Below are 260,449 nucleotides of genomic sequence, written 5' to 3'. Positions count from 1 at the left end.
TCAGAAAGATATATGAATGGAATAATATTTTTTTGGTGAATAGAGTGCAAAGGGGATCCAAGTAGTAATTCCAACATTCCAAAAAGAAATTTTTCTGTTACAGCTAGGGGATATATCGGGTGTTTTTTTTCGAGGTATATAACTTTAAGTTGGCATTACAATTCAAGATGGCGACCGATTTAACAGCTGTTAAGTGATTTATTCTCAGTTTGGTTTGGCAATTTATAATAAATAGACTGACGCTTGAACAACGTTCGCAAATAGTGCAATTTTATTTCGGAAATAATGGTTCTGTGCGGAGTACGTATCGCGCACTACGTCTATCTTGCGGATAAATAAAATTCATGTCAATCGAATAATCCATCGTTGTTTTATTGCAATTTAAAGTTTTATAGCTATAAAGAAACACCCTTTATATGCGTCACAAGGGGTTAATGACTGAAATTGGGATTACCTGTCACCATTCGAGAGAATATTAGAAAGGATACATGCGCTCAACGAGACTTTTTAGGAGATATTGAGTGATACAGTGCATTGGTGGCCATCGAAAGACTCAATTCAAAAAGCAAGCTATTGACGCTCGAATCTGGTGGAAGATTTGTCGTATTCGATGGATTTCTCGACCAATCGGTTGGAGTGTTACCACAAAGTCCTCTAACTTGCTTCTGTTTGAATGATATTATTCGAAATTTTCGAAAAAATGGGGTGCCTTTGACTGAAAAACTAAAAAAGTTGAAGCTGTTATTGAGTTCGAGCCTGTACGAGGAGTTAGAACAATCTATACCTTTACTGGATCGGGTTTTTTTTCATCAAAATCACTCAATTTCCCCAAACTCCGATTAAAAATTTCCAAATGAACGCACACCAAATCACGCTGCCAATTTCAACAAACAGCTGAGTACACAATAATCGAATCAGAGGAATTCGTTATCGATAATTGAATATGAAACACAGAAAATGCTATTTTGAAACCGGATATTCCGTGTAATTGATGAATTCCACATCGGATTCAAACCAAATGATTAATAATAAACGGATCAACTGTAATTCATTTGGGGGATGATAAACAACGAGGTACAAACAAAAGCTGTTATAAATTCCCGTGTACAATGGAAAAAAGTGGATGAACGGAATGTCATTGGTATTATCTGATTATGGCGTATCCTGTAGATTTGTGTGAAATAACGGTTCAGCTTTGCTCAGAAAACAAACGATACGTTCTCTACGTGACAATAGGAGGACGTAAATTTGTTGAGCTGTAGGTACAAATTCAGGCTGAATTTTTTTTTCGGTGTATTCTTGTTTATTTTGTCACATCTCTCTGTTGGTAAATGGGATTAATGGATTTAAAAGAATAGTCTGGACTCCTAATAGAAATTTTCACAAATCAATAATTATGGAATGTTAAAATATGATAACGATCTACAGAAAAATATAACGGGTGTTTTTTTTCGAGGTATATAACTTTAAGTTGGCATTACTGTTCAAGATGGCAACCAATTTAACAGCTGTCAAGTGATTTATTCTCAGTTTGGTTTGGCAATTCATCATGAATAGACTCACGCCTGAACAACGCTTACAAATAGTGCAATTTAATTTCGAAAATAATGGTTTTGTGAGGAATACGTATCGCGCACTACGTCCATTAGCGATGAAGCGCAATTCTGGTTGGATGGCTACGTCAACAAACAAAACTGCCGCATTTGAATTGAAGCTAATCCTCAAGTGTATGGCGAAACACCGTTACATCCAGAAAAACTGACTGTTTGGTGCGCTTTATGGGCTGGTGGAATCATTGGTCCGTACTTCTTCAAAAAAGATGATGGCCAGAACGTTACAGTCAATGGTGATCGGTATAGAGCCATGATTACTAACTTTTCCATTCCTGAATTGAACAATCATGATGTCCAGGAGTTGTGGTTCCAACAAGACGATTTATTGAAAGACACGATTGGTGACCGCCTAAAATTAATTGGCCTCTAAGATCTTGTGATTTAACACCGCTAGACTACTTTCTGTGGGGCTATGTGAAGTCATTGATCTATGCGGATGAGCCACAAACCCTTGACCATTTGGAAGACAACATTCGCCGTGTTATTGCCGATATACGGCCAAAAATGTTGGAAAAAGTCATCGAAAATTGGTTGTCCAGATTGGACTACATCCGAGCCAGCCGTGGCGGTCATATGCCAGAAATCATATTTAAAATGTAATGCCACAAGATTATCTTGCAGATAAATAAAATTCATGTCAATCGAATAATCCATCGTTGTTTTATTGCCATTTAAAGTTCTATAGCTCTAAAAAAAACACCCTTTCGAATCTCAACCCTATCTTCTGTATGATCACGAAAATATTGTTTTATTCTCACACAAATCAAGGATTTGAAAATTGCAAAAAATGTTCAAATATCATGAACATAATCTTTTCTGAAGATTTTTTTCGATCGGTGAAACATGGTTTACGATAACTAAATCATAAATTATCAACAAAAAAAGCTTAAGGCCCTCGTAGAGCTAATTCAATTAATTATTTCAGTGACATTAGAGAATGATGAAGATTGAGTTATAAAGTTATCAACCCCCACGTTGAAGCTTAATATTATATCTACATCAGAATGTCTATATTCACAAGATGGTGTAATTTGCGAGTTTCAGTAAAGTAAAATTTCAAGATTCCCTTTTAGCAATATTCGCTTCACTAAAGATGGCACTGGCTTTCAAAGTTCTTCCATATAATGAGTCCATCCTTTCAACTGTCGTCTCTTGAGAATAATTCATCATTTTCACGTTACAAAATGAAACTGAATTCTTCAGTGAACATCGCAAAAACAAATGGACAACAAGTTACTTGAAATAATGAACATTTTCTGTAATAACTGAGGAGAAGTTATTCAATATTACAGGGAATAATTAGGGAACAGAATGTCTGAATAATTTCTCCGATATCTCGAAGGTTCTGTAGCTAGAAGCAAACTAAGAAAGAGCGTCTTTCAACTTTTGAATGGACGTGTATATTCAATTACAGCGAAGACTTATGATGGTAGAAATGGGGAGTAATTGGGACTATTTCACTTTGAAGTTAGAACCCTTTTTGTGGCACGGGAATTGGAGTTGTTTATTTTAATTCATTAAAACATTGTCCAATGAGAATTATTAATGAGCAATGACTTTTTCTTCATTAGTAGTAATTTATTCACAAAGACTGTTTTTAGGAATATAGTTAATCAATTTCGTTTATTGTTTCTGATAATTAAACTTCAGGAACGTAGAAGATGAAATAATGTCTAATATTATTTCAGCTTTGACAGTTCTCCAGAAAAACTGTAAAATAATTAAAATACTCAACTTTATTCGATATAGAATTCATATGCGACTAAACAGATTAACAGCTTTGTATGTTTGTGCATACGTGCAACTATTTCATGTTAATATTTTGTGGAAAAATAAAATTTAAGACCTATCATGGAAAGTTTCTTTAAAGAACAAAGAATTACCCAAAAATATTCTAAACGAGTCTAAAACAGAATGCAGATTCTATCTGGGCCTGCATGATGGCCGTGAGAAGAAGACGGGGTGAAAAACGAGATACTCATTATTCTATAAAAAGGCATCATGCTGTTCGAATTATGGTATGGGTGCTTTTGCTAATGGAAGCAGGTCATTTTTGGTGTTCAGCAGAGGTTACAAGTCTGTCGTACGTTATATTCAGCAGGTGGTAGAACGACATGTTCTGCCTTATATACGGACTTTGAAAAATCCTCTTTTCTACCCCCCGATTGGCAAACAAATATCTTCAAGGCAACTTAAACCTTCTGGAAGAATGGTGCAGCAAATAGCTATTCAAAGTGAATTTAGAAAAGTGTGGTGCTCTTCTCCTGTCACTGAGGATGGTAACGTCCAAAAATATGGACGTCATATACCCTGGGCAATACTTGGTCATCCTGGATAAGAAGTTAACATTCAACCAGCAACCAAAAAATGTCTTGGACAGGCTTTTGTGGAGTCAACTCTTTCTTATGGTGCTGAGCTATGGGCAATGGGTTAGATTGTGTTGGCAGTGGAGATAAATTACTTGCGCAAGAATGCTTTGTATATAAAGGGTGTTTTTTAGAGCTATAGAACTTTAAATTGCAATAAAACAACGATGGATTATTCAATTGACATGAATTTTATTTATCCGCAAGATAATCTTGTGGCATTACATATTTAATATGATTTCTGCCATATCACCGCCACAGCTGGCTCGGATGTAGTCCAATCTGGACGTCCAATTTTCGATGACTATTTCCAACATTTGTGGCCGTATATCAGCAATAACACGGCGAATGTTGTCTTCCAAATGGTCAAGGGTTTGTGGCTTATCCGCATAGACCAAGGACTTTACAAAGCCCCACAGAAAGTAGTCTAGCGGTGTTAAATCACAAGATCTTGGAGGACAATTCACATGTCCAAAATGTGAAATTAGGCGGTCACCAAACGTGTCTTTCAATAATTCGATTGTGGCACGAGCTGTGTGACATGTTGCGCCGTCTTGTTGGAACCACAGCTCCTGGACATCATGGTTGTTCAATTCAGGAATGAAAAAGTTAGTAATCATGACTCTAGACCAGACCAAACTGAGAATAAATCACTTGACAACTGTTAAATCGGTTGCCATCTTGATCAGTAATGCCAACTTAAAGTTATATACCTCGAAAAAAAACACCCGTTAGATCTCCTCTTCTCATTCTCTTTTTATTTCTTCTAACGTTTGAATGTTTCTTTATTTTGATTAATTACCAACCTTACTTACATTTGTGCAAAAAATCTAGTAGAAATCTTGTAGAAATCAGATATAACCTCAACTTCAATCCTTCCTATTCCCAAAAAAAAAACATCAATCAGAAACCAAGTACCTAGTTCTTCCTCTTCTACCTCGGCAACAAATTTCAACCGACGTTTCAAACGGGATCCCGAACAAAACGACAAACCCGCCCGATAAACAAAGGAGCATCAAGGGCGGAATTGGACGTCCAGAACCCCCAAGAACCGCCAGATTTATAACAGACTTCAGGTGCATCCTATCTGGAACTGTAATTCAGCCGTCCAATAGTTTCCTAAAAGTGCCATCTAGACCGTAAACTTGCCGGTGTAAGGTGGAACCGTATATTGGGATATTTTTGGACAGACGAATGGCTTGGATAACAATGGAAATGCGATGCCAGTGGCGGCGCTAGACCAAATCCAGACGACCGACGCTGATATCGTGGTTGGGGAGCTTTATTCAAGTGTGAGATGGACATTCATAGTGTTGTCAAACCATTTTAACGCTCTGTATAAATACAGTTTATGTATACAGAATATGTAGTCAGCAATTCTCCATTTCCAGGATCACAAATATAGGTGGAATTTAATAATAATATTTTTTTTTCCAACGGTACGACCCTCAAGAAGTATTTTATTATTTATTTTCTCTGGACTAAAGTAGCAAATATCATTAAATCAGGTGCGTGCATAGAGTCATAAACATAGATAGAGAGAGTATACGCAATTTTACATGTCCCCGTTATGGTTAGATTACAAAATTCACTATACTATATCTTTATGAATGTATATTATATTGTATGAAATTGATTTATTTGAGTGATTCTCGATTGAATATGCAAATTTGAATATTTGAAATCCGATATTTTTCCTAATTGTCGAATTCATAATAAGCAGAATATTTATTATTTTCTGTATCTACCTGCTGAAATCCAAGGTTTGGCAACTTTTGCTCTCCTAGTGTCATCGGTTGTTTCACGTCGTTTAGCGCGCTTGGAGTTCGTTTTCTGAATTTCTGATATATTTAGGTATTTATTTCAATATATTTTAAGTGGATCAACATTTTATATCAACATAAGAAGGGTATTCTTTGTGGAGAAACTCGCGAATTGAGTGAAATATCGTATCACTGATATATTATCATTGCCGCGCCCTTCATTTCAAATTTGATAGTTCATGTTGCGGCCACAACTTGCTTACTGAAAAAGACATATTCTCCCTCTATCAATTTTGATTTCTCTGAGAGTGCATGTCAAACTATGGGAGAGTGTTTCTATGGTGAATTTCTACCTCTATATTCTCCAATTCATGACAATATTTCGAGAACAGAATGTTCATACAGAATGAGAAATCATTGTTCTTTTTTTTATATCGGATGCAACTCTTTGAGAAAAACTAATTTGGAAACTTGTCAACGTCTAAATATTGCCCCAAAATTAAAAATATTGAAGTACGAAAAACTTGTGGTGAAATAAACCCTTAAATTTTGACACACTCAATCTAATGAGTTTTGCTGCATTAATTCCAGAGAATATAAATGAGATCCATCTTAAGATATGACATCCTCGTACTGTCTACGTCGACCGCCGCGTTTCGACGACTCTATCTAACCAACCGCAATTCTAGCAATTGCTTAGCTGGGTGGAGCTAAGTGATTGCTAGAATTGTGATTGGTTAGATGAAATCATCGAAACGCGACGGTCGACAGAGACTCTCCGAGGAAGTTGTACCTTTAAGGGTCTTAACATTAAAAGGCTGTTGCAACATCGACAAATATTTTTCGAAAACAACTTTTATTGTTCGTAGTCAGTGTTGAATTATTGACTACTAATTATTATGATTAAAAATGGAAAAGATAATCAAATATTGGAAATTAGGCGAAGAATACGCGTAGCATGGCAGCCTTCGGCAAAGTGGTTTTCCTCTTTAAGGACAAAAATATTCCTCTACACTTAAAACGCAAAACCTACGACAGCTGTATATTACCTGTGGCAACTTATGCTCTAGAAACTATGGCAATAACGAAAAAAGAGGCAGAACAACTGAGAGTAACTCAAAAGGCCATGGAAAGGATAATGCTGGGTATAAGCTTGAGGGACAGAATTCCGAACACCGAAATACGAAAAAAGACCATACTAACTGATATCATGAGTAGAATAGCGAAACTTAAGTGGCAGTGGGTAGCACATGTTACAAGGCAGAGTGTGAAGAGATGGTCACACAAAGTGATTTTTTGGAGACCTCGAGAGGCGAAAAGAAGCATGGAAAGACCGAGAAAAAGATGGATAGACGACATAGTCGATATAGCCGGCAAGCAATGGATGAGAACAGCAAAGGACAGAGAAGCATGGAAAAAACTGGAAGAGGCCTATGTCCGACACTGGATGAAAGAGGGCTGAAGAAGAAGAAGAAGGAGAATTGTTATGTACGAATAAGTAACTAAACTCTTTTTGCAAGCCCCTTTAGGCGCGTGTCTTTCGATGTTCGCCTAGCGCCGCCACTGGCGTCGGATAACAATGGAAATGCGGTGGCCATGGAAACCATCCCCGAGTCACGGCGTCCTTTGGAAGTAGACGGCGTCCTCCCCCACGTCGCTGGTGGATACAGGGGCTGCCATTTGGGTCCTTCACTTCCATGCAATTGTTGAAGACGGATGTTTGTTGTTTTGGGGTGGACTGTAGTTGTACGGAAAGGATTGCGGTGGTCAGAATGGGGGGAGAGGACGTGGGGGGTGGCTGGGAGATTTGCAGAGATGGATGGAAAGCGAGGGGGTGCATGTTTTCTTGTTTTCAAGAGAAACGTGTTTGTGGGAATTTATGTATGTTTTGGTTAATTGTTATGAGATGTACTTAATCTATTTACAACAAGGGTTAGTCACGGCCAAACTCTAACAGGCTACCGTAGTAAAACACATTTTTTTTTTTGCAAAATTCGATTTTATTATCCAACATAGTTGCCTTCGAGGGCGATACAGCGATTATAGCGATCTTCCAACATTTCGATAACATTTTTGTAGTGCGATTTGTCTTTCGCTTCAAAATAGGCCTCATTTTCGGCGATTACTGCTTCATTGTTGCTAAATTTCTTTCCAGCGAGCATTCTTTTGAAGTCTGAGAACAGGAAAAAGTCGCTGGGGGTCAGATCTGGCGAATACGGTAGAAGCATAAACAATTCGAAGCCCAATTCATGCAATTTTGCCATTGTTTTCATTGATTTGTGATATTGATTTCCGTATTGAAAAAAAACAAACAACCAGAGTTTAAAATCTACAATGTATTTTTATCCATTCACATTTCAAAACTAGGGATTCATCAAGCCAAGTAGCTTGACATTTTAACCAACTAGTTTACTTGAAAATCAGGCTTGTGAAAAATTACATACTTGAGCTTGACTTGACTTGATTCTAGATACTTATTGCTTGACTTGATATCAAGCTACTTGATATTAAAGCTTGATATGCACGCGTCGCACGGTATATATTTTTGCAATCTCGTGCACGCTTAGACCAAATAAGGGGATACCTCGAGCGCCGAGAGACTGAAGCATTCGCCAGTGTGACTTTATTAGTATTTAACTCACATATCCATTAAATCTGTGGATAGATTTTGGTAGTTTCAGTAATATCTTTCCAAACATGCCCAAAATGGCCAAGGATTTTTTATCAACGCCAGCATCTTCAGTTCCTGTTGAAATACAATTTTCCAGAGCAGCTCTTATAGTTACTAAAACCCGCAATAGGTTGGGCGACGAATTTATGAGATGCATCATATGTCTTAGATGCTGGATGGAAAATTATGAAATCAAACAAAGCCTGGAGGTTTCTCAATATTAAGAAACTTTATTTTTTCATTAATTTCTATTTTGTTAGGATTTATAGTGATTTAATTTATGTTTTTATTTCAAAAAAATTGATATTTTCGGTTCTTCTATACAATAAGTTTAATAAATAAAAGAGTTTTTTGCAAGATTCCTTCTCATTTAATAATTTTCTTATTGATGTGACACTACACATAAAACTGCTCAAAATAAAGTAGCTTGAAATAATTCAAATAATTGATAAATAAATACTTGACTTGTCTTGAGCTTGACTTGAAATCAAGTCAAGCTCAAGCCAAGTAGCTTGAAAATCAAGCTAAGTCGTGAATCCCTATTCAAAACGTAAATTGTGAAAATTTCATGTGTGTTGAAGGATTCCAAAGATTCATTATTGAAAATAATGAAGCGCAACGACACAAACGATGAATTCCTCAAAAAGAAGAAAACATTAAATAAGTTTCATTATAAGAAAAAAAGATTAAAGTTTTAGTATTTCTCCGAAATAACAAGCCCTTGAAAATTAAGCAGGCTGCGAGTTTTTTACTGATAAATTCTAATCCATCAATATTTTAATGAATGAAGGAAATGTTCACCTAACAACGAAAATCTGTTGTCATTACAGTCGCGAAAAGTTTCGACTTCAAAGAGGGAAGATCTCATTTACTTCCCAACCCCCATAAGTCTTCGTTCTAAAGAAATAAACACGTTCAATGAAAAGTTAGTAGACGTTCTTCGAAATATTGGGAAAATTATTCAGACATTCTGTTTCCTAATTATTTCCTTGGTAATTGAATAACTTCCCTCAGTTATAACAGAAAGTTTTCATTATTTCAAGGAACTCATCGTTCGAGCTTTTTGAATAGCCAATTCTCGGTATTTTCTTCGATAAAAAATGGATATTCAGGATATGAATATTCACGATTTTTCTCATAGTTTACCAGGCATTCGAAATAATTATTTACTCAAACAACATAAGAAATATCTGTTCGTTAGGGTCATATTATTAACAGCCCATTTAAATAAGGCATTTTCCAGAAAGTTGAAAATAGCAATCTTGAAACTAATACTTGAAAAAAGTGAGCGTACCTCGAATTTAGTAAGTATACACCTTTAAGTACACTGCCAATGTAAAACTTAGTTATCCAGTTTCTGTCTGTGTTTTCCGTCACAGTCACAGAGTACTCCACATTGTTATAAAGGGTGTTTTTTAAGAGCTATAGAACTTTAAATTGCATTAAAACATCGATGGATTATTCGATTGACATGCATTTTATTTGTCCGCAAGATAATCTTGTGGCATTACATTTTAAATATGATTTCTGGCATATGACCGCCACGGCTGGTTCGGATGTAGTCCAATCTGGACGTCCAATTTTCAATGACTTTTACCAACATTTGTGGCCGTATATCGGCAATAACACGGCGAATGTTGTCTTCCAAATGGTCAAGGGTTTGTGGCTTATCCGCATAGACCAATGACTTTACATAGCCCCACAGAAAGTAGTCTAGCGATGTTAAATCACAAGATCTTGGAGGCCAATTCACAGGTCCAAAACGTGAAATTAGGCGGTCACCAAACGTGTCTTTCAATAAATCGATTGTTGCACGAGCTGTGTAACATGTTGCGCCTTCTTGTTGGAACCACAGCTCCTTGACAGCTGTTAAATCGGTCGCCATCTTGAACAGTTATGCCAACTTAAAGTTATATACCTCGAAAATAACACCCGTTATAAATCAACTGGCCAGAGGAGATAAAGTAACTCTTCTATGGGAACTGGGACATTGTGGTATTGAAGGAAACAAAATCAAGGTTGACTCCAGTTGGTCCTGAGCCTTTTTGTGGGCCTGGAAAAGACCAATATGAGGCAGCGGTCAAACAAGGGAGTGGGATGATAGAAATACCTTCAGGAAAAAACTCCGGGTCTTGCTCTGGCAAAGAAATTTGTGGTGTTTTCACCGACCTATAAAAGGAAGCTTAAAGGTTAATGGTGGGACTGCTGACAGGACACTGTCGGTGCAAATACCCTTTGTATGGGTAAGCCAGCATATGAGATCTTCAGGCTCCGTGGAAAAGAGGTAGAAACAGCCGAACTCATAGTGTGCAAATGTCCGGGGCTGGCTGGCTTAAGAACCGCTCATTGGGAAAGTCAGTTCTGGATACTCACAAAGTAATAGCCAAGGCTCTTAAGAATGTTGTCGGTTTCGTTAAACCTATCGATGGCCTCCCTGGGTTTGGATGAATAGGTTGGGTTAAGAACGAAATATCAAATTGGTCGCAGTTCCCAAAAGGCAAACAGAGCCGCAATGACCCTGATTCATTGAAGAAAAATAATAAAAATAATAATTATAGTAGTTATATTGATGAACAATCGTGCCAAAAATACTTCCTGACTTACTTCAGCCCATTCCCTAACTTTCTTTCACAAAACAATCTCATTACATTTCATATAGTGCGGCATATTCGTGTACAACGAAATAACCTCACAAACTGCGTGTTCTAGGACTAATAACAAGAATTATCGCACCCCTCGCATCTTTTTTTGTGGCCTCTCCACATTCACTTCCTCCCATTATCGCCAGCAATCAGGCCCAACCACTCCATCTGGGCCAGGTCCGAATTGAAATCGAGGAAAGCCGAAGTGAATCGTTTCCGAGTTAGTCACAGCCAGTGCCGTGGAAATTAGTGTCGGGAAACGGCGCAAGAAGACGTTCACCTTCCTAATTATGATGCTTGACGATCAATCCGGAGGGAGGTTAAGCCCCGAGAAGCATTATTCCGGGCATAAGATGCCATTACTGGCAAATGCTGCACACTACCCCTGCCTACGGTGCAGAAGGCGCACACCCTCACGTCTAGGCTATTAATTAGGGAGGAGGGGGTGTTTTTGAATTTTCGGGAGAATCGTTGCTTTCACTGTGACTAATCCAATTATCTTTTGAATTTGACGTGATAACTTTTTTGGTTGGCGCATTCGCCATTTCGTTTCGGCTGTTGGGGAATTTTAATTTGTTTGACAATTATTATTTACTCCAATTAATGCCTTTTTTAAGGGGAAAAAAGTGTGAATATTAAAGCAGCTAATTCAGTGATATATATTACTGTCGAAATATTAATACTAAATGAAAAATGAATGCCGTATTACTTCTGAGTATTCTGTTTTGTTTGGTATTCAGTTGGTTGAGTAATAAAAATAAAGTAACGGCTGTTTTTTTTCGAGGTATATAACTTTAAGTTGGCATTTCTGTTCAAGATGGCGACCAATTCAACAGCTGTCAAGTGATTTATTCTCAGTTTAGTTTGGCAATTCATCGTGAATAGACTCACGATCATCAAGTAAGGCGTAGATTCGTCGAATGGGCCCAAAATGAGATTGCCGTTGTTCCCGATTTTCATATGCGAATTTTGTTTAGCGATGAAGCGCACTTCTGGTTGAATGGCTACGTCAACAAACAAAACTGCCGCATTTGGAGTGAAGCTAATCCTCAAGTGTATGTCGAAACACCGTTACATCCAGAAAAACTGACTGTTTGGTGCGCTTTATGGGCTGGTGGAATCATTGGTCCGTACTTCTTCAAAAACGATGATGGCCAGAACGTTACAGTCAATGGTGATCGGTATAGAGCCATGATTACTAACTTTTTCATTCCTGAATTGAACAACCATGATGTCCAGGAGTTGTGGTGCCAACAAGACGGCGCAACATGTCACACAGCTCGTGCCACAATTGATTTATTGAAAGACACATTTGGTGACCCCCTAATTTCACGTTTTGGATCTGTGAATTGGCCTCCAAGATCTTGTGATTTAACACCGCCAGACGTGGCGGTCATATGCCAGAAATCATATTTAAAATGTAATTCCACAAGATTATCTTGCGGATAAATAAAATTCATGTAAATCGAATAATCCATCGTTACTTTATTGCAATTTAAAGTTCTATGGCTCTAAAAAAAAAAACCCTTTAATATTACGGCAGCCCATGTCAATAGAAACCTCTGACTATCAGATTCCAGGCATCTCAACGTGGCCTGGCTGTCCGTGGTGATATAAGTATTCGCCCCTTTGAGGTTTTTTTTAAGACACTCTTTGCTGCAAGTATAGACAGCTAGTGTTTCGGTTTGCAGGATAGGAGGCTCTCTTCCCAGAAATCTAGAGATCAAATGATTAAATTGAACGAAATACACTTCAAATTGTTTGATCATCCAGCTTATCCTCTAGATCTGGCCCCCTAGTGATCACAGCCTTTTGACAAACCTCAAAAAATGCTCCAGGCAAAAAATTAGGCTCTAATGAAAAAGTAATTGTCAAGGTTGATACCTAAATCAAAAGCAAAGACGATTTTTTTTACAGCAAATGTTTTGAAAAGATAGAGGAATATTAACATAAATTCCATGAGATTTAAGTTTAGATGTAAGAAAAAATTCATCTTATTCCGTTGAAGACAAAATCAAACTTGTATGGATTCTTAAAACACAATTCCAAGTAGTTAGTTACTCATAATATTACCAATATTCTGAATTCAATTCGAGCTCTTTCCACGCCGCCATAGGAAAACACTCTGTATAATGTCAAAGTAGCCGAAACTCATCAGTCTCAGCAATGCAAATAGGAAAGCTCTATGGACATTTTCGGTTAATCAGCGACACAGTTGTGTTCGAAGTAGACAGAGAAATGGGTGATCAATCTAAATCAAACGTAATCCCCTTAGGGCCACTTGAAGGTTTATGGTTCACGGTAAATTCTATGCCAAAGTGTTGCAGGTTTTGGCTGGGGATCGTTCATCAAAAGGTCGAACTGTCCAACACAGAATACATTGATATTAAACAATGATGGGAGCTCTTAATATCTGTTGGGTTGTAATCGATTGGGTTTCTGTTTTCAACCCTAACCTGACTCTGTTTGTGGAGCCAAGAGTGAAGATCCTGGGGATTTGAGGATTGTGGGACGTCTTTTGTTGGGGATTACCTTCTTAAGCATGCCTAGGCTTAAATGAATATATTACTGAGAGGTATAGATATTTAAAATATCATGATTTTACAATATGGTTTAGTATATCTCCAAAAAAATTAAGTGTTGCCAAATAGTTAGGTGGAATAGACCCCAGACTATATTTCCTCGTCTAAAAGCCTTATAACTGAATTTTTGGATCAACTTGTATTCAAAAATATTATACAAATGAATTCGTTAACATTGCTGGCAAGTTGGTATCTTAAGATTTAATGTTAATGTGTTAGAAAAAAATCGCAAAATATATAAGAATACGTCAATCTTATTTCCTACAAACTACTAACTCACGCCTACATGTTCTTCCTTCCCTCAATGCGATGTGGAAAAATGATTTTTTCAAATAATTACTATTCATTCATTTAACTTTTGAGATTTCATCCCTGTTTCTGTCAGTGAAAACCTGCAATTGCAAGACCAATCGTTGCCAATACTTTATATCGATTGTGCACTCATAAATAAATGTAGGTATTCAATGAATGTAGATAACAATGTAATCTATATTCCATTTCTAACTCATCCAATCTGTAATTTCATCCCCTAAAGTTCATCTAACTATTTCAAACATATGATAACATTCTCATATCGTTTTCAATGTTATTTTCCCCATACTCGAGATTGCGTACAGGCGAGTTGCCACCAAATGCAGCAGAAAACTAATTTAACATGCTAATTGCGTTTTAATTGTGAAATATTACCGTTGAACGAACTACATGTTCATTACGACGAATAAAGCCATTTAATAATTCAAAAATTATCTCTCGCTGTGTTGCCTTTCTGAGGGAATAACCTATATAATTTTATTTCTATCGAGAAATGTTCATAAAAATTAGGTATCTTGTTTGAGGCAATTCTTTCAACTGCCAATAGATCAAATTTTCAGACCATATTCCATCGAAATTGGAATTTTTTTTCATTTCAAAAGTGAATACAGAGCTTTATCCGGTAGAAAATTTATTCTTAAAAAACTGCATTGCTTGCCACGTAAAATCAGAAGTTCTGGTTTCCTTCACAATACAATACGCACAAAAACAGTGGTAAACAATAGCTAGCTATCAATTTGTGAGGTTTCTTGCTACGTCGAAATCACAATAAACGTTTCACATCAGAAAATACTGTACACACTGATTTTATTGATTGTTCTGTTTAATTGTTCAATTCTCTCAGGTTCTCCATCTAGCTGCAGATTCATTTTAATTTAACCAGTCTGTTTACAATTCCCGTGGGCTATACCGTATAGCACATTCCGAATTAGCATTTTGATTAACATTTTGTTTGGTTTACTGGCCTATTTAACCGTAAGTGAATTTCATACCTCTAGGCAGATTCAGGATATGTGACGTTTGTTCTGGCTTGCTCTGGAGCTTGATAAACATTCATTTTCCTGAATCTTTCGCGATGAATTTTAGCTCATGGTTGCCAGTTGTCAGAAGGGTGAAAAACCATTTAACACGAACAATTATATAGGATGTTTTTTTTCTAGGTATATAACTTTAATTTGGCATTACTGTTCAAAATGGCGACCGATTTAACAGCTGTCAAATGATTTATTCTCAGTTTGGTTTGGCAATTCATCAATTTCATTTCGAAAATAATGGTTCTGTGCAGAATACGTATCGCGCACTACGTCCATTAGCGATGAAGCGCACTTCTGGTTGAATGGCTACGTTAACAAACAAAACTGCCACATTTGGAGTGAAGCTTATCCTCAAGTGTATGTCGAAACACCGTTACATCCAGAAAAACTGCCTGTTTGGTGCGCTTTATGGGCTGGTGGAATCATTGGTCCGTACTTCTTCAAAAACGATGATGGCCATAACGATACAGTCAATGGTGATCGGTATAGAGCCATGATTACTAACTTTTTCATTCCTGAATTGAACAACCTTGATGTCCAGGAGCTGTGGTTCCAACAAGACGGCGCAACATGTCACACAGCTCGTGCCACAATCGATTTATTGAAAGACACGTTTGGTGACCGCCTAATTTCACGTTTTGGACCTGTGAATTGGCCTCCAAGATCTTGTGATTTAACACCGCTAGACTACTTTCTGTGGGGCTATGTAAAGTCATTGGTCTATGCGGATAAGCCACAAACCCTTGACCATTTGGAAGACAACATTCGCCGTGTTATTGCCGATATACGGCCACAAATGTTGGAAAAAGTCATCGAAAATTAGACGTCCAGGTTGGACTACACCCTAGCCAGCCGTGGCGGTCATATGCCAGCAATCATATTCAAAATGTAATGCCACAAGATTATTTTGCGGATAAATAAAATTCATGTCAATGGAATAATCCATGGTTGTTTTATTGGAATTTAAAATTCTATAGCTATAAAAAAAACACCCTTTAATACCCTATATGTTTCTCAAAAATTGGTCATAGCAAAGCCAAAACTATTATAATAGTATACTTGAACTAAAAGTAATGACAAAACATTGGAAAATTCCACGAATTCCATTGAATTTCTTCCGATAGTTTGGAAATCCCATCAGGCGGCAAACTATCCAATATAACTTTGAAGTTTATGATACCCCATTGAATATTTTTCTGCCAATGTTGAATTTTTGTTCCTATATATGTTTCCCAAAAACTCTGTACTCTTATCAGTCCAAAAAGGTAGCCACAGTGCGGCAAAACAATTGCTAACAATTAGATAATCCAGTGGAAATTATTTTGTTTTATTTTATTAATAATTTTTCCGATATTTAATAGTTATTTATGCAACAAGTGCAAAAAGTGAATGTTTATGCGATAAACAATTTTTGCACGAGTTGCATACAACATTTTTTCTACGTTCATGCAAAAAGCAAAAAATGCTTTATTGAGGTGCGGCACTAGGTGTAGGAAAATGAAAAGCTCAACTTGAATACTTTATTATTAATATCGATTTGCATTGAAACAGGAACTAATATTCCTATTGCACTAGTGTAATAAAGAACTTCTTTTTCCACTAAATATAATTCAATAAAGTTTTGCTTTTTGCATGAATGAAGAAAAAGTTTTGAATGACCATTCGAAACGTTGCCATTTGGTCCATCCCATAATTTTCCGAATCGATACATTCAAAGTGCGTTCCTGGATAATTTTGGCGATGGCCGTTCAACCCTGTTTTATTCCTAACGTTTTCTTTCTGCATTGCGCCGTTTCCACCCTTTCCGGGCCGCAGGGGTCGTCGACCTAAACCAGCCCCAGCCCTGGCATTGCCGATCGAAGCCACGCAGTTGTTTGGTTTTCTCCCTGTGTTCATTCTTCCCGGATTATCCTGGAGGTTCCAGGCCACGCATTCATATTCACCTGCGGGAGGAACACAAGGACTGATGATCTGCAAACAGCCATCATCAGTGCGTGCCTAGGATTTTCTAAGGACGTGCAAATGTTGGAACAGACGAGGATGCGAAGATTTATCTTATTTTTTGGTGGGAGAATGAACCGCTTGAGGAAGTTCATGTGGGTTGCTCGACCTTGAGGAAAAATCCAGAAAAAACAAATCTAAATATTCGTTAGTTTTGCTTTTAGTTATAAAGGGTGTTTTTTTAAAGCTATAGAACTTTGAATTGTAATAAAACAACGATGGATTATTCGATTGACATGAACTTTATTTATCCGCAAGATAATCTTGTGGCATTACATTTTAAATATGATTTCTGGCATATGCCTGCCACGGCTGGCTCGGATGTAGTCCAATCTGGACGTCCAATTTTCGATGACTTTTTCCAACATTTGTGGTCGTATATCGGCAATAACACGGCGAATGTTGTCTTTCAAATGGTCGAGGGTTTGTGGCTTATCCGCATAGACCAATGACTTTAAATAACCCCACAGAAAGTAGTCTAGCTGTGTTAAATCACAAGATCTTGGAGGCCAATTCACAGGTCCAAAACGTGAAATTAGGCGGTCACCAAACGTGTCTTTCAATGAATCGATTGTGGCAAGAGCTGTGTGACATGTTGCGCCGTCTTGTTGGAACCACAGCTTCTGGACATCATGGTTGTTCAATTCAGGAATGAAAAAGTTAGTAATCATGGCTCTATACCGATCACCATTGACTGTAACGTTCTGGCAATCATCGTTTTTGAAGAAATACGGACCAATGATTCCAACAGCCCATAAAGCGCACCAAACAGTCAGTTTTTCTGGATGTACCACTTGAGGATTAGCTTCACTCCAAATGCGGCAGTTTTGTTTGTTGGCGTAGCCATTCAACCAGAAGTGCGCTTCATCGTTAAACAAAATAAAATGGTCGTAGTGCGCGATACGTATTCCGCACAGAACCATTATTTTCGAAATGAAATTGCACTATTTGCAAGCGTTGTTCAGGCGTAAGTCTATTCATGATGAATTGCCTAACCAAACTGAGAATAAATCACTTGACAGCTGTTGAATCGGTCGCCATCTTGAACAGTAATGCCAACTTAAAGTTATATACCTCGAAAAAAAAACCCCGTTACTTGACGACCAATATCCTAATGTTTTTCCTGATGGAATGTTAATATTGATGGATTTTAATATTGCTTTCTGGCTCCGATGATACTATTCTTTATGTGTGTATTGTCTATGGCACTGCTCTCACTTCAATTTTAAATTGATTCTTTGAAACTTAATCCAAAATTATATTACAAAACATATCAACTTCTCACGAAATATAATTCCAGTAGTAGTATTAGTGGTATGACTCATATATCGTGCATTGTTCAAAATTACAAGCTCACACAGCGTTGCAAATGAATCGAATCGAAGCAAGTAATTATTATTCACATTTATATCTACCACAATACAACAGCCCCAACGATGATGCCCGTTTTTACTGGGATAAAACACAGATAGAAACCCAGTCTATTGTCCATCTTCAGCGAGGTTGAGATAAGAGCTGTGAAACAACGATTGTTTCTGTCAGGTTTGAGTTATGTCTGTACTAAGCGATCGTCCGATGGTCATCTCCGACAGCTTCAATTGTACACCCTCTGCTGCGAATGTAGGGGTTGGCAAAAGCTACACATTTTGTACAGAACTTCGTTATGATCTCTCACTTCGAATTGGTTCGATATTTTTTCGGTTGATTCAACATGAATGTCTTTCACACTCTTTTGAGATAGAGCAATACAAAAAATCATTAACTTCAAATAACAAAGCATATGTAGATGTGATCTCAGTATTAGCAGATGAAATGTAAACGAGGCTTCATACCTTTCAACGTATGATACAAGAGAACAGATAAAAACCTCAGCAAAAACTCTGTCTCCTCGTATAGGTGCAGTGACAGGTTTGTGTATTTGTTTACAGAATAAGCTGACATATTTATATTGAAGGGCTTCCTCTTACTACAAACAAAATCTTCTCCATTCTTTCGATTCTCTAATGGCTGAGGAATTCATAATTGAATCTGAAAACAAAAAAGAAAATAACCAGAAAGGAGTAATAAATGTTAATTTCCATTGTATTGATTAAAAGTTAGCGACCCCTTCTGAAGAAGAATCTGAAACTGAATGAATAGCTTGGAAATCGCCATGAAATTTATAAATTGGACAAGTATTCACCAAGTGGTCAATGGTTTCTTCTACAACACACTCACATAGTGGTCTTTCAATAGAATGCTATTTGAAGAGTATACTATTGCAACGACCATGACCAGTCCTAAGTCGATATAAAATACATCAATTTTTCCTAGGAAGATTGAAACCTATAACTTTCTCTGAAGAATCCACGATTAGATTTTTGTTCAAGATATTACAAGAAATCCATTCCGAACGCGCCAAATTTCCTTGCCACTTTCATTAGATTGAAGGATGACATTAATCCATAAAGGTTTGGATATAAGATATAATTGGAAATAAGTTCGGGTAGAAATGAAAGTTTTCCAAAGATTTCTTGACTGATACCTACGAATATTAGGCGGAAGTAAAATGTGTTTTTTTAGAGCTATAGAACTTTAAATTGCAATAAAACAACGATGGATTATTCGATTGACATGAATTTTATTTATCCGCAAGATAAACTTATGGCATTACATTTCAAATATGATTTCTGGCATATGACCGCTACGGCTGGCTCGGATGTAGTCCAATCTGGACGTCCAATTTTCGATGACTTTTTCCAACATTTGTGGCCGTATATCGGCAATAACACGGCGGATGTTGTCTTCCAAATGGTCAAGGGTTTGTGGCTTATCCGCATAGACCAATGACTTTACATAGCCCCACAGAAAGTAGTCCAGAGGTGTTAAATCACAAGATCTTGAAGGCCAATTCACAGGTCCAAAAATTAGGCGGTCACCAAACGTGTCTTTCAATAAATCTATTGTGGCACGAGCTGTGTGACATGTTGCGCCGTCTTGTTGGAACCACAGCTCCTGGACATCATGGTTGTTCAATTCAGGAATGAAAAAGTTAGTAATCATGGCTCTATACCGATCACCATTGACTGTTACGTTCTGGCCATCATCGTTTTTGAAGAAGTACAGACCAATGATTCCACCAGCTCATAAAGCGCACCAAACAGTCAGTTTTTCTGGATGTAACGGTGTTTCGACATACATTTGAGGATTAGCTTCACTCCAAATGCGGCAGTTTTGTTTGTTGACGTAGCCATTCAACCAGAAGTGCGCTTCATCGCTAAACAAAATAAAATGGACGTAGTGCGCGATACGTATTCCGCACAGAACCATTATTTTCGAAATAAAATTGCACTATTTGCAAGCGTTGTTCAGGCGTGAGTCTATTCATGATGAATAGCCAAACCAAACTGAGAATAAATCACTTAACAGCTGTTAAATCGGTCACCATCTTGAACAGTAATGCCAACTTAAAATTATATACCTTTTAAAAAACACCCGTTATATGTGATAACACTAGTAACCAATGTACAACTGTAGATCTGATAGTTCCACTGATAGATCTCATAGAAACGTTAAGCTGAGCATCAATTTTATGAACATGAGAACTTTTCAACCAAACAGAACAACAGTATTCAGCAGCATAAAAAAGCAAAGCCAAATCTGCCATACGGAGAGTGTTGGTATCAGCATTCCATGAAGAACCAGTTAATTTTTGAAGGATATTATTCCCCGACGTAATTTTTTCAAGTGGACCTTGAAAATCAAAAAAAAATCAAGGTAAACTTTGGAAGTATATTTATGATTCAAGACAGAATTAGTAAAAGTTAGTTTCAATTTTCTATATTTCTGTTGGTTATTCGAATGAAAATAGGAAACTTTTGTTTTGGTTGGATTAGGTCACAAGCACCACTAAGAAAAATAAAAATAATTTTCCTCCTAAATTTGATGTACAAATAAAAATTACGAATTCCTTAGGGTCATTCAAAGAAAAAAAGTACTATTGTTTACAAGATTTTCCAACAGCTCCTGAATTTCTTCAAGTTTGAGTTTTGGAACGTATATAAATCAAAAATTGAAAATAAACATCGGTTTTCTAGAGACTTTAATATGACTTGCGATAAATTAAATACGTTAAAGCTGGGTAGCAATGTTCGTAAGTAATTGCACAAGTGCATCAAAATTACCGATAATTTTGCATGACAGCGTGTTGTCATAAAAACTGCATGAGTTCATTTTCATTTTTGGAGAAAGAGCCCGACACCGAAGGTGGAGGGTTCTTTCTCCAAAAATGAAAATGACCGAATGCAGTTTTTCAAAGAAAACACGCTGGAATGCGAAATTATCCGCTCATTTTGATGCACGGGTGTAATTCGGGGGAATATTTCCCGAATAAACTGTTACATTACTTGTCAAACTGATTTAGAATGGAATTGCCATAGATTCGAACTGTGTAAGATGCATAGAAACTATGCATCTATGAACAGAACAATTATCGCAGTGCAGTTTCGCTTCCTACAATGCAATTATCGCTGTAATTTTCGATAATTGTTCTCCATATACATAGAATTTTTGACAGGAGGGGGAAATATTCAGTGTTTATCGCATTCCACGCCAAAATCTCCAATCGGAAACACCTTCCACATCCTCATAACAGACTGAATGATAAATCCACTTCCTACCGTCTGCACGTCTGTGGGAAAAACAACCTCTTGTGACCCAGGTTCAAAGCCCAGACCCGTCTGGCTTTTGTTGGCGGGGAATCTGTTCGAATTACCGGTCTGCCCCCCTATTTTTCAATAGAAATAACGCGGTACTATCGTTTTTTGTCCGCTCGAAGCCACTTCGTCATGTGCCTGTGAGATTTTTGCAAGACGTCAAGGGTGTGAGGCAGGACGCAGTCTGGGGACCCTTTTCATCGAGTTCAAGGTGGTCTGGGTCGCTAATTTGTAGGGTCTACGCGCACAGACGTTTGTGATGATTGCGTATTGAATTTCATGACCCTCTGTGTTCTTTTCCTATGTCGCCCGAACAGGTTGACCGAGCTCTGTGCGCAGCGATTATTTCTGGCTCAACAATTTTTGCGCGCCGGCAAACGAGTTCTTTTTGTTTATGGAATGAATGGGCTCGCTCTTGAGAAGGTCAGGGTGAAATCTTGGAATTTTGATTGAGCCATTTCTTTCGCTTTCGGTATTTTAATTCGATATGTATATGGCGATTTTATGGGAGGATTTATGTCTTTAAATGATGGAGAACTGTTCTTTGGGAAGGATTATCATTATGAATATCCGAAGGAAAGATCCGAGGATTTTTTGCCTATATTTCACGGTTTTTTTCTGAATATATTGACTGCAATTTGCGTGAGATTTGTTATAGAATAGGATGATCTAAGATTTTCGAAGGCTCAAAACCGTATTTGAAAAAATTGGATTTGTTTTAATGAGGAAAAACCGCAGTTCCTCACTGTGTGGAGTAGCCTGTGACGCCCAGAAAACACAGAAAGAAACTATCATTCGATGTTCCCATAATAATTTTTGACATTTCAAGAATTGTTATGAATTATTCGTAATTGAAAATCCCAACGAGAAATTTATTATAATTCATGAAATATAACATTTAGTTATCCAAAAATCGAATTTTAGTTTCTTTATGTGTTTTCCGGACGTCACAGACTACTCCAAACAGTGAGGAATACGCTCTATTAGTGATGACGTCACATACCGCCATTTTAGTTCTCCTGTCAGTGTTCGGAATCCAAACAAACAAATTGACATTCAAATTAGTACGTTGTCGTTGAAGAAATTGGCTTATTTTGATAAATAAAATTATTTAAGGAAATATTTTACTATTAATTGATAGACAGAAGGCACGAGATTAATGCCAGTAAGTTCGAACTTGAAGTTCAACTAATAAACACGGCTAGATACAAAATCTGGGGAATGATACAAGATTCAAACTTACTGGTATTAACCTCGTTCCTTCTGTCTATCAATTAATACTGAAATCGTTCCTCAAATACTCTTATTTATGAAAATAAGCCAATTCCTTCAACGACACCGTACTAATTTGAATGACATTTTATTTGTTTGGATTCCGAACACTGACAGGAGAACCAAAAATGGCGGTGTGTGACGTCACACTAATAGCGGTATTGCGGTTTTTCCTCATTTAAGGTTCTTACTTGATAACTCTTGAATTATTCATTTTAGGAATAGGGTTTGCGTGAATAACCCACACTATTTTTGTACGTAGAATGGACAGAAGTAATAAAAAATATAGGTTCTTATTTGAAAATCTTGAGTTTTGATGAATTTGAGTTGTCCAAGTTCATGATCTTCTTATGAACACCCTGTAAGTTTTTGGTCCAAACCGCAAAAAGCCTTATAATACCACATATTTGCAGAATCGAAAGAAAAAAAAATTTTTCGAAAGAACCTTTTTCTGCCGAAAAATTTCAAAAAAATGTGTACCCTCATCGCCACCTTTTTTCTCATTAAAATCCCATTAACTCATGAACCATTGAGTTTTTAACCAAGGTATGGCATATTGCCAAAATTGTCGTCAAAAAAGCTATCTAATGATGCAATAATATACAGGGTATGCTATTTGAAATAACAAAGTGCCTACTACTTTAACGGTATTACCACAGCACTGAAAATATTTTAGATCGATAGAGCAGTTGTTCTTGTCTAAGAAACAACATTTTCTATGAATTCTTACATTCCGTTCTCCGTAATCGTCTAATGTACCATAGACCATGGTACACCCTGTATATTGTGTAATTCTGTTAGATATCCGAGTTTTTTTTTTGGTTCTGATGTTGCGATGAAATTCAATTTTCAACAACCATCATTTTTCGAAAAAACTATCGACAGAACTATTGTTGGGAGCTACCCTGTATATATTCCACAAATCCTTTCAGTTTTCTTCATCCCCATAGAAACAAACATTCCAAACACAAATCCGACTTTGAGCATAAAGACCGATGTTTTATAGTCATCTATTTTTCCTGCTGATAGATTAGTTGATTTCCTCAACTTGAAAAGGGAAAAATCATTCATATTTGATTACATCATGACTAAATATCGATTGCAACACGATAACGTGGGGTAAACCCTGAGACCGGATAATAACCCTATTAAGGTGATCCTATGAACAAGGTTTACTTCGAAATATACGAGTATATTTACTGGCTGTGACCTACAAACAATTCCTATCAGTTTGGGTTGAGAATGAAATGACCTCAATTTTTCTTCAATCAAGTGTCAATTAGTCAAACCATCAAAATCTTCACAAAGACGAATAAATATTTTGGAGAAAAATGAATTTATTAATGGAAATGAAAAAAAATTTCCTTACGGAAAGATAGCAACCTGAAATCAAATCAAAATTAGGAATAAATAAATATGTTATAATCTGTAACTGAATCTTGAAATATAATGAAGAAGATAGTGAAATTCTAACGCAGATTATAATAATACAGATCAACTACGTTTCAAATAACAATTCAACAACAATAACAAACAAACAAGGTAAAAGTAATACCCAAAAAAAATAAATTTCGAAAACAAGGCGTTTGCAGGACTTTTTTCAAATAACCACAGGAATATGTCATTTTCGTTTGAACCTCTAATTTAGAAACACCCTGTATATGTTTTCAATCTCATGCTCGTATTTCACCAACTGTCCATATTATATTATTTTTTAATTTAAATCCTAGATTTTTTGCCTTCAAAATTAATGGATCATACATTTGAGCTAAGATGATTTGTCATGCAAATGGTTTTCGAGACATTTCATTAATTTTTTTAATTATACACATTCTAAAACGTAAAATTCGAAAGTTTCAGAAGTGTAGATATTTTCCTTTAGAAAAATTCATTATTAGAGGGAAGAAAGCAAATTTGAACCGAAAAGATAAAGTCAGTGATCAACATTTAAAATTATCTATTGCCGATAATTGGTTGAGGTCAATTATTGTCAATAGGTTAATTTGAAGGTCATTAAACAAATATTGTGAATTTAAAATTATGACTTTTTCTCATAATATTTTCAATTGCTACCTTTTTTGCCAATATCTTATTATCGACTTTGGTTAATGTTTCCAAGAATTAAATATGAATTTTTTTAATTTCTCCTGAAATTTTCAATTTCAGTTAAGACATCTAACATAAGTATTATTGTGAAAAACATCACAATTGAAACATAGAGTAACTATGTCATTTTAACTTCAATTGTTCATAAAATTATAGTGTTTGTCAATGTAATCAGTAAGTCTTATTCAACTTTTACCTAATGAGTAACTACTGTGTCATTCTATAATTCTCTTATCATTCTTGTAAATATTGAGTTTCTCTCAGATAAGAACTTCAGGACACAGTGTCCCTATTGTCTAGTCTAGTCCATCAAATGGAATCCACAGAATAACCGCCTACAGGGAATAGTAGGAGGCTTTGCAATTTGAACTTAATAACGTTAAAACTAATTCAAGTCCACTTACTTACCTCGTCCCTTAGACCTGGCCTGGTCCCTTTCAATGTTTACAAGCTGAAATTCAGTATTATTCACGCCTTGACTGCGTCTATTCATTCAGGTAAAATTCGGACCCTTTCTGTGATTAGAAAGCCTGACAGAAAGGCCTCGAATCCAGTTTAATGGAATACAGGGAAAGTTATAATTACAGATTAGAAATTCGACTACAGTGTTCTGCTAAGGGATATTTTCAGTTTGTTTTAGATAACGTCAGGGTTGGCGTTAGAGGTGAAACGACCGTTTCAGGTACCTCTATTTGAGGGGCGGAAATTCGGCCCAGTTTACTGGCCACCTTTTAATATTTTATCCTTGATTCTTAAAAACGCGCTCCGTTGTGTTAGTCAACATTCCCTGCAATAAAAATCTCCAAACCGCCTTAACTAAGATTTAATAAATAACACATGGAAGCACTTGGTCTGATTTTATATATCAAAACATTCATCGTCCACAAGAATTCAATTTTTTTTATGTACGATTGCAAAATACTTCACCCAGCGAGGGAAATTGCCCCCCCTTGGGTACGCCCATGCTAAATCGTCGTTATTGATTGAACGAGATGATACGAGATGCACTGAACTTTAAAAAAAATTCCTCAATATTGGATGAAACTACAATTGAATTCCAAAGAATACAGAAACTTTTGTCGAATAGTTTTTTATTATTATTCTGATTCACTGAATTTTCACTCCTTTATGTAACGAAAGTTATATAAATAAAAACGGCATCTGAGAAGTTATTATCCAAAAAAATCAAGCTGGACTTTAAAATTACTGCTAAAATGAACCAAAGGGTTGAAGAGATAATAAACTACAAACTTCGTTGAGATTTAGTTGTTTCACTAATTTTATGTTTTTTTTTTATTTTCGTTTCGTCAATCGAAATAGAATTGTAAATAATATACAGCTTAAACAGAATTTTTAAGCCACTAAATGGATAGTTTTCAATCATTAAAAGTCAGTTTAATTTTAAGAAATTTATTAATAAAGAAAATAACCAAAATATATCGAATCCGAAAAATATAATTTTTTAATTAAAAAATAATAAAATTATATACAGTCATAAGAAAAAAAATAAATGAATATATACATAATAAATATAATTAAACAAGAAGATTCTATAGAAGGAATATTTACAAATAAATTAGCAAAAAATTAAGATAACAATAACAAATACTTATGTAAAAATTCAACGATAAAATGGCTTTACTTAGGAGGGGTATATTTGAATAATTCTGGGAAAAGCACATCCCAAGCCACACACTCCTTTAAATTTTCAGTCAACTGCCAGGTTGACGGTGCAGTTCCATTTTCAATGGCCTCATGTATTGGGTAGAGGTACATGTACTTCATTAATGGTGTGTACACTCTACCAGCAGGAGGTTGATTTGATAGATGCCAGATATTTTTGGCTAAATTTTGGGAGATTAGGTGATGGTTCACCGTTGGAGTTCTTCCACCTCTTTCAACGGACGGATCCACCAAATACACCTCCAACACTTTCCTTTCAGGTGTCATATTACTAATTCGAACTCCTAGCTGCTTTTCTCCTCCAGTAATTGATGAAAATCTCCTAACTGCCTCGCTGCTCCAATTTTCATTATCTACGGGAGCCACATTGGCCAATACACATCTGACTGCTAAGGCAGGAATTGCTCCAAACTGCTCGTGTAATCCATAGAGCTTATTAAAATGCAGTCTCTTTATAATTCCATGATCAATATAGAACACGATAAAATTGGTGGGCTCTCGGAGATCGACCCTCACCACCTTTGCTCTATGGAATCCATCTTGGTCCAATGCGGCGCAATACATGTTAACGTGGATTACATCTGGAGTCAATGCAAAAGAGTTTTTTTTCACCTGATAAAACTCTCGGAGCATATCCTGGAGTCGGCCTACTTCAGCGAACCTCATCCAAAATTTTGAGGGATCGTACACATTGGTGACAAAACCATGGTAAACATCCTTGTTATTCCAATCAACTTTATCGAAGAAGTTGGGAATAATATTATTGCAACCAACGGTCTTCTCGTGGCTTGCCATTGTCAGGAATTTCACTGTACACTTGTAGACGTTAAACGAAACTAAACGACTTCACAGTAGAAAGCACAATGTTCTCTCGAGAGGCAAACAACTAATAGTCTGCCTTAATGAGCTTGTCAGGTACCTTGACTTGAAATAAAACGACTTCATAGAAAGTTTGTTTGTTTTCTTCTTCTTCCTTATGTATCCGTTATTTTTGTGTATTACTCGAAATACATATTCTATATTAATAATTATTTTAATTTAAAATTTTTTAGTTATTTTTATTTCTTTCAGTGAATTTTTTGAAAATTTTATATTTTGTATAATCCCCTATTATAAGTTCAATTTTTTATTGTTCGAAAGTTTAAATAAATGAAGTGGACTATACGCTCTATTAGTGATGACGTCACTCACCGCCATTTTTGGTTCTCGTGTCAGTGTTCGGAATTCAAACAAACAAATTGTCATTCAAATTAGTACGTTGTCGTTGAAGAAATTGGCTTATTTTGATAAATAAGATTATTTAAGGAACAATTCTACTATTGATTGATAGACAGAAGTTCGAACTTGAAGTTCAACTAATAAACACGGCTTTTTACAAAATCTGGGGAATGATACAGGATTCAAACTCATTTGTATTAACCTCGTTCCTTCTGTCTATCAATTAATACTGAAATCGTTCCTCAAATACTCTTATTTATGAAAATAAGCCAATTCCTTCAAAGACACCGTACTAATTTGAATGACAATTTATTTGTTTAGATTCTAAATACTGACAGGAGAACCAAAAATGGCGGTGCGTGACGTCACACTAATAGAGCGTGTTTCAAGTATTTTTTTTAATGAAATTGAGAAAAAAAATTGAAAGCATAAGAATGTAACATTTTGAAATTGAGAATATGTATTGCTCCAACACTACAATTCTTTTTTCTGCAGAACTATTAATTTTTCTAAGTAGGAGGCAATCGGCAAACCAAAGTTTAATGCTCTTGGCAATTTTCTGATTCTGCATGGCGGTGGAACCTTTTCAAATTTCAGTTAGACATCTAACACATAATTAGGGTGAAAAACATCTCAATTGAAACGTTGTGTGACTTTGTTATATCAAAAGCAATTATTCAGAATATTTGGGTATTTCTTGATGTTATCAGTGAGATTTATTCGACTTTTACTTAATGAATGACTCGATTGCCATTTTATAATTTTCCTAACGATCTTGTAAATATTGAGTTCCTATCCATTACTCATTTCTCTCAAATTGTCTAATCTAATCCATCAAATTACCAAATTACCGTCTACAGAGAATCGTAGGAGGCTGTGCAATTTCAACTTAATAACCTTAAAACTTTTCTCCGCTTACTTTTTGATTTACTGAATTCTCTATAATTGTATGTTCGAACCCATTGTTTCTATAGTTTATATTTCCGTTTCGGTGAAAGTTCTAGGAATCATTGATCGAAATTTGATTCGTTGGTAATTTTTTTTTCTTTTTCAGAACTTAATGTTTGCAATCTTTATTTTTTCTGGAATGGTTGATGAAGTCGATAGATATTCCCATAACAAGTCTTACTTTATAAGTGTCATCGGTTTATTTCCTATTACATGAGAGAAAACTTAATTACTTTTGATTTCTATTTATTTTACTGGGAATAAATCATTATTTATTATTAAATGCTGACATTTTGTGTGAATCTGAATTATCCATATGAATAATTTTGGTGATGAAAGAAGTAGCGGTATGTATAGAAATATCCCTGATTACTCGCCTATTCGGTTTGTGGGCATCCTGATGAATTTCGAGCATTGCCAACATTTATCCTAAGGCCTTATTTACACACGCAATCGTTGATTACCAAGCTGTGTAATGCCGAATACATTTTTCAGATTGAAATGCTTTTGATGTTCAATTTTTCAAATGGAAAGCCCTCTGTGTGTGTTTCGATAGATTATTTCTCGTGTATAACTACGCTAAATGCGCCTACAGCGAAATGTTCCCTTTTTGCTATGCGGACTGCAGAGCCACCGTCCCAAGGTTGCCAAGTTGCTTCATTGAAAATACCCTACGCCAAATTTTTCCCCAAAATCGTGATGGTTTTCGGAAAATCACCCAAATTTTCATATATTGATTTGTAAAATTACTGAACGTCAATAATTGTCATAATAATTTATTTTATTAATCATATTATTTCGATAAAAGGGATGAAAATTTTTTCTCGGAGTCTTATAGTTCTTGAAATGCTCTCAGTAAGCATCGAGTTTGAGAGAATAACAATAAATAAACACCATAGAGTAATAAATATAGTTAGAGGAAGAATACGTATTTTTTACATGTCCCCAACATATGGCTAGATTACGTTGTCAGATTGTGATATATTTCAAGTCCACAATTATACTATATCGTTATGAATGTATATTATATTGAATGAAATATATTTATTTAAGTGATTCTCAATTAAATTTGCAAATTTGAATATTTGGAATCCGATATTTTCTTAATTGTCGAATTTATGGTATGCAGAATATTTATTATTTTCTGTATCTACCTGCTGAAATCCAAGGTTTGGCAACTTTTACTTTCCTAGTGTCATCGGTTGTTTCACGTCATCTGGCACGCTTGAAGTTTGTTTCCTGAATTTCTGATATATTTATGTATTCATATCAATATATTTTGAGTTAATATGAAACGTTGATTCACCATGGGACATAAGAAATGCTTTCTTTGTGGAGAAACTCGCGAATTGAGTGATATATCGTATCACTGATATGTTTTAATTTCTGCGCGCTTCATGTCAAATTTGATAGTTTATGTTGGGGACAAAATTTGTTCACTGAAAATGACATATACTATGTTTATTACTCTGAGGTAAACACCAACGTATCTCTTACCTTCACATTATATGAAATTTTTATTGTATACATCTTAGTGACAACTTTTGTAATAACGGTCGCCCTTTTTATATATTAACCTGTGTATCTCAAAAACTGGTCATAGCAAAGCCAATACTGTTCGAAATTATAATAGTGTAGATATTCGAACTAAGAGTAATGACAACGTTTTCAATTACAGGGTGAATTATGAACTAAACGAATTTCCTTTTGAATAATGTTTAACTCCCCCGTATCTAACAATATTTTTTACTAAAAACCAGTCTAAAATTATAACATTATAGGTGAGCAATATTTGTCGTGCGAAAGTGTTCAATTCAAGATGTTTTCCTAAGAGAAACGCTAGTTTAAAAATGTCATTTTTTAAATTCAACACCCTGTATGTCGAAAACTAGTTGGACACCTAGACATTCTTGTTCAAAAAGTCATATTCTACAAAATACGAAAAATTCAAAAAATTAACCGATAACAATTTTTCCATTATGCATCTGCCTGGTCCTTTGGGGAAAAATACCCCAACGTGGCAACCCTGCGGCTTCCCTACAGATCCAGCATCCGAGGGCTGGGTTCGGTGACCTTCATCCCCCCCGAAACGGCTGGATTTCCGCAACTGTGCTGAGAGATATCCCTGGCCGTTTGTTTTGACACCGATGAAAAAGTGTAATGATGGCAGTTTTTATATTAGTTTTGCCCAGATCGATTTGGGTGTATAACGGCCGACATTTTGAATTTCGCCATAATGAATATAAATGGCGGGGGAGTCATTTTTCATCGGGGTGTTATTTCTCGAGATTAATTGCACGATTGTTTTCGGGGCGGCAGCGTTTGAACTTGGAATTTTGAGAAATTTCGTTATTTGAGAGTGGTCGAAAGTTTAAGCCAGAAAGAAACTACCTGAGAATTTTGAAGAAGCTTACAAAGGACTGTTTGGTATTTACGACACCCCTAATGAATATTGCAGGTATTGATGGTCAACAGAATGTAAATGTCAAGTTTTTCAAAACTAGTAATATTTTGATTGTGCCTTCGAAACCATAAAACTGTTTCTAAGAAAATGTGGTCTCCGAGGGTGCAATTGACGTATAAATGACGAGCGCTCAAAAGCTCTGGAACTTCCTTATTTTTGTTTTCAATATTCCGCTTTGAAAACATTCTCAGAGTAATAAACATAGTTATAGGGAGTATACGCAATTTTTACATGTCCCCCAACATGTTAAGATTACGTTGTCGGATTGTGATATTTTCAAATCCACAATTTTACTATATCGTTATGAATGTATATTATATTGAATGAAAAATATTTATTTGAGTGATTCCCGATTAAATATGGAAATTCGAATATTTGGAATCCGATATTTTCCCTAATTGTCGAATTTATAATAAACAGAATATTTATTATTTTCTGTATCTACCTGCTGAAATCCAAGGTTTGGCAACTAACGCTCTCCTAGTGTCATCCGTGGTTTTGCGCGTTTAAAGTTCGTTTTCTGAATTTCTGATATATTTAGGTTTTTATTTCAATCTATTTTGAGTTAATATGAAACGTTGATTCACTATGGGACATAAGAAGTGCGTTCTTTGTGAAGAAACTCGCGAATTGAGTGAAATATCGTATCACTTTCATTTCCGCGCGCTTCATGTTAAATTTGATAACTCATGTTGGGGACTAAATTTGCTTTCTGAAAATGACATAATATGAGTAAAACATAGATGCAAAACTTCATTTCAGCCGGAAATGTTGTTTTTGCGATATTCTGTTTCACGGACGTAGCCAGGGGGGGGTTTTGGGGGTTCAAACCCCCCCCGAAATGTTTAAGATGTCGAAATTCATTAATCTTTTTCTTCTTTTATTCTCATTTATTTCTATGAAAAAAATTCTTATTTCTGCCATTAGCCTTTCTTTTTTTTTAAACCCCTCCCGAAACTGAAACCTGGCTACGCCCGTGTTCTGTTTGCATTTCCTATAGGTGTAATATTATTCTAAAAATTATATATGGGTTTGGGTATTTGAAGACAACCGAATTGCATAGGTAAAAAAGTAGAAAAATCTGGTCAAAATGATCAAATTTTATAATTGTATGATGGCTAATTATTTCATTCGGTATTTAGATTTAAAACTATAAAAATATATACTGCACTAAAAAAAGTTTTGCTCTAACGATTTAAAAGGTTCATTAAAAAAATAAAACATTATGAATTGAGCTATTCTGAAAAGATATTCGAAGAACCCACTGTTTTGTTGCTGAGTCAGCATATTCCCTTGAAAGCCATTACCTCAAAAGGAAACGAATAGGTTCGGCTAAAGTCTGCAAAAGAGGCAACTGAAAGAATAATAATTTCGAAAAAATCCCTAAGTACCAAGATAACTAAAGCCTAAATATTCCAAGTCGTTAAACATTAATGGCCCTGATAAACCTTAGCTATTAACTTTGAAGGGACAATCTTCCCTAAAATTATGGCTATTAATCAAATTCTCATCTTCCCCTTTGATGCCAACTTAAATAGCTATCACTGAAATAAGGTGTTCGTTATAAGGTCTATTTTCGTCATGAATTTCTAGAAAACAAACGAAATAAGAACTTGTCTTTATAAATCCTATTTGAATTGAATGAAAGATTAATAACGTTTTCATTTGAACAGTAGGAATGACGATTGGTTACTATTGATTTAAAATTCAGAAGAGAAATGATAAGTAGCGCCATCTTTGAGATGGTAGAGAACGTAAATATTACAGATTTATCGTAGAATCATTTGAAGTCGAGGATTGCATAAAATACATATTAATGGGTACTTCTGTGATTTAATAATTTTTAGAGAAATATCAAAACAAGATTTTGCAAATATGATATTCAATACTATATCTACAAAATTTACAATGTTTTCCTAAAAGGCTACTTTTTTTTTCTCAACTCGTTCAAAAATATTCAGTAATATTTTATTGACCACGTAATAAATAGATATTTTCAATTAGCATGAATATTTCTTAAAAAAAAGAATATCAATCAAGAATACAATTCAAAAAGATATAAAGAATGGTCTGTAATTGGAGGTATACAAAAATTAAAGATTCCTTGGATAATTTCAAGAAAAAAGTCTTATGGACATAAAATATGAAGCATTCGTGGTATTACCTTTGACAGTTTGGATTTTTTTAAAGATTTCGAGAAAATTGTTCGAATTTTGAAGTATCTCGTGATTCTTAATTCTTTGTCTAATTCCAGTTGAAAGTACAGACGCTATGAGGTTAAAACTTGACGAAAAATCACACCTGAGCACCCTGTATATCGGAAAAAAATTTTGCATGTTTATGGGACATTTTTACCAAATTATCCGAAGAATTTTCATACGAAACCGTTTGTTTTCATTATTGATGTTTTTTCATGAATATCATTTTGATGTAAGGAATAATGTTATTATCATTTAATTGTAGAAAATATCGAAAAGCGCAGCAAATCATTAAACACGAAAATGAAAAGAACACACGTATTTACTTGAAAATGATATCATCGTAAGTTCATTTCTCAATAGGATCGAATCATCATTCAAAATTTCTTCTTATCGGAATTCAACATGTTGATAAAACATTTGAGTAATCATTTGGAAATTGGAAATAGAAATTGTTATTCAAAATTACAGTAAAATGAAGTCTGCCATGGAATTATTTCAAAACACAAAGCCCTAAACATATTCATTATGTTGATTGCAATCAACTTATTATTTCATCTTTAAAATTTGTCATTTACGTAAAAACGAACTGGAAGTTAAGTTTCATTTGCAGATAGAGTATCGTTACCAGTCCATTAAATTAGTAATGGATAAATCCCTAAATGACGACTATGAATTAGAGAAAGTTAGTCTATCCCTCACAAGAAGATTGTTGGACGTAACAAAGTGATTGTTGTAATTCCGATCTATTGTAGTCTACCATCTGCGTCTTATGTGTTTTCAGTCTTAATTAATGAATCTTCAGTAGCACCACCTGATCCCACTCCTGAAGCAGTGATAATGCCAACAACGTAATTAAGTGTACTCTTTTTTCATCATCAGGCTGCTTTTTGTGGAAATGAAGAATTCTAAGTGCTCACAAATGATAAAAAGTTACTTGACGTTAAAAAAAATTATTTCATTCACAGAGAACATTGGAGATTTTTCTTCTCTCCTCTAATTGTTCTCTTTCTTAATCGAATTTTCTAGGTTCTAAAATTAGTGGAGGCTGGAACTTAATGAATTATAAGAAATTTTCACGTTTTTTTTTCTGTGGCAGATGTGAGATTATTTATTTTTTGTTTTGTAACATATGAATGCATATGATAAATCTCATTGTTCAAATTTAATGATTTTATAATTTCTCTCACCTAATGATTTATTATTTTCAATATAAATATTTGAAATCCCTATGATATTAACAAAATTAATTTCGCGCAGAATTGTTCATCTTTTATATTTTCCACGTGTTGAGATATTTTGTTTTGAGGAAATAATTAGTGTTTTTCTGTCGAATTCAATTAGAGAATTGCTGAAAAAATACTTGCTAAATATATGAAAGTATGATTTCGTATTTAAATATGTTTTACCTGCAGTTTTATTGAATTTACATTGGACTTATATGGTTTAAAATCCCTTGCATATATCAAATTCAAAGTCTTTCCTTGAGATCGATCGAAAATGTGAATCAAGGTTCATAAATCTCCAGAATATTAAATATCCGTCAGGAACTTTTTAATAACTTTCAATTTTGAGCATAATCATTCGTGAAATTCAGCCTGAAAGCTTTTTCCCTACTGAATTATTAACCATCGTTCGAGATTAATAATTTTTTTGAATATTTAAAATCTCTTAATTAGGTAATCAAGAGCATCCAAGGTTTTTCCCCTAAAATTTCTTAGTTGAGCTTGTTGTTCGATTCTGTTAATTGTTTACATTAGAATTAATCGAGCTTCAAAACAAATATGTTTACTAGCAGTGGATGGGATGAATTTTATCGAAGATTTTTTCGTACACAAGGTTTTCATTGAATTACGGAGGTTTTATGAAAAAATACTGGGAGATACGGAACCATATTAATTTGCAGATATGAGAAAATTTATTAATTCCATCCTATTATCTTTTGCGAAGTATGTATACAAATTTTAGTTTCAATAAGTGGTCGAAAATTTCAATCGTTTCTTCATCAAAATCACCCGGAGGTCATGATATAATTTGACAAATTTTGAAAGGCGGAATAGAACTGTCAACAAATATATAATAATACCTTTTCTTTTGTTGAAATTTAATGGTCCCTAGTATTTTTTGCTAGACCTTAATGTGGTACATGGCCCAGGTAATTTTGTTCAGAAGAAACAAAGAAATATGGACCGTTCTACGACCTCCACCCATGCCAATATACAAGCTGCAAGCTGGTGAATCTCCAGGTGACCGTTTCTTGTCTTGCACCTGCTGTTTTTATCTCAATTTCCTAACATGATGGTGTTCGGTACAAGGTGAGAAAGAAATACTGGTAGTGTACGGGTAGGTCCTATTGTTGAAAGTTGTGAAATAAATAGTGTTCATTGAAAATACTGGTTGTACAGGGTGTTCCTAAATAACGAAATTCTAGAAGAATTCCGAGGACTTCAAACTCTTAGATAGGTACGGGTTGTTCTCTCTCTATATTTCTGAAACGATAATAGATTTGTTTTTCATATTTATTCGGTAACAAGTGCTCAAAAAACTTCGTGGTCAAAAAAATACTAATTTCTTATTTTAATTTTCGAAAAAAAAAATTGACTTGGTGAGATTTTCAGAACCTTTTGCGCCTTTGAAAACCACGGAACTGTTTAGATATACAATTCGTTTGGAAACTCATTCTTTGAAGGGGTCACGCTAGAAGTCATTTCAGATTAACATTAACATAATTTTTTTCGGTTAGTTTATCAAGATTAGGAATTATTTTTTATAAATAAATATCGTATTGACGATAGTCATCTGTTATTATCACGAAAGAACCTTATGTAAACGAATTATTATATTGCAAATTTTTCAAGATCGAATTCTAAAAAGAAGAGTTGCTAATATTATATTCGCTCCGAAAATTCATAACTTTGAAACCCATCTGAATGAGAAAGCTAGCATGATAATTTATCAAATTGTCTATCTCCTAAATTATCTGAACAGCGATTAAAGCCAATACTCGTAAAACCTTCAAACTACCTGGCAAACATTAAGTGCACTAGAGTAATATACAACATATCGTACTTCATGATGTCATTTTTATACCTAAACACACTCGACGAATTCATGGACATATTTCCTTCCATGTGATCTGTATTTAACTTATTTATCTTATCTACCTACTCTATTAAGTGTTGATAAAATTTTCGCAGTTCCAGCAAATTCGTATCCACAGTAGAAAATTCAGTTTCGGAGGCATAGAATCGCAAGTGAAAAGTGTTTTTGACATGTCACTCAACGCGGTTTACATTTGTCCAACTGATAAGAGTTTACAGTGCTCCTGGCAAGGTTCTTCACAGGATATCCTGGACCATTTCATAAAAGAACACGAGGATCTCTTGTTGCACAGCAGTGAAGTGGATGTGGATTTGAGGATATGTTCAGAAAATCGATTGTTGTTCCTGAACGAAGAAATATACTTGATACAGTTGAAAATAGACAATGACTACCTCAAAATTGGTTTGAGATACTTGGGCCCCCAGAAAATAGCGAATTCAATATTCTATGACATCATACTCAAAGTAGACGAACAAAGTTACTTTCCTGATTACTTTGGAAATGGACCAAGCATCTTCCAAGTTATTGATGGTTTTTGGTTGGTAAACTTAGGATATTTGAGACTCCTCCACGAGAATGTAAACTCGATACAGTGCAATTTCAGTATATCAACTAAATCCGAAGATTCGTTCGAACAAACCGACACTTCAGTTAGCTTTGAAAATGGAACCATAGATGAAGAAGAAGAAGCTGAGCATTCATCCAACGAAAACACTGTGATCGAAGATGATGAAATCGATGAGATATTGAATGGTGACTTGGAGTTACGAGACCCAAAAGGTAGAGCCCAAGAAGAAGATGCCTTAGATAACATGAGCGCGCTCAACTTTAGTTTGCTGGAGAACAACAGACACTGCAGGAGGTACAGCAGTTTTTTAGGAATCCCTGAAGAACTGTTTTCTGAGAAGGTCATAACAGACTTGAGCTGCTCCAACTGTTTCATCAATATGCTACCACCAATTTACCTATGCGAAAACGGCCACAATATATGTGCTGAGTGTAGATATGAATCTTGCAAAGTTTGTTACGGTATAGTCACAGACAATCGCAACAAAGACCTGGAGGACTACAGCAGGAAATGCCTTCATCTATGCCGTTATCACCAAGAAGGGTGTATGGAAAGCTTTATGTACAACGAGATAAGAAACCACGAGATAAAATGTTCTTTTTGTGTGTACCGTTGCATGCAAGACTGCTCTTTTAAGGGTAAATTCGTCGAGTTTCATTCCCACTTCAGAATCAAGCACCCTAGTTGCAAGATCTACAAGGACACGCCAGTGGATTTCCCTAGAAATAGTGATTTTTTTGTTTGTGACAGTCGACTTGGCATATTTCATTGTACGTCTATGCTTTCCAAGAATAGTATCCGATGGGTTGTTGTTTTCTTAGGACCTAAAGATAGGAATTTTTCTTGCGAATTGACGTTCAAAGGAGTTAGAATGAAGAACGTATTGTTCTTGAAGAGGCTGGAGGATCAGTATTCTATTGCTCAGAGTAAGGAGGACTTGAAGAAAATGAAGGTGAAAGACAAGAATGCGGTTCTTACCATAACCGGTTACTTCCAATGAACAATGTGTTAGTTTTTAGTGGTTTATTGTTTGTTTTTATTATTCTCATTCGAACAGTATAGTTTTTTCTTGAAGTGAAATGTTACAACTTTTGAATAAAATGTTTCCATGTTCCTAATGATCAAAGTATTGTTAAATAACAACTTTTGCATACTCTTGAAGACTTGAATTTTATAGAACAACTTTTGTGAACTATTGAAACATTCTGAATATTCACCCTTTTAAATATAATAATATTCAATTTCAAAGTTTTTCAGCAAAGAATGAACGATATCATCTCTCAAAATTAATATTAGTAATGAAGTTGTCAAAATGTTTTTATAACTTCCAAAAATTATATTGTCATCTGCTGTATATTCGCTTTTCAATATTTATAAAAACTTTTGTCAAGTGACAGAATATGATTATCATGATAAATGAAGAAATTTCAAACTCAATGTGCTGATCTTCTGAGAATTATTAAGGAAAAGAATCATTTGAAGATCAACCGTCTGAAATGGTTTTATTACACGTATTCTTTTTCTTGAATGATAAGTTTCTGAGAAGTAGGGTTGACTACATAAACCTACAATGTATTTTACGGGTTCAAATCAATTTTACCCGAAGACTTGAATTCTATACCTTGAAACATAAATGGACATTGTATATAACATCTAGTTTCAATACCTTTGAGAATACCCTACTGTGAAGACAATGAATTCGTTCTGGTAATAACAATATGACAGTTAAGAATGAAAGAGGAAGTGTTATGGTAAATTTAACTACAAAATGAGGGCTTATTCCATGTCGATTTATTGGGAATTTAGGAAATTGAACAACTTCGAATGAAAACTTGTCTCATTATATTTATATTGTAAAATTTTCAATTGTATTCCTTTAAATTTTCATTGGAGAAATGCATCTGTCAACTATACTGTGCTCTACTTGAGATCTAATGGCCTTTTAAGGAAATTTCATATATTTATATATCGCATTGATCTAAATCGAGAACTCGATCCTTAGATTTTAAAGGATAAAATCAACAAGTTTTTCATATCGATAGCTAATCTTCTATATATTTTCTGACATATACAGTGTGGTTAATAAAAAATATTAAATGACTGATAGTACATATTACCTTTGCAATGCTTTTTTTAACCATTCAGAAATAAAACTCGCAAAATGTTGAAGTAATTAAATACAAATATAAAAATGAGTAAATCCCTGAACCGAATCATCTACGCTGGAGAAAACCACGACTTTCGAAACATATAAACGAAAGGCCCAAAACGACATTCGTGTCAATACATAATTTGCTGTTTCATTTTTACGACCCAATCTGGATTTCTCCTCATTTTTATTACACCGTGGAACTGTCAATCAGAAAAGATCGTATATTTTTTTTGAGTCGCAACAACAAAAGCTCCAATGCCGCTCTTTCCACTAGACAATAACCATAACGTATTACAATATTTCATTACAAGAATGACCTATTTTAGGTCTTTGATGTCCATATGGCGCAACTGAAATGTCTGCTGTGCCCAATACAAGGTGTTCAGTAACGGTATGTTTGGGTGCTATTAAAATCAGCAGATGGGATACGCAGGAGGCTTTGTTTGTTTTTTGTGTAAATTGAGAATACTTGGTGGGTGTCAATGTTGAGATTGAAGTGGTGCAGAAAGTCTCCTTAAATTTTGAATCTACCACTTGTTGTTTTGATGCTGAAAAATCTTTGATACTTTTTGTCTTTATATGGAATGAAAACATCCAAAATTTTAATTTTTAGTGTATTATTTCCTCTTTTGACGAAAAATATCTAGTCTCTGAAGAAAAAACAAAAATATCAATTGAAAAAGTTTTCAATGTAACGGGTGTTTTTTTTCGAGGTAAATAACTTTAAGTTGGCATTTCTGTTCGAAATGGCGACCGATTTAACAGCTGTCAGGTCATTTATTCTCAGTTTGGTTTGGCAATTCATCAAGAATAGACTCACGCCTGAACAACGCTTGCAAATAGTGCATCATTTCGAAAATAATGGTTCTGTGCGGAATACGTATCGCGCACTACGTCCATTTTATTTTGTTAAACGATGAAGCGCACTTCTGGTTGAATGGCTACGTCAACAAGCAAAACTGCCGCATTTGGAGTGAAGCTAATCCTCAAGTGTAGGTCGAAACTCCGTTACATCCCCAAAAACTGTCTGTTTGGTGCGCTTTATGGGCTGGTGGAATGATTGGCCCGTACTTCTTCAAAAACGATGATGGCCAGAACGTTACAGTCAATGGTGATCGGTATAGAGCCATGATAACTAACTTTTTCATTCCTGAATAGAACAACCTTGATGTCCAGGAGCTGTGGTTCCAACAAGACGGCGCAACATGTCACACAGCTCGTGCCACAATCGATTTATTGAAAGACACATTTGGTGACCGCCTAATTTCACGTTTTGGACCTGTGAATTGGCCTCCAAGATCTTGTGATTCATCACCGCTAGACTACTTTCTGTGGGGCTATGTAAAGTCATTGGTCTATGCGGAAAAGCCACAAACCCTTGACCATTTGGAAGACAACATTCGCCGTGTTATTGCCGATATACGGCCACAAATGTTGAAAAAAGTCATCGAAAATTGGACGTCCAGATTGGACTACATCCGAGCCAGCCGTGGCGGTCATATGCCAGAAATCATATTTAAAATGTAATGCCACATGATTACCTTGCGGATAAATAAAATTTGAATGTCAATCGAATAATCCATCGTTGTTTTATTGCAATTTAAAGTTCTATAGCTCTGAAAAAATACCCTTTATTTAAGACCATTCAAAAATTGCAAATAAGAGTTAAATTATTTGATGGAAGTGAAAGAATTCCTTGTTATTCCCAAGGTCCCACAGAAAATATACATCGGGGTCAAAAATATAGATTGTGAGATAACATCCGCCAAATATTGTTATTACAGGCAGGTAGTTGAAAACAAGTTAGGACAGCTGACAGTCTGATACTGGTCATCTCACATTATGTAAAGCAGATGGCATGTGTAGAATGAGGGTTCTGAACATTATGATTTTTTCCCACAATATTTCGTAGATGGGATACTTCATCTAAATTGGATCCGGAGTTGTATTTTAATAACTACCAACTGCCAAAGTGTTGGTTGCTTTTTGTTGGTTTGACCGGATATATGCAATTTTGATCGAGGACTAATTGAAATCGATACCTAATTATCTTTTAATTTGCTCATTTTCACGGTTTTTCTATTAACATGTCAAATGAAGTATCGGCAATTAGTCAATGAAAAAATAATGTATATTATTCGTACAAATTTATTGTATAGCCTTCAAAGTAGATCCCTTACGAAATAATATAAAGGGTGTTTTTTTTAGAGCTATAGAACTTCAAATTGCAATAAAATAACGTTGGATTATTCGATTGATATGAATTTTATTTATCCGCAAGATAATCTTGTGGCATTATATTTTAAATATGATTTCTGGCATATGACCGCCACGGCTGGCTCGAATGTAGTCCAATCTGGAAGTCCAATTTTCGATGACTTTTTCCAACATTTGTGGCCGTATATCGGCAATAACACGGCGAATGTTGTCTTCCAAATGGTCAAGGGTTTGTGACTTATCCGCATAGACCAACGACTTTACATAGCCCCACAGAAAGTAGTCTAGCGGTGTTGAATCACAAGATCTTGGGGGCCAATTCACAGGTCCAAAACGTGAAATTAGGCAGTCACCAAACGTGTCTTTCAATAAATCGATTGTGGCACGAGCTGTGTGACATGTTGCGCCGTCTTGTTAGAACCACAGGTCCTGGACATCATCGTTGTTCAATTTAGCAATGAAAAAGTTAGTAATCATGGCTCTTTACCGATCACCATTGACCGTAACGTTTTGGCCATCATCGTTTTTGAAGAAGTACGGACCAATGATTCCACCAGCCCATAAAGCGCACCAAACAGTCAGTTTTTCTGGATGTAACGGTGTTTCGACATACACTTGAGGATAAGCTTCACTCCAAATGCGGCAGTTTTGTTTGTTGACGTAGCCATTCAACCAGAAGTGCGCTTCATCGCCAATGGATGTAGTGCGCGATACGTATTCCGCACAGAACCTCTATTTTCGAAATAAAATTGCACTATTTGCAAGCGTTGTTCAGGCGTGATTCTATTCATGATGAATTGCCAAACCAAACTGAGAATAAAAATAAATCACTTGACAGCTGTTAAATCGGTCGCCATTTTGAACAGTAATGCCAACTTAAGTTATATACCTCGAAAAAAAGTACCCGTTTGAATTGTTAAGAAAAAATGTGTTTTTTCTGGTAGGGCTTCAGTCACATTTCTTGAGTTCATTCTTTTTGAAACTCCCTGCTTAGGTAATCTGACCCAATGCAACCTCTGCATATGACCGAACCAAATAAATTGCATCCATTCAACGACACCTTCTTCTATTCTCATTCATTCTTACTCAACTAAAACTAAAATGCTTCGGTTTACACTCATTACATCCTGTTTGCATAACGAATAGAATGCATTACAGATAACTGCAGCGGGTATTTAACATCATCCAAGTTAGCGAGCAGATATTCTGGCGAATCTACCACATCAGCATGAAACAATTGGCGGTAATTGAAACTACGGCTGCAATTCAACCCTTCATAAGTTATATGAACGGAATCTAATTAGAACGTTCTAATGAAATTCCAATACCGAGCATCCCTAATGAAGAGCTGCTTCTCTCAGAAGACGTAGTCTGCACCTCCTGGAGATACGCGGTGTTGTTGCTGTTTCATGTTTCAATTATGACGATTGTGTAAGGGGAGATTGTAGGGGTGTGAAACTGGCTTAATGGGTTGAAATGATACCCAAAAGGGGTATATTTTTTTCACTTAACTTAGGAAAGAATTACTTCCAAAATAGAAACAATGAATAAGGATTTCTTTCCTGATGATTGAAAGTTGATATTAAAATGAAGCACATCAGAATTTATTACAGGCTTTCAATTTGTCAATTCATATGAAGTGAGTTTTTTAGATTTGAACAATGAATAATAATATCGAAATAACGATTGAATCGATAGAATTTTTTCACCCTAGCGATGAAAATGTATAATTAATTAAAAACACGTGCATGGCCAATTGAAAAGTCCCCGGTCTATCATAGTAAAACACAATTTTTTTGAAAAATTCGATTTTATTATTCAACATAGTTGCCTTCAAAGGGCGATACAGCGATTATAGCGATCTTCCAACTTTTCGATACCATTTTTATAGTACGATTTGTCTTTCGCTTCAAAATTGGCCTCAGTTTCGGCGATTACTTCTTCATTGGTGCTAAATTTCTTTCCAGCAAGCTTCTTTTGAGGTCTGAGAACGAAAAAAAGTCGCTGGGGGCCAGATCTGGCGAATTCGATGGATCCTGAAGCAATTCTAAGCTCAATTCATGCAATTTTGCCATTGTTTTTATTGATTTGTGACACGGCGCATTGTCTTGATGAAACAGCACCTTTTTTTCTTCGAATGGGGCCGTTTTTTAACGATTTCATCCTTTTAACGATCCAATAGTGCTATATAATAAACGATGTTGATGTTTTGGCTCTTTTGGAGGAAATCAATGAATATTATACCTTGCGCATTTCAGAATACTGATGTCATAACCTTGCCAGCTGACTGTTGTGTTTTTCCTCGCTTTGGATTCGGTTCATCGTGTGCAGTCCACTCAGCTGACTGTCGATTGGACTCCGGAGTGAAATGATAGAGTCATGTTTCATCCATTGTTACATTTCGACGCAAAAATTCAGGTTTATTGCACTTAAACATCTTCAAACACTGCTCAGAATCATTAACACGTTTGCTTTTTTTATTTTTTCGTCGGTGACTGCCTCTTTCGGGCGTTCACTGCGTTCGCCGTCTTCGGTGCTCATTTCACCACGTTTAAACTTAGCATACCAATCAATTATGGTTGATTTTCCTGATGCAAACCCCGAAAACTCTTCATCAAGCCAAGATTTTGCTTCAACTGTATTTTTTCCCTTCGAAAAGCAATATTTCATCAGCACACGATATTATTTTTTTTCCATCTTTTTTCGAATAACAAGAGTAGCTACACTCACAACGCAATATCTCACAAACTTATGGTCGGACTGCTGTCAAATTTTGACACGTATCGTTTGAAGGTTGGTACTAACTAAAAATCATAATATGGATTTAATACTAGTACCGCCATCTGTGCATCAGACTGAGGACTTTTCAATTGGCCTAATAATCTTAAATTTGCAATGTGATCAAATTGATCGGTTGGTTTGTCAATTTTCGACAACTGAAGATGTGTGGATCCTCATAATAATTGCGCAATCTTAAGAGAAATTAGCACAGACTCAAAAAATTTTCGCAATCATCCCAATACAAATTACCCTCAAATCCTGCAATTGAAACGAAGTTAAATAATTCAACGAAAGTAAGAATGTACGCCGGGCATGTGCCAAGGCAGGTGCTGCCAACCTTATCAACAGCTGGACTGGTCTCAAGGTGCGAATATGTTTGAACACTGACATCATTATTCTGTTCTTCGTCTTCTTTGGTTTCGCAACGCGCACAAGAAAAAGCTGTGCCACTTATCCAAGCGAATTATACACGAGGTTTTTAATTATCTCGTTGGTCTCATCCGAATCGACGGTTCGGACTGTATTTATTTAACGAATGCAAATTGGTTGGTCATATATTTAATACGTTTGGTAATACAAGGGCATGTTTGGCGTCTGGCTCTACGAAAAGCGGTTCTGGTACTTTCTCGAATGATGTGTTATTTAGATGTTTGGGTTTGAACAATTATGTTGGCTAGTCTGTCATTATTTTGACAATTGGGGGTTGAATTGGAGGGTGCGACAACGTAATATTCATTTACCAAAATTGTAGCAACCACAAAATCTTCATAAGGTAGGTTGAAAAGTTCGTAGGCTCAGGCCTCAGAGTAATGAACATAGATAGAGTCATTTTCAGTGAGCAAATTTTGTCCCCAACATGAACTGTCAAATTGGACATGAAAACATATCAGTGATCCGATATTTCACTCAATTCGCGAGTTTCTCCACAAAGAACGCACTTCTCATGTCCCATAGTGAATCAACGTTTCATATTAACTCAAAATATATTGAAGTAAATACCTAAATATATCAGAAATTCAGAAAACAAACTTCAAGCGCGCCAGACGACGTGAAACAGCCGATGACACTAGGAGAGCGATAGTTGCTAAACTTTGGATTACTGCAGGTAGATACAGAAAATAATAAATATTGTGCTTATTATAAATTCGACAATTAGGAAAAATATCGGATTTAAAATATCCAAATGTGCATATCTAATCAAGAATCACTGAAATAAATAAATTCATTCAATATATTTTACATTCATAACGATATAGTATAATAGTGCATTTGAAAATATATCACAATCCGACAACGTTATCTAACCATGTTCGGGACATGTAAAAATTGCGTATACTCCCTCAATCTATGTTTATTACTCTTGGGAATGAGCACACCTATTTTCTGCCAAAGTTTGTTATAGAGATTGTAGAACACCTTTATATCTACATTTTTGATAATATCATTTTATATAAAAAATAGGTTCAAATTAAAATTTATTACAGTGACAATAAAACACAGTGGTGGCACGAGTGGTCTCGTTTTTGATTTGCAGCTGGTTTCTGAGCCTAAATATGGCGGCTTTTTGTTTACATTCTCTGTTTATATGATTTTTGGTATTTATTCGGAATGTAAGGCCTATTTCATTAAGTCGCTGAAGTAGATATTCTTCAGTTGAAAAAATTTATTCTTCATACAAATTCATCAGGCCGAATAATTTTAATTTTGACGAAGTGTCAGTTCAGTCAATCGATTTTCAAGTCTTTTAGTTAAACCCCGTTATTCGTCATTTTTATGCTCAATACGCTCTATTAGTGATGACGTCACTCACCGCCATTTTAGTTCTTCTGTCAGTGTTCGGTAGCCAAACAAACAAATTGTCATTCAAATTAGTACGTTGTCGTTGAAGAAATTGGCTTATTTTGATAAATAAGATTATTTAAGGAACGATTTTACTATTAATTGATAGACAGAAGGAACGAGATTAATGCCAGTAAGTTCGAACTTGAAGTTCAACTAATAAACACGGCTTTTTACAAAATCTGGGGAATAATGCAGGATTCAAACTTACTGGTATTAACCTCGTTCCTTCTGTCTATCAATTAATACTGAAATCGTTCCTCAAATACTCTTATTTATGAAAATAAGCCAATTCTTTCAACGACACCGTACTAACTTGAATGACAATTTTTTTTTTTGGATTCCGAACACGGACAGGAGAACCAAAAATGGCGGTGTGTGACGTCACACTAATAGAGCGTATTTGAACGAATTTTCGCCACTGTTTTATAAAGTCACTGCATAATTGTTTTTTCATCAGCGCCATCTATGAAGGAATAGCGATATTATCTGAAAATTCATCCGAAGCAACCTCTATCGAGAATTTTAGGAACTACCTAAGGAAGAACAGGGACGGATTGAAGCAGTTTTGTTCGTTATGGTTATTGATTTACTAGTTGGCTAGATAATGGTAGTTTTCTGAAATAACTAACCAGAATTAATTTTCTTTAATGTTTTTAATCTTTAATAAATTTAATGAAGAGGAATTGAAGAATGAATATAAGTAACAGTTCAATGTCCCATTGCTTTATTAAAAAAAGTGGAGGGACCGAATGTTTGACAATTTTAGTTTAGTCAAAAAAAGTGGTTTTCACTGGAGCTGAATGAAGTTCCTAATGACTTCTGTCAATTTAACATAAATAAGGAAGTTAGAAGTAAAATGAAATTTCGTTGGCAAATTATTTCAACTGTGCACAAAATTCTGGTGAATTGTTTAAATCAGGAGAGTTTTGAATTTGTCCAATGCAAAATCAATTAACCCACCATTCGTAATAATCTTTAATGCATTCAAATAATTTCTGTATTTAATGTTAACTCATTTTTGAATACACAAACTAACAAGTTGATCTGTTGATGAAAATTTCGTAGCTTTCGTCAGCGCCATCCCAAAAGACACAATTGTATCGTAAATTCACCCTTTAAATCAAACTGATGTATCTCCAACGGGTTGGGCCAACATAACAGGAAATTCTATAAACCCTCAATTCGGATTCCTCCTTTTTCCCATTCGTACATGTTCCAACTTGATTTATATTTATTGCAGAAAGTAAATTTAGGCTCACCTCCACCACCACATATTTTCCGTTTATGCGAATGGATGCGAAATGGAATATTTCCGCATTATATATCTGATTTATCGCCTGTATCAACACTTGCCCAATTTTGTGGAGATGCAGCCTGAAAGACTCGAGGTCCATCAACTCACCCCATGTCGCCCAGCATCCCCTACTCATCTCCAGGGTGTGATTTTGCCTGGACGTCGTCTGAAAACTGAGGCAATAAAAGCGGCAACCTGCCCTCGTAAAAGTATTACGAAGACGTAATAAATTGGACATTTCTGAGGGAGCTATGTTGGGAAAACTTCTTCCCTTGATTCAGGACAAGATTAGAAAGGTAGATAGTTAAGGTTATTTGGGATGGAAAGGGTGGAAAAGAGTGATTAAGGTGACATATTCTGAATGTCTTCAGAATTACTACACCCAGAAAAAAATTATTTATTTCACTTACAGAGGTGTACAACTTTGCTTACGCAGGCCACTACTTTCTACCATCTTTCAGATTAGTATAGGGTGTTTTTTTTCGAGGTATATAACTTTAAGTTGGCATAACTGTTCAAGATGGCGACCGATTTAACAGTTGCTAAATGATTTATTCTCAGTTTGGTTTGGCAATTCATCATGAAGAGACTTACGCCTGAACAACGCTTGCAAATAGTGCAATTTCATTTCGAAAATAATGGTTCTGTGCGGAATACGTATCGCGCACTACGTCCATTTTATTTTAGCGATGAAGCGCACTTCTGATTGAATGGCTACGTCAACAAACGAAACTGCCGCATTTGGAGTGAAGCTATTCCTCAAGTGTATGTCGAAACACCGTTACATCCAGAAAAACTGACTGTTTGGTGCGCTTTATGGGCTGGTGGAATCATTGGTCCGTACTTCTTCAAAAACGATGATGACCAGAACGTTACAGTCAATGGTGATTGGTATAGAGCCATGATTACTAACTTTTTCATTCCTGAATTGAACAACCATGATGTCCAGGAGCTGTGGTTCCAACAAGACGGCGCAAAATATCACACAGCTCGTGCCACAATCGATTTATTGAAAGACACGTTTGGTGACCGCCTAATTTCACGTTTTGGATCTGTGAATTGGCCTCCAAGATCTTGTGATTTAACACCGCTAGTCTACTTTCTGTGGGGCTATGTAAAGTCATTGGTCTATGCGGATAAACCACAAACCCTTGACCATTTGGAAGACAACATTCGCCGTGTTATTGCCGATATACGGCCACAAATGTTGGAAAAAGTCATCGAAAATTGGACGTCCAGATTGGACTACATCCGAACCAGCCGTGGCGGTCATATGCCAGAAATCATATTCGAAATGTAATGCCACAAGATTATCTTGCGGATAAATAAAATTCATGTCAATCGAATAATCCATCGTTGTTTTATTGCAACTTAAAGTTCTATAGCTCTAAAAAAAACACCCTCCATAATATTCGAGAGATTATAGGTAAAAAAAAATTGATAATATTCTCGAGACTGCAAATTCTCCTGGACGTAAGCTACGCTCTTGAAACCTCAGTTTTAGATCGGGACTTGGTGTTCAAAAAACTTTTTTATTTAAAGGGTCTGTGGCGAATAATTCCGAAAATATAACGATTTTTTGAGGGAAATTCAATTTTTTCCCAAATTTTGAATTCAGATTTCCTCAAAACCGTAAGCTTTACGAAGAATCGGTGATCGGTGCCAGAATTGACGATTCCTGATTTGGCAAATTCCGATCTCACCTGAAAAATTTTCGTAAAATTTTCCATACCAACCCTTAGAAAATTGAAAAAAATGAAAATTCCTTCATGCGAATATTGTATGATTTTATTGATTGATTCGACTATGTAGACCACGAAAAGGCTTGCAGTTGGGTGATCAATACATTATTCCAGGAATTAGAGGTAAAAATCTGAAATTTGCGAGAAAAAAATTGATAATATTCCCTAGGCTGCAACTTCTCCCGGACGTAAGCTACGCCCTTGAAACCTCAGTATGTCTTAGATGGGAACTTGATGTTCATAAACGTTTTTATTTGAGTGGTCTGTGACGAGTAATTCAGGAGATATAACGATTTTTCGAGGCAAATTCAATTTTTTCCCAAATTTCGAGTTCAAATTTCCTCGAAACCGTGAGCTCTACGAAGAATCGGTGAGCGGTGCCAGGATTGATGATCCCTGATTAGCCGAATTTCGATCCCACCTGAAAAAAATGTCGAAAAATTTTCCATACCCAACGCTTAGAAAATTGAAAAAAAAAAAGTTCCTTCATGGGAGTATTGTATAATTTTATTGATTGATTCGACTATGTAGATCACGAAAATTCTTGCAGTTGGGCGATTAGTACGTCATTTGAGAAATTGCATTGTGAAGGATCCAAACCCTGTGAGGCACTCAAGAACAACTGAGAATATGGCAGCTACATCCCACAGTGTTGACGAAAATCCAAGTTTTTCATCTTCTCGTCGATATTGAGAATTAGGCATTCCTCAAACGATATTACACCGTATTTTGCTTAAAGACGGTGCTACTTGCTACACAATCAACGAAACAATCGCAATATTGCAAAAAAAGTTTCCTAGCCGTGTTAGTTCTCGACGAGGGATCACAATTGACAACAAGATCTTGAGATTTAACATCTTTAGACTCTTTTCTTTGTCATGTGTGCCACATGAAAGATAAGGTCTATACAAATGCTCCATAATGGATTCAAGACCTTGAAGATGGAATTCCTGAAGTTATCGAGGACATACAGCCGAAAATGTACGAATTGGTCATGGAAAATTCCATGAAAAGGATTAAGATGCTGGAACAGTTGCTGTGGTGGCCATTTGACTTTTTACTTTTCTCTGTCTGGTTCTTCATAATTAATGTAATAAAGTAAGAATGAATTCATATATCATTTCAGCAGTCTTGTTCTGGTATCAAGGATCATATCATGGCCTTTACATGCCTACATTTAATTGAATACTCTTCTTCCTTTCCCAATTCCATCATTTCTCGTGTATTGCCTAAATTTTCATGAACAATGGTGCCTAAGACTTGGCTTACTCGCTCAATTGTTTCGTTACAAAATACAGCAAACAAAAACAGAATTATTCCATCTCGCAAATTGGAGATTTACTGCCATTCAAATTTCCCATTTCATGAAAATTCCATTACTCCACATTCAGAGTAATGAAGTTTGCTGTTCCCCCTCTCTTCTCATCTCCATACGGGAGAGATAAGAAAATTGGACATCAAATGCCGTTTCAGCTCAAATCCATCACATGAAAAAAATTCATTATCTCCACATCTCCCGTTGCCTAGAAACGTGGGGACGAATTCGAGAGATCCCCCATATGTCTTCTTGTTTTCTTGTTTTCAATATTCCATGACAAAGAAATTCAGATGAATGCGAGATACATCTCTCGGTAGACTGCAGCAGCATCCCTGGTGTTTTTCAGCGTTCTACGGCAACTGGGATGGAAGAAAATGTCATCTCGTACATTTATCATGTCAACCTGGATAACAAAACAGTTTGATTATTTGTTTTATGAGCTAGAGAGTGATGTTTCCTGCATGACATATGCCACGGCTTCTCTACATATGAAATATCACTCTGGATGAAAGTTTACAGTGTTTTGGGTCTTAAATGTTTGAGAAAAATTATTGGATTGACTGTTTCTGCGCAGAAGAGGATGGTACATGACGCAGGAGAGGTCAACAAGAATTTTGTGTCATGGTATTATTTACCAAAGCATTGTGTTTGCGATTACCATGGATATACACCTCTTGTCTGAGTTTACCATTTTCTTCTACGGAAGCTTTCGGAATAAGCTTCAAATCCCCCGAATGGGTTTCTTCCTCTTCATTCCAGTTATTTTCTTCTAAAGGGTGTTTTTTTCAGAGCTATAGAACTTTAAATTGCAATAAAACAACGATGGATTATTCGATTGACATGAATTTTATTTATCCGCAAGATAATCTTGTAGCATTACATTTTAAATATGATTTCCGGCAAATGACCGCCACGGCATGCTCGGATGTAGTCCAATCTGGACGTCCAATTTTCGATGACTTTTTCCAACATTTGTGGCCGTATATCAGCAATAACAAGGCGAATGTTGTCTTCCAAATGATCAAGGGTTTGTGGCTTATCCGCATAGACCAATGACTTTACATAGCCCCACAGAAAGTAGTCTAGCGGTGTTGAATCACAGGCTCTTGGAGGCCAATTCACAGGTCCAAAACGTGAAATTAGGCGGTCACCAAACGTGTCTTTCAATAAATCGATTGTGGCACGAGCTGTGTGACATGTTGTGCCGTCTTGTTGGAACCACAGCTCCTGGACATTATGGCTGTTCAATTCAGGAATGAAAAAGTTAGTAATCATGGCTCTATACCGATCACCATTGACTGTAACGTTCTGGCCATCATCGTTTTTGAAGAAGTACGGACCAATGATTCCACCAGCCGATAAAGCGCACCAAACAGTCAGTTTTTCTGGATGTAACGGTGTTTCGACATACACTTGAGGATTAGCTTCACTCCAAATGCGGCAGTTTTGTTTGTTGACCTAGCCATTCAACCAGATGTGCGCTTCATCGCTAAACGAAATAAAATGGACGTAGTGCGCGATACGTATTCCGCACAGAAGCATTATTTTCGAAATGAAATTGCACTATTTGCAAGCGTTGTTCAGGCGTGAGTCTATTCATGATGAATTGGCAAACCAAACTGAGAATAAAGCACTTGACAGCTGTTAAATCGGTCGCCATCTCGAACAGTAATACCAACCTGAAGTTATATACCTCGAAAAAAAAAAACACCCGTTATATCCTTTTAGATTTCTCAGTGTTCGCATCTCTGTTGTTCTTAGTTGTCTTTTTGTTTGGGAATTTTGGGCTCTTGTTTTATTAGCATATGCCATGGTTGGCCTAACAGTTGTTTTGTATTTTCAGACAATGATATAGATGTGATCAAGTGTTAGTTTCTCCATATTATGTTTAACAGGTATCTGATATCAGGAAAGCTTTTGGTATTTCACTCTGCACCTCTTCTTTCAGATTTCGGCTACTTGTTTGTTCGGCGCCATGGTATGTGCATGATGATACTTGCTCTATACTCATCTACTGATATCATCTGCTAGCTTTCATCTTCTTTGTTCCTTGGATAAAGACTTTGGGTCATGTTGGAATTTTGTCATGTGATGCTAGCTGGAAATGGCCACTGTCTTTATTATTTTAGCTTTATTCAGAGTTAATCCATTCGTCAAGATCGATATTGGGTGAAAACTCCGTGCAATTGTTTCGTTTCCCTCGAATTTGTTATGTATATTATGTCAAACTTTCAAAAAATGTGTTTTTTCAAACCCTGAGATGAAACGAGGGTGTAAGAATAAGAAAAACTGCCCAAACTTCCCCAACAACCCGCTACAATCGTTTATTTAGCAATCACGTTAGACCCCCTTGACAGAATTCCAAAAAACCCAATTCCGTTGAACCCCGGTGGTGAAAATTGAATTCACTTCATCCCCCAATACGAAAATAACCGGAAAATTCCTTTCAGTACATTCCTTTCCCCTTTACGCTACTGCCTCCCAATTATAAAAATAATTTCGAATATTCCTCATCTTTTTTTTCTTCCATCTATCACTTTCACGAAGTTTTCTTTTCGTTTCTTCGGCAGAAACCGCCCCGTTTTTTATGAATATTCAGCGTATTAAGCCCCTTAAGGACGTATTCAATTTACCGGGGGCTGCCTCAATCGAAAGCCGCCAAATACATTTAAGCCGAGCTTAACGACTTCCTGTGTTTCTCCGGGCTCCGGGAGGCAGCGTGCAACCCCCTCTCCTGCTCTCCAGGTCCGACTTCCCTGTCCCGGACAAGGTGAGGGTAGTAACCTTTCGCTACGTGCAACTTTGATTGCATCCCCGGCTCTGAATGATTGCACCTGGGGCTAACAGCCTGTCAGGTCGGGGTTGTTTGATTGATGGGCGTAGAGGGGGTGGAAAAAATAGCCGCAGAAAGTTTTTCGTTTTGGAAAGCCGGCTTGTCAGAGAGGTTGCTGTTATAAGGATATTAATGAAGGAATCATTCCTTCAGCTGGATTTCCTGGCAATGGGGGTGTATAACTTTTAGCATCCCTTAAGTTTCAACCCTTACCGACATAAAAATGGACATGTTTGGCCCTTTGGCAGTTCTCAGGATATTAATGAAGGAATCATTTCTTCATCTTGATTTTCAGGCAATGGAAGTGTATAACTTTTAAAAACCCTTAAATTTCAACCCTTCCAAATAAACTAGACATGTTTTGCCCTCTGGTTTTCGAGCTCTCGTTCTACGTACAGAGCGCTCTATAATTTCGTAACAATGTTGAATTTTGAGCCTGGAACAATCTCAAACAATATAGTTCGACTCGATGATGAAGCCTTCATCCCCAAAGTCGGAAGGGATTTCTGCATCGCATTGTGACTGAAGACGAAAAATTGGTTCATTATGGTAATCCCAAGCGCAGTACCTTGGCATCCCAAGAATGAGAAGCATTACAGTGTGACGGCTTCTCATAAAGCTCCACATAGCAACAATAAACACAGCACTCGGTGGCCTAGAGGTTAAGAGTGTAGACTCACTCACCGAGATGTGACAAGGTGCCGGGTTCGAGTCCCGGTAGCTCCCGATAATAATAAATTCCCCAAGCGTCTGTGACACGGCACACACAAATATACCAAAGTCACACTGATGAGTCCGGTGTGTGTGCAAGGGACGAAACGCATAAGTAGGCATATGTGAAATCCTACATTGGTGACCCCGACGTGATGGGAATGGCCGTCTTAACGATGTGTCCTGGAAAGCAGAAGGTTGATGCCTAGCTCCCATATATCTGCAATTTCCAAGGAAACTCTAGACGCCCATTCCCAAGACGTGCAATACGTGCTCCTTGGTCTGCCGCGGTATAGCGGACCTGAATAGGCGGCATTCATCGTCCGCACGATGCCGCGAGGTGCAGCTCTGATTAGGCGGCAATCACCCGGCTGCACCGATGACCTCGTAACACGCATAAGTTTCGTTCCTCCGTCACTGGGGAGGGAGTCATGTGGCGGCTCATGAAGCTCCACATAACAACAATAAACACAGCACTCGGTGGCCTAGAGGGTAAGAGTGTAGACTCTCCCTCACCGAGATGCGACAAGGTGCCGGGTTCGAGTCCCGGTGGCTCCCGATATAATAAATTCCCCAAGCGTCTGTGACACGGCACACACAAATATACCAAAGTCACACTGACAAGTCCGGTGTGTGTACCAGGGACGAAACGCATAAGTAGGCATATGTGAAATCCTACGACAGAAAATGCTGGACTAACTCCTAAAGTAAGAAGAAGAATACTATTCTTCTTATAAGCCTTCCAATGAAATTCATTTGATCTTACTAAACGAGCTGGCAAAAGCTACTGAAACAAAATCAGTGAGATTTTTATTTGAACTTGGTCACACTCATATCTTCTAATAAGCAAAATGGATTGTATGTTGTATTTACATTTTTCCACAAAACAGTATGAATAATCCGCTGATTAATATGTTGAATCACCTTATACATCTGCTGAATTTAAAACCATAAAGAATCGCCGTCAACGAAAATATCCAATTTTGTTGTAACCCACTGAGCACACACCGGCTGAAAATCTCCTTACACAAAACAACGGCATACTCTAATTAATTCCTGTGCAAACAGAAATTCGCATTGTTGGGCTTCTGTGTGGGCATTGAACATCGTGTTTTTTCCGAGCAATCAGAATCCGGCCGAGAACTCTCTTGCTAAGGGAGAAAACCCGAATTGTTTGCTCGTTTTAATTAAAATTGGGGTGTACGTATGAACCGAGCGAGCATCCAGGCCTTGTACATTGTTTCTTGTGTACATAACGTCAAAAGGTGCCACTCTTTTAGGCTCGCTTTTGAAGGAGAAAACTCTCAATTTGTGGAACGCCTCCCGGGATCTGATTAGTTGTTGAGAAAACGCTCTAGCTTTGGACGTTGATTTATGGGATATTCTGCAAGTCATCTTCTCCAGATACTGCTCTTTTTTATTGCTGATAGTTATTTGAGAAAATTTGGAGTTCCTAGAACTCTATAAACACAAGTTTCCTAATCTGTCTAGCCAAAATTATTTCTCATGTCTTTCCTCTCACTCAAATCAAACCCCCCTTCAGGTCAAAAAATAATTTATGATGAAATGAAAAGAAAATATAGTGGAGAATATCAAAGATGAACAGGATACCTAAACAAGTGATGGAATGGAAACCATGAGGGGAAAGAAGACGTGGAGGACCTAGGAGAAGTTGAATGAAGGAAATAAAGAAGTGAGGACTTGAAGACACAGACGTGGAACATTGTAAAACCGATATTAGAACTTTAGGGTGGCTTAAATTTGTTGCGTTATTTAGCGGTGATTATGTTAGTGTGAACCTCAGAGTAATGAACATAGATAGAGGGAGCTTATGTCATTTTCAGTGAGCAAATTTTGTCCCCAACATGAACTATCAAATTTGACATGAAGCGCGCGGAACTGAAAACATATCAGTGATACGATATTTCACTAAATTCGCGAGTTTCTCCACAAAGAACGCACTTCTTATGTACCATAGTGAATCAATGTTTCATATTAACTCAAAATATATTGAAATAGATACCTAAATATAGCAGAAATTCAGGAAACAAACTTCAAGCGCGCCGACGACACTAAGAGAGCAAAAGTTGCCAAATCTTGGATTTCAGCAGGTAGATACAGAAAATAATTAATATTCTGCTCATTTTAAATTTGACAATGAGGAAAAATATCGGATTCCAAATATTCAAATTTGCATATTTAATCGGAAATCACTCAAATAAATATATTTCATTCAATATAATATACATTCATAACGATATAATAAAATTGTGGATTTGAAAATATATCACAATCCGACAACGTAATCTAACCATGTTGGAGACATGGATATCACTCTATGGATCGCCCCTTATATCACCTTTCGCTTATTCAAATTGGCCATTGACTCTGTTCTTTCCATTATCGGGTAATGAAATTAATTTTCATTCCATTATTCACCCAATCTGGAGTGGAATCAGAATCGATTAATCGAATCGAAAGAGAGATTGCAGAGTCGAAGACGTTTCTCGGCTTTCAGTACACGAATACCGTGATCGGGAACTTCATTATCTAAATTGGACTTCGATTGTATTTGATCAAAAAACGATCAATTAGAACTAGCTACTCAATTCATCAATATTGGTTGGTCGATAGCAAACGGTCTGTTTTCAGTGTAACTCTTTACGTACACAATTGAAATTAAAAAAAAAATTCATTCGAAAACAAATTGAAAATATTATCAAAACTTTGTGCCAAAACCTCCACAATCTGATATATGTATACTTTTTTGTCTTGAAATACAATCCAAACTTTAGAATTCATAATTTAAAGTAATAATTTATTGAGAGAAAAAAGAAGTTTGTACTCACTGTATTTTCATTTTGAAAACTACTCGACTAGTTTCGCCTGCTAGGCAACCTCAGGAGCTCTAGAAGATTATTTACAGTTTTTAATAAAATTCTTACAATAAAACACAAAATATGCTTACTTGTCAATCAAAAAAGTATTCACACTAATATTCAATCGGAAAACAAACAACAAAACGACTGAAAAATTCTCTAGAACTCTCACGAAAGTATTAATTTCAATTTTAGGGTTATGTTCTTAAAAACACGGTCAACCACTGAAAACAAACACTGCGCTATTCAAATCTCACAGAGTAAATCATCTGCCCACATTAAATTAGTGTCTTGGAGTTAAATTAGGTTTTCAAATATGGGCTTCAATGAGAGATTGGTCTCAGTTTGGTTATTCAGACAAAAGGTTGCGTTCTTCTTCAAGTTTTTCTTCATCTCATATATCTCAAGTATATCCAACTAGCTTCCTCTCCCTATGTAATAGTTGTATGTCTTTTTTCTTGTCAAATTTATGTTTAGTTGATTTCAAATGTATCTCGAATGCACTCCTCTGATTATAATTTCTTATATGTTCCTTTATTCTGGTGTCTAATTATTAAAATGATCCTGAATAATGGCTATATTTACGATCAAATTTTAATAATTTATTGATTATAATAATAAATAATTTATTGATCAGTCTACATCAACCAAAAAATAATATTAAAATCTACAAATTTCCGTTGTAAATGTTGATTTGAATTTATATTTCATGGATGAGGGTAAGAGAGAAAATCTATGACTACCTATAAATACTTACCTACTAGAGAAACAATTGAGCTACGATTCCTGCAATTTTTATGAAATAAATCTACAAGTGTTGAGATGATAAATTCAGTAAGTTTCTTAAGTATAAGGCAGAGATGAGGAAAAATTGAACTGAATAAAACAAAAATCCAGAAAAGTACCCCTGTCCTTATGTTAATTCAGTCTCTCAATTTGTTAACCGTCTAAAGAAGTATTCGAGCCCTAGGTAGGTTCGAAAGAATTCCTCGAAAATTCTTCATGTCTCTAACTTGTCCCAACAGAGCTCAAATTTTTTCACAAGATCAACTTTTGCGGACCGAGAAGGTGCTTCACGACAAACTAAAAGTGCTTTAGTTTTGAGAACTGTGACTGCAGTTCTTTCACCATCTTTGTAGTGAATTTTAACAATTTCAGTGCATTTTTGAAGCGGGTATCGTTTCATATTTAGTAATGGCGTAGTTTGTTCTTGCTAAATGCCAAAATATGACAGCATCAAAAATACAGCTGCCAAGATAGCAGGTTCTCCAAAATGTAACCTCGAATTGGAAAATCCTCGACCATGTTTCCATCTGTCAGTTTATCCAAAAAACTCAGTGCTAACAATTTATCAGTCAGATAAGACCAACAACTGTTGGAATCAATACTCAAATACAACCTCAACACCGACAAAGTTGTAAATACGTCGACAACACCGAAATGAAGTAACGATTTTCAATCAGCTCATCGTTTGATTGCATTAGGACGACAAACTCATTTCCCTAGTTGCAAGTTAAGCGGCAGAACGCTCCAAACAGCGTAGACCACTTCACGAATTAAACATATAAATATTTGAGCAGTCCGGCAAGTAGCACGGATGCTGCATTTTCCGATAAGGGCCCATAAAAACAAGGGAGGAAAATGAACCTCGTCCCTCGTTTCTAGACAGGACATAAACCCCGAATCCCCAGGCAATAAAGGCTCTTACTCTATCTGTTAGGAAATGTGTAGTCGGAATAGGCCTATTTGTTCAACTCCAGCAGGGAAAACAAGTTGTGCGAACACGTTAAGATGGGGACAGAGGTTTTTTTCAGGCAAAACACTTTGTGAAATCATTTTGCATGGCGCTTATTTGTGTTTTTAGAGTTTGGGATTCGATTAAATTTTGAGCAATATCTGTATCACATATTTCAGTTTAATAATTTTCAGTGTAGAGTCTTACGGACCAGTGGTGCAATCCTACAAATTTATTATCGATTGATACGTTCTTAATCGGTACCTCACCATAGTTACTATGGTAATATCAATCGATAATAAATTAGTTGGATTATCGAATGATACGTTAATTATCAATCGATAATCCTACTAATTTATTATCGATTGATACTTTATTAATCGGTACTATCAATCGATAATAAATTGGTAGAATTATCGATTGATAATTAACGTATCATTCGATAATCCAACTAATTTATTATCGATTTACAATCGATAATCCTACTAATTCATTATCGATTGATACGTTATTAATCGGTACTATCAATCGATAATAAATTAGTAGGATTATCGATTGATATAGTACTTCTTTGCTTCTTTCTTCCACTCGTCATAGTAACTATGGTGAGGTACCGATTAATCATCCATATATCAATCGATAATATATTAGAAGGATCCCTGCACAGAGCCAATATAGGTCCAGCCTTTGAGAAATTCCGATAGTGTTTTTGATGTGTTAGACAAATTGGGTTATTGATCTAGTAAATTTTAATATTTCGGAATGGATAACCGACGAAATATTCCCTATTCCAGATAGTTGGAGTAATTGATTCCTCCGAGGCTCATTCGATTCTCAAATCAACCACAACTCGCCCAAACAATCAGTTGCGGAAATCCAATCGGTATGAAATTTCCATCAAATTTCGCCACATACCTCAAACTCGTAGAAACCAGACATAACCTCCAATCAGCCTGGCTGTTCATTTACCTGAACGTACAAATCCCTAATGGAATATATCGATCGAGTGCTAAACCCAAAGCCAACTTAATTCTGCACTTCAATCCACATTTTCCATTGACGAATTCGAAGGATTGTCCTTATCCTAATGGAATGACAGGATGCAAGTGCTGCACGTCGTCCATTAAAACAAGGAACGGCCCAGAGTTCGTCAATTCAAAAGGATAATTCCTGGCTGGATGATTTGAAATTCATGTTTCAAAATGGCTTTGATGAAAGCGCTGATTGATGAATTCTGTCGTAGACGGATTTCTCTTGATATCTCCAGGATTATAGAGATGGTTTGATCTCTGAGGTCCTTGCGGACGATTGGGATCCTATAGAAATTGCGCCAGTTGATTTTTCATTCGAACGTTGAGCTCGAAATGTCGAACGGATTGTTTGGACACCGTGTTGCAAAATGGTGAATGCTCCAGTTGTAATTTAGAATTTAATTGCATAACTTCTCTCGTATCTGGGCAGCTGTCATCTTTTGACAAGTAAAATTAAAAATGGAATGATATACGCCTCAACAACGCATTGAAATTGTTAAAATTCAATACAAAAATGGAGAAAATTTTGCAATCATAGTTTCTCGAAACTAAAGCACTTTAGGGTCATCTAATGCTCTCAGATATTTATGATGAGGCCTCTATTATTGATTGAACGTGCTCAGAGTGGTTTCAACGCTTCAAGTTCGAAGATTTTGACGTCGAAGACCAGAATGGCGGTGGAAGAGAGAAGGTTTTCGAAGATTCCGAATTGGGGGCTTTACTTAATCGTCAAACGCAACAAGAATTGGCAAGATCATTGGGAGTGACGCAACAAGCCATCTCAAAACGCCAGAAACCTTGTGGATGATTCAAAAACAAGGATATTGGGTGCCGTACTAGTTGAAGCCGAGAGATGTTGATTGCTTGTGAAGAGCTGCTTGCGAGGCAAAGACAGAAGGGATTTCTGCATCGCATTGTAACTGTAGATGGAAAATGGGTTCATTACGATATTCCCAAGCGCAGAAAATCTTGGGGATATCCCGGCTATGCTTCCACGTCAAGGGCCAAACCGTATATCCACGGTTCCAAGTTAATGCTCAGTATTTGGTGGAACCAGCTCGGCGTAGTGTATTATGAGTTGTTGAATCCGACTGAAACAATCACAGGCAACCGTTATCGAACGAAATTAATGCTTTTGAGCTGAGCATTCAAAGACAAACGGCCGTAATACAACGAGAGACACAGTAAAGTGATTTTACATCATAAAAATGCTCGTTTATCAATTGGAAAATGTTGAAAGGATTTGACGGTCTCAAATATGAAGACCTTGGTGGCCACTGAGTATTTTGATTATAAACACATGGTTGATTTTTTGTGAGAAACTGAAGCTTTTCATGATTTTTATTGTTTGATAAGAAATTTATATATCATGTTATATAGTTTAGAAGAGGGGAAAAAAGGCAATTGTATTTTTTATAGATTTTTTTGAGGTTCACCTTAAAAAAACACAAATTCGTGTTACAACTCCAAAACGAATTGCAACAAAAAACAAATGTTTACTCCAATGGATTCCACTGAAAAAAAATTGCCATTAGAATGTGTTTGTTTCATTTTTATAGCTCCAGTAATAAGAAGTTATGAGAACCCTTCATTTTTGAAAACAGTTGAAGTTATAAGGTTGCTTTTCACCAAATTAATTCTCTCAAAAATCGAGCTCAAAAATGTGCTATTCATTTTTTTCTAGCTCGAACAGATTCTGAGATCCTCCCTCCAAACAACGGACACCCTTAAAGCCTAAAATTTCCCGCCATACCTCCCCAAAAACCCTGCAGCACCACCTGCCACTTTTCCCTAAATCTCCGTAAAAACCGCCAGACCTGGCAACGTCTCTTCCGGGTGCAGTGAGCGCGGGAGCAGGACAGATCGATGCCGCCGGTCGCCGCCCTCCTTCGCCGTCGGTCTGGGTCGACGTCGGTCGTTCACCCGATCTGCAACCCTGAACGCGGCAGCGCCACCGTGCCCTTCCACATTCGAGCCGTATCAACCGGCAACTATGGTTTCATTTCCGCATTTTTCGCCACGTCGCTCTCTCCAGTTTCCTGGTACTGATATGGGTCCTAATTCAATTTTCATCCACGCCGCCTACCGGCAGTGCTTCAAACTGTTATGTTGCAGGTTTATTATTGCCGGATGAATTGACGCCCAGGACGTTACCATGGGCGGTTCGGGGGGACAATTGGGCGTAGGGAATTTGTTGGAATTGCGTTATACGCGCGCTCGGAGATATTATTTGAATCGTGGAGGGAATTAGTCGTTGGATTCCTTGTTTTAACAGGGAAATACGTAAAAGTTGTGTGTTTGTCACAAGTTAACTCAGAAACCACTGGACCAATTTTTGAAAATTTTCAATTTATTCAAAATTCGAACTTCTGTTAAGGTTATAGGGTATAAATAATTCTCACAGTTCACCAGTTGACATTTCGAACAACGTTTATTTTGTAATTGCGTTGCAAAATGGTGAATGCGCCGGTATACTATAGGTTTACTGATTTATGTAACTTTGTATCCTAATATTCATCACAGCTAATGGTAACTAAACAAGAAGTTGTAATTGGTCTACTGCTTAACGCCCAATTAAGTTTAGAACAACAGATGATGCTCGTACTCTGCATTAGAAGAGAGGACAATAGCAACAACTTAGTGATGAAAATTATTTCCATAATCCCTTTGAGATAGTTGAGTTAGTCGAATGCCATGAGTTAACTAGTCTAAACTGAGTCTGTAATAGTCCTCATCGGTATGTTTTGTGTCAATGTTTCTTGAGTAAAATAAAAAACAGAAACAGAGTTTGCTTGCTTAAGGGTACCAGAGAGCTTTCATTCCTCCCAAATATCACTAATTTTAAGCAGAAAATAAAATTAAAATTTTCAGCGTAGGTCCAGATTCCGAATAGCTTGGTTGCTTGGTTCAGTTCGTCAATGGGCTAAATACGTTGATAGTTCCGAAATTTTTCCTTATGAATGTTTGTTTTCTCAATAATTGAAAAACCACCAATCAAATCAAACTGAAATTCAGAAATATGATGCAGAATAGTGAAACGAAAAATCATGCAACATTTCGAGAGGATTGTATCATTGGGACTGCTGATTTTCATACTTTGTATTTCATCGTTCTCTGTTAGATGAATATTTTTGTATAGCTTGCTATCTAGACTGCTGTTACTGTTGGAGATGTCATCTTTTGACATTTGACAAGTAAAAATTACGCCATTACTAAAAGTGGAATGATATAAGCTTCAACAATGCATCGTTGAATTGTTAAAATGCCCACAAAAATTTTGCAGTCACCTTCACAAAACTAAAGCTCTCCATCTACAACATGTCACGGTTTTTGAGCTGGTGATGTGATTGCACCTTAATTATTCAAAAATGAGGCTTGTGCAACTGTTACGGCGAATGGATTGCAATTCCGATCTATGGTTATTTTTTTATGGTAGGAATAGGAAGATATTGATTTAAACGACGTTTATTATCAACAAGACGGTACTACGTGCCGCGAAAGCAACGAAACAGACGCAATTGTGCAAGAAGAGTTTCCTGATCGTGTTATTTCTGGCAGATATGCTCACAATTATGCGAAAAGTAACTTCAACAAGCTCGCGAAGCTCCTGACTTCCCACTATAATTTCAAGTTTACACGCCTCCGCTGAATAGTTCAAAACACATACTTGCCTACGTCAAAACGAAGAAATAACTTTTTTCGGTTGTTTACTTTGACAATCCCCATAATCCCCAAAGTAACAAGCAATTCCATCCAGCAAGTAACTCTCGAGCAGCTCCCATCCCATATTTTCAATTTTCCCAGCGTTACGGTGACTTAGACACTCCAAAGAGATCATTTTGCACAGCCAAAATTTGCATAATTGCCGCACTGACGAGGGTGTATAAGACTTGCGATACAGTACTGATGTAATGACACCCCCGAGATGGAGAAAAGCCAATAAAGAATTTCGAATATGGCGCTCGTCTTGTTGTGTGGAGGAGTCGGAGAAGTATCTGAAGATGGATGGAGAAGTGCTGAATATTTATGATGCTTTAAAGGGCTGCTACCTGATCCATGTGCCGAATAGGCTTGATGGATTATGCCTACGTGTTTCGGTATGTCAAAAAAATATCTTCGGGAGATGGTTTTATCTCTATCGGAGGCTGGTTTTTGAAAATAAGGGTGTATTTACATATATATATCCATAAATGCAAGAATTACTACAAAATAAACGAAAAAATTATGAAACAATTGTTGAAAGCTACCGGGAATAGATTTTTCATACGAATTTTTGAATTGAAAATAAAATGACAGTTATTATATTTCCACTTTTTGATTCTATAAATTTTTGGGCTCAGTAGCAGCATCTTCAGATTTTACATTTTGAAAATAATTATTATTAAAAATCTGAAGGGGCTACAGAGCAGCAACCCAATTCACATTATATAGTGATTTGTTTTTTATGTATGTGAATTGTTTTTTAATAAGGGGGTTTCATTTTTAATAACCTAGGCAGCTGTTACTTTTGAAGCTGTCATCTTTTGACATCCGACATGTGAAAATCAAGCCATCGTTAAAAATGGAAAATACGCGCTTCAACAATAATGTAGTGAAATTTTTAAAATTCAATACAAAATGCTGAAAATTTTGCAATCACAGTTCGCAAAACTGAAGCAGTTTTGGCAATACCGGAAATAGTGAAGCTGGTGGAAAAATTTGAGCTTTCGGGACAACTAGTGATGTGAAAAATCGAAACAGTGTGCTTCATTCAAGAACAACTGAGGGGATATTTCTGCTGTAGCCCGTAGGGTAGACAAAAACCAAGGTTTGTCGATTTCTCGTTGATCTTGGGGATTGGGCATTCCACAAACGACATTACATCTTATTTTGCATAAAGACTTAAGTTAAGACTTTTAAAGTTCAGTTAATACTTGAACTCTAACCGGTTGATCACCAGCAACGCTGATTGGGTCCTTGAAATGAATCAAAATGATCCGGATTCTCATTCATCTTCAATGATGAGGCACATTTTCAGAGGAAACGTTAATGAGCAGAAATTTCGCATTTTTTTAATTTGAATAAGAGAATTCACAGTTTGAATATAATTAATATTTCACCCAGCGTCTTACAACACTCAGAAGGAGCTGAGGGTAAAATAATGAAGAAAAGTTGAACTGAAAGCAATAAAATTCAAAATCTCAGTTGATAACATCAAATTGATATTATCACGAAAGAAATTAAAACAGAACCGCATTTTAAAAAAGTTACATAAAACATGGATCCTTTTATTTGCTACTATTTTAGGAGAGTGTGCCATTCAAAGTGAAAATTGAATTCATTACACTGAATTATGTATTTTTTCAAGGTAATGAAGACATTTCTCTAAAAAGTGTAAAAAATATAGATTTCGATGTTTAAAAGGAAAAAGTCAATAATCTGAGTACTGCTCTGGAAATATTAAAATTGCATAAAAACTTTTTAGGGCTGTATAAATCGGACAAAATTCAAACAAAATCGGGCTGCTGAATTCCAAAATATTGATATCAGAAATGTGGCCTTTCATGAATCACCCTGTATCTCCGAAACTAACAGTCTTAAGATACGCAACAAGCTACTTTTTTAAAAGACCTGTATGACCTGCATTCACCACTAGACCACTGTTGTCACATCCTTTGAAGGCTTGACATTTCATTTCTAATCAATTTAAGATGTGGCGCATTCGCCATTTTGCAGCACGATTAAAAATCATGTTAATGTTGTCGGTTATTTCATCTATATGAGGAATTCTGATGGTTTAATTTTGCTGAATACTCAAGTATACTCGAGGGATGATTCAACATTTACAAACTAAATTTCAACCTAGTCCAACTTGTTGTTACTGAAATATCAGTCTTTTTTTCGATATTTTCATAATTTAACGTTCATTTCTTTTTTTTATTTTTACAGATCTACACACTTCCACACAATATGCGTCGTAACTCATCTTCCAACATAGCATACAGTACCAGCAAACTACGCAGAGTTACTTAAGACGAAAGACGTCAAATTCAATCTCCACCCTCCAAGAAACAACCGCTCTTTGAAGGCATATTCTCACCGCTTTCGAAGCCACTCCATCATCCCGAAGTTCAATTAAGCAGCTTTCTCCGGAGGTTATCCACTCTCCCTCCAAATTACCATTTGATCTTTACAGGCGTTGATGGTTCCATATGGAGAATTCCGAGAATGAAATGTTTCAAATCAGCGAATATCAATACGAAATCCTTGCGTCCCTAGTGTTCCAATCAGGAGCGTAGATCTTTTATTTCTTGAGGGGGGTAATCGAAAAACAGTTTTTTTATGACATTGTTCACTCATATCTATAATGTGAGAAAAACAGGTTTGATAACGAAGTTTGAACCAAAAAACTCGAAATAATATTTTTTTCTCTATTTCAGTATCGTAATGAGTTCATTACAGTTCTAGAAACAGTACTGTAATGAACTCATTGCAGTATCGTTTTCAGTTATATTTTTCGGTTCGTGGTTGTCTATATTGACTTCCAATCCTATCAAATTAGAACAAACGTCAATAATTGTCAATATAATATTGATAAAGTGAAATGATTTGCAACATTATTTGCAATTTCTCTTAATTCTAGTGGTGTTAAATCGATTTCGTCAGACATAACTAACGAATTTAATGCGTAATTATAAATTAATTTCAAAATTCGAAACGTACGATTCATATCCAAATATCGTTATCTGTCAATGTTCGTAACAGTCACACCAACTGCCAAGATACAATACAAATGTCACCAGGATATATAACCTAAGTTTTTCATTAAATTTCGACAATATTTCACAAAACTTGACTGAAATAGAGAAAATATCGTCTAACACTCGTTGCAGAAGGCAATTCCAAGCTCATTCTGCAACTTGTTGTAAAATATACCATTATTACCAATTCGATTGTTCTTATCTTATACTGGGTGTTCCTGAATTGGAGTAACGAAGGAAAATGAGAGATTTCTTGGATAATTTCAAAAATAAAATGGCCCGTAAACATGAGCCCGAAAACGCGTTGTTTTCAAGATACAGGGTGTTTCCTGTAGTTTCACCTTTTTATGATGGTTCACCAGTTTATCGAATCCTTATTAATCTTTGCTACAGAGTTGGTGAATAAGTACCAAAACTTATAATTAATTAATTTATCACAGCTCACAGCTACCTAAGTGGATCTTCATAACAATTTGGATTTTCCTGGGAATTAAAGAGAGCTGTTTGAATTTATTTTCCCGAAATCGACAAAACTTCAGCAATCCAAAAAGTGTGGTACTGCACCAGAGTTTCTTTTCAAATATTTCTAAACTACCAGTGGTTCACAAAAACATAATTTTGATGGAAAGAAGCAGGTACCCTTCCAGAAAAAATTCTCCCTGTAGATTTGCATTCAAAATTAGGATATCACATTATGAAAACTTTAAATTGGAATATATCTATGCCAGTTCAAGTCGAAAATCTTGTGAAGGGAAAGTGCTATTAGAGAAAAACTTGAACTTTAACACCTGTATCTCAAAAACAAAGCATTTGCGGACTTTTTTCTTGAAATGATCCGAGAAATCTGTCATTTTCATTTGTACCTTCAATTTAGGGACACCCACAGATACAGTCAAACTGATGTCTTCACAAATAAATTGCAATTTGAATGAAACAATAAATTGTACAACACAGCCCAGACAATTTTTCGATGCGAATTACTCAGTTCAGTTCTTTGATAACTACAGTATTGAAATTTTGTGACGAGAATGATACAAACAATCGAAAACAACGGGTAAGTGCATACCGATGCAAATAATGCAATAATCACAGAGGGCAAATAAGGGGCGATGCCGAGAAAGCGGATAGATAACGGGAAATAATGAACCTAGGACAAAGACGAGCTCATCTTGAAAGCGATAATAAACTCATAAATCGTGAAGGGGTCCGATTTTTTACTGACGTGTCGATTTCAAAGGAAGGTAAAATGATTATTATTCGTTCATTTTATGGAGAAATTTTCGTTCTTCGTCTTTGCGAGATTCCTGTAATTTTATATTTTGAAATACTTGGGGGGTAATTACCCCCAGTACCCCTCATTTCTACGCCTTTGATGAAATGTTTCAAATAGGCGAATATCAATACAAAATCCTTGCGTCCCTAGTGTTCCATTGATTATTCTACTAATGAGGATGAATGGCAGACGCAAAATGGAGGCATAAAAGCCTTCGGGGATGCTGAATACCGCCGCCACCGCCTTGGAGGCAGGAGGGAGCTATGAATATTCGGTTTGATTTCGGATATTTTGGGATCTGTTGAAAGTTTGACTGTTCCATCTTTGGGATTAATGCGGGAATTAATGTTTGGTGGGGGAATTTGTGGAAAAATTATGCCGTTTAGTCAGGGGGTTCATTCGCGGTATAGCGGTATGTTATTTGGCGGTATTGAAAATATTGTCGTGTTTATTAACGTGTTTATATATATATAGGGTTTTTGGTGGAGGTAAGTTTGAAACTCAGGAGAGTGATTCCTGGATTGGAACTGTGGTCTGTTCCCATAAAAAAAAATCGAATTTGACTGCAATTACACCAATAATGAGAATTATCCACAGGATATGACTGAGAAAGTTACAACTTGAGAGATATAACGATTATTGGATTGAGATTCAATTTTTACTGTTTTTTCCCAATTTCTTCAAAACTGTGAGGTCTACGAAGAATAGGTGAACGGTGACAGAATTGACGATCTCTAATTGGTCGAATTTCGAACTTTCTGTCGAAAAATTTTTGTAAAATATTCTATACCTAAACCTATTGATTGATTCGTCTATAGAGATCACGAAAATCATTGCAGTTGGGTGTTTAGTAAAGAGTGTTTTTTTTTTTAGAGTTATAGAACTTTAAATTGCAATAAAACAACGATGGATTATTCGATAGACATGAATTTTATTTATCCGGAAGATAATCTTGTGGCATTACATTTTTAATATGATTTCTGGTATATAACCGCCACGGCTGGCTCGGATGTAGTCCAATCTGGACGTCCAATTTTCGATTACTTTTTCCAACATTTGTGGCCGTATATCGGCAATAACACGGCGAATGTTGTCTTCCAAATGGTCAAGGGTTTGTGCCTTATCCGCATAGACCAATGACTTTACATAGCCCCACAGAAAGTAGTCTAGTGGTGTTAAATCACAAGATCTTGCAGGCCAATTCACAGGTCCAAAACGTGAAATTAGGCGGTCACCAAACGTGTCTTTCAATAAATCGATTGTGGCACGAGCTGTGTGACATGTTGCGCCGTCTTGTTGGAACCACAGCTCCTGGACATCATGGTTGTTCAATTTAGGAATGAAAAAGTTAGTAATCATGGCTCTATACCGATCACCATTGACTGTAACGATCTGGCCATCATCGTTTTTGAAGGAGTACGGACATATGATTCCAGTCAGTTTTTCTGGATGTAACGGTGTTTCGATATACACTTGAGGATAAGCTTCACTCCAAATGCGGCAGTTTTGTTTGTTGACGTAGCCATTCAACCAGAAGTGCGCTTCTTCGCTAAACAAAATAAAATGGACTTAGTGTGCGATACGTATTCCGCACAGAACCATTATTTTCGAAATAAAATTGCACTGTTTGCAAGCGTTTTTCAGGCGTGAGTCTATTCACGAGGAATTGCCAAACCAAACTGAAAATAAATCACTTAACAGCTGTCAAATCGGTCGCCATCTTGAACAGTAATGCCAACTTAAAGTTATATACCTCGAAAAAATCACCTGTTACATTATTTCAGAAATTATAGGTAAAAATCTGAAATTTTCCCTTGTGGTTTCATAAATCCTGAACCATACAGGACATTTCGATGCAGGTCGAATTTCCCAAATTTCTCATTCTCACCACATATATCCCAGCCAAACGCCAACCGGAATAAAAATCGAATGAGGCATACCCCATACGAAAGGACAAACCCAATTACCTCCATGAAACATGTTGGCCCGACGAATATTGAGTGTTTGTAATTCCAACGGTTACATTCCGGAACAGGCTATTCTAATTAGAAACGAGAGGAGTTCACAAATGGAACAAACCAGGTTGATCAGAGGAACATACAGTTCTAATTAGGGCTGGGACGATGTACATCTGGCTATTTTCAAACGCATCAAGCTTCAATCAAAATCCAAATTTCGGGACGATAATGAATCAGCTAATATGTAAAGGAACTCAAAATATCGGGTTCGAGGGTGCTGTATAGATGGCGCTACTGATAACAGATCACTAGTGGTTTTCTCCTGATCCTGATTTATGGTGGATTTATGCACCAGTCCTAAGCACTAAGACTAAACCTAAGAACTAAAAACTAAGAATTGAACGCTAACAAATCAATGAGGGCGTTCATGCACGTTTCCTAAGAACTAAGAACTAACACTAGCAGGCCAACTGTGTACTAAGAACTAAGGGCTCAGGTAAAATATAGAAGTGCGCGTGCGCTGCATAGAATTTCAGTATTAACGAGTACCAGTTTCTATCATTTTATGTTCTTTATTCGTGTTTATCGATGAAAAGTGTTAGGTGTATTTGAAAAAAATCAAATTGAATTTTTTCACAATAAAAATCAATGTCAAAAATCAAAGTATAGAACAAATAGAAAGTAGTTCCAGCACGTGCGCATGCCTTAACTAAGAACTAACAAGAGAGTGCATAAACGCCACTGAATTCTTAGGTTTAGTTCTTAGTTCATAGTTCTTAGTCCTTAGTTCTTAGGTACGGTGCATACATTCACCATTAGATTGCAATGGATGCAATCTAAAGCCCATCCTATTGAGAACTGAATGACAAAAATGACTCTCAAAGAATACAGACTAAGAAACATATTTTCTATGAATTCTTCTTCACTAATTCTACTCGTAAATGTCTGCTTGAATTTAGTTATCACGAAACACTGAAACATAACATTCCCCAAAGTGAACTCCGCATAAGTTATCAGAATCGTCTTTTAAATTGCGATCAAAACTCCTAGATGTCTTGGATTCTGCTTCAGCAAACGTGATACCTTATTCAGGTCCCAAAGGAATTTAGACAATAACCGTAGGCACAGAAGTGTGTTCTTGACAATAAGTATCCTCTTACCAAGAATATAGTCGTATCTCATTATCACACAGCCGTTTTCTGAACAGATATCCGAGTCGAAACTCTTGTGAGATAATTTGGATAGTACGAGGGTGGATGAAAGAGTAACGTAACTGAAAAGTTACAGGGTTTGTGTAGAAAAAAAATTTTTTCGAGGGCTGATGTGAAATATCGCCATTATATCATCATTTACTTGAATTTAACACAAAATATTCTATGTAATATACATATTGAACGGTTGAAACTTGGTCGTTCAAACCGTGGACAATGATTCTGCATGGTTATACAGGTGTTCCTAAATTGGAGGTTCGAAGGAAAATGGAAGATTCCTTTGATAATTTCAAGAAAAAAAAGTTCTTCAAACATGGGCCCGCAAACCCTTTGTTTTCGAGATAACAGTTTGATTTTTTCTCAAAGCATCTTCCCTTCACAAGTTATTTGAATTAAATTTGGCATAGGGTATAGGATGTTTCTTGTAGTCCTACTTCTTTGTGATGATTATACCAGTTCATCAAATCTTTATTAATCTTCACTGCAGATTGGGTAAATAAATACCAAAACTTATAATAATAATAATAATATTATAATTTATTTATCACAGCTTACTAACTAACTGAATTTTCAAAAGGATTTGGATTTACCTGAGGATTACTAGAGAATTGATTGAAATTTTTTCTCGAAATCGGTAGCATATACTACAAAACTACAAGAAACCTAAACTTTCTTTTCACATTTTCAACAGTTTCACTATTACCGGCCGAGAAGATGCTTTACAAAGTGCTTTAGTTTTTCTAACTGTCCCTGCAAAATTTTCATTTTTTTTGTGATGAATTCCAACAATTTCAATGGATTTTTGATGCATGTATCGTTCTTTTTTTTAGTTTTTGTTCTTCTTTACAAATGTCAAAAAATGACAGCTTCAAAAGGACAGCTGTCCAGATAGCAGGCTATTCAAAATGAAACCTCTCATTGAAAAATTTTTTATCATTTCCAAACTCCTCTATTTTGACCTTAGCCATGCCTCACTGGTCACTGCACACCCTGTACATATTTGTTCTCATTTGCCAACATTTTTGTCAAGTGGCATTTTGGTGGAATTTTCCAGGGCCTCCAGGTTCAGGTCAATTAGTGATCATCCAGTTTTAAGCTTTTTTTTTGTAGTCCTACAGCAAAATTTGTTTCATTAACCGGTGTGAACGAAGCTTCAGTTCGGTAACAACTCCATTCCACCAATCGATAAAGAAACGCGACGATTAATACTATTCATCAAGTGTAGTCGATGAAAACTTGAAAAAAAAAAGTTTGGTCAATAACTCACCAAGGACTCGAACCAACTCTGATAAAATGGTAAAGGGAAAAAGTTATTCGTCATTTCACTTTGATCGTGGAACGGCCGTATTTGGTCAACTGAAAATATGAAATAGCCTTTCAGACAGGCACAGCCGGTGGTGTTATTAGTTCCCAGTATTCATAAATCATAGAGGGTTGGAGAGGGTGTATAGCTAGAGGTGTAGGACGTCCAGGATTTGTGGTAGTTACAGATGAATCCACTTGCATACAGAACAGAATCCGTTGTGTAATATTTCATTGGGAGCTAGACTGTTGCGAAGGGGGAAAACAATGAAGGGAAATGGACATATCAGGGACTCTATGACTCAGATAGCTCAGGTTGGTTCTATGGATTTTTGATGGATATCTGTGACGGATATTACAGATATCCATAAGATAGGGGTTTTGGATGTTTTATGAACGTCCAAGAAATAACCAGCGTTCAAAAGATATGTTACGTATTAGGCCAATTGAAGAGTCCCTGGTCTGATGCACATATGGCGGTGCTAGTATTGAATCCATATGGTTTTTAGTTAGTTCCAACCTTCAAACGATACCTGTCAAAATTTGATAGCAGACCGACCATTAGTTTATGAAATGTTGGGTTGTGAGTGTAGCTACTTTTGTTATTTGAGAAAAGATGAAAAAAAAGAATTTCGTGTGCTGATAAGATATTGCTTTTTGAAGGGAAAAATACAGTTGAAGTAAAATCTTGGCTTGATGGAGAGTTTCCGGGGTCAGCACCAGTAAAATCAACCATCATTGATTGGTATGCTAAGTTTAAACGTGGTGAAATGAGCAGCGAAGACGGCGAACGCAGTGGACGCCCAAAAGAGGCTGTCACCGACGAAAAAATCAAAAAAGTTCACAACATAATTTTGAATGAAGGTAAAGTGAAGTTGAGCGAGATAGCAGACATTGTGAAGATATCATCTGAACGTGTACATCATATCATTCACAAATATTTGTACATGAGAAAGCTGTGTGCAAAATAGGTGCCGCGCGAGCTCACAATCGATCAAAAGCAACAACGTGTTAATGATTCTGAGCAGTATATGAAGCTGTTTGAGTGCAATAAACCTGAATTTTGCGTCGATATGTGACAATGGATGAAACATGGCTCCAAAATTTCACTCCGAGGTCCAATCAACAGTCAGCTGAGTGGACTACACACGATGAACCGAATCCAAAGCGAGGAAAACACAATAGTCATCTGGTAAGGATGGCATCAGTATTCTTGGATACGCAAGGTATAATATTCATTGATAACCTCCAAAAGGGCCAGACCATCAACAGCGATTATTACGTAGCGTTATTGGATCGTTTAAAAGATGAAATTGTTAAAAAACGGCCCCATTTGAAGAAAAAAGGTGCTGCTTCATAAAGACAATGCGCCGTGTCACAAATCATTGAAAACAATGGCCAAATTGTATGAAATGGGGTGTTGATTTGCTTCTGCATCCACCGTATTCACCAGATCTGACCCCCAGCGACTTTTCCTGTTCTGTTTTTCAAAGAAATGTGTTTTACTATGGTAGGCCGGGAATTTTTCAATTGGCTCATTATGTTGACGAATAAAGTAGAATTTTTGAAAGAAATCGTGTTTTTTATTGGACAGTCACTGGACTTATTAAGTGAAAAGTTGAAGGGCAGTTGTGTCAACTCAAAAAAAATAATTTCAACAGCCACTCCTTCTCAAATGACCAATTCCTGACGGTAGTCTCTTGAGAAAATATATCAAACGTTTCCTTTCCCATCCCAGCTATTGTTTGGTACAAGCAAAGACAAGCTCCAAGTGGAATGAAACATTTCAACCATCCTCGATTTTTTGTCGTGACATAAACCTTCAAGGGAATTGAAACTGAACCCGGATGTTGGATCCAATCTGCCACTGCCTGAAGGTAAAAAGTCATCGAGATGAAAGGGAGAAAAAGGACAGAAAGCAAGAATTTTACGATTAAATTCTGTCATCGAGTCCTTTGAATCTCACAAAGTTATTGAAAAAAGGTATTCGGGATTTTCTTTACATCCGATAAGAAATTTTCTCTCTTTTATATTCTTATATCATACGTTGGAAGATGTCACCACTTTGATGTCGAAAATTGAATTGAAATGTATGGGTTTGCTTAAAGTCGAGGTTTCGTAGTTTTTAATTAAAACGTTGGTTTGTGATTCTCGAAAATAAAATTTCGAATTGTTTTTCAATATTTTTTCTTTTATAACAAAACATAGTCAGGAAACGGATCCTCTTTACAACTTATTTTCTGAAATAACGATCAGTAAGAAAGGGTGTTTTTTAGAGCTATAGAACTTTAAATTGCAATAAAACAACGATGGATTATTCGATTGACATGAATTTTATTTATCCGCAAGATAATCTTGTGACATAACATTTTAAATATGATTTCTGGTATATGACCGCCACTGCTGGCTCGGATGTAGTCCAATCTGGACGTCCAATTTTCGATGACTTTTTCCAACATTTGTGGCCGTATATCGGCAATAACACGGCGAATGTTGTCTTCCAAATGGTCAAGGGTTTGTGGCTTATCCGCATAGACCAATGACTTTATATAGCCCCACAGAAAGTAGTCTAGCGGTGTTAAATTACAAGATCTTGGGGGCCAATTCGTGAAAACGTGAAATTAGGCGGTCACCGAACGTGTCTTTCAATAAATCGATTGTGTCTTGTTGGAACCACAGCTCCTGGACATCATAGTTGTTCAATTCAGGAATGAAAAAGTTAGTAATCATGGCTCTATACCGTTCACCATTGACTGTAACGTTCTGGCCATCATCGTTTTTGAAGAAGTACGGACCAATGATTCAACCAGCCCATAAAGCGCACCAAACAGTCAGTTTTTCTGGATATAACGGTGTTTCGTCATACACTTGAGGATTAGCTTCACTCCAAATGCGGCAGCTTTGTTTGTTGACGTAGCCATTCAACCGGAAGTGCGCTTCATCGCTAAACAAAATAAAATGGACGTAGTGCGCGATACGTATTCCGCACAGAACCATTATTTTCGAAATGAAATTTCACTATTTGCAAGCGTTGTTCAGGCGTGAGTCTATTTATGATGAATTGCCAAACCAAACTGAGAATAAATCACTTGACAGCTGTTAAATCGGTTGCCATCTTGAACAGTAATGCCAACTTAAAGTTATATACCTCGAAAAAAAACACCAGTTATTAGAACATCGCGTCAATGGTGTAACACGCTAAAGCTGCTAAAAGCTCGTGTCTTCACTTTAATGTTTTTTTCTTCTATTTAATCAGAGTCCTTGGCTTTTAGCCTTCATAGATGGAACTACCAAGCAAGGAATACCATTGTGTGAAATTCACCTTTCTACTATCATTCATGTGAATAGCATTCAAAGTATTTGGCCATTTTGTATTTGTTCACACAATTAATATCAGAAAGCCGCCATCATCACGTTTGGTGAGGATTTCACATATTGATTCAATTAAATGATAAAAATTTATGTAAAATTTGCATTACCAAAACAAACAAACGAAATTTGAATGTGGAGTTAGATTGTTCTTGCGCAGATTACTGACACATGTAGGTACATAATGCAAACTCTTGTTTGATTTATTGTTGATCGATTTTGCCATCACTGGATAATTTTCAATTCACCTCATGAATAATGTATACTAGATAATTCCAAAGTTGCATTATCATTAGACTGCAATTGGTAGGTACAATAATGCGCTATATCAACATCAATGTCAATTTGCTGAACAAACACTAGCGAAAATGACGTGTAGTACAAATACAAAAGCAAATAACACCACAAAAACACTTTACGATATTATTACACTCAATAACAGGAAAACGCTCAAAACCTCAAACTTTCCCGATTTGCATAATTTTTTAACGTTTTTACTGAAAAAGAAACCGAAGAATACTAGATTGGCCTTCTTTCTTTTCATTTTTCCAAGGTCTCCAAACTTTAGACATTCTCAAAGAGGCAATAATCCTCAAACTCCCATAAGCACTTTAAAATGCACTGCACGTCTTGGCAATTGAAACTGCGGATCAAAGTAGTTGGGGAACTAAAATATATTGTGTGTCTTTCAAATAGTTGAAATCTGTGAATCGATATCCTAACGAAAAAATTTCCTGCAAGTATCTTCTATGTATACTCTTCCTTTATGAAACTTATTTTCGGTAGATGGACCTTGTAGTACTTCTGCCATCTATGATAATCGCTTGATACCATCCGTATTGATTTTCAAGGTAACCACCAGAATTCTTTCATAACAACTGGCGCCATCTCTTTGAAAAACTCAAACTTGATTTATAGAAATCTATATTTTATGTTCTTAGTTCCATATAAAAAGGATAGGTGGATAAAATGGAAAAACTGATGGGAAAAGATTTCGTTTTTACAACAACAAATAGTATCTAATTATTATTTTTATGTGATATTGAAGAAAAGTCTGAAAAATCACTGATTTTATATATTCATTTCAGAACATTTTTTACATAAAATCCTGACAGAATCAAGAAGTTTGAAGTTCGTCCAGTTGAAAAAGTATGACTGCATAAGTTGTGATAGCACCAATAGCACTATATAATAAGCCACCATCAAACTGCAAACACTTCTTTATTTCCAAAATCGATGGTTCATGAAGTCGCTCCAGCAAAAAAAATTTGACCTGAAAAATTATTATCGATCTTAAATAATTTTCTTTATACCTATTCAAATAAACTGCTGTACAAGAGAGTGAATAATGAAATGGATTTTTCCCAATCATACATTCCACGAATCTAGATATTCAGTCAAAGAAGTTTTATACTTTATTATGGAGCAGCTTATTTTCTTTAATGAGGTATAAAGAGCACAAATAGAACATTTCATTCAACAAACCTGCTTTCTATCTTTATCAGACATCTTGGTAATAGAGGATTTCAGGAAATCCATCATTTGGTTTATCTAAAAAATAAATTGCTTAAATACCTCAATAAGTAGATATTAGTAATGTTTTTTTTTCTATGCGAATTGGTCATGGAAAATTGAATGAAAAGGATATGGTGCTGCAACCGTAGCCTTGGCAGCCATTTGAAAGAAAAAATTTTTATTGAAGAACCCCTAAGAATTTTCCCATATTAGAATTTTAACTTAGAATTTTCTGCGTTCGTTTCCTTAGTTTAATTAATGGTGCATACCTCTTTTCACATCAGAACTCTCTCAATTATAGAAAATGCCGCTCAGAAAAATTCCAAGAATTATGAATTTTTCCAATTTCCTTCTTCCTTATTTTTCCTTGCTTCAAACTTACCGCAAACGAATGAAGACTGCATCCTAGGATTATTTTACAGACTCTTAGGCTTGATAAGAAAGCCCAATAATACTTCAAATCACCATCTCTATTTGTTCCTTTTAATATTGTTACCTTTACATTTAGACTTATATATGTCAGAATCATAAAATAATGGAAGATAACGATAATAATGACATTCGAAAAGTTCTCGAAGATCTTCCTTCCAGATGAGCAAATATCCTTACAAGAATCTATATAATACGATATGCTGTCATCGAAATGACTCGAATTTCGAAAATTTTCATGGAACTTGCAAGCATAAACAGCTAGAGTTATCAAGGAACCACTGAACTCTGTTATAGTAAGATTGAATATAATGTCAGAGTACATAAACAAAATGGTCTGTAGTGTCATCGATAAGTCGAATTTGAGAGCGAAGAAGAAGAAGACAATGATAATCTTCCATAACATTATGATTTCCTCTAATAAATATTCGATCAAGATACACCTTCTCATTTTTAGAAAAATCTTATCTGCTCTCAAATCAAACCTGCTTAAGATTGTGTTGCCACTGTTGATGCCTGAATCGAAAAAGATCAAAACGCTACAAACAACAAGATTCAGGAGATTGATTGCATAATGACAATATCGTTCCATCACTCTCAGATGTAAAGAATCCAATTTAGGTAGCACTATTATATACAAGTAGAATTGAAGAAATGTGAGAAACAATTTCCATAAGAGTATAAAGAACCATGAAATTTTATACGATTTCGCTAAGGTAAAGTCAAAAATTGCTATTTTCTTGATCCATAAAATGTATTTCAAGACGTATTCGTAACTTAGTATTTCTTCATTATGGGACGACATTCTAACGTAATGAACAATCAACTAGATAGATTGCCTCTAGTATATGAAATGACAATATTGTGGCTACCTACTCCTCTAAGTAATTAAAGCAATATATGAAAATTTTAGAATGTTACGTCAATTAAATTAGTTCCATTGACCATTCTACACCAATATACAGGTTAGTCCAGATTTTACTTTTTTCATGAAGAAAGTTCATATAAACATATAGGTATCCTAACAAGCATCATTTTCGAAATACAGGGTGTAAATGTTGGAGTTTAAACAAATATCAGTATTTTACTTATGACTCTAGTATAATCACATTCATTGTTTGAATATTTAGGAATTGAAGTGTAGATAATGTAATGTAATTCAAATGACATTCTATTGAAACATTTGTCAGACACTTAAAAAATATTCACAAAATTTTTTATTGTTGTTACGTTGTTGCAGCGTGTATCGTTCCATTTTAGGAAATGGTGTCAAATGTCAAAATATGATAACAGCTCAGATAAAAGGAGGATGGATGCTGGAAAACCCTGAGCTTACCTATACTGTATATAATTTCCTTTAAATTGCCTACCTAATTGTTTAATTTTCCTTCTACTTCTCACTTACCGCTAATGAAAACATGCTGCATCCCAGAATTATTTTACAAATTCTCAAGATCGATAAGACAGCCCAATAATACTTGACATCGCCATCTTTGGTTTCCTCGACCAACGCTATTTTTACAGATAGAATGATATATATCACCACCAGAAAATAAAGAAATAATAATAAAATAATCACATTCGAAAAGGTCTCGAATATCTTCTTGCCAGATGAACAAATTTCCTTACAAGACTCTATATAATAGGAGCTGTTGTTATCAAGTTCACGTTTATTTCGAAAATTCTCGTGAAATTTTCGTGCAAAAATGGCCAGTGTTATCAAAGAACAACTGAACTCCGTTGCAGTGAGATTATATAAAATATCCGCATACATGAAGAAAATCGTTTGAGCTGTCATCGCTACGTTCATTTCAAAATCAAGGATAACTTCGGCTATTTTCCAGTACAGTATGAACTCTTCTATTAAATATTCAATGATGATGCATCTTCTCATTATTAGAAAAATTGTATCTTTTCCTCTCAGATTATACCTGCTCAATATTGCATTCCCACTTTTCATGTAGGAGCTCGAACTGCAGAATATAAAAACGCAACAAACAAAAAGATTGAGGACATGTATGGCATAAGAAATGTACTTCTCCATCGTCCTCGAATGCACATTCTCCATTGCAGGTATTATTAAACTGAATAGGTAGAATTGGATGGACGTAAGGAATAATTTCGATAACATTATAAAATACCATAGTGTCTTATACGACTTGGCTAAGGTAAAGTCGAAAATTGCTATTTTCTTGATCCATAAAATATATTTCAAGACGTATTCGTAACTTAGCGGTTGTTTCTTATGTCTAGACATTGTAAACACAACAGCTCATGTGAATAATCAACTGAATCGATTGCATTAGAAAATTAAATAATATAAGTATTACCTATAATACCCATTAATCTAAATGATGAAGGCCAAAACATCCATTCAATTATTGTATATTCCATTATTTTTAAAGCTAATCAACTACTACATTGGCATTCTAATTATTCTGTCATGTGCCTTTTATTTCTTAATGTGGACTTCCAAAGTTTGATAATGAATTGAGGCGTACTAAAAATGGAACGATACACACTTCAACAACGCATTGAAAATGTTGAAATTCACTACAAGGAAAATTTGGTATTCCGCAAACGACATTAGACTGTATTTTTCATGAAAACTCAGGTCTTGAAGCTTTTAAATTTCAGTTAACACAAGAACTCAAGAAGTTAGAATATATTGATATTTGCAAAATTCATTTCTAACTAGACGGAGTTACTTTGACACAAAAACAACGAAACAATCGCACAAAACAACTTGAAAAGAAAAGATTAGATCTAGACAAATTGATCATTCAAATTTTCTGCATTTGTTAAGTTACTCTTGTTTCCCTAAATGAACTTATAATTATAGAAGTGGCTGCTCTGAATACTCCCAACAACAAAATTTATGTTTCTTTGACTGAAATACCTTTCTAATTGTTTAATTTTCCCTTTTGCTTCTCACTTACCGCTAATGAAAACATGCTGCATCCTATAATTATTTTACAAACTCTCAGGATTGATAAGAGAGCCCAATAATACTTAACACTGCCATCTTTGGTTACCTCGAACAACGATAATTTCAAAGACAGAATTATATATGTCACCATCAAAAAATAAAGGAATAATAATAAAATAATCACATTCGAAAAGGACTCGAATATCTTCTTGCCAGATGAACAAATTTCTTTACAAGATTCTATATAATAGGAGCTGTTGTTATCAAGTTCACGTGTATTTCGAAAATTCTCGTGGAATTTGAGTGCAAAAATGGCTAGAGTGATCAAAGAACAACTGAACTCTGTTGCAGTGAGATTTACTATAATGTCCCCATACATGAAGAAAATCGTTTGAGCGGTCATCGCTACGTTCATTTGAACATTAAGGATAATCCTGAATATTTTCCAATATAGTATGAACTCCTCTATTAAATATTCAATGAGGATGCATCTTCTTATTCTTAGAAAAATTGTATCTTTTCGTTTCAGATTATACCTGCTCAATATTGCATTCCCACTTTTCATATAGGACTCTGAATTGAAGAATATCAAAACGCAACAAACGAAAAGATTCAGAACATGTATGGCATAATAAATGTATTTCTCCAACGCCTTCAAATGCATATCATCCATTACAGGAAGAATTAAAATGAATAGGTAAAATTGGATGGACGTAAGGAATAATTTCCATAACATTATAAAATACCACAGTGTCTTATACGACTTCGCTAAGGTAAAGTCGAAAATTGCTATTTTCTTAATCCAAAAAATATATTTTAAGACGTATTCGTAACTCAGCGGTTCTTTCTTGTGTCTAGACATTGTAAACACAACAGCTCATGTGAATAATCAACTGAATCGATTGCATAAGAGAATTAAATAACATAAGTATTACCTATAATACCCATTAATCTAAATGATGAAGGCAAAAACATCCATTCAATTATTGTATATTCCATTATTTTTAACTCTTATTGACCAATACATTGGAATTCTGATTATTCTGTCATATGCAATGTATTTTTCAATGTGGACTTCCAACGTTTGATAATGAATTGAGGCGTATTAAAAATGGAACGATACCCGCTTCAACAACGCATTGAAATTTTTAAAATTCACCACAAGATGGTGAAAATTTGGCAGTTAAAGTTCGAAAAACTAAAGCACTTTTGGGTCGTCATGAAGCACATTCTTGGCCGGCAAAAACTGAATTTTCTGCATTTGTTTCGTTATTCTTGTTTGCCTTAATGAATTTATAATTATAGAAGTGGCTGCTCTGAATACTCCCAACAACAAAATTTATGTTTCTTTAACTGAAATACCTATCTAATTGTTTAATTTTCTTTTTGCTTTTCACTTACCGCTGATGAAAACATGCTGCATCCTATAATTATTTTACAGACTCTCAGGATCGATAAGACAGTCCATAAATACTTAACATTTCCATCTTTTGTTTCCTCGAACAACGATAATTTCAAAGACAGAATCATATATGTCACCACCAAAAAATAAAGGAATAATAATAAAATAATCACATTCGAAAAGGTCTCTAATATCTTCTTGCCAGATGAACAAATTTCCTTACAAGATTCTATATAATAGGAACTGTTGTTATCAAGTTCACGTGTATTTCGAAAATTCTCATGGAATTTGGATGCAAAAATGGCTATAGTGATCAAAGAACAACTGAACTCCGTTGCAGTGAGATTAATTATAATGTCCCCATACATGAAGAAAATGGTTTGAGTGGCCATCGCTACGTTCATTTGAACATTAAGGATAACCCCGAATATTTGCCAGTACAGTATGAACTCCTCTATTACATATTCGATGATTATGCATGTTCTTATTCTTAGAAAAATTGTATCTTTTCCTTTCAGATTATACCTGCTCAATATTGCATTCCCACTTTTCATATAGGACTCTGAATTGAAGAATATCAAAACGCAACATACAAAAAGATTCAGAAGATGTATGGCATAATAAATGTATTTCTCCATCGTCTTCAAATGCATATCATCCATTGCAGGTAGAATTAAAATGAATAGGTAAAATTGGATGGACGTAAGGAATAATTTCCATAACATTATAAAATACCACAGTGTCTTATACGACTTCGCTAAGGTAAAGTCGAAAATTGCTATTTTCTTAATCCATAAAATATATTTTAAGACGTATTCGTAACTTAGCGGTTCTTTCTTTTGTCTAGGCATTGTAAATACAACAGCCCATGTGAATAATCGACTGAATCGATTGCATTAGAAAATTAAAAAACATAAGTATTACCTAAAATACCCATTAATCTAAATGATGAAGGCCAAAACATCCATTCAATTATTGTATATTCCATTATTTTTTACGCTAATTAACCACTACATTGGAATTCTAATTATTCTGTCATGTACCTTGTATTTTTTCTATGTGGACTTCCGAAGTTTGATAATGAATTGAGGCGTACTAAAAAAGGAACAATACACACTTCAACAACGGATTGAAAATGTTAAAATTCACTACAAAATGGTGAAAATTTTGCAGTAAAAGTTAGCAAAACTAAAGCACTTCTGGGTCGTTGTGAAGCACCTTCTCTGCCGGAAAAATTGATCATTTGAATTTTCTGCATTTGTTTCGTTATTCTTGTTTGCCTTGATGAATTTATAATTATAGAAGTGGCTGCTCTGAATACTCCCAACAAAAAAATTTATGTTTCTTTAACTGAAATACCTATCTAATTGTTTAATTTTCCTTTTGCTTTTCACTTACCGCTAATGAAAACATGCTGCATCCTATAATTATTTTACAAACTCTCAGGATCGATAAGAGAGCCCAATAATACTTAACACTGCCATCTTTGGTTTCCTCGAACAACGATAATTTCAAAGACAGAATCATATATGTCACCATCAAAAAATAAAGGAATAATAATAAAATAATCACATTCGAAAAGGTCTCGAATAACTTCTTGCCAGATGAACAAATTTCCTTACAAGATTCTATATAATAGGAACTGTTGTTATCAAGTTCACGTGTATTTCGAAAATTCTCGTGGAATTCGAGTGCAAAAATGGCTAGAGTTATCAAAGAACAACTGAACTCCGTTGCAGTGAGATTTACTATAATGTCCCCATACATGAAGAAAATCGTTTGAGCGATTATCGCTACGTTTATTTGAACATTAGGGATAAACCCGAATATTTTCCAGTACAGTATGAACTCCTCTATGAAATATTCAATGATGATGCATCTTCTCATTATCAGAAAAATTGTATCTTTTCCTTTCAGATTATACCTGCTCAATATTGCATTACCACTTTTCATATAGGAGTCTGAATTGAAGAATATCAAAACGCAACATACAAAAAGATTCAGAAGATGTATGGCATAATAAATGTATTTCTCCATCGTCTTCAAATGCATATCATCCATTGCAGGTAGAATTAAAATGAATAGGTAGAATTGGATGGATGTAAGGAATAATTTCCATAACATTATAAAATACCATAGTGTCTTGTACGACTTGGCTAAGGTAAAGTCGAAAATTGAAATTTTCTTGATCCATAAAATATATTTTAAGACGTATTCGTAACTAAGTGGTTCTTTCTTATGTCTAGGCATTGTAAACACAACAGCCCATGTGAATAGTCAACTGAATCGATTGCATTAGAAAATTAAATGACATAAGTATTATCTCTAATACCCATTAATCTAAATGATGAAGGCCTAAACATCCATTCAATTATTGTATATTCCATTATTTTCAACGCTTATTAACCACTACATAGGCATTCTAATTATTCTTTCATGTGCCTTTTAGTTTTCAATGTAGACTTCGAAAGTTTGATAATGAATTGAGGCGTACTAAAAATGGAACGATACACACTTCAACAAAGCATTGAAAATGTTAAAATTCATTACAAAATGGTGCGGTAAAAATTCGCAAAACTAAAGCCCTTTTGGGTCGACTTGAAGCACCTTCTCGGCAGGGAAAAAATTATCATTTGAATTTTCTGCATTTGTTTCGTTATTCTTGTTTCCCTAAATAAACTTATAATTATAGAAGTGGCTGCTCTGAATACTTATCTGATTGTTTAATATTACTTTTGCTTCTCACTTACCGCTAATGAAAACATGCTGCATCCTATAATTATTTTACAAACTCTCAGGATCGATAAGACAGTCCAATAATACCTAACATTGCCACCTTTGGTTTCCTCGAATAACGATATTTTTAAAGACAGAATCATATGTGTCACCATCAAAAAATAAAGGAATAATAATAAAATAATCACATTCGAATAGGCCTCTAATATCTTCTTGCCAGATGAACAAATTTCCTTACAATATTCTATATAATAGGAACTGTTGTTATCAAGTTCACGGGTATTTCGAAAATTCTCATGGAATTTGAGTGCAAAAATGGCTAGAGTGATCAAAGAACAACTGAACTCCATTGCAGTGAGATTTATTATAATGTCCCCATACATGAAGAAAATCATATGAGCAGTCATCGCTCCGTTCATTTGAAGATTGACCATAACCCCGAATATTTTCCAGTACAATATGAACTCCTCTATTACATATTCGATGATTATGCATCTTCTTATTCTTAGAAAAATTTTATCCTTTCCTCTCAGATTATACCTGCTCAATATTACATTCCCACTTTTCATGTAGGAGTCTGAATTGAAGAATATCAAAACGCAACATACAAAAAGATTCAGAAGATGTATGGCATAGTAAATGTATTTCTCCAACGCCTTCAAATGGATATCATCCAATGAAGGTAGAATTAAAATGAATAGGTAGAATTGGATGGACGTGAGGAATAATTTCGATAACATTATAAAATACCATAGTGTCTTATACGACTTCGCTAAGGTAAAGTCGAAAATTGCTATTTTCTTAATCCATAAAATATATTTCAAGACATATTCGTAACTAAGCGGTTCTTTCTTATGTCTAGGCATTGTAAACACAACAGCCCATGTGAATAATCAACTGAATCGATTGCATTAGAAAATTAAAAAACATAAGTATTACCTATAATACCCATTAATCTAAATGATGAAGGCCAAAATATCCATTTAATTATTGTATATTCCATTATTTTTAACGCTTACCTATTAACCACTACATTGGCATTGTAATTATTCTGTCATGTGCCTTTTATTTCTTAATGTGGACTTCCAAAGTTTGATAATGAATTGAGGCGTACTAAAAATGGAACGATTCATGCTTCAACAACGCATTGAAAATGTTAAAATTCACTTCGAGGGGAATTTGGCTTTCCCCAAACGACATTACACCGTATTTTCCATGAAAACTCAGGTCTTAAGGCTTTTAAAGTTCAGTTAACACAATAACTCAAGAAGTTAGAATATATTGATATTCGTAAAATTCATTTCCAACTAGACGGAGCTACTTTGACACACAAACAACGAAACAATCGCAATTTCACGAAAAAACTCAAAAAGAAAAGATAAAATCTAGACAAATTGATCATTATAATTTTCTGCATTCGTTTCATTATTTTTGTTTCCCTAAATAAACTTATAATTATAAAAGTTGCTGCTCTGAATACTCCCAACAACAAAATTTTTATTTCTTTAACTGAAATACCTATCTAATTGTTTAATTTTCCTTCTGCTTCTTACTTACCGCTAATGAAAACATGCTGCATCCTATAATTATTTTACAAACTCTCAGGATCGATAAGACAGTCCAATAATACCTAACATTGACACCTTTGGTTTCCTCGAACAACGATATTTTCAAACACAGAATCATATATGTCACCATCAAAAAATAAAGGAATATTAATAAAATAATCACATTCGAAAAGGTCTTGAATATCTTCTTGCCAGATGAACAAATTTCCTTACAAGATTCTATATAATAGGAGCTGTTGTTATCAAGTTCACGTGTATTTCGAAAATTCTCATGGAATTTGAGTGCAAAAATGGCTAGAGTGATCAAAGAACAACTGAACTCCGTTGCAGTGAGATTAATTATAATGTCCCCATACATGAAGAAAATCGTATGAGCAGTCATCGCTACGTTCATTTGAACATTAAGCATAACCCCGATAATTTTCCAGTACAGTATGAACTCCTCTATCACATATTCGATGATTATGCATCTTCTTATTCTTAGAAAAATTTTATCCTTTCCTCTCAGATTATACCTGCTCAATATTACATTCCCACTTTTCATATAGGAGTCTGAATTGAAGAATATCAAAACGCAACAAACAAAAAGATTCAGAAAGTGTATGGCATAAAAAATGTATTTCTCCATCGTCTTCATCTGCATATCATCCATTTCAGGTAGAATTGAGATGAATAGGTAGAATTGGATGGACGTAAGGAATAATTTCCATAACATTATAAAATACCATAGTGTCTTATACGACTTCGCTAAGGTAAAGTCGAAAATTGCTATTTTCTTAATCCATAAAATATATTTTAAGACGTATTCGTAACTTAGCGGTTCTTTCTTATGTCTAGACATTGTTAACGCAATAATCCATGTGAACAATCAACTAAATCGATTGTATTAGAAAAATTAAACGACATATTGCCTATAATACCCATTAATATAAATGATGAAGGCAAAAACATCCATTCAATTATTGAATATTCCATTATTTTCAACGCTAATGAACCACTACATTTTAATTATTCACTCATAGGTCTTGAATTTTTTAATGTGAACTTCCAAAGTTAGATAATTAATTTGGGCATTGAAACATTCTCAAATATAAATATAATTGCTAGTTTTGGCTGATCTTTTGTATTACACAAGAAGCATCTTTCTAAGCAATGCTGACAGAGTTCATAATTGAAAAGTAAGCAATGTGAAGACTTGAAAGAGTGTGCGTAGCTCAAGAACAACTGGGAATAATACTGCTGTAGACTTTGTATTGACGAAAACCCAGGATTGTCGATTCCTCGTCGATTTTGAGAATTAGGTAATCACAATTGGCCACCGAGATCCAGTGATTTAACACCTTTAGACTTTTTCCAATGGGGTGTAAGATAAGGACTATACCAATGCTGCACAATCTTCAAGACCTTAAAGATTTAATTCGTGAAGTTTTCGAAGACATACAGCGGTAAATTTAAGAATTGGTCGAGTAAATTTTCTTGAATAGTAAAAGATTTTGCAACCCTAACCGTGCCGGTCATTTGGCTGATATCTTTTTACATCGTTAATGGCATACCTTCTTTTTTACAATAGAATAAACATCAAATACCTACCTACTTCAATGGAACTAAGTTTATTTATTTATTTTCCACTGGAACACAAACCATACTTCTAAAATTAAAAGTTTTAGAAATTTAACTCATCATTTTCACATTCGCTATTGCATAAAATTTGATTCAAACAACTAAATAAATCCAGATATTCAATCGACACAAATATAAATAGGAAAATAAAAATATTCATCGAGATAAAGAAACCGAATGAAATTGACGCAACAAACTTTCATAAAACTTGTATAGCATCAGTTATCATCGCCCAAAAACAAATATTGTCATCTGCTCCACAGGACAGTAATCGAAACATTTCGAAACGTGTCGAAGGTCAGCAGATAAAAATGTATTCAAGGCATAAGCGAGCTTCCTCACAGTAGGTAGTTTCTGTTCTATTTCAAGAAGGCGTAGACCATGTTCGCCTCCAACCGCTTAGCCTGCGCTTTAACCAGAGCTAGTGCCCGTGTTTTCGAAAACCACAGTGTGGGTATCCTTTTATGTAATGTGAGGTTTTGTGTCCCCGACTTCAACGAAATTTCCTTGACTCTAGATTACAGCAGGTACATGGTCGGTGCGATCAAAAGGTATGTCATCACATCAACGATAGTTCTAAAACTGCAAGACGGTTTGTAAACAAAATAGCCGAGCTGCAAAATGACCCCGTTCGTAGTTTCTATTTTAGAACGCCTGCGCTCAAGTTTCTTAATTAAAAACAATGGAGTGATATTTGAAGTTTACGCTGAGGAAAACTAGAAGTGAGAACGTTGCTAAGAGCCAGCATTCTCTCCATCATGACCTGCATTGAGTGGTTCTTTCCAGCTAGAACCACTTGTCATTAATCCCAGTCAAGACTAGTTTCGGAATTGTTTTCGTAAACTATACAGCCGGTCGGAAACTCCCCGTGCAACATAATATAGGTGTTCAGAATGTCTGCACTTTAGTCAAAAGGTAGCCAAAGTTTGAAATGAATTCATTTCGAGTTTTATTTCGTTTTGGTCTATTATTTTCAATCGTAAACCTTCTGGATTGTTCTAAGATAAATGTATGGGAGTCGAAAAAACTGTGAATTTCACATAGAATATCGGTACTCGAGTTAAAAAGGAATCACTGAAAACGTTAAACTATGGTTTATTATTTTCGATGAAAAAAAACCAAAGGAACACGATGGATTCGAACTCCGGTATTTCGAGTCAAAGATCGAACGATAATCCATGAGCCTTGAAACTTTGGGGTTATACAGGGTGTTTCACCATTGACGCGATGCTCTGTCGCGGTTAAGCACAAAATTTTTTAATGCGAATGGTTTTTAACACTTTATCATTAAGCTCCATCAGAGATATATTCCGAAATTGTTCGGGAATACACAGGGTGTGCCAAAATAGTTTAAAGGACCAAATATGTTTTTTTATGGAACACCCTGTTTTTAATTATTTTCAGATTGCATGAAATAAATGAACCAAGATGTTTGAAACCTATCGTTTTTAAATATTTACATTTCTCTTGAATTGGAGGGTGTTTGGAGAATCATAATAAATTTATTTGAATGAGATTTCGAAACTGAATACTAGAAGAACGGAGTTAAGTACTTAATTTTTTATAATTATTGAGAATTTTCCTGGATGTTCAAAATGAGGCAATTCATTTATGACTTTTACAAACCTTAATATTCGGCTTATTTCAAACGGCACACCCTGTATATTATATTTAATAAGGTAGCAAATTTTATTATCTTCGAAATGATAAAATCAAATATAGGGTGTCAAATTTGGAATAAGCCTGATATAAACTTTTGAATAAGTCATCAACGAATCATCTCATTTTGAACACCCAGTAGAATTCTCAATAATTATCGAAAAAATAAATGCTAAACTCCGTTTTTTTAGTATTCAGTTTCGAATAAATTTATTAGGATTCTCCAAATTCATGAAAAATTTTAAAATCTCAAAAACGATAGGTTTCAAGCATCTTCGTTCATTTATTTGATGCAATCTGAAAATTCAATAAAAAGCAGGGTGTTTCATAAAAAAACTTCAAAGTTTTTAGTTTTTTCCAACAAACTTGCACACCATGCAATCTGAAAATTCAATAAAAAAACTATCCCAGAAAAAAATAACATCCTGTATATTAGCAACCCTAATTTTAAATATATATGCCAAATTTCAGTCAAATATCTAGCGTGTGCAGATGCTATGAGGAAAAAAACTTGAAAAAAAAATGTATCTCGAAAACAGAGCATTTTGAGCCCACCTTTTTTCTAATACATATTATCCGAGGTATCTCTCATATTCGTATATACCCCCAATTTAAGGACACCCTGCATATAATCATTTTATACCATTCCGATAGATTCAATTATAACTTACCATCTTGTTTTTCAGTAACTTTCAACTGGGAAGACCCTTTTAATCTAGAATCACAGCTAACCCAAGACGAGAAGATCATCAGAGACTCCTTCAGGTCGTATTGCCAGGAAAAACTACTACCAAGAGTGGTTCAAGCAAACAGACATGAAGGTACACCACCCTCATGCACTTAACAGTTCAAGAACCCGCTAAAACTAATCAATATTTCCTTTGCAGTCTTCGATAAGGATACCCTGAAGGAGTTAGGAGAATTGGGAGCTCTAGGCTGTACAATAAAGGGATATGGCTGTGCAGGTATTTCTAATGTCGCTTACGGGCTTTTGGCCAGAGAAATAGAAGCTGTTGATAGCAGTTACCGATCTTCTCTGAGTGTGCAGTCTTCACTGGTAATGTCTGCTATTGATCAGTTTGGTTCAGAAGAACAGAAACAGAAGTATTTGCCCAGGCTAGGTGAGTAGTAAGGTTGGTGTTTGATATCAATAACTGGAAATAAAGTGTATTTCTTCTAGAGGATATAAATAAACATTTCTCTTGTTTGAACTGAGAGTTCACCTGCAGATTTATCGAATTATCTTCAGTTTTCTCTGAGATTTCTTCGATAACTTTTTCTTTTTGCAAATCTAACATTAGGTCACACTTCGAAGCAACTATTTTCTTATGAATTTCTACAAATTCACTCTATACATACGTTTGTAAAGATGTTTTGACAATGACATTGCCATCTACTCTACAGGAACTAAATGTTACCTTTGATGAGAACATTGGCAGAATATTTTTGAGCGCTTGTTGTCTATCTAAAGGGTGTTTTTTTTAGAGCTATAGAACTTTAAATTGCAATAAAACAACGACGGATAATTCGATTGACATGAATTTTATTCATCCGCAAGATAATTTTGTGGCATTACATTCTGAATATGACTTCTGGCATATGAGCGCCGCCACGGCTGGCTCGGATGTAGTCCAATCTGGACGTCCTATTTTCGATGACTTTTTCCAACATTTATGGCCGTATATCGGCAATAACACGGCGAATGTTGTCTTCGAAATGGTCAAGGGCTTGTGGCTTATCCGCATAGACCAATGACTTTACATAGCCTCACAGAAGTAGTCTAGCGGTGTTAAATCACAAGATCTTGGAGGCCAATTAACAGGTACAAAACGTGAAATTAGGCGGTCACCAAACGTGTCTTTCAATAAATCGATTGTGGCACGAGCTGTGTGACATGTTGCGCCGTCTTGTTGGAACCACAGCTCCTGGACATCATCGTTGTTCAATTCAGGAATGAAAAAGTTAGTAATCATGGCTCTATACCGAACACCATTGACTGTAACGTTCTGGCCATCATCGTTTTTGAAGAAGTACGGACCAATGATTCCACCGGCCCATAAAGCGCACCAAACAGTCAGTTTTTCTGGATGTAACGGTGTTTCGACATACACTTGAGGATTAGCTTCACTCCAAATGCGGCAGTTTTGTTTGTTGATGTAGCCATTCAACCGAAAGTGCGCTTCATCGCTAAACAAAATAAAATGGACGTAGTAGGCGATACGTATTCCGCACAGAAGCATTATTCTCGAAATAAAATTGCACTATTTGCAAGCGTTGTTCAGGCGTGAGTCTATTCATGATGAATTGCCAAACCAAACTGAGAATAAATCACTTGATAGCTGTTAAATCGGTCGCCATCTTGAACAATAATGCCAACTTGAAGTTATATACCTCGAAAAAAAACAACCTTTATTCGTCAAAATGTCTGTAAATATCGAATTTTGAGCCAAGTCTCAAAAGATAAGGTTTGTCTGACTGATGACGAATCTATGCTTAAATTCTATTTACTTTCGAAGGGAATGACCTTGAACCTTGAATAGTAGGTTCGAATTTTGAATGGGCAACGTGGGGTTAGGGGTAAACATGGCAGTCCAAACTTTTTATTTATTTTTTAATAATTTTGAAACTGCAGATTCTATCATCTTAAAATAAGATTGGTTTGGTGCTAAATGTAATTACTAAGGTTCAGAATAATCGACCAACGCTGAAACTACGCAATGTTATGACCGCGCTTTGGTTCTTCAAAAACCCAAGGGCGCTCTTTCGCATTTTTATTCACTCGCATGTATTCTAGACTAAATACGTGTCTAGAATTGAATAAAGAGGTAAAACAACGAACCGCAAATCTAAAAATAGGATCGGTATGGTCTATTAACCCTACATCTCGCGTCTAGTTCATATTGGATGTTGCCCAGGTTGGATTGAAGCTCGATCCACGGCTAAAACGCTATTAGAAGAAATTGGGTTGAGAGAAATCGATACGTCCCTAATTGAAGCTGATGATTATCCAGCCAGAATTTGATGTGGAGCTGATAAGCAAGGAGAACATCGAGGATACGACATTATTAATCCACCTTTGGGATATTTATGTGCTGAATATTCATGCGGAAAAATAACTGCCTTTAGGACTGCAGTTTTACGCGTTTTTTCAATTATTGTTGAATGGTGTTTGTCTTATTTTTACACTGTGTTCTTAAAGTATGGAACAAATTCATTTTTAGCTAAACAGATCATTTTGAGAAATAATCATGAAACACGTCGATTTTTTCATTTTAATTTACCGTATTTTAAAATAATAATAATCTAATATACAGGGTGAATTACTTCCGAGTAATGACGTCACCGTCATTTTTTATTAATGGAAACCCCCATTTTGTCTCAATATTTCGATTACTCTAGCAGAGTTGATTCCAAAAATGTATCACATGTTGATTCCAAATTGGTACAGGGTGGATAAAAATACAATAGTTTAGTGTGTGCTCATGAAGTAACACGTAACATTCTTTATTAGTTAAACTAACAATATTATAAAAAATACTTATTGTCTAGCGGCAATTGGTTTGAATGTAACACCCTGTAGTTTGTTACATTTTTAGATTAATAAAAATGAGCTGTTTCCCACCATGTTTGGTACTTGTGGTCTAGCAGACAGAATATGAAAGAAATTTTTTCGTATTTTTATACATTTTAATTAATCTAAAAATGTAACAAACTACAGGGTGTTATATTCAAACCAATTGCCGCTAGACAATAAGTATTTTTGATAATATTGTTAATTTAACTAATAAAGAATGTTACGCGTTACTTTATGAGCACACACAAAACTATTGTATTTTCGTCCATCCTGTACCAATTGGAAACATCATGTGATACATTTTTGGAATCAGCTCAGCTAGAGTAATCGGAAAATTGAGACAAAATGGGGTTGTTCCATTTAAAAAAATGACTGTGACGTCATTACTCGAAAGTATTTTAGATTATTATTTTAAAATACTTTAAATTAAAATAAAAAATCGACAAGTTTCAGGATTATTTCTTGAAATGTCTGTTTAGCTAAAAATGAATTTGTTCCATACTTTACGGAAACAGTGTATGTATATTTCTCTTTATTGTACAGGATTTTCCAATACAAGTTTTCACACTTCTCTTCCTTCTCCTAAGCTAACCATTTTTCCTTAAAAAAAATAGTCACTTTCAAGATTAATACTCTTACTGAAATGTGTCAATTAGTGCAAAAATTGAAGGAGTAATATGCAATGGGTGTTAAAGATCTCAATATTCAGGGGACTTCCAGAATTCCTCAGCAAAAATATTCATTAATTTTTCGAGTACCTACATTAATTGACAAAATATTTGTGGTGATCTTATCTTATCTATATCCAGACATGGAAAACATTATTTACATCATTTTTGATAGAAATCCGAGGGAAGTATAGGCATGTATAAAATAAAATCATTTCCGTTCCCCTTCATTTCTACATGAATAGTAATTTGAATTAAAAACTCCGATTTACTAGAAATGAAAGGAACCACTCTTGATAATATAATAAATTTAATGAGATTTCTATAATTGGGTTAAAAATTACAGCGTCTTAGGTGTTTGAAGGCTGCTGGAGAAATTGGAAAGCTCTTTTCTGTTTATGATAATCTTCCCTTCTCAAACACCCTGATTTTTCCTACATGTTCGATTGTAGAGATTAAACTATTAGTTCGTGAACATTTTCTGTTTCAAAATATATTAATCTTCAGAAAAATCAAAACATTTCTGTTTCCATTTCGAAAACAGGACACTATGGTTTGTGTCAGCTGTCAATGATCTAACCATTCTAACCTTAAAGGTTTATGTCAGCTGTCAGAATAGGCATACCAATCAAATAAATCTTATAGATTTTTATACGAGCGTAATTTGAAAAAAATGCATTAACATTACTTTTCTCTAGTGTAGAATATTTTATTTGCAGCGAAGGGGCAGATCATAGGTAGCTTTGGCCTAACAGAACCAAACTATGGCAGTGATGCAGGAGGGATGGAAACCAAAGCAGTCTTCGATCAAAAAACAAAAACCTACTTATTATCTGGTAGTAAAACATGGTAAGGATAATCTTTCCCAGAAAACCAATAAGGTCAACCTAAAAGTTTCCAATCTCTAGGATCTCTCACGCGCCAGTGGCGGACGTCTTCGTGGTTTGGGGTAAACTCGATGGCAAAGTGCATGGTTTCATCTTGGACCGTGAAGACCAAACGGAAGACAGTCTGAAAACTCCCAAAATAGAGGGGAAACTATCCTTGAGGATCTCGTCCACTGGAATGATTCTGATGAATAATGCCGTATGTCCTGAAGGAAATTTGTTGCCCAACGTTGTAGGCATGAAGGGTCCATTGAGTTGCCTCACCAACGCCAGGTATGGCATAGCTTGGGGCGTCCTTGGGGCTGCTGAGGCATGTTTGAAAATAGCCAGAGAGTATACTTTGGACAGGAAACAGTTCAATAAGCCTCTAGCTGCTAACCAACTCATGCAGAAGAAGATGGCGGATATGATGACAGAAATCGCTTTAGGACTGCAGGCTTGTCTGCATGTTGGGAGACTCAAGGACAAAAATTTGTGAGTTGATAATTTTCAAATGTATTGAGCCAAAAAACTCATTTTTATCAATTTTTCAACAAAGACTATACGCTCTATTTTGTCACAGACCGCCATTTTAGTTCTCCTGTCAGTGTCATTCAAATTAGTACGTTGTCATTGAAGAAATTGGCTTATTTTGATAAATAAGATTATTTAAGGAACGATTTTACTATTAATTGATAGACAGAAGGAACGAGATTAATGCCAGTTAGTTCGAACTTGAAGTTCAACTAATAAACACGGCTTTTTACAAAATCTGGGGAATGATACAGGATTCAAACTTACTGTTATTAACCTCGTTCCTTCTGTCTATCAATTAATACTGAAATCGTCACTCAAATACCCTTATTTATGAAAATAAGCCAATTCCTTCAACGACACCGTACTAATTTGAATGACAATTTATCTGTTTGGATTCCGAACACTGACAGGAGAACCAAAAATGGCGGTGTGTGACGTCACACTAATAGAGAGTATTGTAGTATCACTCAACATTCAATATCTCGATCCAAACGTAACTCTATGTTCTATGCATAATATATTATGTCGAAAATCGAACTTTTCAAGAGTGTAATTTTTTTATATGTTTTTCCGTTTTCTCAAAAAAATTTGAGTTGAAAGAATTCTATTGGCTTTTTTCCGAATTACGAAATTAGGTAAAACAAAAAGTGATATGAGTACGAATTCAAGCAAACAGACTGAAAACTCTATCTCATTCTCATTTTTCTCAAAATTCACCTCTCTATCTACACTAACATTTTCATGTCAACAAGTTATTCATAATAAAGCGATCACCCATCCAGATACTGGCCACGCTGAACACTGCTCCACTACAAGATCATAGAATTTTAGTAGCTGAATGTTATTTTCGTTAAAGCATTGCTTTAGTTCTAATGTAACCACATTATTTTCATTACAGACTCTGTCCTGAAATGATATCCATTCTGAAACGTAACAACGCAGGAAAAGCGTTGGATATAGCCAGGGTCGCCAGAGATATGCTTGGTGGAAATGGAATCCAAGATGAATACCACATTATGCGCCACATGGTCAATTTGGAAACAGTCAATACGTACGAAGGTGAGTTGGTACAACTTGTTAAACTATTCTACTAATCATGAAGCGACATCTGAATTGAATAATTTGAATCTTTTTCAGGTACTCACGATGTACATGCATTAATATTAGGAAAAGCAATCACTGGAATTGCAGCATTCTAAATTGTGGAAATTATACATTATTTATGAAAATATTATTTTTATTATTGTTTCCCAACACCCTTAAAATAATGAAAATCGGTTGGAATATCATCCTACCTTTGCAACCCATAGGTGAATTAATATTAAAATTCTTAACGAAAACCTATTATTTTTAATGAACTATAAAAAATTATGTTTCGAATATTGGATTCGGAATGGATATCTTATATTATCCATTTGATTTGATTTTAAACAATCTTCATTGAAAATATAAAACAATTTATAAAATAAATTTTTCAGCCTTGAAAATCAATTGATCAGATTTGAGCTATCAACTTCAAGCTTTTTTTCGAAACATAGAGTTGAGTGTTGAGTCTATAGAGAGATATTGAAGCTCAAATGGTGCAACATTTGTTGTTGTATGAAAAAAGGATGAAAACGAGTTTCGTGTATTGATAAAACACTGTGTTTTGATAAGAAAAAAACATTCAAAGTTATTCAGACTCTGCTCCATCGACAACAATGGTTGAAAGATGCTCCAGGGAAAGATATTTGGTTTTAATAAAAATTGATTTCCGAGGTTAAAGCCTATTTCCTACAGAAAATGTTTTGAAAAATACAGGTATCACTATTCAAGTTGAAGAATGAAGTCGAATTCAAAAAAAAATGTGTTTTTACCGTTTCCGGCCAGGAACTTAATAGCTTCGAGATGAAATATTGTTATCAGTTTTACCGTAGCAAAAAATTTCTCATTTTCATTACCATACGTCAAGTTCCGAGGAATTTTTTTTGGAGGTTATTATTGGAATTGAAAAACAAACAGAAAAATTTTTCGAAGCAGTCTTGCTCAAAATCATCCCAATAAAAAAGCTCAACATTGAAAGTAATGAACCAGTAAAATTGAGGAGGCGATACCGCTGAAAATAATTAGATGAAGTTGTATGTAAACAGACAGAAAATATCTGTTCTCATGTGATATAATCCCAGACGAAATGAAATCTCGACAAACATCATCATTCATAAGAGAATTTCTATTTTGGAACAACTCTGTGTGCGCAATCAATTTGACATGTCGCACTCTTTTCCGAAAATACACATTTTCTCATATCAACGACGTCTGAAACAAGAAATGTTTATGCAATGTATATCTCCTATTGAATCGATAATTTGCACTATCTTTTCTCAATTTGCCGGTAATTTTACAGGAATTTTTTTCACGTATCTATAGATTGAATTTTTAAATTCCTCATTTTCGAAATTTCTTCTTTAATCTTACAGCAATTTTTGAGTTAAATATCATAAAAGATTATTTGAAAATTTCTGTGCATAAATGGAGAAAACATCATTCAGGAAAATCTCAAATTAAACACGTACTGTATCAAGGAAATAGCATTGCAGACAGAAATCTTTGTGACATGGATTTCCCGCATTTACTTATTTAATCTAGCAGTTGATAACCTCCTTTTCACGTATCAAACGTATTTAATGATTCTAATGAAATGAAAAATATATTAAGATTGTTCTAAAAGTTGAACTGGAACTTGATTATGTTTTTCCCGTTATTGATAACTCAAGATAAAAATATTAATTTTCACTTTGTAGAAAGTAATATTTATGTCGTCTCAGATCAATTACAAAATAGTAACATCTGAAACAATTGATTTTTTGATAAATTGAATACTGTTATAAGAACTCAAAGACTACTTACCTATTATCTGAATAATTTTATACAAACTTATTTCTGCATAATTTCAACCAAATTCAATTTTTTCCACCTTTTTTTTATGTGATTCGTTAGCAAAAACTTCCAAAAAACAAAAAGGTATCTTATTCAATAAACCAAATTAGCTTTCTTTTGATACTATTTCCAAATAAAATAAGATTGAATCTTATTTCAAGTAGACATATTCTGGTGTAATCAAAATATTACTCGAATCCTAATTTAATTCCAATGAAAGAAGGCTTAATATTTTTGAAAAATATTGTTGCTGTTTCTATTTGAATGTTTTCTTCTGAGTAATCCTAATAAATTTGTGGGATTTAAATTGTAAGCAGATCGAATTCAAATGAAAAAAATATATATTACTGAAAACAACTTTTAGAATTATTTTAACAATAAATATAATAATTACATACCATTCTTCAAAGATTCTTCATCAATGACTATACTCTTACTATTCTATTTGAGAAGGATATACATACATGTAATAAGTTTACAAATAAATTCAAGTGAATAATACCTTAAGATGTAGAATTTAGATGACAAACATTTTTCAGGAAAGTCAAGATTCGCTTGGATTCAGTTCTAAAGGTAAAATATCTGTTTACAGGTCCAATTTAATAAAATCCATGATGCTAGATTTCTTCGCCTCAACATCGAGACAATTTATCATTAAAGCTACAAATTTTCTCCCACAAAATTTAGTAGTGTAGCAAATGGTTAAGCTAGGTTTTAGAATCAATCCTGAACATGAAGCAAGAACATTTGATATTTGAGATGATTTGATGTCGAAAAAAAAGCTGTATTTTTGACCACTATTTAATGTAAATAGTGCAACCTATACTATGTTACAATATGTACAATAATAGTCAAATCAAAATATAATGCACAGATTCTATTCCTAACTTCTAATACTTCAAACCTACCTAGCCAATAATTCTTATGAGCCACATCAACTGGAAAAAAAAGGTACAGAGTGCATAGCGTCTGGATAAGCCATATGGCATTGCTGAAATAACAGCCTCAGGAAATTACACAACTACTTACATAAATGAAATGATATTCTTTAAAATTCAGCGAATTCTTTAGCACATTTCTCTGTGGATGAAATACGGAGTTGCTCTTCTTCATAATCGTCAAAGTTGCTAGTGTCCCCTGGCCCTTTACAACGAGGTATGAACGGTGCCTCAATCTTCCTTTGGAATATAGAGATCCAATCGGTGGAAGCGAACCACTTGTGCCCCTTGATGTCGTTGACACCAGCCTTGAGATTGCCATAACGTTTTGTAAGATCTACTTGCAGTAAATTTCTGAGGAGGTCTTTCAGGTCAGATCCAAAATGAGATGGGAAACGAACTTTACCCGATACGATTTTTTCATATATTTGTATGGGTTGGTCAGCGAAGAAAGGTGGATATCCAGCCGCCATTTCGTACACAAGCACACCCAATGCCCACCAGTCTACAGCTTTATTATAACCTTTGCTGAGAATTATTTCAGGAGCCAAATATTCAGGAGTTCCACAGAGAGTCCAGGTGCGACCTTTCACCCTCTTCGCAAATCCAAAATCTGTCACTTTTAAATAACCCTGAGAATCTATCAGTAAGTTCTCAGGTTTCAGATCTCTGTAAATCAGATCCAGGTAATGGAGGTATTCGAAAGCAAGTACTATTTGTGCTGCATAAAACCGTGAATGTGGTTCAGAAAATCTGCCCACTTTTCTTAAATGAGAAAACATTTCTCCTCCTGGTACATATTCAAGTACCATATACAAATTAGAATTGTCTTTGAAATGAAACCTTAAGCTGACAAGAAATGGGAAATTGATGGCTTGTAAAATTCTCTTTTCATTTAGAGTGTGTTCTACTTGCTTAAGTTTCACTACTTTTTGTTTATCAAGAATCTTCATAGCATAGTATTCCTTGGTGGGTTTATGTTGTACAATCATAACTCTTCCGAAGGAACCAGTGCCTAATGTTTTTATTCGATCGAAGTCTTCGAGGCTGGCAGTGTTTGTCGGATTTTTTTTCCATTTCTCCTCAAAATCTTCTTTTGCTTGGTCGAGGAATTCCTTGACACTTTCAGCTGAATCGACTTTTTTGTTCGCCGTAGCGGCATTGTTGCCCATGGTTTGAACTTTTAAACCTTCCAGGGCTTCTCAATAAACTGAAAACCCCGTCTGCACCACCAAGGATATCAGATATTCTCGGTTGGAAGGGCGGAAAATAAAGATGTCACAATGGTTCAGATGAAATGGCTTCGCCCAAATTAACTTATTTCATACATAATTTCTTTTTTTATACACTCCTCCGAGATAGATGAATCGCACATCAACGACAAAAACACACCAAAATCGTATATTTTCCCAAATTTGATGGAATTCCAACGAAACTAATTGGATGCATAAAATGGCTACGAACTCAAGGTTTTTTTGCGAGATACTGCCTCCAAATAATTGCCCATGAAGGCAGTTTTTAGTGAAGTCAATACTTACGGTATAAACCAGTAAAATCATACGTCATAATGAGATTATGCGCATTCAAAATCATAATATACAATAAAAAAAAATAAAAATTTTATCATTAACTTCATTTCTTCTTGTATTTTTGACTACATTCTAAATGAAAAATAAAGTTTTCAAAAAGCTTTTCTCATCACCACAGAAAAGAATGAATAAAAATTATTATTCTGTGATTCCACGCTTCATTCACTTCCTATGTGTCAAGTTGTTTACCATCCTCGCTAGTGTTTGGCGATTCAAATTTGTTTTTTGAATTTGTTTATAATCCAAGATTATTGAAATATTAAATAACAATTCATATTGAGAATTATTTTCACATATTAACCTTTAAGTTCCATCTACATCGGTTCCCTATGTTATGGGAAACTTCTATTGAATGATTTTTCAGCTGTAAGTTTGTTATAAACATTGAAGATTAACATTGGTTCTAAATTGTGAAAGAAGTTGATCCAAATCCCCCAATATGAAGTAGTGTTTGAACCAATATGGCTGAAGTAGCTTCCGTTAAAAGAGATGGACGAAATAAAAACTGCAACAATGAAGATAAACTATTTGACCCTTCTATTGAAATGCTTCTTAATGAATTCGATGACGAGAGAACATTAGAGGAAGAAGAAGCGTTAGCTGCTCAAGAACCTGCTGATGCATCTGTAGAATTATCCATTCTTCAGCGAGAGAGTGATATGCCTATTGATGAACTGTTGGCTTTGTACGGTTATAGAGGTGAACAGCAAGAAGAGACTAGTATATCGAAAAGTGATTTAGAGTGTTCTAAAGAGTATGAAACAGAAGTTGATCAACATCAGCCATCAAAATTAGAGGAAATATATAAAACAATTCCAGATATGAATCAAGACGCATCTCGTTTACTGCGCTCTGTGTCTAGAGTAGGCGAAGAAGAGGATGAAGACTACGATTATAGTCCGGATGAAGAAGATTTGCACAAAACGAATAAAACCATAATGGTAGGAAGTGATTATCAAGCACAAATTCCCGATGGTCTCTGTCATTATGGAGATGCCTTGCCTTATGAAAATGACGACAAACTACTATGGAATCCAACCTTGATTAAAATTGAAGATGTAGAAAGTTATTTGAGAAAAGGAGTTTCAATTTTGAAACCTTCAATTCCTGTAGGAACTCAATTGAGAGATGATGAACAGGCACTTTACCTTTTGCAGCAATGTGGTCATAATGTTGAAGAAGCTCTGCGTCGGCTTAGAATGAACGTTATTTCAAATACTGAATCTATGAGCCTTTGGTCTGAGGAAGAATGTAGAAATTTTGAATCAGGTATTCGAAGCTATGGCAAAAACTTTCATGTCATTCAACAGAATAAAGTGAGAACGAGGTCTGTTGGGGAATTGGTACAGTTTTACTACCTATGGAAGAAATCAGAACGGCATGATATTTTTGCTAGCAAAACAAGGTTGGAAAAGAAAAAGTACACTCTTCATCCAGGCGTTACAGATTTCATGGACAGGTTTCTGGAGGATCAAGATGGAAGAGACAGAAGTTCTTCTCCTAATGTACAGAATGTGGTGGAAAATAAGGTGTTGGAAAGACATCGTTCTTCATGAGAATGTATACAAAATTTTTTAATTTGATTTGTAAATAATTGAAAATCTAAAATCTATAATATGGCGGTAATTATTATATAAGTTTTTATGAAAGTGGCATTTTATTTCTAGGTAGGAATTGGAAAAAATCTGAACTTAGTTAATTTAGACATATGAGGTGCTTCAGTATGTACCTGCATACAATTTTTTTTGTTAAAATAATATTTCAATGCTTGGCAATAAATACCAACCTAAATGAAAGAAAAGCATATTGTTTATAAAAAATACGCTCAATCTCCTTTTTCTTTTTTTCAAGATCAGTGGCGTACTGTTTACAAGCTCAAAAAGTTTGAAATGTCAAAAATATCTAAGCAATATTACCAACTAAAATCTTTAGCCATTGAATGTCAAAGTAACATATGTAAGTAGTTTCAAAGTTTATTCGTTCTGATCTACATGACGTGAATATTTATGCTTAGAATAACTTTAATATAATAAAATAGTGGATTTCGCGAGTCTTTCGTGACAGCTTGCTGTCACTCGGTTTCGGTAGCACATCACAGAAAATCTGACATTTTGAGAAACGCCCATAGAATTCACTATCTGTGACTACCTGTCATCGATTTATTTTAGAAATAGAAACCCAGTGTTGATAATTGTGTAACCTTAATCAGCTGTTTGACTGTATTCCGTTGGTTCTAAAAATGTTTGCAGTATTACCAAAGGCTTTATTGTAAGTAAAACTTGCAATAACAAGATATCAGGATGCTTTGTCTATTTCTCACTCTTTCAATTGAGCGGCATTTCCTGTTGTTGAGTCGGCGAAGAATCGATAATTGCAACCGGAGGGATATCCGCGAATGTTAACCTCTTATACAATAGCAGATTTGTCTAAAAATAAGATGTTTCTATAAATAACAGTTATACAATGCATAATTTGTCATAAAATAGCACCTGTTCGAAACTACTAATTTTTCCTGTTTTATTAATTGATTCGAATATTAAGGAATTGCCGCTCTTTTATTGGAATCAAATGTCAGTTGACTACTATATAAATTAATTGAATGGTATTTCTACTATAATGTAATATTTTATATACGAATTTGAAATCTCGTTAACTTCTTTTATTTCATTTTTTTACTATAACGATATGTTCAGTAATGGTTTAGTACACAAATTACCATTCGAATGATCAATTTTTATACTCGGAGGTGTACTTTACTAGTGTTATTTACAGAATTTATGACAAAAAACGCTCATATATATAGGAACGTAAGTATTGAGTTGCTTTTAATAAAACAACACAGTTGAAAAACTTTTCTGCATCAGCTATGAGTTAATTGAATACCTATAGAACATAAATTGAAGAGAGATATAGGTATGAAGTGTGTTGAAAATTTGCGGTTTCATCGCACAATAGTTTGGAATTTACTACCTGCAACTTTAGCGGTTTTAGAGGTAGTGAGCCAACAAATAATTCTTACATTGTTATTTGAATAGCACGCTGCAATTTTAAGAAATATATTGAAGTTTGAAAATTTAGTTAGATATTTATTAGAATTTGATTATGCTCGGTTATCCAGATTTTTGGAATAATGCGAATTTTTTTTTTATAAAACTCTTATCTTTCAATTTCCGGATCTAAATACAATACTAATCTTTGCAGAAGTTAAAGCTACTATCATCAATCTAAAAATTAATGTATTAGGAACACTCGATGAGTTTTATTAATGACGAAAAGGTCAAGAATGTGATACATATTTGAAATCCAAACCACTCAACGGATATTTGGTTGAGGTAGACAATCGTCCAAAGTGTTTGCAATTATCTCTTTAAATTCGATCATAACATTTTGATGTACTTTAACTGCTTCTCCAGTTGACTGAATATAATCAAAATATTGGCTCTTGATTGCTTTACACTTTGCTATCTGTATAATTGCGTGGGATTTTCCATAATTGTTGAAAAAGAATTATGTTCATTAATACGTGGGCAGAATCTCCATTTATTGAATATACAAATGGCTAACAAATTTTCAGATGGGATTTTTTTTCGAATTTCATATTTGGTTATTTATATTATTTTTTAGCAGTACTATATAGAGTGAAAAAGTACCTAATAGAATAAAAATTTGGCTAGTATAGGCGATGTTAATTTTTGTTTTATAGGAAGTCATAGAAATATACGAGAAAAATCACCATCCTATTATTATTTTGTAATTTTACGAGGATTTTCATAATATTGTAACTACTAAAAAAGTAATATAATTAATGTCAATTACTCACATATATCTTCCATAAATCATATTTTCGGGTTGAACGTTTGCTGGACATTCAAGGAACATCATAATGTTCAGATTAGGTATTATGATTTATAAAAGAGGGTAATTAATAAAATTCATTTGAAAACGTCAGTTTTTTATGACAATACTTCAACTATATCTTTATGTTACTATGGAAACATTTTGTACAAGTAAGAATATGTCTTTTTGGATTTTAAAGGGATTGTAGGTGCCGTTCTTGATTTCTGCGAATTTTTGTATAGATTTCACATCAAATTCCGTTAATGTTTCTATTGAAATATGGACATTTCATTAGACACAAACATTTTTATCAGTTACATATCTTAAAAAAAAATAATTTCACAAATTACCGAGTTCTTTTTGCACCAGAGGCGTAACTAGAGTTGACTCATGAGGGTCCCTATTTTGGAAAGCCAAAATCTTTGAATTTTTTATAATTTTTTTTAAAATTTGATTTGCAATTTTTTTATTCCTTCTGATCTTCTGATGGTTTGAAGAAGTTTGAAACGTGAGGAAAATACGTCATATGACATGATCTCGAAAACAATTGAGCTAATTTTTTCCATTAACCAGTTATGTCGATCGTAAAAACTATAATTTTTTTGATTTTCTCATTTTTTTGTTGGTTGGCCGGCTGATTCGTAATGAATCAGGCATATTATTGTTTGAAAATGTTAATAACGCATATTTAATGGGATTGTTAATAAAATATATCGTCTGAACTATAAGTTCGCTAGGTCTCAGACAATGTCAAAATTCAAATATAAACTTGTGGAAATAGCATGAAAATCTGATATTGGGCCCCAAGAAAAAATTTTATTCCCGTAATAAATTTTTTTATTGCTCTAGGTATATTGTTTCGGCTTGGCAAGTCTTATTATTCTATATTCTCCGAGGAGTTTGGATTCTGTCCAGTCTTAGATATAAGTGGATGTGAGATTACTTTCTGTGTTGCACATTTTATTTTCCTGGAGTAATGCCAGCAAAGTCTTAGGACCATAAATATTCAAGTTCCTTTTTTTGCGTGTAGTGTATACCTTTTGGGATTAAAGAGAAAATGAAAATTATTCAACCGTTTGCTTCTACATATATCAACGTTTGTACATATAGTTACAACATCATTTGCATAAATAAAATTTCTAATCCAAGGTCAGCAATCATCAGATCAGCTGAATGCATATTGTGCATATTTCTCGACTGCATCCTAGTTGGAGAACTGTGCACATTTGACGCTATGGTTAATTATTTCCTCATATTTTGCAAAATATCTCAACAAGTATGAACATATATCACGTGGCAATGATAATATTGTGTTATCAAGTTTTGAGAAATTAATCATTCAAAATTTAATTTTTTATACTGAAAAACTGAAAAAATCGTAAACATTCACCTATAAACATTTATAATAATAATAAACCAAAATGGGCTAAATAATATTTCCCTTTCCTTGATTTTATTGCTAGTTTGGTTATCTCGAATTTGATCTATTATCGATAAATACCTAATTGAGTAATCCAACCATATCATCAGAGATAAAAATTAGATCCATATCATTTTATCAATGACTAAATTCATATCTTGGGAAAATTCAATCGAAAAAATTTTCCCATGGGTGTGACACTGTGCTTTCTCGTCAATTGAAAAATTCGCTATTTTTGGACGTGTAACATTAACTCGATGGAGCAGAGTCTGAATTGCCATTGCTTTGCTTGCACAGTATACTTTCCCATGAAAAAATGTGTGTTATCAATACACGAAACTCGTTTTCGCCCATTTTTCAAACAACAACAAATGTAGCATCTCATAACTTTCAATTTTCGATCCAGACTTAACTCTGTGTTCCGAATTTTTGACACGCATCATTTGAAGCTTGGTGTTAACAATAAAAAAAGTGGTTTGTCACTCTAGAAATTGAAAACATTGAGGTCTCAGGAATTTCACTTTTGCGCATGAGTAAGGTGCTCACCCTATATCTCAAAAAGTAAAAATTCGTACAATCTACAGCCCTAACAGATTATCCATTGCAAATTTCATTAAAATCGGAGAATTAATAATTCTAGAAGTCAAGGCTCTTAAATAAAATTTGTAGACACACAGACAGACAGGAAGCCAAAGTTAAATGGCCTGAAATGCATTTTGCGAGCCGAAATGTTCAAATACGGTATGAAAATATTTCTTCACCTCAAAGCATAATTTATTTATTTATCAGGTACTATCTTGTATAGTCACAATGTTGTCGAGTTGAATAAATCAAAAATAATGATCAATAGATACTGGGAACAAAATAGGATAGTTATTAAAATATGATTATCTGCAATTCTTTGAAAATTCCCAATGCTGATTTTAATTGAATCGTTGATAAGGAAACAATAAGCTTCTACAAATATTGTTACCTTTTATTATTCATGAACAGTAAATGATTAGGATAATTCATTTTATGTGAATGAGGTACCTCAATTTGTTTAGGCTCGATTGATTACTTGACTTAATCAATTGATTTGGAAGTTTTTCATTGAAATCAATAGGCACTTTACATTTTTTGTGATAGATTAATATAGGTACAACGTTTTCCTAAATTGGAGATTTTTGAGAAAAAAAGGCCTCTAATGTAGGCATACAGGATGTCAAAGTCTTTTTTCTCATAGCACGTTCTCATCATAAGATAATTAAATTAAATTCGGCATAGATAATCCAATTTGAAGTTTTCATCATGTGATATAAAAATTTTGAATGCAAATTTATTGTCCACTTTTTTCTTACAGATTTTTTTTTTTGGTGGACAACTTGGTGGTTTAAAAAAATGTAAAAAGACGCTTTTGTCCTATATTTTTTTGTTTCTTGTAGTTTTGTCATATCTGTTACCGATTTCGAGAAAAATTTTTTGAGAATTCTCTAGTAATCTTCAGAAAATTCGAGTTATTAAATGATCCAGTTAGTAAGCTGTGATGAATAAGATTAATAAAGATTCGATAAACTATATAAAATCATCACAAAAATATAGGACTACAAGAAACACCCTGTATCTCGAAAACAAAGCGTTGATAGGACTTTTTTCTTGAAATTATCCGAAGAATCTATTATTTTCCATTGAACCTTCCAATTCAGGAACACCCTGTATGTACCTACTGACACAATTTTCATTTTATTTTATGTTTTTTTCTTCACTTGAGAGAAATGATATTTTTCGACTGTATGTTAGCCTAATTAGGCTTGAGAGGACGTCGATTAAGTTTTTTTTAGTATCAAATGACGCATTTCGAAATTCGTGACTCTGAAAGTGATATATTGCAACTCGAATTACGTCAATGGACGTGATGAATTTGGTCGCCACTTCCTAATTCAATTACTTCCATAGAATTTCCTCTGGCATAGCGGATATAATAGCGATAATAATGTTTGTATTTTATAGTAGGGTCATAAAAACCATATCATGTATATCGCACATGAGACCTGGAATGGTATTTACTGATATATTCAGTTATAAATAGTGTAAATGTTGATTTTCTATATTTCGTATTATTTTATCTGGTTCAGAAGTAGTTGCATTTGACGTAAGCTCGATTTCAAAATATACATAGGTATTATATTGGTTAAAAAGTAATGAGACTATGTTAGTCAGACCGATAGATTCCCTACAAACTTTACAGAATAATTGTACCAATCAATGCAAAAAAACAAATTTTCATGACCCTCATTGATTCCGGAAATTATTAAAAAAAACGATTATATTTAAAATAAAATCATTGTTTATTCATTGTAAAGTCTAAGAGATATCATTAAAGATGAAAAACATCAGTCGAAACCTGGGTTATCGTCAATTATTCAGGCTATAGCAGCAATATTATCATTTGTTCCTGAGCACACGGTTTCAGTCCTTCACATCACCAACTTGCCCCAACAGCTAAAATTTTTCCGCCAGTTTCATTATAATTGCCTAGAAGGTGCTTCACGACGACCCCAAAGTGCTTTAGTTTTGCGAACTCTCACTGCAAAATTTTCACGATTTTTGTAGTGAATTTTAACAATTTCAATGCGTTGTTGAAGCGCGTAACGTTCTATTTTTAGTAATGGCGTAGTTTTTATTTGTCAAATGTCAAATGATGACAGATGTAAAAGTTGAAACTGCCCATATTTGGGCAATTCAAAATGAAACCACTTATTGGAAAACACTTTAGTTTAAATTCTTTCTGTCTTTCTTTCAAACATTTTCATTATTTATTGTTCAGATAATAAAACGCTCATTTTTTAGACAGCTGTATATTATTTCGTTTATTACCAGCACCTTTGAACGCTCTAATTCAAATTTACTTCTTTATAGAATGTTAATTATCGAAATTTATTAAATCCTTTTTTTTTCCAGAGTTCCAAGAACCATAAAATTGAACACAGCTTCCGTATCAGAAGCAATAAAAGTTGTTTTTAATGACAGGACGAATACAAGAGGATACCATGAAGTTGTTGGAGATGTTCTTACACCATCACAAGTTATGGGCATTGACCACTTAAGAGATCCAAGACTAAATAAGGTAAAATTGGTGGCTGCTCTTCATTCTGTTTTTCGCCTCGAAAACTTCTTACAATTTTGAATAAAATCGCAATAAAAAACATGCCATGAGAAGCGAATTCGGTCAAGCTTCGCAAAATCTACAGTCGCGTTTTCTGCTAGACTTATTCTATCATCAAAGTATCAAAGTTTCGAAGAAACCTTTTGGAATGGTTCAATCCAGTAAGATTCCTTCTACACTGTGCAAAAAAATTAACGCACATTCTGAAAATCTCAATTTTAATGAAAGTTAATTCTACATTGACTTTATAACTTATTTTTTATGTTCTCTCGGGAAGGTTTTGAACGAAACAAGACACATTAAATGGAAGAAAAATTCAGGATTTCACCGAATCTTATGTGAAAGAAGAGAAGTAAACAATTTTCAAAATACTGGAATGCTGATAAGTGATTTAATACTTGGTTTTTCCACCCCTTGCATTAATTACAGCTCGGCAACGACGGTTCATACTCAAAATGAGTGATCTTAAAATGTTCTGATCTAATCCTTTCCAGATTACTCTGAGTTGGATTCCTAAGTCATTAAGAGTAGCTGGATAATTTTCTGAACTTCTCAGCCTTCTATTGAGGTTGTCCCAAACCTGCTCAATCGGATTGAGATCTGGACTTCTTGCTGGCCATTCCATTCGAGATGCTTCAACCTCTTCAAGGTACTCCTGAACGATGCGCGCATCGATGGGGTCTGACATTATCGTCCATAAAAATTTAATTTTCACCAAGGTATGGGGCAAATGGCACTACATGCTCTTCAAGAATGTTCCTTATATACCTATCAGCATTCATAGCTCCATTATCAACGACCACTAGGTCTGTGCGAGCAGTCAAAGATATTCCACCCCATACCATAATCGATCCTCCCCCGAAACCAGTACTATTCAGGAAATTGCACTGAGCATATCTTTCATGTGAACGTCTGTATACAAGGGAACGTCAATCACAATGGTAGAGGCAGAATCTAGACTCATCTGTGCAGAGAACTCTTTCCCCTAGAATTGATCGAGAACAACTCATTTCAGAATGGAGCCAATACATTCAAAATCTGATAATCTCATCTTTCTTTATTCCTGCTGGGAAAAAACATCTGTATTGAAGAAAAACGTTGAAAGTGGATAACATATGCATGCATAATTCTGATAAAAATAATTATCATTGAGAACACCTTCAGTTGTAGATTAAATTTGAGATTTCCATAATGTGCGTTAATTTTTTTGCGCAGTGTATTTCGATTTTTCATTCTCTTGAAACTCTTTCTTGAAGACAGATTTACCTATTAGTACCACAAAAAGGGTCTGAGTCAATGAAAGGAGTTTGTGCTGCTTTCTGGCAAGTGTGTTGGCCTTTTCATTTCTTTCAATTCCCGTTAGGTTAAGGGAAAAACGATGTTTTCAAATTTAGTGGTTTATAATAAGATATCATGAGATTGGTTAGCTCTTGACTGAAATTCTGTTTACAGGGCCTGGCATTCACCTTAGAAGAACGTCAAGCGCTAGGAATACATGGCCTTCAACCAGCCCGTTTCAAATCTCAGGAAGAACAAGTGCAACTGTGCAAAATGTCGGTGGAGAACTACCAGGAACCGCTCAACAAGTACCTATACCTGTCAGAGTTGCACGACAGAAACGAAAAATTATACTTTCGACTTTTGTCCGAAAATATTGAGCAATTGCTGCCAATAGTCTATACACCAACTGTAGGACTTGCATGCCAAAGGTTCGGTCTCATCTACCGACGACCTCACGGGCTTTTTATAACAATCAATGACAAGGGACATGTGTATGATGTACTTAAGAATTGGTGAGTTAGGGTTCTGTTTGGGATTGACTCAGATATTGAGATATCTAGAAATTTTGGTGGGTCCACATGGGCAGATATTGCTGGTAACACAATTCGAGATCGGCCAAACTTCACTTTCCTTCCGTAGGTGGCGCTACAGAAACATTCACCATACAGTGACTATATAAATATAGTCACTGTAATTTACCATAACTAAGATGTCTAAAAACATGGTGAATGCACTCGTCAAATTTTGAATGCAATGACATTCGACCAAATTGAAAATATTAGTTTTAGTTCGTGGCGGCGCCGCAATGTCATACTTGTCATTTCGATCTTTTTTCCGTTGTTTTTGATTGAATACATTAATTAAAACCCGATACTGACCAATCAAAAGCGACGTGTAACCGAGTATGAAACAAAACACGAAACGTTTACTGGAATGAATTCAAATATTTGTAATAGAGAGAGTTTATTGGTATTTCAATTACAAGAATTACTTCTATAGATCATAACTATAATGAAAGATATACATTTAGGTACATAATGGCACAAAACTCGTAAATAATAAATAACAAGAATCTTAATCTGTTGATAGCTCCACCTACAGTTGACATATCGAAGCTTATCTAATATTCTCAAAACTGGCAAAACAAAAGCTAATCAGTTGATACACCTGAATTTTAGACATCTTAACCATAACTCTATGGAAACGACAATAGTAAAATTTCAAATTTGATTTGAGTGCCACAGAAAGTCAACTAAAGTTTGGTCAATTTCCTTTGCATCTAAAAGGGTTGGTTCCTACAAAAGTCTCCTTTCGGAAGTTAACTTAGACAAGGTTAATTTACAATGCATGTACAGGGTGGGCAAATAAGCGAGGTAAGCGTCTATATCTCAGGATCCACTAATCGTAGAGACTTGCGGTAAAAATTTTTACCACTAAAGTGTACAAGAAAACACACTGGAAATTGTTTTGAAGTTCTTACCTCTATAGCTAGGGGGCGTAATAGCTATCGTCGAGTAGAAAAATGCATTTTACTCGAAAATGTTTCATATGAAGTGGAAGAAAAAATATTATCACTGTAATCTTCGGAAAATTGTCTATCTTTTTGAATTGTCACTTTCGATTTTACGACATCAAATAAAATAGGGGAAAGGGAGAAATTTGACTGATTGAAATGCCTGTAACTTCAGTTTGGCTCAACATTTTTGAGCAAATTAGATCTCGTCTGAGAGATAATATCTTGTTGATTGAGGACAAAATATACTCATGATGAATTTGTTTTTGCTGCTTTCGATAGGGGACGCTAAGTCAGAAGTTCATTGTTTTGTTCATTTTACTCCGAAATTTCAAATGTAATGATAGAATTTTCTTATCAGCAACATAAATTCTATCAAATTTGCATGAAAAAAACTGCAGGTAGCAAAGCGATAGCTTCAGGCTTTCTGGAGTTATGGCCGAAAAAAGATATTCTTCAACTGAAGCACTGAAAAACTGAATTGTGTCTATTTTCGGCCATAACTTCAGAACGCCTTCAGAACCTTTTGGTTTTTTCATACAAATTTGATGGGATTTCTGTTTCTGTCAGAACTTAAAGACACAATTTGGTTTTTCGCAGTGCATCAGTTGAAGAATATCTTCTTTCGGCCATAACTTCAGAACGCCTGAAACTATCGCTTCGCGAACTTCAGGTTTTTTCATGCAAATTTGATGGAATTTCTGTTTCTGTTAAGAAAATCCTATCATTACATTGAAATTTCGGAGTAAAATGAACAAAACAATGAACTTCTGACTTAGCGCCCCTAAAGAAAACAGAAAAAACAAATTCATTATGAGTATATTTTGTCCTCAATCAACAAGATATTATCTTTCAGACGAGATCTAATTTGCTCAAAAATGTTGAGCCAAACTGAAGTTACAGGCATTTCAATCAGTCAGATTTCTCCCTTTTACCTACCCTTATTTGATGTCGTAAAATCGAAATTGACAGTTCAAAAAGATAGAGAATTTTTCAAGGATTTACAGTGATTATATTTTTTCCTCAACTCCATATGAAACATTTTCGAGTAAAATTCATTTTTCTACTCGACGGTAGCTATTAAGCCCCCTAGTGGAAGAGGTATGAACTTCAAAACAATTTCCAGTGTGCTTTCTTGACTTTAGTGGTAAAATTTTTTACCGCAAGTCTCTACGATGAGTGGATCCTGAGATATAGCCGCTTACCTCGCTTATTTGCCCACCCTGTACAAGTATTAGATATCCTAGAAACATCTGAAAGAAAACTAAGAATTAAAATTATTTATTTTTATTATCTTTAATATTTACTTCGAGCTTCAGTTCAATTTGCGAGTTATAGAATAGAAAAATTCTTTTTTTTAAACAAACTACAGCCTTGAAGGTGACCATATTATCCAATAAATTCGAATTTTTAAGAAAAAATGTGAATTTACCGGTTGGGCCCGCAACTTATTGAGTGAAGTGGTTCTACTCAATGAGGTCAATGCTAAAAAATCCATGTACAGGTATTAGATATCCTAGGAACATCTGAAAAAAAAATAAGAATCAAAATTATTTATTTTTATTATCTTTAATATTTACTTCGAGCTTCAATTCAATCTGCGAATTATAGAACGAATATTTTGTATTCAATTTTTTTCATACAACCTATACAGCCTTGAAGGTGACCATATTATCTAATAAATTCGAATTTTTAAGAAAAAAATTGTTTTTACTGGTTGGGCCCGTAAGTTATTGAGTGAATTTTTTCTATTTAATGAGGTCAATGCTAAAATATATACGCGAATCTTATATCACGGTTGCGAATGGAGATTTCTGGAAATGACTTACACAATTCGCGAATTATACAACCAATTCAATTAGCGAGATATTTTCCACACCGACGGTTTTCCCCCGATATATCAGAATCGTGGAAAGTATTGTTTTTGACGTGTCTGTTCGTTGCGCGTCCATATTAGTAAATTAGCGGTTTTCTCCAATATATTGTCATCTTCAGTGTCTTATGTAATCTCGTATTTTTCAGCGGAAAATTTGTTTGTGAAGACGTTTTTTATTTTACGTATATTTCATCCACGTGCCACTCTTCATTCCCCTTGTCTGAATTATCACTCTACCTTGAAGAATATTTCAATTTTTTTTCATGAAAATAATACATGCAAAGTTTCGTGAGATTAATATTATTTCTTTTAAATTTCGCTATCCTAGAATCAGTCTGTTGAATTTTTTATGTGTATAAGGTTCATCAGTAAAATAGGCATGTATCCATTCTTTCAAATGTTTTTTTTTCCTCAAGAAAATTGTTACAAAAATATGTTTGGAAAAGTTTCACGTAATTTTATGTGTTCATGTCATGTCACTTTGTAAAATAATGTAATTGTATTCTATTATTGTGGTTTTAAGGTTCCTGCGAAATTTGGTGGAAAATTTAATATAAAACGAATTTGAACAAGCATGCAATTCCATATTTTGGTCTTTTAATTTGTTTAGGCAATCAGTTATTGTCATTCATATTGTTATTTCATTTCATTAATTTACCATCTTTATTTGACAGAATTTTTGTTTCATATTAACTAAACATTTATAAGGTCATCAAAAAAATAGATTTTTCGAACACATAGCAAAAACATTTATTGATTATTGTACGATGCAATTTTTTTTTGGATGATTCCAAATTTCTACACTTCCAGCATATAAAATGTAATGTCAAACAGAAGATCATTGCTTGTAATGATGTTTATTCACTGAATTGTAGTGTATCATTAGTTCCAGAGCTAAGTATCTGGAATATTTCATGGTAACATAGTCATTTTGCAGTATTAAAGTTACTGTATCTTAGTTCCATATATTTTTTGGCAAAAAGTAGCTAGTAAATCAGATAATTTTCAAAAATAACTGTGTTAGATTCGAAGAGATATCTTATAAATAACTAATTAATAAAGAGATGAAAAAGTACTTCAAAAAAAAGGTAACTAGATAACCAAAGCAACTTCTGATACCCTTCCACAATTTATCTTGTAACTAGGTACATTCCAAGGTTCAAGAATTATAATAAATTTCCATATTATGCCATCAAAAGTTGCTTGAACATTTTTGGTCAACTCATTCATTGATACCATCTCATTCCTAAGGGTGTTATGTTACCTAAGTTGCCATTTCTAGGCCTGAACCTGATGTTCATGCCATTGTGGTAACCGATGGTGAAAGAATTTTGGGATTGGGAGATTTGGGAGCTTGTGGCATGGGTATACCAATTGGAAAATTGGCTCTTTATACAGCTCTTGCAAGAATAAAACCCCACCACTGTTTACCAATTTGCCTTGACGTGGGAACTGACAATGAGGTAAACCATCATTCATACTGACCTCATCTAGTGACCCTAACCTAACTTAACCTTATCAGAAGCTCAAATCATGAGAAAAGCAGAGTATTGCATTAATGTACTATCCTTTGGTGAATTCCTAACCTGTTAATCTTTTTTATGAATCCATTTTCATATTTTTTGTCTCATAATTTGGGATATTCTGCATGATTGCACTGATCTATAATCTTATTACTGCATGCATGTCTAAGCTCTTTCTTTATAAACCACTAATACTTTCTATCCTTGTTTCAAACATAACATGAACGTTTCTTCATTCATTTATTTAAAATTTTTAGGCTCTAATGGTAGATCCATCATATGTTGGTTTGAGACAAAAAAGGGTTAGAGGTGCTGCATATGATGAATTCGTGGATGAATTCATGTCTGCAGTTGTAAAGCGTTATGGGCAGGATACCCTAATTCAATTTGAAGATTTTGGAAATGCTAACGCTTTCAGACTGCTTGAAAAATATAGAAACAAGTATTGCACCTTCAATGATGATATTCAAGGCACAGCTGCTGTAGCTCTAGCAGGTGAGTCCGAGATAAATCAATAGTTGTTTTTATATATGACCTATCCGATCTTATGGACTCAACTATTCCTCTTCTTGAACTACTTTAAGACCTTTATCTAATCTTCCCCATGTTTTTGATGGGTGATGCCACATCTCTCTTGAGTAAACATCCTTCTTTTCCTAGGTTTGCTAGCTTCAAACAGGAAAACAGGAAAGAAGATTTCTGAACATAAGTTCCTCTTCTTTGGAGCTGGCGGTGCTGCTTTGGGTATTGCCGATTTGTGTGTAAAGGCAATGGAGAGAGAAGGAATAAGTGAAGCAGAAGCAAGACAGAGAATATGGATGATTGATGTAGACGGTTTGGTTACCAAGTGTAGAGGCCAGCTGCTAGGACACCAGGAGTACTACGCGAAAGAACATGCTCCAGAAAGAGATTTCCTCAAGATTGTCAATGAAATCCAGCCTTCCATATTGATTGGTAAGAATGCTTACGGAAAAATTCGTGTAAATTGTATTGTTGGAAAATGAATACATTTTTTTTGTAAAACTTCGATGTCTATCAGCTTTTGCTGAAACTTGGTGTGTATGCACTAACAGAATCTTGCTACAATGACGTGGTGTTCTATATCTCTAGTAAGAAAATATATATGAATCTATTTTCTATGAGTTGCACAGGGTGTTCAATTTTTCCTGGTAGGATCCCAACTTTGTTTTTCCATTCAGAAAACTATTTTGGTGCTCACATTTTCTCTAACTTCATATTAGTGCTGTTCTTAGTTTTACTTTATATTTTTAGGTGCTTCTGCTACTGGAGGAGCTTTCACACCTGATATTCTCAAATCCATGGCGTCTTTCAACAAACACCCTATAATATTCGCTCTCAGTAATCCCACTGCCAAGGCTGAATGTACTGCTCAGCAAGCTTATGACCATACAGAGGTAAAAACACTTTTTTTATGAATTGTATTAAGTCTAGCTTGGGGAATGTAGACTGTACTAATTTCAATGTGTTTTAGGGTCGTGTTATATTCTGCAGTGGTTCTCCCTTCCCTGATGTGCAATACGGAGGTCAAATTTACCATCCCGGACAAGGTAACAATGCTTACATCTTCCCTGGTGTAGCCCTTGGAGTTATAGTGGCAGGAGTTCACCATATCGTTGAAGATTACTTCATTATAGCTGCTCAAACGGTTGCAGATAATGTTAAAGAGGAAGACCTCGCCAAGGGTAGTCTGTACCCTCCTCTAGGTTCTATCAATGAGGTTTCTTTACAGATTTCAACCAAAATCATGACGGATGCCTACAAAAATGGTAAGATTATGTTTTTATTAGTATATATAGTCATTATGTTTGTTCGATTTGGTTTTAACCAGATGGAAATTTATTTTATATAAAAAATTAGTGGATCTAGCAGATGTTGTTCTGTTTTGTTCAATGCAATTACAATTTTCCTAATCTTTCATATGCAGAACAACCTTTGAGGACCAAGTGCTTCCCATAATAGTTGTCAAATTATTGTCAACCTATATTCTGATACTTGACATGAACTGTCAAAGTCTCATAACCTTCGAAAAATTAGCTATCCTGAATTCTACAGTCAGATAATAATGAGGGAACTGTGTTGGCCAACTCAGTGATGAAATTTCTTCATAATTTGGCCCTACTTATACTATTTCCTATTCATTACTGATATGAGTTGACCAAATTATCATATTCCAAATACATAATCGTCTAATTTATTTGATTTTTCAGGGAAAGCCACATTTTATCCAGAACCCGAAGACAAGCGCAAGTTCGTTGAATCCCAATTGTACAGTCATTTCTACGAAAAATCTCTACCAACAACCTGGTCATGGCCCGAAGGTCAAAAAGTAGAGACGGTACCTCTGCAACCCAAGAGGAAAATAACAATTTCTTAAATTAAGAGATGTTTGTTACTTATTTGGAAAATCTAAAAGTATTTATTTATATTTTGCTGTGATTTCATTTGTATAGATGACGTTGAAAAAAAATGTTACAGACTAATGTATGTATATTGTGTGTAATATACACGATAATAAATTAGGTTTTAATTTAATTTTGTCTTAATTCCCTCAGCCTATCATATTTTGAATATATTTATGTCTCGCCTGAAAAATGTAGATCTATGATTTGAAAGAAGGTCTGCAATTGGGAATTTTTTGGATATTTCCAAGCCATACTTTTAAATAAGCTAATCAGATGTAGGCAAACACTTGGACACACTCAAATGAGTGAAAATAATATATTTCAGTAAGCCAATTAGGTAAAGCTCCCTATTTTGAAATAGCTGAAGTTCCACAAGGCAGTATTCTGGGTCTTATTTTTTTTTATTGCAAGGGAAGAGCAGGTTATTTTGATGCCAGCCTCGAATACTCCAGCGCCAGTTTCAGAACCATCTGTGTACTATTTGAAAGAATGCTTTTTGAGAGCTAGGATTGTGGACTTCCTTTCCCAATCTCAATTTTTTCAATTACAAGCTGTCATCTACCTAGTGACTTTATTATTGAAAAAAACTACAAAAATATCATGGAAGATTCCTGCCAAATCTTCTCCAAAGCTTTACACGATGAATATTTCAATAAGGGCAATACTTAACGCCCATTTGATGAATATAATTAGGGCATCTAGACTATATATAACGATGTGATACGATCAATTTTTTTATGAGGGGGTATATTTAATGTTATACCTAACTCATGGGAAATCAATAGCGTTTATTTTAACATTTCTGTTATAACGTCCAAAAACTAGGTATTTGTCCCGGCCTATTATTCCTGATAAATTATTACTTCAAGTAGGAACCTCCTTATTGATTTCCCCGAAAAAAAAATACATACGCATCCACTTACTTAAACGAAATATCGAGTATTGGTGATATTTGACATGTCGATGTTAATTGATGGGGGAAAATAACTATGTACCTATACCGTCCATTGGAAGTTTTTGTAATTCTGGATCAATATATTTGGGTCAATTTAAGCTTTTAGATTGACAACAACGAATTAGTCTATCATTTTATTCTAAGTGAAAAGTTCTTTTTTTGCTTATTTTGATTGAGTGTAGTAAGGAGCTTTTGAGTGCACGTTCATTTATGGACAACAAAAATTTCAAGTTTATAGGTCTTTGAGTTATCGTGTTTTCGGACGGGTATGACCACGAATTCATTATCAGTCAGGAGCCTATGAGCTTTGATTCATGCATCAATTATACACATGTAGATCACCATTTCTTGTTGGTACCAAGCTTCCAAAAGATGCGTATTGAAATTTCGGAACATAAAGGGTCATTTTTTAGAGCTATAGAAATTTAAATTGCAATAAAACAACGATGGATTATTCGATTGACATGAATTTTATTTATCCGCAAGATAATCTTGTGGCATTACATTTTAAATATGATTTCTGGCATATGACCGCCACGGCTGGCTCGGGTGTAGTCCAATCTGGACGTCCAAAATTCGATTACTTTTTCCAACATTGGCCGTATATCGGCAATAACACGGCGAATGTTGTCTTCCAAATGGTCAAGGATTTGTGGCTTATCCGCATAGACCAATGACTTTAAATAGCCCCACAGAAAGTAGTCTAGCGGTGTTAAATCACGAGATCTTGGAGGCCAATTCACAGATCCAAAACGTGAAATTAGGCGGTCACCAAACGTGTCTTTCAATAAATCGATTGTGGCACGAGCTGTGTGACATGTTGCGCCGTCTTGTTGGAACCACAGCTCCTGGACATCATGGTTGTTCAATTCAGGAATGAAAAAGTTAGTAATCATGGCTCTATACCGATCACCATTGACTGTAACGTTCTGGCCATCATCGTTTTTGAAGAAGTACGGACCAATGATTCCACCAGCGCACCAAACAGTCAGTTTTTCTGGATGTAACCGTGTTTCGACATACACTTGAGGATTAGCTCCACACCAAATGCGGCAGTTTTGTTTGTTGACGTAGCCATTCAACCAGAAGTGCGCTTCATCGCTAAACAAAATAAAATGGACGTAGTGCGCGATACGTATTTCGCACAGAACCATTATTTTCGAAATAAAATTGCACTATTTGCAAGCGTTGTTCAGGCGTGAGTCTATTCATGATGAATTGCCAAACCAAACTGAGAATAAATCTCTTGACAGCTGTTAAATCGGTCGCCATCTTGAACAGTATTGCCGACTTAAAGTTATATACCTCGAAAAAAAACACCCTTTATATGTAGTCAAGTCTAGACCGATATATTGAAAGTCTACAGCGATAGAGCGCTTCTCGGGAACGTATCGAGCGTTTTGCGTACGCGAATTTGACAAAAATGGCTATTCTGTAATTGTAGCGCAAATGTATTTCTATAATATTCGAAGTTTTCGTCGAGGTGACTGTTATTAGTCTCCCAGCAGCCCTGATTTGCCGCCTATGGATTTTTATTTGTGGGTTCAACTTCCAGGCAGAATTTCATTCAGTATATCCAAGTCCTTGGACCTTGCAAGAGTTACCCTTTAATTAAAGCATTTTTCTGGGCTATAATGAGTTTTATTGCATTCAACCCACTATTAGGGAAAACATAAAAAGTGGTAAATGAAAATTAAAGATATCCATCACACTATTCCGTGTGATAATTTTTCCCAGAATCGTCCTTCTGAGAATCCCCATCATTTTTTAATGAGATACGTATCTCTTTGGAATACCTGATGGAACGTTGTGTTCCACTTGCGTGCAATTATAAGGGAAAACAACACAAATCGCGGGGGTGTGTCACATTCTTATGGTGAAGAGAATTCGTTAATTGCACGAAAGTGGTAATTATTATTCTGTTGGGTTGTACAATTTCATCACCTCGTTTTTTATATGATCAAAATATGTTTCAAATAGGGGAAGTGTGGTGAATGAACAGGGGTAGAAACTCTTTGAAAGCTAGCGGTGGCACAAATTTGCATACCCCATTCAAAAAATAAGCTGAATTTTTTATATTTTCTTCAGCATAATATGTGAAATTTAGTCATCCATTGACGTACACTTATGACAGTTGATACCCCCTGCCAGTCATCCCTAAACTTTTATAATTATACTTTTGTTATAGTAAAAAACCTTAATTTTCTATACAGGGTGTTTCACCGGGATTACCCATTAGACGTTTATGGAAAACTAATCATAATTTTGTGCTGAAAATTTGAATATTGAGGTTTGAGACAATGATCTTCCTCCACAAAATATTTTCAGATCTCTACAACTTCCGGTTTTACCGGAAACACACGACAACTCTTCCATATTTCAAATTGCACACCCTGTATATTATTACATCATTAGATAGCTTTTTTTACGACAATTTCGGCAATATACCATACCTTGGATAAAAACTCAACGGTTCATGAGTTAAAGGGATTCTTATGAAAAAAATGGTGGCGATGAGGACTCAAATTTTTTTGAATTTTTCGGCAGACAAAGCTTTTTCGAAATATTTGTTTTCTTTTTCGATTCTGCAAATACGTAGCATTTTAAGACTGTTTGCGGTTTGGACCAAAAATGTAGAGGGTGTTTATAAGAAAAACATGATCTTGGACAACTCAAATTCATAAAAACTCAAGATTTTAGAATTAGAATCTATATTTTTTTATTATTTCAGTCGATTCTGCGTAGAAAAATAGTGGGGGTTATTTGAGCAAACTTTATACCTAAAATGAATGGTGTAAGAGTTATGGAGGAAGAACTTTAAATGAGAAAAAAACCTCAATTCCTAACTGTGTGAATTATCTAGTCTGTAAAATGCATCTTAATCGTCTGTGACCTGCGGAAAACACAGAAAAAAACTAAAATTCGATGTTTAGATAATTAAATTTTACATTTCATGTATTATAATTAATTTTTCGTTGGGATTGTTAAGAAATCCATAAACCAATACAATTTTCAATTACGAATAATTCATTACAATTCTTGAAATGTGAAATTCAGTTATGGAAACATCGAATTTTAGTTTCTTTCTATGTTTTCTGGAAGTCACAGACTACTACACACAGTTATAAATTGCGGTTTTTTCACATTTGATGTTCTTCCTCAATAACTTTTGAAGTATTCATTTTAGATCTAGGGTTTTGCTTGAGTAACATCCACTATTTTTGTACGTAGAATCTACTGAAATAATAAAATATAAGTTCTAATTCGGAAATCTTGAGTTTTGATGAATTTGAGTTGCCCAAGTTCATAATCTGTTCATGAAACTGTGAGAAAGACGGCATTGGAGTTAGAAGGAGAAAAAATGATTCAAGCGAGCACGTTTCCGTTGCTAACGAAAAAAACCATGCCGGACGGATATAAAGAGGAGGAAGAGAAAATCTTACGCAGAAAATTGATGGTTATTGAGACATCGAATTGAACGAATTTAAGGTGTACACAACATTTTATTCGAGTTCTTCGTATTATTTCATTACCAAAGTTTGGACTTTGGTTTCTCTTCCCTGGTGTTGTTTTAAGGTGAGTCAACATTCTTTTCAGTAATTTTTATAACTGGAAATTTGTGTTAGTAATTTTGTAATAAACTTAATACTTGATGTTTTTCGAAATGTTATGATGTTTGTCGAAGACAAGTATTAAGCTGTTACTTTCAGGTGAAATTGCTTCTACTTATTATTTTATGGTATATTTTTGATATAGTTTCAAAATATTCATCGGTAGATAGTAGACCTATTGAATGGATTTTTCAATAATCTTCAAATGTTTTCGATTGATCTCTTGTTTTCCAAGTTCAAATTATCATAACTGTAAATTTTGGATCTGAAATGTGAACATAGACACTTGAAATTTTCAGGGTAGGTACTGATATGATTTCAATATAATATGAAATGTTTCTTTTTATTAATAATTGAATATTTCTTCTTTTAATTTCGAAAATTGGTCCGGATTCTAGTCACTGAATAAAAATTTTGAAAATTCAAATTTGGAACTATAAATTTTTCTGGAAGAATAATGAACTTGCTTCTTGCTTTCACAATGTACTTTTCACTTTTGTCGAATATTTCTTTATACGTTCGGTATCTGTTTATTAAATATTTCTTTTCTTTCTTCATTTCTCCAATCAATTGTTGTAGTTTAATTCTGCTTCCAAGTTTTTATAAATATTATTATTTTCTAAATTTCGTCTGCCTTCAATTCAACATAACTTTCTACTTTTGCTTTTCAGTTTTAAAATTCTCATTTCACTTCTGTTTTTTTGTATCAGTACGTGTGTTGAAGCAAATGACTTGAAAAATGTAAAAAAATAATAGACAGTTTTATCATATCACATTATGAATATTATCATTGCTATTGGAAAAAACCTTTTATTATTTTTACTGTCGATCATAAAACGAGATGCGATTACAACTGGACCAGAAAGGTTGTTCTGCCTTCTTAAGAAGATGAAAATTGTAATTTCACTAAAAACTACTTGGATTTCGAAATTTTAGAGTCGTATGCGTTTAAGATTTCAACAATAAACAATAATTAAATTTTTGCAGGAATGCAAATGTAATTTTAGTCTCTTGAATGCTTTTTTATATTTTTTTAATCAACAGAGCTAACGAAACGAAACGTCTGCTGTCTCCTCTGAGCTAACAATGTAAATAAGTTTACCAAAAGTTAAATTACCGCTCCGAGACCATTTTCGTCTCAAAATTCGCCAACTACACACATTCAGGCAACGTGATACCCCTTTGTTCTTCATAACAAGCGCGCAAAAAGGCACTGTTTTACGTATCATCAGACCACAAGAACCCTGACCTGATTTTGCGTTCGGATGCCCTCAAGTCAAACCAACCGGTGTCGGAAAACCTTCAGGTTAGTTTTTCCGTGCGTTATTTCTATTTCCGTTAACCATCAAACTGTAACCCGGGCCAAAATGGGGATCATTGAAACAGCGAACGCCTTATCAGGTTGTAAAATCGACCTCCCTTATCGATTAGCATTAAAAAGAGTCCCATGTCCACTTTTAGGGTGTTATTTATAGACCTGGTCAATTTTCGAACTGATTGAGAGAACGCCATGAATGGGAAAATCCTCAACAAGCGTCTTATCCATCGTTGGAAAATTCTGGTAGAGCAGGAAAAGGGGCTATCGTTCATAATGTGAAAGGTCAGATCGGTCCATAGAGTTGTTTGTATCGGGGATGGATAGTCCGGTGAATACACTGCTACTAGAAAAGATTGGAACCTGGAATAATAAATCGCTTATTGATATGTACTTTTTGCTGAAAAAATTTTATTCTCAAAATGATATAGTCAATGAGAATTAGCCCAGTAAAATTCGTATTTTCGTATTCGTGTAAATTTTTCACGAAAAGAAATGAAAATTATTCAATTAACATCTAAACTAACATGCCATAAAAATTTATAGTTAAGAGGTACTTACATTTTCATTTTTGGAAATAATTTTTCTGAGGAAACGAAAGAATACTAAAAAATAATGAATGCATCGAAGGAAAAATTTTTCTCTCTTCATTATATGCCATTGTTATATCTGCACCAACTCATGCAAAAAACATTCTACATTCAAATTTGTCTATTTCGTATGAAATCGATTTTTTATTGAAATATATATTTTTCTTAGAAACAAACGATAATTATGTCTTCTTGCCATGAACTCGATATTTGAAGAAAACTGTGACTTTATTGTATATTGGTATTTCTTTCTTCCCTTTGAAAACTTTAACCAAATAATTTCGTTTTGTGAAGAATTTTCTGTGGTTCAAATAATTACCAGATCAGAAAAACTTGATTATATTTTCTCGTGTGAAAACTACTACATTTTTGATGAATATATACACAAAATCTTGTGAAAACTTACTGATAGAATTTGAGGTATTGAAATTTTAAATTTTTTTTGATCTCCCAATAATAAAATCTTTTCGAAATTTCTCACGAACATTTCTTCCACTATGTTGCGATTGATTTTTAGATTTCAGTTCGATCAGATGTGTAAAAAATATTGTATTTAGTATTATTGTAGCAAGTTTTCAAGAATTAATTGTTTTTCATATTTAATTTTTAGTTTTTTTAAATTCATAACGTTTCACAGATTGTGGTCCCAAGCTAGGGGCTGTTTAACAATCGATTGTTGTATTGAATTCCATGCGAATAGCTCTTAAACTTTGCACAAAAGTTGCTGACATCAGATGGACGAAATTTTTTTCAATCAATTTTTGTATTCTTTACATTGCATTAATTTTTCCTCGAACAGTTTCAAATTATTGGAAATAGTTGATCGAAAGTGGATCATTCAATATATTTAATAGTGTGTGAGCCCTTTACTTCGATCACGCTGAAAACTTTCTTGAAATAATAATAACAATTTTGATAGATTTAGACTAGGTTGAGAAGCGCCATGTTTCAGCGAGTATTTACTTTTAATGCAGTCACAATTCTTTATACCTTTCCATATTTTTCGAATAACAGTTTTCTATATGAATTGAAAAAAAAGTTCTGTGAGAAATTGCTCTCGATTAAACTCAGTTCATTTTATTTTAGTTGGTTCTTGTTGAAAAATTGTTTGGTGTACATAAATTTTGATAATTTTTGGCCAGGTTTCCTGTTCGAGTTAATTATTTGAGTATGGAATTTATTTTCTCTTGTGTTTTCATGAACAATTAAACTTATTTTCTGTCTTTTTGTTGTATTATATGAGGTTTTCCAATAGGAATTATAAAATTTAAGGTTTTAATGGCAACACTGCGTATACTATTTTTTGACATTTCATATGTCAAATAATACACAGTGTTGCCATTATAACAATTTCAAATTGTATCATTCCTATCAATAATTGGAAAATCTCTTATATAACATTGAGAAATAAGGACACTTTATTGTTGTTATTTTTAAACTTTTCACATCAGATTAATTTCAATGAAACAAAGCTCAAATTTCCCCTAAACCCTAAGCTTACTCCAAAACAGTTTACCGTTTAAAGACAGATAGAAAATAAAAATTTAAAGGATGTATTTTGTGTTCTATTACTTTTCTTCTATCGCCCACGCTAATCTTTCAATCAATTTATTGAATGGACAGAAACATCGGTTTCACCTGGGAAAATCCCGTAAGAATTATTTCCCCTGAACGATTTCCACGGTCCATTGGGAAATAATAGGACAAAACAAGGATATTAGATCGGACTCATCCAGCCCGTCTTTTTGTCAAATCCGTCACATGGTGTTGGCGTTGCAGTTTGTGTTTTCCCGATCGGGAAAATTGTCGGGAAAAGCGCCGGTCCTGGGAAACTGGGTGTGTGGGTGGATTGCGACGCCGGAACGTTGGTGGTGGTGGCGGCGGCTTACGTCGGTAGTAGAGAGGCGACGTCGACCATTTCCCAAATCAGAAACGTTCAGAGGGGGGAGAAGCTAAGAGGTGTGCTATCGCGGGGAAACGTCAATAAGATCCCTGTCAATGTAGTTTGTAGTTAGCAGCAAGCAAGAGCTAAATGGTCAACGTGTGAACTGCAACAAGTGGAAACTCAAGGTGGGTAACACACTGTTGAACGCATTTCGTCTAAAAATAACCCCTCGCCCGGGAATTTCCTTTAGGGAAAACACCCGCGGAAATTCGATGAAGAACTCATTTTTGGAAACAACTTCAACCTTTACATGGAACACTTCTTCCCAATTCGCACGACCAGCCCGGAAAATTCGTCAGTTTTTCCGGAAAATCATCTTAATTTTCCCGGAAAATTCCATGCTATATTCGATAAATTTTCACCGAAAAATCTAACATCTTAGAAAAAATATGAACCCGGAAAATCCATATAATTTTCCGGGAAAATCCATCAAATTTCCCGGAAATTTTTCATAAAATTTACATCATATAATTTAGATTTTCGAACAACTCAAATCCGGAAAATTATCAAGTTTTCCGGAAAAATACCCTAGTTTTATGGAAAATTTCCATAATTTTCCCGGAAAATTTCATAAAATTTTTGTCTGGAAAAAACTAGCTTTTTCAAACAATTCTACCCCCGAAAATTACCTGAATTTTCCGGAAAATCCCCCCATTTCCCCGGAAAATTATTGCATAAGCCCCAACCTGAAGCCCGAGTATCACCTCAAAACAGGGCGGCACCTGCTTAGGTTGCAGGTGGGTGGCTTGTCCAGGTAATCGCGTATCCCAATTTTCCGGATATTTTTCGTCGGAAAATGCCTGGGTCGGCCTTCGTGGAAATATCCACAGGTTGTATATTATGATGAACGCAGTCTGTTGTTGCTAGATTGGCGGTTATTGATGGTAGGTGATTTTTTATTGGCGTGTGGTGGGATATGTGGAGAAAGGGTGCTCGAAATAGAAAATTTCCGTTTTTCTCCGGGAAATCGATAGATTGAACGACGCTTCCATTCATAGCGGATATTGAAAATGCTTGGTATTGTGGGGTTCGGACTATTTTTGGAGGAGGTTGTAATTTCATTGGGATTCAATTTCCTCGTGTTCAATTGTTGGAATAATATGAATTTTATATGAAAATAACCTTCGGAAAAACTTCAGAATTCAATACATTTTTCAATCTTTGAAAATTCTTCAGCCAAGTCACTATATTCAAATTGTAATACGCCTAATAAAATATTTGTATGCTTTACAACAAGATTAATTTTTGAAATTTCGAAATATTAAATGCATTTGAGAAAAATTGTGCAAGATTGCTCAACTTGTGGAATTTTTTACCAGTAGGGAAAGTTTTTCAAATAATTTCGACTGCTTTTGTGACTTCTCAAAATAGATTTTTTTTTTCTTTTGAAAAAAACTTTATTGTCATATTTTTCTTCAACATGTCACTATTTATGACTGGTTTCATCTATAAACTCTATCTAGTTTTTTCTACCTGAAACCAATTGAAAAGAAAAGGAAACAAGTGGTTGTCACAATTTGTGGTCTGCTTCGCGCATTCGCCATTTTGTTATTGCTAGCATAAAATCATTATTTATTTTTCACTACGGGCATAATTCAATAAACGATATTTTACATACAGCAAAAAGTATAATGAAAAGTTACTCTAAATAAACCTCAATTATTTTCACCGCAGAGTATCGTTTCAAAATATTTGATTTCAGTTAATGAAATGTCAACGGTTGAACATTTCAATTATAACAGTTCCGATCGATGGTTTTATTGAATTTTATTCCGATTTCAATCGAGATTGAACCTAATTGAGAACAGAATATCGGGTCAGATGAATAAATGGAACAGTTGAAAGAAATTTCAGATTTCCATAATTGCATAATGGATATAGCTACGTTCCTAAATACAAAATTTGATTTTGACATTACGTTTTCACGCAAATTATGAGTGATTTTCAGTCGATAATCGAATTATGGGTGATTTTCAGGCGATATTAGATATACATGTTCTATAATTATACAATTCGGTTCATTCTAACAGAATCCAGTGGATTTTATTTAAAAAAAAAATTACCTCACAAAATTTTCAATTGTTCGGTCTGCTTGAGAGGCAGTACCTAATATTGTTTATATTCAGTAAATAATATTCAAAAATTCGAAACAATTGAATAATATCCAATGCCAACACGTGTTTCAAATTTCTTGATTTGCCATGATTTTCAGCCTTTATTACAAAGTTTTAAAATTCTAAACATTAATGCCATCAAAATTTCGAACTAGTAATTGGAATCGTTTTTTTCTTATCTACTTTCAATTTTCTTCCTTCTACAGTTAAAATTGAATTCCCCCTGTATATTCAACAAGAAGTTCAACTCCAAAAACAAATTTTATGCGTCAGATTGCTCCTCAAGAACCCTAAGCCGTATTAGCATAAAATACAAGGATGATGAAAGCTATCTCCCTCCCTAAGATGAAACGAAATTATACCTCAAAACTTCAAGAACACCCCCCTTTTAATCATGTTCCTTTGCATTTCTGCTTAAACTATTATGTGGTTTATTAGATTCTGTCTCGTCCTAATAATATTCAATTTGGGTTTCCATCAACACTGTCATTTAACAGAACGTTATTTAGGGTGGGATAATACAGCCTAAAGGAAGATAACAGCGTTAGTACGTTTGGTACATTGGTAATAATTAAATTTGTATTGAATCATCGTAAAATTCATAGAAATTCTATTGGCTTTACAATGATATATCTATTTCTTCATCTAAAAATACTTTTTCTTTTAACGACAAAATTTTGAACACCCAAACAAAAAAAAGCTTACAAAATTAGTTATTTGAGTTTAGTTAGCCACACAACTGAAAACAGTTGTGCCAAGTCGAGTCACATTTAAAGAAGTACTATCCTTATTTAAAAAATGAAAATAATTTTCACAAAAGAATTTTTTCTGATCATTAAGTGTTCAATTCTAAATACCTTTTTTTTCAATTTTTGCTTCATTCTAAGCATAAACCATCTTCACATTTTTTGCAGGAAAATAATGTGAAAATATCGTGCAACATCTTAATTCGAGATATATCATCACAGGGTGTTCCGAATATACGCTCTATTAGTGTGACGTCACACACCGCCATTTTTGGTTCTCCTGTCAGTGTTCGGAATCCAAACAAATAAATTGTCATTCAAATTAGTACGGTGTCGTTGAAGGAATTGGCCTATTTTCATAAATAAGAGTATTTGAGGAAATATTTCAGTATTAATTGATAGACAGAAGGAACGAGGTTAGTACCAGTAAGTTTGAATCCTGTATCATTCCCCAGATTTTGTATAAAGCCGTGTTTATTAGTTGAACTTCAAGTTCGAACTTACTGGCATTAATCTCGTACCTTCTGTCTATCAATTAATAGTAAAATCGTTCCTCAAATAATCTTATTTATCAAAATAAGCCAATTTCTTCAACGACAACCTACTAATTTGAATGACAATTCGTTTGTTTGGATTCCGAACACTGACAAGAGAACTAAAATGGCGCGGTGTGACGTCATCACTAATAGAGCGTATTGTGCAGAGAATTTTGAACAATATTTGGCCAGAAATTTTGTTTCTAAATCTCAGTTACTTTCAATTTTCTCGATTTGATTTTATATTTACGCAAATTGCTAAAATTTTTCTTATGAGAATATTCTGTAACTAAAAAATGATTTCATAATGAATTCATAACAAGGAAATTTGAGTCTATTTTGAAACGAATTAAAAAAAATTACTATTCGTAAGACATAAATCAAGAAAAACTCAAATAACTCAAATTATAAATGCCAAATAAGTATACTCAAAGGAACTACTCAGAAACTATCGAATTTAGAAGTATTATCATCTCAGAATACTTCCATGATTTTTCTTCACAGAATCGCATTTTATTGGCAATTTTAGACACAATTTTTGCAATACCCTGTGATTTTATTTCTGACGTATATGGGGGGTCAAGTTTTCGTTGGAACGTTCTCTATAAAAATAAAAATAGATTTTCATCAAGACAAGATCTATTTTATTAGTAATACAGTAAAAAAAAATTCCAAATGATCAGAAGAAATAATACTTTTTTTGAAAATACGGGTATAAGGAAATCTATTACACACCACGAATAATCTCACACCTGAAAATTACACAGCTTCCGAATCGTGTTTCTCAGTAACCATACCTCGATCTCTCCCCCCCCGCTTTCTAAGAAAACAGCAGTTAAATGAAGATAAACGATACAAGAGGGTTGGAAGTAGCCCAAATGTCGTAATGTAATTCTATTCATGTAATTTGGGATAACATTACAACCAAATCGTGTGGGAGCGCCATAAAAGATACTGGATGTAGTTGCAAAGGATTAACAAAAGTTGCAATAGCTGCTGGAATAACCTTTAGCTTTTGCGTGGGATGACTTGATGGTCTGTGCGTAGGAGGGATGCTAGCTCATACAGTTCAACAGTTTTAAAGTTCGTTTTCGGAGTAATTAATTACATCGGATGTTTATTATTGTTGCTTTTAATTGATTTTCTACTGGGAGATGTAACTCATACGGAAAATACTATCTCCTTCTGAATCAGAGAAATATACAAGAAATAACAAGGAGTTGGAAGTTAATGAATTGTATACTTTCAATTCGCATAAATATTTCGAGAAAATATCCAAATCAAAAATATTAAACCCAAATTTACTGCCAAAACGTAATTTCACTCCAAATTGCGTCATCAGTGACGTCACTGGGATATGCAAAAGGCACATCCTAACTGCGTCTGATCTAGTTTGATTCTCAGGTAATACAATATTCAATGGTTCTAAATAACGTTAGATAGAATTAATCTGTTAGAAATCATACATCGTTTTAAAGAGGCCAAAATGCAAAATTAAATAGACTTCTCAATAATTGATTAAATGTATTTCAAATATCGCAAAATACACTCAAAATGACAGAATAGAGGAAAACATCGTAACCCAACAGAATATTAGATTAGAGAGGGAAGCTATGCCAACTCAAAGAAAAATAAATTTCGGTTGTCCCATCGAGGTAGATTTTCAATTGATATCTGAAACTGCACTAATCAATTTTTTTTCAGATCATGTACGAATCCTTCTGGAAAGTTTTCAGGTGAGATTTACTTAGTTTTAACGAGAATATCTTCAGGTACTGAACACCTAATTAAAAATGTATAATCTGATGAGAAAAATACAACGTTTCTTACTTACGCAAAAACAATTTCAATTCAATAAATTCTTATTTTTTTTCGTCGGTTCACTGATTTTTGTTTTCGCATTCATTTGATTCCTATGGTTTCGTCCCAGATTACCGTTTACAGCCTTTTCGTTTTTTTCAGTTTTTTACAAACTCTTCAGAACAGTCTATCCTAACCGGAAGGATGTACTTCAATTCGCTATTTTTTCCGAACATACCTGAAATACCAACAGAAAATTTTTCGTGTTCAATACCTGGATTATATAGGACACTACTTTATACTGAAAAGCGTGAGTATCTACTTAGAGAAAATTAGCGAGAGGCATTGTTTCAACGTGATCAGTAGATATTCTTCAGAATTTGAAATTAACAAAATTAGATAAAGATGAGAACATTTTTTGTTTGTGGGTTGGCATTCTAAAATATATGACAGACATGTCAGAGTACGAGTAGTTGGAAAGTCTGAGTTTCTTCTTCGAAGCGTTCTTCTCATCATTGATAAAAACAGATTCATTTATTCATCATATATAATCAAAGGTACATAATATGAAAAGTAGCTAGTTACAAGATGCTGATTTCTGAATAAGTATCTAAGGATACTGGGTATTGAGAACTCTTTTGAAAAAGAAACTTGAAAGCTTATCTTTAGTTACCTACTCTTTTATAGGCTCGTTAAAATAATTTTTCAAGTCAACATCGAAGATATTTTTTAGTATCATTAGTATATTTTGAAAAGTGGGTAGGTATCTGAGCAACTTGTTACATTTTATCAAAAATTGAAAGGAACTATAAGAAGCCCCTATATAAACTGTTTCCTAAAAAATTGACGAGGTCAAATTGAATTGAAAAAAATATTGCCAACACAAAAATAATTAATGTTCCATCAAGCTGAGACTTTTCTGGAATTAACAGTTTGAAATAGATTATTGGTGTCATAAATATAATATGAAGTAGATAACCTGAGCTTTTCCCAACTAACACTGAAAGTTGAATCAACTTTTATAATGCTAAAAAACATGTAGTTTAAAACCGTCCCTATATTTGTCTCTTTGTATAGAGATAATTTGAGTATCTTTTGATTAGTAATTCCTTCATCTTCTAAGTAGGTAGATAGTTGATTTTGTTTTACTTTGCTTAGTTTTTGCACTCAAAATTTATTGGTTTGTTGAGTAGATAAACTTCGAAGATTTCTTCTGAGGAAATATTCATTTTTGCGTAGAACCGAATATTAATACGCTATTAGATTCTATAGGCAGTAATCGCATAATGTAAAATAGAAAAATCCAATTCTTATACGAACTGAATGAGCTGAAAATTCTGAATGGAATTGATGTTAAGTTATACTTAAACAAATATTAATATAGTTCAAAGTAATTATATGAAAGATCCGCTAGTTTGAATTGTAGAGAAAATATAATGTTGCAAATTGGCGAATGCGAATCGCTGTTATAACTATTTGAACAATTTTCTCAAATTATGCAGTGTCACTCCAAATAAATCAGCTCAATGATTGCTTTTCCAACATAAAATATCAGTAGAAATCTTGGCGAGTGGAATATAAACAAGAAGGTCGATCACCTTGGAACACTTTCAACTTTGCTACGTCTATGAAAGAATAAATTCTCCAAAATGTACCCCTACTCGCAAAAATATAGATCGCTTTGAAAAATCCCCACATCTTTGGTTATCTACCATACACATGGCAACATTACGCTCAAAGGAGATCCCATTTATCCTTATGGGATTACTATATCCTTGATAAAGAGGAATTCATTATGGGAATCTTGTATAGGGGAATGACAAAATACTACAGAGAATTCAATGAATTTCTCAAGATTTAGTGGAATTCAAAAAATTTATACCACTAAAGCTAAAATCTATAACATATTCGTTTTATAAACATTTTGTAATTCGGGTTATTAATGTTTGAAAACACACGATATTTTGAACTGAAGGTATTCGCTAAAGAGGTAACATATTCAGTACATTCAAGCAATATTATTCTTAAAAGCGCAATTGTAATTAGCAGGTCTTACGAATGGAACCAAAACATTCTGGATACGCTGCTCTGTTTGTGTTTCATTTCAATTTCATATTTGGTTTTAATTTATTCACATATTGGTTTGAGGTAGCTCCAGAATTATTCAAGAAAAAGTTTCACAGTTTATGTTTTCTCATGCGAGCAATCTAAATAACGAATGAAAAACTTCTTCCATCTGCCATTCGGAGTTCTTCTCGGAAAATGTAAAAGTTTTTTTTGTGTTCGATATACCCCCTTGACAGAACGATCCGTGAATTTTAAAGCATAGATTTCTAAAAAAAAATTTTTTCTAATTTTCATTTGGGTTTTGGAACAATTGAATTCTGGTTGGATTATCGTGTAAGGAGCTATATTATTGTACCGTGACTTTACGGTCTATTGTACCCCCATCAGATATCATTTCACATCTATACTACTACAGAATTCGTGTGGACTTCTAATACCGTAATAAAAATTCTCTACAGAATTTCAATATCTCAGAATCTATTTGACATACTTGACTGAAATTTTGTGTGTATATAAATTTCATTTAAGAAGAAAGTTATCTTGAAATATAGATATACAACTTTCACTAGAGAAAAAACAAATAAGTTATGGTGATCCGATACTCCTGCATTGAATTTTTGTGATTATTTGTGAAGAAGTCGGAGAAATACCTAAATTCAAGAGAAAATAATAAGGATACAACATGCTTTTATAGTATTCATATGAATTTTCGGTTCCTCAAGAAAAATATCGAAAAAGTCGTACAGAACATTTTGTTGAAAGTATTAAATAATTATATGATTTATTGTAAGTTACTCTCTTGAACACTTTGGCCTATTTTAACAATTATTTTTCTTTGCATTTGAGCTTGATTCTTCGGGAACATAACGCATTCCATCTCAGTTATTTTATCTTTCGTTATACATATACAGGTACAAACAAAAAAAATGAAAAGTAGGCTTTTATTCAAAACACCCTGTTAACGAGCACTTAGATGTCGCCTAATTTTGTTCTCAACTTGTTCTCTTTTTAATAATTTCGATATCTCAATTTGGAGAGAAATTACAGACAGCACTTTGAATGATTTCAGTACATTCAAGAAAATTTGTTCGTTGGCAGTCGTCAACTTACTTTTTCATCAACATAATTGAATTTCTTCCTTAATGTACACCCCCATTCATTGATATTATGAATTCCTGTTGATCAATAACACATTCTTGTCTGTCAACCAATAACTACATATGGTGTTCTGAATATTACTTTCAGTCCTGACTACAATAAAAAAGAAGTAAATCAGGACGGCTTGTGAACAAGCTGCAATCCAAAAAATAATTGATAAAATCGGTCATAGGATTCAAGAGAAAATGAACTGCAAACTTTGTTGACATTTCTATACGTTCTCCTAATTTTGCGGTGTGTATAAAAGGTGTTCCTAAATTGAAGGTAATGGGTGTTTTTTTAGAGCTATAAAACTTTAAATTGCAATAAAACAACGATGGATTATTCGATTGACATGAATTTTATTTATCCGCAAGATAATCTTGTGGCATAACATTTTAAATATGATTTCTGGCATATGACCGCCACGGCTGGCTCGGATCTAGTCTAATCTGGACGTCCAATTTTTGAAGACTTTTTCCAACATTTGTGGCCGTATATCGGCAATAACACGGCGAATGTTGTCTTCCAAATGGTCAACGGTTTAAGGCTTATCCGCATAGATCAATGACTTTACATAGCCCCACAGAAAGTAGTCTAGCGGTGTTAAATCACAAGATCTTGAAGGCCAATTCACAGGTCCAAAACGTGAAATTAGGCGGTCACCAAACGTGTCTTTCAATAAATCGATTGTGGCACGAGCTGTGTGAGATGTTGCGCCGTCTTGTTGGACCCACAGCTCCTGGACATCATGGTTGTTCAATTCAAGAATGAAAAAGTTAGTAATCATGGCTCTAACGTTCTGGCCATCATCGTTTTTGAAGAAGTACGGACTAATGATTCGACCAGCCCATAAAATGCACCAAACAGTCAGTTTTTCTGGATGTAACGGTGTTTCGACATACACTTGAGGATTAGCTTCACTCCAAATGCGGCAGTTTTGTTTGTTGACGTAGCCATTCAACCAGAAGTGCGCTTCATCGCTAAACAAAATAAAATGGACGTAGTGCGCGATACGTATTCCGCACAGAACCATTATTTTTTATTTTCGAAATAAAATTACACTATTTGCAATAGTTGTTCAGGCGTGAGTCTTTTCATGATGAATTGCCAAACCAAACTGAGAATAAATCACTTGACAGCTGTTGAATCGGTTGCCATCTTGAACAGTAATGCCAACTTAAAGTTACATACCTCGAAAAAAAACACCCGTTATAAACAAAAATGATAGATTCCTCGGACCATTCAAAGAAAAAATGTCCTATTACATGGGCCCGCAAACGTTTTGTTTTCGAGGTACAGAGTGTTTCTTGTAGTTCTACTCTTTCGTGATGATTATACCAGTTTATCGAATCTTTATTAATCTATTATTGTTGTCTTATAATTCTTCTCTCATTTCTTATATGATTTTTTCCAATGAGTTATTTTGTGATGAAATAGTAATTTTGGATCGAATTACAAACAGCGTTTCTTCAACCTTGTCCCAAGATGTTCCCTCCTAAATTTCAAGAATGAACTTTCGTCTTGGTCAATAAAGCTACGCTAGAGCAGCGTCTATGCCTCCTACCCAAGGGCATCTCTGACGTAAACGCCCAACCAGCGGTGTCGCATACCAAAGCTCAATGAACAGGGGGCAATGAACATTAAGGAAAATCGATCGGACTGTAAAACTTTGATGGAAGATGTTTCGTACTTTCGGCCTGAAAATTCTCACTTCGGGATGCAAGTCAAGAATGAGTCATCTAAATGGACACAAGAGGAGACGTGAAGACGGGCTGAGGATCAATCTGGGATATGGTCCATGCGCAGGGGATCCCGCCATCCCTGTCGCCCTTTCATTCATGAGAATTCCCGAAATTTATTTTTAGCCACAGCTCGATTGGCAGACGCGGCTCATGTTATTGCTCCACCGGATGTGGATGCTTACCGCCATAATAGATATTTACTATCGTGGACCAAATGTGATGAGGGCGTATCTTTCAAAAATACGCGCGCTTTATGGATATTGATGTGTATATTTATCTCTTAGGTTGGTATGTCTGACATTAATATACACTGCGCAAAAAATTAACGCACATTCTGAAAATCTCAATTTTAATGAAAGTTAACTCTACATTGACTTTATAACTTATTTTTTATTTTCTCTCGGGAAAGTTTTGAACGAAACAAGACACATTAAATGGAAGAAAAATTCAGGATTTCACCGAATCTTATGTGAAAGAAGAGAAATAAACAATTTTCAAAATACTGGAATGCTGATAAGTGATTTAATACTTGCTATTTCCACCCCTTGCGTTAATTACAGCTCGGCAACGACGGTTCATACTCATAATGAGTGATCTTAAAATGTTCTGATCTAATCCTTCCCACATGTCTCTGAGTTGGATTCCTAAGTCATTAAGAGTAGCTGGACGATTTTCTGAACTTCTTAGCCTTCTATTGAGGTTGTCCCAAACCTGCTCAATCGGATTGAGATCTGGAATTCTTGCTGGCCATTTCATTCGAGAGACTTCAACCTCTTCAAGGTACTCCTGAACGATGCGCGCACGATGGGGTCTGGCATTATCGTCCATAAAAATGAAATTTTCACCAATGTATGGGGCAAATGGCACTACATGCTCTTCAAGAATGTTCCTTATATACCTATCAGCATTCATAGCTCCATTATCAACGACCACTAGGTCTGTGCGAGCAGTCAAAGATATTCCACCCCATACCATAATCGATCCTCCCCCGAAACCAGTAGTATTCAGGAAATTGCACTGAGCATATCTTTCATGTGGACGTCTGTATACGAGGGAACGTCGATCACAATGGTAGAGACAGAATCTAGACTCATCTGTGAAGAGAACTCTTTCCCAATCAGCCTCTTCCCAATGGATATGCTCTCTCGCAAAATCCAAACGCGCCCTTCGATGGGCTGGGGTAAGAGCTGGGCCTCTTGCCGCGACACGAGGCCTTAAATAATATTCTCTGAGGCGATTTCTTATTGTCTGAGTGCTAATTTGCACCCCATGAGTTTGCTCAAGCTGATTTCGAAGGAGGCGAGCGGTTGCAAACCGTTGTCTCAACGAAGAAACTCTCAAGTAACGTTCTTGAATGGCAGTTGTTACCCGTGGTCTACCCTGTCCTGGTCTTCGGACATTCATACCTGTCTCCCTGAATCGCTGCAACATTGCACTTGTATGGGGAACTCCAAACCTTTCTGCAATTCTTGTGTATGTCCACCCTTCTTCTCGCAAAACTACCGCTTGGGCACAACAATTTATTTATTTATTACAACCTACTAACTGGATATTAAAAATAATTTGAATTTTCCTGACAATTTTGAGAGAATTGTTTGAAATTTAAATCTCGAAATCGGTAACAGATACGATAAAACTAAAAGAAAACGAAAATTGGACCAAAGTTTCTTTTTAAATTTTTCTAAATTGAGCTGACAAATTACAATTAAATGTATCTAAGAGATTATACTCTAATCAACAAATGTACAATGTTTTAATTGTGCAGTTATTCGAAATATCAAAGCTGCCAGAGCGCAAATTGCAATGACTGTACAATGTTGCAAAATGGCGAAGGAGCATTCCAAATTGGCGAATGCGAAGGTCATCGTGATATGGAAAATTTTCATGCATTAGGCAAAATCTTATTTATTCAGAGGTTCGCCCAAAATTATTCAGCAAGAAATAAATGAACTCATACAAATAATATGTTCTTCATTATTCAGCGGTTTGACAGTAATTCATCTTGAAAGAAGGTAAAACACTTTAATGTCTGTTGATATGCAATTGTGCAAAATTGTCGTGAATCAAAAATATGTTGACTTCCAAATAGGAATTAGTGGGGTCCGAGCTAAGATGCTCTGTTACGTTAGGTGAGGTAAGATTAATGTAGGTTAGGTTAATATTAATAAATCTTGTAATGCATCTGTATGACTATATGACTAATATTTTGTATATCTTTTTACAGGAAATGGGCCTCTTAGCCATGGTGATTTGATAGGTTAGTTGCATGGGATATGAGGACTGTTTTAGCAGTCTTATGGGTCTGTGTCATCGCAGAAACAAGAGAAACCTTCTTTAGAAGGCCGAGTGATTTTTCCTCGGAGAAGGAAATATTCAGCAATTTAGCAAGTAGTTCGCAAATTATGCTTCGATCTACCAGAGGGGCACGACAATACGATGTCCCACAAATAGGTGAGTTTTTCCACTGAAATTTGTTCATTTTTTGAACGCAAAACTATCATTTCATCACAATATTAGTGATTTCCATTTGTTCAAACGATTTAACTCACTGATGAATATTCTTGGAATAATACCACCCAGATTTTATATTACAACCAAGAAGAATTAGTTTTAAAATGATTTTATCAAATTATAAGAGGCATCTCTTAAAATTTTCTACAATTTCAAAGCACTGTTCATCTCAGAAAATTCAAACATTTCATAGAAATACAACGCACCTTCTACTGTTCAGTTAAGTTAAGCTCTACTTCAAAATTCCAAGGTGCTCTCCGCCTTATTTCTATTCAAAGCCTCAAAATAGAATATTCCCCTCGATCTCCAGATAATCTGCGCTAAATCCAGAAATCGGAAACCAATCATACCTCATATTCTATTCCGGGCCGAAAACAACAGATGTGTGAATAAATAATGGATTTGACTATGTGGGATCGATCAGAAAAGGAATTCGACAATCAAATATTCATCGGGATTTGCTATTTACGACACAGAAGTTTCACTGACGCACATTCCCTGATTGCCAAGATTGCCCCAATTTCTCATTTATATTTCAGTAGCATAGACCTCCCTTTGTCCTGTCCGATCGAATTAAATTTGACGTTTAACATGAGAGGAGAGTTTGAATTATTGATTTTTTTTTTCTCAGAATGTCCACCAGCTGCAGACGGTATGGACAGGTTCGCCTGCCCTACACCGGATCGGCAGGGCCGATACCACTGCATCGATGATCACGTCCTATGCGACGGTTTCATCGATTGTCCTACAGGTGAAGACGAAGATAGGCAAGCCTGTATGTTCTATAAAACGGTAAGCACAATATCCCGACGGGAAATGAACAATTCGGCTTTAAATTATCAGCCTATAGTCTTTGAATATTAGCCTATAGTTCAGCCTGTAGTTTTTGAATATTTGCCTATAGTTCAGCCTGCAGTCTGAAATATTTGCCTCTAGTTGAAGATATCGACCTATAGTTTATCTTGTAGTCCAAACTATAGGCATTTAGCTAGCCTGTAGTCTTTGGATATTAGCCTATAGTTCAGCCTGTAGTTTTTGAATATTTGCCTATAGTTCAACCTGTAGTCTGAATTCTTGGTCTCTAGTTGAAGATATCGACCTATACTTTATCTTGTAGTCTAAACTATAGGCATTAAGCTAGCCTGTAGTCTTTGGATATTAGCCTATAGTTCAGCCTGTAGTTTTTGAATATTTGCCTATAGTTCAGCCTGCAGTCTGAAGTATTGGCCTCTTGTTGAAGATATCGACCTATAGTTAATCTTGTAGTCAAAACTATAGGCATTTAGCTTGCCTGTAGTCTTTGGATATTAGCCTATAGTTCAGCCTGTAGTCTGAATTCTTGGTCTCTAGTTGAAGTTATCGACCTATAGTTTATCTTCTAGTCCAAACTATAGGTATCCAGTTATCCTGTAGCCTTTAAATATTAGCTTAGCCTGTAGTCTGAAGCCACTTTGGGAACTGGGGCTGGAATATTAGAGGCTGGCACCAAATGCTCACTATTGTTATACCGCTCTCCAAGTGTCTTTCAGGCGAAGATACTTGCAATCGAAAGATGCGTGGAATTGTTACTAGCAAGAAACAATCAGAAATGTTCTTGAACGATACATTCTTGCAGTCAGGCTGCAGGTGTTGTGGTCTAAAGTTTAGTCATCTAGTTAGTCTGTAGTCTAAACAATCTTATAAGGTGTAAATCAACTTTCTGATGTATTTCGTTTTTTTTCAGACTAAAGCGCACCTTGATGTCCTGGCTGATGCCTTACTCCAGTGGGCAAGGGGCCGTTAACACTGGCTACAATGGAGATATAAGAGGGCCCTCGCTTGTCAGGTCCGTGAGCTCTCTTCTTATCAACTACATCTACATTCTACTGGCCTACACAGAGAGTAAAAAGACTTCGCAAGCTTTAGACCCCTGGTCGCACTGCCAGATGTATATAGTATAAAAAAAATTCAAGAAGATGTAAATAACCAAAGAATCAATAAAAATCTGCGGCAGTACTTTCATTAGATTAGTATCAAGAGAGCTGGATGAATGATACATGGAATTGAATCAACCGAGTTTCAATAGAATCCGATAAATTTATACTTCATATATGCTCTTGTCTCGAATATTCAATTTTTATTTGAAACGTGCATTTCGTTTTATTGAATTATCCTTTGCCTCCTCATCCTTCGAAAGATTATCAGATTGAACCTTCGATATGTACTTATGTACCAATCTATAGCAAGATTTGGAATAAAGTGACTCTCGAATTTCGATGAAAAAAACACCAAAAAACATTGAAGAAATTGATGGCAACAATAAGTGAACGGTAATCTGATGCGGAAATAATCTCTATTAGAATCGAAAACAATCCTCCAAACAAATATAACGTGAAAAATTCAACAGGTCCCCATGAATTTGAAACCGAAAATTTTCCCAGCACTATTATTTGACTCTCCATAAAATAATGTACCTATCTAAGCGTGCTTAAAATGATAGACTATTGATTTACTTTTTGTTTAGAACGAAATCTGATTAAGAACATTTAATAACAAGTTGTCGCAGACACAAAACATCTGAGTCAAATTTCAGCTTTACATAATTCAGTCTGTGGAAAACCTAAAATTCTTGGGATTGTCTATATGTGGCCTCATAAGAATTTTTTTGAAAAAGCGTAGCGTCATCTATATAAAAATGTTGTCACCAATTTTCAGTTGGAAAGTTTATCAATAGATAGCGCTACATATAACAAAAAGTTTTCTTCCAAATTTTATCGCCATCTACATACCAATGGCCTAACCTAATAGTCAGTTGGGATATTCGTCAAGAGATGCCACTTTCGGGATTAAAGTTTCCTATTAAACATTGGCGAAATCAATAAATGAAGATTTTCACCAATTAAGAAATTCCCGCTAGCCGCAAATGAAATTCAGAGAAGAAGCTAGTTGAGGCAACGTCACAATTATGTGATCAAAACAAAACATAAAATGCTAGGTTAGGAATTTCGTTGATTTTTCTCTTAATTTAACTCGCAGTTATTCAATTTCTGATTGATTCGATTTCTATAAGTGTTGAACGTTCCAATAAAAGGAATTAGAGGTAAGGGTATATTCCATTAAATTTTTCTCAGATTTATATAACATTCTGAAACTTATCAAAACACCAATTGAGCTATGAAATTAATCGAAAAACCTTTTTTTTCTAGAGCTTCATATAGTTTTTCTTATGATGCCTCACACTTGTTCAGCGTTCAATTGTACAGCGAGATTAGAAAAAGGCCAAAACTTGAAATTTCATTCGTGAGTATTTATATCTTTTAATATGTTTTGACGTTCATATTTAAAAGAAATATTTATTCACAGTTTTCCAAAGGATGAAATATTAAGGGACCAGTGGATAAAAGCTGTAGGAAGAATCGACTTCAACCCTTCTTCCTGTTCCAAAATATGCGGTAATCACTTTCATCACCATGATTACTTCATAAACGTTCATGGATCAAAAACTCTCAAGAAAGGTGCTATTCCTTCCATTTTTAGTTTCTCAAGTTATCTTCCTGTGAGAGTAAATGATGAAGACAGTCTTGTAGTTGATAATTATATCGAAGGTACATTGATATTTTTTATGTTAATCATTCTTTTGTTTTTTATGGGTGTAAAATGACTACTCATTTCCCTGATTGCATCTGGTTATTTTATTCATATAAATAATCATTGTGAAAGAAATTGATCAGGACCAGCCAGAGACAGAAATCCTGAAATGGGACTGGGACCATAGCTAGAACAACTGAGTATAGTAACCTCCTTTAGCCAAACTAATAACACAACACAAATAGGTGATTACAAAAATGTATGCTTTCATTTGAAATTGTTATATTTAAGAATTAGTCTACATTGAATTGAATATTCCAAGAAAAAATAACCATTGATAATATAAAGCGACCCTCACTCAATAAAATTATATGAAAATTAATCCTCATTTCCAGTTAATATAAAAAATAATATATTTTTTCTACTACATAGAAAACTTCATTTTCGACTCCTAAAGAGAGGAAGAAAATTTTTTTCTTCCCAGTGAGAGGAAAAATACCATTTTATCCGTTACATAAAAATCACGACCTTAAAGGTAGTAGAAAAAACTATATAAATACCTCAGGAGGAAGATGCTTTCAGATAAATTCTCAAACTGAAATTGAACTTGATAATCAAAAATAGATGAATCCAAGAAAAATTAAAAATTTTACGCAATACTAACCGCCATCTAGTGTTCAACATAACTAGAACTCCAATCAATGAAATAACAATCACTTTTATTTAGAATAAAAGAAAAATTCAAGATTTTCCAAACGTAAGTAGAATGTTTTGATTGTATGATTTTGATCGGTTTCATATTCTGATCTGACAGCCACGATTTTTTCACTAAGATGCATCTTATTTTTCACCAAAATCACGTGACGGCCAGCCCATTTGATATTTGTCTATGGTCTATGCTTCTACTGTCATTTAAGCTAACCTGAATCAGAAATAAACAAAACAAAATTCTGAATCGTTCAATATTTAATTTTTTGATTCAATTACCAATATATTTTAACTTATAAAATATGGGTGAGCAACAGCCTATTATATTCATGATTAATACACTACTAAATGAAATCTTTATACTAGGAAAGATTCAAATTTGTTTCATTACACAATTTACCAACAGCTATACAGAATGTATATATGCTATAAATACATACACTGTTTTTCGCAGATATTAATCGAATGAGAGGAAAAATACTCATTTTGTTTTTTTTTAATTTTCACAGATGATCTTCCTTCGACTAGCACTGCGAAACCTAAAACGGGAGCTAATAAAAGGAAAAGAAGGCGTGAAAGTGGATCTAGTGATGAAGAACGGTGGCTAACTGCAATTGAATCTGGAAAATTAGAAGATGTTGATGATGAATTGAAAAAAATAAAGCCTAAAGATCCCTCTCTCATGACAGCCCGACAACGAGCTATTTATGACAGAGGCAGTGAAGGAACTACTCAAAGTAATCCAACTTTAATGTCTTTACCAACAGGTTATAAGGTAAATTAATTAACATAACTCCGTTTGTCATTGATCTGTACAGTTCACAAATTTCCTGACTCTTCATTTGAACTAATTAAACACTCTTTTTGTTTTAGGAGAAAGTAATGACTGCTGAGGCCATTCAAAAGGCTGCAATTAAATCCCAAAAACGAAAGCAATTAGCGGATGAGAAGAGGGAAAAAGATAAGAAGAAAACAATGGACAGGCTCCTCAAAAAGCAAGATTCTAAATTGAACAAAGGGGCTCGAAACAGAACAACAAAAACAATGACACCAGTTATTTCATATAGGCAAAGTGTGAATTCAACAAGTATGTTTTTTCCTGAAAATGAATTCCCTTTAAAGGAAAATCAGGTTGCAAAGGTGCCTATTCCGAAGTACTGTGGTATGGAATGTGGAAATCTTAGAAAATATGCTTGTTCTGTTACTGGTGTACCTTTATGTAGCTTAGAATGCTATAATAAAAATAGGATAAAACACCATTTTTAATCCATTTCTTCTTGAATATATTATTCAATGTAACTACTATAAGGGGAAATTAATTGTAAATCTTATTTTAAAGTCCCTACGAATGTTTCTATCTGTGATAATAAGATATGGATTACTCTCAAAGGGTAAATTATTTGTTTTGTGAAAATAAAGTTTGTTAGAATACTCTAGTCCTAGAAGAGTTTTATTTACATCTTAAGTTCATTTACAGGAAAGGAACTTTTGGTTTCTAAAATATTGAATTCTTCCTATGAATATTCACATAACACAGTCTAATTCTGAAAGAGATAATTAACGCTCTAAGCTCCAAGGGAGAACTCCTGAAGACAATCTAGTAACCGTAGTGGGGATAATTTGAGTTTAGGACGCCAGGTGGCGCATGGACACTTTTAGTCTTAATACTATTGCTGACAAAGATTTAAGATGTCTAAAACACTGGTGTGCTCACTCACCCTTGAAAAACCTTAACTTAACTTTTGAAGAGGCCAGCCTTCTTAGATTTTAATGATATTGGTCCCTTTTTACTTGATTATGGCGCTCACGTAGTCTTTCTGTCATTTTGAGGTTAATGAGAATCAGCTCAATGAATTTTGACAGAACAGGTCAATTTTAAAACGATGCCTTTGATTGGTCAATTCTTCGTATAGCGCCACCTTAAGGAAGAGAAGGGACCCATTCCGAGCCTGAGTATTTTAGACATCTTAAGTAGATTTAAATTCTCTGTTTTCACTGGTTGGGTTGTGCAATACTGATGAGACTTAAGAAGAGTGAAACCAGTCTATAGCTATTTTAAAACCTCTGATGGCAGTATGTTCCCTTGTGGTTATCTATTGATTTTGATAGTCCGATTTGATTTGTTTATTCACATGTTATATCGTTTGTTATTTAAATGTTATGGTGGAACTTTTTTGATGATTTGCTACTTTTTCAAAGGTGCTGCTTTCTTTCAGTTTATAACATTCAAATAGAAATTGAAGGATGGATATTTCAGGGAGAAATAAAACTCTGAATTCTCAAAGTTACATTACATATTTATTTCCCATCATTTGGACCCTATACAATTTTATAACTAAGTACGTTGTCAGGTAATACAATCTTTGTATGGAATGCTCATTATGAAAATCAGGGCAAGATGGTGGGTTTGGGTTATACAAATATCTGACTAGTATCAACAATAACTATTCCTTAGTGAACAGTGTGGGTTTCATAGCATCTTGACTGTACTTATTTATCTAAACCAACAATTCAACACGTTACATTAAGTAAACTAATCCACGATTTCTACTGAATCAATATTACAGTAAAGATATGCACTCCCCTGTTCTCTAACAGGACTACTAAGGCTAGGCAAGGGACATACAGGGCCCCACCGATTGCTTTACTGGTGTATGCTGCAATACACCTATAGAAATTCTTAATATCTAATACAGTATATAGATATTTCACGTGTCAAAAGAATCGTTACTCCATAATATATTTTTTTCATTTAAAGTTATGTAAATTGATATCGTTTAAATATTATCAAATATTATATGAAATTATTTGCTAAAATTTAAGATGTCACTTGACAAGGGGCACAGATCATGATATGTTTAGAAAGTGGTGTTTACAACCTATTTACCTAAAGCAGAGAAGGCGACTGTGGCTAGTTTTAAATACAATTGAAAAGTTTATCACAAAGCTGTGTTCCATCGTTTCTAATTTTCAAAAGCCTCAAAACGATCCACGAATCGAAACCAGTCTTCAGCGAATACCTCACTTTTACTAGGCAGTATACTAGTTCTATATACTAATCGTATATTTGTTGATTGTAACGTCTTTTTAACTTTTTAAATTATTGTTTATTGCAATTCCTCAATGAAATTTCATTAAAGTCAATTTTTAAAGCGTATTAATTGTTATCTACACCAATAATTTATAGTTCGAACCCTGCATAAAGGAGTAGATATTGATGAATTTCCAGCTTTAACAAATCCAATAACGTATTACTGAAAGACTCGTTTCAATTCGGAAGTTCTCATTGACCGTCTACGATGGAACCATTTTTCATTTATTTTCTCATTTTTTTTTTGGTAATCATGAACATATAAACACAATACAACATTCAAAGGTCGGATTGCATAAGAGGTAATTATTATATTTTTATTCCGTAAGAATTAAGTTGATATGTTTTCTATATAGTCCCCAAAGACAGATCTGCCGGTTATAAGAACCGGCAATCACCCTAACCCCGCGCAGACTCAGTGAGCTGCTGCGCATGCCTATAATCGACATGCAATGGACGGAAACAGCACGCAGAGCGGGATGATAACAGCAACAGCCTACGATTTTCTATAGAAAATCGGAATCTGTTGAAGTATCACCTCGCGTTCATCTGCATTTAAATTTCCAAGGTTGTGATCGATTGGTTCGTCTGCTAACTGCGCCATCTTAAGCTGAATTAAGGAACCTATCAACCGGTTGAGAATAGTTACATGTAATACAAGTGTAGAAGGCATTGATGTTCTTCCATGAGTTCAAAATTCAAAAACTCTCCACTTTGTGGCTCGTTTTTAATGAACGAGGGATATAATGAGCCTTCTGTACTAGTATTATACATTATTTTCTCTAATTCACTGAATTTTCATTGAAATTAATGGAATACTTCCATAAATATCGTTTAGTGAATTTTGAATTGAAAAATGTTGGTTGGCAGAACTGTTTTCTGATCACAAATTTGACAGATAATAGATAAATCGGTGACAGGAGAGTTCTCAGTACCAACATATAAAAATCAAATATAACCATGAAATCTGTGTGAAACTGAGATATTCCTGCAAGATTTTATTTCAAAAGGTATTTAAACTTTTTGTCAGTAAAATTGACTCTCAGTTTTTCGATTGTAGATGAATATGATTAAATTTTTGTTGTTCTCATGTAACAGTGGTGTCAAGATCAAAAACTTCTATTTCGATCAGTCTGCCAACTAAATTTTCCACTCCAATTGCACAAAACGAGCCAATCGATTAAAACCTCGGAATTGACTTAGAAAGAATACATCTACTTTGATATTTCATAGATATATCACATTTACTTCACACGAAAAGCACTACTTTAAATTCACTAATCAAGTTTTAATAAAAATAACATGAGGATGATTGATCAAACATTGGTATCGAACGTAAAATTAAATAATAAATGCAGATAACACAATAATTTAACAGATCTATAAAACAGGGTTTTTGTCGAATTGATCAATCGCCCTCTGAATTCACAAAGGATTCACAAACCCACGTGTTACTTTGGTTAATTTCAAAATAGGTATTTGAAAAGTTTATAAAAATAAGTATTATCATTTATTTCATTTCGCGTTTGTTCGAGAAGAACGTTTGGTATTGTTATTGTGATCTTGACATCACAGATAGAATCATGTGATCGTTCTTCGTACATTCTTCTCGCATAAGCAGAAATGACTTAAAATTAACCTTTGGTGAATAACTTATGTACCTATATTAGATAGATTCATTGCGAATTTATTTAGAATAAATTTATCAAAAGAATATTTTGCTATTCGCAACCGATATGTATATATTATTATGTATCTCTTAATTTCATATTTTTCTTTCAGATTAAGTTATTTTATCCATTGTGAATAAATATCGCTGATTTTCAATATCGGTACATAATGTATAATAGTAAATTATTTCGAAAAAATCTTCGCCGAGTTATATCAACGCATGGTTCATGCCAGGGCCGCACCCAGGGAATTTTCAACTCTAAACATTTGTTTTGAAAATAAATTGAACAATGCTTTCACAAAAATTTTAAATAAATCCATATCTGTAAATTTTTCTGTCAAATTCAGTCACCACATTTTTTTTTAGTTTATAGTTCACCTAAACAATTCCTGGATACGCCACTGGTTTAGGAGAACAAAACAGTGAGATTATCACAAATCATCTTGTGGAGATGTGTTGAAAGATATTTGGTTTGGGACCCCACAAAATCGAACGGTATAATTTTGAATGCGCGAAATGAATATTTCGAAAAACCTTGCAGTTGTACTTTGTAAATAACTTTGGATGCCTAAGTCTAAGATTCTTCTAGAACAAAGAAAGAATGTCAGAAAAAAACAAATGGTATATGCGACTTACCCTAGATAATCCATTTTTCATGTAATATACAATATTGCGTTTCAACAATTGCAGAGATTTCAAGTCAAGCTGAAGCTCATACTGAAATTAAATGAATCTTCCATGTTAATTTCGTTTCATGATTTGTATATGTTTTAGAAAGATTTTTCGATAATACTTTCATTATAAATATTTCTTCTAATAAAATTCAATTTCACTGTTCGCAAAGCTTATTAGCTATGTCTTATCAATAACTAGATAACCATATAACATTCTTTCTAGAACTAACCGGATTAGTAATATTTTGCTAAGTCTCTCAGGGTCACCGAAAATTGACGTATTTCTACATGAATTCACTTAATTCACACAATTGATTCGTATAAGGAAAAAATCTCCACCACAAAATATTACTAATACAAATCAACGATATTCCAGAAATACTAGGAATGTCAAAAAACAAATACATACACAAATAATACTACTCAAATAGGGTACAATATTAATTACAATCTATAACTTAAGTTAGGGCACCTTTGGTTTGTTTCTAATCCATCATCTTCGTAAATATCTAAGGGATGTAACCCAGCAAAAGTACATTAGTTTGATAAAAGTGAGCTTAACATAAATATCCAAAATGCTCGTTTCAATTCCAGAAAACCCTTCACGATATTCTCTAATATTCAGGTAACGTCACAGAAGGATCAGGAGGTTTCATTGAATTGGTTCTTATCATTAGGCAAATGCAATTGCTGTTCGAGAAATTTGAAGAACATTAATAGTACGTTTAAGAGTTAATTGTAAAGATAAGTACATCGAAAGGTTGAATTTCTGGCCCAAAAAACTCAACCGGTATGTCCAGCCACAATCAGAGTTCGCTGTCAGGTGCTTAGTTGCATGTATGTATTAAGATTGTCCATCTTCTTCTCCCTTTGTTGTTCCCTGTTAAAACAATATTGATTAGGTATTTTTCGATCTATGGAATAGAAATGAGGGAAGACAAAATCGAGTGATCAAAAACTAATTTCAAGTTTTCATTGAAACAACACTGCCAAATTTCAACAATGATTTATTATTTTCTCACATTTCAGAGATTCACGTAGTTCTTGAATTTATTTTTTCATTGGCATGATGGCAAAATTCGAATAATAGAAAGAATAAGCCATTGTGTAATTCGCAACTTAGCATGGTTTGTTAAATCAAAATCCATACATCATTATAATTTCAAGTTAACCGAATGAAATGATAAATGATCAGTCTTGCATCACTCAATTCTGTTGCATTCTACTGATCACAAGACAAAAATATTCTTGCAGCACCTTTTCATGACTAAGAAATCAAGGACGTATTTTAGTACAGGACTTGTGTAGTTTAAATTATTCGTCAGACCAGATTAGTTTTTTGTAAAAAATCAACATTCATGAATAGTTTCCTTGCATTGAATGAAACCGGGATAAAATCAAAGATTGACATTAACATTGACTGGCAAAAATGATGAATATGCAAGCATGTCGAAACAAGCTGTACGAAAAGTAAATGAAGCAACTAACGGGTGTTTTTTTTTTCGAGGTATATAACTTTGAGTTGGCATTACTGTTAAAGATGGCGACCGATTTAACAGCTGTCAAGTGATTTATTCTCAGCTCATGAATAGACTCACGTCTGAACAACGCTTGAATATAGTGCAATTTTATTTCGAAATAATGGTTCTGTGCGGAATACGTATCGCGCACTAGGTCCATTTTATTTTGTTTAGCGATGAAGCGCACTTCTGGTTTAATGGCTACGTCAACAAACAAAACTGCCGCATTTGGAGTGAAGCTAATCCTCAAGTGTATGTCGAAACACCGTTACATCCAGAAAAACTGACTGTTTGGTGCGCTTTATGGGCTGGTGAAATCATTGGTCCGTACTTCTTCAAAAACGATGATGGCCAGAACGTTACAGTCAATGGTGATCGATATAGAGCCATGATTACTAACTTTTTCATTCCTGAATTGAACAACCATGATGTCCAGGAGCTGTGGTTCCAACACGACGGCGCAACATGTCACACAGCTCGTGCCACAATCTATTCTTTGAAAGACACGATTGGTGACCGCCTAATTTCACGTTTTGGACCTGTGAATTGGCCTCCAAGATCTTGTGATTTAACACCGCTAGACTACTTTCTGTGGGGCTATGTAAAGTCATTGGTCTATGCGGATAAGCCACAAACCCTTGACCATTTGGAAGACAACATTATCCGTGTTATTGCCGATATACGGCCACAAATGTTGGAAAAAGTCATCGAAAATTGGACGTCCAGATTGGACTCCATCCGAGCCATCTGTGGCGGTCATATGCCAGAAATCATATTTAAAATGTAATGCCACAAGATTATCTTGCGGATAAATAAAATTCATGTCAATCGAATAATCCATCGTTGTTTTATTGCAATTTAAAGTTTTATAGCTCTAAAAAAACACCCTTTATCTCAAGAGGGAACACCACTACGTGGTTGCTCAGTTCAAAACGAAATGAGAGATATTTCTTCTTAAGAAATCACCGATTTTTATGGGGTTTTCACATAATTTTCTTAAACAATAATCTACATGGCAGAAAGTAAATATTTTCAATTTGCGAATGAAAAAAAATTGATTTTATTAACTTTGCAACAAGCAACAAATATTCGTTAAAAAAAACTACTAAAAACAATAATAAAAAAGTAAAACTATAATTTCGTGAAAGCCGTCGTACAGTGCTGCCCTCTACTTATTTGCTTTGATGAAAGAAAGAAGATGAAGAGAATGTACAACTTCGTACACCGTACAAAGTTTGGTTATCGCAGGAGCACCAGAGGGGAAATAAATGGTTACCAAAGTTTGACTGATACGCGAAAAACCACGTGGTGGTAATCCCTCTTTATTCTGAATTTAAAATTGTAGACAAACTGCAATAAAATAAAAGATCTGGGAGAAAAAGAAGCAATAATGAGAAAAAGATTATCGATTAGAGATTTCGATTGGAAATTGAAGGTTTTTGTTTTTATTGGACACTGGAATGACATGGATGTATAGTATGAATGATTAAAGACATTTTGAGGGATGATACAATTTTATTGATGAAATATTTAAACATAATTAATATTTAAGTGAAATGTATTCAAGTTGGTAATATGCATAGGGGTTTAATTGTGCTTGATCGAGCATAGTGTAGTGAAGAGTAAAAAACTTTGGAAGAGAAGCTTGATCAAATGTAGTTTTAGATCTGTTAGTGAAAATGGAAAAAAGTCTGTGGGAAAAAGCTACGCCTACGAAGTTTTATGCACTTTTCAAACTGAGTATTGACTTAAGTTCATCAAGCGTATAATCTGCAACTCAAAGTAAACTAAGCTATTCCGGAAAATGTAGAACTTTCCAGATTTCCATCATTCTTTACCGATTATTTGAAAGTATAAATACAAGGAACTTCGTAAATGTGTCCGCATTGCAGATGCATAGTTCCATTTTACATAACCTTAAGCTACGTAGTGAAAACTGAATGCAGAGCAATCTTTCAGGATTACAAAGGACCAGCTTGGGAAGATTTAGATTTCCAGAACTTGAGCATTACGGTAATAACAACGGCCACACAATTTTTTTCAATCTATCATTTTTAAATATCGAGTATTCATCATGTAGGTAAGTGGCGATACTTCATTGTCAAAATATTATTTCAAACATTCCAAATGAGCTATTACATGTATACCAAGATTATTGGCAGGTTTTTTCATCTATCCATTTAAATTTACTCACTTTACTTCACTCAATTTTTCCTTGAAAAAGCTACATCTATCCAGTTACTGACTCAACCCAACGTTGATTGGCTTGGAGACTGAAATAATAATTTTCTTTCAGGAGTTTATATTCGGAACTATGTGAAAACTTAATTTATCTGACAGTGTGAGTTTGGCTGTTAGCTGCACGCCGCCAGAATTACCGAAGATAGCCTTAGTTATTGATCACGGTAACTTTCATCTTTGTTTCAACACTGTTAACTTTTAGAAATTACTACGAGAGCAAAATGATTTCGATTATAATAACCACTAGTATCATTCGATATTCCAGTATATAATGACGCTATGCTGAAATAGTAGATACACGCAGCTGAGCCTAAGCACTCGGGTATCTTCGGTAAGAGAGCCAATTTCACACCGTCAGATAAATTAAGTTACCCGGATATGAAAGTACCGGGTCTAATAGATTGAGAGATGGATTGAACATAAACGTAAGAGAACCTGCAAAGTATTTTAACTATTTTATAATATATCAAGAAATATTTTCGTGGTCTTGAGGTGCTTTGAAAAAAATCACGTATCCTCTGATTTCTGCGTCTAGAAAAGGCGCCGGCGCACAGCTACACACAGAAGCAACGGCAATGTAGTGATTGTTAAAGGACCGACCTCTCCAGCCATGCGAGATTTGGCGTACTCGATTCGAATGGGGCCGCGGTCTGAAGACAGCAGAAAGCTGCCCTGAAGGGCGGCCATGACCGTGGAGGCGTAGTGCACGTCTTGGTATTCCATGAAGACGACCGGGTAATCCCCCTTGCTGTGCATGCGAAGGCGACAGAAGCCAGGGAAGCTGTGCAACAAGAACACCAAAAGTGCTACTCAGTGGTGGTGAAGGTGGGTGAGAGGACTGGCTACGTTTATCTAATGTTTTTTTGTATAATACGTTGGTTTGAATCGTGGTTTAGAAGTTCAAGAAACTGGGGCGGAAGAGAGATCTAAGATTACTTCGGAAAATACTGTTTGGCGCTAAAGGCAACCGTAGATTACAGGTTTTCGTGGGTCCGTTAAATATTGGGGGTGTGTGGTAACCTTTACCAAAATTTTTGAGAGGAATGCTTTTTCAGCCTTATTTGAAATACTAGTGATGTTTAAATGACGGAAGGAACATATTTAAGTCAATGGGACACACCAAATAACTTTGAAGAAGAGACGTCTTGAAAATGTACAAGAATGATGAAACAACAGCCAATTCTCGAAAAATTAACTGAAATTCAATTTGATCCTACAAAAGAAGCCAGTGTTAATATTTAGATTAATTTTCATAAATTGTACTTCGAATAGGAAATAATAGATTTGATCTTCACTCGAATGCTTTGTGTTTCACTGAATTTTAAAAACTTATCCACCTTATCAGAAAACTCATTTCATAAGATAACAATACAGATCTTGCCCAGTGAGGTATCAGAGAAAATTGATGATCTTTTCGTCCATTAAATGGATATATATTCATCTTCTAGGCTTTTTAATCTGAAAATTTCAGTCTTAGTGATTGGAAAAGATATAGAACAAATATTAGTGTTATTTGCAATAAGCTAAAGACAAGCAGGACTTTTACCTTTGTTAGTAGAAAGACAGAATGAATTTTTCGAAAGATGTTAGGTCTCCTGTTCATGGGTAGCAAATGAGAAAAACTCGAAAATTTTACGATTCAATACTCATCCCAGGTTAAGGTATGAAGAATTTTTATTTCGGTGATGTATGTGAATGTTTCTTGTGTGAAAACTTAAAGAGATGTGCATGTGCATGTGCAATTCATATTATATTATATTGATACATAAAAACTCTGTGGCTGATGAACACACATAAATATCGAATGAATATAATATTTTCATTTTAAAATCGTACGTGTGTCCCAAATTGCTATAAATACCGATGAAACTGAAATTTGAACAAAAAGAAGAGTCTATCATTTGACATTTTTAGCTAAAAAACCGCGAATCAAGCTAAAAACAAATATAAAAACTACTAGTTTTCGGAACATAATTCATGAAATCGTAATTTGATGTTAGAATGATAAAAACAAATATGTTCTATTCATATAGAGACATAATTATCAACAATTTTCGTTCTCAAAATTATTAAGTTTCTTCAACAATTCAATTTGGGACACTCTGTACAATAAGACAAAGAGATTACTTGATAATTCGTGATTGTAGGTACTTTTCTACTCAAACATTGACGTAATTTTCTTGACGGCTAATTCAATAATTGTCTTACTCATGGAAGTGAGTGAGCTGATGGATTTGCGTGACATGAACAGAATATTACCTACTGTGTCATTATTGGAACATTGAAAATACAACATATAATGGTTCCATCCAAATGCAAACACACCCTCAGGAATATGGAACAATACTCCATGTTATTAATAGACGAAAAACAATTATCACTGAGAATACTGAATAGCGAAAAATGATTAACTCATGATAATAAAAGAAACATGACGTTTATTTCCAGTTGAAATCTATCAATAATATTATAATTGTGCCTACTTGTATCCCCTTCCCTCAAAGTGATGTTGAATTGTTCATTTTGAATAGAAAGATATCACTTTTGAAGCCGTCATCTTTTGACATTATCAAAAACTACGTTTACTTAATATGGATCTATATACGCTTCAACAATGCATTGAAATTGTTGACATTCACCACAAAAATGGTGTAAATTATTCAGTTACAGTTCGTAAAACTTCTTCATTAATGAAAAAATTATTTTGATTGAGATGATAGTTCAACTGATGGCTCTTGATTAGGGATTCATCAAGCCAAGTAGCTTGACATTTTAACCAACTACTTGACTTGAAAATCAAGCTCGTGAACTTGATACTTGAGCCTGACTTGACTTGATTTCAGATATTTATTGCTCGACTTGATATCAAGCTACTTGATATTACTTGAGCTTGATATGCACGAGTCGCACGGCATATATTTCTGCAATCTCGTGCGTGCTTAGACTAACTAAGGGGATTCCTCGAGCGCCGAGGGACTGAAGCATTCGCCAGTGTGACTTTATTAGTAGTTTTCTCACATTTCTATGAAATCTATTTGTAGATTTTGGTAGTTTCAGAAATATGTTTCCAAACTTGGCCAAAATAGCCAAGGATTTTTTTATCACCGCCAGCATCTTCAGCTCCTGTTGAAAGACAATTATCCAGAACTTTTCTTACGATTACAAAACGCGCATTAGGTACGGCGACAAATCTATAAGATGCTCATGTGTCTCAGATCTTGGATGGAAAATTATGAAATCAAACAAAGCCTGGAGGTTTCTCAATATTAAGAAACTTTATTTTTTTATTATTTTCTATTTTGTTATGATTTATAGTGATTTAATTCATGTTTCTATTCCAAAAGAATTGATATTTCGGTTCTTTTATACAATAAGTTTGATAAATAAAAGTGTTTTTTTTTGAGGTTTTCTTCCCATTTCATCTTTTTTTTATCTATGTGACATTACACAATAAAATTGCTGGAAATTAAGTAGCTTAATATGATTCAAGTACTTGATAAATAAATACTTGACTTGAGATTGAAAGACTACTATTTGACTTGAGCTTGACTTGAAATCGAGTCAAGCTCAAGCCAAGTAACTTGAAAATCAAGCCAAGCCGTGAATCCCTAATTAGGCAGCAACTTCCCTTGTGATATTTTTTGATCATCAATATAAAACTATTTTCATTGAGATAATAACTAAGCTGATAGCTCTTGATATCAAATTGCTTTCGTCAGAGATGAAAAAAGACACCTACTCTTTTTTTGTTGCATTTGGATGGAACGCCAAACTTCAATAATACCGGTGCAATCTGTATAAACTCCGCAACAAAAAAAATTACTCACCTTGCGAAGATCTCCTTCAGTTCATGCTCCGAAACGAACTGGCCTAGGTTCGCCACGAAGAGCGTTGAACAAGGTGGATTGCTTACTCCCATTCCAGGCTGGGACGATGAAGATCCCACGGGAGAAGCCAAGGCAGGACTTGGTAAAAAGTGTGGCAATGACGCATGCACGGAAGTCAATGCTGTAGGTGGCGGCAAAGACATAGAATGCTGAAATCGTTCGGTATTTTAGACGATCGGACCATAGAGAAGTCTGATTGACAGGTAAACTGTACTACCCTGGACAAAAAGTAATGAGGCTCTATTCACGAGGTGGACCATGGCTAACTCCCACATTTCGAAGGGGTTTAAAAAAGTGTAGCAGACTTTTTGAATGCTGGTTTGATAAGGTGCGAATTTTTAGATATTTTGATGCCAAAACATTGACGCCAAAAATTTTGCCGTTTGTCAGAATACCCGTCATTAGTTCATCATAACCTTTTTCAATAAACTAAAAAAGCCCAATGATCACATATAGCTATAACTTTTAGGTTTTTGTTGTTTTTGGAATGTGGGAGTTTGTGGTGGCACACCCAGTACAAGGTATCCTAAAAGGAAAGTTCATTTTTATTGGTTAACAAACCAGTACAGTTAATGAAAAATGTCTCATCACATTCTTTCAAGTGCAGTATAGGTATAGGGTGATCCACTAAGAAAGGTTCCAATTTTTTTATAGTGAAAAATATTATGATTAAATCTTTTTTTTTTTTGGAGATTCAAAAATTGAACAGTATAAAGTGAAACACCACATAAACCAAGTCAATTGAAAATGAAAAGAAAATTAAATCACTTCCATATAATCTCCACTAAAACTTTATTTAAAAAAAAAAAGTGTTAGTTCGAAAAACGAGTGTAAGTATTAATTGAGAACCAAAATATTTATGAGAATTAATGATTTGTGCTTTATTTTCCTATTTAAAGTATATTTCTATAGAATTTAAAAATCATCTATATCGAATGAAAACAAAAAACTATTGAAATGTGTCAGTGTAATGAAAATTCGAAACATATATGATCCAATTTTTGTGCGTTGGGAGACCCAGTCATGTGCGGTGTTAGTTCTTGAATATTCCATATTTCTAGTAAAAATTTTACTAGCTCTAACTTTATTGAACAGATTTTGGGTTAGCAATAAATAACAGTTACTTACTTCTACTACTATTCCTAATAACCTCGCACATATCTTGGAAATTTTAGACAGCTAAACAGGGTGTTCCTTGATTGGAGGTAAAGGGTGTTTTTTTTGTTGAGGTATATAACTTTAAGTTGGCATTACTGTTCAAGATGGCGACCGATTTAATAGCTGTCAAGTGATATATTCTCAGTTTGGTTTGGCAATTCATCATGAATAGACTCACGCCTGAACAACGCTTGAAATTAGTGCAAAATGAGATTGCCGTTGTTCCCGATTTTCAAAAGCGAATATTGTTTAGCGATGAACGCACTTCTGGTTGAATGGCTACGTCAACAAACAAAACTGCCGCATTTGGAGTGAAGCTAATCCTCAAGTGTATGTCGAAACATTGTTACAACCAGAAAAAACTGACTGTTTGGTGCGCTTTATGGGCTGGTGGAATCATTGGTCTGTACTTCTTCAAAAACGATGATGGCCAGAACGTCACAGTCAATGGTGATCGGTATAGAGCCATGATTACTTACTTTTTCATTCCTGAATTGAACAACCATGATGTCCAGGAGCTGTGGTTCCAACAAGACGGCGCAACATGTCACACAGCTCGTGCCACAATCGATTTATTGAAAGACACGTTTGGTGACCGCCTAATTTCACGTTCTGGATCTGTGAATTGGCCTCCAAGATCTTGTGATTTTACAACGCTAGACTACTTTCTGTGGGGCTATGTAAAGTCATTGGTCTATGCGGATAAGCCACAAACCCTTGACCATTTGGAAGACAACATTCGCCGTGTTATTGCCGATATATGGCCACAAATGTTGGAAAAAGTCATCGAAAATTGGACGTCCAGATTGGACTACATCCGAGCCAGAAATCATATTTAAAATGTAATGCCACAAGATTATCTTGCGGATAAATGAAATTCATGTCAATCGAATAATCCATCGTTGTTTTATTGCAATTTAAAGTTCTATAGCTCTAAAAAAATTACCCTTCACAAAGGAAAATGTAAGTTTTCTTGGGTAATTTTAAGAAAAGAAGTCCTATATACATGGGCCCTCAAATTCTTTGTTTTCGAGATATAGTGTCTTTCTTTTAGTCCTACTTTTATGTAACGGTTGTTATCAAGTTGTTATCAGTTTATCAAATCTTTATTAATCTTCGGTACATGTTGAGTGAATAAATACCAACTTGCTATGAGAAAAAATTATCTTAAAATGATCCATGGAATCTGCCATTTGAGTTCGTACCTCCAACTTAGGTAGGAACACCCTGTATAAGTCTTTTGTTCCAGTTATCGTTTCAACATAATTGAATTTAACCACGAATCCATTTGCAACGAGCTCAACCAAATCAGACCATTTCCGGTACAATTCAAGCCATTTGTGCAAAACGTTAGCGCCATATTCCCTTAACAAAAAATCGGTTTCCCTCTCTGGGGATTATCAATACCAAAAATAAGCCGAAAAATCTCCAAATTAAACAGATCTGATTGCCCTTCAACAAAAATCGAACGGTTCCGGTTATAAATCCATCATTTTGGGTTATTATGGCAATTCCATCACCGCGAATGCGAGATAAATATTTGATTTATTGATTGTTTGAAGCATTCGCATTATTCCGTGATTTTTACGATATATAGGCCGTTCCAATGACACCGATAAAATTCAGCTGGAAAATTCAGAACGGTAAAGCGTGAAATTCGAGGCATTGTGTCGCCTATCTCTCAATGTTTTACGGCACCAGTTATAGAGTTCCTCGAGAACCATCCACTCGTAAAATATTAAAAAGTAGGCTGATCGTAAAACGGTTTCAATGGAACTGCATCAACTGGAGTCTGGGGCAGAGTGAATGTGTGGCTTTCAACGAGCTCAGATTACTCGTCTGGGAACAGTGGATATGTGGTGAAATACACGGTGTGCCACGGCTAAATCCCACATTAGCTTTCAAACACATTACAAGAGAAATAAAACAAAATCAGAAAGTTTATATAATGTTTTTCTTCTAAAGCTATCCTTCGTGGCGCACCCTGTATAATTGGAAATGTAGAGGTCGATGGAGACCTCATTTTTGAGAGCTAAAAGGTGCTTTTTTTTTAGAGCTATAGAACTTTAAATTGCAATAAAACAACGATGGATTATTCGATTGACATCATTTTATTTATCCGCAAGATAATCTTGTGGCATTACATTTTAAATATGATTTCTGGCATATGACCGCCACGGCTGGCTCGGATGTAGTCCAATCTGGACGTCCAATTTTCGATGACTTTTTCCAACATTTGTTGCCGTATATCGGCAATAACACGGCGAATGTTGTCTTCCAAATGGTCAAGGGTTTGTGGCTTATCCGCATAGACCAATGACTTTACATAGCCCCACAGAAAGTAGTCTAGCGGTCTAGGCCAATTTACAGGTCCAAAACGTGAAATTAGGCGGTCACCAAACGTGTCTTTCAATAAATCGATTGTGGCACGAGTTGTGTGACATGTTGCGCCGTCTTGTTGGAACCACAGCTCCTGGACATTATGGTTGTTCAATTCAGGAATGAAAAAGTTAGTAATCATGGCTCTATACCGATCACCATTGACTGTAACGTTCTGGCCATCATCGTTTTTGAAGAAGTACGGACCAATGATTCTACCAGCCCATAAAGCGTACCAAACAGCCAGTTTTTCTGCATATAACGGTGTTTCGACATACACTTGAGTATTAGCTTCACTCCAAATGCGTCAGTTTTGTTTGTTGACGTAGCCATTCAACCAGAAGTGCGCTTCATCGCTAAACAAAATAAAATGGACGTAGTGCGCGATACGTATTCCGCACAGAACCATTATTTTCGAAATAAAATTGCACTATTTGCAAGCGTTGTTCAGGCGTGAGTCTATTCAAGATGAATTGCCAAACCAAACAGAGTATAAATCACTTGACAGCAGTTGAATCGGTCGCCAACTTGAACAGTAATGCCAACTTAAAGTTATATACCTCGAAAAAAAACACCCTATAGTTCTTGGCAGTAATAGATTTGTGAAAAATTGTAGAAGTGACGGTTGTTGGCAAATTTCTATGTGAAATTTGTCTTGATCTTCATATGGCATAATATTTACAAATTACTTAAAGCGAATAGCTCAAATATACATATATTTGCAGGAAAGTTCGATTTTTGTAATGCAAATATTGATATAAACGTATTCAATTAATAATAATATTAGTTGACTCTTTTCAAGAAATGTTTCGTCGACTTCAAAATTTAATATCACATTCTCCAATGTCACCATGGTGTTATTGGAAAAAATTTCCAGAATTGAAACTGTTGACTAGCTTTCAGTAAATTGCGATTCTTTGTGGAAACTCATTGAAGTCATTGGTATGTGCCGAAAGCTGGTCCAACTATTTTTGAAATTGAATCAATTTTAAATTGAAAATTGGGTTCAACGAATTCGATCCTACAAACGAAACTGGAATCGAATGACATTTATTGGAAATGTGATTGTCACTTCGAAATAAAAAAAAATCCGCTTTTATCTAGTACATTTCGCATTTTATTCAATCCCAGAAACATATCGGTCTTAATGGAAAACGTGAATCATCCACTCTACCAAAATTTTACAGGTTGGCCCAAATTTTTGTAGAATAACTTAAATTCTCGATAAAATGTTTCATTTCAAGACATTAACGTCCTATAAAGATAGACACGTGAAATCTTCATAGCCAATGTTTTGGAGTGGAAATATTCATTTTGTTTTTCTGAAACTTGCAGTTTTCAAGATATTTGAATCACCCTTGAAAGATCACTAACTTTCTGTGGTTAAAATGACTATCCAAGTTGTTGAGAGAACGAAAAAATACAAGACATGAAAAAGATTCCAGAAGAAACGAAAAATGTTTAATGGCAAAATTCGAAAGATACCCAAGAGATAAAAACGAAAAAATCTTTAGGCTTAAGCACTCTGTAGCTTTGAGAACTTAAGAACTTTTTCGTCTTGAAAATGAACATTCTATCGGCCGTTAGAATCATTCTCCATAAAAGCGAGCTACCCTGTATATATTCGGTAAGGCGTGTCGTTTCTGCAGCTGTGTTATGGTGCAACAAAACAGAAAAAAACCATTGTGGAAAGACAGTAACCATGGTGACACTAACATGATGATGTACCGGCGCGCTAGCTTGTTGCAACTGACTTTCCAGCGTTTTGTCTGTAGATAGTCAAAGATAGGAACGTACTGGAACCTGAGGATGCAGGGCCGGATGCACTAACGTCGCATGTTGTAGGGTCCCGGGTAGTTCTGTGGCAGAATAGGCCAGAGGATGGTGCCATAGCTCGGGAGCTCCAGGAAAAAACGGCGTGCCAAGATCTGGAAAAGTACAAATTTTAATGCGGTAGTCGTCGAGATGATGTGAGCACCGACAAACCAGAAATTTCGAAGAGAGATTTTTCTGTATGACATTCTTGACTATTGTTTTTATATTGCAGAACTGTCATTAGTGTCATTTGTCATTCGTTTAAAGTGACTGTCATTTGACCAAAACGTGTATTAGGTTAATGCTTTTCTGTGAGTAAAACAGATAATAAGCCTAATAGCCTATTGAGCCCCCATTAGAGCTATTCCAGTTCTAGGGTTCTAATGAACTCCAGTATCTGGGATGGCTTCAACGAGGCTACTTTCTCACTTCTACAAGTTTCTGGTTCGAATCATATTTTGCTTTGGCTAGTGATGGTGAGGCATTCCATCACCAGGTGATCCAGAGTTTCTGCCTCCTACCTACAGAATCTGCACTCCTCGTTTTCTGCTAGATCCATTCTCATGAGGTGCTTCCTGAGGTAACAGTGCTCTGTAAGGAATCCAGTGAGGAGGTGTAGCATATTCTTGCAAAGAACCCGATACTTGGATTCCCTGGAAGATTCTACCAGAGTTTCTCTTTCAGTTTCTTCCTTTTCCTGAGACTTTTTCTTATGGGTACATTTGACTATACCAAAGAAAGGTTCCGGGCCGGTGAAAGCACCTTTTGCTCCTTTTCTGGCAAGTGTGTTGGCCTCTTCATTTCCTTTAATTCCTGAGTGAGCGAGAACCCAGACTCAACAGACTCTGTTGTTCTTGCCTATTTCGTTGAGATTGCTTAATCACTCCACACATCTTTCTTTTGCAAGTATCTCTGCCTGAAAGACACTCAGACAGAGGCCTAACGACAGTAAGCATTTGGTGCCAATCCCTGTGGTGGTTTAAGAACCATCTGTGTGATCAACAGCCAATAAGATTCATTGCAAATATTAACTTCTGATAGTTTTAATTGAGCAAAGAATATCATACCAAAAAATCAAGAATTTCATTTCAAACCTTCAAGATGTTCTCTGAATTTTTTCGATGGGCAAATTTCGCATTTGTGATTTTTTTTTTAGTGTCGCACGCACTGTGACACCTTGAACGTCTACCACTCCGTTGACTACGTAGTCTCTCGACTTCGGAAGTATTTTTCTTTACCGACCTTACCCATGGTCTTCTGTTTTCATCTTTAACCTATTATTTTTGCAATGGACAAAAAGTGATAAGATTGTATTTCTTTAAAAATAATTCTATAAAATTGGTATGCCTGGGCAATATGAATCCAGAACATTTTCTTTGTTAGGTTAGGTTGCAGCGTTTTTTGTGTTGATGGCGAACTGTCCTGATTCAACTTCTAAACACTCTCTGCACATATTTTCAATCATTATTCATAATAAACAAGAATCACCAACAATACTCTTCAAACACAAAGAAAAGTTGCCATTTCTAACCTTTAAAAGAAATGTCTTGAATGTCAAGTGTTCACAACAAACTTACCAACATCCCAACTCAATAAATCCGTTAATATACAATCTGCGAGTATTTAAAAAAATACAATCGCATCACTTGACACTGATACAATAAATATGTAGCGGTTAATAATGTGAACATTGACAACACAAGTCGCCGCCCATAGTCATAGACAACATTCCTAGCCGGAGTAGAATCCTGCATGGAGATCTAGGAAGAAAAACTTCTGTACAAGCGACTAGAATCAACTGAAAGTGGAAGCTTCAAGGTTGAGTGGTAGTGAAAGAACTAGGTTGAATGGTTTTGGTGCAAAATGTTCCTCGGAAGTTTCGGCCTCTTTACATCATATAGTAGAGGTGGTCGGGGGTGTACTTACGTCCTGTGAGGGGGTGCATCAGAGTTGGGTGCGTGTTGGCGGCGCTAGCAGCTTGCTGTTTAGGCTTGCTAACCTTCGTGTTACTTTTAGCAAACTCCAGTCGGATGGTCTGTGGCATGTCGGGGTCAAACCGTACACCCTGCTGCAAAATTGCCCACAAAAAGTGTGATCGTGAATATAAAATGCTTAAATAAATGGTTGGTGGCTTTATATGGGGTAGGGTTTGGATTGGGGGTGCCAGGGGGTGGGTAATGCTAAGCTAAGAAGCGTTCTGCTGCCAGCACACCGGCCAAAATAAGGCCCACGATCAGAGTTAAACAATGCACTAACAAAGCTATCAATTTTATATTCAGTTCCTCAGAAGATTTTTCTTTAGTTCACAAACTAGTTTCTTTAAAGAGCTTCTCTTCTGTTCAGGAACCCGTTCTTAGACATAGTTCATTAGTTTGCGAACTAATTCATTCATAAAGTTCGTAAGTTCTAGTTCGCGAACTAATTCATTCATAAAGGTCGTTAGTTCCCGAACTAGTTCCTATAAAAAACGAACTAGTTCTTCTAGTTCCCTCATGAATTTCTTTTGTATACTAGTTCATTTACTTGGTTCTTTAGTTAACGATATAATTCTTTTACATAATTCTTTAGATGTCCCTTGCTTAAGAGCTAAGTCCTAACTTTAGATTTGAACTTCTCAATAGTTCTTTAGTTTCAAACTGAAATTATTTTATTTAGTTCGTTAGAATACGAACTAATTTACTTACACAGTTCTAGTTTACGGTATACTACTTTTACATAGTTCTTTAGATTCGGTGCTTTCATGTCCTTGAGCAAACACGTTGACATACATACATACTAGTTTGCAAACTATAATTTTATGAAGTTCATTAGTTCACGAACTAGTTCTTCTACATTATCCATTAGTTTTCTAATTAGTTTCTCCAAAAAATTGCTAAGCTCTTTTTCATCGTTCGTTATTTAGCAAATTAGTTCTTTAATAATGTTAGTTCTCAAACCAGTTTTTTTATACGATTTGTTAGTTTGCGAAGTAAATGACGATTCTCATTATGTGTATTGTAAATAAATCTCTGGTATCTGGAAACCATAATGAATTTGCAATGGAATGAACGTTGTGAATGTAATGAAACTAATACCTTAGTTCAACCGGTGTGTAAGCAGAATTGTACCAATTGCACCAGATTTACCCCAAATAGTATGAATACTAGTATACCCAATATACACGGTGCCTATAGAAAAACAAGCCATATCGTGAGTTTCAACGTTTGATTGATATGATCTTCATAATTTTCAAAAAGTTCAATGTAACCTAGCTCTCCTAATTGAGATCAGACTTCTTCCTAATTTTCATTATTTCGTGGCATTTTAAAGCTCTTTGTCGATATATTCTAATCGTAATGATATAATAAAAATTTCGACATCAACATGTCAAATCGATAGATATTTATTATATGAGCAAGAATTCAACTATTATTGGACAAAAAGTTTCGTAGAATTGAATGTTGACCTCACTTCTTATGATATAGTAGTTATTGAATTCTCGATTTATGAGGAAATGATGAAATACTGCACAGTTCACTATTGTTCGAAACTGAGCATTCTATAACTCTCAACGTAATGAAATCTTCATCCTCCCGATTCTAAGACGACATAAAAGGGTTGTTGAGACGAAATAAGAAATCCCAGGAATATCGCGAAGCTGAATAACGTAAAGAAAAGATCAACATTATTTTTCGCTCAGATTCTACTCCTTCATTATAGCGAATAAAGAGTACTCCCGTCTGCGAAAATATGAGCCCCAAAATGAGAATTCCGAGTACAAAAACACCCCCAGTCGCGAGCAAATTCCTCTAAAAGGGAGTTAAACTTTTCTTCGCGCCAGCTTTCAACTAACGTACCTCCCTTCTAGTCCTAGTTTAATTGAATTGGCCTCTACTCATTCCGTTATGTATGATATAATGAACTGCACATGTAACTCGCTCGGATGCAGGAACCTCCTTGAAGTTACTTCGGCAATTCAACAAGAGGTTCATAAGTTTCGAGCTCTGGAATTAAGCTGGAAGATCGATTCGCCCATTCGACAAGTTGGATGTGTGTTACACCGTTTTATTTATTCCAAATATTCGGCACGAACCGGGAGTTAGCTCGGAATTTATGCTCTATATGGCCCGCGATGGCTTAGAGGTTGGAGATTAGGGTTTTTTGGGCAACCTGAAGGCCTGAAGTCAACTTATATGCAATATTTCGGGTTCTCAGTGGACTATGTACTCTACTACACTAGCCCACGGAATATTTATTGACCTTCAACGAGCACTACGTTGCTATCCTCAAAATTAAAGGTCACCAATTGAATTGAATTGAAGCAATCAAATTCATATAGTACCCTGCTACTGCTACATCATTTCCTTGTCTCTTTTTCTAAGTTGGCAAAAAAAAATGGATTATTAAGTCGTTAATGACAGAATCATTCCTGTTTTTTTACAATTCATAACCTTGGATTAAACTTATATTTAGATTAAGGGGGGTTTCATTGCACCATGACCTTATGGTCTATTGTACTCTCCATCAGAGCTATGGTCGTCATAGTCTTCAGCTCTCCCTTCAATTCCAAAATTTCAAGAACTCCAGTATTTGAGATGGCCATCAAGAAGAAGGATGTTTCTTGGCAAGAGCATTTTTCGCTTTGGCTAGCGATGGCTAAGCATTTTGGAGCTTCTTCCTCCTCCTCATACAATCTGCAGTCGTAGTTTTCTACTAGACTTATTTTCGTGAGGTGCTTTCTGAGGAATACAGAGAGGAGATGTAGCATATTCTTGCTAAGATTCAGATACTTCTCAGATCTCGCAGTAACAAAGTTTCGAAGAAACTTTTTGGAATGACCCAATCCAGAAAGATTCCACCAGAGTGTTTCTCTTTAGGTAACTTCCTTCTCCAGAAACTTGTTCTTGTAGGTACATTTACCTATGCCACAGAGAGGTTCTTGGCCAATGAGAGAAGTTTGTTTTTTTAACCTCTTCATTTAGTTTAAGTCTCGAGAGACCGGGAATCTAGAGCAAATAGATCTTGTTATTCTTGCCCATTTCACTGAGTTTCCTTTGTTACTCCAATACTAGCTTAGAATCAATGATATTTGACCTCAATGCTTCGATTGCAGCCTAATTATGTATAGCTATATAACAATTGTGATCTGAAAAATCTCGAACTTCGACATTGGCTTCTTTAGAAGAAGTGTTTTCTTCACTTTACTTGCCTAGTATCCTTCAAACTGAAATGATTACTTCTTGGTTTACTTGATTTTTGCTTTTGCTAATTCTCCAGACCTTGGTGTACCCAAAAAAAACCTTCACATCTCCTCAGTACCCACTGAGCCCTAAAACATTGTGTTTCCTTAATAACACCAATCACTTGTGTCTTGTGAATCCTAATTCGACCAACGCTTATTAAATGAAGACAGAATGATACGATCATTTCAACAATTCGCTCTCCAACAACGCTTGCAGGGAAGGCGTGCTTGGAATAATTCAGCTTAGTTTATCTGAACTCTGATTTGCAGAGATAGAGCGAGATGTGCTCTCCTCTTCTAATCGAACTTCCACTGTTTATAGAAGGCAGAGGCGAGTTTGCATTTTTTGTTCTAACACGTGAATATTACACCCCAAGATACAGACTTGCCGGCACTGTACGTATAGCTCGAACAGTCAGTTTCATACCCTGCAAGGCTCGAGTTGGTAATAATTGTTGACTGCAGGAAAATATAGGTCGAACCGATGCCGATGGTGGAATAAAAGCAAGAGCACACACGATGCAGTTCATGCACCTCTGTTCAGGGGGTAGAATGCACGGAAAACGTATGTTACAGGGAATCAATGTTGACTCTATATTCGGCGTTTTGATTATACAATTACCCACCTGCAGGTCTTGTTTTGCCGCTTCTGCTCCGGCTCTCGTGTGGAACGTTACAAAGCCCACCGGCTGAAACAGAGAGAAAACAGGATTAGCAAAGCCTGGGCCAGTTGGACGGAAAAAGGAGAGATGTTTTGTTGGTGTGTGTGTGCAGAGTGATTGAGCGGGATTAGATTTTCGATCCCTTTGTTTCTGTGGAAAAATGAATGATGGGGGCGGTAGTTGCGATGTTGCCATTACTCCGTTGTTATGGATAGAGGCTAAAAACTGTTTTGGTGGCAGCTAGGCCGGTGAATGAATGGTTTTGGTATTTATTCGAAGAATTGAAATTAATTTTGGGACAAACAGTGAAAAATTCAGTTTGTGGATTGTGATAGAGGAAAATAAAGGCTGTATTATTTATGAAGAGAGGGAAGTTTCAGCCTCAACTTGGGTTTTGAAGTCATATTATGAAAGCAGAAAGAAATTTAGAAGAAGATATAACAATAATAGATAAAAATCGAAAAAGTAATATAATAATAGGTAAACTCAGAAGATCAAATGTAAATAATATTGTCATATAGAGATTCCTTTGTGTGAACTGAAGAACGAATGTAGAATTAGCTTGTTTGAATATAGCTTCTGTAGGCACAATATTGACAGATCTCTAACCTAACCTAGTTTAAAAATGTATTAATTGAAGGTTATGTTTGTTGTAATGTGACTTAGGAGGTGAAATGAAGTATGATCTACTTACCGATGCTGTTTTACCATTTTTACTCGTTACTTTGAGCAAAGAACCCTCGTAACCCTGAAACAGATACATTTTCCATCAATTACTGAATTCAATTACAACACTTTCAGTTTATTATTCCTATCGATATCTATTCGTTATCAATCATAATATAATTTCTTGAAATCAGAAATTTGTATTCAATGTTTCATTCAGTTGCCATTTTTTTCTGCTCTTCTGTCCTGTTTTTTCTGTGATCTAAGTGAATGTGGCATTGGGCCGTATTCATAAAAAAAGGTTATGCTTATACTTGCAGAATATAAAGGAAATCCTTCAGCTCGCATTCATAATATTCCGAGTTATACCTTATACTAATAGAGTATGAGCATATTCTTCACGAAAAGTATTTTGTTATTCATAAACGTTACCTTTTACTCTAAATGAAAAGGATATCCTTCAATAATTTCGAGTGTGGTCAGTAGCAGACTCAGTCGTATAGTGATCAGTTATAGCGATGGCAGATGTTGGAAACATGGAACTGAGAGAGATTAAATACTACAAAGACCGTTTATCAACACATGTTCGTGATTACAAAGAATTAGATCGGTTTCAAGAGGAAAATGTGCAATGGCTTGCTAACAGATTTTTGGGAATAAATAATGCTGAAACTCGAGGAGGTGCCTTATCATCCGTCCTAAAAATGCAGATATGTTTACGCTATCTCAGTGATCCTGGGTATCAGAAAGGCATTGGTTAAGAACTGGGTGTAAGTCAAGCTACAGTATCTCGTATAGTGACTGCCGTAATTGACAGCATGGTGGCGCAATCAAATTACTGGATAAAGTTTCCGTCTACGAACAATGCACTTATGGATGTCAAACAGTTATGGCAAAGTAAATATAGGTTTCCAACAGCAATTGGCGTAGTTGACTGTACCCACGTAGGAATTCTGAAACCAAATCGCCATGGTGATGAGTATGTCAACCGGAAAGGTTATCCTACACTGCAAGCCACTTGGGATGCAAGAGAAATTTTCACTAGTACCGACGTTAGTTGGCCTGGTTCGGTCCACGATTCAAGAATATGAAGAAATTCACAAATAAGGGTTCAATTACAAAATAAAAACAACGTCGTGCTACTTGATGATGCTGGATATGGTATAGAGCCGTGGCTCATTCCGAAAACCCGCACCAGGTGCTGAACTAAAGTATAATAAACTTTTGACAAAAAAGAGAGAGTGATAATTGAACGTGTTTTGGTCAACTGAAACGTCGATTTCCTATTTTGCAACATTGTTGCCTATATTGTGCTTCATAACGAGGCAAAAAGATATCGATTTTGCAGAACCTGAAGAAAAAGTGCCAGAAGAAGATCACACAGAGTCACAAGCCAACATGCCAACAACCATTTACTTATTCTTGGAGGATATTCTTGCAAGTATGAGGTTATCATTATGAATACGAAAAAAAGGAAATGCTTATACTCTTACCTTTTTCTTCAATTCAAAACCTTATACTTCTACCTTACACTTACAAGGATATACTTCAGTTTTATGAATACGGCCCATTCTCATTGAAGGCTATTTTTACACGGCCGCAAATTTGTGAATTGGTCATAGAAAATGATTTGGTACTGCAACCGTAGCCATGGCGGCCATTTTGCTGATATCGTTGTCCATCCTCAATGACATACTTTCCCTTTCACAATGAAATAAACATCCATTTCTCTTAAAAAAACTCTAAACTTGCTAACGTTCAAAAATGTATCTATTCCTCATCCAATCCATGATAGAAACATAAATAAACTCATATCGATCACAGAAATAATTCATCACCACAGCGAAATCTACAATTCATCCATATATAGAACTCCATCGAGGATTCAACCACACAGAAATTGGAAACTGCAATCTAATTTTTCCTGTACGCGGGAAAACCTGTATTCCCGACAATTCCAGATGCATAAATCTGCGCCTCTCGCACGAACAATATTATTCCCGGGAACCATATTTGTTGTTCGGAATCTAATGCATTTCGCTCGATTCAATTTGATCGGCTCTAAAGGTTAACACCCTAAAAGCAGTGGCCTTGTTTCATCGGTTCCCTTTAATCCTCTTTGAATGGAATGTCTAGAAACGTGCTCGTGGTGGATCCGATGCGAATCATTTTCCTGCGGTGGTTTGGAGACAAATGTTTTTCTCTCTGATGAGACGTATTGACTTTTGTGATCCGTATTCGGATTCCTTTTACGTAAGCGGTATTTTTGTCGATCAAAACAAGATGTTTACGTTGAAGAGGGGATTAAACTTTTTACGTCATTAGAAACTTAATCAACACAAAAAAAATTATACGCGCTGTCCCGAAATTTGTAAATAAAAAAAATTAAGTGGAATATTGACCCCAACATTTCTCTTCTAACTACTTGCAATATTTTCTAAAGATAAATAGAAACTTACCTCATAAGCCCGAAATAATAAATATAACTCTCTTGGTTTGGCGTCCATAGGTAATCCACTGACGAATAACGTCCGTACCTGAAATAAAAAGTGAATTTTATTGTCTTGATTAGAATAATAAAAGAATAACATGATATGATACCAGCTCCTGAATTAAAAGTCAGAAAAAACCAGTATCATAAACAAATCAAATGAAAAACTTATAAAATGAAAACGAAATAAATAACGAGAAGAACTGAATTCAAATGATAAAAGTCAATTTAATTCCATAATTTATTGATTAGAGTCAACATCAACCAAAAGATAAAATTTAGCTCTCTAAAATTGTTATTTTAATTGTAACAGATAGTCAAAGATCTTATTTTTTACTTCTCTGTGAAATAGGTATGTTGATTTGTATACTCATTTCACAGAATAGTAAAAATAAACCTATGACTACCTGTTGAGATTGCTATTTCTGTAAATCCGTAACAGAGAAAGGTATTTTTAGTTAGTCTACGGTTCCTAAAATAAGAGTTTGTGAAATGAATATACAAGTTTTAAGTTTGTAAACTCAGAAAATTTTTGAAATATTAGAATGATGGAGAAAAATTGTATTGAAAATACAAAATTCCTAAACTTACGTTTGTCTTTATGTTAATTCAGTTATTCAATTTATTAACCGATTTCTCAATTTGTACAGTTTAGATAATGTATTTTTCTTTTGGTTGGTTTCAATATTTTGTCAATTTGGAATTAGTATATATCAAAAAGATATACCAAATAGTGGAAGATTTGGTACAATGATATTATAATTTTGATATTTATAAATATGTTCAAAGATCTAAAAGAAGAGATAACGAAAAATACAATACAAAACATTCCAGTATAAGAAATTTCCGAAAATTATTAAGATAAAATCATGATAAAGACTTATCCAAATGAATATCAATAGTTTAACACTAAATATCAAACAATTTCTCACGAAATCATGAAATATGAAAGATAATACGATTTGACGAAACAAATGAGAACGTTTTGCTCTAAATGTTCGATGTTTATGAATCTCTGAAATAAGTTGGGAAATATACAAAACTAAACAGATCGTAACTTCCTTGTTCGAAAGCCAGGAATCCAAAAGAAAATTTTGAAAGCAACTACAAACATGTCGGACTCAATTTGAGTTGAAATTGGGTAATATATAATTGTGAGAGTTGAATTACAATATGTTATTTCAGAGTACGAGTTGGCAGGTCTTTCCGAACGTGCATCTGTTCCTGTTGAACAAATACGCTTATTAATTACGCAAAAAATGAGATATCCACTTGCTTTTGATTTATTTAATCGATGTGAGAGAGGCGTATTAACTATATTGTTGCGAAAATCCGATATTTGAACTTCATCGAGTTATTAAATCAATAGTGAAGCCATAAGACGTAATCTTGCCAAATATTCATTCGGGTGATTTAACTGATTTCGAAAATATGAAGAGCATAGTCATCACAAAGTTAATTTAGATATTTTTTTGTTAGTTATTCGCAATGCCAATAAATCAAAAACCGCAAATATCAATACCGCCATTCTGTATTAAAATAATATTTTTCAAACTGACCACCGCAGCTGTAGTTCTGCACCATTTTCACTTCGTATCAGTGGCTACACCAGATTCGTATTTGTATTTGCTGATAACTTCCATTCGAGCAAGAATTAACCGAAATGTTGAAAATAAAGAAAGGTGGCCATTGCACAGGGTTCATTTTCGAAGAGGGTGTGTGTGCTATCTCTACAATCTACACGCTGGGACGTGCTAGAATTGGCTCTTACAGAGGTCCTCCCTCATTACCAAGTTCATCTCCTGAATTTCAGCTTTAGCATTGTCATTTTTAACGTTTATTATGTTTGAGGAGAGAGGATGTAGGTGTCTGATGCTTGGAGTGTATTTCTACGTAATGAAAAAGTTGGAATGATTCGAAAAAACTCCAGAAGGCCGCACATTATACGATTTTAAATGGTTATAGCAACACTAATTGTATATTGGCGTTTTTGTCATTAGTGTTCAATAGGATATGCCCTCAGAGTAATAAACATAGATAGAGGGAGAATTTGTCCTTTTCAGTAAGCAACTTTTGTCCCCAACATGAATTTTCAAATTTGACATGAAGCGCGCGAAATATCAGAGATACGATATTTCAAAAATTCGAGAGTTTCTCCACAAAGAACGCAGTTCTCTTGTCCCATAGTGAATCAACCTTTCATATTAACTCAAAATATATTGAAATAAATACCTAAATACGACGTGAAACGACCGATGACACTAGGAGAGCAAAAGTTGCCAAACCTTGGATTTCAGCAGGTAGATACAGAAAATAATAAATATTCTGCTAATATTAATTCGAAAATAAGGAATACTATCAAATTCCAAATATTCAAATTTGCATATTTACTCGGGAATCACTCAAATAAATATAATTCAATTCAATATAATATACATTCATAACGATATAGTAAAATTATGGATTTGAAAATTAATCACAATCCGACAACATGATCTAACCATGTTGAGGACATGTAAAAATTGCGTTTACCCGCTTATCTATGTTTATTACTCTATGGATATGCCATTTAATCATGGAAAGATCAACATTGCTTCATCAACGTTTAAAAATTGTTAAATTTTTTAATTTCGGGGGGGGGGTCAAATTCTCGTTGGGACACCCTATATAATTTTATTTCGATGTTTAATGATGACACAATTGGAAATTTCCAACGGAATTAAAAATAATCTTTATGTATAATTACTTCGCTTCCTCTCCTATTTCCATTAGGTTTGAAAAATATTGGATATTATTAAAACACATTTGTGTTTTTCAGGCGAATCAAAATCCTATTTCCAATTTCTCAAAATCATATTTCATATTGTCTGAATGAAAATCAGACAAAATTTTAAAAAAATCGAAGGTCGAAAAGTTCATATATTTCCTAGTTTCGAATGTGACAGCTGCCCTTGTATAACCTATTATTTTCCCTTGATTTTCCCATTTTAAACTGATAAACTGAGACTTGAATAATGGAAGTAGATTAAAGTAGAGAACCGTGTCATTTCAATAATTCGAATATTGGCGTTCAGATTTGTTGCGCTACAGTGATTTGGGTAGATGGTAGCCGGAAAGTCAGTGGCGTACACCGGTGACATTTGATTGACAACTTATCCAAGACTACCATTAGTTTCCGTTGCATTATGTAAACCTGGAGGCAGGAGCTGATTTGGGAATTCACGTCCAGGATTTAGGTCTGATTTTCCATTCGTATTTTCTGAATGAATTCGGTGATATTTCCCTGCTTTCTATCAGGAGAAAATACCATGAGAATTTCACATAATGGATTTTTTCTCTTTAGAATATTTCAATTCGAAACTCGTTCGGAATGAGTCTGATAATAATTTCAGATCTGCAGGGTTCGAACAGGGTTTCGAATTCTCAAGTGTATGTCGAAACACCGTTACATCCAGAAAAACTGACTGTTTGGTGCGCTTTATGGGCTGGTGGAATCATAGGTCCGTTATTCTTCAAAAACGATGATGGCCAGAACGTTACAGTCAATGGTGATCGGTATAGAGCCATGATTACTAACTTTTTCATTCCTGAATTGAACAACCATGATTTCCAGGAGCTATGGTTCCAACAAGACGGCGCAACATGTCACACAGCTCGTGCCACAATCGATTTATTGAAAGACACGTTTGGTGACCGCCTAATTTCACGTTTTGGACCTGTGAATTGGCCTCCAAGATATTGTGATTTAACACCGCTAGACTACTTTCTGTGGGGCTATGTAAAGTCATTAGTCTATGCGGATACGCCACAAACCCTCAACCATTTGGAAGACAACATTCGCCGTGTTATTGTCGATATACGGCCACAAATGTTGGAAAAAGTCATCGAAAATTGGACCTCCAGATTGGACTACATCCGAGCCAGCCGTGGCGGTCATATGCCAGAAATCATATTTAAAATGTAATGCCACAAGATTATCTTGCGGATAAATAAAATTCATGTCAATCGAATAATCCATCGTTGTTTTATTGCAATTTAAAGTTCTATAGCTCTAAAAAAAACACCCTTTAGTAAGTGAAACCATTAAAGGATCCAAAGAGATCCGAGAGAAACGAAATTAACCAAAAAAAACCTAACCTAACCAAAATATTCAAATTTAACAAAATTATCCAATTTTCAAATTGAAATCGAGGAAATTCGATGTTGCGGTTTCAGATACAGCCCTGTTACAGTATCAGAGAGAAATGCTATAGGCCCACGTACAGTTGTACACTAGTTCAACTCACACTCAGGTTAACTCGATTAAATTATTTATGAAAATTGATGGGTTTTTGATATCAATTATTCATCCATTTTACGGTAGCTGGAACATTCGATCCGTTATTTAGTTTGGCCGCGCAGTAAAACTTGAACCGAATTTATGATGTAGCCGAATTAGGCGTAATAAAATTTACATTAGGTTGTAGAAATTATATCCGCTTTCCCGGGTATACAATGTCAATTTCCTGCCTCTCCAGCTTCATTATGCGAGATGATAGGAAGATTGACACAAGGGAGGGGACAATTATTGTCCTCCTTCCACGTGGAAATACGAATTAAGTCTTGAATAAGCAATTACGCTTGGTATATTTATATTTCATAAACTAAACAGACGTAAGATGAACAGACGTAATGGTTTGCCGTTTATAATTTAGGTACACACGGAAGAAATCAACCAAGAAGGCGTCTCGAGGAACGGAACGAACTCAAAAAAGTTTTGGAATGTCATTTTACCCAACTCGGATCATTCCATGCCATGTGTCTCATTTACCTGAACTCTGTATTGAATACTTAGGTTCTTTCGACGAATTAAGTATTAAGAGCAATGTCAAAAAGTAATAATTTATTGCACGCGATGTGGAAAAACACTTTTTACACGAGTTGCCTATAATATACTAACTGACAAAGAAACTGCAACACCCAGAAGGAGCTATTTAAATTCAAATTTGTTTTTGGTAAAGCATATATAGTATAGCAAGGAGTATATAATTGAAATTTGGAGAAAAAAACGAAGGGTTTCCAATTTTTTCTTAAATAAATTGGTTTTTAATGTGTTTGTCCACCGCGATTATCTATACACTTCCCAACACGTCTCGGCATTGATGCAATAAGATGGTCTATTTCTTCTTGAGGAATACTATCCCAAGCTACCTATACTTCATGTCTCAGAGCCGCCAAAGTCCGTGGGGATGGGATAAATTTCCAAGCCTTCTACCCATGATGTCCCAAACATGCTCTATGCGCGAAAGATCGGGGGATCTGAGCGGCCATGGCACAAGATTCACAAGGATCGCTTCGGAAAAGTTTAAACTAACTCTGGCAACATGAGGTCGGGCATTATCTTGCTGAACTATTGGATTCTCGAGCCGGTTAAGATAAGGGAGAACATATGGCTCCACTATTTCTTGAAGGTAACGCAGCGCTGTCATGTAACCTCGAATATAGACTAATGGTGGCCTACTTGCATGTGCAATATCACCCCATACCATAACAACTACTATCCGGTGTATATGAAGCTCAACATCAAACTGAGGTTCACGTCTTTCTCCCCGACGTCGTCTAACCCTTCTTCGTCCAACATGTGCACCTGATGAGAATCGAGATTCATCAGAAAAGACGACCTGATGCCATTCCACATTTCAATGTTGACGTTTTCTGCACCACCGAAATCGTTGCCGGCGATACTCAACCGTCAGAGGTAACACAAGATGGGGACGATAATGCTGCAGTCCAAAAGACCTTATTGGGCGGTAAACCATTCGGACAGTTACAGGATGGCCTTGTTCTCCTCACCACTCATTAGCCATAGATCGAGTTGTCGCAAGTCGGTGCCCTTCGACGTCCAGTGCCTATCCTTCTTCGATTTCGGGCTTTATTTAACCACGCTTGACAACATCTCATAACAGTAGTTTGATTTCTGTTCGTACGGTTAGCGATTTTTCGAAATAACAACCCCGCCTCCTGTAGACCAATAATTCGACCCCTCTCAAATTCACTTAGCTGGCGATAAATTCTAGGTACACGTGCTCTAGGCATTTTAACAACAACTAAACATCGACTTTGGATCTCTTCGAACAGCCGGTTCGTAGTAAAATTTAAAAAACTTGCAAAAAACGTCTACAATATTTAAGTAACAAAAATTGTCTACATGAAAAAAACCTTCACGATTTTTTTCTCCAAATTCAATAATTTACTTCTTGCTATACTATCCTTTTGGGTGTGAAAGTTTCTTTGTCGGTTAGTATATTGCACAGAAAATTGACTAAATATGTTTTATGAGGACCACCCTCTGAATATCGAACTGACAGACCAATAAATACGTTATTGATCTAGTAAAAGCGTGACATCCCGAACAAGCCAGACGACAAATCCCCAACACAATATCAAAACCGATAACTCTGCTTCATAACAAAATCTTCAAGACACTCGTAAACATCCGTAAGCCCCCCCCATCGAAAAAATACAGATTCGTACTGGGAAGAATTCGCCAAGAAATAACACTCTATGCATCGGCCCGTTTCGGTAAATTGGAATCGTATAGGACCTACGTGTGTATGGACCCCTTTAGTGTGTTATGGGCATATCCAGGTGTGTGGAGTACTAAAAAGTAGCGATGCCATTGGGTAATAAAAACTGCTGGCCGAAATGACTGGAACGCACGGGACACTAGACGACATACCTTCCAAACGTAAAATTTTTAGGGGTGGCGTAAAAATTCTCATCAGGATCATATATGGCATTTATGTGGCCCGGTTGAAATATTGAAAATTAAAAATGGAGTTGATGATGTCTTATGTTACAGCTGGAAGGTGGAAGATAATACTCCTGTAGAATATGTGGTTGTGTGCTCAATGAATACAGCTCAAAAAATGTTATCAACATTTTAAGATGCTCTTGTAAGTAGTTGGACAGCAGAGAAGGGAGAGAGAGAGAGATTTTTAAAAAAGTATCTAAAAGTAGTTGTGAAAATTCAACGTGATCAGACTTTGCATATTGTACCATTTCATTGATTAATTCGACTATGTCGATCACGAAAATGCTTGCAGTTTGGCGAATTATTAAAGAAATTATAGGTAAAAATTTGAAATTTTCGAAAGAAAAATGGATGACATTCCCGAGGCTTCTTCTTCTCCTGGACGGAAGCTACGCCCTTGAAACCTCACTATGTTTTAGATCAGAGCGCGAAGTTCAAAAAACGTTTGTATTCGAGTGGTCTATGACGAATAATTTAGGAGAAATAACGATTTTTGGATGGAAATTATATTTTTTCCAAATTTCTAGTTCGAAGTTCCTCAAAACTGTGAGGTCTACGCAAAATCGGTGATCGGTGCCAGAATTGACCTGATTAGCCGAATTTCGATCTCACCTGAAAATTTTTTTCTCAAAAAATTCTCCTAACACTTCTTGTTGTTCAAGAATTAATTAGGTGGCATTGCTCCATCAGCCTTATAAAGTATTACTGGTTTTTAATAACTATTCAATATCCAAATTGTGTTGTTGTCCAGCATTCCTTCAGTTCAATTCTTCCAGGACTTTCCTGGCATCTGTAAGGACGTTTCCAGAACGTATATAGTTAGGTTGAAGATTCGAGATCCAAGCAGTAGCCAAACTTGTTATTGGCATGAGAAAACCGTTGTGTTGTTGACCACCATTCAACTTCCTTCAGTTCAATTCTTCCAGGACTCTCCTGGCATCTGGAAGGACGTTTCCAGAACGTATCTAGTCCGGTTGAAAAATCGAGATCCAAAACAGTAGCAAAACTTGTTGTTGGCATGAGACTGCGCTATCCCGATGCGAAATCATTTCCACATCCAAATACAAGATCCGTTATCTTCCCATCCTGGGTATAATTTGGTTTATGGGCGCCGTACCATACAGAACGAACAAATGGAAACTTCGGAGTGCTTCCGTTGATTCTCTATTGTCACGAGTAATTGCTATCTTCCGTCGGAAATATTTTACCTGGGGACAAAAGAAAATCACCATTGTGCACGGATATCGTCTGTTTGTATACCGAATGAAAATTGTGATGATGATGGCCGAGATAAACGCCAACGCTCGTCAGGGCCTTTGACACATGAAACGAAAATATCGGACCATTTCGTCGATTATCTGAATAAATGAATCTACGACCTCGATAAAGGGTAGTCACCCACATACTTGGTTCATGTATAATTCCATATGTTGTGCTATTCACATAAGTGAAACTAATGGATTATTCCGATTAATCGAAAAATAGAATAATATCACTACGGGCGCATGTTATAATTGAGCTGATTCTATGGGTAATGATTGATTCTATTTTATAATCTGTCATTGAAACCCAACATATTCGATTTTGAGATTTTGTACTTGTCATGAAATGGTTCACACGAAATTTCAATATATACCCATCATTGTGATCTGCTGCTAAAATTCTTGCTAAACTACCATAGGGTTCGGTTCTTGGACTCTCATTTTCCATAATTCTATCAGTTTGATATAATAATCTACATGCATCTTTTTCAAATTCTGACTGATGCAACCAAATGGTCTTACAACTCATATTTAACCTTTTCATAAAATCTGAACACGTTGAATTTGATTCCACAACTTCCATATGATCTTCCTTGTTGAAAACCTTCGGTTTCATAGAGACTGTTGCCCAAAGACCAACAGGAATTTTGTAGTTTTCATGAAATAGCTGACATAAAATTTCTCGAAAATTACTAGGGATTCACAGCTTGACTTGATATTCAAGCTACTTAACTTGGGCTTGACTTGAAATAAAAAATATTTCAAGTTAAGTTGCTTGTATTACAAGCAAGTAGCAGTACTTGATAAATAAATACTTGACTTGAACTTGAGTTCATTTCAAGTCAAATCCAAGTCGAGTAGCTTGAATATCAAATCAAACTGTGAATCCCTAAAAATTACTTACACTACGACGAAATGATATATTTTTGAGCGCTCAAAATAACTCAAATCACACTTCGCTTGGCGCAAATCTCCATATATTCAAAACAGTACATCCCTTTAGATAACTCACAATATAAAACATCACCGAAAGGGAGGCTCAAAAAAGACCGAACAACTTCAGAAAACAAACTTCAGCAACTTGTTATTTCCATCTGCTTTCTTCGTCCGACTATATGAAATCGCCGTCAATTCTGCTCCGGGCGCCGAGCAGTCGAAAAATCCGGCAAAAACGTCTGTATTACGACTGTCCCAGATCCGGAGTCCGAATACCATTATCAGCCGGAATCGGATTAGTTGATGGAAATCCACAATTTACAGGATCAAGACTTTGGGATCGCAGTGGCGACGGGCGGGGCCATCGAATAATTGGGATAACGATGAGCCCCCTTATCTCCATACTACAAGTTAGTTAGGAGGAATTAACATGTACATTGGTCTCGGGGAATTGATTTATTTCCAGTCTCGGAAGTTGCGTGCTACTTGTCCAAAGTCACCGGCACCGAGGTGATATTTCGCCAGAAGTTCGTATAAGGGAGTCTTACCCCTGTGGGAAACATACGTTGCGGAATTAATTTTGCGGCAGGAATCATATACAGTATTCGCGAAGATGCGTCTCGATAGAGCTGATCTCTAACGCGAGGAACAGGGATAAAATCGCAAGTTAAATTAAGATTACTTTCCAAGATGGCTTTGAGGCAAGAGGGGTACAAGTCGGCGTGTTAGAAATGATTCAGTTTAGATTATCTGAATTTTGAGTTGTAGGAAACGTGAATACTGTATTTTCATATTTTCTAGCAGAGTTCTGATGAGCTCCAGTATCTGGGATGGCTCCAAGGAGGTAAATTCCTCACTTCTAACGGGTGTTTTCTTTCGAGGTATATAACTTTAAGTTGGCATTACTGTTCAAGATGGCGCCCGATTCAACAGCTGTCAAGTGATTTATTCTCAGTTTGGTTTGGCAATTCATCATGAATAGACTCACGCCTGAACAACGCTTGCAAATAGTGCAATTTTATTTCGAAAATAATGGTTCTGTGCAGAATACGTATCGCGCACTACGTCCATTCTATTTTGTTTAGCGATGAAGCGCACTTCTGGTTGAATGGCTACGTCAACAAACAGAACTGCCGCATTTGGAGTGAAGCTAATCCTCAAGTGTATGTCGAAACACTGTTACATCCAGAAAAACTGACTGTTTGGTGGGCTCTATGGGCTGGTGGAATCATTGGTCCGTACTTCTTCAAAAACGATGATGGCCAGAACGTTACAGTCAATGGTGATCGGTATAAATAATAAATAAATAAATGAATAAATAAATAAATAAATAAATTCATGATTACTAACTTTTTCATTCCTGAATTGAACAACCATGATGTCCAGGAGCTGTGGTTCCAACAAGACGGCGCAACATTTCACACAGCTCGTGCCACAATCGATTTATTGAAAGACACGTTTGGTGACCGCCTAATTTCACGTTTTGGACCTGTGAATTGGCCTCCAAGATCTTGTGATTAAACACCGCTAGACTACTTTCTGTGGGGCTATGTAAAGTCATTGGTCTATGCGGATAAGCCACAAACCCTTGACCATTTGGAAGACAACATTCGCCGTGTTATTTCCGATATACGGCCACAAATGTTGAAAAAAGTCATCGAAAATTGGACGTCCAGATTGGACTACATCCGAGCCAGCCGTGGCGGTTATATGCCAGAAATCATATTTAAAATGTAATGCCACAAGATTATGTTGCGGATAAATAAAATTCATGTTAATCGAATAATGCATCGTTGTTTTATTGCAGTTTGAAGTTCTATAGCTCTAAAAAAACACCCTTTACAAGTCTTGTCTAAAGCATTTTGGAAATTTCCAATTCACCTCAAATATTTCCCAGAAAATAGCAATAAAAAAAGCAACCACCATAATGCAATTTTACGTGATACAACTCTCAAAATAATCAGCCTATTGATGAAGGGGAAATTGGCAGCCAAACACAAGGACATGCAAGTGTTTACCACAAATTAATGTCTTATCGATACAGCCTTCATTTGCGAATATATGCTGATTATTCCATATGTAGGAGAATAGTTGAATTAACCTCTATTCATCATCGAGCAAGCCACAAATATGATGACGTCTTCCGCAACATATCATATTAAAATTTTTCCATTTACAAGCGTATAATTGTGATAATATTTGCGTGTTTCCTACCCATAAGACCCAGGAGTATACTCTGTGAGGGAGTGTCTGCAAGGCTCGCCTAAAAACATTTTGGGTGTGGTGATTACGATCTCTCTGAAGATTGAACTTTACACTTCCACTGTACCCCCTCGTTCTCAATAATTTACAGGTAGTAAATACATCACGTAATAACCACGTTTATAATGAGAAAGGATGATGCAAATTTATTTCCTTGGCTGGTCTAGTCCTTTTTATGGGTTCATTCGATCATAGAAATTGTGTTTTTATTTTTCGATGAACAGTATTTGATGGATTTGTATCCGTCCCATAAATCAATAAAAACACTGAAGGAAATCGAGAAAAAAATTCTGAAATTAAAGATGATGAAACTATAGAAAATGTCGAAATTTTTCTAAAAATTCCGACAATTCCAGAAATCAAAAAATTTGTTAAGAAATGTCTCATTTACACGAGTTCACTTGATCTCATAGAAATATCAAAATTATCATTATGACAAAACCACTATCTGATATATATCTTTTTAATATTTGGTCAGTTGTATTTGTATTTTTAGACGAAAAGTTTTTATCAGTATATCAGAAAGTGGAGGTTTTGACGAAATAAAATCATAGTGTTCATAATGAATCTATCTTGATCCAAACATTATGTAATTGCAGTTCCGTTGATAACTGTTGAGTGAACAATCCTTGAATAATAAAACAAAACTGATACACAATATCCGCAATTTGAATTCACTTTCTATCACGATCTTCCTGTTATTCACTGTATACAAGAGGAAATTACAAAATTTCTTCGGTTGAAGATTGCACCTAAAATATTCACAAAGATAAAGTTTCCCAATAAACGATAAATAATCAAAAGGGATAATTTGGGAGAGCTCAAATTCAATTGCCTAAAAGGCCTAATCATTATCATCAATAAACTATCAGATACTCATAAATGTCCTGAACTGTTATGAACTGCAATACTTTTCCAAACTTTATCGGAGCCTTCTTTCATTATTCAATAAGTTAGACAACGTCTATTACAAATGAACTGACGTGGCTGACCCCAAAAGCTTTCTTTGGAGTTTCCTGGAAAGATGTATAGGGGTGGATCTACCATGAAATTGCCTTCGATTTAGGTTTATTGTGTCGATCGAGGAATTATCCAAGCTGAACGAAGTTGCCAGAAAAGGGGGAATCTATTGATCAAAGATATATTCGGTATTAATGAATTATATGAACACATTACGGTAATGAAAGTGGAATATTGATAAGAACAGTAACGTGAAGTCAGTACATATACAAAATTATGGACAAGACAATGTTGATTGAAAAATATTCATGTTTGTGTCGTAAGAATAGGAGTATGACGAAACTATTGCTAATATCTTTAGTTTAATCATTTTATGTGTTAGTATACCCCAAAATAATGCTACAATTGCATTATGAAACGTTTGTTGCTTCAAGTTACAAATTGGTGCATGCGCCATCACACAATCTGAAAAGTCGAGAAGTGTTGGAGCTTTTGAACGCTCGTTTATGAAATGTGATTCATTATCAGTATCACTTCCCTTGAAGTTTATCGCAATTATCCAATAACACCCTGTATACAATCTCAATTCCGTCGAATTTGTTGTCCCTGAAGAAGTTAGTACGAAAGAGTATCAGTTCGGGGAGCGAGCGCTGAAAAAACCCGCAATGAAAACGGTCCCAATCCATCACATCCTCAGAGTAATAAACATGGATAGATGCAGCATATGTCATTTTCAGTAAGCAAATTTTGTCCTCAACATGTACTATCAGATTTGACATGAAATGAAATTTCAATGGAAGTTAACTCTACATTGACTTTATAACTTATTTTTTATGTTCTCTTGGGAAGATTTTGAATGAAACAAGACACATTAAAAAGAAAAATTCAGGATTCCACCGAATCTTATGTGAAAGAAGAGAAAAAAAAAATTTCAAAATACTGGAATGCTGATAAGTGATTTAATACTTGATATTTCCACCCCTTGCGTTGATTACAGCTCGGCAACGGCGGTTCATACTCAAAATGAGTGATCTTAAAATGTTCTGATCTAATCGTTCTCAGATTTCTCTGAGTTGGATTCCTAAGTCATTAAGAGTAGCTGGATGATTTTCTGAACTTCTCAGCCTTCTATTGAGATTGTCCCAAACCTGCTCAATCGGATTGAGATCTGGACTTCTTGCTGGCCATTCCATTCGAGAGACTTCAACCTCTTCAAGGTACTCCTGAACGATGCGCGCAAGATGGGGTCTGGCATTATCGTCCATAAAAATGAAATTTTCACCAATGTATGGGGCAAATGGTACTACATGCTCTTCAAGAATATTCCTTATATACCTATCAGCAATCATAGCTCCATTATCAATGACCACTAGATCTGTGCGAGCAGTCAAAGATATTCCACCCCATACCATAATCGATCCTCCCCCGAAACCAGTAGTATTCAGGAAATTGCACTGAGCATATCTTTCATGTGGACGTCTGTATACAAGGGAACGTCGATCACAATGGTATAGGCAGAATCTAGACTCATCTGTGAAGAGAACTCTTTCCCAATCAGCCTCTTCCCAATGGATATGCTCTTTCGCAAAATCCAAACGCGCCCTTCGATGGGCTGGGATAAGAGCTGGGCATCTTGCCGCGACACGAGGTCTTAAATCATATTCTCTGAGGCGATTTCTTATTGTCTGAGTGCTAATTTGCACCCCATGAGTTTGCTCAAGCTGATTTTGAAGGAAGCGAGCGGTTGCAAACCGTTGTCTCAACGAAGAAACTCTCAAGTAACGTTCTTGAATGGCAGTTATTACCCGTGGTCTACCCTGTCCTGGTCTTCGGACATTCATACCTGTCTCCCTGAATCGCTGCAACATTCTGGACACACTTGTATGGGAAACTCCAAACCTTTCTGCAATTCTTGTGTATGTCCACCCTTCTTCTCGCAAAACTACCACTTGGGCACATTCCTCTTGGGTCAAATTGCGTGTTTCGCGTTGCATAGCGATCGAGTGTAGAAAATCAAACGAAAAAAAAACTATTGATCATTAGAATTGATCGAGAACAACTGATTTCAGAATGGAGCCAATACATTCAAAATCTGATAATCTCATCTTTTTTTATTCCTGCTGGGAAAAAAAATCTGTATTGAAGAAAAACGATGAAAGTGGATAACATATGCATGCATAATTCTGATAAAAATAATTATCATTGAGAACACCTTCAGTTGTAGAATAAATTTGAGATTTCCATAATGTGCGTTAATTTTTTTGTGCAGTGTAAATCACAATCCGACAACGCAATCTAACCATGTTGGAGACAAGTAAAAATTGCGTATACTCCCTCTATCCATATTTATAACTCTATGTTCACATCCCAATCTATTTTTCTAGAACGTCAAACGTCACCGAAACGAAAACAAACCATCGGTAGCCATGGTGCAGCGTTGTTTTTAAATCGGAGACATCGCGAATCGAATAATTGACATTTTAAATTCCCGACATCCACGGCCAATCGAGATGCCATAAGCCGTAGTTTTCGAGTTCCGATACTCGAAAATCGAACAATATGGCCGTGAATCAAGCCGTCATATTTCACTCAATTCGAGAGTTTCTACACAAAGAACGCACGTCCTAATAGTGAATCAACTTTCATATTATCTTAAACTATATTGAAATGAATACCTTAATATATCAGAAATTCAGAGAACAAATTTCAAGCGCGCCAAACGACGTGAAAAAACCGATGACACTAGGAGAGCAAAAGTTGCCAAACCTTGGATTTCATCAGGTAGATACAGAAAATAATAAATATTCTGCTTAATACAAATTCGACAATTAGGACAAATATCGGATTCCAAATATTCGAATTTGCATATTCAATCGGGAATCACTAAAATAAATATTTTTCATTCAATACAATATACATTCATAATAATATAGTAAAATTGTAGTTATGAAAATAAATCACAATCCGACAACGTAATCTAACCATGTTGGGGGCATGTAAAAATTGCGTATACTACCTCTATCTATGTTTATCACTCTACGTTCACATCCCAACCTTTATTTTTCTAGCAAACGTCACCGAAACGAAAACAAACCATCACTCCATCGGTAGCCATGGTGCAGCGTTGTTTTTAAATCGGAGACATCGAATAATTGACATTTTAAATTCCCGACGTCCACGGCCAATCGAGATGCCATAAGCCGTAGTTTTCGAGTTCCGATACTCGAAAATCGAACAATATGGCCGTGAATCAAGCCGTCATAACACGATCACTGTTTACGACGTCCGCAATTACCCCAATGGACGCCAAAGTACTCGCAGGGTTTGGAGTACGGACGCCCGCCCGGACGGCTTCCAATACACGTCGGAATTGAAATTTGCAGATGAATACGGACCTATTGTTATTAGTTTTCTCTTTTTAGTGCCGTTAACGTGAATGTAGATTGTGGATGATGCCGCATTTCCATAATCGTGATACGAGATATAATAGGAAACTTTGTCGGGTTTATTTCGATTAATAATAACTGGGGAGAAAACAGATAATGAGTTCAGGATACCGTATACAATATACAGGATCATTCCAAAGTCCGGGGCATCGCTTTATGAAGTGATAGATCCAGTTAAAATAAGAGGTTGTTTATATCACTAATTCCTTAGGAGATACAGACTGTTGAGCTTAATTTTTTTAAGTATCAGTGCCTCAGTGGTTATGTTGTCGGGGGTATCAAGTCTTCAGTCGCCCCTTATCCCTACGCTAATGGGAATAGGGGCTTCTTAAATTCTACTAGTAACTTACGGTTTTCGAGAAAAATTTTTCGAAGGTTATCGATTTTCTCTAATCATTATTATGAAATGAATTTAAATTTGAGAGAATCGCTCTGATGCTGCATTTCCATAATATCTATAGGCTTTGTCCAATATATTTATTGATTTTAATTTTAATTGAGGAACACAACAAGATTATATAAGTTCAAAAATGTATACATAGATCCACAATTACAATACAACGGGTGTTTTTTTTCGAGGTATATAAGTTTAAGTTGGCATTACTGTTCAACATAGCGACAGATTTAACAGCTGTCAAGTGATTTATTCTCAGTTTGGTTTGGCAATTCATCATGGATAGACTCACGCCTGAAAAACGCTTGCAAATAGTGTAATTTTATTTCGAAAATAATGGTTCTGTGCGGAATACGTATCGCGCACTACGTCCATTTTATTTTGTTTAGCGATGTAGCGCACTTCTGGTTGAATGGCTATGTCAACAAGCAAAACTGCCGCATTTGGAGTGAAGCTTATCCTCATGTGTATGTCGAAACACCGTTACATCCAGAAAAACTGACTGTTTGGTGCGCTTTATGAGCTGGTGGAATCATTGGTCCGTACTTCTTCAAAAACGATGATGGCCAGAACGTTACAGTCAATAGTGATCGGTATAGAGCCATGATTACTAACTTTTTCATTCCTGAATTGAACAACCATGATGTCCAGGAGCTGTGGTTCCAACAAGACGGCGCAACATGTCACACAGCTCGTGTCACAATCGATTTATTGAAAGACACGTTTGGTGACCGCCTAATTTCACGTTTTGAACTTGTGAATTGGCCTCCAAGATCTTGTGATTTAACACCGCTAGACTACTTTCTGTGGGGCTATGTAAAGTCATTGGTCTATGCGGATAAGCCACAAACCCTTGACCATTTGTAAGACAACATTCGCCGTGTTATTGGCGATATACGGCCACAAATGTTGGAAAAAGTCATCGAAAATTGGACGTCCAGATTGGACTACATCCGAGCCAGCCGTGGCGGTCATATGCCAAAAATCATATTTAAAATGTAATGCCACAAGATTATCTTGCGGATGAATAAAATTAATGTCAATCGAATAATCCATCGTTGTTTTATTGCAATTTAAAGTTCTATAGCTCTAAAAAAAACACCCTTTATAACGAACTCGGATAAGTTGCACCATTGACGACTTAAGAACGTCTGAAAAAAAATTTAATGATCTTTGAATTGTCGACTTTTCGAATATCTATCCAATAATTCAAAAAATTCGAGCGGTTAGAATCAGGTAGGCATTTAGGGGTGTTTGACCTTTCATTCGTCTGTCAGTATATCAGTAGGCTAATAAAAAAGTATATCGCACGAGGTTTCGTGAATATAATGAACCTTCTTGTACGAACCCCAGGTTTTCCCTTGTCAGGGCGAGATAATAACTCTTTCGAAAATTACACACGTCACATCCATGTCAGCCATGTCACGTAACGCGGGTGGGACAAAAACCTAACCTATAAAGTAATTCACGGGACGATATTTTCCGGCAATGTGAATAATGGAACGCCTCCTGGCCCGTATTGAATTTCGGAGATATCGTAGACTGTCCTTTTTTTCCGCAACTTCGAGTTCCATCAATCAACGACATGAAAGTCGGTATTGTTCAACCTCCAACCATGCATATTTCCCCATTTCACCTTTTCACAATAAATACGGATCCCGCATGGGTGGGGACGGACAGTGGCGTGACTAGATCATGGGAAGCTACTCCGCCTTTTCACGATTAAAAAAAAATTAATGCCTAATGCATCTGCATTACGGTAAATAACCAAATTATCATATCGATGTAAGTAATTTTGTAGAAAGCCTTGAGAGAACGTCCAATGGAATTGTTATTTATAATGCAAGTATTATCCATTATTTTCTGTAATTCATGAATAGTGTTTTTGGAGAGTTTGCAGGAAGAAATAGCGGAAAAAGAAAAGGAAGAAAATGCTCTTTCATCTAGACAATGCACCGTCTCACAAATCATTGAAAACGATGGCAAAATTGTATAAATTGGGCTTCAAATTGCTTCCACATCCACCGTGATTTCCAGAACTAGTCCCCAGTCACTTTTTCTTATGTACGTTTCAGCCCAACGGAAACTTGATAACGTTTTAAAGAAGAAACCTGTTATTTCAGGGTTCGTTTGAAATCTTAAGTTCGTTTATTGGCTGAATCAGCCTAATAATTGAAGGTTTATAGCAATCTGAAATTTTGTTTCCCAAAAATTCAAAATTTTTTTGTTAAATAATGCTAAATTCAGATCACCTAATAGAGTAATAAACATAGATAGAGGAAGTATACGCAATTTTTACGTTGTCGGATTGTGATATATTTTCAAATCCACAATTTTACCATATCGTTATGAATATATATTATATTGAATGAAATATATTTATTTGAGTGATTCCCGATTAAATATGCACATTCGAATATTTGGAATCCGATATTTTTTCTAATTGTCGAATTTATAATAAGCAGAATATTTATTATTTTCTGTATCTAACGGGTGTTTCTTTTCGAGGTATATAACTTTAAGTTGGCATTACTCTTCAAGATGGCGACCGATTTAACAGCTGTCAAGTGATTTATTCTCAGTTTAGTTTGGCAATTCATCTTGAATAGACTCACGCCCGAACAACGTTTGCAAATAGTGCAATTTCATTTCGAAAATAATGGTTCTGTGCGGAATACATATCGCGCACTACGTCCATTTTATTTTGTTATGCGATGAAGCGCACTTCTGGTTGAATGGCTACGTCAACAAACAAAACTGCCGCATTTGGGGTGAAGCTTATCCTCAAGTGTATGTCGAAACACCGTTTCATCCAGAAAAACTGACTGTTTGGTGCGCTTTATGGGCTGGTGGAATCATTGGTCCGTACTTCTTCAAAAACGATGATGGCCAGAACGTTACAGTCAATGGTGATCGGTATAGAGCCATTATTACTAACTTTTTCATTCCTGAATTGAACAACCATGATGTCCAGAAGCTGTGGTTTCAACAAGACGGCGCAACATGTCACACAGCTCGTGCCACAATCGATTTATTGAAAGACAAGCTTGGTGACTGCCTAATTTCACGTTTTGGTCCTGTGAATTGGCCTCCAAGATCTTGTGATTTAACACCGCTAGACTACTTTCTGTGGGGCTATGTAGAGCCATTGGTCTATGCGGCTAAGCCACAAACCCTTGACCATTTGGAAGACCACATTCGCCGTGTTATGGCTGATATACGACCACAAATGTTGGAAAAAGTCATCGAGAATTGGACGTCCAGATTGGACTACATCCGAGCCAGCCGTGGCGGTCATATGCCAGAAATGATATTTAAAATGTAATGCCACAAGATTATCTCGTGGATAAATAAAATTTATGTCAATCGAATAATCCATCGTTGTTTTATTGCAATTTAAAGTTCTATAGCTCTAAAAAAAACACTTATTTCAAAATATTTGAGTTAATATGAAACGTTCATTCACTATGAGACATAAGAAGCGCGTTGTTCGTGGAGACTCTCGCGAATTGAGTTATCGTATCACTAATATGTTTTCATTTCCGCGCGCTCCATGTCAAATTTGATAGTTCATGTTGGGGACAAAATTTGCTCACTGAAAATGACATATGCTCCCTCTATCCATGTTTAATACTCTGAAGATTTTTCCGAGTACTTCATGAACATAGAAGCATATTCAAATCACATGTCAGTTCGACATCCAAAGCAGTGAAACACATCACACTTGAAACATGGAGTAAACACGCTTCCTGGAAACTACGTAGGTAATTCCAAGTTTGTTAGCTTAGCCATGTCGAACACGCCACTGATCTTTCCCCATTTCACCTTTTCACAATAAATACGGCCCCCAAAGGGGCGTAGGAGGGGGAGGAGGGGTATGAACGAGGTCGAAACTTCGCGTGACTACTCGATTTTTCTGAAATGCTCGATGGAACTAGATTTACCGTCCGTTTTTCGGTATCGCAACTATAAAAATGGAATGGTTATTAGGAGCTTATGAGTCACGACAAATTTCCATTCCGAGAAAGTATAACTCGCCGGTATATATATAGGGGCTTCAAAAATGGGAGCAAAAGGTTAAAGTTGTACGCTCTTGAATATTCCATGATTCTGCTAGAAAATGCCGAATGCGGCAGCATTGTTGAATGCAGGGTTTTTTCGTTTCTGGGAAAGCGAATATTTCACGTTGTGGTATTTGAGCTTTACCGTGGAATATTTGCCTCAAATATCGGATAATGTGCGGTGGATTTAGAGAAGGCATTTCGTGGTGGGAGCATAATACCTTCGAACCATTTGAAGAGGTATGAAATTCTATATCGAAGATGCTACAGTTGTTGGAAGCATATCTAGTGGCTATTAGAGAATTTCAACTATATAGGAACACTGACGTGAATCCAGGAGGATTTGCATTCTTATCGAGTACACATCATCCTCTATACCTCAAAAGAATTACGCTCCGTTTTGAATATTTCATTGAAAATGCAAATCATTACTCGGGCAGTTGAAGCAATGAAGATTAACCAAAATTCGATAGGAAAATTCAAATGATCGGAAAATAAAATCTCTGACTGCCATATTCACGGAACCCCTACCGGATTCTGTCCATTCAAGATCTAACCTAACCTAACCTGAACTTCTACTTTTTGTCGTTTGAATTTAAGAACAGATTCGTCATCAAAGAACCAAATCTTATCGTAGGTAATACCATAAGGGCACCTAAATCAGGTAAATCCAGTTGAGTTAAAATTTTCTATTACGTGAATAAGAAGAAACCCACAAATTTTCACCATGACTGTCATTGTGCCGTATACAGAGCAAAATACATGTCATTATCATAATTATATACGAATATGCTTGATATATGGGTTCATTTTGATAAGATTGAATCAGTGGGCATGACTAAATCCAACAACGGTTTGAATAAATTAAAATCTCATCATTTGTTCATTAACTTTGGATATACGGTGGTTTTATCGGATCTCTGTGCTTTAACAGGTTTTCAGTTGTTCTTTTGTATTACGCGAAATTACCAGAGAGAACTTTTACATGATAATTAAGTTGGAACAATACTGAATCGAATATAGTTTAAATATCGAAAGTTCAAATGGCAACATGCAGCTTTAAAATTAATGGAAAAATAAAATTTCTGAACTGGCACATTTACTCACCGAGTTCATTTCACTTACATGGATTTGGGAACACCGTACCTTGATAATTCGAAGTGTTCTAATATTGATTAGTCAACATCAACCAAAAGATCGAATCAAATTCTCTAAAAGTGTTATTCAAACGCGCTCTATTAGTGTGACGTCACACACCGCCATTTTTGGTTCTCCTGTCAGTGTTCGGAATCCAAACAAATAAATTGTCATTGAAATTAGTACGGTGTCGTTGAAGGAATTAATGGCTTATCCGCATAGACCAATGACTTTACATAGCCCCACAGAAAGTAATCTAGCGGTGTTAAATCTCAAAATCTTGGAGGCCAATTCACAGGTCCAAAACGTCAAATTAGGCAGTCACCAAACGTGTCTTTCAATAAATCGATTGTGGCACGAGCTGTGCGACATGTTGCGCCGTCTTGTTGGAACCACCGCTCCTGGACATCATGGTTGTTCAATTCAGGAATGAAAAGTTAGTAATCATGGCTCTATTCCGATCAACATTAACTGTAACGTTCTGGCCATCATCATTTTTGAAGAACTACGGACCAATGATTCCACCAGCCCATAAAGCGCACCAAACAGTCAGTTTTTATGGATGTAACGGTGTTTCGACATACACTTGAGGATTAGCTTCACTCCAAATGCGGCAGTTTTGTTTGTTGACGTAGCCATTCAACCAGAAGTGCGCTTCATCGCTAAACAAAATAAAATGGACGTAGTGCGCGATACGTATTCCGCACAGAACCATTATTTTCGAAATAAAATTGCACTATTTGCAAGCGTTGTTCAGGCGTGAGTCTATTCATGATGAATTGCCAAACCAAACTGAGAATAAATCACTTGACAGCTGTTAAATCGGTCGCCATCTTGAACAGTAATGCCAACTTAAAGTTATATACCTCGGAAAAAAAACACCCGTTATTAGATTGCCTTCATCAAGTAGACCATTTGAACTTTAAAATTCAAGTTTCTAGTTTCGTTCGAAATCTAGGATGGATTCGAGTAGAAATTCGAAAGATTTGTGACGAAATGAAAACATCAATATATCTCAAATGATATGTTGAAGAACGTATTCAGCAAGTTAACTCCCACAAAGCAAATTTCCCAATGATCCAGAAAACTTTCAAACTTCCCTCTCGTAACACAATCTTGATGCACCTCACATACGATCCATCCTGAGAGACCGATACCTCACCAACGCGAATATGATACATATGAGCGATTATGCCTAGCCCATCCACCGCCCCTACATTCAATTGGGAAATGGAGCCGAGCCAGCCCTTGTTTGTCTAAAGTAAACTGCTAAATGATTCACGAATTCTAACCGGTCGATACCGACTCTACTTGATTCTAAATTCTGACCCCGCTTCAACGTGCAGCTGAAGCTTAGTTTATGTATTTTTGAAATAATTATGGCCAGTAGTCCCCCTGACAAGACGGTGGAGCGAATTTTGACAGCGTCTACTTGAGACGCCCTCAATCATGGATGGAGGAGGGATGGTTAAATTATCTAGTGTTGTCATCTCCTACTCGATTGCTGTTTAGGAAGATAGAGGGCACTGAGGTTTACGAATGACTCGGACTACTTCGTGGTAATCGGCAAATAGGGTATCTATAGGGTGTTTTTTTTTTCAAGGTATATAACTTTAACTTGGCATTACTGTTCAATATGGCGACCGATTTAACAGCTGTCAAGCGATTTATTCTCAGTTTGGTTTGGCAATTCATCATGAATAGACTCACGCCTGAACAACGCTTGCAAATAGTGCAATTTCATTTCGAAAATAATGGTTCTGTGCGGAATACGTATCGCGCACTACGTCCATTTTATTTTGTTTAGCGATGTAGCGCACTTCTGGTTGAATGGCTACGTCAACAAACAAAACTGCCGCGTTTGAAGTGAAGCTAATCCTCGAGTGTATGCCGAAACACCGTTACATCCAGAAAAACTGACTGTTTGGTGCGCTTTATGGGCTGGTGGAATCATTGGTCCGTACTTCTTCAAAAACGATGATGGCCAGAACGTTACAGTAAATGGTGATCGGTATAGAGCCATGTTTACTAACTTTTTCATTCCTGAATTGAACAACCATGATGTCCAGGAGCTGTGGTTCCAACAAGGCGGCGCAACATGTCACACAGCTCGTGCCACGATAGATTTATTGAAAGACACGTTTGGTGACCGCCTAATTTCATGTTTTGGACCTGTGAATTGGCCTCCAAGATCTTGTGATTTAACACCGCTAGACTACTTTCTGTGGGGCTATGTAAAGTCATTGGTCTATGCGGATAAGCCACAAACCCTTGATCTTTTGGAAGACAACATTCACCGTGTTATTGCCGATATACGGCCACAAATGTTTGAAAAAGTCATCGAAAATTGGACGTCTAGATTGGATTTCATCCGAGCCAGCCGTGGCGGCCAAATGCAAGATTATCTTGCGGATAAATAAAATTCATCTCAATCGAATAATCCATCGTTGTTTTATTGCAATTTCAAGTTCTATAGCTCTAAAAAAACACCATTTATAAAAATGTATAGGAATGCAAATGTAATCATAACAATCCTCCGGAATCAAATTTGAGTTGACTTCCTCAAAGTTTCCATCTTCCAGAATACCATCAACTTAAAGGTTCCACACACAACGAGATCATACATTTACGTGTATAGATACTTTATACATATTTCGATAGCTACATCAAAATGACAAAGTTGAGAAAGATCAATCGAGTAGATATTGCGATGGAAATGAATACGTTCCACTCAAGCGGTTAGAACTAGACTAGAATGTATAACTGAGAAATGAATAACGTCGGCAGCATTAAGATAATTAATTAATCAATTCATTCTGAAACCATTATGGACGTTCTAACCCTCATCGCTGGCGAGTGGACATTTATTACCGAGTGGTTCATTAAATAGTTTGATTTTCATTGCCATGATGGAATCTAAGATGTGATTCAGATAGAAATTGATAGGATCACTTGTATTTTAGTTTCAGGAAGGAAATATCGAGGTGAAGTATTTTCCAATGAGAGTTTCATTTTGAAGCTTAAATTTTTTGCTATCGAGAAATCATTTTCAGTGATAATGCCTATTTTCACCTCGAAGACTACGTTAATAAGCAATTTGGGGCTCGGAAATTAAAGAATGATTGTTGAAAAGCCAGGTAGATCCATAAAACCCTATTTTATGTCAACAAATCTCAAAAAAAAATAATAAACAAATTTACGTTCATTACAATAATTCTTTAATTTTTGGGCTATCGCTTGAACGAAACAATAGAGGTAAAATCACCAATTAATGAATCAATGATTCGATTTTATCTTAGTGAATTGATTTATTTCCTATTTGTGTCAGCCACTTTTCGATATCTACTACATTACACCCAGTATATTGTCACTGTTAACATAACTTAAAATAAACGAGCCTATCGTCCTAGCGTTATCATCTGAAGCAACTTCTAACTAGATTATCGATTTTGGCCAAAGAAACTGATCCAATTTGTGGTTTCTAGGTAGCTAATCTTATAGTGTTGCAAAGCAGCGGATGAACACATCGTGATTGAAATTTCAAAGCTCATTTATGAACAATTTTCAACTTCAATCATAGCTCAAGAGCGCCCATTTCAAATCTATTTCACGAAAATAGATATTTTTGTGACGTCACTTGGAAGTATGAATGATCAAGTGCCATTTTCTTAAATGACAAACGTTTCATTATTGATTCAATAGTTTTCTGATGTGAAGATCATTTTGATGTAAGTTACAAATTACTTAATAGTGTTTTGTTGTAAAGATTACTTTGATTCATTACATTCTCACTGTAGCAATGTATTTGAGATTAAAATCCAATGTTGTTCAAATGTCCTGAGTTTTCAATGACCTTTCTATAAGCAGAATTATTATATCGAAACATCAACTACTCTCATATGTTATTGTATGAATGTTGTAAATCGGTGCAAAACACTTAAAGCAAAGGAACTAACATGCAAATGTGAAATGACACATGTGTTTACTTCACTACATTGTAAGTCTGCTGATATAGTTCGTTGCTAATCATACCTATTATGGTATGAATTTTTCGAGTTTTCAGAATTTTTTAAAGAGTTTTCACGGGCCTCTACCGTCAAAAGTAGCCTATAGAAAAATTTTTGCCTATTCAACTTTCTGTTTGAATGACTTGGACTATAACCATACAGTAAAAAACATAGGAAGTATACGCAATTTTTACATGTCCCCAACATGGTTAGATTACGTTGTCGGATTGTGATATATTTTCAAATCCACAATTTTACTATATCGTTATGAATGTATATTATATTGAATGAAATACATTTATTTCAGTGATTCCCGGTCAAATATGCGACTTTGAATATTTGTAATCCGTTATTTTTCCTAATTGTTGAATTTATAATAAGCAGAATATTTATTATTTTCTGTATTTACCGACTGAAATCCAAGGTTTAGCAACTTTTGCTCTCCCAGTGTCATCGGTTGTTTCACGTCGTTTGGCGCGCTTGAAGTTTGTTTTCTGAATTTCTGTTATATTTAGGTATTTATTTCAATATATTTTGGGTTAATATGAAACGTTGATTCACTATGGGACATAAAAATTGCGTGTATTGTAGAGAAACTAGCGAATTGAGTGAAATATCGTATCACTGATATGTTTTCACTTCCGCGCACTTCATGTCACATTTGATAGTTCATTTGGGGACAAAATTTGCCTACTAAAAATGGCATATGTCCCCTTTATCTATGTTCATTACTCTGAGACTATAACATAGCAAAAATTCAGCCAATTTGACAGGAAGCCACTATACCTAATAAAGTGTGCGGTATCCTTTATTGTTAAAATGAAAAATACGCGCTGAGATCTTTAATTTTATTGTCTAATTATAGCCAGCACGATATATTATACCTCGTACAGGAAATAAAGAAGAACTCTACAAATCGACAGACACTTCAAACGAATGACAAATGACACTAATGACGGATAAAACCAAGGGTGCCAATTTAAGGTTATAAGCAACAAATTCTTATCCCCTACAGTCAAAAATTCAGCCAATTTGACAGGAGTACACTTTACTTAATAACATGTGCGGACTGAGCGGTATCCTTTATTGAAAAAATCAAAAATCCGCGCTGAGATCTTTAATTTTATTGTCTTATTATGCTTTTCTTCCAAACACGTAGATATAACATCTAAAGATAGCTAGCACGATACATATCTTGTACAGGAAATAAAGAAGAACTCTACAAATCGAAAGACACTTCAAACGATTGACAAGTAACACTAATGACGGATAAAACCAAGGGTGCCAACTTAAGGTTATTAGCAACCAATTCTCATCCCCTACAGTCAAAAATTCAGCCAATTTGACAAAAGGCCACTTTACCTAATAAAGTGTGCGGTATTCTTTATTGAAAAAATGAAAAATTAGCGCTGGGATCTTTAATTTTTTTGTCATATTATGCTTTTCTTCCAAACACGTACATATAACATCTCAAGATAGCCAGCAATATATATACCTCGTACAGGAAATAAAGAAGAACTCTACAAATCGACAGACACTTCAAACGAATGACACTAATGACAAGGGTGCCAACTTAAGGTTATTAGCAACCAATTCTCATCCCCTACAGTCAAAAATTCAGCCAATTTCACAAAAGGCCACTTTACCTAATAAAGTGTGCGGTATTCTTTATTGAAAAAATGAAAAATTAGCGCTGGGATCTTTAATTTTTTTGTCATATTATGCTTTTCTTCCAAACACGTAGATATAACACCTCAAGATAGCTAGCACGATACATATCTTGTAAAGGAAATAAAGAAGAACTCTACAAATCGACACCCACTTCAAACGAATGACAAGTGACACTAATGACAGATAAAACCAAGGGTGCCAACTTAAGGTTATTACCAACCAATTCTCATCCCTTACAGTCGATTGTGTCGCATTCCATTCTCCCCCCAGATGATCGAATCTGTTCGCACACAGCATCCCGCGAACGATTACATACGAATGATAAATCCGGTATATTTTCCGGAAATCGTCGTGTACACGCCTTAATCGCAAACAATGCCGCTCTCGCTCCGGGCCCGAGGTGCTCTCAAATCCCATCCAACCCTTTTGTTCGAAAATGTGGAACGCAAAGTTCTCCATTGAATGCTTGACTCATTCAGCCTGCGGTTCAAGGAGCTCGAGGGGGGAGGTGGTGACTTCTTTTCATGGGGTTGAAGCGGCGCCAAGGGGGAGAGGGGAGGGGAGAGGACTGACGATTCGCGGACAGGGTGGGTAAAGGGATTTTTCCGGTTCCGGTTCGAATTTTACGTTGGTAGATTTAATTGAGATGGGGTGGGGTAATTTTTAACCTAACAATTTGGAGTGACAAGAGTGTTATGTTGTGTATGAGGCTTGGTATTTATCGTTTAGCAGGATATACAGGGTGGATAAATGCGTAAAACTTTAGGGGGTGATGCTGTATGATGAAATAATGACAGTTTGACCTAACCTAACATAACCTAACAATGAGAATGACAAGAGAGTTATGTTGTGTATGGGGCATGGTATTAATCGTTCAGCAGGGTATACAGGGTGGATCAATGCGTAAAACTTTAGGAAGGTGATGCTGCATGAATAAATACTGACAGTTTGATATAAAGGGAATTCCTAAATTGAAGGTTCAAAAGAAAATGAGATATTCCTTGTATCATTTCAAGAACTGAAGTCCCCTAAACATATGCCCGTAAACATTCTGTTTCAGAGATACAGGGTGTTACTTATAGTGTCCTGCTGTCCTGCTGTTTTGTGATGATTATACCAGTTTATCAAATCTTTATTTATCTTCACTACAGATTGGGTGAATAAGTAATGAAAATTATAATCAATTCATTTATAACAGCCTCAGAGTAATAGACATAGGAAGAGGGAGCATATGCCATTTTCAGTAGAGAATTGGTTGCTAATAACCTTAAGTTGGCACCCATGGTTTTATCTGTCATCACTGTCACTTGTCATTCGTTAGAAGTGTCTGTCAATTTGTAGAGTTATTCTTTATTTCCTGTACAAGGTATACGTATATCGTGCTGGCTATTTTGAGATGTAATATCTACGTGTTTGGAAGAAAAGCATAATACTGCAAAAAAATAAAGATCTCGGCGCGTATTTTTCATTTTTTGAATGAAGGATACCGCACATTTTATTAAGTAAAGTAGCCTCCTGTCAAATCGGCTGAATTTTTGATATGTTATCGTCTCAGAGTAATAAACATTGAGAGAGGAAGCATATGTTATTTTCAGTAAGCAAATTTTGTCCTTAACATGAACTATCAAATTTGACATGAAGCGCGCAGAAATGAAAACATAACAGTGATACGATATTTCACTCAATTCGCGAGTTTCTCCACAAAGAACGCACTTCTTGTGTCCCATAGTGAATCAACGTTCCATATCAACTCAAAATATATTAGGAATATATAGAATATAGGAAAAATATCGGATTCCAAATATTCAAATTTGCATATTCAATCGGGAATCACCCAAATAAATATATTTCATTCAATATAATATGCATTCATAACGATATAGTAAAATTGTGGATTTGAAAATATATCACAATCCGACAACGTATTCTAACCATGTTGGGGACATGTAAAAATTGCGTATACTACCTCTATCTATGTTTATTTCTCTATGGTTACACTAAAAAAAAGGTATCCTGAATTTTTTTCATAGAATGTGCCGTTTACGAGATAATCGAGTTGTTCCATCTAACGCCAAAGTTATTGAACTAAAATCTGGACCACCCTGTATACGCTTTGGTAGTCTCAAAAGGGTCCTGACTTCAAGTCAGTACTTTCCTCATTCTCCATCATTTCTGCTTTCATTCCCTTTGCAAATAATTTGGAAAGCTGCTATAAGACAATTCATCTGGAACATATTCTCTTGCTGCCGTTCGATGAGGCAGTTCGATTTCAAGAACATCCTAGCCCGCTTCTAGAATTCAAACCGTCTGGTTATATCCCCCGGCGGGGAAACAAGAGTTCCAAGTAAAGGAATATTCCTGAAATTAAGTTACACCCTATCGAATAACGTAGACAGGAAGGGAAACAAGTCCAACCCCATGTAACCCTTCACCGAGCAGCATTTTGAGGATTCGTCGAAGTTTTGGATATCGATAGGAGGGTATCAGACAATGTTTGAAACGTTCTAATGAACGAGTTGCTAGATACATCTTGTTAGACTTCTAAACATCGTCATACCTATTTATACCCCATCAGATGTCTTTTGATACAAATAATGGGTGTTTTTTTCGAGGTATATAACTTTAAGTTGGCATTACTGTACAAGATGGCTACCGATTCAACTGCTGTCAAGTGATTTATTCTCAGTTTGGTTTGGCAGTTCATCATGAATAGACTCACGCCTGAACAACGCTTGCAAATAGTGCAATTTTATTTCGAAAATAATGGTTCTTTGTGGAATACGTATCGTGCACTACGTACATTTTATTTTGTTTAGCGATGAATCGCACTTCTGGTTGAATGGCTACGTCAACAAACAAAACTGCCGCATTTTGAGTGAAGCTATTCCTCAAGCGTATATGTTACATCCAGAAAAACTGACTGTTTGGTGCACTTTATGGGCTGGTGGAATCATTGGTCCGTACTTCTTCATAAACGATGATGGCCAGAACGTTACAGTTAATGGTGATCGGTATAGAGGCATGATTACTAACTTTTTCATTCCTGAATTGAACAACCATGATGTCCAGGAGCAGTGGTTCCAACAAGACGGCGCTACATGTCACACAACTCGTGCCACAATCGATTTATTGAAAGACACGTTTGGTGACCGCCTAATTTCACGTTTTGGACCTGTGAATTGGCCTCCAAGATCTTTTGATTTAACACCACTAGACTACTTTCTGTGGGGCTATGTAGAGTCATTGGTCTATGCTTTTAAGTCACAAACCCTTGACCATTTGGAAGACAACATTCGCCGTGTTATTGCCGATATACGGCCACAAATGTTGGAAAAAGTCATCGAAAATTGGACGTCCAGATTGGACTACATCTGAGCCAGCCGTGGCGGTCATATGCCAGAAATCAGATTCAAAATGTAATGCCACAAGATTATCTTGCGGATAAATAAAATTCATGTCGAATAATCCATCGTTGTTTTATTGCAATTTAAAGTTCTATAGCTCTAAAAAAAACCCCTTTAGAAATTACCGGAAAGGAATTGGATGTTACAGTATCACGACTGGGAACACTATCTACATTTTCAGCCGCCTGGCTTGCATTTCCACCTTTATCGAAGGAAAACTGTAAAATATAGCGTATTTTCTTTTTGATAGTGTCCATTTTAGACGCGCGCTCGTACTCAACTGAGTCAACTAATCACAAAACTATCAGGAACGTTTTTGTAGTACGAAATCTCATCTTTCAGACACCATCTAGTGAAACCCGATCGGACAAAGCAAGATACAGAAAACTGAAACTACCTATTGGAAAAATAATGGATTTCTTTTCACTACAGCTGATGAATTGACATGTACTTTCTAACCTCTTCAGTGACATCATTAGCGTACCGAATTGAAGGGAATTAATAAACGTTATGACTATGCACCAGTCCTTTTCTCGGCTCTCGAACTCAAGTCAACCAAAACCCAATCCTCAGTCCTCATTCCAATCATGGATATTCATCTCTCCGTCCCGCGACCGATTTTCACGGACGTCGGATGTGAAAACGAAACAGACCATCCGGAGCCACAGAGTGAGAGCATGACGAAAGGGCATTTCTACGCCGTGAGATCAAATCGGTCGTAACGTGACACGTTGCATGAAAGTTTCGCTCAGAGGAGGTTGAGGAAATGCAGCCGACAGTTCGCTAAGTGGCCGGACTGTTTCACGCTTAATTGGCCGAGCAGAATGGAGAGGGCGCGACCGGTCTCGACCCGGTTGATCTAATTCTTCGACGATGCCGTCGAACAATATACCGCGCGGCAGTTTTGAAGGTCTGCCCCGACCGTGCCCATAGGAGATGACTTCTATTGTGATCATTGTGCGCGGTGGTGCACACCTTACCGGCTTGTTTGTTCAGCGGACCTTGAATCCTGGAATCTGTGTCACGAGTTGTCTTTTCGGTTCATTATGCGGCATAATGAAGCTTCGGAATTAGTACCGATTAGAGGTGACGTGGAAAAAGAGCATCCTGTAATCATGATTTTAATACCATCATTTTTTTTATACTGCACCAAACAGTGTGACGATCAGTTTGGAATCTCCTCACCAGCCTCATTTTTGAATGAGTAAGGTTCAATCACACCCTCAGCCCAAAAACCGCACCAAACAGTGACATGTTGAGGATGGACAGGCTCTTCAACAATCATTCCTGGATTTTCTAATCCCCAAATGCGACAATTCTGCTCATTATCGTATCCTCCGGAATGAAAATGGATCTCATCAATGAAGGTTTTTCAATAAAAATCTGGATCATTTTGATGCAGTTCAAGGATCCAATCAGCGAAGCATTGGTGGCTTGAGTTCTTGTCTTAACTGAACTCCAAAAGCCTTAAGACTTGGGGCAAAATAAGAAGTAATGTTGTTTGTGCAATGCCTAATTCCCAAGATCGAAGAACTTGCGTTGCACTAGTTATTTTCTTCTATGCTCATTCTCAAAAGGTGATTCCTGAAGCGACAATGTCCTGTAAGAAATCCAATGAGAAGGTGTAGCATATTCTTGCTAAGATCCACATAAAGGGTGTTTTTTTTAGAGCTATAGAACTTTATATTGCAAAAAAACAACGATGGATTATTCGATTGACATGAATTTTCGCAAGATAATCTTGTGGCATTACATTTTAAATATGATTTCTGGCATATGACCGCCACGGCTGGCTCGGATGTAGTCCAATCTGGACGTCCAATTTTCGATGACTTTTTCCAACATTTGTGGCCTTATATCGGCAATAACAAAGCGAATGTTGTCTTCCAAATGGTCACGGGTTTGTGGCTAATCCGCATAGACCAATGACTTTACATAGCCCCACAGAAAGTAGTCTAGCGATGTTAAATCACAAGATCTTGGAGGCCAATTCACAGGTCCAAAACGTGAAATTAGGCGGTCACCAAACGTGTCTTTTAATAAATCGATTGTGGCACGAGCTGTGTGACATGTTGCGCCGTCTTGTTGGAACCACAGCTCCTGGACATCATGGTTGTTCAATTCAGAAATTAAAAAGTTAGTAATAATGGCTCTATGCCGATCACCATTGACTGTAACGTTCTGGCCATCATCGTTTTTGAAGAAGTACGGACCAATGATTCCACCAGCCCATAAAGCGCACCAAACAGTCAGTTTTTCTGGATGTAACGGTGTTTCGACATACACTGGAGGATTAGCTTCACTCCAAATGCGGCAGTTTTGTTTGTTGACGTAGCCATTCAACCAGAAGTGCGCTTCATCGCTAAACAAAATTCGCTCATGGAAAGCGGGAACAACGGCACATTATTTTCGAAATAAAATTGCATTATTTGCAAGCTTTGTTCAGGCGTGAGTCTATTCATGATGAATTGCCAAACCAAACTGAGAATAAATCACTTGACAGCTGTTAAATCGGTCACCATCTTGAACAGTAATACCAACTTAAAGTTATATACCTCGAAAAAAACACCCTATACAATCGTTTTTTGTATACTGCACCAAACAGTGTCACAATAAGTTTGAAATCTCCTCACCAGCCTCATTTTTGAATGAGTAAGGTTCAATCACACCACCAGCCTAAAAACCGCACCAAACAGTGACACGTTGAAGATGAAGAGGCTCTTCAATAATCATTCTTGGATTTTCCAATCCCCAAATGCGACAGTTTATTAATGATATTCCGAAATGAAAATGGGCCTCATCACTGAAGATGATTCTTCAATCTTCAATAAAAACCTGGATCATTTTGATTCAGTTCAAGAACCCAATCAGCGAAGATAAGCATTGGTGACGACCGGCTCAAGTTCTTGTGTTAACTGAGCTCCAAAATTCTTAAAACTTGAGGCAAAATATGGAGTTATATTGTATGTGCAATGCATAATTCCCAAGATCGAAGAACTTGGGTTTCCGTCAACACTAAGTGCTAGAACACGCGTTTAGATTCTCCACATCATCAACTTGTCCAAACAGCTCAAATTTTTCCGGCTTGTTTGTTCAGCGGACCTTGAATCCTGGAATCTGTGTCACGAGTTGTCTTTTCGGTTCATTATGCGGCATAATGAAGCTTCGGAATAAGTACCGATTAGAGGTGACGTGGAAAAAGAGCATCCTGTAATCATGATTTCAATGCAACAATTTTTTGTATACCGCACCAAACGTTGACACGTTGAGGTTGGAATCTACTCATTATAACAGTTGCATCAACCACATTTTCGAATAAGTAGGGTTCAATCACACCATCAGCCCAAAAACTGCACCAAACAGGGACACGTTAAGGATGGAAAGGCTTTTCAATAATCATTCTTGGATTTTCCAATCCCCAATTTATTAATGATACTCCGAAATGAAAATGGGCCTCATCAAGATGATTCTTCAATCTTCAATAAAAACCTGGATCATTTTGATGCAGTTCAAGAACCCAATCAGCGAAGATAAGCATTGGTGACGAACGGCTCAAGTTCTTGTGTTAACTGAGCTCCAAAATTCTTAAAAATTGAGGCAAAATGTGGAGTTATATTGTATGTGCAATGCCTAATTCCCAAGATCGAATATCTTGGGTTTTCGTCAACACTACGCGCTAGAACACGCGGTTTAGATTCTCCACATCACCAACTTGCCCAAACAGCTCAAATGTATCCTTCAGTTTCACTATTGCTGGCCGAGAGGATGCTTCACGATGACTCTGAAGTGCTTCAGTTTTACGAACTGTGAGTGCAAAATTTTCCCCATTTTGTAGTGATTTTTACGTTGGCTAGTGATGGCGGGGCATTCAGTCACCAGGTGATCCAGAGTTTCGTCCTCCTACCCTTAGAATCTGCACTAGTCATTTTCCTCTAGACTCATTCTCAAAAGGTGATTCCTGAAGCGACAATATCCTGTAAGAAATCCAATGAGGATTTGTAGCATATATTTGCTAAGATCCAGATATGTTTAAGATCTTGCATTATCACAGTTTCGAAGAAACTTTGTGTATCATCCAACTAAGGAAGATTACGCCAGAGTGTTTCTCTTTCGGTTTTTTTCTTCTCCTGAAACTCTTCCTTGTAGGTACATTTACCTATACCTCAGAAAGGTTTTGGGCCAATGAAAGGAGTTTGTGCTCATTTTCTGTTCTGGTGTTGGCCTCTTCATTGCCTTTGATTCTTGAGTGACGGGGAACCAAGGCTAACCAGACCTTCTTATTCTTGCCTATATTTCGTTTGTAAGCAATACCTTGAGTTTCATTTCAACTACCAAGACAACAAGACGTAGTGAAGATGTTAGCTCTATATCTTTGAAACACCAAAAAATTCACATTTTTCATTCAAATTATTAGTTGAATTGAGCAAGAATCAAATAAAATATGAGATTATCCATAATAAGTCAATATGGGCCAATTTTCAAGATCACAGCGATTTCCTATATAAATGCGGAAATTGAAACATCAGAAAGTAACCTGGGATAAAATACCTCAAGAGAAAATCTATCAACTCATTTCCGCGCATTTACGAGTGCATAAGACATCCTCTTTTTTGCAACGTTAGATGTTTATGAAATGTTGATTAATTACAAACCCTAACAATGTATACAAAATATTTCTGTAATAAATTGACGAGTATTACAGTTGCTCAGATATGACCTTAAGTATAACAGTATAATCCATAATTGAACGAGAGCATGAGGTGATATATGTACCCATTATATCTTATAACGAACATAATATACATCAAGGGTTTTTTTTAGAGCTATAGAACTTTAAATTGCAATAAAACAACGATGGATTATTCGATTGACATGAATTTTATTTATCCGCAAGATAATCTTGTGGCATTACATTTTAAATATGATTTTTGGCATATGACCGCCACGACTGGCTCGGATGTAGTCCAATCTGGACGTCCAATTTTCGATGACTTTTTCCAACATTTGTGGCCGTATATCGGCAATAAAACGGCGAATGTTGTCTTCCAAATGGTCAAGGGTTTGTAGCTTATCCGCATATACCAATGACTTTACATAGCTCCACAGAAAGTAGTCTAGCGGTGTTAAATCACAAGATCTTGGAGGCCAATTCACAGGTCCAAAACGTGGAATTAGGCGGTCACCAAACGTGTCTTTCAATAAATCGATTTGTGGCACGAGCTGTGTGACATGTTGCGCCGTCTTGTTGGAACCACAGTTCCTGGACATTCATTCAGGAATGAAAAAGTGAAAAAGTTAGTAATCATGGCTCTATACCGATCACCATTGACTGTAACGTTCTGGCCATCATCGTTTTTGAAGAAGTACGGACCAATGATTCCACCAGCCCATAAAGTGCACCAAAAAGTTAGTTTTTCTGGATGTAACGGTGTTTCGACATACAATCGAGGATTAGCTTCACTCCAAATGCGGCAGTTTTGTTTGTTGACGTAGCCATTCAACCAGAAGTGCGCTTCATCGCTAAATAAAATAAAATGGACGTAGTGCGTGATACGTATTCCGCACAGAACCATTATTTTCGAAATAAAATTGCACTATTTGCAAGCGATGTTCAGGCGTGAGTCTAATCATGATGAATTGACAAACCAAACTGAGAATAAACCACTTGACAGCTGTCGAATCGGTCGTCATCTTGAACAGTAATGCCAACTTAAAGTTATATACTTCGAAAAAAAACACCCGTTATAATAGCAGAATATCTTTTGAAATTTCTAACCATTCGACGACACATTCTATCTATTCTTTGGAATAGATAGAATGGAATTCTTCTCATTTCAGCTTAAAAACAACCTTGTGAATTCAAACCTTTCAACCCATTTTCCACAGAACTTATTTATTTATTTGTTTTCGCCTTAACAAATGGATGTATGGAAGGACGCAATTGAATTTGTTTCTATTACTGGAAATAATAAGCCAGAAGTTGAATATCTAGATAAAATTCAATTGTAAACAAGTCATTAGCCGAAGTAACTGTTCAATAGGTAGACTTCACGAAAACAAACGCAAAATTACGCCATACTTATTCAGGAAATAATCAATACGAAGGAATTTCACAAGATCTTTTCATGGGTTATGGACAGAATAATGGAATTGGAACGTTTAAATCCAGGAATTTATGGTTTAATTGCTACAGTGTGGTCTAACTCGATAAAAATCAATTATTTGAACACGTCACCGAATGGAAAAACTTAATAGCATTGCTATCAGGCCAGTTGGGAAATGCATACTCACCATAGTGGATGTTTTTTCACTTTACTTTACTTTTAGTAGGAAATGTCGTGCTTACCTGAAACAAAAACATGAATTAAAATATGATAAATGGCACATTACATAATTCAATGTGGAATGGTAATTTTATTTCAATACAGTCCCCTTCATTACAAAAAAAAAACTCATTTCTTCTATGCCTTGACTTAGATGCTTCTTTATAGATTGGATTACTTTTTACACTGTGTCCGTAAAGTATGGAACAAATTCATTTTTAGCTAAACAGACCATTTTAAGAAATAATCCTGAAACACTTCGATTTTTTATTTTAATTTACCGTATTTTAAAATAATAATCTAATATACAGGGTGAATTACTTTCGAGTAATGACGTTACCGTCATTTTTTTTTAATTTTCCGATTACTCTAGCTGGCTGATTCCAAAAATGCATCACATGTTGATTCCAATTGGTACAGGGTGGACAAAAATACAATAGTTTTGTGTGTGCTCATAAAGTAACGTGTAACATTCTTTCTTAGTTAAATTTACAATATTATCAAAAATCCTTATTGTCTAGCGGCAATAAACAAATAATGACATTTCACAAAAAACTAGACGACTATGTTTTTTTCAAATTGATAAGAAATAATTTCTTTCATATTCTGTCTGCTAGACCACAATTACTAAACATGTTTGGAGACAGCTCATTTTTATTAATCTGAAAATGTAACAAACTACAGGGTGCTACATCCAAACCAATTGCCGCTAGACATATTGTTAATTTAAGTAATGAAGAATGTTACGCGTTACTTTATGAGCACACACAAAACTATTGTATTTTTGTCCACCCTGTACCAATTGGAATCAACACGTAATACAATTTTGTGAATCAGCTCAGCTAGAGTAATCGGAAAATTGAAACAAAATGGGGGTGTTCCATTGAAAAAAATGACGGTGACGACATTACTCGAAAGTAATTCACCCTGTATATTAGATTATTATTTTAAAATACGGTAGATTAAAATCAAAAATCGACGTGTTTCAGGATTATTTCTTAAAATGGTCTGTTTAGCTAAAAATGAATTTGTTCCATACTTTACGGACACAGTGTGATTGTGTAATTTATTCATAAGATAAAATTTTTCATTCTTTCAGCTCATATTCATCATCCTGGCTTTCCAAAAGAGCTCGTATTCTTTTTTACTTAGTGAAAATCGTTCAGAATAAGGGCATCTATCATAGAGCTCGTTGAGATATAACCTGTATCTCGAAAACAAAGCGTTCGTGGACCCATGTTTATAGGACTTGCTTCTCTTGAAATTATCCAAGGAATCTATAATTTTCCTTTGCAAATATCTTCAATTTAGGAACACCTTGTTTACTATTCCGTTCCCTCTTCTCAAACGCTGAAACATCTTCGCAAAGATCAGATATTACTCTATGATCCGTCACCAGTGACAGTTTAAAAATGTCAGAAACCACAGAATTCCGTATTCCCATAGAATTACGAGCACAACATATGTTTTTCTCGCATTTCTCAACCCAAATTCGTGTACGGTTGACATTTTACGTGTGTCCTAGCTACAGTCGGAACACCTCAGGGCTCAGATCCATCCTTTTTCGCGGAACAACTCCTCCCCCCACTCTTCCCCCTCCCACCGGAAGGGTAACAGCAGCACTACAAGTGAGGAAAACAAACGCTCTCTATACGATGAAGTTCTAATTACACGGGTGACTTCTCGGCTGCGTGCTTTTTTCGAATGCGCCACGAGTGTCGACTGCAAAATGAAATATGCCAGTATGAACTCGCTAATTGGATGAGCAAGAAAGCCGTGGCTATTACCAATTTGCGCATCAAGTACGAATCGCCGTGCCCGGGGCTATATACTCTTGATTTTAATGAACGGTGACAAAGTCGAGTGTCTGCTAACGAATCGCGCGATTTTTCTCGTGCGTTTGTTTTTTTTTCTGTAGTAGTATTCGGTTTTGGGGGGTTTGAATGCGGTCCTGACGTTGCTACTTTTGCTGGCCGTTTGTCAAGTGTAACTTCTATGGGGGCCTTTAGGAGTGACGTGTATGGGGAACTTTAGGGTTTTGAAAACTGACGGTGTTAAGGGTTAGGAAGCACTCGTAAGAATTTTCTATGATATTTGTTTCAATTTCAAAATATACTCATAAAAAACCTGCTGATAGAATTGAAATTTTCCTGCTACGCATCCTTTGATTCTTTTCTCCAAGGTGGATTCGTAATGTTCATTTATTTTTTTACTCCATTTTGTATTACGCTCGGACCCTGATCATTTCAGTGAACAGATTAATCAGATAAGATAGACCTTTTCTTCATCCCTTTTTTTTCTTGGAGCTAATCTCTCAGGATTGGCCTTCATGCGAATTGAAATAAATGTTTTCACCTCCTCCTTTTATAAGGTTCCTACATCTCAGATCTTCGGTTTTTTCTTTCATCTCATTCTCTTCCGCTGCTTGTTTGTTTTTCAGAATATTGCTATCGTAGTTATGAAATAAATGTTACTTCTGAATTGAGTCCTTTTCTATTACCGCTTAGTCTGCCGAAGATGGGATAGCTTTTCAATTACTTTTCTTGTATTAAAATCGAACCAATTCTCATTGGAAGCATTTTTTTTAATCCTAGCTATAGGGAAACACACACTATATGTCTTTGGGAAGACACTAATCCGAAATCAAGAAGTTCTGTCGAAACTTTCATATAATTTTTTATTGCCTACCTAACCGAAGGAATAAGGTAGAAAATTCAGGTAGGGCTGCTATATGTCATCAACTTTTTCTAATCTCTGGGCCTAAGAACTTCTGGAATGAGCACGGCAACTACCTATTAAAGTTATGGCGTACAACTCTGCTTCCGCCGTTTTGCAATAGATGGCTGTAGAGATAAGTGGTAATCGAAATAAATGGATCTTAAATGTCATACAATAAGCTTAGGTATTTGTATCGAAATATTTGTCGATTTGTGTCTGCATCATAAAGTTATTCTCGATTGAACATGCCAGCTTACGGGACGAATTCTAGTCATTTGTGAGAAGTTTGAATTTTTTTGCTTTAATATCAAAAAAAATCTGCGGCTGAGGCTCATCGAATGCTCTCAAATACTTAGATGACTCCGCTATTGGTGAAAGATCGTGCCGAGAGTGGTTTCAACGCTTCAAGAACAGTGATTTTGTCGTTAAAGACCAGAATGGCGGTGGAAGAGAGAAGGTTTTCGAAGATGCAGAATTGGAGGCATTACTTGATCAAGACTCTTGTCAAACGCAACAAGAATTGGCAGGATCATTGGGAGTGACGCAACAAGCATTTCAAAACTCCTGAAAGTCATGGGAATTATTCAAAATCAAGGAAATTGGGTACCAGTTGAGTTTGCTTGTAAACAGCTGCTTCCTTGGCGAAAGTTGGGAACATTAAAATGGGAAGTCATACCTCCCCCGCCGTATTTTCCAGACGTTGTTCCCTCGGACTTTCATTTGTTTCAATCGATGGCACACGGCCTGGCTGACCAGCACTTCCGGTCTCATGAAGAAGTGAAAAATTGGATCGATTCGTGGATCGCTTCAAAAGATGATCAATTTTTTCAACACGGGATTCGTACGCTGCCCAGAAGATGGGAGAAAGTAGTAGCCAGCGATGGGCAATACTTTGAATCATAAATGTATAACCAGTTTCTTACAATAAAGCCTCGAATTAGGAAAAAAACGGCGGAAGCAAAGTTGTACGCCTATGTATTCATATGTAAAGGGTGTTTTTTTAGAGCTACAGAACTTTAAATTGCAATAAAACAACGATGGATTATTCGATTGACATGAATTTTATTTATCCGCAAGATAATCTTGTGGCATTACATTTTAAATATGATTTCTGGCATTCCGCCACGGCTGGCTCGGATGTAGTCCAATCTGGACGTCCAATTTTCGATTACTTTTTCCAACATTTGTGGCCGTATATCGGCAATAACGCGGCGAATGTTGTCTTCCAAATGGTCAAGGGTTTGTGGCTTATCCGCATAGACCAATGACTTTACATAGTCCCACAGAAAGTAGTCTAGCGGTGTTAAATCACAAGATCTTGGAGGCCAATTCACAGGTCCAAAACGTGAAATTAGGCGGTCACCAAACGTGTCTTTCAATAAATCGATTGTGGCACGAGCTGTGTGACATGTTGCGCCGTCTTGTTGAAACCACAGCTCCTGGACATCATGGTTGTTCAATTCAAGAATGAAAAAGTTAGTAATGATGGCTCTATACTGATTACCATTGACTGTAACGTTCTGGCCATCATCGTTTTTGAAGAAGTACGGACCAATGATTCCACCAGCACATAAAGCGCACCAAACAGTCAGTTTTTCTGGATGTAACGGTGTTTCGACATACACTTGAGGATTAGGTCCACTCCAAATACGGCAGTTTTGTTTGTTGACGTAGCCATTCAACCAGAAGTGCGCTTCATCGCTAAACAAAATAAAATGGACGTAGTGCGCGATACGTATTCCGCACTGAACCATTATTTTCGAAATAAAATTGCACTATTTGCAAGCGTTGTTTAGGCGTGAGTCTATTCATGATGAATTGCCAAACTAAACTGGGAATAAATCACTTGACAGCTGTCAAATCGGTCGCCATCTTGAACAGTAATGCCAACTTAAAGTTATATACCTCGAAAAAAAACACCCTTTATAATGAAAAAGAAGAAAAAAACTGTCATTCAATTTAGATGTTTCAAAGGTTCTTGATTTGCATACAGAACTTTTTACATTCATGGTTGGATATTGAGTTGAGTATATTCAGTTCGATAACACACAGCAGGAGTTGAAGACGGGGTGGCAGTAGAATAATGTCGACAAAGAAAAAAAGTGTCGATAAGATCTCGAGTCGATTCTCGTACCTGCCTGTTTCTCGCGTTTCGATCTCAATAATTCCAAACACGCGGGGTCATTAAATCGACCGCGCTGAAAAGTCCCCCGAAAGAAAAACTCGATATCTAGCCAAAACGGAAATTGCCACGGCCAACTATAATTCCATAAGTTCATAGGGAACACGAAATGGCAATATCTGGGCTGGGAGTTTTCCCAAGAAACGGGTTTATCTTGCCGAGTTGGCGCTCCACGCGATGTTTTCCCCCTTCTGGAAAGATTACGGGAAGATCCCGTTGGAAGAGGGGGAAGGGGAATAGGTCCTAGTCGGGATCTCGCAACTTTGCCAATCGATGCGTTCGAAATTAGGGATGGCTGATGTGTTTTCTCGTTTCTTCCGGGAACTCTCGAACATGTGAATCCTCTCGCGGTTCCTGCGGAGTGTTCGTTGGTCCTTGAATTTTGCAGGGAATGGTCTCGAGTCGGGAACGATAAGGGTGGGATGAAACATGGCTTGGGGTTTACGGTTTTTCCACAAACCAGATTTTCCTCTTGAAACATAGCGCCGATTGAGAGCATGGAGCTTACAACAACTTACAACTTTGCTTCCGCCGTTATTTTCCGAAATTCGAGGCTTTATTGTAAAATAACTGGTTATACATTCATGATTCAAAGTATTGTCCATCGTTGGCCACTACTTACTCCCATCTTTCGGGCAGCGCACGATTCCCGCGTTGAAAAAATTGGTCATCTTCTGAAGCGATCCACGCTTCGATCCAATTTTTTACTTCTTCATAACACCGAAAGTGCTGGTCAGCCAGGCCGTGTGCCATTGATCGAAACAATTGCATGATATCTCAATGATTTTCTGCGCATGGCATTATAGTAATGAACCATTTTTCGTCTCAAGACACAGCACGATACAGAAATCCCTTCCGTCTTTGCCTTGCAAGCAGCTGTTCACAAGCATACAAAAGCCGTTCAAAACCTCTCGGCTTCAACTCGTACGGCATCAATTCCTTTGTTTCTGAATCATTCCCATGACTTTCAGGCGTTTTGTAATGGCTTGTTGCGTCACTCCCAATGATCATGCAAATTCTTCTTACGTTTGACTCAATCAAGTAATGCCTCCAATTCTGCATCTTCGAAAACCTTTTTCCTCTTACCGCCATGCTGGACTTCGACGTAAAAATCACCGTTCTTGGAGCATTGAAGCCACTCTCGGCACGTTGTTTCACGAATAGCGGCCTCACCATTGGTATTTAAGGGAATTCGATGAGCATCAGCCGCAGATTTCCTCATATTGAAATAGAAAATCAAAACTTGCCGCAAATTACGATGAATTGGCTCGTAAGCTGACATGTGTATATATACGATCTATTTATTTCGACTACCACTGACCGCTACATTCAATGTTAAAAACCTAACGAACAAAAAAATATTCCCAGCAGAATCGAAACGTGACGGATTCACTAGTTATTTCAAAATCGCAAATGTTACTTTCGAACTCGCGCTCAAATAACAGTTATTTCCGATACTACTCCAAAATAACGTGTTACCGAAATCGACGCGAAATCACCTCTCAAGAAAAACGTCTGAAACCTAACGTCGGAAATCTTCAAAATCGCAACTGTTATTCTCGATATTACTCCCAAAATAACAGTTATTTCCGATACTACTCCAAAATAACAGTTATTTCCGATATTACTCCAAAATAACAGTTATTTACGATACTACTCTAAAATAACATGTTACCAAAATCGACGCGAAAAAACCTTGCGAACCAGAATTCCGGGTAAAATCGCAGGATGAAGACCCATCCCTGGCTCGGAAAGCGACGTCGGAAATCCCGGAGCCGGAACCGTCGGCCGTGCGGTAGACCTTCAGGGGCGCGCGCTTCGTGATAAACGACTTTATCCGACAAACGCCTTTCGAATCGCCGACGACGGGAAGTATTTTGTCGATACATCGTGCCGAATTTAACGAGATTGAAAAATAAATTTTCGATGCGATGCCTCCGTCGCTTTCCGCCACCTTCGCTCGCCCCCCACGCCGCCCCCCCGTGCGAAGATTGATTTATCGAGATTTCCGAAACGGAGGGGGCGAATTACATCGCCCTGTAGTTATGAATAATTCGAAAGGATTGCGAGGTGATGTACGATTGGAGGGGGAAATGTACCCCCGGAAATTTCGGATGAGGGCGTACATATAGGGATTCACGGCTTGGCTTGATTTTCAAGCTACTTGACTTGAGCTTGACTTGATTTCATGTCAAGCTCGAGTCAAGTAGTAGTTTTTCAATCTCAAGTCAAGTATTTACTTATCAAGTAAATCAATCAATCAAGTTCTCAATATTGAGAAACCTTAAGGCTTTGTTTGATTTCATAATTTTCCACCCAGGATCTTAGACACATGAGGCATCTTATAGATTTGTCGCCTAGCCTATTGCGGGTTTTTGTAACTGTAAGAGCAGCTCTGGAAAATTGTCTTTCAACAGGAGATGAAGATGCTGGCGTTGATAAAAATTCCTTGGCCATTTGAGCCAAGTTTGGAAATATATTTGCGAAACTACCAAAATCTACCAATAGATTTCATAGAAATGTGATAAAACTACTAATAAAGTCACACTGGCGAATGCTTCAGTCACTCGGCGCTTGAGGAATCCTCTTATTTCGTCTAAGTGCGCACGATATTGCAGAAATATATGCCGTACGACGCGTGCATATCAAGCTCAAGTAATTTCAAGTAGCTTGATATCAAGTCAAGCAATAAATATCTAAAATCAAGTTAAGTCAAGCTCAAGTATATAATTTTTCACGAGCTTGATTTTCAAGTCAAGTTGGTTAAAATGTCATGCTTCTTGGCTTAATGAATCCCTAATTGCATGATTCCTGCAATAAGTTCAAAGAAATAGTCAGTCAAGACATAGCAGTCAATCGGTTTAACGGCCTACTGCAATGCAATAACAATAATAATAAATAATAATAATAAAAAAATATGGATTATGATAGCGTTATCGAAAATAACTAATTGCTTTCGTCGACTTGCTATTTCAGATTATTTTCGTTGCTTCTCTAAAACGATATTTCATTAGAATTCAAATCAACAGCATGAAGTAATACGAGGTACAGTCCGAAGCATATGCGGAAAGGAGTTAAAACTAAGCAGCCTGAAGACCATACCCAAGAGTACTTCGTAGAAAATGGGACGCAAAAAAGCTCAAATGGGTCATGGCCTGCTTAATCCACATCTGCACTTCTTCGTTTCAACAACAACTGAAGTTGATCCCACACAAATGGTGCCGCTTGGTTGATCAAGTGAACCTTCCATTGTCTATGTATTCCGGATGAAGTTTTTTTTTTATTGTTCCATGTTGCTCTACCGATTATTTCGCTTCATACTGGCTTGGGGAATAATAAATACCTGTACTGTCATGCGAGGCGGTTCAAGGGTCATATTTGCTCCTTACTGGTATTGTCCGTTGGTTCCACATTGGATGTATATGGAAATATAACAGCGCAGGAACTAGGAACTAGGGATTCATCACGCCAAGTAGCTTGACATTTTAACCAACTACTTGACTTGAAAATCAAGCTCGTGAAAAATTACATATTTGAGCTTGACTTGATTTTTTGCTTGACTTGATATCAAGCTAGTTGATATTACTCGAGCTTGATATACACGCGTCGCACGGCATTTATTTCGTGTGCGATTAGACTAAATAAAGGGATTCCTCGAGCGCCGAGAGAATGAAGCATTCGCCAATATGACTTGGCATTGGCAGTGTGACTTTATTAGTAGTTTTCTCACTTTTCTATGAAATCTATGGGAGATTTTGGTAGTTTCAGAAATATCTTTCAAAAGGATTTTTTATCAACGCCTGCATCTTCAGCTCCTGTTGAAAGACAATTTTCCAGAGCTGCTCTTACAGTTACAAAAACCCGCAATAGGTTAGGCGACAAATCTATGAGATGCCTCATGTGTCTCAGATCCTGGATCGAAAATTATGAAAGCAAACAAAGTCTGGAGGTTTCTCAATATTAAGAAACTTTATTTTTTTATTATTTTTTATTTTGTTATGATTTATAGTGATTCAATTTATGTTTTTATTTTAAAAAAGTTGATATTTTTGGTTCTTTTATAAAATAAGTTTAATAAATGGAAGTTTTTTGTATTTTTTGTGAGGTTCCTCCTCAATTTCATCATTTTTTTTATTGATGTGACACTACACAACAAAACTGCTAAAAATCAAGTAGCTTGATAGGATTCAAGTACTTGATAAACGAATACTTGACTTGACTTGAGATTGAGAAACTACTATTTGACTTGTGCTTGACTTGAAATCAAGTCAAGCTCAAGCCAAGCCATGAATCCCTACTTACAATGAATCCTTGAAATCTCTGCAATAACATCATTTGGTAAGACCAAAATGGGTTATTTGAAGATAATTTTGAAGGAATATTGTTTTATTTATTAGTATCCCCATAGATTATACTTTCAAGAACCATCTACATTGATTCAAAAGTCAAATGGCCTATTTTTACAATCAACATTTGTAACAATTGAAACGTAATTAAATATTTCTCTTTCGAGAAATGTTAATTGGAAAGGAGCATTGAAACATGTTTTCACACCAGGGACATCCCAAGCCAACCTAACCTAGAGATGTGTTCCAACGAGACTCCTATATATCTGACATGTAGATTTGGCCGTGTAATGAATTTCGCCTAATCCTTTCAATTAACAGGCTTTAATTGCATTTTCCGTACAGCCATTTACACATAGAGGAGCAGATAAGCCCATCTCAAACACTCTGCTGGAAATTCATAATGGATTTTCGATTCTCTGTTTGTTTCAGTCTGATAGTTTCCTCAAAAACTTTTCCCATATTGACACTATAACCTCGGCTCGACTGATGTAAAACGGGGATTATGAAATTAATCAGGATCTCAACGGGATGATACTGAAATTTCGAGATAAGCCAAGTTTTGTGGATCAGGGCAGGTTGTGGGCTCATGCGAAACGCGGATAGATGTCGCTAGGGTTTAGTCAACGTTCAGGTTGGGTAACTTTACATCGAGCTCATAATACAATAATTTTATTTCGTTTACACCCAGCTACAGGAACGTTCATTGGAATTTATTGCCGCATTGAAATTTTAATCCTCCATTAAACGCCACGAGTAAGATTTTAATGAAGGCATTTAATTTTAATGAACGCTCCTGCAACAGGGTGTCAGTCCAATACTATGAATACAAACATTAGTAAATTATCGATCAATTTTGTTGTTGAATCAAAATGATGAGAATATAACGGCTGTTTTTTTTTAGAGGTATATAACTTTAAGTTGGCATTACTGTTCAAGATGGCCACCGATTTAACAGCTGTCAAGTGATTTATTCTCAGTTTGGTTCGGCAATTCATTATGAATAGACTTACGCCTGAACAACGCTTGCAAATAGTGCAATTTTTTATTTCGAAAATAATGGTTCTGTGCGGAATACGTATCGCGCACTACGTCCATTTTATTTTGTTTAGCCATGAAGCGCATTTCTGGTTGAATGGCTACGTCAACAAACAAAACTGCCGCATTTGGAGTGAAGCTAATCCTCAAGTGTATGTCGAAACACCGTTACATCCAGAAAAACTGACTATTTGGTGCTCTTTATGGGCTGGTGGAATCATTGGTCCGTACTTCTTCAAAAACGATGGTGGCCAGAACGTTACAGTCAATGGTGATCAGTATAAAGCCATGATTACAATTTTTTGCATTCCTGAATTGAACAACCATGATGTCCAGGAGCTGTAGTTCCAACAAGACGGCGCAACATGTCACACAGCTCGTGCCACAATCGATTTATTGAATGACACGTTTGGTGACCGCCCAATTTCACGTTTTGGACCTGTGAATTGGCCTCCAAGATCTTGTGATTTAACACCGCTAGACTATTTTCTGTGGGGCTATGTAAAGTCATTGGTCTATGCGGATAAGCCACAAACCCTTGACCATTTGGAAGACAACATTCGCCGTGTTATTGCCGATATACGGCCACAAATTTTGGAAAAAGTCATCGAAAATTGGACGTCCAGATCGGACTACATCCGAGCCAGCAGTGGCGGTCATATACCAGAAATCATATTTAAAATATAATGCCACAAGATTATCTTGCGGATAAATAAAATTCATGTCAATCGAATAATCTATCGTTGTTTTATTGCAATTTAAAGTTCTATAGCTCTAAAAAAAAACACCCTTTATATATAAGTGATCGGAAAATATAAAATTATACAGAAGAATGTGATGAACAAAACTCGTATTGATGAAAATCCGGAGATCAATAAAGTTGATAATAATATAGCTATTCATCTAAACAGCAAATTAGGTGCCCATTTTATAGATACTAAAATAAGCTAATATTTAGCATAATTGTGAATAATTATGGAATTTTTATGTTGATTAATAATTATTGTTGGCTCAGAGCAACGTCGTTTTCTCCATTGTTCAAATTAATATCGAATTAAAAAATCATTAAATGTTCATTGATGTATCTTGTGAAAATTCACTGAAACAAGAATTTGACTGGACGGCACGACAATTTCATCATGGAAAGTAAGAGGAAATAAAAATGCTTGAGCAGAGCAAAGAACAGTAATATCTTTTCCGAGAATCAAAGAGAATATGAATCCTCTACCTTCGATTATATATGTTTGGAATGGAAGCTTTTCCAATAGGACTAGGAAAACGAGAAAAGAGATCAATTCCTTTATTCTCCCTGTGATATTTTCCAGGAAGGTTCCACTTCAAGAAATATTATTCCAACCCGGATAAAACAGATGACAAACATATGAAAAGATTTGAAGAGGATTAGATAAGAAGAACCATGACTCAGATATATTATTCTTGTAAATATTCTATATGGAGAAGAGTTAAGCTCTTCCATCGGTTTGTTCCTGCTAGCAAAAGTAGGTTGAAATGTCTTTATATTCAAACCTCTAAGAAGGATATTGTCCTAACCTCAATACCTTACGGAATAAAAAAGTATCATGAAGGAAATTGATAACTTCATTTCTGCTGATAAGTCAGAGATTGGAATCCAACGTTTCAGGAAACAATTAACTATTTGATAGTGGAAATTGATTGTAAGACACGAGGGAAATTCATTTCATTGTATCCAAATGGGTTATTGTTTTAGGTTGGCTCAACACTGTCGATTCAGTTGGAAATTCGGAAGTTTCGGAACCTTTCTATTCACAATGGACCTCACAGAGAATACATATAATTTCACATGTTGAGGTTATGAAAATTACGCTCACCTGTTTCAGTTTGCAAGTTTGAAGTTTCCGTAGGAAATCCTGTCAGAATTTTGGCAATTCTCGATTCATCTAGACTCTAGAGAATATTCTGGGTTCATTAGGAATCTGCTTCAATAAGAACTTTTTCATGTGTGAGTGAAGAAAACAGTATTTCTAGACATCTAATCAATCAATAACTGACTCTTCCGACTAAGAGTGACAGATTACAGATATCTGTAATCTGTGCTAAGAGTGGATATGTCTGATGCATAGAGTAATAAACATAAATAGAGGGAGTATACGCAATTTTTACATGTCCCCAACATGTTTTGATTACGTTGTCGGATTGTAATATAATTTCAAATCCACAATTTTACTATATCGTTATGAATGTTTATTATATTGAATGAAATATATTCATTTGAGATTACTTTTTTTTGGCTTAATGAAAATGACATAAATGCTCCCTCTATCTATGTTCATTACTCTGAGATCGGATCGATGTCTAGTCATAGAATTCCAGAAATTAAAAATGGTTAACTATTGACAGTTACATAGAACTACGACTATATTGGGTAGAGAAGTGGTATTAAGGGTGAAATTAATCATCAAAGGTATTCTATAGAATTAAGCTTTGACAATGGCTTGAACTGTGTGTGTGGGTTAAACCATGATTGATTTAAACGTGTTTCAAGGACTGCGACATGTAATTTCTGTCAGGGCATGAGAGAATTCGTCTCCCAAAATGATCCTGACAAGCCAAGTAACAAATTGTTGGTTTTCGAAGGAAGCGGGAAGAGATCCACAGGAAGAAACCTCTTTAGGGAATGGTATATCGGGGTTACGAGACTTATTCGCCTATATAATGAAGACAAATTCGCTTTCCTATTAAGAAGTTTCATATACTTGCCGGTAATGGACGCGCCATCATTTATCATGTTTTTTCTGTCGTTAAATAGGTCATTCTATGAATTTTAATGGGTTTTGTCCTTCTGAAGGAAAATTTTGACTTGAAAAGGGGATAAGGAGAACGTCTAAACGGCTAACCGCTATTATATCAAATAAATTTATATTTTGTCGATGTGTTCTATGGTTCATTGTCATGTTCGGTGGTTCCAACTGCTAACAGTTGTTCAACTTCCGTCAGACGGATATGTCTTTTCTATGTTTTTTCTATAATGAAATGAAACTGAGAAAATATTTGACATATGGCCTCAGTGTTGTCAGGGATACCATAGAGTGATCAACATAGAGGAAGTATACGTAATTTTGACCGTATTTAGAAAACCCAGGCAAATATCTGGAATTTCTGGGAAACAGTCAATATCTACAAATGGCCAAGAAGATACATTGTTCTTCATAGCGAATCAACATTACGAAATGAAATTAAGAGTTCGACTGACAGACTGCAAAAAAAGATGACTTTAGAAGACAAAACACAATCCCAAACCAAAGACAATTTCACTTATGCTGATAAGGATAAGATATATGAATTATTTCAGAACTTATACGTAAAATTCTGAAATTTTCGAAAAAAAAATGGATTAAATTCCCTAGGCTTCAACTTCTCCTGGACGTCAGCTATGCCCTTGAAACTTCAGTATGTCTTAGATGGCAACTTGGTGTTTAATAACGTTTTTATTTGAGGGGTCTGTGACGAATAATTTAGGAGATATAACGATTTTTCGAGTCAAATTCAATTTTTTCCCAAATTTCGAGTTCAAATTTCCTCGAAACCATATCTAAACCTTAGAAAATTGGCATTTCCCAATTAACACTATCGAAAAACCATAAACATATAATTAAAATCTAATTTTTCCGTTTGTAACTAAACGCGGTATCATAAATCTATCCATCCTGGCAAACGCATCGATGAAAACGATAATTTCGAACGTTTCAAGTAGCTTGCTACTGCCACCAGGTCAAGTGTGCAAAGCCCACTAGACACCGTTGACAGACAACAAGTAGCATATTGAAACGGACGCTTTCGTTATACATCAAGGTGTTGCACAACCATATATCGATGGTTGTATTTTTATCGACTATTAATAACTAGTTTAATTGGTTTCGGAATATCCGTTTATCAACGCAATGCATGCTTCAGCGGAAAATAGAAATAGTATACTTAATAAACATGATGAGACAAAAAACTCGAAAATTTCTGATCTGTGACATTCCATCCAATAGAGAAAAAAAAACTGTGATTGCATTTGGGACATTGGGTGATTGATCAGAATAGTATCCTTCCTGTCAAAAATTCTATGTAAATGGAATGCAATTATGGAAAATTACACGAATATTTCCCTCCTGTCAAAAATTTTATGTAAATGGAATGCAATTATCGAAAATTACAGCGATAATTGCATTGTAGGAAGCGAAATAGCACTGCGATAATTGTTCTGTTCATAGATGCATAGTTTCTATGCATCTTACACAGTTAGAATCTATGGCAATTCCATTCTAAATCAGTTTGACAAGTAATGTAACATTTTATTCGGGAAAAATTCCTCCGAATTACACTCGTGCATCAAAATGACCGGATAATTTCGCATTCCAGCGTGTTTTCTTTGAAAAACTGTATTCGGTCATTTTCATTTTTGGAGAAAAAGCCCTCCACCTTCGGTGTCAGGCTCTTTTTCCAAAAATGAAAATGAACTCATGCAGTTTTCATGACAACACGCTGTCATGCAAAATTATCGGTAATTTTGATGCACTTGTGCAATTACTTACGATAATTCTAGAATTATTTGCACTCCCTCCGTAATTTTTCAAATGAAAATTACCTACGCAAGATAATTAAAAGGCCAAGAGGCCGCCCGAAGAGGTATTTTTCACAAGCGCTGGCAGTCACTACTGCAAAATAAATTACTCCTTTAATAGAGAATAAGCATTAATTTGTAGGATAAATAGCGCACCACAACTCTCCGTCAACAGAAAATAATGGCAAGAAACGTTAATCCACTTTTTATACATCCCTGTGGAAACCCCTTTTTTCCCCAGTTGAAAGATAATTCCGTTACCTCGGCAACGTCTCCGATGCAGAGTCGGTTCTCCTTGCCTCCTCCTATCGGATGTATTTCAGTAATTACCTCAAAGACCATAATGGATATAATTTTCTTCTCCTTGGAGAGTTTTAATTGACATTATGAAACCGTTATTACATCGAGGAATCGCAGATAGAACGCTGGTGATACCGGAATAATTAAAAATTATATTACTGTCTCCAAGTAACGAACGATTTGCAATTTTTCTCGTAGGGCACTCGAAAACGAAACCTCCAAAGGACATTTTTGAATTGGATCGTGCGCTGACATGTCAGAAGAGACTTTTGGCTATATGATTCCAGGACCAGGGCATAGTGGTATTGAAGGAAATGAAACAGGCCAATGAATTTGTGGAAAGAGCATCAATGTTAACACCTGTTGGCTCTGAGCTTTGCTGTGGGTCTGAAAAAGACCAATATAAGGCATAGGTCCAACAATGAGAGTTGGACAATCGAATAACCTTTTGGAGGAACACTCCTGGTCTTACCCAGGCAAAGAAATATGTGATTCTTTCACCGATTTATACCAGAAGTTCTTGAAGATGTCACGAGCTGCCACACTGTATCACATGGATAAGTCAGCAGATAAGATTTGCAGCCTCTGTGAAACGAAGTTGAGAACAGTTTAACAGATGTTGTGCAAATGTTTGGAGTTGACTGGAGTGACAATCGCACAGATAGCAGGTTATTCAAAGTGAAATCTCTCATTGGAAAACCCTCAACATGCAAATTCTCAACCAGATCAGATTTGTAACCATTTACATCTCGACATAATTTGCAGATCGTAATTAACTGGAAATAGTTATTTCTCTAATTCTGTGGTTATTCCGTTCATTCTTCCACATCTTGTAAAACAAAATCGTGCGAGAATATATCAGAAACGCACAGTTTTCATGGTTATATTTCATTATTCTATGTTGGCACTCCGAACTTTCCGCCACGGCTTTATCTGTCAATTCATCAATTTGCCTTAAAGAAATCAGTTCTGCCAACCAACATTTTTCAATGCAAAAATCACTAAAATATATTTATGGAAATATTTCATTAATTTCAATGAAAATGCAATGAATTAGAGAAAATAATGTATAATACTCGTACAGAAGGCTGATTCTACCACTCGTTCATTCCAAAACTCGCCACTTCGTGGCTCGTTTTTGAATTTTGAACTCGTGGAAGAATATCAATGCCTTCTGCACTTGTATTATAAATAACTATTCTCTAATTCTGTGGTTATTCCGTTCATTCTTCCACATCTTGTAGAACAAAATCGTGCGAGAATATATCAGAAACGCACAGTTTTCATGGTTATATTTTATTATTCTATGTTGGTACTCCGAACTTTCCGCCACGGCTTTATCTGTCAATTCATCAATTTGCATTAAAGAAATCAGTTCTGCCAACCAACATTTTTCAATGCAAAAATCACTAAGATATATTTATGGAAATATTTCATTAATTTCAATGAAAATGCAATGAATTAGAGAAAATAATGTATAATACTCGTATAGAAGGCTCATTCTACCACTCGTTCATTCCAAAACTCGCCACTTCGTGGCTCGTTTTTGAATTTTGAACTCGTGGAAGAATATCAATGCCTTCTACACTTGTATTATAAATAACTATTCTAATACAAGTGCAGAAGAAATTAATGAAATATTTCCATAAATATAATTTAGTGATTTTTGCATTGAAAAATGTTGGTTGGCAGAACTGATTTCTATAAGGCAAATTGATGAATTGACAGATAAAGCCGTGGCGGAAAGTTCGGAGTACCAATATATAATAATAAAATATAACCATGAAAACTGTGCGTTTCTGATATATTCTCGCACGATTTTGTTCTACAAGATGTGGAAGAATGAACGGAATAACCACAGAATTAGAGAAACAAAATTTCACACAGATATTTGGACAAAATGTGTGCTTGAAACAAGCACACAAAAATACTCGACTCGACATTCCAAAGAGAATTAATTCTCATACTTTTCGCTCAAGCCTTCTACTCAGGAAAATTTCTGAATTCATAGAAGAATGGAGAATTGCAGAACGAACAAAATATTGACAATAACATCAAGCACATCACAAGCATAAAATTCAAAGCTTGAACAAGCTTCCTTCTTACTCTAATAACTCGAGGACGTAATTAAGTTAAGAATGAACCTGCACTTCTCTGGAACTCACTCGAAATATGTATTTTAGCCGACTTGGTCCTTCAGTCAATCCCACTCAAAATTTCAATCCATTCAGTGTGTGTCGAGACGAGAATAAAGGAAAATATCCAATCTTCTGGCATCCCGTGATTCGGTCCTTGTTCTCTCTCTCTTTCTTTACGAAATTCGTCCTTTTATTTCGGCCGGATCCGTCCAAATCTTGAAGGGAGGGATAACTCGATATAACGACTATCAATCTTAGTTGAAGGAGTTCCGTAGGAGTGATATTCAGTCAATATAGAGGCGATATTAATTGAATTATGGACTTTCTTCCGGTTATATGGTTTTTCGTTGTTCTTCTGTCTTTCGTATGAAACTCTTCGATTTTCCCGCCGCACCGATTTTAGGTTTTTTTCGTTAGAGGTTTCGATGCTTTTAGGAGCTTTGTTGGGTTATTGATTCCAATGAGAAATATACAGGGTGGCCATTTGAAAACGAAACAGACGAGATTACAGACGAAATAAAGTTTTTCGATAGAAATGCTCGGACAGGTCGATTTCTGTTTCGAGGGGGACAACTTAAGATGTAGGTTACGGACGCATAGCGCTTCAACCCTTGCTACTACAACCCTCACCCCCAAATTTTGAATAGGGAAGATGGGGTGAGTGATACCTCATTTGAAAGGTATTTTTATACTGATTTCAGCACAGTAATTTTTTTTTCATTTTATGCATTAGTTCTCGAAATATTCTTAACTAAGTATTTGAAAATGAAGTGGTGTTTTCATGGCACTTGTAGTGTTTTGTGAAAAATCGACATTTTGAGCTTCAAAACAACCATGACTGTGGCTTCCTTCCTAACTAACTAACGCATGAATATTTCGAGAACTAATGCATAAAATGAAAAAACAATTACTGTGCTGAAATCAGTATAAAAATACCTTTAAACTGAGGTATCACTCACCCCATCTTCCCTATTCAAAAATTGGGGGTGGGGGTTGTAGCAGCAAGGGTTGAAGCGCTATGCGTCCGTAACCTACATCTTAAGTTGTCCCCCTCGAAACAGAAATCGACCTGTCCGAGCATTTCTATCGAAAAACTTTATTTCGTCTGTAATCTCGTCTGTTTCGTTTTCAAATGGCCACCCTGTATACATGAAACTATAGAATTTTCCAATAAGAATTTTAGTTTTGAATAGTTTGCTATCTGGACAGCTGTCATTTTCTGACATTTGACAAGTAAAAACAACGCCATTACTAAAAAAGGAACGATACAGGCTTCAGCAAAGCATTGAAATTGTTAAAATTTACAACAAAAATGGGGAAAACACAATTGCAATCGAAAGCAATACTGAAATGGACTTTTCTTCGAAGGAATATACCAGATCATTCCGATTGTAAAACAAGTAAAACATCAAATTTTCCATGGCCAGTAGATCATTATGAATGAAATTTTAATAAATTACAACCTTCAATTAGTTGAACATTTCTGCCAAGTCTGGTGAAAAAACTCCAACACCTTCTTGGTGTAGCATTTCTTATGTCACAGAATATAATATTGACCTGCGCTATTACGAAAGACTTTTCCTAACTGTTTTATTCTCCACTATTTCCTTTGTTCTTATTCGAATATTGATATTAATTGTTATACTATCACAAAATCCATTAAGATTTCCTAATTACCCATCATTCCAGTGAATCAAATCGATGATATGGCTATTAAATGAGATATTGCCACATTTGAGCGCTAATCCTCCACGATTTATAATTGGAAATTACAGATTCCTTCATCCGCGGTCGTGGAGGTGACAAAATAGATCAACGATGCGCCACCAAAATAAATTCGAACAGCTCTATATAAATATTTGTAGCAACCAGGACGTGGGTGTGCCATATTTTTATCGAAAAATTTACATATCAAGTGCAACACGCGGCACACGAATTTCAAAACTACAAATTATAAATATCTTTGGTTTATTTTATTCGCATCTCTTCCACATTTCGTTTGGATATGATCTCGATAGATTATCTTGTCAGGCGTCACTACAGGGTGGGCGAGAAAACATGATCATTTCAGAATGGACAGATATTTTTTTCACCCAAACGTCGAAATTTGTTCAAAATGTTGAAGTTTGACGTCTGTGAAATCCATAGAGTAATAAACATAGAAAGAGGGAGTATACGCAATTTTTACATGTCTCCAACATGGTTAGATTACGTTGTCAGATTGTGATATATTTTCTAATCCACAATTTTACTATATCGTTATGAATGTATATTATATTGAATGAAATATATTAATTTGAGTGATTCCCGATTAAATATGCAAATTTGAATATTTGGAATCCGATATTCTTTCTAATTGTCGAATTTATAATAAGCATAATATTTATTATTTTCTGTATCTACCTGCTGAAATCCAAGGTTTGGCAACTTTTGCTTTCCTAGTGTCATCGGTTGTTTCACGTCGTTTTGCGCGCTTGAAGTTTGTTTTCTGAATTTCCAAAAACGTAAAAACGTTGGCAAATACCGATCTCATTAATATCCCTTCAAACTCTATTCATAAATTGTAGAGCTATTTTTGTAATTGCTTCTGGTGCAAAGAGATATAAAAATCCATCTGAAAATAATGATGAAATGAAGAATTGTTTCAGCTCCTATCCAGAAATAAACTGTACGGTGTTAAAATAGTCCTAAGTTATTTTTAATTAGTTGTAACTAAAAACATGATTATAATTTTTCTGGCACATGTTTCAGGGATTACATGAGTTGGAAATTAAATGAATTTTTAGTTGAATTTCTCCACTGTGGGACATTCAGTCTTTTTCAGAGTAAATTCGTGTTTTTGAGGAATTCGTTTCCCATTTATTCAATGAATTTTAGGATTTTTTCCTGTGGAAGTTTTCTTTATGAAGAACCCGCTATTGTGGCAGCTGTCACATTTGATGCTTCTTTTGACATTTGACAAGTAAAAACTAAGTAATAATGGAACGATACACGCTTCAACAACGTATTTAAATTGTTAAAATTGACTACAAAAATGGTGAAAATTTGGCATTCACAGTTCACAAAACTGAAGCACAATTTTGCAAGAAAAGTTTCCTGGCCGATTTATTTCACGCAGAGTTGATCACAGTTGGCCACCGAGATTTTGAGATTTACCACCTTTATAACGGGTGTTTTTTTTTCGAGGTATATAACTTTAAGTTGGCATTACTGTTCAAGATGGCGACCGATTTAACAGCTGTCAAGTGATTTATTCTCAGTTTGGTTTGGCAATTCATCATGAATAGACTCACGCCTGAACAACGCTTGCAAATAGTGCAATTTCATTTCGAAAATAATGGTTCTGTGCGGAATACATATCGCGCACTACGTCCATTTTATTTTGTTTAGCGATGAAGCGCACTTCTGGTTGAATGGCTACGTCAACAAACAAAACTATCGCATTTGGAGTGAAGCTAATCCTCAAGTGTATGTCGAAACACCGTTACATCCTGAAAAACTGACTGTTTGGTGCGCTTTAAGGGCTGGTGGAATCATTGGTCCGTACTTCTTCAAAAACGATAATGGCCAGAAAGTTACAGTCAATGGTGATCGGTATAGAGCCATGATTACTAACTTTTTCATTCCTGAATTGAACAACCATGATGTCCAGGAGCTGTGGTTCCAACAAGACGGCGCAACATGTCACACAGCTCGTGTCACAATCGATTTATTGAAAGACACGTTTGGTGACCGCCTAATTTCACGTTTTGGACCTGTGAATTGATCTTGTGATTTAACACGTCTAGACTACTTTCTGTGGGGCTATGTAAAGTCATTGGTCTATGCGGATAAGCCACAAACCCTTGACCATTTGGAAGACAACATTCGCCGTGTTATTGCCGATATACGGCCACAAATGTTGGAAAAAGTCATCGAAAATTGGACATCCAGATTGGACTACATCCGAGCCAGCCGTGGCGGTCATATGCCAGAAATCATATTTAAAATGTTATGCCACAAGATTACCTTGCGGATAAATAAAATTCATGTCAATCGAATAATCCATAGTTGTTTTATTGCAATTTAAAGTTCTATAGCTCTAAAAAAAAAACACCCTTTAGGTTTGAGATTTCAGATGAAAATAAACATCAGGTAAATTTGTTCAACAATACAAATAATTAAATCAAATTTTTCATTTCCTGATTCATTATTTTTGGAATCAATTTCTGCTGACATAAAATAAACAATAACGAAATGTCGTCAAACTTTGACAGATGCAATTTAAAGGTTAATAGGTATTCACAGAAAATCACGAAGACATATCTTCGTGTGAAATCGCCAATAGTGCATAGAAGATCGCTTTTTTTTTCGTTCCACCCCACAGGATCAAAGTCGCTTTCACTCAGATTAAACCTGGTGGTCTAAAAATAGCGTTGCGTTGAGGGAAGTGTTAAATTTCCCAGATGATTAGGTTTGACCTATTTGAGAGCGATTCAATATTCACCGAACCAGCTGTTGCTCTTGTGACAGGTCTCCCCATATATTTTCAGCCGGGGTTTCTCCCACAGTAATTAGTCAATAAACTATTCATTAGGATGCTCCTAATTATCCTTACAACAGATATTTCACTATGCTGAATACGACGATTGTTGCCGTCGCCAATTTTCGAGGTTATAAATTCATGTGAGGCGTCTGGTGGCTCGATCAATGTTGTTTTAACTCAGGAGATTAATCAATTTCATTGAAATAATACAGGGAATGATGATTAAGATGCTTCAGATTGAGTATTTCTGTTTGAAATCTGTGTTCGCGATTTTTAAACTTTCTACGAATATTCTAGATGAAGTATAGGTGTTTTATTTCAACAATGCCTGAGTAGGTATGACCCACATTATCGTTATTTGAAGAATAGAGGTAAATTATTATTCTTATAGGGTAATATTAAACATTATTCAGTAACAGGAAATATTTTAACTACTCTGGAAACCTTGACATATCCATATTATATTTCTGTCATTCGCACAAGCTTTCCGTCAGAACCATAGAGTATTAAATATAGATAGAGGGCGCAATTTTTACATGTCCCCAACATGGTAAGATTACGTTATCGGATTGTGATATATTTTCAAATCCACAATTTTACTATATCATTATGAATATATATTATATTGAATAAAATATATTTATTTGAGCGATTCCCGATGAAATATGCAAATTTGATTATTTGGAATCCGATATTTTTCCTAATTGTCGAATTTATAATAAGCAGAATATTTATTATTTTCTGTATCTACCTGCTGAAATCCAAGGTTTGGCAACTTTTGCTCTCCTAGTGTCATCGGTTGTTTCACATTATTGGGCGCGCTTAAAGTTTGTTTTCTGTATTTTTGATTTATTTAGGTATTCATTTCAATATATTCTATGTTAATATGAAACCTTGATTCACTATTGGATAAAAGAAGAGCGTTCTTTGTGGAGAAACTCGCGAATTGTGTGAAATATCGTATCACTGATATGTTTTTATTTCCGCGCGCTTCATGTCAAATTTGATAATTGGGGACAAAATTTGCTTTCTGAAAATGACATATGCTCCCTCTATCTATGTTTATAACTTTGATGTTAGAATCCACTGAAAATTTGTGTGTATAGGAAGTTGATAGATAAAATTAGTTATCCAAAAATTCAACCATATTGCTTTTACCCGAAAAAAATGCTAAGTTTTCTGATCTGATAATCCCACAAACCACATTATATCTTTCGTACATCTTCAAAAATCTCAAAGTATATCTACACACCGTGGTTTCGAGCTTGATGATCCATCATCAGTGATGCATTGTACCAAAATAGCACGAATAATATAGCAGTTCCTATTGTTTCAATAGTAATTATTTCTAGTTGATTTAGAAGTTCACATAGATCCGTAAAAAGATTAATGGAATCAAACCCGTTAAGCGCATTATACACTTTTGGCCCCATAAAATTGGTGGCTAGTGTAGTGTGTCCTTAACCAATTTTGGTACCCGCAGTAACACATTGTTCATGTATTCTTGACGGTTGACTGAACTTAGCGGAAGATAATAATCATATATATTTGTCGGAAACTTGTGATTCTGAACAAGTTTGGGTAATTCTCATTCGATTAGAGTGACTTGATGATGGGTATATACAGAACTGGGCCATTTGTTGAATTAATTCAACCTGGAGTTGAAGAATACTGCTCAAAAATACTTAGATGGACTCTATATAATGAATAACGTCGAAAAGTAGGAAGCAGTAATGATTAACAGCGTGGCATAAAGTTAGAATCTTTCGCACTATTGATTTTTCCTATTAACGAACTTAACTGAGATTACACGTTACTCAATAAGACGTTTGTCGCAAAAAACCGCGAAGGTGTTCATATTCTATGAAAAATCATATTCTATGGTAATTTAGAATGTTAAGGCGTTTTTCTGCGACGAATTTCCGTCTGGATCTAATTCAATCATGGTCTTCCAGAGTTCGTTGTAATAAAACGCCTGATTATAATATTCTATGGTTCGGCATAAATGTAAGGCGTTTTTTCGCGACGAACTTTCCTTTTGAATGTGAAAATTCTCAACTTTTTAGAATGCGATCATTCTGATACCTTCAGAATATTAGACTTTACTCAAGATTTTAACATGAAACAAAAGAACTCGGACGATTCTAACTAAATTCGCGATGTTGCCAATTGTACTAAATTAACTGCGAATTTAGGGAAATTCGTATCAAATTGCGACGTTGCCATATCTACCGAATATTCCCCAGATTCGAGGAAATCACCGCGACCCGATTTTTCACGTCGCCAATTTCCTCGGGCGTTCCGCCTGCCATCTTGCGATTCGGGAAAAACGAATAATTCATTTTCCTCCCCCGATGCGACGCAGGTTGCGGAAGCGAGACCCAGTGCGGTAATATACATTCTGGATGAAATAATAAAGGGTCAGGGCAGGCGGGAACGAGGGGGGTGGCGGTAGAGACAGACGTAACATATGCCTTCCTGCGGGGCAGCTGATACGAAGGCAACCAGGTGAGACGACAGGTTATTGCCACGAAACGCTGAGGCGACAGATGCGCACAATTTGCCTTGATACCGGGGAATTAATTCAACCGGTGGACTTTCGCGACGTTGCCGGAGTGGGCGAAGACGGAGGGGGATTTTCTCGGGAACGGCTGGAGATTAATGCGTGAAATTCGGTGGATATATTGGAGGGTAGGAGGGGTTGATCGTCCTAGAATGAGAATGGGGTTGGAGGATTCTGAGTGATGAAAATTGGGGAATTTTTTTTTCAAAGAAGTCGTTTTTGTGATAATATCGAAGATGTGTTTGAATTATTTAATTATTGGAATGTGGCAGGTTGTTCTGAAAATGATTTACCCGCAAGAAAAAATTTTCCACACTAAATCTTGGTACACTAAAAATATTTCTCTATTTCAGTATCGCAATGAGCTCATGGCAGCATTGTTTTCAGTTATATTATTCGTTTTGTGGTTGTTTACACTCACTTCCGATCCTATCAACTTTCAACACACGTCAATTGTCAATATAATATAATTTGGATAAAGTGAAATGATTTGCAACATTATATGCAATTTCTCTTAATTCTGGTGGTGTTAAATCGATTTCGTCAGACATAATTCTCGAATTTGATGCGTAATTATAAATTAATTCAAAATTCGAAATGTACGATTCAAATTCAAATTCCGTAATCTGTCAATTTTCGTAACAGTCACACCAACTGCCAAGATAATAATAATAATATAATAATAATAAATGAGTTTATTCAAATATTCAATACAATACAATTCAAATATTAAGTACAATTTCAAATTAAACTCAGAAAAAATAAACTGTGAGTTATCTCTAGAATAACTGTTTACAGCTATCAAATAAAAATATGATTCTAACGACAGCAAGAAAAATAAAAGATACAAGATACAATACAAAAGTCAGTAGGATGTATAATATGAATTTTTCATTGAATTTCGACAATATTTCACAAAACTTGACTGAAATAGAGAATAGTTATTTATAATACAAGTGCAGAAGGCATTGATATTCTTCCACGAGTTCAAAATTCAAAAACGAGCCACGAAGTGGCAAGTTTTGGAATGTACGAGTGGTAGAATGAGCCTTCTGTACGAGTATTATACATTATTTTCTCTAATTCATTGCATTTTCATTGAAATTAATGAAATATTTCCATAAATATAATTTAGTGATTTTTGCATTGAAAAATGTTGGTTGGCAGAACTGATTTCTTTAAGGCAAATTGATGAATTGACAGATAAAGCCGTGGCGGAAAGTTCGGAGGACCAACATAGAATAATAAAATATAACCATGAAAACTGTGCGTTTCTGATATATTCTCGCACGATTTTGTTCTACAAGATGTGGAAGAATGAACGGAATAACCACAGAATTAGAGAAAATATCGTCTAATACTCGTTGCAGAAGGCAATTCCAACACTCATGCGTTCGAAAAGTCGCATTACCTGTGTAAAATGTGATTATTGAAGTCCACTGGAATTTGATATGTAGTAATCATAACATATCCTTCTAATTTTCGAAATAAATTGTGTCACCAAAATTTCCGGAAGTCTACTGGCTTCAATTGTTCAAATACTGTTTCAATTTCTCAATACCATGAATGTCCGTCTTGGAACTAAAGGCCGGTTTTAACCGAACAATTTTTTTCCAAAGAAAATAGGAAACATTAATCTGTTTTAACCATATGGTAAATGCAAGACCACCTGTTTATATTTCCTAATCGGAAGTAAAACAAACATCTCACCAGCTGATCTTTAGATAGCCGTAATGTTACCTGGGAGTCACCCTCATGCCATTGGAAGGGTGATAATTTCGATCAAACACCTGTCTTTTACCGCACCACCGCTAATGACAGATCTGGGTCCTTTCAACTGGAGATTTCATTCGAACCATATCGAAGCACACCTTTAGTTTTATCAATATTCCCTAGAAAAGTCTTGTCTAATAGAATTTTGATATTTTTTTCCATTTGGCAACGTCGCAATTTATTTAGAAAGACATTTTTTGTGCTTAAATTCTTGGAATAAACATCATGAGTGTGAAATTTTATATTTTTTTATAACCAACTGGCAACGTTGCTATTTTTACAGCAAAATTTTATTTTATAGAGCTTTTCAATAGGAACGATTTTAAATTGATTATAATGACAACACAATATTATTATTTCTTTAATATTTCTTATGACATTTGTGTTTACTAGGTTATGTCATATAATTAATGAAAGATACACACTTCAACAACGTTTAGGAATATCCAATTGTTTAATCTAAACTTTGTAAGAACCAATTACAGAGCATACTTGGTACCACTTTCAAATTAATTTACACTCCACTACTTACATAGAATAGTGAGTCTATTAACTAAATAATGTCGTTATTAGATGGCATAACCTATTTAACACATATGACATAAGAAATGTCAAAAAATAGTTATACAGTGTTGCCAGTGTAACCATTTTATTTTATATCAATCCTTCATATTGAAAAGATTCGGTAGAAAGCTTCTCGATACAAGTAACAATCTTGAAATATAAACACAGAAAATATTGAAGAAATTCAACTGGTTGTTGCCACACTTCCACATAAATCCTCGATGTCAAGAAAAACCATTGTTCGAAAGCCCCATGAGTCCGTTCCATTCATTTAATTAATGTAATCAGTTAAAGTGTTCGCCTCTTAAATATATTCATACACTTGGAAAATGGATAAAATAGAAAAATAGCTCGACGGTACGTTTTCTGTTATCGATGTAAAGTGATATAATTAGTGCCACTGCAAAATGGCCGCGATAACACTTCGCTCTTGTAATTCCAGAGTTTTATAATTTTTCAGTATATTAATACTCAGGTTCATTTGCATAATAGGGCCAGGGGCGTAACTAGAAGGCAATAACCTGCCTCAGAAGTAACAGTTAGGGGGAGTTTCATAAACAACCCTTCAAGTTCAGCAAAGGTCCCTTTTAGGTTAATAGTGGCTTTCATTTTTTTAATTCTGCTTTATAATATTCTGGGGAAATGGGCTTTTTCCGTCAGTTTTGTCATAAATTTGATAAAACTGGGTTTGTAGATATTCATTAAGAGGGTGTTTAAAGTTCGAGTGCCAATTAGACGAAAAAAAAATTGTAACTTAATAGAGAAATAGAATATGGAATCTATTTTATAATCCCAATAGCCACTTAAACTTGGGACACCCTTTATACTTAAATAAAGATCCCACAAAAGCACCAACTCTAAATCAAATGCTTTTGCTGGCTCGCTCAGTAATACTTGAATAAATTTACCATAATCTTCCCGTAACCATTAGTCTCATCGATTATCGATATTTCCCAAAGAAGGAAATATTGAATCAACCACAAAATGGTATTTGATACACATATACATAGACCTCGTATTACATTGTAATCTAACCTACAATCCATTAGTGATAAAGGATAATTTACCTCATTTCAACAATGGAAACTATCACATGTTCCAGTCTACTCAGTGATAATTCCTGGAAATTAGAACTGAATATTATTTGGTGAATTCAGTGGTCAGAAACAAGATATAGAACCTAATTGGTTGATTACTCATTTTTTTGCCGTCCATCTATACTAGACAATTTTGTTACCGTTGTCAGAAAATATGTAGTTTAGAATTGAATCTTTATAAAGGGTGTATTTTTTAGAGCTATAGAACTTTAAATTGCAATAAAACAACGATGGATTATTCGATTGACATGAATTTTATTTATCCGCAAGATAATCTTGTGGCATTATATTTTAAATATGATTTCTGGCATATGACCGACACGGCTGGCTCGGATGTAGTCCAACCTGGTCGTCCAATTTTCGATGACTTTTTCCAACATTTGTGGCCGTATATCGGCAATAACACGGCGAATGTTGTCTTCCAAATGGTCAAGGGTTTGTGGCTTATCCGCATAGACCCATGACTTCACATAGCCCCACAGAAAGTAGTCTAGCGGTGTTAAATCACAAGATATTGGAGGCCAATACACAGGTCCAAAACGTGAAATTAAGCGGTCACCAAACGTGTCTGTCAATAAATCGATTGTGGCACGAGCTGTGTGACATGTTGCGCCGTCTTGTTGGAACCACAGCTCCTGGACATCATGATTGTACAATTCAGGAATGAAAAAGTTAGTAATCATGGCTCTATACTGATCACAATTGACTGTAACGTTTTGGCCATCATCGTTTTTGAAGAAGTACGGACCAATGATTCCACCAGCCCATAAAGCGCACCAAACAGCCAGTTTTTCTGGATGTAACGGTGTTTCGACATACACTTGAGGATTAGCTTCACTCCAAATGCGACAGTTTTGTTTGTTGACGTAGCCATTCAACCCGAAGTGCGCTTCATCGCTAAACAAAATAAAATGGACGTAGTGCGCGATACGTATTCCCCACAGAACCATTATTTCCGAAATAAAATTGCACTATTTGCAAGCGTTGTTCAGGCGCAAGTCTATTCATGATGAATTGCCGAACCAAACTGAGAATAAATCACTTGACAGCTGTTAAATTGGTCGCCATCTTGAACAGTAATGCCAACTTAAAGTTATATACCTCGAAGAAAAACACCCGATATATGTAGGTACAATAGAAAAGAACTCCTAATATGCGTCAGTTTCGTGTTCCAGAGGATGAACCAAAAAGTCCGAAACTACGATCAGCAGTTGCGAATAGTTATTCGATTCAGATTCAAAGTTGACATATTCTGTCAAATAGTAAACCACCTGGCAGTGAATCGCGAATTATAAGAAAACGTTAACTTCAGAAATTACAACAAGAATATCTTCTCCGAGCACTTCCACAGATGATACCGAGGTGCATAACTATCTGATTATTCCAGTAGGGAAAGCAATTAAACCGGGCATAATATAGCACGCCACTGTTTAGAGTATACTTTCCTAATATTGCTACAGTTTATGACTAGAATATCCACATTTTAATGCATAATGAAAGGGCAAGGTCTGGTGCTTTTATTGCAGAAGCTGTTTGAGTTTATTTATGCCAAGAAAGTTGGCGAGGTTAAAAGGCCTACTGCAAGAGAAATGGGTATTTCTCACATTATGACTCCAAATTCGATGCTTTTAATGTATTTCTTTTTTAATATGTTTGCTGGTTCGTGAGTAATTACTATAAAATGTTGCATGAAAAAAACTAATAATGAAAGGTCGTGGAATAAGATTGGAAAGGACAAAATTAGCTTTGATCAACTGATATGCAGTTATAGAAAAATTTAAAGAAAGCACTGTAGTGAAATCAGGAGCATTCACTCACTGTAACAGCTTATTGATAAAAAAAAATATTATTATTAATATGATATATTTCAATGAGGCAAAATTAAAAATATAAGGTGTTTTTTTTCGAGGTATATAACTTTAAGTTGGCATTACTGTTCAAGACGGCGACCGATTTAACAGCTGTCAAGTGATTTATTCTCAGTTTGGTTAGCCAATTCATCATGAATAGACTTACGCCTGAACAACGCTTGCAAATAGTGCAATTTCATTTCGAAAATAATGGTTCTGTGCGGAATACGTATCGCGCACTACGTCCATTTCATTTTGTTTAGCGATGAAGCGCACTTCTGGTTGAATGGCTACGTCAACAAACAAAACTGCCGCATTTGGAGTGAACCTAATCCTCAAGTGTATGTCGAAACACCGTTACATCCAGAAAAACTGACTGGTGTGCTTTATGGGCTGGTGGAATCATTGGTCCATACTCCTTCAAAAACTATGATGGCCAGAACGTTGCAGTCAATGGTGATCGGTATAGTGCCATGATTACTAACTTTTTCATTCCTGAATTGAACAACCATGATGTCCAGGAGCTGTGGTTCCAACAAGACGGCGCAACATGTCACATAGCTCGTGTCACAATCGATTTATTGAAAGACACGTTTGGTGACCGCCTAATTTCACGTTTTGGACCTGTGAATTGGCCTCCAAGATCTTGTGATTTAACACCGCTAGACTATTTTCTGTGGGGCTATGTAAAGTCATTGGTCTATGCGGATAAGCCACAAACCCTTGACCATTTGGAAGACAACATTGGCCATGTTATTGCCGATATATGGCCACAAATGTTGGAAAAAGTCATCGAAAATTGGACGTCCAGATTGGACTACATCCGAGCCAGCCGTGGCGGTCATATGCCAGAAATCATATTTAAAATGTAATGCCACAAGATTATCTTGCGGATAAATGAAATTCATGTCAATCGAATAATCCATCGTTGTTTTATTGCAATTTTAAGTTCTATAGCTCTAAAAAAACACCCCTTAGAATAGGTTAATAATTGAAATTTTATGTGCGAGTGATTCTTCTTCGTCAATCTTGAGAATCAGGCTTAAATTCCTAATTCCCAAGATCGACGAGGAATCGACAAACCTAGGTTTTAGTCAGCACTACAGGATAAACAGCAATATTCTCAATTGTTTTTGACGCACACAGTTTCGATTCTTCATACCACTAACTTGTTCCAACAGCTCATTTTTTTTGCTTCCCTAATATCCCTAAATAACGCAACTTTTTCGTAATTTAAACCAATCTGTATCTCTAACGGTTTTCGAAATCCCTGTAGTACCCCTCTAAATAGTTCTAACCCTGTATTACCGAGATGAATTCCAAGATAGGGTTGAAAAAAATTCACGCTCAATTCCAAACGCTGCTCTTAATCGAAAACAATAAACCGAAATCCAGCATCATCAATCCCTCAACCTCAAAAACCCGTTGCAAATTCCAACAACGCGAACGTCGGTGTTCGAATTACAGCCCCCCTCCCTCCCTCGATACAGGAAATTCCTTTATGAGATATAATATTCAAATTTTTCGGCTCGATACCCTCCGGCCGGTATTACCAGGTATCCTGTCCAGGAAACAATATCCAATCCTTGTTAGGAAAGTTTATTGTGTTACTGGAATTTCGGCAGGAGGGAGTCCATTGTGCGGGAGAAGGGTTCCACGCGAAATTGGGTTTATTTGGAGTGATATATTACGCCACTGAACATTCTTCAGTCTGCCGGCTGCCTTGCGGAAGACACTGCATTACGGGAGTTTGGAACGTGGAGGAATGCATTAGGAGGATATACTTCCGGAATTTCGAGGCGAATTAACTCAGCTGATTATTCCTAGGGCTCTGTTGAGTCCATAGATCGTCTTCAGGCCAATTCTCGGACGTTTCTCGAGAAATTCGGTTCGATCTAACCTCACATAACCTGACTTTTTGACAAATGACGTAAAAATTATATATTCCCGGAATTTGAAAGCAAATCAAGTCCGGATATTATTCTTCCAACTATGTTGAGACAATTGATCAACTTTAGATCATTCTTCGAAAACTTTGATTCGATCTAACCTAAGATAACCCAACTTTTCGAAGAATAATGGAAGAAAAATTTATTTCCCGATAGATTTGGTTCGACCCTCAGAGTAATAAATATAGATAGAGGGAGCATATGGCATTTTCAGTAAGCAAATTTTGTCCCCAACATGAACTATCAAATTTGACATGAAGCGCACGGAAATGAAAACATATCAGTGATACGATATTTCACTCAATTCGCGAGTTTATCCACAAAGAACGCACTTCTTATGTCCCATATAGTGAATCAACGGTTCTTATCGACTCAAAATATATTGAAATAAATACTTAAATATATCAGAAATTCAGAAAACAAACTCCAAGAGCGCCAAACGTCGTGAAACAACCGATGACACTAGGACAGAAAGAGTTGCCAAACCTTGAATTTCAGCATGTAGATAAAGAAAATAATAAATATTCTGCTTATTATAAATTCAACAAATAGGAAAAATATCGGAATCCAAATATTAAAAAATATACATTCATAACGAAATAGTAAAATTGTGGATTCGAAAATATATCACAATCCGACAACGTAAACTAACCATGTTGGGGACATATCAAAATTGCGTATACTCCCTCTATCTATTTTTATTAGTCTATGGTTCGACCCAACTTCACTTAACCTAGCTTTTTGTAAATTAACGTAAGAAGTGTTTGGAGGCACTACACACTTCAAACGTATCCTGAATATCCTGATTCGTTTATTTCATAAAATCAAGACAAAATTTATTTTCAATATGGGCCGTTTTCGCAATACAATGAAGTACAATAAAGCATAATGTTTTCCTTTTTTTTTCTGTTACATGGAGTGAAGAATTATGTCGAAACTTTTCCACTTTCTAAACACGTAAATAGATGATGGTTTTGTGTTTTCGATTCATTGGTTATTTGCACAATCAAAACATGCTGGTGCCATTGCATAATAATTGAAGAACTGATTCTCCATTACTCTATCTATTTTCCTCGGTATTATTTCCCCCAACATTGAATTCAAACACAAATATCGAAATCGAGTTACATGATTATAACGGGTGTTTTTTTTTTCGAGATATATAACTTTAAGTTGGCATTACTGTTCAAGATGGCGACCGATTTAACAGCTGTCAAGTGATTTATTCTCAGTTTGGTTTGGCAATTCATCATGAATAGACTCGCGCCTGAACAACGCTTGCAAAAAGTGCAATTTTTTTTCGAAAATAATGGTTCTGTGCGGAATACGTATCGCCCACTACGTTCATTTCATTTTGTTTAGCGATGAAGCGCACTTCTGGTTGAATGGCTACGTCAACAAACAAAACTGCCGCATTTGGAGTGAAGCTAATCCTCAAGTGAATCATTGGCCCGTACTTCTTCAATAACGATGATGGCCAGAACGTTACAGTCAATGGTGATCGGTATAGAGCCATGATTACTAACTTTTTCATTCCTGAATTGAACAACCATGATGTCCAGGAGCTGTGGTTTCAACAAGACGGCGCAATATGTCACACAGCTCGTGCCACAATCGATTTATTGAAAGACACGTTTGGTGACCGCCTAATTTCACGTTTTGGACCTGTGAATTGGCCTCCAAGATCTTGTGATTTAACACCGCTAGACTACTTTCTGTGGGGCTGTGTAAAGTCATTGGTCTATGCGGGTAAGCCACAAACCCTTGACCATTTGGAAGACAACATTCGCCGTGTTATTGCCGATATACGGCCACAAATGTTGGAAAAAGTCATCGAAAATTGGACGTCCAGATTGGACTACATCCGAGCTAGCCGTGGCGGTCATATGTCAGAAATCATATTTAAAATGTAATGCCACAAGATTATCTTGCGGATAAATAAAATTCATGTCAATCGAATAATCCATCGTTGTTTTATTGCAATGTAAAGTTCTATAGCTCAACAAAAAACACCCTTTATTTTCTGTAAAGCTTATTGCAGAATCAATGTAACAAAAACTGTCTTAGCAATTTAATAAACCTAATTCCACTTGATATTAAAACGAGATAGAGTTCCTGATGAAAAAGTTAATCACTGGCTCTGTATCCGAATTTATAAAGTTGATTCTGTCAACATAGAAGTTCCTGATTGAATCTATATCGCATATTTCGTATAAACATTATGGAAAAGTTGGGATGGAACTTCCTAAAAGCTCTCCTCGTAATTGCGTTCTGAGTGGAGACCAATTCTCCAAATCATTGCAGGATATTTATGCGCCATGTCTCCGGAACTTTCAGAACAAAGGTGTTTGCCTTGTCTGAGGTGATTTAGGGGTGTGTTTTCTAACGCCCCAAGCGAGAGAATAGAACTTTGTATGAACGATATTTGAACGAAAGAGGGAAATTCGAAATTTCAACGTTACTTATATTTTATTAGGTGTGCAACTTCGCTTCCGCCGATTTGCAATAGATGGCTGTAGTGGTAAGTGGTGAAGGATGTTTTTTTTAGAGCTATAGAACTTCAAATTGCAATGAAACAACGATGGATTATTCGATTGACATGAATTTTATTTATCCGCAAGATAATCTTGTGGCATTACATTTTAAATATGATTTCTGGTATATGACTCGAATGTAGTCCAATCTGGACGTCAAATTTTCGATGACTTTTTCCAACATTTGTGGCTGTATATCGGCAATAACACGGCGAATGTTGTCTTCCAAATGGTCAAGGGTTTGTGGCTTATCCGCATAGACCAATGACTTTACATAGCCCCACAGAAACAAGTCTAGCGGTGTTAAATCACAAGATCTTGGAGGCCAATTCACAGGTCCAAAACGTGAAATTAGGCGGTCACCAAACGTGTCTTTCAATGAATCGATTGTGGCACGAGCTGTGTGACATGTTGCGCCGTCTTGTTGGGACCACAGCTTCTGGACATCATGGTTGTTCAATTCAGGAATGAAAAAGTTAGTAATCATGGCTCTATACCGATCACTATTGACTGTAACGTTCTGGTAATCATCGTTTTTGAAGAAGTACGGACCAATGATTCCACCAGCCCATAAAGCGCACCAAACAGTCAGTTTTTCTGTATGTAACGGTGTTTCGACATACACTTGAGGATTAGCTTCACTCCAAATGCGGCAGTTTTGTTTGTTGACGTAGTCATTCAACCAGAAGTGCGCTTCATCGCTAAACAAAACAAAATGGACGTAGTGCGCGATACGTATTCCGCACAGAACCTTTATTTTGGAAATAAAATTGCACTATTTGCAAGCGTTGTTCAGGCGTGAGTCTATTCATGATGAATTGCCAAACCAAACTGAGAATAAATCACTTGACCATCTTGAACAGTAATGCCAACTTAAAGTTATACACCTCGAAAAAAAAACACCCGTTAGTTGAAATAAATAGATCGTAGATGTCATACAATCAGCCATCAAAATATTAGTGGATTCGTGTCAGCATCATAAATTTATTCTCGATTAAACATGTCAGCTTACGAGCCAAATTCTAGTCATTCGCGGGAGATTTTAATTTTCTGTTTTAAAATGAAGAACTCTGGGGCTGAGGATCATCGAATGCTCCGAAATAACTATGGTGAGGCCGGTATTAGTGAAAGAACGTGTCGAGAGTGGTTCCAACGCTTCAAGAAACGGTGATTTTGACGTCGAAGACCAGCATGGCGGTGGAAGGTTCAAAGATGCAGAATTGGAGGCATAACTTGATCAAGACTAGTGTCAAACGCAACAAGTATTGGCAGGATCATTGGGAGTGACGCAACAAGCCATTTCAAAACGCCTTAAAATCATGGTTATTCATTCATTCATTTTACGCAGCAAAAATCAATAAATTTGATATGATTTTTATTACTTAAGAGCTGGTACTGTGAACATACCAACTAAGTTAATACGAAAATACTGAATAATTTGTGCATATTTTCATTATAAAGTTCATACGAAAGAAAAACATATCGAATTCTGAAAATATACATCAATCTTCGTCACCATAACAACGAAATATTTTTGTATCGATTTTCATCAGCTCATATATTTCGAACAACAGGTCTGAATAGATTATTGCGGCTTATATCTGGTTATAATCGTTATATTTAGGGCCATCGATTCATTAATAAAATGAGGTATCCTGTAATATTGTACCAGTGTCCTGATATGTTCATTACGTTTCAGTTATTTTCTGTCTCAACTTTTTGTTGAACATGTATTTAGTTGGTGTCAGTTCTTAATTATCTGTACTTTTTGTAGATAATACTATAAATGCAATTATGAATGATAAGTGTTGAGGGAGATTTGACATAACCCAATTTCCTGTTGCATATACAGGGTGTTCCTAAATTGAAGGTACCAAGGAAAATGAGATTCCTTGGATAATTTCAAGGGAAAACAGTCCAATAAACATGGGCTCCCAAACGTTTTGTTTTCGAGATACAGGGTGTTTCTTGTAGTCCTACTTTTTTGTAAAGTTTAAACCAATTTATAGAATCTTTATTAATATTCTCTACAGTTTGGTTAAAGAAATACCAAAAGTTCGTCACAGTCTACTAACTGAATCTCTATACTAGTAATAATTTTAATTTTCCTAGAGATAACTGGAGAATTGTTTGAAATTTTTTCTCGAAATCGGTAGCAGATAAGACAAAGCTTGACAAAACCTAAAAATGTGATACAAGACCAAAGTTTCTTTCGTTTTTCCAAACTACCAGTCCATCAAAAAAAAGTTCGAAAGGAAAGAAGCGGCACTGTTCCAGAAAAAATATCACGCTGTATATTTACATTCAAAATGACCATATCACATCTTGAACACTTTAAATTGGAATATCTTTGCCAAATTTAAGTTGAATATCTTGTGAAGGGAAGGTGCTATGAGAAAAGGACTGTTTTTTCTCAAAATGATCCAAGGAATCTGTCATTTTCATTTCTACCTACAATTTAGGAACACCTTGTATATGTATAAGATTTGTGGAAATTGATTTTGATCTTTCTTTCATTCACTAAATGATCTTATGATTATTTCTTCCAATATTTAGCTGAAAACCCACAAGGGATACTGATTTCTCATCGGTGCTTCTCTTTTTTTTAATTTGAAGATAATCGAAATATTTCATCGCGTCCATAAAATTTATGGGAAAATCGAACAAAGGGTCGTTAAGTTCGATATACAAAGTTTTATTTCTTCATTTCACATTCGAACTGCATTTCCTTCGATTTATGTGGGCGTTTGAAGAGAATAGAATATAAAATTTTCATTGGATGCGATTTAAGATTGTTACGGTTATTGAATGATAAGAAATAATAAAGTGTACAATGGATTTTTCACTGAAATATGTCAATATAAAATACGTGTTTTCCTTGAACCTTATAGTTACGCAGTATTTGATGGCATTTTTCATGAAACCATCAATAGACCGCCTTTAATGGAATCAACTCGAAAACATATTAATAGATTGCCAGTATATGGAGTTTTTGAGATTTTTTATTAATTGTAGGCGCCATAATATCTTTCCAAAAGTGGCGACACAAGAAAATATGAAATGAAACTTATTCTGAATCTAATGTACCTATATAAAAAAATAGTTCGTGCACCAGCAAACTATGAAAAAAAACTAATTCGTGAACTAACGAACTTTATGAAAGAACTAACTATGTGAAAAAACTAGTTCATTAACTAGCGAACTTTGTGAAAGAACTGGATATGTGAAAGAACTGAATATGTGAACTAACGAACTTTGTGAAAGAATAGTTAGTTCTTTCACATAGTTATGTAAACGGACTAGTTCGTGAACTAACACACTTTGTGAAAGAACTAAATATGTGAAAGAATCAGTTCTTGAACTAACGAACTCTGTGAAAGAACTAAATATGTGAAAGATTCATTTCTTGAACTAACGAACTTTGTGAAAGAACTAACTATGTGAAAGAACTAGTTCGTAAACTAACGAACTATCTGAAAGGACTATTTCTCCAACTATATAACGATATAACTAATTATGAAAAGGAACTTGTTATGAAACTGAGTTAGTGTATAAAAAGATCTTGCAATTAAACTAACAAATTCTGTAAAAAAGAAATTCGTGAACTGACAAATATGTATGGGAACTAGTTTGCGAACTAAGTTTTCCAGTTATAGAACTAGAAGATACTGTGTTTTTTCTTCTCTACAATAATCCATAAAAAGTTTGTAAGCGGTACTCATACTTTTACTCGACAACAAATTCAAAATGACATTATTGACATCCACCAACTTGATGGAGTCCCAATTATCTGAACATCATTATCACCGCCCATCATTTTCAATGTTTTTGGAAAATGAGAAGATATTATCTGACTTTTTTCATTCGATTTTCAAGTAAATGATTTCATATGCAAAGAGATTGAAGGTTGAGCCTAGGCCAACAATTTGCATTGTTGTACAGAAAAGCATCGCTTTTACTACTAAACACACAATGTATAATTCTCGGGAAAACTTATAAATAGGATTTTCTTTTCCAAAACCATCCTAATGGTTGGAAAACTTCAAGCTCGACACAAAATCAGCGCCAATTTCTTCAAACTCATATCTAGTAATTGGAAACTGAAGTTGAACAAATTCATCAATAATTTGTTGTAATGATTTCCTAGCAGCAATTAGAGTAACGAGAGTTCTACTTTAATTGGTGTGGCGTCATTTCTCTTATAACGTTAATTAAGTAGAGGTGAGTGAATCATCTAATCAACTGGGAACGTTACATAAAAAAATAACTGTATTCGATAATATCATATCTCACAGAAGTGTTACGGTGGTAGATTTGGAGCACATATTGCATACAAAGAAACGTGATCGTATTCTGGGATTGAATTCTTCTTTTCAAGGTTCTCTATTGGGAAGGAACCACTTTTTACGGCCTTGAATTTAGAACATTTCAAAACAAATACTATTTTAGTCACGAGGATTCAGTTTGTTATAAAGTTCTATTTTATCAATTCATTTCAAGTCTGTTCTTCAAGAAAAACTGAGTAATAAAACGTCTCTGATAATATTTATTATATTACCAAAAAAAATTATTGTATTTGGTTTTAAAATTTCTAATATCATTGAGTATATTTTGATCCTATTTTGTCTGCTCTGGGTCAATTATACACCTCCAAGCTACGTTCACTGCAGTAGAGAACCATATAAGACCTAAGTGAAAGGAATTATATATTCAAGTCATATCTCCCTGAGTTTTTTGAACTCCAAACAACCGTTTTACAGTTTTTAAGATCTCCTTCCTTCCTTTTCATTTCGTTCAGCGTTCAGTTTTCATCCTTGAAAAATCGAACGATTATAATAGACTAACTAAAAAGAAGTATTGAATTATGCAATTCTAATAGGAATGTATAATCAGATTTATTAATATCAGCATTGAGGTCATTTCTCGGTAAATTGAATTTTAAAACGCCTACAAATATCATTCTCTCAATCTGCTAATAATAGTGTTGAAACTTTTAGCAATGATTTGCTAGTGTAGTTTTTATTTGATCCATTGGAATCTGCGATAGCGGTTTAGTTTTATTGATGAGCGTATACTTCGATATTATCTGTTTTGAATAGTGATTTCCCCCTTTTTTACAATAATAAGATGTTCATTTTAATTTAGTGAAAACACAGATTAAGTAGTGGGCCTAATCAAAAATTGAACTTTTCCAGTTCCAACCTTTGAAATCTGAAGATTTCTAAAGGGTGTTTTTTTTAGAGCTATAGAACTTTAAATTGCAATAAAACAACGATGGATTATTCGATTGACATGAATTTTATTTATCCGCAAGATAATCTTGTGGCATTACATTTTAAATATGACTTCTGGCATATGACCGCCACGGCTGGCTCGGATGTAGTCCTATCTGGACGTCCAATTTTCGATGACTTTTTCCAACATTTGTGGCCGTATATCGGCAATAACACGGCGAATGTTGTCTTCCAAATGGTCAAGGGTTTGTGGCTTATCCGCATAGACCAATGACTTCACATAGCCCCACAGAAAGTAGTCTAGCGGTGTTAAATCACAAGATCTTGGAGGCCAATTCACAGGTCCAAAACGTGAAATTAGGCGGTCACTTTCAATAAATCGATTGTGGCACAAGCTGTGTGACATGTTGCGCCGTCTTGTTAGAACCACAGCTTCTGGACATCATGGTTGTTCAATTAAGGAATGAAAAAGTTAGTAATCATGGCTCTATACCGATCACCATTGACTGTAATGTTCTGGCCATCATCGTTTTTGAAGAAGTACGGACCAATAATTCCACCAGCCCATAAAGCGCACCAAACAGTCAGTTTTTCTGGATGTAACGGGGATTCGACATACACTTGAGGATTCTCTTCACTCCAAATGCGGCAGTTTTGTTTGTTGACGTAACCATTCAACCAGAAGTGCGCTTCATCGCTAAACAAAATAAAATGGACGTAGTGCGCGATACGTATTCCGAACAGAACCATTATTTTCGAAATGAAATTGCACTATTTGCAAGCATTGTTCGGACGTGAGTCTATTCATGATGAATTGCCAAACCAAACTGAGAATAAATCACTTGACAGCTGTTAAATCGGTCGCCATCTTGAACAGTAATGCCAACTTAAAGTTATATACCTCGAAAAAAACACCCGTTACAAGTAGAAAGATACATACAATTGGTAGAATTACATCCAAAGATGAAAAATCGAAAAAACATGCTACCTAATATTTTCCATTCGTTCACTTAATATTTCCTCGAGAGCTATATTTGAGGATCAATATTACTAGAGAACTTTCCACTCAAAATGAAAAGCTGCACTCGGAATGGAGAAAGGGAGAAAAATAATCTTCGTATTCATCGCTTTGCTACAATCATATTTCTGAATGAAGTGAAGCCTTCTGCATGGAAAACTCGATAACACAAACGAATAATATCTGGAAGAGCAAAGTTCGAAATTTTCTTATAAAGGAATTACCGAATTTGTTTTCACTGAAAAGAATTGAGGACAATAAGCGATTTCTCATTGGAAAAACGCGAAAAACTGATGGGAAACTCCAGCGATACCGTTTTCCAATGATATTCGGGAAGAAAATGAGTTTTTACGTGATTTGTCCTAGTCTTCTCAGACCTGGCGTTCTACATTCATAATTGCATTTATTGAAACCCGTTGGTATTCATTTCCCCGTCGTTCACGATTTTCCACGATCAATTATGGTACCAGCAGTTTGTAAACACGCAGTAGGCGTGATTCTAGAACATTTCAATGACAAATTGCCATCGCTATGGATACAGTTGAAATGGAATTCTGCGCCGATGTCACTTGGATGCTTGGATTAGATAATTTACAATTTGTTCCACGGATATGGTAGGGCAGAACTTATCGGAATAAGAAAATCAAGCCACCTGTTCGTTGTGCATGATTGGAATCGATAAATGAGAAGTCGATTCGCACGTCGTTTGTTTTCACGGCCCTCTTATCTGAATCAGAAATATTCCGTAAGGACTTGGAATGAGAGATTCAATTTTGAATCTGTCTTCAATGAATTCATTTATTTCGAACTTATTTGGTTTTTCCCATAGAGTAATAAACTTAGATAGAGGGTGTTTACGCAATTTTTACATGTCCCCAACATGGTTAGGTTATGTTGTCGGATTGTGATATATTTTCAAATCCACAATTTTACTATATCGTTATGAATGTATATTATATTGAATGAAATAAATTTATTCGAGTTATTCCCGATTAAATATGCAAATTTGAATATTTGGAATCCGATATTTTTCCTAATTGTCGAATTTATAATAAGCAGAATATTTATTATTTTCTGTATCTACCTGCTGAAATCCAAGGTTTGGCAACTTTTGCTCTCCTAGTGTCATCGGTTGTTTCACTTCGTTTGGCGCGCTTGAAGTTAGTTTTCTGAATTTCTGATATATTGAGGTATTTATTTCAATATATTTTGAGTTAATATGAAACTTTGATTCACTATGGGACATAAAAAGTGCGTTCTATGTGGAGAAACTCGCGAATTAAGTGAAATATCGTATCACTGATATGTTTGCATTTCCGCGCGCTTTATGTCAAATTTGATAGTTTATGTTGGGGACAAAATTTGCTTACTGAAAATGACATAGGCTCCTTCTATCTAAGTTTATTACTCTGAGGTTTTTTCGAAGACCCTCCAATTTATTAAAAATCTAAATATCTCAAAAACTTGCAAGTCTAAAGACGTTAAATTCCAAGATCACGGTGGCAAATTCTGATGACCTCTTCGAGAAATAATACAGCCAGGAAACTTACAAAATTGATATTGTTTCATCGCTTGTGTGGCACACACTCAAATATTCTTTCCGAGTTTTAAGATGATCTTATCATTAGAAATCCTTGTCTGACATGAAATCATTATAAATTACATGTCATACACACCCATTTACAGTTCTGTGGAATCCAAGGGCGCAAAAGGCTCCGTTGATCGGTTTGTCAATATAGTAGCCCCAATGATAATTGCAATTGGTTTTTGTAAAGGGTGTTTTTTTAGAGCTATAGAACATTAAATTGCAATAAAACAACGATGGATTATTCGATTGACATGAATTTTATTTATCCGCAAGATAATCTTGTGGCATTACATTTTAAATATGATTTCTGGCATATGATATGACCGCCACGGCTGGCTCGGATGTAGTCCAAGCTGGACGTCCAATTTTCGATGACTTTTTCCAACATTTGTGGCCGTATATCGGCAATAATAAGGCGAATGTTGTCTTCCAAATGGTCAAGGGTTTGTGGCTTATCCGCATAGACCAATGATTTTACATAGCCCCACAGAAAGTAGTCTAGCTGTGTTAAATCACAAGATCTTGGAGGCCAATTCACAGGTCCAAAACGTGAAATAGGGCGGTCACCAAACGTGTATTTCAATAAACCGATTGTGGCACGAGCTGTGTGACATGTTGCGCCGTCTTGTTGGAATCACAGCTCCTGGACATCATGGTTGTTCAATTCAGGAATGAAAAAGTTAATCATGGCTCAATACCGATCACCATTGACTGTAACGTTCTGGCCATCATCGTTTTTGAAGAAGTACGGTCCAATGATTCCACCAGCCCATAAAGCGCACCAAAGAGTCAGTTTTTCTGGATGTAACGGTGTTTCGACATACACTTGAGGATTAGCTTCACTCCAAATGCAGCAGTTTTGTTTGTTGACGTAGCCATTCAACCAGAAGTGCGCTTCATCGCTAAACAAAATAAAATGGACATAGTGCGCGTTACGTATTCCGCACAGAACCATTATTTTCGAAATAAAATTGCACTATTTGTAAGCATTGTTCAGGCGTGAGTCTATTCATGATGAATTGCCAAACCAAACTGAGAATAAATCACTTGACAGCTGTTAAATCGGTCGCCATCTTGAACAGTAATGCCAACTTAAAGTTATATACCTCGAAAAAAAACACCCTATACAAAATTCTTGCAAATAGAACGCGTCAGTTTTAATTTGAGAACCTGAAAATAATTTCAGATGAATGATCTTAAATTCTCCCCAAGCGTTCAATGTTTTCTATGAATTGGGTAAACCAACTGCTGAACCTTCTCAAAATACAAAGTTCTAATGTTTAATACCTCTATAAGAACCCTCAGAAACTCAGAGCACACTAAGAAACAAAGATCGAAGTTCGTCAACCATACGCGTATTTAGATATCGCACACCCCCTCGTAAAGCGTATAACAGCTCCCCAAATACCTCTAAACGACGAGACAAACGTTATCCGGTGTTCTCAGGATATCACTTCATAAACGTCTTTGTCACAACCCATCATAGTCCGGTTGTTGTGTGGTAAATTGGGCCAGTCAGTTGTAAAGATCACGGTACATCGTGATAGCACGTGTAAGTAATTGTTTGAGTTTCTCTGGAATAACGTTCGCGTTGTTTCTTTGTTTGGCGACTGTTGGCTTATTTGAATAAACGGAAATTTGGGAAAATTAAACAGTGGGAAAACAATCTTGACGGCTTATGTTGAATTTTGCATGGGGTATTTGGCAACGCCATATAGACCGCATTAATTTTGACAGTCAAATATGGGGGAGGAAACTTCTCTATGACCCTTCATCGATTTTAAGTAACCTCGTTATGGGAGTGAATCATAGGTTAGAAAATTCTATGAAATGCGAATTTTCATATTACCTTAAACAATTTTTTTTGACAAAAGTTTCCAAATGGAAATTCCTTAACATCATATCGATTGATTCGATATATAACGAAAAGGCTTTCAGTTCAGTGATTAGTCCATTATTCCAGAAATTATAGGCTGTAAACTGAAATTTTCGAAAAAATTTTGAAAATATTCTCGAGGCTGCCAAATCTCTTTGAGGCCAGATACGGACCTGAAATTTCAATATGTTATAGATCACAGCCCGATCTATAAAACACATGTTAGTTTGAATGGTCTCTGACCAATATTTCAGGAAATATAACGATTATTGTGTAGAGATTCAATTTTTACGGTTTTCCCCAAATTTCGAGTTCAAAATTTTCATAAACTATGAGTTGTAGGCGATATTGGGTTGAATGATCCCCAATCAGCGTAATTTCTCATCTGAAAATTTTTATAGCGAAAATGTTGTCTCAAATTTTCCATCCTATACCTCCAAATTGAAAACGATGAGCCAAAATGAACCGAAAGTGGTTTAAATGTTCATAACGGGATCAATAGATTATATCGGCTGACGTTTATGTAACACATTTCATTATTTTTAGAATGCATATATCTGCTCTTCAATTCATAGAAAAATATTGACAACATTAATACATTGTTGAAAATGCTACGTTTTCTGCATATTCAAATATGCAAATTAGGTTATGTGCGTGCGATACAGATTACTTTTTTGAATGGAGCTTGTTCATAAAATCATTGATAATGAATTGGGAGCCTGTGTTATATTACTATGTCGAAAATGTTAATGTTCTTGATACTATAGGGTTTTCCAATGAGAGGTTTCATTTTAAAGAGCCCGCTATCTAGGCAGCTGTCACTTTTGAAGCTGTCATCTTTTGACATTTGACAAGTTAAAACTACGCCATTACTGAAAATGGAACGATACACGCTTCAACAACGCATTAAAATTGTTGAAATTCACTACAAAAATGGTGAAAATTTTGCAATCACTGTTCGCAAAACTAAAGTCGAGGACCTTCACAGCCGGCAACAGTTAAACAGGAAGAAAAACTTCAGCTGTTGGGACAAATTAGTGATGCGAAGAATCAAGATTGAAGAACAACTGATAATATTGGCATTTAAATATCGTATCTGTCAGATTCAATAAAAATTCGAACCGAAAATGAACACGAAATAAATTTTCTCTCAGAACAACTTCAACTGGAACTTTTTGAAATAAACAACATAATAATGAAATCTTTGGGGATTAAAAACAGGTTTTGAAGTTTTTAAGCAGGGCATACCTAATAACCCCCTCAACGGTCTTCAGGAAACAGATCCATAAGCAAGTTACAATCCATGAGCGGTGTCAAGGGGTTAATTCCATTCCCGAAATAAAAAAAAACTTTGTCTACTTACCGCGTTTTATTAAATCCCAAGTCGATAATATATTCTAGCTTTAACCTCAATATAGACACATATAGTGTATGGCACACTTTACCCATGCGAAATTGTTCATTGTTTTCATTTTCCAGATCTATTGTTGAAAAGCTCTCGTGAGTACAGAGCACGGCATTGTATGGAATAATTGCATTACTACGCAGAAGTGATTTCTACCCACCGTGGATAATAATTCTTTTTTGTTCTTTCCTCATTGTTCGAAACGCTAAAGATGAATAATTATTATTAACTGTTACGATTGGATAACCTCGAAATTAAAATGGCGGAGTTGGCGATTCTCACCACAGAACTTTTTCCAACGTTTTTCCATGTTCCATTTCATTTGAATGCTAAATGATGTGAAGGAATTCACGAATTTGAATCGTTTTCTCAGGAAATGGAGAAGAAAATATGACATAGACTTTTGAATTCGCAGTTAATACATTTTATCTACTCCTATTGAATTATATATCCATTATTCAACTGCTTTTGAGCAATTAATAGTATCTATTAACAAACTCACTATAATAAATCGGAAAAGATGGATCTGTGCTTCTAAACTTCTCTGCTTCTATTCGATTGGCCGTAAGGGAACATTCCATTATTGTTATTGAGGGGAGTAATGTCTGAGGGAATGTCACTTTAATAATTTCGTCGATTTCAAATCAAGTTGATATCTAATTATTGTGAATGTTTTGCTGAAGTGAAGATGAAATGTTATACAGGGTGGCCACTTTTTCAATGGGATTGTATTGGTAACTTTTAAACCATAAGAGTTAGAAGGTCGGTCAAATGGAGAAAAAGTTGCATGCATAGAAGCATTATCAAGCAGTTCAAACAAATCGAGATTATCAGGGCCGGATTTCGAGATATCATAAGAAAAGTAAATTATGTCATTTTGATTTTTCTTTTTTTCCCACTTTATTTCAAATATTATCAAAAAATGTTACAGGAACTTTTTATTCGACAGTAAATTATCCTCAATTTGACGTAACCAGATTTCGTATCCAACGTTTCGTACTCTCTGGGCCACCCTCAACCTCATTTTTTTCAATACGGACCTGCATATTTTATGACATTTTTCGAAATAACTTTTAAGGCTGAATTCAACGATATATCATACTATGTCATTCAAAGTAGATTTTCAGGTGATTTTGACCCTTATCCAATTTTCTTCGGGTCGGATCTGTATTACCTTCATTTAGTTTAATTAACAACATGCAATATGCAATAAATTTCGATAAGAAAATCAACTTACCCATCTTGAACTAAATGGAACATATTAGAATCAAAGCAAGAAACCAGTATACTGGTTTCTTGGTTCTTCTTTTATAATAATCATTTGAAAATTTCAATTCATAATAATTTAAACGAAAGTATCATTTAATGAAAGAAAAATCAAATGATTATTCGAAAGTAAATGAAAATTAATGAAGTAAGTGTTCGAAAAGTCCACCATTTTGTAAAATGCACTTTACGGTTCTGGAACCCATACTTCTTATACATTTGCTTGTTTGGTCTCCTTGAATACCTTCCAAAACATTCTCAATTTTCTCGCGAGGTATCACTATTGTTGTATTTGTCATTTGAATCGTTGAAACAAATTACAGAATCGAACTTTATTTTGAGATCATTACGATATAATTTTTGCAAGGCTTGGTATTCAAATTTAAAATCATTGTATTCGCGTCTCTTGACTATTTTATTACAAGCAGTTTTTTAAAAATTCCATTCACTGGCCACAGTCCTAGATTTTTTTTCTGGGTTCGATTGAATTTGGGTCAGAACATTGATATCGTTAATAGACTTGTTTTTTCTTACATAAACACCATTAAATTTGGATAAGGGTCAAAATCACCTGAAAATCAACTTTGAATGACATTGTATGATATATCGTTGAATTCAGCGTTAAAAGTTATTTCGAAAAATGTCATAAAATATGCAGGTCCGTATTGAAAAAAATGAGGTTGAGGGTGGCCCAGAGAGTACGAAACGTTGGATACGAAATCTGATTACGTCAAATTGAGGATAATTTACTGTCGAATAAAAAATTCCTGTGACATTTTTTGATAATATTTGAAATAAAGTGGGAAAAAAAGAAAAATCAAAATGACATAATTTACTTTTCTTATGATATCTCGAAATCCGGCCCTGATAATCTCGATTTGTTTGAACTGCTTGATAATGCTTCTATGCATGCAACTTTTTCTCCATTTGACCGACCTTCTAACTCTTATGGTTTAAAAGTTACCAATACAATCCCATTGAAAAAGTGGCCACCCTGTATACATTACCAAAAGACAAGCAGCTAATGGTACCATACAGAATAACCTCGAGAATAAGATGCCCAAAAAAAAAATAAGAAGGAGTTTACAAAAATTTTCAAGATTGGTGTAGCAGTGAGAACATGATGTCATCGTTGAAGGTGATGTTTTTTGGTATATTTTAGTGAACTTAGCACTTAATATAAAGCATCGTCTCTATAGACTTTCCACTCCATGCTAAGAAGCACAGTTTCAAAAGTGACAGTTGTCTAGATAGCGAACTATTCGAAATGAAACCTCTTATTGAAAAACCCTTATTTCTCAATTTTTTTCCGTGGATCTTTAACCTTACCGATTTCATTTAATATAAGATTATATAAATTTTTATTATGAGTGTCTGCATGGGAAGATTTTCAGAATGAATTTTGGTTTAAAGAAAATCGTAAATTTCCTCTCTTGTTATAGAATATAGCCTATAATAACAAGTTAAATTCATCGGTACATAGTTATACATTCGGAATGTTGTTATCTTTCAAGGAAGGAAACAATAAATGGCTAGATACACTTCGATACACTTGTTCAAGATTACTGTACTTTCATTTTCGATTGTATGTAACCAGACGAGCGTTTGCGGTTTCTAGTCGAGATTAAAGAGTATTTTTTCCTTGCCTCTATTCGAACAATATTTCACCTCTTCAATATTCCGTTTTTTTTTTATTTTGAGGAGAATGAAAAAATGGAAAAAACATTGAGCTCTGCCTAGTTGTATTTGGATAATTTTTTAGCAATTTTGATGAAGACGTAATAAAGACCATCAGTGTTTCTTCAATATACAGCTCCGTATTCTTCACTGAACTTAGTTCATAATGCAGTAAATATCTTACGAGATATCTCAAGATTTGTTAGTGAATCAGAATCGCCAAAAAATAGAAATAACCGCGGTTTTGAAATATAAAGCGACAATTTTTAAAACTCTTTGCCTCTTTCAAACTTTTTGGGTTTCAACTGCACCTCAGAGTTATAAACCTAAATAGAGGGAGCATATGTCATTTTCAGTAAGCAAATTTTGTCCTCAACATGAACTTCAAATTTGACATGAAGCGCGTGGAAATGAAAACATATCAGTGATACGATATTTCACTCAATTCGCGAGTTTCTCCACAAAGAACTCACTTCTTATGTCCCATAGTGAATCGACGTTTCATTTCAACTCAGAATATATTGAAATAAATACCTAAATATATCAGAAATTCAGAAAACAAACTTCAAGTGTTCAAATGTTGCTCTGCATTCGAAAGGAGGTGAAAATACCAATTTTGACATAAAATTCAAAAGCCGTATGCATATAAGAATTCAATATAAGTTGAGTAAGATCATAAAAGAATGAAATTCACTAATATAAGAAAGCATAAATTAAATTTTGGTGAAGGATTCGTTCGATATAACCTTGACTTCCATAAAGAACAACAACAATAACAGGAGTGCGATTTCAAATCAGGAAATATAAAAAGGATATTAATCCTCTAATGTTCACGGTGACCACGCCTTTGATAAACAGTGTATAATGTTTTCTAAGGCAGGCACTCGACCTAACCTTCTTTGAATCTACTCTGCAGACCTCTAGTCTAGTTCTTATATTGGCGTCATGAAATTATAATGATCTGGGAAAGTAGAACATACCGCAATCCACAGAGTTGATACGATTGAGAACCTCGTTGAGAACGCAATATAAGATTGCTTTTGTTCCTCGTGGAGTATTTCCCTTGCCATAGAAATATGTTACTCAAATCTCACAGTTAAGTAACTCAGGTTACCTAGATATTCACAAAAACAGTAGTTGCATTGTAAGTTACAATTCTCTGGCTTTTTTTAACGCTGCAATCGAGTTATTGAATACCAGAAAATCGAAAATAGAATCTTCAATTTTCTAGATATTGTTAAGGACAAGTTGTTTTCTAATTGAATGTACATATTTGAAAAGATCTTTCCATGAATGACTAATGGACTTCTAATTCTAATATTTGCATATTTGAACAAATTTATATAAAGTTTATTTTCAATTAAAATCACACACTTATATTGCACTCTAAGGCAGCTCTTTCTGAGGTCCGAAATTGCAAATATTGCAATTTTATTTCGAAAATACTGGTTCTGTGCGGAATACATATCACGCACTACCATTTTATTTTGTTTAGCGATGAAGCGCACTTCTGGTTGAATGGCTACGTCAACAAACAAAACTGCCGCATTTAGAATGAAGCTAATCCTCAAGTGTATGTCGAAACACCGTCACATCCAGAAAAACTGACTGTTTGGTGCGCTTTATGGGCTGGTGGAATCATTGGTCCGTACTTCTTCAAAAACTATGATTGCCAGAACGTTACAGTCAATGTTGATCGGTATAGAGCCATAATTTCTAACTTTTTCATTCCTGAATTGAACAACCATGATGTCCAGGAGCTGTGGTTCCAACAAGACGGCGCAACATGTCACACAGCTCGTGCCACAATCGATTTATTGAAAGACACGTTTGGTGACCGCCTAATTTCACGTTTTGGACCTGTGAATTGGCCTCCAAGATCTTGTGATTAAACACCGCTAGACTACTTTCTGTGGGGCTATGTAAAGTCATTGGTCTATGCGGATAAGCCACAAACCCTTGACCATTTGGAAGACAACATTCGCCGTGTCATTGCCGATATACGGCCACAAATGTTGGAAAAAGTCATCGAAAATTGGACGTCCAGATTGGACTACATCCGAGCCAGCCGTGGCGGTCATATGCCAGAAATCATATTTAAAATGTAATGCCACAAGATTATCTTGCGGATAAATAAAATTCATGTCAATCGAATAATCCATTGTTGTTTTATTGCAATTTAAAGTTCTATAGCTCTAAAAAAACACCCTTTATGAAGATTCAATTCTTCCCAAGTATTTTCCCATTATTTCAAAAGGTTTATTGTTTTAAATAACAAACCCAAATCTACTACAATAGTAGGAAGTTAATGATACACTCATTTTCAGATGAATTACGATTTGTTCAACTTCAAGGACATACACGAATACGCAGTTTTATTCAACAATTATTTATGTGAAGGTGTAGTGAATGCAAAACGTATAAAAATCTAGGGATAATTGTATTAATGTATGTATTGTTGTCGATAAATATGAACGTTAATTATTCAAAAAATATATTCAAGACGCTAAGGTTTATATTGAAAAAAAAATTGCTTCACAATTCTTCAGATTTCAATGAAAACGTAGATAAATATATCGATTGAATTTTAAAATGAATTAATCATAAAAATCATCATTAATTTTTCTAATAATATATTATCTGGGTTTTTCACTGACGCTAATCATTCTTCGTAGTATGTGTATGTGGTGGCTTCAAACTGCTTTTGCCTTTTCCATAGTGAAGGAATTGTAGGCAATTTAATTAAACTTAAATTCTAATTATTAATTTTATTCGTCGTATCACTGGAGTGAATTACAAATAGAGTTCGACTTTTTTTGCATCTAATCGTTGCTGGAACAGTTGAATGCAGCAGGTTGTTTCACATCTGTTAGACAGGTGCTACAGAATATTCCCTCAAATTATAGGTGGACACCAGGTGAAGGGTAGAAGTAGTTTCGAAGATAATGAGGCATTGAAATCACAAAAAAATGCAGAGTATTTTTTGTATTACAACACATTTTTTTTTCAATCGAACCATAAATCCTTTGATCGAATGACTGATTGCAGATTTGTCTAGTTTTTACCGTTACTGTTTTTGAGTTAAATGTTTTCATTGAGAAAAAACGGTTCTTCAGGAAAATTTTTACGTTTTTCCGATAATTTTCATTGATTAAAAATAAATTCCTTAGATTATCTGTAAAAACAACAATTGTATGGCTAGCACCAAGAAACAAGGTACTCTTCTGGGAATAAAATGTTTGAATAGAAGATGGTTAGAAAAGAATTTTCAAATTTTATCTGCAATCCTTCAAAAACTATACGAAGAGTTATTATTGAGGAAGAACGATTTATGGCAAAATTTTCGACGTTTTCCACGAGACTAATTAATAGTATTTTCTCAATCATTTGGAATTTTAACAGAATAAACATTTTGAATCGAAAGAAATTGATCTTATAATAACATAAATGACATTGTAACCAAAATAACTAAATGAATTCAAACAATAAATCGAATAAAAGCAGTAACAATCTATCAAAATGGAGCAATAACCGTTTGAAAAGTTTTCATTGAAGAGAAGGGTATGCGACTGAATTTTTCCAATTTTTCCGATATTTTCCTATTGCCATCTTAATCTCTAGGAAACTTTTCCCATCTCAGTGTGAATTTCCAGAGGATTACAGGGTGTTCCGAAGGGTGAATCTTAGTCGAAAATTAAAGTGGAGTTTTCATGTCACGAAAGCACTTAGGCTTTTCCTTGAAAAGTTATAAGCTTTCAAAAATTAAATGAAATTTGTTTTTTTCCAAATTCCTAAAAAATTAAAAGAATGGCTTTTTGCGGGTATGTTTTAAAGATTGAAAGGCTATCTAGGGGTATATTTTAATTTTCTGCGAATCCTATTGTCTTTTTAATGATACAAAAATTCCTTATTCAAAAACGTATAAAAAATTACAATTCATTGCAAACATTTTTCAACGTTAGTGTTATTTCTGCGAAAGCAATAGTTAAGTTTCCTAATGCAAAAATTAAATACAACATTGTGCATGCTACTATCTTCTCTAAATTCAATGAAAAAGCCTAGTAGGTGGCTGTAACGTTTTTTTATCGATAGAACATGATCACAAAATGCAATTCTTTCAACTCTCCACAAAATCAAGAAAAAATGAAAATAATTGTCTGTTCTCATTTTTGGAGACTCATGTTTGCATGAAAGACACCCTTAAATTTTCTGCAAAGATCCTCTCCTTAAAAATTTTCTTTTCCTGTTTTTTGGAGCACATAAACCCAAATCATCATAAACAGTACATTTTCCAACTGGAAAATTCCCCAATTTCCATCAGACCCCCACAAAAACAAACCGGCCCCAAACCTAAACGATATATACATATACAGGGTGGGGAAAAACTCACCTCTTCCTCCCCATTATTCGTATTAACGGAATCCATACTCTGACTGAGGGTGACTCCTAAGGGTGCTTCCATTTCCTGATCAGGTGGCGTAGAAGAACCGGCAGACTCGTGTCGAGCCCTCTTCAGAGACGGCGGTGTGGCAGCAGGTAGAGGGGACACACTGTCTCCCAGAGGGTGCCGACCTCTCTTGGACGTGTTAAAAGACGCCTCCACGATTCACGATGGTCTTACCACTTCGAGACCAGCACATACACAGCAGCGCGCGTAAAAAATCCAAAAAAATAAAATATATAGTATAACTGATGTATGTGTCTGCGTCCGCAAAGAAAATATACGCGCGAACAGAAACGCGGCTGGTTTCCTACTAGGACGACGTCTCCTTGTCCGTTCTGCACTCTACTGGACGTCGCGGTGACTAGGCCGGGGGTGGGGCACACACTCAGGTGCGCTTGCAGTGGGATGTATTGCGTAATTGCACGTTCAGGTGGCGCGCGGGGTTGTAATAGTCTCGCAGTCCAGCTCAGACTGAGGCCACCCCTTAGCGGTGGTGACGACGACAGGTAGAGAGTCAGGTGGTGCGTCTGCGCCAGCGTCACTATAGAGACGTCGAAGCTACGTGGGGCTCACCTGCGTTTTCGACGGCACGACATGTGTTTCAACTTCTTTATTATGCCGTCGATAACGAAGGACGACACGACCCCCTAAATACCGCTGGTGTTCGCGGTTACTTTTGAGGGTTGGAGGGTGGGGGTGGTTTTTCG

At 35.5% G+C, this 260,449-nt stretch overlaps 10 protein-coding genes across 23 annotated transcripts; 6 read left to right on the top strand and 4 right to left on the bottom strand.

Annotated features, from left to right (window-relative positions):
- Nucleotides 1-26,583: 26,583 nt before the first annotated feature.
- Nucleotides 26,584-27,630, bottom strand: LOC123675888 (tudor domain-containing protein 6-like). Its single transcript, XM_045611444.1, has one exon. The coding sequence runs from the start codon at nt 27,532-27,534 to the stop codon at nt 26,695-26,697; it is 840 nt and encodes a 279-aa protein (XP_045467400.1). The 5' UTR covers nt 27,535-27,630; the 3' UTR covers nt 26,584-26,694.
- A 9,026-nt stretch (nt 27,631-36,656) lies between these two features.
- LOC123676341 lies at nt 36,657-38,887 on the top strand. Its single transcript, XM_045612192.1, has one exon. It carries the CDS (start codon nt 36,840-36,842, stop codon nt 38,235-38,237), a length of 1,398 nt encoding a protein of 465 aa, XP_045468148.1. The 5' UTR covers nt 36,657-36,839; the 3' UTR covers nt 38,238-38,887.
- Nucleotides 38,888-76,685: 37,798 nt separating this feature from the next.
- On the bottom strand, nt 76,686-104,545 carry LOC123676837. 8 transcript variants are annotated; one of them, XR_006747007.1, is made up of 3 exons: nt 87,791-87,980; nt 77,111-77,176; nt 76,686-76,898 (listed from the first exon to the last, which is right to left on the bottom strand). XR_006747007.1 is itself a non-coding variant. In XM_045613092.1 (3 exons), exons 1-3 carry the CDS (start codon nt 104,437-104,439, stop codon nt 76,743-76,745), a joined length of 270 nt encoding a protein of 89 aa, XP_045469048.1. In that variant the 5' UTR covers nt 104,440-104,545; the 3' UTR covers nt 76,686-76,742. The 8 variants fall into 8 exon arrangements, 6 of the variants coding, with proteins under 6 accessions (XP_045469048.1, XP_045469047.1, XP_045469046.1 ...); XR_006747006.1 differs by having other exon boundaries at nt 87,795-87,980; XM_045613092.1 differs by lacking the exon at nt 87,791-87,980 and adding an exon at nt 104,392-104,545.
- Nucleotides 88,117-96,357, top strand: LOC123676835 (glutaryl-CoA dehydrogenase, mitochondrial). Its single transcript, XM_045613085.1, has 8 exons — nt 88,117-88,278; nt 88,349-88,375; nt 90,170-90,304; nt 90,371-90,604; nt 94,445-94,574; nt 94,634-95,086; nt 96,027-96,187; nt 96,266-96,357. Exons 1-8 carry the CDS (start codon nt 88,206-88,208, stop codon nt 96,325-96,327), a joined length of 1,275 nt encoding a protein of 424 aa, XP_045469041.1. The 5' UTR covers nt 88,117-88,205; the 3' UTR covers nt 96,328-96,357.
- On the bottom strand, nt 98,368-100,483 carry LOC123676839 (cAMP-dependent protein kinase catalytic subunit 1). The gene has a single exon (XM_045613093.1). The coding sequence runs from the start codon at nt 100,152-100,154 to the stop codon at nt 99,093-99,095; it is 1,062 nt and encodes a 353-aa protein (XP_045469049.1). The 5' UTR covers nt 100,155-100,483; the 3' UTR covers nt 98,368-99,092.
- On the top strand, nt 100,729-102,220 carry LOC123676836 (mesoderm induction early response protein 1). Its single transcript, XM_045613086.1, has one exon. It carries the CDS (start codon nt 101,033-101,035, stop codon nt 102,125-102,127), a length of 1,095 nt encoding a protein of 364 aa, XP_045469042.1. The 5' UTR covers nt 100,729-101,032; the 3' UTR covers nt 102,128-102,220.
- On the top strand, nt 102,613-117,719 carry LOC123676834 (NADP-dependent malic enzyme-like). The gene is made up of 9 exons (XM_045613084.1): nt 102,613-102,839; nt 108,769-108,934; nt 110,426-110,766; nt 114,926-115,106; nt 115,424-115,661; nt 115,827-116,120; nt 116,439-116,581; nt 116,659-116,953; nt 117,395-117,719. Exons 1-9 carry the CDS (start codon nt 102,811-102,813, stop codon nt 117,559-117,561), a joined length of 1,854 nt encoding a protein of 617 aa, XP_045469040.1. The 5' UTR covers nt 102,613-102,810; the 3' UTR covers nt 117,562-117,719.
- An 8,216-nt stretch (nt 117,720-125,935) lies between these two features.
- On the top strand, nt 125,936-140,790 carry LOC123674835. Of its 3 annotated transcripts, XM_045609936.1 has the most exons (6): nt 125,936-126,130; nt 131,106-131,137; nt 131,364-131,511; nt 138,375-138,601; nt 139,293-139,453; nt 140,385-140,790. In XM_045609936.1, the coding sequence occupies exons 4-6, from the start codon at nt 138,424-138,426 to the stop codon at nt 140,442-140,444; spliced, it is 399 nt and encodes a 132-aa protein (XP_045465892.1). In that variant the 5' UTR covers nt 125,936-126,130; nt 131,106-131,137; nt 131,364-131,511; nt 138,375-138,423; the 3' UTR covers nt 140,445-140,790. The 3 variants fall into 3 exon arrangements, with proteins under 3 accessions (XP_045465892.1, XP_045465891.1, XP_045465893.1); XM_045609935.1 differs by lacking the exon at nt 131,364-131,511; XM_045609937.1 differs by lacking the exons at nt 131,106-131,137; nt 131,364-131,511.
- A 770-nt stretch (nt 140,791-141,560) lies between these two features.
- On the top strand, nt 141,561-144,372 carry LOC123676407 (INO80 complex subunit B). Of its 2 annotated transcripts, XM_045612286.1 has the most exons (5): nt 141,561-141,740; nt 141,849-141,940; nt 142,004-142,245; nt 143,446-143,711; nt 143,810-144,372. In XM_045612286.1, exons 2-5 carry the CDS (start codon nt 141,867-141,869, stop codon nt 144,200-144,202), a joined length of 975 nt encoding a protein of 324 aa, XP_045468242.1. In that variant the 5' UTR covers nt 141,561-141,740; nt 141,849-141,866; the 3' UTR covers nt 144,203-144,372. The 2 variants fall into 2 exon arrangements, with proteins under 2 accessions (XP_045468242.1, XP_045468243.1); XM_045612287.1 differs by lacking the exons at nt 141,561-141,740; nt 141,849-141,940; nt 142,004-142,245 and adding an exon at nt 143,104-143,242.
- A 3,253-nt stretch (nt 144,373-147,625) lies between these two features.
- On the bottom strand, nt 147,626-260,217 carry LOC123674743 (protein couch potato). Of its 4 annotated transcripts, none has more exons than XM_045609804.1 (9): nt 259,689-260,217; nt 170,382-170,459; nt 167,951-168,004; nt 167,221-167,283; nt 163,300-163,441; nt 161,356-161,486; nt 155,962-156,170; nt 152,735-152,915; nt 147,626-149,253 (listed from the first exon to the last, which is right to left on the bottom strand). In XM_045609804.1, exons 1-9 carry the CDS (start codon nt 259,758-259,760, stop codon nt 149,218-149,220), a joined length of 966 nt encoding a protein of 321 aa, XP_045465760.1. In that variant the 5' UTR covers nt 259,761-260,217; the 3' UTR covers nt 147,626-149,217. The 4 variants fall into 4 exon arrangements, with proteins under 4 accessions (XP_045465760.1, XP_045465759.1, XP_045465758.1 ...); XM_045609803.1 differs by lacking the exon at nt 152,735-152,915 and adding an exon at nt 152,088-152,166 and having other exon boundaries at nt 259,689-260,213; XM_045609802.1 differs by lacking the exon at nt 152,735-152,915 and having other exon boundaries at nt 163,300-163,438; nt 259,689-260,214.
- Nucleotides 260,218-260,449: the final 232 nt, after the last annotated feature.

The sequence above is a fragment of the Harmonia axyridis genome, chromosome 3, assembly GCF_914767665.1.
Source record: "Harmonia axyridis chromosome 3, icHarAxyr1.1, whole genome shotgun sequence".
NCBI lineage: Eukaryota > Metazoa > Arthropoda > Insecta > Coleoptera > Coccinellidae > Harmonia > Harmonia axyridis.
This window is presented reverse-complemented; position numbering and strand designations above follow the sequence as displayed.

Coding starts and splice junctions, on each gene's coding strand:
- LOC123676834 (XM_045613084.1), top strand. CDS start 102,811: ATGTTTGCAGTATTACCAAAGGCTTTATT. Junction 108,935..110,425: donor GAGATCCAAGACTAAATAAG/GTAAAATTGGTG, acceptor TTCTGTTTACAG/GGCCTGGCATTCACCTTAGA. Junction 116,582..116,658: donor AAGCTTATGACCATACAGAG/GTAAAAACACTT, acceptor AATGTGTTTTAG/GGTCGTGTTATATTCTGCAG.
- LOC123674835 (XM_045609937.1), top strand. CDS start 138,424: ATGAGGACTGTTTTAGCAGTCTTATGGGTCTGTGTCATCGCAGAAACA. Junction 138,602..139,292: donor ATACGATGTCCCACAAATAG/GTGAGTTTTTCC, acceptor TTTTTTTCTCAG/AATGTCCACCAGCTGCAGAC. Junction 139,454..140,384: donor CCTGTATGTTCTATAAAACG/GTAAGCACAATA, acceptor GTTTTTTTTCAG/ACTAAAGCGCACCTTGATGT.
- LOC123676835 (XM_045613085.1), top strand. CDS start 88,206: ATGTTCGCCTCCAACCGCTTAGCCTGCGCTTTAACCAGAGCTAGTGCC. Junction 88,279..88,348: donor TTTCGAAAACCACAGTGTGG/GTATCCTTTTAT, acceptor TCTAGATTACAG/CAGGTACATGGTCGGTGCGA. Junction 94,575..94,633: donor TTATCTGGTAGTAAAACATG/GTAAGGATAATC, acceptor TCCAATCTCTAG/GATCTCTCACGCGCCAGTGG.
- LOC123676839 (XM_045613093.1), bottom strand. CDS start 100,154: ATGGGCAACAATGCCGCTACGGCGAACAAAAAAGTCGATTCAGCTGAA.
- LOC123676407 (XM_045612286.1), top strand. CDS start 141,867: ATGATGCCTCACACTTGTTCAGCGTTCAATTGTACAGCGAGATTAGAA. Junction 141,941..142,003: donor CAAAACTTGAAATTTCATTC/GTGAGTATTTAT, acceptor ATTTATTCACAG/TTTTCCAAAGGATGAAATAT. Junction 143,712..143,809: donor CTTTACCAACAGGTTATAAG/GTAAATTAATTA, acceptor TTTTTGTTTTAG/GAGAAAGTAATGACTGCTGA.
- LOC123674743 (XM_045609804.1), bottom strand. CDS start 259,760: ATGGAAGCACCCTTAGGAGTCACCCTCAGTCAGAGTATGGATTCCGTT. Junction 163,442..167,220: donor CGGCAAAACAAGACCTGCAG/GTGGGTAATTGT, acceptor GCAATTTTGCAG/CAGGGTGTACGGTTTGACCC. Junction 152,916..155,961: donor CTGAAGGAGATCTTCGCAAG/GTGAGTAATTTT, acceptor CTTGTTGCACAG/CTTCCCTGGCTTCTGTCGCC.
- LOC123676341 (XM_045612192.1), top strand. CDS start 36,840: ATGTCACTCAACGCGGTTTACATTTGTCCAACTGATAAGAGTTTACAG.
- LOC123676836 (XM_045613086.1), top strand. CDS start 101,033: ATGGCTGAAGTAGCTTCCGTTAAAAGAGATGGACGAAATAAAAACTGC.
- LOC123675888 (XM_045611444.1), bottom strand. CDS start 27,534: ATGGCAAGCCACGAGAAGACCGTTGGTTGCAATAATATTATTCCCAAC.
- LOC123676837 (XM_045613090.1), bottom strand. CDS start 84,150: ATGCCTAGACATAAGAAAGAACCACTTAGTTACGAATACGTCTTAAAA. Junction 77,177..83,298: donor GCAGCATGTTTTCATTAGCG/GTAAGTGAAAAG, acceptor TTTATTTTTTAG/ATAAACCAAATGATGGATTT. Junction 76,899..77,110: donor CTGATAAAGATAGAAAGCAG/GTTTGTTGAATG, acceptor ATAATTTTTCAG/GTCAAATTTTTTTTGCTGGA.